This window comes from Paroedura picta, chromosome 8 (genome assembly GCF_049243985.1).
Source record: "Paroedura picta isolate Pp20150507F chromosome 8, Ppicta_v3.0, whole genome shotgun sequence".
Classification (NCBI taxonomy): Eukaryota; Metazoa; Chordata; class Lepidosauria; order Squamata; family Gekkonidae; genus Paroedura; species Paroedura picta.
Genome location: NC_135376.1, coordinates 23855557 through 24067500, shown reverse-complemented (window position 1 = coordinate 24067500; position 211944 = coordinate 23855557). Strand labels below are relative to the sequence as shown.

The 211944-nt window shown below is 43.8% G+C and overlaps 5 protein-coding genes across 6 annotated transcripts; 2 read left to right on the top strand and 3 right to left on the bottom strand.

Annotated features, from left to right (window-relative positions):
- Window positions 1-3913: 3913 nt before the first annotated feature.
- Window positions 3914-14347, top strand: TM4SF4 (transmembrane 4 L six family member 4). Its single transcript, XM_077348703.1, has 5 exons — window positions 3914-4460; window positions 5360-5449; window positions 9055-9191; window positions 10871-11060; window positions 13090-14347. The coding sequence occupies exons 1-5, from the start codon at window positions 4290-4292 to the stop codon at window positions 13105-13107; spliced, it is 606 nt and encodes a 201-aa protein (XP_077204818.1). The 5' UTR covers window positions 3914-4289; the 3' UTR covers window positions 13108-14347.
- A 9212-nt stretch (window positions 14348-23559) lies between these two features.
- WWTR1 (WW domain containing transcription regulator 1) lies at window positions 23560-117062 on the bottom strand. Its single transcript, XM_077348702.1, has 6 exons — window positions 115757-117062; window positions 58186-58322; window positions 43154-43359; window positions 32172-32305; window positions 30801-30913; window positions 23560-28469 (listed from the first exon to the last, which is right to left on the bottom strand). The coding sequence occupies exons 1-6, from the start codon at window positions 116179-116181 to the stop codon at window positions 28285-28287; spliced, it is 1200 nt and encodes a 399-aa protein (XP_077204817.1). The 5' UTR covers window positions 116182-117062; the 3' UTR covers window positions 23560-28284.
- Window positions 117063-120841: 3779 nt separating this feature from the next.
- COMMD2 (COMM domain containing 2) lies at window positions 120842-128476 on the bottom strand. The gene is made up of 5 exons (XM_077348701.1): window positions 128097-128476; window positions 127415-127492; window positions 125472-125554; window positions 123936-124109; window positions 120842-122203 (listed from the first exon to the last, which is right to left on the bottom strand). The coding sequence occupies exons 1-5, from the start codon at window positions 128161-128163 to the stop codon at window positions 122006-122008; spliced, it is 600 nt and encodes a 199-aa protein (XP_077204816.1). The 5' UTR covers window positions 128164-128476; the 3' UTR covers window positions 120842-122005.
- Window positions 128477-133252: 4776 nt separating this feature from the next.
- ANKUB1 (ankyrin repeat and ubiquitin domain containing 1) lies at window positions 133253-154075 on the bottom strand. Its single transcript, XM_077348700.1, has 7 exons — window positions 153975-154075; window positions 153523-153790; window positions 150259-150402; window positions 148898-149114; window positions 147428-147542; window positions 144264-145181; window positions 133253-134970 (listed from the first exon to the last, which is right to left on the bottom strand). The coding sequence occupies exons 2-7, from the start codon at window positions 153610-153612 to the stop codon at window positions 134886-134888; spliced, it is 1569 nt and encodes a 522-aa protein (XP_077204815.1). The 5' UTR covers window positions 153613-153790; window positions 153975-154075; the 3' UTR covers window positions 133253-134885.
- Window positions 154076-161019: 6944 nt separating this feature from the next.
- Window positions 161020-206078, top strand: RNF13 (ring finger protein 13). 2 transcript variants are annotated; one of them, XM_077348696.1, is made up of 11 exons: window positions 161049-161172; window positions 167390-167524; window positions 173687-173813; window positions 175335-175415; window positions 181662-181787; window positions 185969-186056; window positions 189916-190006; window positions 190584-190689; window positions 192722-192815; window positions 202819-202899; window positions 204721-206078. In XM_077348696.1, the coding sequence occupies exons 2-11, from the start codon at window positions 167499-167501 to the stop codon at window positions 205086-205088; spliced, it is 1188 nt and encodes a 395-aa protein (XP_077204811.1). In that variant the 5' UTR covers window positions 161049-161172; window positions 167390-167498; the 3' UTR covers window positions 205089-206078. The 2 variants fall into 2 exon arrangements, with proteins under 2 accessions (XP_077204810.1, XP_077204811.1); XM_077348695.1 differs by lacking the exon at window positions 167390-167524 and having other exon boundaries at window positions 161020-161172.
- Window positions 206079-211944: the final 5866 nt, after the last annotated feature.

Genomic DNA, 211944 nt, shown 5'->3' with positions numbered 1-211944 from the left:
CATGGCTCCATTGCCCCTTCTCTTCCAGCCACAGTACCGGTCTGCCAGAGGCCATCCCAAAGAGGAGGAGGAAAGATTAAATTTGATCAGACAGTACAATCAGCACTAAAGTCAAGAGATTAGTAAATGCAGCACAGAGCAAACTCAAAAGCCGGGTTGTGCACTTCGGCCACTTTGGTGGTCTTTCCAGCCCGAAGAATCCAGCGCCATAGCGCTGGCTGCTTCGGGCTGGAACGACCTCTGAATCGGCCAAAGTGCACAACCCTAAAGTACTGAAGTTCCATCTATTCTTGGGTCATTTTCAGTGTTAACTCCATTAGGAGGGAGAGGATGCGATTTTTCAGACACTGAAACATACCCCTCCATTCATGAGGCTCCGTGCAATCTCTCACCTTTATAAATGGCTTCTCTTGCGCACAGGATGGGGGAGAGTTAATTCTTACTAGTCCCTTTTCTGTTTGTGAACATGGATTTTCTCAAAAAATCAAGGTTTTAAAGCAATGCAAAGAAAAGTGAGAACTGCAAAAATACATCTGGAAGAAGTTTATATTTTTTTCAGTGGTGTTTTCTATTAGTGTTTTTGACCTTGGGAGGTATCAAAAATGGTCATTTCAGGACTGTACTACATGTATACATCAACCCTTTGCTGTCATGAAAGAAAAACAACTTATCTATAAACTGTGGCGAACACTGAAGGTTAAAAATGAGCCATGTTAAAGTTGCTCCATTTATAAGAATGCAAAGTGTATTTATTGACTGGAAGACAGCATCACCCTTGTGAGTTTGATAGACCTGCAAATATAGATATTTGGAAAGAATTTCAGTAGAGCTGCTGGTAGAACATTGCAAGAACCATATGCATAGAAGAAGAGAAAGCCTGTCTGATTGAAGTCACCAATATAAATACAATCGCAATGAAAAAGTTTCACTGCAAATCAAATGGACTGAGATTGCAACCGACAGTCTCACACGCAATACTTATTCCAGCTAAACTCAATTAACTGGCACATGTTTTAATCTGAAAGGAGGCATTGCCTTGTCTTAGTTGTGTGAACTGGCATCAGATCCTGAGTAAAAGGGTACTCCTTAGCTTTGCATAGTCGAAAATCTCAAAAAAGAATGGAAGAACACATAATTGTCAGCCGAATGGAGGGTGTTCGTCACTCACAGTGATGTAAGAGGAAGCCAAATCTCTCCTTTTCTGTAGTAACATATTACTCCACCACTAAACAAAACCAATCTTGTAATTTCCAGGATGGTCTCTGGTGATGTGTTTTTGCAGTTCTCACTTGCCAAAGAATAAAATTGTAATGACAAGAATTTTTTCCACATGGTCTTTACCATTTTGGCATGGTAGTGTTTCCCCAAGGAAAAACACAAAACAAAACAGCTGCAGATATAGAGGAGCATCCACACAGAGGTGTTTCCATTTTTTCTTCAGTACCCCTTATCCCCACCACCTCCCCTTCCTTTGCTGCCCTTAAGCTCTTTGAACGCTTTTTATAAAAATTCATAGTAGCTATATTGCTATGGTGTTATACCGATATAGTAAACATGTAGTAGGGCAAGCATTCTTTAAGCATAATCATTCTGGACAGGTTGCAGCAGAGCAGGGGATGCCTGGGATATGGATGGCATGCTTGTGGCATGGATGGCCTGGATGGCTGTGGAAGTAGCCCTAAACACATTCGATTCAATGCAGCCCATGTTAGTCAGGATAAACTGCTGTTGAAATCAATGGTGAAATAGTCATGATTAAGTCCCATTGTATTTATTTGAAGGAGCATAACCATACATAACTTTAACAATTATGTTCATTGGCTTGAAAGTACTTTCCGTGGAAACCATCAGGGCTTGCTTCCTTGCAAACCTATTTATGGAGGGTAAGTCAGGAAATATTGCTAATATTTATAACAAAAATCAGATTACTTTACAGTCAGCGTGATCCACAAATCAACAGGAATAACAGGATGTGCTCTGTTGCACTGGTTTTAATAGAGCTAACTAAACTCAAGATGAGAGATTCTTTTTGGCTAAATGTATTCATAACTCAGTGCTGTATTATAGTTCAGATTCATCAGCATTATGAATTCTGGCAAAAGCGGCCAGGAATAAAAATTCTGCTTGTTAGCTATCAGCAGAGACTGGACCACGATAAAGTGAAACAATGCATTATGTACATAGACTGGGAGGCTGCTGGGCTGACAGATCAGCTTCTGCTGGAGCTCATCAGTATCTCTCATGGCCACAAATCTACAGCTTGTCTGCCCCTCCTGCCCATCTAGACAGGGAATTGCTTTGAATCAAGGTGTCAGTCTCCATGTGAGTGTCCTTGATTAGCTTATCATCTAGTCCAACCTTTCTCAACATTTTTTATCATTGAGAAACCCCTGAAACATTCTTCAGGCTTCAAGAAACCTCAGCAGTGGTATGATCCTGCAGAATGTGGTTGGGAAGCATAGCTGTGCCCATGCCCACCTGGGGCCCCTCCCCTTTCCACTCCCTCCAGGTCCATCACTGGCCATTTTTTTTGGGGGGGGGAGTCATCGTGACCTTATAGGGTCACATAATCCAATAAATGTTTAACAAATTTTAAAAATCTATTAAAAATAATTAACAGCCACCCATTTGGGAAATCCTTCCAGGGTCGTCAAGAAACCCCAGGGTTTCACGAAGCTCTGGTTGAGAAAGCCTAATCTAGTCAGAAGTTGCAGACAGCACAAGGAGCAGAGAAGGAGCAATCACACTTCTGGCCCCATGTGGTGAAAGCCAGAGTCTTTGAAGGGGCTATATAATATATAGACTCACTGGCAGTCTTCAAGCAAAGGTTGGATACACACTTTTCTTGGATGCTTTAGGATGCTTTGGGCTGATACTGCATTGAGCAGGGGGTTGGACTAGATGGCCTGTATGGCCCCTTCCAACTCTATGATTCTGTGATATTGTTTTGAAACAACAGCCATACTTGGACTCTTAAGTATTAAGCAGAATTAGAACGTAGCAACAGATCAAGTATCTGGACTAAGAATCTGTCAATCTCCTGATGGTGGCTGGAGATCTCCCATTGTTACAACTGACCTCCAGGCAACAGAGATCCATTCACCTGGTGGAAATGGCTGCTTTGGAAGGGGAATTCTATGGCATTATGCCACACTGAAGCCGCTCCCCAAGCCCCACCCCATCCAGAGCTGGCAACCCTAATCTGGACTGGGGTTGTGGGACAGGGGGGAAGGTTTGCTGATCTGCATATGTGCACTGCTTGTATTTAGATGCTTACAAGTCAATCATGTTGCCCCTACCAATGTGTCTAATCATTTATTTTCTGAAAAGTCAGGAAACATGTCCTTGGATTTTGCAGTAGGAACATTAACCTTTGAAAAAAGTTCTTCCAAACAAAATGGGATGGGGGCAGACTCATGCATGTATGGAACTTGGGATGTGATTTCAAGGAGCAAAGGACCAAGGAAGATGACGACACCCTCAACCCCCCTCCCACACACACACACCAGCTTGTCTGATGTTTTTACACCTACGACCCATCTAATTAGGTAAGGATCACCTTGTTGGGCTGTAATACCGGAACTGAACCAAGTTCAAGAGGAAGCTGCTATTGGACAGTGAAATATTAACCAACTAATCTTACCTGAGTTTTCCATACATTATCCCCAAATCATTTCATTTATAGCCGATACCTTATTACTTTCAAAACAGCATAGATTAAGAAATGAGTAGTGCTGTGCTTATCCACACATTATTGGAGAACTCCCTCTGTAAATGACCAGGGCTAGATAAATCGATGACATACTGCCTAATGATTTACTTTCATTTATGTCATAGTTAAGAATTTGGGGTGGGGCAGGGGGGTCAGTTTAAATGCAGTGATACAGCTTCTACATTGTCATAAGAAAGAAATCAGCACAGGGAGGGGTGTTTTCCAATACGCCAGTTCCAATTTTCTGACTGTCTTGTCCACGTTGGTAAAAAATTAACCAAGCTCACCGGTTGTCATGGGAAAATTAGAAGTTGCTGTGAATGTAATTTCATTGGGGTGGGGGAAGAGATGCAGAAAACTGAGATCATGACCATGAGAGTTTATAAATAATCCGACCACTGGGTTGCTAGCAGACTGCAACCTCTGTGTAAGGAACCACCCCAAGGTTGAACCCAAACACCAAACAGATTGGGGTAAAATATAGCAAGAAGCTCTTGGCTGAGACGCTAAAAGGATTTTGGGGGGAGATTAAACATTTTTTTTTTCTTAGCGGAGTTTACAATATTGTTTTGGAAAAATGTGTTGTGGAGGGTGTGCAAAGTGTCTTGGAGTTACTCTCATTCCTCTGGCTGTGCTGTGCACCATTGCGAATATTTTGCTGTTTTTCCCTGGAGGATCTGTAGAAAGCAGTGACCATATTTCTGATGAAGTCTGGTACTTTGGAGGGATCTTGGGTTCTGGTATTCTGGTGAGTAGGTCCATATAATGTTCTAATTTTTATGTAATTTTGATCAAAAGACGTTGGAGTTCACAGATATCTCGTGTCGGTACAGTTTCTGTCAATCTAGGTTGCCGATTTGTTCAATAAGTAGACTGAAAATTCAAAAATCACATAACTGGGAAAGCTCATTTAATCTCTTATTAAATAAAAAGGCCATTTACCTAATATATTCTGAAATATATATTACAGTGTAATCCTCTGCACATTTGCTCAGAAGCGTGTTCCACTGTTTTCAGTGGGGCTTACTCCATAGTAAGTGTATTTAGAATTGAAGCTGCTGGTGGATTTCCTTTGATGGAAAAGAATTAGGATTGCTAGTCTCTGGATGGTATCTGGCGTTCTCCAGGAATTACCAGATAGCCGGACAGCAGATCAGTTCTGCTGGGGAAAATTGCAACTTCAGAAGACAGATTGTATAATATTATCCCATAGAGTCAAGGAGAAATGGAAATCCCTCGTTCAGTTCTGATCCCAGATCTCCAAGAAATCCCCAAGACAGTATTGGCAACCCTAAATTACGAATATAACAATTGCCTTACTAAATCAGGCCAACGCCCTTTTAGTCTGCTTTTCTGTTTCTCGAGGCAGACAAGCAGTCATTTCTGGAAGCTCACCAGAAATCTGACACAAACGCAATGTTGCTCCAGAAAAAGGTAGTGTTAGCCAACCTTGCCTCTTTTGGATACTTAGGTCATTTGCAGACAGAAGCTACTTACCATGCTAACTTCCAAATAAATATATGTAGGACTGCATTGTCAGTGACCCAGTTGCTTATTTCAGAGCAGACCCATTGATTCAAACCAGATTAAATGCAGCTGCATCAGGAATAATCCAGCCTCATCGAGTGTATGTGTTGTTGCCCTCAGATGGTGTTTCCTGCCTTGGTCTTTTTTGGGCTTAAGAACAATGATTGCTGTGGGTGCTGTGGGAACGAAAGCTGTGGGAAGAGGTTTGCGGTAAGTCCTGGAAATATTTTGGGGGACATATTATGCATGCATCTCATTGCTACTTATTGATGCACACCATTTGTGTAGATTTTCCAGTTCCACACAGGAAAATCCAACTGCAGAAGCACAGTGCAAGCGCATTGTCCAACATGTGCAGTTTGTTAATGTAATACATTTCAACTCCAAAGTTATGTGTGGGATTGAGGGGCTGGCGCTGGAGCCAACAACATTTGGGGCTTTCCTCCTCGGTGAGCTGGTGTGGGGGTCGCTCTCAGGACCGCAAATGGAATTGAGGAGGCCCAGGCATGGGACCTCCATGTTCTGAAGTAGTAGACCTCTGCCCGATATAAAGGAACTGGGAACAGACCAATTATTTTGAGCAAAGTGTGTTTAATAGCAGGTGTCCATGGCTACAGGATATACAGAAATACTGTATTGCATGTCACCACACTATAAGGATAGTGGCATTTATTAATTAATTTATTTAAATTATTTATTTCTTGAGTTCATTTATTGGCCTTTTATGCAGCCACTCCCAAACAGCGGCTCGTGGCGGCTAACAACAATAAAGCAGTAAAAGCATACAAGTCCTTGCAGACCCATACCTAGCAGTCATAGCCAAATTCTGCCCCACACGTTCCCCGATCTCCAATGATCTCCAAAAGCGATGACTATCGGGGATGGGGGTGGGCAAAGTGGAGGGGCAAAATCTTTTGTCAGCCCGGCCTCAACCAAAAGCCTGGCAGAACAGCTCCGTCTTGCAGGCCCTGTTGAACTGCAACACCTCCAGCAGGTTCCTCAGCTCTTCTGGGAGCACTTTCCACCACTAAGGGGCCAAGAATGAAATGTCCCTGGCCCCAGTTGAGGCCCAGGCAGATTTCCCATGGGCCTAGGATCACCAACTTATTCAAACCCACAGAGTGCAGAGGCCGGCAAGGAATATCAGGCACTTAATATATTCCTATATGTTAGCATTTTTCACTGAGATTCCAAGCAGATTACAAAATCAAACAACAATACAATAACATTATAATAAATATTGAAACATTTTTAAAAACTGCTGCACAAACACAAACTTTTTGGGTGAGTTGGGCGGCAGTCTGTGAGGCAGGAAAAAATGTTCAGATTTCAAGCAAGAGACTACCCTGTAAAAAGTATGGGAAAAATGAGCTTGGTGTAGTGGTTAGGATTTCTAACCGGGCGATCCGGGTTTGATTCCGCAGTCCCGCACATGCAGCCAGCTGGGTGACCTTGGGCTCACCACAACTCTGATAAGGCTGTTTTGACCGAGCAGTGATATCAGGACTCTCTCAGTCTCATCTTCCTCACAGGGTGTCTCTTGTGGGGAGAGGAAAGGGAATTAAACAACAACAACAACAACAATAATATTTCTTACCCACCACTCTGTGTACCGGCTCGTAACAGGTTTCAATACAAAAAGTCTCATACAAATAATCCCAACAAAACCCCCATTAAAACTACACAAAACAGTACAACACCCCCCTAATAAGGGGGGGAGGGGAATCCTACTTTCCCCGGGACACTTGCCACCTAGACAGCAGGAGGCTGTGTCAAAAAACCATCACCCAAGATAGTCAAAGGACAGAAAGGCCTGGAGGATCATTGTTCATGGGGTTGGGATGGGTCGGACACGACTTCGCATCTAACAACAACAACAAAGATAGTCAAGGGAGCCATATATCTTGATGGAATACTTCCTGGGGGGGGGGCAACCAGATTGAATGTAAACTGCTTTGAGACTCCTTCTGGTAGAGAAAAGCAGCCTATAAGAACCAACTCTTCTATTTCTAGTTTTAGGAGAAAACGGGAAGAAAACAAGGAAAGGGACAGCATAGAGTTGCTAATGAAGTTGTCTGGACACAAGGACACCCCCATTCCCCAAGTATCGTGGAGGAATGAAAATGGAACATTAGGGAAATCTGGAAAATACCCTCATTGTTCTCCAATCTTGTATTGTTACTTTATTGTCTATACTAGATATTAAGCCCGCTGTACCAAAAATACAGCGGGCACTAGCGGGGTGGGTGGGTAAAAGAAAGAAAGAGAGAGAGAGAGAGAGAGAGAGAGAGAGAGAGAGAGAGGCAGATGGGAGAGATAGAAATGAAGGAAGGAAGGAAGGAAGGAAGGAAGGAAGGAAGGAAGGAAGGAAGGAAGGAAGGAAGGAAGGAAGGAAGGAAGGAAGGAAGGAAGGAAGGAAGGAAGGAAGGAGAAAGTGAATGCTGGGAGGAAGGAAGGCAGGAATGCAGGCTGGTAGGTGCCATAAAAGGGGACGGGGCAGGGGTGGGATTGGGCGCTCCACTTGTCAGTCTGGGGGTAAAGGGCCAATCATTGCCCCCCCCCGGACCGAGCCCTGCCCCACACCTGTTAGCATTTTATTTATACCGCTCCCGCGGAGCAGTGTAAGGATTAGTGTGCTCTCTAATTGTGTAGGTTCTGTGTTTTGTACTGTATTGATTTTAGTTGTAATCTGTCTTGAGTTGGAATTAAAAAGGGGGAAGTAAGTAAATATATAAACTGCATAAACTGGCTGCGTATCTTACAGTTTGCAGGCTGGCCTGGTAACTGGAGCATCTCAAATTGGGATGCCAGATCAACCTGCTGCTCCAGCCGGCTGCATCTGCTCCAGCTGCCCAGACATGAAGGTGGAGCTGTTTAACTCTCCTTGCCCATACCTTGGCATCTTCTGGCCATGCCACAGCACCCAATGTTGCATCTGGCTCTGTGTGGCACAGCCCACCCAGGGGTAATTCCACCAGCTTCCTCCAGCCCAGGAGACTAGGCATCTGACATCCAGGTCAGCTGCCTCCTTCAGCGGGGTGCAGGGAGGGATCCTCTATCAGCAGTATGCCTGCTAACCTTTGTAAGCATCCCTCAGCATCCTAAAGCAGATGAGCCCTCATCCCAGGCCTCCTAGTGTTGTGAGGGGGGTGGCACTGGAGCTGACCACATAGGGGGCTTTCCCCCTTGGTGAGCTGATGTAGGGGTTGCTTTCATGGTTGGAAGTCCTGGAAGGGCCCCAAGTCCCGGGAGGCCCAGACATGTGATCTCCATTTTCTGAAGTAGTAGACCTCTGCATGCCAGTTGGCTGAGAAGAAAGCAGCAATAAGGGAAAGTACTAGATCCTGTGGCCATTATGTGAACCTGCTAAAGCATCTGCCTGGAAACAGAATGCTGGACCAGATGGACCACTGGTCTCATCCGTCCTTTTTTATTGAGCCAGTTTTCTAGAACAAAGTTGAATCGGCCAATTTCACAAGATGGGTATAGGCCATTGACCTAAATCCCTTGAGGCTGAAGGCCTGAGAGCCTCCCTCTTGGCTCCTACAGGCATAAGCCCCTAAGGCTAGGAAAGTACACTGAATCTGGAAATGAAACTTATGACCACATCGCTCTGTTATATTTTGTTTGTGAGCCATAGATGACGTTATGATGTTAGCCATTCAGTCATGTCTGACTCTTGGCAGTTCTTGGACTGCCATGCCCAGGGGTGCATGGCTGGGTTGTGAGCCATAGAAACAGCTGCAAATTGCCTGCTGGGTAGTTTGGGTTGGGGTGAACTTTGACTGATTTTTTCCCATTTCTCTTTCTGCCAGATGTTTACTTCTGTAATATTTGCAGCAGTGGGAGTTTTGGGAGCTGGGTACAGCTTTATTTTGTCAGCTGTTGCTCTGAACAAAGGCCCTAGATGTCAGGTGCTCAACGGCACATGGACCTATCCGTTTCAAAATGGGTAAGCTGATTATCATCTTTCACTGAACTACATCACAGCATAGTATAATATCGGAGAGTGACATTGCTGTAAGAAGAGTATTGTTGTTATACTTCTGAAGCTTGACACCCACCAAACATGGTGGACCATTGGATCACTTCCACCCATTGGAATGTATAGAAGTGCTCCATCCAGCACGCTCCATCTAGAACCAAGCACCAACTGTTCTGCAGAAAATCCATCCTTGTATCTGCTAGTCTCTGAGAACAACACTGCAGTTAATAGATCACTGTCACAAGTATGTGTTATCCTATTAATCTGAACATTAGTTCATTTCCCCAAAGTTCATGCCATAAAGAATGCTAGTCCTCGGTCGATTAGCCAAGGACCATTCACTCCTTCCTCATCTGTATATCACAATTTTAATAAATTATAAGCAAAAACAGTGCCAACACTAATGATGTATTAATACTTTTGTAAGGATAGATTCAAATGGATAGCCATGTTGGTCTGAAGTAGCACAATCAAATCAGAGTCCGGTAGCACCTTTAAGACCAACAAAGATTTATTCAGGGCGTGAGCTTTCGAGTGCAAGCGCTGAATAAATCTTTGTTGGTCTTAAAGGTGCTACTGGACTCTGATTTTATCATAATACTTTTGTATTAGTTTATTCTGCATTAATAATTTTAATTAATACTTTTGTTCACTTACTCTTGCCTGTCCTAGAGAATCAGCAGCTGTTACAAATACAAGAATTTGCTTCTAGCTACCTGCTGACCATGATAATGTATCTTTCATGGCAGTCTGAAACAAGGAAATTAATTGAGTGAAATTTGTCCCTTCTCTTTGTCTCCATGACAGAAAAGCTGTGCCACATTATTTTCTTTGAATCGTGCTGGTGTTGAGGACATGGGAGAAAAAGTGAGGGTGGGGGAGTGGCAATTTATTTACTTCATACTTTAAGACTTCACTGGTGCTATGCTGCTAACTGGCAAAGGATATTCCCATGTTCATTTTCTCTTATGCAACAATTAGCAGCTTGGGAGAGCACGATGCAGGCAAGAAAGGGTTAAATCTCCTTTCCTGATGCTAAGAACCCACTCTGGCCCCCTCCCTGGAAGCTCTGTTAGTCCAGATACAGGACAAAGTTTGAAGCACCGGCATGTGACCCCAACTGTGGATAAAGTTAGATTCAGGTGGGTAGCCATAGTGGTCTGAACCAGCAGAACAAAGTTTTGAATCCCGGGACGTGCTCTTGAAAGCTAATACCTTGAATAAAACTTTGTTGGACTTAAAGGTGCCACTGAACTCAAAACTTTGTTCTGTGGATAAACTTTGTTCTGTGTTTTCCATTAATTGGACTGCTCTGGAGCCACGAAGCCGTTATCTTTTTACTGTTTTGATAACGATACCTGTTATCTGACTAGCTAAAGGCTGTTGATGGAGACAGAAGATGAGGGTGGAGAATTCCAGTCTTTTTCCCAGATTGACTCATTCTGTCCCCTCCCCTGACAATTTCAGTTACCTGCTGAGAGAAGCAGGTTGCCCCTTCACATCAGTGTCCAAGATTTCTCTCACAGAATCCCTGAGAATCAGGCCTGCCGGTTAGCATAGTCCTGTCTGAGGTTGTCTCTTGGCCATATTGCTTGTGTTTGCATGTGATAGCTCATTAGCCTTTGTATTATCCCTTTGCGGTACAGGGACTATCTGGAGGACCATTCTTCTTGGAGCACTTGCACCTATCCTCAATCTGTCGTTCCCTGGAATCTGACTCTCTTCTCTTTGCTGCTGATCATGAGCGGAGCCCAGATGGTGCTGTGTGCCATTCAAGCGATCAACGGGCTCCTTGGAACACTCTGTGGGGACTGCAAGTGTTGCGGGTGCTGTGGGGTAAGACTGCTTGTGTGATCCATTTATTGATGCGGTCATTGGCCGGTATGATGCCAACATATCATAATCAAAGTAAGCCAATTAAGATGTTGGTTAACAGTTGAAAATGAAACCAGCCCTCTTCTAAGTAGGCTTCTGTGATCACAACACAGAGAAGTACTCCTGCTGCCCTTTGGCTATGATGGTTGGCTTAATATCGTCTTGCTGGACATTTAAATGGCCTTGGGATACCAAAGGAAAAACAGCACAGAACAGGGAAGCCGTTTTTCAGTCCTAAATGGACAATGACGTGCAAAACTAGTTGGCTTGTGATGTGTGGGCAGGATGTGGGCAGAGCTGCATGCTGTGCTGCCCTTCAAGGCACAACCAGTGTTTCTAGTAACATCTCATGAACTACGAGGTTCACATTAAGCTTCTAGACAGGCTAAGAAAAAGCAGAGTGATTTATCTAAGGCCTCGTTGTCAGGGAAACACAGATTATATTGGCCATTCAAGGGCTCTTTGTCATTGGAACTGATCCAAGTGAAATGGGGTGTCCTCCCTGACAGCAAAACTTAGCAGGCTCTATATGGAATAGTCTTTATAACTTTGTCATGCCTGAGTTCTGAAATGTGGCCTCTGTTAGGGATCATCAATCAGATCTTAAAAAAAAAAGACAGTCACTTGGGTGGGGCTGATTGGGGCTAAGGCCATGGTACTGGGGCTGAGAGAGCAAATTAGCCTTCCCCTTATACCATTGTCTTGGTAGAAATCTTGCCTCTCTGCCTCAATTGTCTAGTAGGCCCAGTATGGAAGAGAGATGAGCATCATGTGGAGTTAGTCATCAGTACATGTTTCCCCATCAGGGCAAATACTGGTTCCCCTGGGCCATTGCAGCTCAGGAAAACTGCACCGAGGAGTTGGGAGCAAGGATCAAACCCCAGCTCCTCGTGTGCTATTGGACCTGTGGGTGTCTGGGACCAGGCTCTGTCAGAAGTCCAGAGAGTCCTGGGCTACTTTCAGCTTTTGAGATCCCTAGCCAAACATGCTAACACATGATAAAAACAAGTTGCAAAATGCATCAAATGCTTTAAAAGTGTCTAAATTTGAGATACCCTGTTGGATGAGCCCCAGATAGAGAGGCAAGATCTCCATCTCCAATGGGGAACCTCCTGGGCTTGCCTTCCCATGGCTGCCCAGTGCAGCAGAAGAAAATGGTGGGGATATTGACATTCCATAGAGTTTGGTGGAACCCTAGACTGTCACACCAGTGCACCGATGCAAGCTCCAGGGGTGCACTGGCTATAGCAAAGCAATGAAGCTGTGACATAATTTTGAATGTCCCCCATCCCCTAAAACTCATGCCAATTGCCAGTATTTGGCTAGAACCCCTAGACTCAAGCCACACACTGACTGGCCCTGCCAAGTTCCCAACTGGGAACTCCCAGAATACGGCTGTATAAAGTCTAAACGGAGACCATATGGCCTTTGTAACTTGAGAATTGTCCCTTATTTCCATGGTTCATACTCTGCCCTATGCAAGCTGAGATGGAAAGGCTCAGCATTAGAGCATCTGATTTGCATGCAGAAGTTCCCAGGTTCGATTCCTTGTACTTCCAATTTAAAGGATCAGGTAGTAAATGATATGAAAGATTTCTGCCTGAGACCCCCTCAAGGCAGAGTGTGGGAAAGCCTGGCTGATTCCTCCTAACCTTGAAAGACTAAACAGTGTAGAAGCAGGGAGATTGGCTAAGATGTGTTAATTTCATGCGCTAAAGAGTGCGCCAGCGTTAAAACTTACCTGACAGCTTTCCTTTAGAAATCATTAAAATCATGTTTCATGTATTGTTGACTAGTTTTAATGTAAACCGCCCTGAGCCTTCGGGGAGGGCGGTATATAAATCTAAATAAATAAATAAATAAATAAATAAATAAATAAATAAATAAATAAATAAATAAATAAATAAATAAAATAAACAGTAGTAATCTAAAAATCATCACAATAGCATACATATGCATATCACTGTGCTTTTTTTCTCTTCTGTTTTAGGGAGATGGAGCTGTGTAAAAGAGATTGCAGAGACTGCCTCTTACGATGCAGAGAGTACCCTTTAAGGTCTAGGTGCCTTTGACATACCAAACGTGATCTAGAATGAAGGGCATTATCCTCATTGCCCTGACTGTCTTTCTCCTCTTATTGAAAGTTCTCGTTTTCCAATGAACCCAGCAACTGTTTTGTCTAGCATATTTATTTTTTGTCATGAATTGCTCTTCCAGAAAGACCCATGCCTTTCCTCACCTAATTGCCTGTTTTGAACTGAGAGAAGATGTCTGACTGCTGGGCCTGAACCCAGTTAGAGATTGATCCTGACATTGATCTGACCTGCATATTCTTTTGCTTCCTGTTTCTCAGACACTAGTCTCAGAAGTAGTCAGCTCTTTTTCTGACAATCTCCCTTCCAGCCAGCTTGGTATAGTGGTTAGGAGCATCGACTTCTAATCTGGTGAGCTGGGTTCGATTCTGCACTCCCCCACATGCAGCCAGCTGAGTGACCCTGGGCTTACCACAGCACTGATAAAGCTGTTCTCAGCCTCACCTGCCTCACAGGGTGTCTGTTGTGGGGAGAAGAAAGGGAAGGTGATTGTAAGTCGCTTTGAGTCTCTTCAGGTAGAGAAAAGTGACATATAAGAACCACTTCTTATTATTATTCAGGTCAGGGCTGCTCAACCACTGACTGGCATCCCTATATGTTGTAGTTGCCAAATGGCAAGCTGGCAAACCTAAGCTTTCAGGATTGTTAGCATGAAGGTAGTCATTCTCCTCGACTTGTTCAGTCTGATTAAGCCAGCCTGATTCTATCCATCTTCCATAAAAGACCAACAATTGAGATCCGTGTGCTCTTAAGCCAACAATACTTCCATACTTTGATTGCCATGCATCAAGGAGACTCTCATCAAGGGAGGGTTTCCTGTCAGTGAAGCAGAAAGATATGGCTGCTGACAGACCTCTGACAGGTGTGGAGTCCTGTTTGAATTACCTTGAACTTCAAAGGTTTGCAAGCTTAAGTCTGGCCTTGGCCCAATGCCTGCCATAAAGATGCTTGAGTTGCTTCATTTTCTTAGGCTGCCTTTCAAGGCACAGCTAGGGTGAGGGGGAGATGGCAGTAGGAATTTGAGGGCATCTGCTGATACAGCTTTTGGAATTATATTCCAGTGACCTGCATTTTTACTAGAAGATTGTTATAGAAGTCCTTTGTGCTGGGGGGAAATCTCAAAATCATTAAAATCTTTGTTTTTATAAAATTGTATTCTGTGCTATAATTATTCTGTCTCAGATTTTTTTACTGACTAATATGTTATGGTTCTGTGCCTTGTGAAAGACCATGGAACTCCATCTGTGCATGACTGAATGGAAGTAAGCTTTAGTGAGTTCAGTGGGAACTATTTCTAAACAGCTGTGCATAGGACTAGAGCCTCAAACCTCTTCATCCCTCACACACGATTGCAAAATGAGACTTTCATATTCTCAAAATTGGTTTGGGGCAGCAGTAGGGTGAGACTTCAGCCTTTGTGGTCCTCCTTATACTTCTGGGGAGGGGGGGCTTCTGGTTGTAGAGCCAAGGATCTCCTGGAATTGCAATTGATCTCCAAGACTACAGAGATCCGTTCCCCTGGAGAAAATGGCTGCTTTGGTTGGTTGATTCTATGGAATTATGCCCTGCTGAGCTCCCTCCCTGACCCCTACCCTCTTGCGCTCCACCCAGAAATCTCCTTCAACCTGAAGAGGTCAACCCTGTGTGGGTATGGAATATGAGACTTGATGGATACAGCACACCCTCTTTTCATTTTTTCATTACATATCATCGCGGGGGGGGGGCAATTTGGGCATGAAATTGGGGTCACTGTGGGTAGGCAGGTAGTTGTGAGTTCCTGCATTTTGCAGGGGGTTGGACTAGATGACCCTGGAGGTACCTTCCAACTCCATGATTCTATGATTCTATCTCATGTTCGCTTTACCCAGTGGTGCCTAACTAAAAACAGTTGCATAGGTCAGAAATGACTTTGAGTTAAATGGGCAGCAACTAAAAAAGCATATGGCATCATTAGGCCCCGTACCTTGAATACCAGCATTTGGGATGCTGGGTACCTAGTAACATCACGGTGCAAGGAAGTACAATTTGGAGCATCACAGCCAGAAGGAGGTAGAGACCAAGCACCTCCTATGAACAACCAGCAAGGGCAGTCATCAGTCAGGGAACAATATTCACGACAGTCAGTGGCTGGATGGATGTTTAAATACACTCATATATTCACCTTCCTAAATGGAAGGTCATAAATGCTACATCTCATGATTTCCATCACTTTATTCCCAATAATATGTCAACGAAGTAAGGAGTTCTGTCTTGGTTTTGAGCCCACCCTTCCTAAATTCATCCCTTTTGGGTACCTCAGCTGGTTGTACTATTGAATGTTGCTTAACTAAGAACAAACTACAATGCAAACATATTTATCTGAGTGGCTTGGCAACCATCCCAACCCCCTGGAATAACCAGAAGTTCAGTGGCATCAGAGCTTAGACCTTCAGACCAGGCCAGGCTTAGACTTTCAGACAGGCCCTTCTAGAGTTCTGTGCTGGTGTTTTAGGGGTTGAATGTGGCTTTTCTATTTAAACAGAGTATGAAGAAGAGTTTAAAAGAGAAGGAAACACATCAAAGTTAAAGAATAATTTGATGGGAGGAAGAGGGAAAGCTTGCTTTCTGTTGGATAATAAATGCCAGTCAAACTTGGTGTTGTTGTTTATATATCATATGGCATGTGTAGGGTGGCCAGGAGATCCCAGGATTATCTGGCAGATAGGCAAGGGAGGTTCAGAGGGGGTTTGCCATTTCCAGAGCCAGCTTGGTATAGTGGTTAGGAGTGCGGACTTCTAATCTGGCGAGCCAGGTTCAATTCTGCACTGTGTCACGTGCAGCCAGCTGGGTGACCCTGAGCTCTCCGCAGCCCTGATAAAACCATTCTGGCAGAGCAGTAATATCAGGGCTCTCTCAGCCTCACCTCCCTCACAGGGTGTCTGTTGTGGGAAGAGGAAAGGGAAGGCAATTGTAAGCCACTTTAGATTCCTTTGGGTAGAGAAAAGCGGCATATAAAACCCAACTCTTCTTCTTCTTCCTGCCTCCACATGATGACCCCTAATGTGGGATCTACCACCCAAATCCCTGGAAGTCACCCATATAAACACTGGCTACGGTCAGCCCAGCTTAGCTTTTGAGATCTGACAGGATCAGGCTTGCCTGATGGCTTAGTGTTGACAGGATGATAGAGCTTCTCATCTGGGTTCGGGTCAGAGAGAGAGAGAGAGAAAGAGAGAGAAAGAGAGAGAATGGAATATCTGAAAAGGAAAAGGTAACTAAGAGTGCCATTTTATTAACATTTTCAAACAGGAATAATTAGATACACTGAAGGACTTCACATATATGGTGAGAATGACTTGTTTATTTATTATAGGTACTCTGAGACAAATTAATATGGGAAAAGGTCAGTAGGAATTCAGACTATGATGCTGAAAGCAGTACCTGCACATTAAAGAAAACTGGGCTCCAGGGAGAAGTTTCAAGTACTTTGAAAGGAAGCTCATTATTCAAGCAAGAAAACAGTCCTAGTCCAGGCAGACCCTACTGCCTAACAGTAGAAAATGATTATACAAATTAGGGTTATATATTTCCTCTAGACGAAAAACCCAATACAGGACAGTAATGTTTGGGTTATACGAAATATTTATTATTTATCATATGGCAAGAACATAATAGAATGTGCCTCACATTTAGCTGGTGAATTATTTAGTAAATTAGTGTGCCAGTTCAGTGTAGCAATTGACTATAGTGGGCCTGGGTTCAAAATTCTATTTGCCATAAAACGTACTGGTCTTGGGTCAGTCATTCTCATTCAGCCTCACTTAGCTATGTCATAGAACTGTTATGAAGATAAAATGGAGACAGGGAGAACCACATATGCCTGAATCCTGATGTATGATTTAAATAAAATAACAATGCTCTCCTCACACCTAGTGTGTATATTGACCTCAACCATAGCCAGGGCCTTTTTGTCCCTGGCTACAGCTTGCCAGCAAAGGTGTTAAAGTTACAAAAGGCCTGCAAAATGGTGCTGTTCTACCAGGTGTTTGGTTGAGTACGTGGAGCACACAGCAACACCGGCATGGGCCTCCCCCACACCTCATCACCTCCACCCACCATTATTATCACCAACTACCATCACTACCACAATTACTGTGGTCTGGATATCCAGTCCCTAAGTGAAACCTGGAAATTGAGCTTATTGGGATATTTGGAATGTGGTTATAACAGAATTAATTTTTACTTATCTATGGTGTTATTGTTTTATGTATAGACTAGCAGTAGAGCCCGCTGTCAAAAAAATACAGCGGGCCCTAGGGGAGGGTTTGCTTCCCCTCCCACCCATGTTGCAAAATGTTCCCCAGGCCCCGGGGCTTGGGGAGCATTTTAAAGGCTGCATGGATGCTTTAAAATGCTGCCCAAGCCCCGGGGAAGGCGCTCCGCGGCTCCGGGAGCCGCGGAGCAACTTCCCCGGGGCTTGGGCGGCGTTTTGAAGGCGGCGTGGATGCTTTAAAACGGTTCCCAAGCCCCGGGGAAGGTATGGGGAGCCGTTTTCGGGGCAGGGGCCAGGGAGCCTACCTTCGCTCTCGGCGGCCAGTAAAGTAATGGCCGCCGGAGCGAAGGGAAGCTCTGGTGGGGGGTGGGGCGGTTTGGGAGGCGCTTTGCGCCTCCCAATTGGTTTTTGGCTGAGCAAGCAGCCAATCAGCAGCCGTGATTGGCAGCTTGGGGGTGGACTGACCAGCGGAGGGGCCAATCGGGAGGCGCTTTGCGCCTCCCAATTGGGCCCTCCGCTGGTCAGTCCAGGGGAAGGGAACTATCGGCAACCTTCCTCATCCCGGACAGGGCCCGCCTTCGGGGCCCTTACTCTTTTATTTAGTCGCCGCGGGGCTGGTTTAAAGATGTTTGGATTTCCTATATTTTGTTAGCCACCCGAAGACTTTTGTGAGAGAGGAGTGGCCTATAATTCCTACACACATATAAAGAAACATTGCTAGTTCTCCTGGGGATTGAGGTTCAGTGAAGAACATTCTGGAACGGGTGAAATTGGGAAACCACTTTGAAAGTAAAGTCAAGACTGGGTGTCAAAGGAACTTTATCTCTGTGGAATCTAGTAAATGGTGAGCTGAACCCAAGTGCTCTAATCTCTTTCACCCTGCATGCTGATGTCATCGCAATTAAGAATGCCATCTGATAAGACAATCAAGATCACATGAAGCCATGGGTTCAGGAGGTTTTCATATTAACTGAGATAACACAAGAGACAAACTCTACCGTGGAGTTGCCACGCTGTCTGACCATTGATTACTGGTGAAACTAAACATACTTTTGAGATGTAATATTTCTGTGTTGGGGTCATGAACCTGTCCCATAAACAGAAGGTCTTGTGCTAGGAATAAAGCTATTCTTCTGCCCTTGGATAGGCTCTAAAACATTGGGAACCATATCCTCCTAGGCCTGAAGGGGCTGTTAGTAAGCATTCTGGATCGTCTATTTTCAGTTTCAGCACCACATGGTAGATGAGTGGGAATAGAGAGAAAAAAGAAGAGTTTATTTTTATATGCCATTTTTCTCTACCAGGAGTCTCAAAGTGGTTTACAATCGCCTTCCCTTTCCTCTCCCAACAGACACCCTGTGAGGTTGTAGAGGCTGAGAAAGCCCTGACATTACTGCTCAGTCAGAACATCTTTACCAGCCCAAGGTGGTGAGCCTAAGGTCACCCAGCTGACTGCATGTGGAGGAGTGGTGAATCAAATCCAGCTAGCCAAATTAGAAGCCACTGCTGTTAACTACTACACTGAGTTGGCTCTATAATGGTATTTGGCCATTGTAAATCACTGTAGATGAAATGCATTTCTCAATAATCAGTTGCCTATGGCCACTCTGAAACAGAAGGCAAACATGTCTACCTGAGGGTGACTTCATGTTTCAAAAATTGGGAGTAAATATTTCACGTTCGTGGACCACTCATGTTGAGATCAGGTCCCTGCTTAGGTCATCTCCTAACTTGTTGTCTTGTCCAGTATAAGGCTATCAATTCTATTTTGTATTGGATCTTCTATTTCCATAGTAGTGATGCCTTGCAGCATGATTTTTAGGAGTCCATTCCCCCTTGTTGATAGAACATTTTGTCACTATGTTGTCCATGGACACCAGCAGTGTCTTTCCCTTGATGATATCTGAAAGAGAATCAAGGGCATACCTAACAGGTCTACGTTCTCAAACATTAATGTGGAATGCAGTGCCCATTAATACAAAATCATACCACAGTAAGACCCACCCCTCTTTCAGAGAAACACCTATAAACAGTTGAAAATCAGGGAACTGCCAGAGACACCCCTTTTAACAGGACAGAGATCTAACAATCTGTCTGGGGAGTTTCCGCCATTGTGGATCTACCCTCATCTTGAATTTCCTTTTTTTAAAAAACAATTATGTAGGAGATACATGTGAATTCTTGCATGTGTAAACATAACCATGAGGCCTAGGATTTTCTGAACGCAAACAGCTATTTGGAATCTGTAAGCCTTGTGAATGACAATGAGAAAGTACACATCCTTTAAGTCTAGGACTGTGAACCAACATTCTTGGTTGATGAAAGGAAGGTTTCTTCTAAAGTTAGTATCCAACATTTACAGGTGGTCAAATGTTTATTAGGTCTCTGGTGGTCTAGGGTAGTCCTGACTCCACCTCCCATTTTATCTATGAAAAATTGGAATAAAAACCAATATGTTCTTCTAGTTGGGTACCAATTGTACAGCTTTCTTTTGTGGGAGATGAAGAATCTCTTGCTGTAGAAAAACACTGGAGACAGTCCCTTTGGACAAGAAGTATTAAATTCCAGAAAGGATCCAAACTGCATCATAAAACCTAAATTTCCTTTAAAATTAGGTTCCTCAGCTCATTAGTATGAATGGTTAATGAGCGCATGATTTCTGCATCCACTACAAGACGTTGAAATGCAGAACCGACAAGCCAGCAAGACATGATGTAAGAAACTTGGCAGCACCTTAATTCTATCAAAACACTGTTGGTAACAATAGTCTGAGATAGGTTAGCAGATTTCAAACCTTAGACAGAAATATAACTGGGAAGAAATGTACTGCCCTCTTGTGACTTGGCTCCAGAAATAAAAATGTCACTCCGGCAATATCTTTGCCTTTTTCTGTTTCTTAAGAGTTCTACCAGTAAGAAGCAGTGGATATGTGTGGTCTTTCACCGAACAGCTCTTTAGGCAGAAACCATGTCACCAGGTAGTCGATACCCCAGAAGTATCTGGTTAAAGCACAATAAATCATATAAGAGGCACAACCTCTTAAGAGGAATTTTCACCATCTGTTCACCCTAACATAAAGGCCTAGTACAGTTTATTGTAAGGGCTGTTTCATTTCTGAAGACAAACACATCAATCCCATGCCTGAAAAGTGTTTATTTTGTACTATAATTAGCATTTTTTACTGCAATTGGAAACCTGATGCACAGAGTCCTCTCCTTCCCTAATTCTATTATACCCAGAAGTGGAAAACATGCATGCGCTGGAGACTGGCGTAGAGCACTTTTGGAACGGGGCATCCGTTGCTCATTATGTTATCACATTTTTATCCCGCTCTTCCTTGAAGTGTACGCAGACAATGCACTAAACAAACAGCAACTGAAAGGTCCGTGTAAAGCCGGTTACCTAGCTAAATAACGTAGAACTACTGGTTCTCTTTTCATTTTACAAGCCAATTATGAGGTAAAACATCCCTTAGTAGCCAATTCTTGATTCTCTGTGGCTGACAGTTAATATATGTCACCTAAAAGTGAACAGTAAGCTGGACGAAACATGATAAATACGTTCTCCATGTAAAGCTGCCACATTTCCCCTCTGATTCTTTGCTAACATCCTTGTATACAGAGACATTATGCAGTTGTCCCCCCTTCCTCCCCCCCCCCCACACACAGCCATTTCCATACAATAAAATGATTATTACATTTCACCCTGACTTTTCACCCAGGAGTTTTGGTTTGATTTTTACCCTCATGATAATAATTCTCTGAGTAGGTTAGGTGAACATTCAGAGATGGCCTCAAGGCTCCCCTATGAGCTTCACGGACAAATAGGGATTTGAATCCGTGCCTTCCTGATCCCAGCCTGCCATTTTATTTATTTATTTATTTATTTATTTATCATACTTTTATACCGCCCTCCCCGGAGGCTCAGGGCGGTTTACATTATAACAGAGAACCATACATAAAACAGTCTGTAGAACATGTACACCAATAACCAACAATTGCAACCAAACACAACACAGTATAACAATAAACAATCATAACACAAACAGGTCCAGGGCTTGTTGATGGGATTCTGAGGGGGGTGGCTTATTGATTGAATTCTGAGGGGGGGTGGGGGGGAGCAGGGGCCCTTGGTCGCTGTAGATTACATCTGGTCTCGGCCAAATGCCTGGTGGAGGAGCTCCTTTTTGCAGGCCCTGCGGAACTGTTTAAGCTCCGTCAGGGCCCTGATCTCCTCTGGGAGCTCGTTCCACCAGGTAGGGGCCAGAACAGAGAATGCTCTGGCCCTGGTCGAGACCAGACGGACTTCTTTAGGGCCAGGGATCCTTAGCTGATTGGAGGCAGTAGAGCGCAGAGCTCTTTTGGGGGCATAGGCGGGGAGGCGGTCCCTCAGGTACACTGGGCCCTGACCGCGTATGGCCTTGAAGGTAATTACCAGAACCTTTAGTCTGATCCGGAATTCAACTGGTAACCATTGCAGCTGATGGAGAATAGGCCGGATATGGGACCTCCACGGTGTTGCCGTGAGGATCCTGGCTGCTGCATTTTGAACTAGTTGTAGTTTCCGGGTCAGGGCTAAGGGCAGGCCTGCGTAGAGCGAGTTACAAAAGTCCAGTCTAGAGGTGACCGTCGCATGGATCACTGTGGCTAGGTGTTCCGGGGCCAGGTAGGGCGCTAGTAGTTTGGCTTGGCGGAGATGGTAGAATGCCAGCCGCGCTACCTTTGTGATCTGGGCCTCCATTGTCAGGGAGGCGTCCAGAATCACACCTAGGTTCCTGGCAGAGTGAGCCGTAGAGAGCTGCACGCCATCCAGGGTAGGCAGGCGCGCTTCCTCGCATGGGCCCTTCCTACCTAGCCACAGGACCTCCGTCTTTGAAGGATTGAGCTTCAGACGACTCTGCTTGAGCCATCTCGTCACTGCTTCCAGGCAGCTGGCTAATGCTTCTGGGGGAGAGTCAGGGCGGCCATCCATCAGGAGGAAGAGCTGGGTGTCATCTGCATATTGATGGCAACCCAGCCCAAACATCCGTACCAGCTGTGCGAGAGGGCGCATGAAGATGTTGAATAGGTTAGGAGAGAGGACCGCTCCTTGTGGGACTCCACAAGTAAGTTGCCGGCGGCCTGATGTTTTCTCTCCTATTGCAACCCTCTGTCCACGATCCTGGAGGAAGGAGATCAGCCATTGAAGGGCTGTCCCTTGTATTCCAGCATCGATGAGGCGGCGAGCTAGAAGCTCGTGATCGACTGTGTCAAACGCTGCTGAGAGGTCTAATAATATCAGCAGTGCCGACCCGCCTCGATCCAACTGGCGACGGAGGTCGTCCGTCAGGGCGACTAGCGCTGTCTCTACCCCATGGCCAGGCCGGAAGCCAGACTGGGATGGGTCTAGGACCGAAGCTTCTTCCAGGTATTCTGTCAGTTGGTTTGCGACTGCCCTTTCTATCATCTTGCCCAGAAACGCTAAGTGAGACACGGGCCTGTAGTTGTTAGGCTCTTGTGGGTTTAGAGATGTTTTTTTCAACAGTGGACGTACCACAGCCTCTTTCAAACCCTCCGGGAATTCTCCTGTTGTTATCTACTTGTCACACACGATCCTGATGAAGGAAAAGCTTGATTTCCTAAAACAGGGGTAGTCAACCTGTGGTCCTCCAGATGTTCATGGACTACAATTCCCACGAGCCCCTGCCAGCAAATGCTGGCAGGGACTCGTGAGAATTGTAGTCCATGAACAACTGGAAGACCACAGGTTGACTACCCCTGTCCTAAAACATTTGACATGTTTGGTTGGATGCTATGAATCTATTTGGCCAGTGACAGGCTTCCTGGGCCAGTGGAATGGATTTGCAGAATTCACCAGAGAGGGTAATTCCAGCCAAAAGCTTAAAGTTTGAAACAAAGACCCACAGTTTTAACTGTATCAAGTAATGGTGATCCTCCTTGAGGAAAGGCAAAAAGATAGGGTAAACCTTAAAAAAAATTCAACCAATCAATAACCTTCGGTGCTGCCAACTCTTGACTTTACTTGTAATACCATTATATCCCTCCATTCAATGAGATGTTTTTCTCCTCCCCCCCCCCCATACTAAGAACACTCTGTACACAAGAACACAGGGAGCTTAAATCCATTTCTATTTATTTGTTTCTTGTACAATATTAAAGAAATAAAAAAAACACCAGAACCAAACTGAGTACAACAGTTTGATCTGATTGATTTTGAAGCATACTGTACGTATGCAATCTTTTTCTACATTGAAAACAAATGTTCACACAAGATGGCATATAGCATAACAAACTGATGTAAATAAAAAAGTATTAAAGTATTAGCACATTACATGGATGTAGTGTATTAGGAAAACAAAACAAACCCTTTTGTTTCATTGTACATTTCTGGCATGAAATTATTTCATTCCCCCAACTTAAAAAAAAACAAAACACCCCATACCATTTCTTTCTTTTTTTTTATGAAGTCATGTTTTCCAATTGTTACTTTCTACTACGGTGGTTTTCAAACTTTTTGTCTCCAGAGAAAAGATTTCAGGTAGACCTCTGCCATGAACACCCCGCCATGTGTTGCAGAGGATCCTGGGGTATATTCTTAGGAGCACATCTTAAGGAAGATCATTGGCCAGAACAGTTAAATTTAATTGTCTCTCTGCATGGTGTATGTAGCCTTTGAAACACTCAAATCATTCTTCTGTCTGTGTTTGTGTGTGGGGGGGCAGACACAGTAGTAGGAAGACCACTTTGAAGGAAGACTGGTCACTATTACTAATCAACCCATGTTAAAAATCTGAGAAACCTCAACATTTCCTTGGATCCAGTTTGAAAGCCACTGTTCTAATAGCACCGGCCAGATTACCAGCTGTTTTCAACACCCACAACTTGTACATATATCAGCATTTCTTTATATGCCGTCCATTCAACATATCTGAACCACCGCACCCACTAGCATATTTCCCTTGTGTAGTGTAAAATTGTTTTAAAAAATCAGTTTCACAACCCCAAATAATAAATGTTGAAATTTTGCCCAAAATTCATATTAGATTAAATGAGAACATAATAGTTGTTTCCATTGCAAATCTATTTGAAAGTGTTTAAGAAATAACCCTGAAAAGAGAATTCCACTAAACAGAACATTAAAAACCCATCCCCAATTTCTGTAAATAACAGAATAAAAACAATGACAAAATAATACCTTCACTATTTGTTTGGTTCATAAACAAGAGGGACCTGGCAGCTGCTTTAAAACAGGAGATATGCCATCTATATGCTCTTTCCTATCTCTGCCACACTCCATTTTTCATCACAGCCATAGGAAACCAGAGCTTGTAAAAGCCATCCTTTACCTCTCTGCAATGACCACTTGAAGATGTCTCATATGAAGGCACACCATGGGTCTATCTAGCTCAGCAGTGCCCACTCTGACAGCAAAGAAGAGTCCTTCATCCACACCTGCTACCAGAGATGCTCTCTCCAACAAAGCCAGGGATGGAATCTGAGGCCTGCTCAACACAAAACAGGTACTCGACCACAGAGCCAAAACTTTTCCCTGCCATCACTGTAGTCTAACCCAGTGGAGACGCCCCTCCCCTGCCATCTAACCAAGCTTGCCTTTTTAATCAAAACATTCTCTGGGTCACTTTAGGCCACTCCCAAGGTTACCTCCCGTCGGTTTCATTTTTCCCCAGGGGGTAAGGGGGGAAAAGAGGGGGAAGGAACTGGACTGTTAGCTAACGGTCCCTCTCATCTCTCCCTTCCAGTTTTTCATGTTCAGCAGTTGCCTACACAGCCCTCTGTTCAAGATTCCAGAAATGTGCAAAACAGTGAATTTCACTACTGATTTTTAGGGAGGAGACAGTTCTGCTAACACAAAGAGATGCTAGCATCCTGATAGCCTCATCATTGAAATGAACGAGAATGCTCAGATTCTAGAAATACCTGCTCAGTAGAATGGCTTGGGAGCTCCAGGCAAGACTCTACTGCCTGTATCCCGGTCTTAGAGAGAGCGTAATTTGGCCCAAGTCCTCTTATGTGGCTCTTCACCCCTGCTGTCTTTGCTGATCCAACTTCCTTCTTACATGGAAGCACTTTGGATTTACACTGAATGCGAAGATGAGCAGGCAGTGGAGCTAAATATGGGCGGGCAGTGGAACTAAATATATAGTCCACAGCTTCTCTCACAGGTGTGTGTAAAGGCCTGCCAGCTTTGGATGTACCCATTTAACTTTGAGACCGTTTCCCTTCTTGTCTGGCCAATCAATACTACAAGCCTACAGCTACTTTTATGGCAGTTAAGTCCCGCTGAATATCATGGGACTTAACTCCCAAGCAGAGAAACTCAGGATTGCTCCTAAAATGTTGGAAATGCCTTTCCAAATATTGGTTTGGATCTTCTCCAGAACCAAGTCCATCCTCCTCCCTTAGAGCCATTCAACTCCATATGTAAGCTCTGCCTACTCCTGTACAAATGCCACTAACTCGCTCATAAATCCCCACATCTCACACTCCAAGCACTGCTGTGTGATATTTATACAACGAGGACAGTCTCTGTGTACTGTCTAAGCACAAAACCCTCACCTGAACTTGAGGTTTGGATCTAAACATGTAAAGCAGCCGTCTCCCCCCTCAACAATAAACCTCCAACTATTTGCATAACTAAGGAATAAACATCTTTGGATTTCCTGCTTAAAATTTTTATTTTAAGGCTAATAACTGTAAAAAATGGAAAATGCAGTTCGGGGTTACGAAGTCGCTAGCTCCTTCAGGAAGCCACATTTTCTGCTTAATAGTTAACTCGATGCACATAGGGAGAGGGGGGGGGGAGACCTTTGGAACCACAAAGGAAAAATGCCCATTGACTGAAGATGTTCTATGCAGATGCAACAATCTGCTAGGAAAAAAACAGAAAAAAGAAAAACAAAACGTCTGAGCCCATAACTATATACTTTTCAACTCTACTCACTCCCTACTTCCTGATATTTTTTGTAAAAATGTGTTTTCTCAACCAATATTGAACTTCATTGCTTTTGATCTTTGATTGCCCACGTTTTTAAAAAAGTTTAAAAGTACAGTACACCTACCTTAAAGCCACAAGTTTCCCCCAAGGTAGGATTCACAGGTATAATAACATTGATCAGTGGTGGTTCTCTGGCATTTCCTTTGATCTGTCTTTCTCAGACACTCCAGCATCACTATCAGTCTTGCCACAATCATTCTCCTTCCAAGGCCATATTCCAGACATTCCAACCTCTCATCCACTTCACCTGCCTTTCTCATCAACAAAAGGAGGTGGGAAAGACGGCCTCCTTTGTACAGCAAATCCTGCCATAATAATGACCATATGGGCCCTACAATTTAACCCAATGGACAGCCATGTACTCCAGCTCTTGCTTGTCTTGCATAACGTATATTGAAGGCCTGCGTTAACTGGAATACACCTCATAAAGAGATGCATTTTAATATAAAAAGCTTAAATTCATACAACTATAAATACTATCCATTCAAAATACTTAAGAATCTCAGGACGTCATTTGCATTCCAGGGGTACTAGGGATAGGATGTCCTCGGTGCATGCTCAGTCCCAAATATCAGATATTTTAAAAACTCATTAGATGAATACAATGGGTATGGATAGACCGACAACAAATATATAGTGCCTTGTGTCCCATATGCCAAAAGTAACAAGCAACTGGTTAAAATCAATTAGCATTTCTACCAGGTCGACGGGCCTCTCACTGGCAGGTTGCCTTCTTACAGTGAAGCTTCTCTTTCTAGCATTTTAGGTTTCAGCAACAAAATACACAATTTCTTTACTTTAAAAAAAAAGGCTAAATAAGGCTTTGCAAAATAAAACTTTACCGCAATCAGTAATGTCAAGCTGCGTGATGAATTCTTAAAATATAATTCTGCCGACTAACCTTGTTTCTGTTTGAAACAATTAAAAGTTGCATTAAAGTATTTCTTAAAAAATAGTGTTGGTATGTTCCATTGTAGTGTATATTAAAGATACATCTAAAGTGTATGGTTTTTAAAAAAACGGACCTGTTTGTAATCACATTTGAAATTTTAGATTGATAAGATATATTTAAAAATGGCATTGGTTAGTACTCAATCTGGTCTATTTGACAATATGGAGTAGTGTAAAAAAAGTGTAACTAAAACATTTCACCAGATTGGGAATATTTACTACCTAAATGCCATCAAGAGCTATATTGAACAAATGTAAAATAGCATTGTCTGTGCCCCTGCATGTATTAAAGATGGGCTAGAGCACTGCGGCTGATCTAAATGTAAAAAAATAAAATAAAAAATAAACCTGTATTCCATGCAGTACAAGTATACTGAAAAAATACAGTGATTTTTAAAGCTTGAGTTACATAGATTTAAAACATTTGGTACTATTGTCATAATCGCAGTGACAGAACTGCATATGAGATTTTTGGAACCAAGCTGCCTTTTGTAGCCTAATGCTTTCTGGAGTCAACTTTTTTGGGTTCATGAAAATCTGGCTGTGTAACTAATGACTGTTAAGTTCTGACACCGGCCAAAAAACCCCTGTGACCTCAGAACATTTCTACGTAACAAAAAACCAAAAAGTTATAGATGCGTATGCATAGTCCTACTCCTTAAAAATAGATATATATGTATATATTTGCATATATTTCATACTTAAGTTACAGCCAATGACACCTAGACAAAGATTCATTGACATAAAAGGCTCTCTCAGAAGTCAGTAAGGCATCGTTTGGTGGCTGAGGGACTGGAGGCTGTTTTGCGTTTATTTCTAGAGGGGGAAAAGCAAATCTTGCATTTCAGTGACTGAATCAAGCACTGAGTATCAATTACAGCCATGTGAGAAAGGGCTCGTTTTTGTTGAGGACCGATTCCACGTCGTTGAGGATGGGGATCAGGTCCTCCGACTCCAGGGTTCCGAGGTCAACGTTTGTTCCTGGAAGACAGTCAAGGAAGTCAGGGAAACGGGTCTGTTGCGGGTTGATATTCATGGGAGTCTGTGCTACATTATCGCCTGCAGGGAAGAGAGAGAAAGAGAGAGAGAAAGAAAAAGAGAATTAGCAAGGCGCTATCTTCAACATAAAACTCTACTTAATTTGTAGGAACAAGGCAGACTGGAAGAAATCAGACTAGATCCAATTGGCCCAGTGGCCTCAGTGTACAAGATGCATTGTTCAAAGTATGTAGTCAGTGCTTGGCTGGAAAAAAGGATGCCATAGCACAAGTGTTGTTTCCCTGTGCTGCTATGGAAACTGTCTAGGCAGGGCCGATTGTGGGTGCCTTTGTCGTATAATTGGTCTCATCTATTTGGATGCAGGTTTTCACGCACATAGTACAAAGCATGGCACAACACTGAGAGAAAGATGGCTCCCATGTGGCTGCAATTATGCATGTATCTGTGCATGGATTATGGACCCAGACCAGGCTAGCCCAGGCTAGCCCAATATTGTCAGATCTCAGAAGCTACGGAGGGTCGGATCTGGCTAGTGCTTGGATAGGAGACCTCCAAAAAAACCTCACGGTTGCTACAGAGAGGCAGGTGATGGCAAACCACCTCTGAATGTCTCTTTGCCTTGGAACCCCTGCAGGTTTGCCATAAGACAGCAGGTAAAAAAAAACAAAAAAAGTATTATGTAAAATATGGCTTCTGTTTTCTGAACAAGGGCAGCATATAAAATTATAAAGGCGTAAGTAAACACAATATTCCCATTAGCTGAATCTGCAGGAGATCTTATGTGCACATTTAGCACTTTCTCAACAGTATTTCTCAGTAGAAGTGAGAACATGTCAACAAAACCAAAGGAGACATAGCACAATGAAAGCCACAATGGAACGACTGCAGAAAACTCATGCATGAAAAGATGGATGCATCGTTACCCCAGTGTTTGTACCACTTGACAGGACAGGTAGGGATGGTAGAGCCCCTGCTGAGGCCAGGTAAAACCCCATTTTAGAACCTCCCTGTCCACTTCAGGGTTTTAATAAAGCGGGGGAAATCCCCTCACCCAAAAAAACCCCCCAAATTTGTGGAGTGGTGTTTGTGACTTTGTCACAGATGCCACCTGCTGCCATTGTGCATGTCTACTCAAGGAAAAGGGTTCTAGAACTGCTTTCACTCTATCATACCTGCTTCCTATGCAGAGAGAATTTTTGAAATCCAAGAACAATCTAGTCTGGTATATACCAGATGGAGATTTACCTCTCCATTAAGAACTAGGCCTTGGGAAAGGCTGTGAAAGTGAGATAGGAGTTGCCCAAATTAGATCTGGTAGGTACAAAAGGACCATTGCAGTTCTCCATTCCAGAGTTCTGTGTACACTCTTCAATGGCAAGAGCAAATCTGTACATGTATCAGTTCCTCCAAACAGCTGAATGGGGGATGGGTCTTTGCAGGCAAGGGACCTCTGATGCAACAGAAATGCCTGCAGGTTACTCTACTGGTGCAGAATGTGTATTTCTAAGAAATTAGACAAATGTTGAAATTGCCCAACCTGAATCCCACCCTTGCAATCCAGCTAAACATTTCCCCTGTCTTTGAACACAAAGCTGGCAGGTATAGGCAAAAAGCAGAAGACCTTCCAGGTGACAATCAGAGATGGACTGCAACATTTTAAAACAAGGGATTTAAGAACTAAACCTGAAGATTTCATATTTTCTTTAAAAATCTTCTTGAGGAATGTAACATGCCTGATAAAGCCCACCCTGAGGGAGAGGCAGCTTGGTGTAGCGGTTAGCATGGACTTCTTATCTGGTGAGCCAGGTTTGATTCTGTGGTCCCCCACATGCAACTAGCTGGGTAACCTTGAGCTCGCCACAACACTGATAAAGCTGCTCTAACCAATATCAGGGCTCTCTCAGCCTCACCAACATCACAGGGTGTCTCTTGTGGGGAGAGGAAAGGGAAGGTGAATGTAAGCTGCTTTGAGACTCCTTTGGGTAGAGAAAAGCGGCACAGAACAACCAACTCTTCTTCTTCTGGACAGTGCTGCCCATTCAACACATAATGCATTCCAGACGTCCCCCCTGCAGCCCATTTCTGAAGCTGTTGTTGAGCATGGAATCTGGTTATCTCACATACTGACCGGCTGGAGAGCAGTGCTTCTCTGGTCATATGCAAAAGAACCTGTTCCCCACCACTGAGTCTCAATGCCATCACCCACCAAAATTAGTTTGAAGGGAAGGACTTCTTGGAAAGCTTGACCCCTCAAACCATGGTCTTACATGAGCAAGAGAATTTGTGGTTCATGCAAGCATCGTGTTACATTGGCTGCCAACTGGATCGCCATTAAGGTTTCATTAATTAATTATTTTTTTGTCAAAACAAGAGGTGCTTCTTATATCCTACCTGTGTCCATCTCATCTACATTGCTGAGGAAGTCTTCAGGTGTGGTTGGTATGCTGTAGCATCCTAAGCCTAGGCCACTGTCTGTGCTCTGCTCCCTGGAATGGTATGGCCCACTATGAATTGAGACATGAAGAAACCTCCGTCAAGATTATACTTCTGAAACACACGCCCCCAGAATGGTTCTTACTGGCAGAAAGACAGTAGGCCACGTGGGCTAGACCCATATGCTCTAATCCAGGGACGAGGATACCCACCGTGTTCATAGGATCCCTCCACCCCCCACCCCCACCCCCATGCCAGCTTGAAATCAAGCATAGAATTTGCAACCTGGAAGTTTTAGATGTCACACTAAGTTACTATGGTTACCAGTAGGTGAGGGGCAGTGTCTAGGGGAGGCTCAAAGACGCATGACTCTCCAGTGGTCAGGAGTGAGTTTTTAGTGCCCCACACAGCTTCCTGGCCTTTCATGGCACCTGTTCCCTCCCCTTCCCTCCCTCCCGGCGCCATCCCACTCTTTGCACAGCATTCCATATGATTTGGAGGAGCCCGACTCTTGACAGAAGGCTTACAGAGAGTAAGCAGACATAGGCAGTCAAATTCAGATTTAAGCAAGCGTGCTTCCTTGTTTCTGGCTTTGTGTGTATACATCACTGCAATGACTAAGAGACAACGATTTTGATGCAGCAGTGTGTCCCTTTAAGAGATGCTAAACTAGTTATATAGCCACGTGAATCCATTCAAGGAAAATTCACAGGGACAGTAATGAAGACCAGCAGAGAGTCACAGAAAGATGCCACTCGCCCCTAGACTCTGTGGTCAAATCACCAAGATCTTTGGGCAGTTCTGACCACACATCTAAAAGATGGGAAGAAGGAAGAACAAGAACAAGAACTGGTGGGGAGAAGGAGCCAACCGTTCTGATTCTTGTGGGGCGCGCTAGGTGTGTTCCATCACTACCACCACCACTAAAGGTATCCCCTGTGCAAGCACAGAGACATATCCGACCCTTGGGGTGATGCCCTCTAGCGTTTTCTTGACAGACTCAATAAAGGGTAGTTTGCCATTCCCTTCCCCAGTCATTACCGTTTTACCCCCCAGCAAGCTGGGTACTCATTTTACTGACCTCGGAAGAATGGAAGGCTGAGTCAACCTTGAGGCGGCTGCTGGGATCAAACTCCCAGCCTCATGGGCAAACAGCTTCAGACAACATGTCGGCTGCCTTACCACCCTGTACCACAAGAGGCTCTTGTACCACCACCACTAGCAGTGTAAAAATATAAAGCCTCCTCCTTCAAAAAGCTACGGGAATGCCGATACAGCCACTGGCAAAGAATATATATAAAAAAGGAGAAAAGCAAATCATGTACTTGCCTGTTAAGGAAAGGATCTGATCCATTATTTGTAATAGATCTCATATCCTGGGTCATATTTGGCGGGCTCACGGCAGTCTGAACTGGGGCCATGTTCTCTGACTCCATGGGGAGTTGTCGGTACAAGTCAGCTTCCTAAAGTGGAAACAAAATGGAACACGTGTTGTTAGTGCTAGTCCATGCCAACTTCCAAAACAAGGCCTGCGTGGGCCAGCCACATTGACCCAAAACACTGTGCAAAAGCTCATAAGTTTTGTGTCGGTTTAGTTGGTCCTACTACAAGGCATGGTATAGCTTGTATGTCGGCACCATTACTAAAAGGCTGATCCTATATTGATTGATAAAATGCGATAGAAACAAATAACTGATTTAGAGGAGATATATGTAAACAACAGAAATATAACCTCAGGAGAAAAAAAACAGTAAGTATTTTGGGAAATTCTATAAGATATATTGCAACATATCAGCTTAATAGTCATAATGAAACATGCAACATCTATTCTCTTTTCCTGAATTTGTGTAAGGAAAAGCATAATCCAGCAGTGCCAACAGAAAGTTTGAATGCAGCAACCACAGCCTGATTCAGTCACTCTAGCCAGGGAGAAATTAACTTTTTTAGATGGTCAAACAGGACTAAGCAACGGGCTATAATCAAATTTACAACAACAGGAGGTAAAAATTCTCTTCAGGAGACTGGTGTATGTATGGGGAACACACCAAGAACTGTTTTTGTAGCTGAGCAGTGACACCTAGTGGAGCACAGGAGCAGTGCAAAGGGTGGACATTAAGCACAGGCAACACAGATGGTTTTGTACGTCATCTAGCCATAGCTGATTTGGGCCAGTCACAGGCCATAGCAAAGGAGGAAGCATTTAACACACTGCAATTCTAAATATGCAGCCCTCCATCCTAGGGCTTCCAGGTCCCCCGGCCTCCAGCGGGGGATGCGGGAGTAGGACTGCCAGATCCAGAGTCGGGAACTCCTGAAGATTTGGGGATGAAGCCTGGGGAGGGAAGGGACTGCAGTGGGGTACAATGCCACAGAGTCCATTCTCCAAAAACTATTTTCTCCAGGGAAACTGATTTCTCAAGTACTGTCTTCCCAGGCAAAGGGCAGCCAAGATGGGTCACTTTTGTTCTAGCTGACTGCATGTATCACATCCACTGAAGCTGCAGAAAGTATCTTGGTATGTTCTTGCAACTGAATACTGCCGGCTGTTTCCTGTAGCCCAAGCTGAGCTGACCCAACCATTTGTCATCTGAATGAGAATCCAGCCCTCTTTAGAGTGACAGGAGAACACATTTGTCAGCTTGTTCTACATGGTAAGACCCACCCTTTCAGTCATCAATGAAATCCAGATTTTCCTCCATCTTGCCAAGAGAACAATCAAAGTGATTTTTGAGGGGCTGGAATATAGTCAGTATTTTCAAGCTACAATTATGTTGAAATTTCCTCTTCCAGTCACAAGGGCCTCCGTCTGTTTCCCAAAAGCAGCCTTAGACCACAGGTGCTGGGAAATGGTGGACTTTGTATTTATTTACCAGAGTTGTCCTAAAGTTAGTGGACTTTTGGGGCATGAATCTGTGTTACCGTATTAATCTTGCTTTGTCTTCATACTAATCTCGCTTTGTCCTGGGTTGCATTCCATTCAAATGGAATGATTTTAAAATACTGGTTTGGATCTGGTAAGCAGAATGAGCTGGGATTTTTTATTATTATTATTATTGTTCACATTGTGTATCCTTAGTAAAAAAAAAAAGGGATAACCATTTTCAGATTTTAAAAATGATACATTATAATATCAAGACATTGGATTTCTTTACTACCACTGTGTTTGTTGAATTACATCCAGCAATGATGTTATCCAGTAATTAAAGAATTGACCATTCCCTGGAGTCCAATAACAATAGAGGTGTGGCCTTTAGCTGTGAAGTCGTTGCATGTTTCTTTGCAGATAAAATCTATCCACTCCAGTTTAAGATGCTAACTGAACAACTGAGGGCCAGTGTGGTGCATTAGTTAAGTGACCAGTACAGCAGCCCTAATGGCACAGAGGTGTCACAAAGCAGCGTCCTGTTCCAGAGCAGGATCCAGAGCAGGGGTAGTCAAACTGCGGCCCTCCAGATGTCCATGGACTACATTTCCCAGGAGCCCTTGCCAGCATTCGCCAGCGAATGCTGGCAGGGGCTCCTGGGAATTGTAGTCCATGGACATCTGGAGGGCCGCAGTTTGACTACCCCTGATCCAGAGCATGATCCAGACAGACCCAGCTGTAGCACCCACTCTCTGAGAGGGAGCCCTGGGTGCTCAGGGGGGTTTCCTTTCAGGGCCAGGGCTGGGTCTTCTGAGATCCCCTAAAGCAGGGGTAGTCAAACTGCGGCCCTCTAGATGTCCATGGACTACAATTTCCATGAGCGCCTGCCAGCGTTCATAGTCCATGGACATCTGGAATTGTAGTCCATGGACATCTGGAGGGCCGCAGTTTGACTACCCCTGCCCTAAAGCCTGAGCGGTAACACCCAAGGCAACCTTCAAGTCACAGCTGTATGCCTCAGGCTCCGTGGCCATTGAAAGCAACTGGAAGAAGAAGGAAAGGCCCTGCAGTGCCAAAGAGATGACCGCTTTGGGAGTCTGCAATACAAATTGTGACCTCGGAATGTGGTCGCTTGGCAAAAGGAGCGCCTCCTGTTGGCCAGTCATGACTCATTTGGTGACATTCAGGGTTTGTTTCTTTTTTTAATAACCTTGGCAGTCCTTATGCAGTGTTCTCTTTGGTACTGCCATGAACAAAACGCCTTCAAAAAAAACAAAGGGGAAAAGAGCCAGTGGAAACAAAAGGGAAGATCAAGGCAGCTGTGACAAGAGCAACAGCATTAAAATGCCTGGCATTACACCGCCACTAAAATGCCTTTCCCCCTCTAGTGTTTTCTGTCAAAGCTGCCAAAATTGTAAAGGCTTCAAAGGGCTGCAGCATGTTGGATTATTCACTGTCTCTGTACACGCACAGATTCCTGACGTAACCTTCTTTTTAACTACATGCCAAATGATTAGAGAAATCTCCCTTCATGTTTCCTGGAATCCTTCTGGGTAGAAACTGCTGGGCATCTGCAGCTGCTAATTTGTCCCCACAGAATGTGGGGAGGGTCTTGTTTTACCTTCTTCTCACTAGACTTCCATTCCTCAGTCCTTTGACTCGGGGCACCAACAGAACATTCAGATGCCCCCTTTTCATCATGAACTAACCAATTAAAGATTCTCCGGTCCTCATAGATTCTGAAGACAACCCATGACATCTTCAGAATAATGTCTAACATGCCGAATGCAAGATGTGGTTGGTATCTGCCTGTTTCAAGAAGAGCTAATGCAAAAGGAGATCATGTAACTGAAGTGTAATTTACAAAGTTACCCACGCATTTTGGATTTTGGCCTGTGATGCTAATTGTGTGGCTTACTGATGGTGCAAAGTGCTGCAAAGCTTTAGTCAACTTATGGCAACCCCATAGGGTTTTCACAGCAAGAGATCTTCAGCGGTGGTCTGCCATTGCCTGCCTCTGCATTGTTACCTTGTACCTTCTTGGCGGTCTGCTATCCAAATACTGATGTGGATCAAAAAAATTGCACAATGGGGTTATGTATAGATAGGGTTAATATTTCTGTAAACTCTTAGGAACTGCTCTTGGGAGTTCAACAGCCCCCCCCCCCGAAAATGCCAACTGAGATCTCGTGAAATCTCTGCCAAGCAACCAAAGTAGTAAAGCCCAGACCTAGACCATTCCACTGTAACCACTGCTTAAGAGAAAGTAACAGCAAGGAAAATGAGGATGCTGTTGTGGCTGAGATCAATGAATTACTGACACAGAAGTTACCTTGGCTGTCTCATTCAAGTCATTTGAAGCCTTTCGTTAACAATTTAGGTTCAATGGACTAACCCATGAAATCTCTGTTTTAACTCCATTCTCCCAATTCCAACTGAAACAAACTTAAGTATGTGTACAATTCCAGACCATTTCTGCACAGAGGGGTAAAACACGTGTGGCCTCCGGCTTGCAAATGTGGCCTGGTAAACCTTGCATTTTCAGCCTTCCATATGGGAGACCCCTCCCGTGTTTTCACAGAATCACAGAATCATAGAGTTGGAAGGGGCCATACAGGCCATCTAGTCCAACCCCCTGCTCAATGCAGGATCAGCCCAAAGTTTTCCCTCTGCCCCATTGTGGCTTTTTGCCTCCTGACGAGGCTGTAAGGGAAAACAAGCTGAACTTCTCCCCCCACCTCTCCATGGCTTGTCAATCACAGCAAGCCACCAATCACAGCACAGCAGTTATCTTGTGGACTGAAACTTTCTCTCCCCCCTGAGCCCTGAAACTAATTTTTTTTAAAAAAGTCACTTCTGCATTGCTAAGCAGTAATGCCACAATACAGATGCATTTTTAATAAAAATCAACACTTCTGCATTGCTACGGAGAAAATGCCAGAACGATACAGCAGTCCCCCCCCTTTTTTGGGGAGGATTCATGTTCTTTTGGACTTTATTTATGTCTGGGTGGATTTCTGAGACCCTGAATATGGTAACTGGAGCCCAAAGAGTCATTTTGTATAAATGGTTGGCTTAAAAACAAAGTGCTCAGACCCCTGTAGGATCAGGAGAAGTATGCTTGATCACTTCTTCCCCAGCTCCTTCCCTACCTCCAGAAAACACAAACGGGGTGTGTTCTGCCTGCCTGATCCCAACAAGACCACGAACACTTTGCAGAAGATTTTATTTTACCTTGACAATGTGGCTTTGTGGTTGCTCTGCAACACGGACCACACCATTGTGTGTTTTTTTTTAATTAATCGGAATAACTCATCTACACAATCAGACACTCCACATGGTTGGTGGGCTGTTTGCCATGTTCCGCAGGCTTGGCATAGCTAAAATTACCAAGACCACATTGCAAAAGCAAGTACTTCAATTCAGCAAATACTCTGTAAAGTTCTTGAGGAGCCATGAGTACAGATTCCTCTTTCAAGGGGAACACTACCCTAACCCCTGCATTTTAAGTACTTCTTTTCCCAGAGTGCCTCTGTCCAGCACAGACTATGGCTGTATACCGAATAGGAAGTGAAACCAAGAACGGTCCTGGGATATCCCCACCTAACTGCTCTAGCATGATGCATACAGAGGATAGTGGTGGTGGAATAGGGTTGCCTGGTCTGGGTTGGGAATTATCTGTAGACTTCTTTTGGGGGAGGGGAGCCAAGGAGGCCAGTTTTTGGGGAGGGAACGGACTTCAATGGGGCATAATCCTTCAGAGTCCAAGTTCCAAAGCAACCTTTTTCTCCAGATGAACTGATCCCTGTTATCTGGAGGTCAGTTGTAATAATGGGATATCTCCAGCCATCATCTGTAGGTTAATGAAGAAAGAAGAAGCTAACAACCAGCAACAAGACATCTAATGTTCTTCCTGATTCTAAGCAACCATGGCCAAAACGAGATCCGGTTTACAACTCGTTATCAAGATAATATCTCTTCCCCTGTGACTCCAAAACTTTCAATAAACAATATTTACAATTATTTAGCTTAAAACCTTACATGAAGCTCAATGGGTAACCTTAATCTAGTCATTGTCTCTGAACTTGATCCACAAGGTTTTTGTAACGCTAAACATGGTGGAGGTCAGGATAATGTATGCCACTCTGAACTCCCTGAAGGAATGGCGGGGGGGGGGGGGGTGGCTAGATGGGAAAGAAACAGTCCCATTCTCTAAAAAGTGTCTAACTTCCAGGTGAACATAGCTCAGGAAGCTGTTGAAAATCTAGCAGTCATTTTTTATTATTATTTATTTATTATTTATTATTATATATTTATATAACGCCCTCCCCGAGGGCTCAGGGCAGTTTACAGAAAACAGGAGGAGATACAATTAACATATTAGAAAACACTGCCATTTTCATTTTCAAACCCAGACAAAATTAAATTAGACGACATAGCAAGAGACAGGTCACACTTTTCGCTTGGGACTTTAAAGCAGCTTCTGCAACTCTTTCCTGAGACCTTGAACACTGTCTCAATGTCCTCAAAAGAAACAGGGGCAGGAATAGGTGTGGGAAGTAGGGCTGGGCACTTCGGTGAGGTTCGGCCTACTCGGCAATCACTGAAGCCCAAAGCGGCATGTAAGAGGCCAGCGCCACGATGCGGAGAGGAGGGGCGGCGGCAGCACGCTAGCTGGCGGCTGCACCTAGGCACAGAACTCTCTCCACGCTGCTAGTTGCATCAGACTTCGGTGATTGCTGAGGCACCGAACCACGCCAAAGCGCACAATCCTAGTGGGAAGTGTGGATTTATTTATTTATCATACTTATATACCGCCCTCCCCGGAGGCTCAAAAGCTTTTGTAGGAGACTTGCAGTGTGGACCTGAGGCTGGGATCATGACCCGTTGCTTGGGATTCACAAGCCCTGGGCTCCTAGCCAATCATGGAACAGACATATGGACCAATCACGGGTCTCCATTAATGGCCAATTGTGTGTCTTGATGGGAGGCTCGAGTATGTTTGCAAGGTCCACAGTTCTGGTTGTCCGTGTTGATTGTTTTCTGGTTCTAGTAAAGCGTTGGTTGTTTGGAGCTGTCTTCACTGAGCCCACAGATTTAGTAGGAAGAGCCCACCGGTTAACCAGATGGCTCCAGAGAGCTGCGTCTTCCGTCTCTGCTGGGTGTGTCACTCCAGCCAGAGCAGCTGCAGCATCAGAAATTTCTGCAGAGGGAGCTTCCTGTCAGCCAGCCAGCCAGCAGCTGCCATGAGGCCCAAGAGCATACTTGCCAGAAGAATTCCACTCCCTTTCACCCAAACCCTCTTCACCTCCTTTGGGTTGCTTAGCAACCAGCACACACTCTTACTCAGCACTTCTTCCCCTCCAGCCCCTGGGAAAGGAGGTTGCATTAAAACGAAAAAGCAACACGGAAAAAGAAAATTAGGAGGGAAACTAGTAAAATGTCGTCACAACACCCTTCTGGGGACTTGAAGTTCTCCCATCAGACAGCTGGGCCTCTGGACCACTCTGGGCCACGGACAGGAAGTTCAGGAAGTTCCTACTGATTAAGGCTACATGTCACAGATCTCTCCAGAGCTTGGAGGAGGGGACAAAAAATCTGCTCCTTGCTAAAATTAGCATGCACAACTGCAGCTCAGGAGTGCCAATCTTTCCAGACCTGCCTTTCTGCACTTGGCTTGGATAAAGTTTTTCAGGGTGCGAAACAGGAACATTAATTGGGTGTGCTACAAGCACTCAGAACGAAATCTGGAAGCATGGTGGGGTGGGAAGGGATCTGAAGCTGAATTACGGGGAGCAGTCTTGCACGGCCGACAACTCAATCCTGCCTAATGCCAAGAGTGCCTTTTTGTTTGCATGGAGAGAACTGGAGCATCTTTTGTCACACCCACTCTTATTGTGCCTGGTTATATCAACATTTTGTTGCATGTCTAGAGCTGCGCTTGACTTGAGAGGTTAATTTTTTTTTTCTAAACAAAAAATTTAAGATAACATCTCTAATGTGTCACATTTAATGGCCCGTCTGTTAGGGTATATTCCTTCTCTGGTTGAATTTAAAAGATGCTCTTCTGCAGATGTCTTCTGCTCATGAAAGTGTTGCCTTTGTACAAAACAAGTGAAACCAAATCCTAAAATATTCTCCCATAGCTATAAGTGCAAACTCTGATGCAACTAGATACCGATCAGGGCATGTTGTAAGTTCACGCAAGTGTGTGTGCTTGCTGAACAGCACTCACAGTCCCCCCCCTCCCCTTCTGTTTGTAGTTTTTTGGATCCATCCCATTAAGGGAACATTAAGCACTTGCCAATGTACTCAATATCACATTTTAGCATATGGTACTGTTTAAATCAGCTGTCTATTTCTCTTTGGTTATTCAGAACAATTAAAGCGGACTTCTATATCCATATATATTGAAGAGAGGCCATTAAAAACACGTTCTTCATTCAATTTGTGACAAGATAAATATAATTTCATGAGAGGTACCTATGAGGACTGTAGGGGTGGAGAAATCCTATTTTTCCCATTCCCCTTTGTTCTGTTGGCTTCAGCTCCCATCCTATCCTCCCCCTCTCTCTCTCTATCTGCTTGCCACCAATTCAGCACCACAGTGGTGTTCATGGATCCTATAGCAATCCAAAAAGGCACCCAAGCTCCAGTTTTCTTCTTTGTGATTGCAGACGTTACCATTCGCTTAAGGGTGAGGGGTATCAAATTTGGAATTTTCTGAAGATTTCCCTTATGTTTACAGAAATCTTAGTAAAATCCACAGCTGGCCCCATTTGCACAGATCTGCATGGGGCCAATAATTTGTAAATGATACAAATATAGCAAAAATATAGCCCCCCTCCATGCAAAAAACGAAGCCTGAAATCCATCTTTTTACCACTTGGTTTTGCAATGAAACCCAAGAAGTGACTTTGACTATTTGCCGTTAGATCAGGGAGTTCCAAAGTACCTTTCCCACCTGCTAGTACCTTTCCTGGAGCCCACCAAGTGTTTTTAGAAATTTGGTGAGGCTAGGTGGGCCTTTTGCCTAACAAGGTTTCCCCTAATGATGCTTCCTGGCACTGTCATTCAGAAGTTTACTGCCTCTGAATGCAGAGGCTCCCTTTAGGCACTTTGGCCAGTAGCCACTAATAGACCTATCATCCACGAATCTGTCTAATTCCCTTTTAAAGCTATCTATACTTGCGGCCATCGCTACATCCTTTGGCAGGGAATTCCACATTTTAATCACTCAATATGCAGATGACAGCTGTATCTGTTGACTGACAGCCATCCCAAATCCATTGGCCAGTTATCTGGAAGCCGTGGTGGACTGGCTCAAGCGGAATCAGCTGACGTTAATTCATAATTTTACAAACCTCTATCATGTTCCCTCTTACTCGACTTTCTAAACTGAAATCCCCGGATTCTTCAGCCTTTCCTCATAGAAAAGGTGCCTCAACTTACTGGCATATGGACACAGGGAAATTTTTCAGATGAGAAGGCCTGATATTCAGTCTCCTTCTACAATTTCTTAAGAAACAGTTGCCCAAAAATTATTGCAAAACAGGAGTCCCCATCTGGGTGAATCTGCCTTGAGCATTAAATAAAACACCGAGAAAGGGGGGGGGGAGGGGGAAGGGGATTGCCAGCTGGTGTCATTGCACAAATAGAAAGCATATTTCGGTTTGTTGCCAAGAAATGCGATACTGTATTACTAAATACAGTATAAACAAATGTTATCCTGGAATAGCCAAGGGGGTTTAGGCACAAATCCCAAAGGCAAAAAGGACTCCGAAGGCAAAAGGAGGGCTCTCCCCCCCGACCAGTTTATATCTGCCCCCCAATCCCAGACACATTTGCTCAAGAAACACACACCACCAAGTTCAATGGGACATATTCCCTACTAAGCATAGGGCTGCAGTCTACATTTCCTTTTTTAAACTGAGAGGAAGTCCATGGTGTGGGGGGCAAGGAAGAGGAGGAGAGTTGGAATGCTGTTTAATTGTTTATGTTGCTAGGGCAGGAACAGCCTCTGTGAAGTGGCAGCATACTGAGCTCCCACATGGCTCCTCGGAGCAACAGGTTAATTGTGTTCTCTGAGGAAGCTGATTAAAATAGTGGGGAAAACACAACGTCATCGGGAGGGAATACTCCCTAGCGTTTGAAACACATCCTTTTGCAATTGTTCAGGACGCTTGGGTTCCACAAAGGCTATGTAAAGGAAGCACCAGGTCCAATTGGAACAATGAGAGTCATTATAAAAAAACGTACCTTGATCATTATAAAAAAAGAAAAATCAAGATGGCACCACACAAACATTGTGAGAACCAGTTTCCAGCTGCCATAAAACCATTCGTGATGGAAACGCAGGACTTGCAACAGCACACCCAAACAACTGAGGCAGCCTTATAAACAAACCCATGCAAATCTATGCATCTTTCGTCACGCTATGCCTGACCGCACGACAGTACATATATAGACATTAACTTCCAGTGAGAACAGTGCACACTGGGAAATTGTTGCCACATAGTTTGCTTGGGTTTTTAATGAGACTTTTTTCATATTTTACTTGCTGCTCTGTCATTCTCCCCAGGAAGAAATCAGGATCAGACCTTGCTCCCACATCACAGGAAGAAAAGAACCTCTGAACGGAGAGATTTCGTGATTATCTGCAGGCAGGACTCTTCCTGACTCTGCAGGGTTCGTCGCTCTTTAACTAAGGCGTCACCCAGCAACTGTATGCCAAGCTACCACAGATGAAGCTCACTGAAATAAATGGACTTTGACGGGAATAAGTTTGCGCAAGATCGCACCATTAACCCTCCAGGTCAGGAGAGTTCCAATAACGGAGGGAATTCCCAGGTCATGTTTATTTATTATATTCTTAGGCCACCCCTCTCTAGCTGCAGTCTCAAGGTAGCTGACGACAGTTAAAACTCCATTGCAAATATAAAGCATTTACATTTAGAAACAATGTCAGTTAAAAGAAAACACGCTCAGTCCCAAGAACCTGCGGACAAATAGGTCAAAGAGATTTACAACCCAGGCTTGGGGGGGAGGGGTAGGGGGCCCATTTAGATGTCAATAAGTGTTGGCCTTGGCCTCAACTGTATGCCTGGTGGAATAGTACCGTTTTATAGTTCCTTCCGGACTTTGACAGTTCCTAAAGGACCTGGATCCCTGCTGCCAACTCGTTCCACCAGGCTCTGGTCAGGGCAAGACTCACTTCTTGGGGCCGAGGACCACCAACAGGTTGGGACTGGCCAAGTGGAGTGCTCTTCATGGGGGTATACTCAGAGAGGCAGTCCTTAAGATACCCAGGTCCCAGACCACCAAAGGCCTTAAAGGTTAAAACCAACACCTTAAACCTAACCTGGAATGTGGCAGGCAGCCGGTGCAGCTGCTGGAGAACAGGCAACCTGTGGGTACCAAGAAGGAATACTTAAAAATGCAACGCTACCTGTCGCATCAGTTCCTCCTGGCGCATGCGAATCCTCTCCCTTTCCATCTGAATCCGCTGAAGCCGCAGTTTCTGTTGCTGTTGCTGCTGCGAAGTCAGGGCATTTGGCATGCTCAGTAGGCCAGCCTGAGGGTTTTGGCTAGGGTGGCTCTGTTGAGACATGGTTGTAGTTGGCGTCATTTGCGGTGGGTGCTGGTGGTTCATTACTATGGAACAAAAGAAGTTTAAACATTAGTAGGATACAGCAACCTCAAGCTCTTTCAGACAGCAGCCGGGCTTCAATTTTGACACAACTCCTGACAACAGAAGAAGAAGAAGAAGAAGAAGAAGAAGAAGAAGAAGAAGAAGAAGAAGAAGAAGAAGAAGAAGAAGAAGAGTTGGTTCTTATATGCCACTTTTCCCTACCCGAAGGAGGCTCAAAGCGGCTTACAGTCGCCTTCCCATTCCTCTCCCCACAACAGACACCCTATGAGGTGGGTGAGGCTGAGAGAGCCCTGATATCACTGCCCGGTCAGAATAGTTTTATCAGTGCCGTGGCTAGCCCAAGGTCACCCAGCTGGTTGCATGTGGGGGAGCGACGAATCAAACCTGGCATGCCAGATTAGAAGTCTGCACTCCTAACCACTACACCAAACTGGCCCCGTTCACCTTGGCCAATCCTCCAAAATTCTCAGAGAAAAATCTTATGTTTGAAAACAGAAGAAGGCACAACTAAGCAAGCAGATGGAGGCAAATGCACTTCATAAGCATAACCTTTGTATATTTGACTTACTTTATGTGTGCATAATTATTATTAATAACTAGGGGCCCAGCCCGTTGCATTCAGGACTACAACGGGTGCTAGATTAGGGGGATGGAGTGGAAGAACCCTGCGGACGGCCTCCCCCTTTCCCCAGGACTGTAGATCCTTGCCTCGTGAGAGCTGCCTCTGCTGTGAGTTCCATAACAGCTGCCTGCTATGGAACTCACCGGCAGGGGCAGCTCTCATGCGGCAGGGATCTGCAGCCTCCAAGCCTCAGAGGGAAGTGGCAGGAGGAAGGGGTGGTCAGGGGTGGGGGACGGAAGGCAATTGGCTGGCCGCTGGACAGACAGGAAAGCCGGTTGGAGGAGGAGGCACTTAGGGGCGGGACAACTGCCCTGAGTGGGTGTGAAGCGCTGAGTGGCACTTAAGCAATGAGACACGCTCGTTCTCCAAGGCTGTGCCAGAAATATATGGGAACAGGTAATAAAAAGTGCTGTCAAGTCATGACCAGTTCATGGTGACCCCTTCAAAAGTGTTTCAAGACAAAAGACAAGCAGCTTTCTCTGCATAGCAACCTTGATCTTTCTTGGTGGCTTCCCATTCCAGTACTAAACATGGCCAACCCTACTTAGCTTCCAAGCTCTGATGAACTCAGGCTAGTTTGAGCTGTTTAGGCTGCTATGTGTATATGCAAGGCCCAAATGTGGGAAGGGGAATGGGCTCACTTTACTGGAACCTGACCTTTGGAGGGCAACTCGCACAGGTTTGTATTGACTCCAGAGAAGTTATACTTGGGCTGTGTGTGCCTCTGTGTGCAGGACTGGGAGACTGAATATATTTATTTTCATTCAATAGGGAAGGTTTGATTCAAACACAACCGGTTTATGCCCTAAGTTTCCTAATGGCCTGCTTTAAACCACATTATGGATGTGCGGCTAAGCTGCCTTGGCGATCACCGAAGCCCGAGGCGGCCCGTAGAAGGCCAGTACCACAGCGCAGAGAGGAGGGGCGTCAGCCGTCACACTTCTTCTCCACGCTGTGGCGCTGGCCTCCTACACACACCTCAGGCTCCAGTGATTGCTGAGACGGTCAAACCGCACATCCCTAGTATGAACCCTACCCATTTTTCACCTTGACAATTTGTTCAATTTATACAAAGGGACCCTTCCTAACAGCTTCCAAGTTTGTAATGAGACTTAACTTCCTGAGTGCCTTATTTTTAAAAAATTGCATGTGGTTTGAAGAGGCAATTCGAACAGTGGACCATAAGAAAGTTAACTAGAAATCTAGAGGCACTTTAAAGGCCAGTGGAATTTTGTGAGTCAGGGCTCACTTCATCAGATACATAACAAGTACATCCACAGCCCTTGTTTATACTTAAAGTTACCAGTGAGAGAAGAGTGGGAGTGGGGAGATGTTACAAACAGAGGCTAATTTGAAAAAGGAACCTATCAAATTGAAATTAAATTAATCCCTTCCGAGCGGGTGAGGCAGGCCATCTCCCAACTATTAAAGATAGGCAGAATAAGATTAACATAAAATCTCCTCCAATCAATTAAGGTTACAGAGAGAGGTAGAATATTCAGTTGTGGGAATGACTACATGAATTATTACTGCATGTGTGACTCTAAGTAGAGTAGTTTCCACCTAGTAGTATGTCCTAGCTATCCACTGAGACTGAGGAGTGATTTCAATCTGAGACTTTTATGTTCAAAACTGTACCAAAGAAGCCGTATTAAAGGTTACTGAAAGTCAGCCTGGGAAGAATATGATCACATTCAAGGCATTCTCATACATCCAAGGTGTACAGGCACTGCTGATCCAGTTGAATTGAGCAGAAGTTGAATAGGTGAGTATAAACTGCTCACGGACCTCAGAATCTCAGTATTTCTCAGGATTCACAAATCCTGAGGATTCAATTGTCTTGGTCTTGACTCCCCAAGGCCACATGGTGATACTGAAGCAAGTAGCAGCCCTAAAGACCCCAACCCCACTACTCTCAAGAGCATTAGTAGTCAAACTGCGGCCCTCCAGATGTCCATGGACTACAATTCCTAGCGTTTGCTGGCAGGGGCTCATGGGAATTGTAGTCTATGGACATTTGGAGGGCCGCAGTTTGACTACCCCTGCTCAAGAGCATTTGTGACTCTGGGTTGAGAAATACCTAGAGATTTTGGAGGGGGTGGGGTTAGGAAGGAAGGAGTTGGGACCTCAGTGGTGTATAAAGCCATTTTCTCTGGGGGAACTGATCTCTGTTGCCTGGAGGTCAATTCTAATTCTGGGAGATTTATGGGCCCCACCTAGACGTTGATGTCCCTACTCATGAGGAAGGAGGCAGACTGGACATTGAGAACAGAGAGAGAATTTGTGAGAATGAAGGTGCACCAATTGATACGGGCATCCCATTGGTAGCTATTTTTCTGGAGAAAACCAAGACCTTTTGTTTAAAGCCACACAGTTCACATATCAAAGCAGGTGAAACAATAATAAATTCAGAGCAAGAAAGTTAATCTGAATCCACAGTGCTCTCATGAATTAAAGAAAGGAAAGAAAGGAAAATCGACACAAGTTGGCTCTTGCCAGCTTTTTCTTTGAGTGATCTGTCTATACCCTTTGAACAAAGAGTGCATTTTCCCCAAAAAATGGCCTTTGCATGTTTGGCTTTGGGCTGCAGTCAATGGAAATCTGGCCATCTGTGATTACAGTATATGAATTACATGAATAACAGAATGGTGTATTTTACAAACTGCAAGTATATTATCCCAATTACTTTCCAGCTATGTCAGCAATTCTTTTTTTAATCCTATCTATTTCTTCTGCTCAAAGGTCTATTAAAATGATTTATGTATTCACCAGCTTCACTGGTTACACCTGGCACAAATTCCTCTCTGTGCCCCTATAAAAAATAAAATAAAAATTAACTTCCCTCCCCCTATGTGGCACAGTAAAGGAACTGTATAATGCACAAACCACAGAATATATTAGGGTACTTTAAGACTGGAACAGGAAGCCAAGAGAATGGTTTGAGAATTATCATCTGACATAGTTACCTCTCCAAAGATTTGTGGTCATTCCAGGCCGAAGCAGCCAGTGTTGCGGGGCGGGGGGTGGGGGTGGGAGGCAGGTACCAGGTTGTGCACTACCACGGGCGCCTCCCCCCCCCACGCTGCGGCGTAGGCTGCTTCGGCCTGGAATGGCCACTTTGGATGCCGAAGCGCCCAACCCTAGTTTCCAGGTTTTCCCCAACCCTACCACCACACACTGTCCATGACAACAGAGTCCCAGGATGAGATTTGTCATCATATGTATTTCTTTCCATTGTAGCAGCCTAATCTGTGCTCTCTTACTCGGATGGGAATCCAAGGCAGTGGCTTCAAGCAGACCTTGTTGTCATTATGTGCCTTACATTAAATTCATGTATAAGTAAAGTTGTCAGCTCTGGGATGGGAAATACCTGGGGATTTGGGAGGTGGAGCCTAAAGAAGGCAGGGTTTGGGGAAATGAGAGACCTCAGCAAGGTACAATGCACAAGGGCCACCCTCCAAAGCAGCCATGTTCTCCAGGGGTACAAATTTCTATGATCTGGAAATGTACTAAAAGCAGATCTCCAGACCTCACCTGGAGGTTGGCAACCCTACCTATACCAGAGACAGCAATTGTACAGTCTAACTCTTTACCCTTTGGAGCCCAAAGAGTGAAGTTTTGAGATGGCTTCTCTGCATGAAGCAAAGGCAATTTTGCAGAGAAAGGATTCTGGTGTGGAAGAGGCCAACTTGCACAAGGTGCAAATTATCTCTGATGCATATGTTAGAGCTGAGTGTGACAGTACTTTTTCCCTTTTAAATCACAGCCTAGGTCCAGCTGTGGGTTTACCCCCATTTAAGGGCTGTCTCCTGCCCAATTCATTAGGAACTGGCCAGTCTCAAGTGTCATGCAGAGTAGCCTGATGAGAAACATATGTCTGTGCAAGTACGGAGAAAAAACCCAGCCACATTACACTTTTGACTTAGTCACGATACTGCAAGGGGAAGGAGGGGGAGGCTCGTCTCTCTCTTCTCTCTCTGCTCCTGCCAACAAAGAACTGCTTGTTTCACTTACTTCCCAGAAACAGCATTAGCCTTCCAACAAGGTCAGCAAAAATACTGCTTTTCGGTGCAGAGTGCACCGTGGTCCAAAAATCTGCAAAGTATTAAACAAAAACGTTGCCCTGGCCTAAGCACACACAGAGCCTTCTATTCAGGGGTCCAGGGTGGAGAATAGCCATGTAGAAAATGTGAAGCCTTGGGGAGCTGATATCTGGAGGGGTCTGAGAGTCCCAAATATTTAGCAACTGTTTCCTGTCTTTGTGCCTTTAGGCTTGGGGAGAGAGAAGGGGATGGGCTAAAGTCAAAACCTCACAGGTGCAGTGACAGTCCTCTGACAGCATGCATCCTTCCATCTCACTTTTGTGATGCACCTGCTGACCGCTTCTGACACCTTATGGGCTGAATTGTAAAGGTGAGACTGTGCAGAAGGCCCTGTCGTGGGGGCCAGTGTTAATACTCCAAATCTTTGTGAACAATATTTATCCACACCTTAATTTTCCCTTGACTGTGCTTGACTTGCCCTTAAAAATGTACATTATGTTTCCAGGTAGCCCAAATTCCATGCTAAAGAACATGACTGGTTCGCGATATTTGTGAAACACACAGCTCCAGAAGAGCCAAGCATAAGAGCCAAGCCGCAAGGCCCTCAGATGCTGAGGAAAAAAACTGCTCCCAAACTCTGGAAAATCAAGCAGGGCTGCTTTAGCCATTGACCTCAAGGTTGCCAGCCTCCAGGTAAGACCTGGCAATCTCCAAAAATTACAACAGATTCCCAGCCAACACAGATGAGTTCCCTTGGAGAAAATGGCTGATTTGGAGGGTGGGCTCCAAGGCATTTTAACCTGATGAGGTCCCTCCACAGGCCCCACCCCTAAATCTAAAGGAATTTCCCTACCCAGAGTTGGTAATGCTAATTATTCCTCCCCCAAAAGCTGCTATTTCACTCCACAAAGAAATAGTAATGTTTAATTGCTCCTTACCCTAAGTGTCATGTAGGTTGTGCTATCAAGTTGCAACCAACTTATGGTGACCTAGAGTTGCTAGCCCCATGTTGGTAAATACCTGGAGATTTTATGGGTTGAGACCGAGGAGGATGAGGTTTAAGGAGGGTCTTCAATGGAGTATGCTGCCATAGAGTCCACCTTCCAAAATAGCCATGTTCTCCAGATGATCTCTGTTGCCTGAAGGTCTGATGTAGAAGCAGGAGATCTCTAGCCATCACCTGGAGGCTGGCAAACCTTATGGTGACCTCAACAAGGGGCCCCCCAAGGCAAGTGAGAAGCAGAGGTGGGTTGCCATTCCCTTCCTCTGCAAAGCCTTCCATGTTGGTCTCCCATCCAAGTACTGACCCTGCTTAGCTTCTGAGATCCAAAGAAACTGGGGTGTATCCTTCCCTCCCCCACCCTCAGTGCTGGCCTAGTTGTCTATCCCAGTCTGCAAGCCGGTGCCAGAATAATTCTTGCAAATAAGAGTGTCAAGGAGTATTTGTGTACCATACTTATGTCATGGTTGTGGCCAAAATGGGCTACTCTGCTAAACCAAAAAAGGAACAAAACCCAACCTTAACAGGTAGGAACCAATTCCTATGTTATGTCCCTAAAGTCACCACTCTTCGCTATCATTAAGTTCTGTACTCAGAGTGTAATCTCATGTGTGTCAGAAAAAGCTATAGGAATTGGTCTCCAAAAAGGATAAAATTTACACATTACAGATCCCACTGAACCATTCAGCTACACATTATAGAGAGTTCTATATAGGTATATTTATATAGAGAGTGTATTATCATAATCTTGACCACTGAGGAAGACCCGGAAGGGTCGAAACGCGTTTGGTCCTTGGTTCTATGTGCTGTTAGTTCGGTATAGTTTTTAAGAAGTTTTTATTCTGTTTTTAATTGTGCACCATAATAAATAATTAACAAGTTTTACATTATTTTTATTGTTCAGCTCCACTTTTGAGTTCCTTCCAAAATGGGCTACTCCCCTGCATCTGTAAAAGAAAAGATTCTCAGCACTGTATATGAGGTGGCAGAAACAACAGACTGAGTGAAACAAAATCATTTCAAGCCAGTCTGCCACCACCCTGATCCAAATACCATCAAAATTGGGTAGGAAGAAGCACGTTTGCTTTAACAAGGTGGGCAGAAGAAGTTTCAGTTCTCCTTGAGACATGTTCTTCGCCAGCTTCTGAATTCATTTCACACCCGAATCCCATCTGGCATCTGTCAGATCATTTCAGGATATCCAGTAATCAAACTCAGCTTGAAACAGGAAGAGCTTTTCACAGTACAGGTGGAGCACAGATATAGTCAAGCCAGGGTGTGGGTGTGTGGAGGGAGGGGAAATTACAAGTTCCCTCTCTCATTACCATGAAATAGGTTCAGGAAAAAACCAGCTTCAACATAAACTAGTTCTCCTTATCTATGAGAGTTCCATATGATTAATGCAGCCAACCTCGGGCACAGGCCCACCTACAAAGGTCACATCCCCTATCCCCTATAACATATATCATGGCAGGATATGGAAAATATGGTTCAACCCTGTATAACACCGATTCACACTGTTTTATTCGCTGTTTTATTCACAGGATTTCCTGATACCGTTTTCACAATAGCAAATGTCAACATATATCATCATTCTATGATCATCGCAGGGTGCCAGTGGCATTACCCCAATATGTCAGTCCACAAATTCCTAGTGAAAGGGATCATGAAATGCTAACCATTACCCTTGTAGTCAGTGTAGCTTTCAACTTAGAATCATAGAATCTAAGAATCATAGAGTTGGAAGGGGCCATACAGGCCATCAAGTCCAACCCCCTGCTCAACGCAGGATCAGCCCTAAGCATCCTAAACTTACCAAAGATCAATGTATTCTAACAGTAAAAGCCAGTGCACTGAAAGGAGCCCGGTGACTTCTGGTTTAGCTCCCTGTCCCAAGAGCCAAGAAACTCAAGGCAACTAAGTATTTGGATGAGAATGCTTGGGAACAGCCACTGTGGTGTAGTGGTTAGAGCAGCCTTTCTCAACTTTTTTACCACTGAGAAATCCCTGGAACATTCTTCAGGCTTAAAAAAAACCCAGAAGTGTCACCATCATGCAGAATATGCCTGGAAAGCAGGACTATGAACACTCCCACCCAAGGCCCCTCCCCACCTCCTCCAGGCCCATCACTGGCTATTTGGGGGGAGGGGGTTGACATGACTTTATATGGTCATATCACGATAAATGTTTAACAAATTTTACTAAAAATTAACTCCCACCCATTTTGGGAACCCTTTCAGGGCTGTCAAGAAACCTCAGGGTTTCACCAAACCCTGGTTGAGAAAGTCTGGGTTAGAGTGTCAGATTAGGATCTGGGCAGCCCATGTTTGAATCACCATCTGGGCAGCCCATGTTTGAATCACCATCTTGGGCCAGCATACACACTTAGCCTAACCTACGGCACAGGACAGATGTGAGTATAAGACAGAGGGGAAGAGAACAATGTAAGCCACTTTGGAGAGGAAGAAGTGAAAAAGAAAGTGCTGCTGAGACACAACCAAGTCATAATGACTCCATCCACAAGGCATAAGCAGAAAGCCAGGATATAAATAAATGAAGTAAAATAAACAAACACTCAAGAACTGTGGAATTTACTGCCAAGGAGTGTCCTCATGGGACACTAGTGTAGCCAACTTTAACAGGAGTTTAGACAAATTTATGATTCATCAAAAACTATTGGCCATGATGAACAAGTAGAGCCTTCAGAAAGAGTTGCCAGCCTCCAGGTAAGGCCTGAAGATCCCCAGGATTACAAGTGATCCCCCGATGACAGAGATCAGTTCTCCTGGAGAAAACAGCTGCTTTGGAGGGTGGATACCCAGATGAGGTCCCTCCCTTCTTCAAACCCCATCCTCTTCAGGTCCTGCTCCTAAAATCTCTAGATATTTCTCAATCCAGAGTTGGTAACCCTATGTCCAGAGGCCTTCTGAAGAACTGTGCTGGGAGACAAGAACAAGAGGCAACTTTGGCTTCCATTTCCTCTTGTAGGCCTTCTATAAGCATCTGGTTGGCCACTATGTGAAACATGATGATGGACTAAACAGGCTACTGGTCTGATCCCATTAGACTGCCCTTATGTTCCAATTCAACAAGCTTCATAGCTGAATGAAGATTCAGACCTGGGTTTCTCTATATAAGCCCAGTATCTAAACTAGGGGTTCCCTAAGTGGGTGGTATGCCCCCTTGGGGGTGGTGAAGAATTTGGGGGCAGTGGGGAGGGGGAACAGTCTGAATCTTCCTTCTGTGGCTGCATTTTCCCAGCAAGAGATGTTCCAAGGTGGCTTGCCATGGCCTGCTTCTGGATAGTAGTGACCCTGGATTTCTTTGGTGGTCTCCCACCCCAGTGCTGACCAGGGCCAATCTTGCTTAGTTTTTTGAAGAAAGCAACAGCTTTGAAAGTTGGGTTGGATGGGATCATATTCCTCCTGAACTCCTTCCCCTCCTGAGACTCTGTCCTTCCCACACGCCACCTCTCCAGGAATTTTTTAACCCAGGGTTGGCAACTCTTCCACAAAAGTCTCCATCTTTGGGAATCTGGAAAAGCCTTTTCCTGCTTGTCCTGGCTATCAAGGATGGGAAACTCCTGGAGCCTGAGGAGGGCAGAGACCTCAATGGGGTATAATGCCACAAATTCCACCTTCCAAAACATTTGCTCCAGAGGAACAGATCTCTACAGTCTCGAGAAGAGCTGAAATTCCTGGGGATCCCCAGGCCCCATGTAGAGGCTGGCATCCCTATTCAAAACAGATAAAAAACGCCAAGGGAGGCCTCTCCACTCAACCGATCTTTGACCCTTCTAGCCCAGCAACCAGGTCAAGCGCTTCCAACTGCCTGCCGTTAATCACATCCCAGAAATGATTGCCAACAACCTTCAGGCTGCCAAGTGGGGAGGCCAGTCAGGAATTTCTTTTTGGCTAGAAAGGGGGGCGGGGGTTGCTTTGTACATTCTTGCAGCACTGCCAATTAGGAAGAAAGGCAAAGTAGCATCCCATCATGGGGAACCTGTGGGTGCCAGCCAGAATGTAAACAAATGGGACAAAGTGTATAAGGACATCACTCTCCTTTGCCACTGGTCCCCTTAATCCAAATTCAGGGGCTGGTGTTGGGATTTCCAGGCCTGGGCTATTAATGGTAGCAAAGAAAAGGAAACGACCAAGTGCAGCTTCTCCTGGCACTGCAGCTGTGATGAAGAAAAGCAGAATTGAACAAAATACTCTCTTCTCACAGATCTTAAAGGCCGAGGGTGTCCCCTGGCTGTTATACACACATGTCTCTAAGACCAAGAATCCTATTGTGTTTAAGCCACTGTCCGCTTCTATTGAGTCACTCAGTTCCACTCTGCTTATCTCCTCTAAGGACACCAACTTCAGTCTTTTCCAAGCTCACTTTTGGTTGTCCCTTCCCCTGAATGTATTAGATCTGTCGCAAATCAAGCAAGATTTTCAGCTGCGGCACCAGGTTCCCTGAGAAGGTTAGGAGGGTACCCACAGTGGAAAGCTTTTTGAGGCACAGAAAGCCACCCTGTTTAAGAGGGACTTTTTGACACAGACCAAGGAGGATTACTTCTGATGGTGGTCCTTTAGAAAGTTGTGAATAGAGCTGTTCTGATTTTTTTTTCAAGTAACTGGTGGTAGTGGAAATTACCAGCAAATCACAGCTGACTTAGGGTGGTCCTGTAGGGTTTTCAAGGCAAGATATTTTAGGAGGTGGTTTGCCATTGGCTGCCACTGTGTAGCAACCGTGGACTTCCCTGGGGGGTCTCACATCCAAGTTTTAACCAGGGACAAACCTACTTCCAGGAGATATGTGGGAGGAATCTGAGTAAGGACCTCAGCAGGGTATAATGTCATGGAGTCCACCTTCCAAGCCTGCCATTTCCTTCCAAGCCTGCATTTGCTGGCAGGGGCTCATGGGAATTGTAGTCCATGGACATCTGGAGGACCACAGGTTGACTACCCCTGCCCTAGGGTAACTAATCTCTAGAATCCAGAGATCAGCTGTAATTCAGGGAGATGACCAGGGCAACCCTAAGTCAGGTCTATACCACCTGAGCCTACCGCAAATCCACACATATTCTGCTTGGGACAGGGAGGAATCATGACAGCAGACAGTACAGAACAAAGACTGTCAACTGTTTCATCAAACTTTACTCGTAGTGGAAAACTTAAGAGTGAGCTGAGTACTGAGGGGAAATAGCAAAATAATTGAATTAACAGTAACCTTCATGATACTACAAACAAATAAAAAAGGTAGCAAGCAACAAAAGCCAATAATTCTTTAACAGATAGGAACCTGTTTGCCACTTAATGTAGTTCAACAGAGGTTGCCAATTGTGCCCTGTACCCAGATAAGTTTGCACATTGGCTGTGATGGGGCTTCTCCTCTCATGGTGCCAGAGGAGAGGAGCAGCTGCTGAAAGGGCAGACCCAGCGTAAGACTATTCCAGTATCAACACTGATTGTAAGTGTGTGAGTACACTCGTGAAGTGAGTTTTGCCATAAGTATGAGCTGAGGATTTAACAAAATCTCATTAAAGACAAACAGACCTCATGAGGGAATAACAACATTCAAACACCTCCAAGACACATTTTTTAAAAATATTAAAACTGGAAAATGACTTGATTCACAGATGTTTAGTTCATTAAAAACATGCTGTATATCTCAGCCACAAGACCAAAATGGAAGAAGCAGAACATGTCTCTTTGGAAACAAATGTGAATTTCTGTAAATTGTTTACTGAAGGCACATTGATGATTTAGCACCACTATAGTCACTATGCTGATGATAAACCAAGTATGAAGAAAAAGAGTTGGTTCTTATATGCCACTTTTCTCTACCAGAGTGTTTGTTGTGTATGTCCTACAAGACCTAGGCAGGAGGGTCCCTGTAAATTAAATGCAACAAGTCATACAGGAAGGGCCTCCAACTCATCATTAGAGGCGAGGCAAGATTAAAAAACAAACATGTGTTAGTAATGGGAAGTGTTGGCCAAGACACAGACCTGGAAAATCAAGACCCCACCTTATCCGTGGCACATCTTCAAAGACATTGTTAACTTGTACCGTGCTGAAAAATCCCAGGGCAACCGACAGAGGCCTGGCTGGCTGGCCGGCTTTTGTGAAAGGCTTTGAATCAGCTGTTGCCAGAAAAGTGGTTGGACTTCCTATCCAGTTTCCATTCCACTTGTGATGTCTGGTAGGATGTTGGCCCTGGGCTCAAACACCATTTCAAAAATCTGCTTGCTTAAGTACCTGGTGTGAACCCAACAAGGCTGATTTTATAACACTTGTTCTAGGACAGGAAAAACACAACAAAACAAGGGACAATTTTTTTTTCGCATTGAAGAAGAAGAGTTGTTTTTTATACCCCACTTTTCACTGCCTGAAGGAGTCTCTCAAAGTGGCTTACAATCGCCTACCCTTCCTCTCCCCACAATAGACACCCTCTCAGCAGGTGGGGCCAAGACAGCTCTGACAGGACTGCTCTATGAGTACAGCTCTAAGAGAACTGTGACTAGTGCAAGGTCACCCAGCTGGCTGCATGTGGAGGAGTGTGGAATCAAACCCAGGTCACCAGACTAGAAGCCACCACTCTTAACCACTCTACCAAGCTGGCTCTGGGTAAGAACTTTAATTTTAAAAAGAAGGTTATGACATGGAGCTACAAGTTATGGCTCCCTGAAGCCCTGTTGTGCAATCAGCTGAGCCTTCTCCAGCTTGAAATCACCTCTCTGTTTCTCAAGCCATGGCTTGCACAGGGCTAGTGTTTCTCCTGGCAGGCCACATGGATTTGTTGCTTGGAACTGCCATAAAGATCACATTCTTTAATAAGGGGAGCTTGTTTTCTCCCTTACCAACATGGTGCCTTTACAAGATGAGATGGCCATATTGATACACATCACACCATAACAGGCAGACTGGTTTAAGCCAGACTTTCTCAACTTTTTTACACTTGAGAAACCCCTGAAACGTTGTTCAGGCTTCAAGAAACCCCAAAAGTGGTACGATTGTGCAGAATATGGCTGGGAAGCATAGTTATGTCCACGCCCACCTGGGGCCCTTCATCTTTCCATCCCCTCCAGGCCCATCATTGGCCATTTTGGGAGGGGGGGGGGGAATGGGTCAACATGACCATATATGGCCATATCACAATAAATGCTTAATAAATTTAAGAGATATCTAAATATTTAATTAGCTCCTACCCATTCAGGAAACCCTTCTGGGGCTGTCAAGAAATCCCAGGGTTTCCCAGAAGCCTGGTTAAGAAAGCCTAGTTCAGGGGTAGTCAAACTGCGGCCCTCCAGATGTCCATGGATTGAAATTCCCATGAGCCCCTGCCAGAAGCCCCTGCCATGGGACTGTGTCTGTCCACAGACACAGCCCTGCAAACCAGCAAGACTTTGACATGCTGCTGTACAATTGCGCCTCATCCAAAAGAGAAAGTACGTATTTTCGCATTCCTGGTCTCATTAAGCATTCCTGGTCTCGTTTTGTTTGTTTGGGCAGCTTGATTCACACATACTTGTATGTTTTCGAAAACTCTAAAATGGCCCTCTGGACAATTTAGCTGTTTGCAGGCGTGGCAGCCCAAAACAAAACAAGAGCCTAATCCATGTAACATCTCTTATTACGTTCAACCCAATGGCACATAACAGCGTGCAACACCATTAAATTGTGGAAAAGTTGTATACAAATGTATTAGATACATCAGCTCCAAAGTTCAAGGACAGCGTTTGGCAGGCAGCTGTGGAATACCCTCCTGGAAGCTTCTTGATTTTTCCATATACGTTTGTGAGGCTGCTTAAACTTTTAGCACAGTAAAAAAATTCCAAGTAAACTGCTACTTCATGATTAGCAAGGGATAGAGGAGAGTTAATTTTACACATTACTCACCCGATCCATAGGATACTGCACGAAACAAGTTCATTATTACCATTTCATATGACTCACTAAATTGTTCCCTGGCCTTTGATATATAAAGAAGACATTTGAGTAAACGCCATCCTTATGATACATCTGCTACTGTCCTGTGACTCACAAAGCACTTTTTTACGCTACAAATGTCCACTGCATTTGGCAACAGTTGTCAGGAGAAACCAAGTAAAAGAGAAAAGACTGGCTTTTGTTTAATTAAACAGAAAGATGTGTTCATAGGTCAAACATGGCCCCAATCTAGACACATACTATCCTTCTAAAATGTAACTCTAGCAGTCTTGGGAAGTCATAGGCAAACGAAAGAAAAAAAGCTGGGGTTTTGTACCCCACTTTTTACTCCCCGAAAGAGGCTCAAAACGGCTTACAATTGCCTACCCTTCCTCTCCCCACACCAAACACCCTGTAAAGTAAGTGAGGCTGAGACCATTTCTGCACCGGAGGCTTCACACTGGGCTGGAGTTTGAGCTGGCACAGGTTGTCCCATCTCTTCTTGCTCCCCCACAGGGGAGCATTTGCCCAGGTGCACCATGTCCACCCCAGATTTGTGCTCCCACACGGGAGCCGGGGCAGTGAACTTCCCAGTGCAGAAATAGCCTGAGAGAGCTCTAAGACAGCAGTACCTAGCCCAAAGTCATCCAGCTGACTGCATGCAGAGGAGTAGAGAATCAAACCTAGTTCTCCAGATTAAAGGCCACCTCTGTTAACCACAACACCAAGCTGCAAATACTGCAGACACTCTGATGAACAGCATAAAAACATGTAAAAATTAACATGGTTCCTATACTAAACTGTACTGCTTTGGTATCCCCAAGACTGCTCTAAACTCTCTTCCTTACTGCCTTTGTTTGATTTTGATCCACCCAGAGAAAGACTTCTGAGGAACTTGAAAGCTTGCTCTATTATAGTATTTTGGATGGCCCCCATAATAAAGGCATTATATGACTGTAATTCTTTTGAGTAATGCAAGACTGAGCAGTTGCTTCAGTTAAATAACCTGAACTTACTATGGTATTGATTCCAAAGCTGAAAGCTATATTTCCTATAGAGATATAGGACAGCCATCCAAGGAGGCTCTTCTGTTATCATCATCCCTTTCCCCACTGGAGCTCTCAGGCCAGAAGAGAAAGGTTTCCTGTCCGTGATTTAGACAAGGCTATAAATTCCCATCCAACCCACCCCTGCCGGTTATCCTTCTGCTTCCAGTGCAGTTCTAATTTCTGGTGACTCACCAAGGTTGGGTTGTGACATGGCCAAGGAGCGTTGGGATGCTGGGGCAGAAGTGGTTGGTGGATGATGGCTCATGTGATTCAAGGGCTGGGTCATTGTCTTTCGAGGATCTTGCCATGTTGTGATTTTTTCTATATGGCTGCAAAACAGAAAACAGGGGTTTCAGAGATTACGCATATCTCAGCCATGTACATCACAAAAAATGCAGGTTGCTCATTTGCGCATGTGGTCCATTCCCCCTACCTGTGTCACACAACACCAATAACAGTAAGTCTTCTAAATGACTGCTCTCCAGTACCAGCTCCAAGCATTTTGTCAGGAAGACAGTGAGTGTACCCTACATGTGTTCCTTCCATTAGCACAGCTGAAGTTGTGGGGATCCCAAGTGGCACTGAACACCCTGCTGAAGCTCCATTTTCTCCCTGCCACCAAGGGTTGAGGATTATACAGGCACAGCCTATGCCTGTTCTCTCCTCCCACATTGCTGCCAGACAGGAGGAAGCCACTGTTCGTGCATTGCCCAGGTGGCACCATCAGTACCCAGGACATGAGAAGCAGGTGAGCCCACCAGCACTGCATAGAGTTGAATCTTGCCCTAATGCCCCATGCAGCAATGAACAGAATTATCAGCACTGCCTTGGCAAATGCTGGGATATTTTGAGAGAAATGCCTGGGCAAGGTGGAGTTTGAGGAGGATGTGATGTCACTTCTGGGTGACACTCTTGGACGTTCCCCTTAACCTCTATAGTAAAGACCACAGAGACATGGGGAAATTCCTAGAGCATCCCTATGGAAGCCATGTTCCCCTCTTGTGTTTCTTTTCATACCTGCCCCCTGATAAGATTGAGAGTCTGTGGACAGGGATTGCAATTTGTTAGCTTGCTGTAAACTTCACTACTGAAAATGTTTCATAAATATTACCATTTTATTTATTATTTATATATATATACATACATACCCACACATACATACTAGCATCAGTAGCAGCACAGCAGAAGAAACAGATCTCATATCATTTGCTGTGGAATCTTTGCTTCACCTTTACCCTAAATCTTCCAGCTCTGCAGCTCAAGGTCATACTTTCACTTGCATGTCTCACTCACCCTGTTTCCCAGCATCTGAGTCATTTCCTTTCTTCAAGGTTTCTCTTAATTCCAATTCTTTTCCATTTGCATTAGATGCTGCTATGTTTGTGTTTCCTATATCCTGTGAATCCCCTTCCTTCCTTTCTTTCCTCAGTCAGCTAGCCATTAGTGGTTGGAAAAAAAACACGACACTCTTATTTCAACTGTACTTTATTTATTTGTACTTATATTTATATGACGCGCTTCCCGAAGACTATTTTCTTCTTCCTTTCTTTTCTGCCAGTATCAGACTAAATATTCCTGGACTAACTCCTAGACAATCATTTCTTACATATTGGCTCATGACTCCAAAGGTTGGCCAATCATTTAACATTAAAGGGTGGTATTGTTTTTAAAAATATGTAACTTCAGAGCTTAATTTTTAAACAAGCACAGCATGTGAGAAATGTAATTTAAAAATCTTTTCCTCTTTCATTTTGCAATGAAATTGAATCTCAGGAACTGCATATCAGGATCATACATCTGGTATACAATCTTGCATGCAGCTAGGATACTTAAAATCCTAGTAATTGTAGAGTGATTTTAAACCACCTGCCTCCATGGATGATTGCACCCAGATCTGTAAAGGAAACTGTTACCAACGTCTGAATTATTTACTGCACTGTAAATTATGAAAAGTAGATGAAATTATGCTGAAAACTACAGCTAAGGAACAAATTGCTTACAGTTTATTATATTTTTAATTCTCAGTATGGCCCCGGGGGTGTAGATCAAAAAATTTGTACAGTGGGGCCCGGTACAGAAAGGGGAGTGGTTTCTTTTAATCTGAAGGAACCTCCAAAGTTTGCTTATGTGCACAAGCACACATATTGCAAGTTCCAAAAAAGCAACCACCCCAAAACACAGACTGTTGTGAGATCAAAGTCAGCATTAAGAGGTTGCCCGGCAAAAATAAGGAGCAGCCAAGGGGAGAAAATCATAATAAAAAACAAGCATAGATGAGAGGGTGGAGGGGGGAATGGTAACAGTTTCCATTTCAGCCCAAGTTCACTGTTCCACAAAGAATGTGTAAACTGCAATTTAATGTACACCTTAATTAGGCCGGATAGGAGAACTGGGTATTGGGAATGAATGATTCAACCCAAATCTTTCTATTGGACTCTAGATCAGTGGTACTCGACCTTCTTAATGCCGCGACCCTTTAATACAGTTCCTCACGTTGTGATGACCCCCAACCATAAAATTATGCAAGTGTTCTTTCATAGAAATTAAACCGAAACTGACCAATGGCGTGAAGATCCAATGTTCATGATTGTATATAAATCTCCCCCCCCCCCTGAGTTTCTCAGTTCGGTCCTGACTCTTGTCCCACCATGCTGATCTCACTCTTTTCTGCTGCTCCAGACGCACGAACGCTCTGTCTCTATCTACCCTGCAAGGCTGTTGCGTAGATGGCACATACACACACACACACCCCAGCCAAGCTGCTTGCCCTGCCATGACCCCTGAGAATGGGTCATTCAACCCCCGCAGGTTGAGAACCACTGCTCTAAATTGAAGGGAAACTTGCTTTCTTTCAGCCTAAATGCTACTAGGCCACCGTGGCAACAATGAGCATGCATTCCTAAGGTTCTCTTCATGGCCTTTTTCTTTTTTTTTTGGGGGAGGGATTTTTCTGCACAACTGAGGCATCCCTGAAACATGTAGAACCAACACCTTCTCTATGGGTGGCTGTGTTTCACTGACATACTGAACACACAAGAAAGCTTCCTTACGCTGAATTGGATCCTTATTTTATCAAGATCAGCACAGTCAACTCAGAATGGCAGCAGTTCAGGGTCTCAGGTGGAGGTCTTTCACATCACCTCCAACATGGTCCTGTTAACTGGAGATACCAGGGATAGAACCTGGGACCTTCTGCATGCCAGGCAGATGCTTTACCACTGAGCCTTCCTCAACACTACCTACTGTAATACAAGCCAATATTGCCTTGCACCCATTTACTGTACTGTCTATTTGAACAGCCTAGTGCAATCAAGTTTACTACTACTACTACTACTACTACTACTACTAGTAGTAGTAGTAGTAGTAGTAGTAGTAGTAGCAGTAGTAGTAGCAGTAGCAGCCACTATAGGAGCACACCTTAGACAGATTAATGCTTGGCCATATCTGCAGCTCTAGAGAGAATTTCTCTAGGTTCAAAATAAGCTGGATTTTAAGAATGTTTGCAAGTCAAAACACATGCACGCCCTTCATTGCAATTTGTGAGTCACGGACATCACACTGGGAAAGTGTTTTCAATTACAAGGACCGGATCCAGCCTGCTTTTTTACTCCATCTCACCCAATTTCACACATTAATCCATCCCCCATCCTCCTATGGGTTTTGTACATGCAGGTCCCATGATCCTCAGAATAGCCTCTTTTTGTTAATAGTCAGAGAGAGCCCCCTTCCTTTTTCATTAGCAAAAAGGCAGGGTGGATCCAGCCACACAATTTGTGCTGAGTTCCTAATATAGTTTCCTGCCTCACCCCCACTCCCACCCCAAACAAAGCTCAACTTTGCTATTAGATCTTAGCTCCCGTCTCAAGGCAATGTCACAGATACTGTAAGAGATGACATCCAGGACAAATGCTGTTGTTTATTTTTTTTTAAAACGCTGCCACTCAAAAGCCACCATTGTTATCAGGGACGCCTCCCCCTTTCACTCCTGGCGCTGGCATCCCAGCAATGCCTGCTGCCAAGTGACAACTACCCTTTTGGGAAGCACATTTGTCACCAGCACTCCCTGCTCTAGCATTTGCTTTCTTGCTCACCAAATTAGAACAAAAGGCATTGCACTTTTGCAGACCCCACTTCAGCTCCCACCCTTTGTTCTGCCAGCCAATTCTCCACACACCTGTCATAAAACTTAGAACATCCCTGTAGGAGACATCCTGCTCTGAAGGGCTTTAAAGCATGAGCCCTGCCATACCAAGCCACAGGGTCATAGAATCATAGAGTCGGAAGGGAACTCCAGGGTCATCTAGTCCAACCTCCTGCACAATGCAGGGACTCACAACTACCTGCCCACCCACAGTAATCCCAATTTCATGCCCAAGTGATCCCCCCTACCAAAAAACAAACACCTCCAGAATCCAGCCTGGCCTGGAGGAAATTCATCTACCATCCCACAATGGCAATCAGCAATTCCCTGGGTATGCCAGGAAGGGTCACAAGAGACAAACATTGACACATCCGTTCCTGCCCATCCACTCACAATCTGCCTAAGTTCATTAAATCATCCAAGAGGGAAAGTGTGAGCAAACAATAGGAGGCCTCAGTCTGAGTCACAGAGGAAAGGATGATGCAGGAGGGAGGGAGGGAGGGGTAAACAGAACTGTGGGATTCATTGTCAGATAATCACCTATCCCAGGGGTCCATATGGTGTCCATGAGTGCCATAGTGCCCCCTGACACCATTCCTGGTGCTCCCCAAGTGTTTTTAGAAACCAGGCCACCATGGCTTCTGATGGGCCACTGCAGCTGGGTTCATCACAGGGTGTCCAAATCCCGCAGGCTCAAAAAGGTTGGGGACTCCTGGCCTATTTTATTTGCATTTATCCACCCTTTCATAAAGTCAAGAAGTGAATGTTAACCCCGTTATCCATGGGCACGCACGCCAGCTTGAATTTACACATGTCCCCGGATCTCTCTTCCTTTCATTATGACTCATGGCTCAACACCTCAGTGGGTTTTCCCTGAAAAGAAATGTGCATCAGGCGAAACGAAATCCTCCACCTGCATTGTTTGATCTGGGTGGCAGAGTTTGCACACGCCCCGCTTGAGATCAAAAGCCCTTTTGGGATGTTACGTTTGAGGGTATCCAACGGCGCATGCCAGGAGCACATGCTGCCGGCACTCTGCATGATATGATACCATACTGCCTGAACTGGACTCTGTGGAATATGTCCCAGAGTAGAATATATGCAAGTGTCAGACAAAATCTGCATGGCTCCAGAGCAGGCTTTCTCAACCACCTATGCAGGTCGGGGGACATGCAGCTGTGCTTTTATTTTTGCCATCAAGTCACAGCCAACTTCTTCAAGGCAAGAAATGTCCACACATAATTTGCCTGCTTCTTTGCAGGAACCCCAAACTTCCTTAGTGGTTTTCCATCCAAGTAACAACCAGAGCAGATAGGGTTGAGCGCTTCAGTGTCCAAAGTGGCCGTTCGTGGCCTAAGCAGCCAGTGTCGTAGCGTGGGGGGAACGGAGGCACAGGTGCCAGCTGCTTCGGGCACGAACAGTCGTTTTGGACGCCAAAACGCCCAAACGTAGGGCAAATCCTGCTTAGCTTCCAGGGTCTGCTGAGATGGAGCTAGCCTGGGCTATTCAGACTAGGCCATATGGCTGCATATGGCCCCTCCCCAAAAACACCTGAAAAGGGCTACTGTCCGCCTTTGATGACTCGACTCCTATGGAGACACAACTCTCACTTCCCGCAAGGGTTGCCAGCTTTGAGTTGGGGAACATCTTGAGATTTGGGAGGGGGTGGAGCCTGAGGAGGGTGGGATTTGGGTATATTGCCATAGAATCCATCCACCACAGCAGCCATTTTCTCTGTTGCCAGGAGACCAGTGGACAACCATCCTCTCAGCAGCCTGACAACCTGATCACTGTAGCCTGAATGAGCAGCGCTGAAGGGATTATCCCACTTTATGAAAGACTAAAAATTAAGAGGACCCAGAAGTGAGGCAACAGGAAGTACGCAATGCTTGGGAAAAGCTGATCAAACCATGAAGAGAGAACTCATCTGAAGACCTCTACAGCTAAGGAGGAGGAGGAGGAGGAGGAGGAAGAGGGGGAGGAAGAGAGAGGAATGTTCTGTGCAAACAGTCGATGTTCAAAGGGCCTTAGGCCAGGCGTCTTGAGTGCCCTCAATTGCCCCTTCTGGTGGCATCCTGGCGAAGGGAAAAAGCATTTCGACTTTACTGGAGAGCAACGTGAAGGTAGAGTCCACTTAGCAGGAGGGCTGCCGGCTGGCATTCGTGCTGATGTTCTCAAGGCGAAGGAATTCAAGGAAAAGCAGCAGCTAGCTAATGCTGCTCAACTTCACAAGGTGTGGAAAGCCACTTATTTATTTTTAAATCCTCGGACCAGTTTAAAATTAGCTCCTGCAGTTTAGCTCTTGCTGGGCGGGGGGGGGGGGGAGATGGACGCCAATGCTTTTTATAGGCAAAGAAAACTCTGGCAAGTATGAAAATGGAGATTCATTTTTCCTCCTTTGATGCAAGGTAATTATTTGTATGGCCCATGTACAAACTATCAAACTATGATTGATCAAGGGGGCCATCCTTCTATCAGTTTCAGCAAATGTTTCATGTATGACTATAACCCGGAATCCGTATATTGGCCCAAAACCGCCTTCAGTTTATGAATGTGCAGCATTTGATTGAGGTCCTAATTTATCATCCAGCTCAAAAGTACTGGGAAGAGCACTGTGGACATCTGACAGAGAGGCACTGTGGTGTGGAGGTTACAGTTTTGGACTAGAATCAAGGAGATTCTGGTTCAGTTCCCTATTCTGCCATGGAAGCTGGCTGGGTGACCCTGGGCCAGTCACACACATTCAGCCTCACCTACCTCACAGGGTTGTTGTGAGATAAAAAGGAAGAAAGGAGAACAATATAGGCCAGGGGTAGTCAACCTGTGTTCTCCAGATGCTCATGGACTACAATTCCCAAATACAAATGAACATCTGGAGGACCACAGGTTGACTACCCCTGATATAGGCTACTTTGGGTACCGACAGAGGAGAAAAGCTGAGTATAAATGGAACAAACAAACAAACAAAGGTTTAGTATTAGTTGAGATCACATTGCATCAATGTCTCAGCTATTCAAAACGGGCAGAGAGAATACAAGACTTCGATACTCAGACGTCACACAACACAAACCCTGCTCACAAGTTACAGTGAACTCCTGTACAATCCACAAAAAACGTGCGTTGACCATTTCTCATGTTTCATTCAACACAGCTCAGATGGACTTATGATACAAGCCCCACATTTATTCAGGCACAGCTTCCCTGGTTTCAAGGGCAAAGTGAACAGGTGTTACCTCTGCATTACAAACAGATGAACCTTTATTTTGTGTTCAATAAACAAGATGTGGTTGGATTTTACAAAATCTTTAACGCTGTTTTAGGTGAATAAAATCAGAGTCCAGTAGCACCTTTAAGACTCTGCTACTGGACTTTGGACACCTTTAAGATTCTGCCACTGGACTCTGATTTTATTGTGCTACTAGCTTCAAAGCCCGGGACTTGAAAGGGTCCCCTCCCCTGGCCAGGCAGTTTAAGGTGGCCTTGGGCGGCAGCTTGCAAGTGGGGCGAGTAGGAACTGGGCTGCTCCTTAGCAGTCCTTAATGAGCAAATAGCAGGCTGGGCTGCTAGGCCCAGCCTAGCAGGCCCTCCACCAGGATCCTTTGCCCAGAGCCTCTCCCCTTACCTGCTGCTGGCTCCAGGCACGGAGGCATCTGAGACCAAAGAGGCTACAGTCCGGTGATGGAGGGCGGGAGCTGCAGGGACAGGGCCAATCAGGGCAAAGCTGGCTGCACCCTGATTGGCCCTATTCCAACTTGGACAGCCGGACACGTCCCACCCCCTAGGCTGTTTCATAAATACATAGAGGAACAACAATGGATAAGGATTTCAGACCAACATGACTACCCATTTGAATCTGTTTTAGGTGAGTAGTCCCAAAGGGCACAAGGGCAGTTAGAATCAGATAGTCACAGAGTTGGAAGGGGCCACACAGGCTTATTGTAGGATGAGCAAAAGCATCCCTGAGAAGTATCTGTTAACACTTTCCCCATCTCCCCTACAGAATCACTCCCCATCCAATCTGCTACTGCCTTTGGCACGAAAGCAAAAGACTAGCGGTTGACATCTCGGAGGAAGCGAGTGATCCTGTATCCTGGATAGCTCAAGGAAGTCACTGGGGAAGGCGTTTGTGGCTGGACCACTTTGCAGTAATAGCATCAAAATGAGGATCCAATTTCTAAATTCCCCTGCGGGCTACGTTTCCCACTTGAAAAGGTTGCATATCCTCTAGCATTCTGAAGTCATGATGACACATGTTGTATTTATAAAGAGTGACTTTATAATCCCTCACTTCCAGGGCACCCTAGCCAAGAGCGGGAGAGAGACAGAATCATTAAAAACACACACACACATATATATAACAGGCAATCCATGCAAAGTCTTGTCTTCGTTCTCCTCCAGCTATTACTACCTGTAATGATACAATGAACTATACCAGTTCCTACTTCCTGACTTCAAGTTTACTCGTTGTCGTTAAATCAGAAGCAAAAGCTTGCTAAGGAGGGAACAGAGAGATTTACAGGTCTGTTATTTTTGCTTAAACAGGATATTATAAATGTACCAGAGCAGCTATCCCCTGAGTTCCTTTACCAGGGCTTTGTGTCCGGGGCCGGATTTTGTGCCTGAGCCATATCAAAAGTAAGCCCGCTTTACAGCAAGGGGGAAGTTTATGAGTCATCAAAAACAACCCACATGTTCTCGCTCATTTACCGCTCTTCACAGGGTGACAGCTTACATTGTCCTGCAGAATACCCAGTCATCCCCTTCCAAATATACAGAGCCATCATTAAGCATTGGGAAATCTGTTTACATCCCTCTAAGCACAGCCAAAACATTGCCCAACTTTCTGTTCTCTGGAACAACTACATTATGGTTGGCTTGTTTTGTTTCCCCCTCCCTTCCCCTGCATCAGCCACAAAGCTGTTCTTTCTCCTGGGAGAACAGGAGGCAGATCGTAATTTAACAGCAAACCCTTAGAAACTGCCCCAAAATGCAAGAATGCTATTGCATGATCTCCCTATCAGGCCCTCAGGTACCTGGCAGATATATATTTTGTGTACTAGGGGCTCACAGTCTAGCTGGGAACATGGTAAATGAGCAGGGAGAGGAGAGAAGAGGAGAGATCATGCAGAATGGCTTCACCTAGGAAATGAGGGCATCTATCCAACCATTTGCAGTCTTCACAGAGCAGGACTTGATCCCCCACAGCAGCCCTCCACACCCAGAATTTTGTTCCTGGGGAAGCAGTGGACCTGCAAGAATGGGTTGCCAGCCTCCAGTGGGGCCTGGAGACTTTGCAGGATTACAACTGATGCACCTTTAAAACCAACAAAGTTTAATTCTGAGTATAAGTGAGAATGTCATTCGCCAGTAGAGTTTGTAAGTTGCTGATGATGTATTGAACCATTTTGAGTGGAGGTGACCACTAATGGTGTGCTATTATTGTCTCTTTTGGGCCCATCTTGTAACAGGTTTTCTCTGGGTACTCGTTTATGTATTACTTATTTATTTAAAACATTTATTCCACTTCTTTAGGAAAGTGGGCTGCATGGCATTATACACTATCAAGGTCTCTCCCCTCCCCAAACCCTTCTCTACCAGGCTCTACCTTCAAACCTCCAGGTATTTCTGAACCTAGAGTTGGGCAAGCCTAATAGGTGGCAAAGTGGGTGGACTGCAGTGGGATCAGACCACTGGCAAAAATTGCCACCCACTCTTCTGCAGATGGAAATGCTGTTCTGTTGGAGGAATAGCATGGTTAGATCCAGACCACTATCTGAAAATACTTGTTTCACTGCCTCCCAGAGAAGCTGACTCCAAGAATTATACATCTCTTTGTCACCCACCATCTTCCAATGGCATCGTTTGTCCAACACAACACAGAGTCAGAGCCCTTTAGGAGCTCATCAGCTTCCTCCAAAGACTTACCTACAGCTGAATCAAGTTTGAGCCCAGTGGCACCTTTAGGACCAACAAAATTTAATTCTGGTTATAAACCTTTGTGTGTAGGTACAATTCTTCAGAACCGTGTGTGTTCAAACTGTAAAGATAAAGGTATCCCCTGTGCAAGCACTGAGTCATGTCTGACCCTTGGGGTGATGCACTCTAGCGTTTTCATGGCAGACTCAATGCGGGGTGGTTTGCCAGTGCCTTCCCCAGTCATTACCGTTTACCCCCCAGCAAGCTGGGTACTCATTTTACCGACCTCGGAAGGATGGAAGGCTGAGTCAACCTTGAGCCGGCTGCTGGGATTGAACTCCCAGCCTCATGGCAGAGTTTTCAGACTGCATGTCTGCTGCCTTATCACTGTATATGTACACAAAAGCTTATAATCAGAATTAAACTTTGTTGGTCCCAAAGGCGCCACTGGCCTCAAACTTGGTTCTGTTATTTCAGACCAGCAGGGCTGCCCCTCTGAATTTATCTCCTATTGTGATGCAAGATAAGGAAGGAACTGGCCTTGCCTTGTGTGCTGCTGCTGTTAAATTTCCAAGGCAAGCTCTGGCCTGTTTTGGATAGCATGCCCTCCAGCCTATGTGGCCACTCCTTTAACTGAAAGGCATCCAGACTCACTTACCCCAAGAGCTAATCTCTGGCCGTTCATCTGCATACATTTGTGTCTCTCTAGAAAGGTAAATGCATGAGCAGCCCCCACCAGTATCTCTACAAAAGACAACCTATTTTGAATTTACTGTTTTTTTGCTAGAACTAATCACTATCCTTAGGCATGGGCCCTGTGTGCTTTTGTCTTCCCCTCCCCTCATTTCAGGCTTACAGCAACCCAGATAAGCAGGCCATTTCTACTTGCATTTTACAGGGAGAAACTGAGATTAGGGACATAGACTCTGGCACCTGGCCATTAACACTTCCCTCAGGGTTTCTTGGGAACTGTACTTTGGCAAGGGAGCAGGAACTTGGGAACTTCTCTGCAAGATGTCCCTCCCTCCCAAAAGAAGGGTTTTCAAGATTCTCTGGGAATCATAGAATCATAGAGTTGGAAGGGATCTCATGGGTCATCTAGTCCAACCCCCTGCACTATGCAGGACACTCACACCCCAATTGCTCATCCACTGTAACCTGCCACCCCTTTGCCTTCACAGAATCAGCCTCTCCGTCAGACGGCTATCTAGCCTCTGTTTAAAAATGTCCAAAGATTGGAGAACCCACCACCTCCCGAGGAAGCCTGTTCCACTGAGAAACCGCTCTAACTGTCAGGAACTTCTTCTGGATGTTTAGATGGAATTTCTTTTGAATTAATTTCGTCCCATTCGTTCTGGTCTGTCCCTCTGGGGCAAGAGAGAACAATTCTGCTCCATCCTCCATATGGCACCCTTTTAAATACTTGACGAAGAAGTACCCTCTGTTAAAAACAGTTTCAATCTGCAATGCAGACAAGTTCTAAAAGGTGGGAGACTTGCCTAAGCCACTCCGAATGTCTGTGGGCAAGGTGGGATCTGAACCTCAGTTTCCTAGGCCCAGTCTGAATCACCAGGGGGCCATACCATAAGCAGGAGAGTTGTGTCAAAAGAGAGACCTGCCTTTTAAACTGCTGTGCAGTGCCACAGAAATGGAGAAACACTGCTTCCTGCCATAAGTAATTTATGGTGGTGAGAGACAGTTTGGTGTATTGGTTAAGAGTGATGATCTCTCATCTGGAGAACTGGGTTTGATTCCCCACTACTCCTCCATATACAGCCAGCTGGGTGACCTAGGGCCAATCACAGTTCTCCCTGAGCTCTCTCAGCATCACCTACTTCACAGGGTGTCTGTTGTAAGGAGAGGAAGGGTAGGCAGATTGTGAGTGACTTTGAGACTCCTTTGGGTAGTAAAAAGCAGGGTTCAAAAAACACCTCTTCTCTTCTTCAGTCAGGGATGCCAGCATCCAAGGTGGGAGATCCCCTGGAATTACAGCTCATCTACAGACTACAGAAGTCATCAGGTTCCCTGGAGAAAATGGATGCTGAGGAAGGTATGACTGAGATCCCTGTTCTCCTCAGGCTCCACTCCCAAATCTCTAGATGTTTCCAAACTGAGACTGGGCAAACCCCCCTCCCCTGTAAGTGAGGGAGGGTATACACACACACCTGGCAACCTTAGCAGGTAGTGGATGTTTTGGGTATATATATATTTTTAATCGAGTCTTCCATCTTTCCTTTCCTCTGATTAAAGTTCTCCTGATCAAATGTCTTGAGCAGTCATATGCCAACTGTCTATCAAGACAGCAAAAAGAAAAAGCAGTCCAGAGCCTGGCAGTGGATTAAGATTTTCTTTTACATTAACTTCATCCAGGAGAACAAGCAGAAACATCCCATCAGGTGAGTCAACTGAAAATAAATTGGGAACAGCTTTGGAAAAGAAGCAGTCCCGAAAAAAAATTAGTAACCTGTAAAATTAGTTACTAACCTACTTGCTGGAACATGTCTCTGTTAAGGCAACCTACGCAGGAGGCTGAGATTCCACTTTTTGTAGCAAGAGAAATACAGGGAGATTGGGGGAAGGGGTTGGATGCACAATTAGGTCTGCTTTGCAATACTGTTGCTGACGAATACACAGATCAAATTTGATTGAGCAATTCAGCTAAAGACAATTTTGTATTTCAAGGTTTACTCCCTCACACATACACAAACAACCTATAGCCACTGAAAACTGGGTGAACACACTTGGGAGCTGTGCCTCCTTCACCCAAGCAGCCATGAGGCTTCTGGGAGTGAGAGAAATCAGTTCCAAGCAACCTTTCATGTGCCAGATATTTTAAATATGCCTATATTTAAGTGGTTTTTAAAACACTCACAGAAATATGCTCCTGAAAAGGATTTTTTTTAAATCATGAGATAAAGTTATTTATTACCACTTTTCAAAATGTCAAAGAACTCTGGAAACAGAAGCACTAAAGCAATTCCTCAAACCTTTTTGTAAATTTTGTTACTCTGAATGCAAAGGTTTAAGGCGACTTGTTATGAAAAAGAATAGTGTTGGGCAGGGTTAGTCAAACTGTCCATGGACTACAATTCCCATGCGCCCCTGATGTCCATGGACTACAATTCCCATGAGCACCCACCAGCAAATACTGGCAGGGGCTCATGGGAACTGTAGTTCATGGACATCTGGAGGGCCGCAGTTTGACTACCGCTGGTGTTGGGTATGCAAGGGGGTGGATGGTGTTTTAAAACATAGATGAAAATAGAAACAATCAAGGAAAACCTGCATTTCAGAGTGTTCTAAGCTAATTTCCCAATAAGACTCTTTTGACAGCTGCTGAAACCAGTGGGATGTGTGTGTGTTCCACATTTGCTCAGAATGCTGTCCACGGTCAGATCAAATTAGTTTTCAGAACTGCCTGTGCTTCCCCAGCATTTACAGGACATTTTATATCCTACACCTGTCTCTTTAAATCCACAGTCTCTGGTCTGCATATCCTTTATAGTCGTCATCATCTTAATCCAGGCAGACCCAAAGCTGTATTATGTTCGTTTCAAATATACATTGTAAAATATCTCTTATGATAGTTGTTAGATGCACACATTAATTTTACTGTCCTAAGTACAGAACAGGGGGAGAAGAGTTTGTTTTTACACCCTGCTTTGCACAGCCTGAAAGAGTCTCAAAGCGGCTTACCGTCCTCTTCCCATAACAGACACTGTGTGAGGTAGGTGGGGCTGAAAGAGCTCTGACAGAACTGCTCTGTGAGAACAGGTCTAACAGGGGGTCTCCCCTCCAAGTACTAACTCTTACTGGCCAAGATCCGAGGAGATCAGGCTATCCCATGCTGCTTTCCCCCCTCCTAGCACTCAGTAGAACAGATGCCAAGATGCCACGGCATGTCTTATTTTTGAAAGTTTTCACTTCCAACCCTGTCAGTACCGGGAAATAAATAGCAGGCTAAAGTTAGCAAACACTCAGGGTTGGCGGCTGCCTTTTTTTTTTCTCAGTGCCTCAGACTTGGTTCCCATCAGTTGTTCCAAGATATTGACACAAGCCACCCACACAAGCCTTCACGCAGCTGTGAACACGAACCACGAAACAGTCGCTACTTGATTGTCTATGTATATATACCACATTTATATCATGACTTTCCTCCGGAGAGCTCAGGGCATCACACTGGAGGGCTATCTAATTTTATCTTTACTGCAACCAGCTCTCTGAAATTAACTTCGATTGAGAGAGCGACTGTCCCAAATTCGCTCAATGAAATTTGTGGCTGAGCATGAATTTGAACCCAGATCTTGGCATTTCAAATCTTGGAACTCTACAAACAATGGGGCAAGCCACCAGTCTCTTTTAATTATTTCTCTTTACAACTGGGAAAGTTTCTGCCATTAATTACTCACATGGACATTTTTATTTCTCCAATGTTACTGTGAACTACAACTGAACTCAAAAGGGCTGATTAGTTGTTTTAGCAAAGAATTACCATATTGTATGATTTGGATATTATGACACAGTTTACTAATTTGCCACTCATTCACCTGTTCTTTATACCTGTACTCTTATGATCCTTGTTCCATTCTGTCTGAGGAAAAGTGCCTGCACTCGAAAGCTCACGCCTTGAATAAATCTTTGTGTGTCTTAAAGGTGCTATTGGACTCAATTTTTGTTTCTTTGATATTATTTCGTGCTTTAAGGGTGTAAGATTAAAAATACATAAACAAGGTGCTATTATTAGGAAGTGAGAGATTTCAGGCACATGAAGACTAAGACATCGACCTTCCTCCACCCAGCAAATGCCCTACAACAGTGTGAGAACACAAAGTACAGCGCAGATATCGAATCTGGTCAGAGTATGGATGACAGTGGCCAAGCTCTGATTCTCAAGCAACTGTTGTAACTGGAGACCAACCAAAATTCATAAAAGGTACAGTTCATGCACGGATATGTGTAAAATGTTGACAAGCTGCAGTTGACTCATGGAGACTTTTTAGGGCAGGGGTAGTCAACCTGTGGTCCTCCAGATGTCCATGGACTACAATTCCCATGAGCCCCTGCCAGCAAATCCCTTAGGGTCTTCAAGGCAAGTGACATTCAGAGGTGGTTTGCCGTTGCCTGTCTCTGCATCACAACCCAGGACTTCCTTGGTGGACTCCCATCCAAACATTAACCAAAGCTGACTCTGTAGCTTCTGAGATCTGACCAGATCAGGCTATCCAATAGAAAAGAAACTGGAGCTTCCTGTTATATCAGCCTGGATGGTACAGTACTAGCCATTGTACAATCCTATTCTTTCATGGAGGATGTTACCATTTCTAGAATGGAGTGACCTTAGTCCCCAGTTGGCTCTATCACTGACAAATTTTGTCTGAACTGAACTTCATGCACTTTCTCCAAGGACCCATTTAGGACTTCCACAGGCCACCCAATTCAGCTACTAAGGGCAAACCTACTTAAATATCAGAAACTTGGAGCAAAGGTTGAGCAGCATGGAGGATCCTGGAGCACAAAACGTTATGAGGCTGAGCAGTCCCATTCTCCCCACCCCTGCCTGAACCACCTTCCTAAACTGTTAGGCCAAGCAGAGACAAAATTGCCATAAAATGGTACCCCTTGCACAGTAAGCCTACTCAGGATACCAAGACAGGTCAAGAAGAATCAACAGGAATGCACTTCCCCAGCCACTTTCTTTATGAAGATCGTCCCTCAGGACTACTAAGGATATTTGGGGCCCCCCAAAAAACCTAGCCTGAAATGGATCTAGATAATCTGTTTCCTTCAAAACAGTCTCAAGTTTCATAACACGGCTATTGGGAAAGCTGTTTGTTAAATGCATTCTTTGACTTTTGGGGTTTACACATTGGACACCATAACACATCTGAGAAATTTGATATAGAGGGTAAGCCTAGGTAGGTCTATTCAGAATCCTGCTTAGGCTTTATTCCAAAATTGGCACATTACCAAAGTGCTTCAGCATCTACTATTCTTGTGAATTACTCATTAATATAATTTCTTTACCCAAAAGACTTGCCCTTTCCCCCTGAATCCATTTCAGCAGCGTCTGCAGGGAACTCCTCAAGAATGCTCTACTAAAGCTGCCCAAGTAATTGACTGATTTCATTGTGAGTATATGCTGTGGACCAACACAACTAGAAACAAAACATTCTTTGAGCTCTATTGATTTCTTTGCCTTTAGATTTTGGAGCAAATCCCAATTTGGGGAAAGCAAGAGGGAGGGAAAGGGCACTGAATGGCATCATTATAGGTAGCACTGACGTACAGGAGAAACATGTAAGGGCGCATACTATATCATCATGAGTTGGATCTGACCATTTTGTTCCATCAGTGCCTGCATGTTCCTCCGGCACAAGGCACCTCCCACTGACACATGACAAGCATTCTGTGTTAGCAGGAAGTATGCTGTGCTAGAGGAACATGTGGGGGGCTGATGGAACAAAATAATATGACTCACTCAAATGGCAAGCAGAATTTCTTTGCCCAACAAGTCATGTATAATATAAAAAAAAAAGACTGTTGTTATATTTTCAATTTTGTTCAAAATTATTATTTTTAATCCCAATTTTCCCTACGCAAATACTCATTCAGGCATACTCCACATTGCTCGAGGTGCCATATTGAAGAAAACAGCCTGCCCGACCTTGTATCCCACTTTGCCTGCCAAAGCCACCCAGGCACTTAGTGCTTCACTACTAGGCTCAGAGGAGTGGTGGCCTATCAGCTGCACTAGCTGCTGCACCAGCGCCGAGTTAAGCTGTAGCACTGGTATAAGTGGGAGTTTCCTTGGCCTACACTTGGTTCCGTGGCCTCAGTACAGAAGCTGGTGGGACTACTCCTTCAGAGGATGGCTGTCCTCTTATCTACTAGGAGCACAATTTAGTTCCCCCTACCTCTGTTCAGAGCCTCTTGTGGCGCAGAGTGGTAAGGCAGCAGACATGCAGTCTGAAAGCTCTGCCCATGAGGCTGGGAGTTTGATCCCAGGAGCCGGCTCAAGGTTGACTCAGCCTTCCATCCTTCCGAGGTTGGTAAAATGAGTACCCAGCTTGCTGGGGGGTAAACGGTAATGACTGGGGAAGGCACTGGCAAACCACCCCGTATTGAGTCTGCCATGAAGACGCTAGAGGGCGTCACCCCAAGGGTCAGACATGACCTGGTGCTTGCACAGGGGATACCTTTACCTTTTACCTCTGTTCAGGGACCCCATCGATCCTAGCCTAGATCTCTCCAATGATGTTCTACTGTGGAGACGTACCTGGCCAATATGGTCTCTGGCTCCACATCATTTGTTAACTCTTTCCAGATCCAACCACATTATATATCATTATCCCGCAGATTATATAATTCAGGTAGGCTCTCTCTTAACTCGTCTACCTTGTTACCTGCCTACCCCATGGCTGTCATTTGGAACCTTGTTGCCACACAACAGTCTCTCCTAATCCAGAGTCTACTATGTAGACTGACTGAGGCCAAGACGAAAATTGCTCGCTAAATACTTCAAAACATCCTTTAACTAAGCCATGTCAGGATGTAAACCAGCTACAAAGTGAGCTGGGCACATTCTTGACCTGCAGCAGGTGAATGACCAAGAGAAGCTAGGGGAAAATCAGGAACCACACAGGAGGACTGAATTCCAGTGATTTGGGCTGGAGGAACTGCAAAAAAGGGAATTGCAGAAATTCTGGTGGAGAAGAAATGATTAAGGAGCTGACCTCTTTGCTTCAGTGTGGGGAATTAAAGAAATGGACAGATGCCTGAAAATGCTCCTTTGCATGAAGGTGGTAGTAAGGACCTGCCCCTGTGGATGTTATTTGGCCAGTGTGGAGAGGAGACAGACAAGCGTGGTGATACCCCTGGCCAACCAAACCAGTGAAAGGAGAGGAAAAAAATCACTGTATATTGCTGTATACCTCTGTGCCATGCACTCTGTATTTGATATTACTTCCCTACTGAATCTCTGTTGGGTGAGCCCTGGGGTTATCTGTGCAGGTGTGTGCATGCGGGGGGGGGGGGGGGGTTCTGGAAACCCCCCCCTCCAAGGATCAAATTGAGTGAGGAGACACCTCTCCACTCTCCCCATAATAGAACATATTCTGTATGACTAGTTTGTACAGCACCCTATGGTCAGGGGTGTGTGGCCTATGGGAGGAAATTAAGATGGCGGGGAGTGAGAGGCTGGGGCTTGTGATTTTCATCAGAGCGCCTCCTTCCCTCCCTAATTTGAGCACTGTCCCTACACTGTTTTGATCAGGGTTGCAAATTTGAATGAGAGAGGTACGAAGAGAGGGGCTGGCTGTGATTACAGAGCCAAACACTAGACACATGCTTCATTCTTCAACTAGGAATGTCTTGGAGCACATTCTGTAGACATTCTTACACCGGGAGGCTGTAGCCTGGGAGCTGAACTCTTGTTAGGCATTTGCCAGGTGCCGGGTTCTAACCAATCAGCATACAGGCCTATGGACCTATCACGGGCTTCCGTTAAGGACCAATTGCAAGTCTCAAGCATGTATACAAGTTACGCAGTTTTGCTTGTTTGTGTTCAGTGTTTTCTGCTTCCAGTAGTGTTGGTTGTTTTGGAGTTGACATTTCTGTGTCTTTACTGAACCCATACACACACTACTCGTGAGTAATCAAACTAAATGCGGCCTCACCAGCTGTACACTGTGGGCTGTCAGAGGTTTGGATTGGCCTCTTTGTTTTGCAGCCTGCCCCAGACTGCAAAGGGAAGCGGGGAACTCATCAACAACATGACCGACCAGAGGGTGTGTGACACTTGATGGATTCGTGCAAGCCCATTGCAGAAAAGGCAGCAAAATGAACTCCAGGAGGATTCCGTTATGCCATTTCGGCAAATGTGCTTACCACTGCTCAGATTTTCCTATGACAATACGCTTTTCCCCTCCCGAATCCAGTCAGAGTTTCCAAATGTCAACACAATGGGCTCTAGGAATTCCTTTCTCCAATTCAAAAAAAAAGCTTTACTCCCTTAGAACATCCACATAACGTTCATGCAAAACAGCTCTCAGTACTGCTGCATCTCTGGTTTGCAAACCAATTTTTCTCCACTGTTCCAGTTTTCTGGATGATTTTTTAAAACACTTTTTAAATGCTTTCTGAAGTAAAAAAAAAAAAAAGGCAATCAAGTCATGGTGGCTTTTTTTTAACACAGTCCTCAACAGATCGAAAATAGCATGATCATGACAAGGAGAAGTTGGTTCTTCTATTGATCTGTATTTTGCAACATGTCTGCCTTTCAGGTTTCATTTCAGCTTTCTTGGGGAAAATATGCCTGGGCTTCTACTATTTTATTGGCACAACTCTGAGTTTAGGCTGATGGAGAATGTTTGGCCCAAAGTCAGCTATCAAACATTGTCACCGTTGCTTAGGTTTGAACCAACACTCCTCCTTCTATGCCCGGCAATTTTATCCAGTACATGAGTTTGATTTCATAATAAAGCACAGCATTTCTAATGTCCTTCCCAACCCCCCATTTCAGGTATTTAGGTGTAATAATACCCTTGTGGTTAAGCCCTTCCATAATTCTAATAGGAGTTGGAATGATCAAAGGAATCCTACATGTACTATGCATTGCCAAATATATAAATGGTCTAGGTGTATTAAAAATACCACGCACTGAAAAGAAGAGAAAAAGTTGAAGGTAGTACAAGAGAAGCATCATGTCTATGGTGTGCATAGACACTTCTTTTGTTTGCGGTCAAAACAGCTGGAGTGGATTTCTGAAAGACTACAAAAGCCTGAAAAGCCCACGAACAAAGGTGTGGGATGACAGCGTAGAGCAAAAACCACAATTGTCTCCATCTTACTTACCTCTTTCAACCCTTTGGAAAAACTAATCCCTGTCCCCAACCTGGATACAGAAGAAACCACAGACTTTCCCCCTTTTTTGCTGTCAATTCACAGCAGAGTTATGAGAACCCCATAGGATTTTCAAGGCAAGAGACATTCATAAGCTGCTTGCATTGCCTGCCTCTGTGTCGGGGCCCTGGTATCGCTTAGTGGTCTCCCATCCAAATAGTAACAGGCCTGATCCTGCTTAACCTTCCAGGTCAGATGAGATCAGCCCAGCATGGGCTATCCAGGCCAGGGCCAACCACAAACTAGGAGCTCCTGTACACTTTCCTAGGGGTGGCCCAGAAATCCCTCCATACTAGAAGGAGGAGGAGGAGGAGGAAGAGGAGGGGGGGGAGGGAGTTGGTTCTTATATGCCGCTTTCCTCTAGCCGAAGGAGTCTCAAAGCGGCTTGCATTCCCTTTCCTCTCCCCACAACAGATACCGTGTGAGGGAGGTGAGGCTGAGAGAGCCCTGATATTGCTGCTTTATCAGTGCTGTGGCGAGCCCAAGGTCACCCAGCTGGCTGCATGTGGGGGAGCACAAATTCAAACCCAGCTCGCCAGATTAGAAGTCCGCACTCCTAACCACTACACCAAGCTGGCTCTACTGCCTTACATTCCAGTATCCAAATGCATTTAGAATAAGAGTTCTGGCCAACACAAGCAAGGATTCCATATGAAGGGATGGTGCATGCTTATAGATCCTGCTGCACTCCAAAAGTTTTACTTCCAGCAAGGGGGTCTTACGTGCACCTTCGTGGGAAGTAAATTCCATTGACAGTAATGAAGATAGGTCCCACTGATGGACTGAGATGCCAATTTGTGAAGCAGAAGGGGACAAAATCACCCATGACTTATTTTCGGGCTACACGTCTGCCTTCTCCAGTGATAAACTGATTTATTCCCATAAAGGGGGGGGGGGAGAGGCAGTACAAATAACCAGACTAATCTGTGAAGTTCAGAATGTTAGCCTTTCACAATCTCAGGACTACTGTGTATCCAGGAAATCCTGCTAGACAGTCAGTGTTTGCAAACGGCTGGGAAATATGGTCTTCTGCCATCAAAAACAGATGAAATGCAGGATCTGGTTAAAAGAGACCCGTCTTTGCCCAAATGAAATGGCTCCAAAATAAAGAGAATGTCTGCTGGCTGCAAGTTGACCTCAGCTGAAGGAGGGCGAAGCTCTGTGCCAGTCCTCGGCCTTAAACACTGCTTCAAGGATGTGAACGGGGGTGGCTGCAAATTTAAGCCGTCTTGCACTAAAAAGGTACAAGGAAGCACTGCCAGTTTTGGCACTGCATTCGTGACCCTGCCCAAGTTGATCGCCTCTAAAATAAAGCCGTGTTTTGTTCTTATGTGCAAGGGGAGACAGGGAAGGAGAAGTGAAGTGGAGGCTTATGAATACAGGGCATTGCCCTAGATTCAAACAGACCATCGGTCTAGCCCAGAGCTCTCTACAAGCAGAGGACCTTTCCCATTCCAGCTCCCTGAGCAGTCAAGGAGAGATCTTGAGGATTTTTGTAATACAGAACATGTGCTCTCTCACTAAGCTCATCTCTCTTTCAGCAATTAGGATCACAAAGAAGCCACTAGTAGCAAAAAGTCAGTAGATATTGTCAGACTGGTTTAAGATTCACCAGAGAGCTACAATCCTGAAAAGGTCTCACTTCATGCAAATGCTCCCCCTCCCCCAATCCTGTAAATGAAGTATTGCCTAATCTTACAAATGCCAGGTTTCAGGCCTGCATGCCAGTCTTGCCATCTTCCCTGAAAGGAAGGCTTCCACTGTTGGGGTTGATAAATTTGCAGGGCTTCTGTATACATAAGGTTCCCACTCCAGGTTTGGAAATATCTGGAGATTTGAGAGCAAAGCCTGGGAGAATGGGGTTTAGGGAGGGGAGTGGCCTTGCTAGGGTATAATGTCATGCAGTCTACTTTCCAAAGCAGCCATTTCTTCCAGAAGTGGAATGGTTGTTTTCTATAAATAAGTGATTTATGTAGTCTGGAGATCAGCTGTAATTCAGGGAGATCTCCAACCCCTATCTTAGGGATGCCAGACCCCCCCCCCGAGGTACAGGCCAAGGTCCCCCAGTCTTTTCTCTGTTGCTGGCCAGCTAGCTGGTGGGGGAGAGCCTTCCCTCCCTAACAGGCAAGGAACTGGAAATAAACACAATGTGCCAAAATCCCTTGGAAGTGATGAAGGTGTGTTAGTGACATCAAGAGGGGGAAGCTCTGGTTTGGGGTCAAAACTCAGTGGAAGGCTAATTCTTCCACAGAAATTTTACCTACATTCTAGACTGCAGAGGTAGTCAAACTGCGGCCCTCCAGATGTCCATGGACTACAATGCTGACGCTGGCAGGGGCTCATGGGAATTGTAGTCCATGGACATCTGGAGGGCCGCAGTTTGACTACCACTGTTCCAGAGCATTGCCAGAACACTGTGTCCGACGTGCCCCCACTTCCAAGTGACGTAGGCATGTAGTAGGCATGTAGTGTAATAGTGTTTAGTAGGCATGTAGTGTAATAGTGTTTAGTAGGCATGTAGTGTAATAGTGTTTAGTAGGCATGTAGTGTAATAGTTTCACATGGACGGGTAACTATCTCGAAGGATCAAGGGAGTTAATCCTTGAGGGTTGAAATTGAGCTTAAGCCAAAGGTTAATGCGGACAAGACACACCCTAATCTCAATTTTCACCATGCCTGTCTCCAAGCACAAATCTGCATTTGAGACACAACGGACTAACTGAAGGGCTGCTCTTAAAATTTTCAATTATACTCGCTACAAAGGTACAAAACAGGATGATGGTGCTCTGATCACGGCTCCATGCGGAAACTGAAACAGTATCTTACCTTTAAATAATTTAAGAGCAGTTGGAATATACTCACCACCTTTGATCCATAAACATTTAATTACTAGTAAAAGAGCCCATTGTAACGAAAATACAATGGGCGCTAGAATCTGGGGGATAGGGAGGGATAGGGCAGCGCGGGGCAAGGAAGCTCACCTTCGAGAGGGCGGGCGGCGGCGGCGGGGCATCCTCGGGCGCTCTGCGGGACGTTGGCGGCCATCTTTGAATCCGTCGGGGTGTTCTGAAGGTGGCAAAGGTCGGGGCGTCCATCAGCGGCGAAGGCAAGAGGCTGGTCGGAGGGCTGGCAAGCGGTGCCGCTGACGCTTCTTTTTTGGAGCGCCCGTGAAGCCGCCCTGCCCGTGAAGCCGCGGCCCGAGGGAGTCCCTGCCAGCGGCGCGCAGGCCGGCTTGCGGGGGCTCCCTGCCCGGCGGTCTGACGCGGCGAGAGGCGCTTTGCGCCTCTCGCCGGTTCAGACCGCCGGGCAGGGAGCCCCCGCAAGCCGGCCTGCGCGCCGCTGGCAGGGACTCCCTCGGGCCGCGGCTTCACGGGCAGGGCGGCTTGACGGGCGGCGGCTTCACGGGCGGCGGCTTCACGGGCGGCATCTTGACGTGCGGGTTGACGGGCAGGGAGCCCCCGGCAGGCGCGCTCCGCGCGACTGCCGGGAGCTCCCTCGTAGGGCGGCCTGACGCGGTGAGAGGCGCTTCGCGCCTCTCGCCGCGTCAGGCCGCCGGGCAGGGAGCCCCCGGCAGCCGCGCTTCGCGCGACTGCCAGGGGCTCCCTCGGGTGGCGGCCTGACGCGGCGAGAGGCGCTGCGCCTGGGAATCGGAGGGACCAATCGGCAGGCGCTTCGCGCCTGCCAATTGGTCCCTCCGATTGTCTGTCATGAGGAAGGGTCCAATCCGGACCCTTCCTCATCCCGGACACAGCCCGCCTCAGGAGGGCTTACTGTTTTATTTAGTCCGTGGCGCCCGTGGCGCCACGGGCGGTGTACAGATATTATGGGCAGATTTATGTCCAGCATTGGCTGTGTTGTCACAGAGAGCTTTTCTCAAGCCGAGGCCATGCAGTACCACCCCAAAAAAACTTAAAGGTGAAAACGAAAGCACAGCAGACACTGTTCTCAATGCTTTTTATAATGAGCTCTGGTCACACAGAATGAGCTACACCTCCCCCTATGAGGTCTTGTGGATCCACAGCTTCTGAAATGTATTCCATGCAGTCAGCAGTATTATATACTATCTCTCCTGTTTGCCTGTTCAGTAGTACAGGACAATGGCACTCCCTTCCAGTAATGCATAAATTAGGAGATAAGCCCCCATGTGATAAAATCCACCAATATTTTGTTTGTTTGTTTTGTTTTCAATATACTGCCTATTTGGGTGACGTTAAGCCTCTTCTCGAAACACAAAAGCCCGTTCATATCATGAAAAAGGGTTTCACTAACCCATAATAATGAAACAATAAGATATTATAAGTGCAGTTGGGTATAGCTAAATGCCTCCCACATCTTGTTTGTTAAACCTCTGAGATTTTATGGCAGGTAAATTTCCTGCTGGTTCACTCCGTATAATTTAAATAGTCACAGAGAGTCACACACCTGACTCAAAAACCCTCTGTTCTCAATCTCTCCCTTCTAAGGGATGCAGGGTGGACCCTAGGAGCTTACTTTGGGAGAGGACCCTAGTTGAACTGGGGATACAAGCAAATTTCTGCCACTTTGGCAAGTTTCTTAAAACCTCAGCAAGTACGGCCACCGACACGTAATTGGGACCAGTTTCACAGCAAAGTCCTCCTGAAAGGGATGGAGGATCATGCAAGCGTGGAAGCAACAGAACAGCAGGTCTACACTGACTGTTCTGGAGTGATTCTGACCTTGTAATTCATATTGTGGCTTCCAAGATCTGGGCACTCTGGGTGATGGTCATGGCCACTACATGCAAAACACAGAGTCCATCATTCCATAGGTTCCCACTAGCGAACAGCACTATGAGATGATCGAATGTCACTTTCCCAGGCTCCTGGGTCACCTGACAACATCATTTGCACGCACACTGAGACAGGAAACCTTCTCTCTCACGTGAGTGTGTCCCTTTGAGGTCAAGCAGCTACTGTTGACTCAAAAGACAGAATGGCAACGACGGTATTGTACCGCCCCGAGCCGGCTTGCTGGGAGGGCAGGATAGAAATGTAATCAATCAATAAATCCGTTGGTTCGTTTTCTTTCGCAGACATGATAAAAATATGGGGTGAAACCCGGCCACTGCCTCCTTGCTGTGGCCCCCCTACTTGATCAGTTCTGAAAGTATCCAGTGGGGTTGGTTCAGACATAACACAAAACCATGGTTTATTTTCACTAAGGCTAGTTTGTGACTTGGCTCGCAGGCAATCGCTCAGATCTTTGTTTGCCTTGAAAAATGCCGGCTTTATTACTTTCGCTCTTTCCCCCACTGAGACCTGGCTGGTATCCCAGCCTGCACTACAGAGAAGGAGGCACGAAAGAACAATTCAGGATGCCGGCATTCACATACCACATAGAGCCAGAGTTAAGACCGTGGTAAATACAACTTGGGGTGGGAAGGGGGAGCTGAGGCAAAGTAAATGACGCAGAAGGTAGCGTGGATATTCTGACTCAGAATTTGTCTTTTTTCTTTCCCTCTTTCTTGGATGTTGCTACCCACATACGTCAGGCTCGGTTCTGCTCTCTTCCCACCTCCGGGGAATAAGCCCCTTTTGAATGCAATGGGAATGACATCCAAGTAAACCTCCAGCCCCACAGCAGCCATTGCAGCTGCTTCTGACACTGGTTTCATTGGAGGGGGGGGCATGACTACCACTAGTGAAGAGTTTTTCTTGCTCTCTCCCTCATAAATCTCACATGTCTTCCTTCTCACTCTTTTTAAGAACAGGTCTTCCTTCCCTTGCTCTGTGCTACCTGACTGGGGAAGAGGGAAAGAAAAAGGACTGTTGCCACCTTTGGAACACTCGACACCACTTGGATGATCAGAAGGTTGACTTTTGCAGCTCCACATGGGCGAGAGATGTCAGAGGCTACAGGGCTACACAGGCTGGACAACAATGCCTGTGGACACTGGGACCTCTGCCTTCGCAAGGCAGCAACTGCTGTCCCTCCAGAGCCCTCTCAAGACAGGCTTTGAGGCATCCAATAACAGTGAAAGCCATCTCCATCTCTGGGTGGCATCTTGAGCGTGATCCGGATTCCCTCCCACTTCAGCTTTCTAGTCTTCTAGGTAGAAGAGCCAGATTTATTGTGTCTGCTGGCATTTTGGTACAGGACATGGGATGGGTGCCTCAAGGAAAGGACCACCCAGTCCCATAGGGAAAATAGACAAACCAACAATAGATGAATACAGAATCACAGAATCCTAGAGTTGGAAGGGGCCATACAGACCATCTAGTCCAACCCCCTGCTCAATGCAGGATCAGCCCAAAGCATCCTAAAGCATCCAAGAAAAGTGTGTATCCAACCTTTGCTTGAAGACTGCCAGTGAGGGGGAGCTCACCACCTCCTTAGGCAGCCTATTCCACTGCTGAATACTTATCACATGTATAGTCTTGCTTCTAGCCTGCATGTCAAAAGTGATTTAAACCATTGTTAAAGCAACAGTATGCTATATGGCAGACTAACAGTATGGTGTAGCAACAAATACCTGCTGCTGAAACATACTGCTCAAACAAACAGGAGCATCTCCAAATGGGCAGCAGCACACAGCCTCAATTTGTCCTGAGTCCAAGTAGGAAAAGGAGGCATTTAACCCTTTCGGCTCCAGTTTCAACCATCAAAACCGTCTCCCCCTTCCGTACCATTAACATTTAATGATTTATTTACTTTGGTTATACTCTGCTTTTCTCACTAAATGTCAAGGTGGATCACACCGCATGAAGTGGATCACACAATCAGTACCGTGCGATATCCAATAAGTAATGAAGCAGGACTAGGATGAAGAAATTAAAACCAAGTAAAAATCTGGAGCAAAGTTAGCACAAAGCATCAGTATTGACATGGCATCTCAAATGATGCAGACATTACAACATAGGAAAATACATACAGCAGCAGATAGCACAGAAATACTAACAAAGGAGCGGAGCGCCTGGCTTCACTTAGTGAAACAAAGTGGAGATTGAAGGGTTAAAGCCCTCTGTGTTTGAGCCATTAGTACTAACAAGAGAGTTGCTGGTTCTTCTCAGTGACTGAAGAGTAATCTAGGCCTCAAGGCAAAACTGAGCACAAATAGTACTTTGTTCCTTCTTTGTCCTCGATCTTCTAGATAGGGTTTTGAAATGCATAGATCCCAGTTAAGCATAATATGTGTTTTGCTTGAGGTAGCCTCACAGCACAATAATAATGGGGGTAGGTGGGAAAAGAAGAAGAAGAAGAGTTGGTTCTTATATGCCGCTTTTCCCTACCCGAAGGAGGCTCAAAGTGGCTTACAGTTGCCTTCCCTTTCCTCTCCCCACAACAGACACCCTGTGGGGTGGGTGAGGCTGAGAGAGCCCTGATATTACTGCCCGGTCAGAACAGTTTTATCAGTGCCGTGGCGAGCCCAAGGTCACCCAGCTGGCTGCATGTGGGGGAGCGCAGAATCGAACCTGGCATGCCAGATTAGAAGTCCGCACTCCTAACCACTACACCAAACTGGCTCTCGAGATGTTTAAAAGAGATGTTTACTTTCATTTTTTTAAATGTTTTACTCCACCTTTCCCCAAGGGCTCAGGGCAGCTTACAACGTTAAAATAAATAATTAAATGTAATTTTTGGTTTAAATATTTATACCAATCTAATTGTAAAGAACCTACGGCTCCTCTTGTTTACACAAAAATGAGGATGAATTACTGAACTGGAAGCCATATGGAGGTCTTGGAGGGTGGTCTGCAGGTGGACTTTTGAGGCCAGCATCTTCTCAATGTTATTTCTGGCCTCAACCGTAGGCCTGGTGGTACAGTTTACACACCCTCACCTGCCAGGAAAGCCTTTTGATAGCTGGCATAAACCAAAATACGTGAGCTCTCAGCTAAGATAATGAGGAAGAGCCAGAACCAGAGCTTCAAACCAAAGAAACCAGGAAAGTCAGAAGACTAGCTTTGGGGTCACTATGCTTCAATGGAATTAATGTTGATTAACTAATTTAACTGTTTTTCGGGGCCTCAGTATATACAGGTGGTTCTCTTTGGTTGTACACCATATGCTATATAAAGTATACCATAAAGTCCGCATACCTACTGTTTTCAGTTCTTGGAACTTTGGGTACCAGGTTAGAAACTGCAGGGAGTTCATGGCATGATAAGCCAAGCAGCCAATTGTTGATTGGCAGTGGGAAAGGTGGATGTAGCAACATACGAAGCCACCTTCATTGGTCTAACAAGGTCGGCATTTGCTACTGGAATTAGCACCAGAGTCTCAGACAGAGGTCTTTTATGTCATCTGTTATTTTATCCCCTTTAATTGGTGAGGCCGAGGGGCTCTTCCATTGAGACGCCCATCCCAACACTTGTGCATGTTCTATGTCCTCACCTTCCAAGCTCACCACAACAATCAGGAGTGCGATAATGGTGGATAACAGCAACAATTGCCATGCACAGAGCTGTGCTCCGACGCATGGTGCAGCAATAAGTCTTCCTGACTTCTTTACAAAATCAGATCCCTACCACAATGATGCTTGACCAATCATAAGCTATTGAATACTGTAAAAGACAAAAGACCCAGTGATCAGCAGGGGGTTGCATACTCTTATAATGACCCAAGAACTCTGACCTATCATTTATCCTTTGCATTCAATGCTTCCTTATTCTCTAGAATTAGCATGACATCAATTCTCTCTATAGACCAGCCTTAAAACTTTTCATATGAGAAAGTCTCAGCTTGTGCTGCCTTCATCCTGCCTGAGTATTACATTCAAGGCAATTGTATTCATTGACGTCACCGGCAGCTGCTGGGAACCCGGCTCCTAGAGTTACACTGTCCCGCATTGCTTTCCACAGGTGGTATGTCTTCTGAAGCCTGTGAAACTGCCTGCCTACAAATGTTAGCTCGGGATGTATAAACTCTTTAATGTTACCCTGATAAGAGTGTATCTTGGAGCTGAAACAACATTTTGCTTGAAGAGGGCGAGGCTTTTCCAAGTGCAGCTTGATCCTATGAAGATTTAAGCATTAGTGTTTCCATTCAATGTTGTGTGGCTTACTCATGAGTAAATGCCATAGGACTGCAGCCTCAGACTCTGAATTTTTCCCAATAACAAGAGATAGGACACCTGTGCGTTGTCACCATGTTTACACCCTAATTTTCAGGAATATCCACAGCTAGTTTGGATATGAATACACAATGAATAATCCCACTTATCCTGAAATGCCACCATAAATGCAGAGAAAAATTTCACTTTTCTCCCTCTAACAGGTGAGCACCCAATGAAGTTGATGGAAAACTAGCTGAAGAGACAAACAAAATGAAAGCCTCCCTTTCTCAACAAATAATTAAGTTCAGAAATCCCCCGCCAGTGGACATATGTACACAAATGGCTTTAAAAGAGAATTAGATTCATGGAGGAGTGGTCCATTAATGACCACTGGTAGTGGTGACTAAAGGAAAGCTCCAGTTCCAAAAACAGCAAACCTCTAAATGCCAGGGCTAGGAGGGAAGGCCATGACCTCAATGGCCTCTTTATTGGCCCTTCAGACCTACTGGCTGGATACGGTAGGAAACAGGATGCTGACCTTGGTGGACCACTGGACTGATCCAGCAGGGCTTTCCTAATGTACTGTAACTGGGAATGCATCTGCCATTAGTCGCTAATCTTGACATTTTTATTCCCTCTATGTTTCTGAACTGGAGTTGAACCCAAAGGACTGATAACCTTATAAACTCAACTTGTTCTAGCAAGGCTCTTGAATCAGCTAAATATCTTTGTTATATTGCATATTTGTTGAGTATTTTCATGATGTTGTTTACTGTTTTACTGCTAATTTACACTCTCCTTATCTATGCAATCTAGTGGTTGCCATTTAATTGTCTGGAGAAGTGTGCATGAACATGAAAGCTCACACCGTGAATACAAATTTGTGTGCAATAAAGGTGCCACTGGACTCAAAATTTCTTCTGCTTCTTCAGACCAACACAGCTGCCAACCTGAATCTAATGTAAGATTGTAGAAGAGTAGCTGGTTTTTATATTCTGCTTTTCTCTACCAGGAGTCTCCAAGCAGCTTACAATCACCTTCCCTTTTCTCTCCCCACAACAGATACCCTGTGGGGTGGGTGAGGCTGAGGGAGCCCTGATATTGCTGCTTGGTCAGAACAGCTTTATCAGTGCTGTGGTGAGCCCAAGGTCAACCAGCTGGCTGCATGTGGGGGAGAGGGGAATCAAACCTGGCATGCCAGATTAGAAGTCTGCACTCCTAACCGCTACAACAAACTGGCTCTCTAGACTGAAAATGTGATCACACAACTGGATTAGTCATAAAATTGTTCATGTAGAGAAGCCACCGCTCTACACCAGTACACCAAGCTGGTTTTGTAGGCATGCAAAGAGAAGCATGCCTGTTTGTCACCATATGACAAAAGCAGGATTGAGTATAGTGGTAAGCCCCCTCCTCACCCACTCACAGCTACAGCAGGACACTTTACAGAAACTTAATCTGCTATTCTGACTTAACAGGCTGATAGTTTAGATCACAGCTAGGCAGCCCCAGGTACATATGGCCAACAGTGGTCATGCCAGATCCTTCTGTGCAATAGGCAGGGACACTTTTCTGCCCAAGCATCCAAGATCAGGCCCTAAGTTGCTGGCAGTACCACAGGGGCCACTAGTATGGGGAGAGACAACTGGCTTTGGATTATGCCCATAATTACCTCCCAGACCCATGCAGGCAGTATCTGGGCTCGAGGTGAATTCATAAGGTGCTGACAGTGCCACTGAAGTTCTTTACAGGTCCATGTTGCAATCTGAAAATTTTTGGCCAAAAAAACCTGCCTGCCTCTGATCCTGTTGCTAAGGGTATCTAGAGTACAAGCTGAACTCTCTGTTCTTACCTTTGTGAGGTGATTTCCCTCAGGGCTTCCTTTTCCACTGACCCTTCTTTTTCTCAGTTACATGCTATTTTTCCCTTGGTCTCTTACATCGATTTTCCTCCCAGAGCTGTGCTTCCATTCCTCCTTTCCTGTGTCCCCTTTCTAGTCCTCAGCCTCACTTCCTCCCTGGTATTCCTGTTTTGAGTCTCTAGTTTCTGCCAGCAGCTTCTGGAAATTCTGTCTGAGCAGCCCCATGCTCAACCGGCCTTTCGTTTTTTGTTGCAGAACCACCTTGGAAAGGTCATGAACGTGGCTATATTATCAGAACCAGTGACAGAACAGTTTAACTTCGTGAAATTGTTCATTAATTAAAGCTTGTTTACAGCTTACTTTTCTCACTCAGATTCCAGGAGGATTACAGAATACAAAGGGGGGAGTGTATTCATACAGTATAGGGCAGGCTTTCTCAACTACACTTTTTTGAAACCCTGGGGTTTCTGGATATGACCATATATGGTCATGTCGACCTGCCCCAACCCTTTGAAAATGGCCAATGATGGGCCAGGAGAGGGTGGGAAGGGTGACTTGAGGGATTGCCTGGCACCCTATGCCCCCCGCAGGGCCTTACACTCTGCGGGGACAAATTTGTTGGTGATTCCCAGCCCCCGGGAGGCGCTCCTGGCCTCGACCAGGGCCAGGGCCTTCTCGGTCCTGGCCCCCACCTGGTGGAATGAGTTCCTGGAAGAGCTGCGGGCCCTGCGGGATTTACCAGCTTTCTGCAGGGCCTGCAAAACGGAGCTCTTCCACCAGGCCTATGGTTGAGACTGGCGCCTCCTTGTAAGATCGGGCCCCCCTTCCCCCCTTCCCCTCTCAGGGCTATATATGCAGTGCTCCCTGGTCCCCTCCCTAGGAATGCCGCCGCTGTTGGGTTGGTTGGGTTGGACAGTGTATTTGTTTTTGTAGGATGTTTTTATGTATTAGGGGGTTTATGGGTTTTTATATGTTGTTACCTGCCACGAGCCTTAGGGGAGTGGCAGGCTATAAATCAAAGTAATCATCATCATCATCATCATCATCCTGGGTAGGTGCACAGCTATGCTTCTAAACCATATTTTGCATGATTGCACCACTTCTGGGGTTTCTTGAACTCTGAGGAATGGTTCAGAGGTTTCTCAACAGTAAAAAAGTTGAGAAAGACTGGTATAGGACATCAAATGAACAATGCAATAGGGCTAGGAACACAAAACTGAATTACCATGCAAGCAACAATGTGAACATACAGTATAAGATATACAATGAATAATGCACACATGAAGAATGCAGTAGAACTAAGAACACAAAACTGAATGTCAACAACCAATGCACTTGGCCTATGAGTACAAAATTTAAAAAAACTGTGAACAGGAAGCTGCCCAGGCTGGCATAATGTGAGCAATGCAGACTATAGGTTTACAAAAGTTAAAAGATGAGGCATTCCCCACTCCCATACAAGAAGCCCTTCTGGACCATTCTGTCCAACTACATATCTATTCCAGTATAAACATGGCATCTGGAGTATTTCTGTTTTGCATCTTTTGAAGAATGAGAGTACTGTAGGAGTCTTCCTGACCTCAGGCAGGCCATGAAACACTGGGGTTTCTTGATGGCCCTGGAAGGGTTTTCCAAATGGGTGGGAATTAATGTTAAGATATATATTTTTTATTTGTTAGATATTTATCAGATGATATGACCCTATATGGTCAGGTCAACCCACCCACCCTCCCAAAATGGCCAGTGATGAGGCTGCAGGGGGTGGGAAGAGGAGGGGCCCTGGATGAGCATGCGCACAGCGATGCTTCCCAACCATATTCTGCACAATTGTGTCACTTGTGCGGTTTCTCAAAGCCTGAAGACTGTTTCAGGGGTTTCTCAATAGGAAAAAAAGTTGAGAAAGGCTGGTCTATACCACTATACCATGCTGGGCAAACAGTTTCAGAAGATCTGCCAAGCTGAGTTTCAGTGATGGAACTAGACCAGAGATGTAGAATCCAAGTTCATTTGTACCCATTCACTAGTTCTTTGTGCTATAACCTTTGTTTATTGGAGAACTTCATCAAGGGTAAACATTTTCTGGAATGATTAAGAAAACATATGGAGGAAACAGAGGGTACTACATATATTAGTGGGTTACTATTATTTGCTCATTGTTTGGTACCTTGAGAAATAATATTATGATGAATGGTCATTGTCACTGGGGGTGCTTTACTGCATCCTGTTTTTCCTAGGAAAATGAATCAGACATCTGTGTTCCAGAGAGATAAAAAGAGAGAGAGGCCTGATAACAATATTGTTATAATAGCGACTATCCTGATACAGAGAGGAAATATATATGAGACAACATCCTTTGCACGCGACCTCCTTTTCAAATTGGCTGTTTCGCTTTGCTAAAACCACCCTCCCTGCCTAACCTATTTAAAACAACTAACAAAAAAGGAGAGACAATCCTACAGCCATTCTGCTCTTGCTTACAGATGTAGGTGGGTAGCCATGTTGGTCTGAAACAGCAGAACAAAGTTTGAGACCAGTGGGGCCTTTAAGACCAACAGAGCTTTATTCAAGGTATAAGCATTCATGCACCTGTACACTTTGTCAGCTTATTCCTTGATTAAACTTTGTTGGTCTTAAAGGCGCCAGTGACCCAAGCATTGCTCTGCTCCAGCTTATATTCATCTGTGTATCAGTTCTCTTCAAAAGAGGTCTGCGGTGATTGGAAATTAGCAGAAATAATCATCCACTTGTGGAAAGGTCTTATGCTGTCCAAAAGATTTGCATTCAGTCCTCGGTTATTCAACATCTAGTCTAGCCTGAATATAAAACTAAAAAGTTCCTTCTCGTTTCCATTGCATGTTGCTTGTACAACGTTTATCCAGATTTCTGATAATAGTTACAGAATTGGGGGGGGGGGGCTTTCAATCAAGTTACAGTTCAAACCTGTCCAAATTCTCAGAAAGGATTAATGTCAAGTCTTGCAGAATCTGCCATTCAGCTGAATGCACCCTGACTGCAGCCATCTCGTCTTTGTACTACCAGAGTTAAACGTTAATTGTAGGAATTTAAGTTCTCCTCCCCCCAGCCCACTTCCGCCCCCAACATACACACAGCATCTGAACTCGCAGGGTCACTTGCAGCATAATAATGCGTTAAGAGCTAGTGGCCTGCCATTAAACCCTCCACATTCCTGGACTTCTGTTTCAACATGCAGTTGGCGCATATCCAACATGGCTCTCCACCATTCCTCCACAATGCTATGATGATTACAGGGAACCTGGCAAACAGAAACTTTATACATAATGCTGTGTCTCAGTTACTTGCAGTATTTAACCAGTCGATTTCCAGTTCTTAGCAGGCACGATGAATTATCTAGAAATTCTTGTCTACTTTTAGTTTCCTGGTTTCCAGGCTCAGTGAATAACCAGCTGCATAGGACCTAACTAGACATAAGGATGCCAGGACCCACATAGGCCCTGGGGATTCTTTGGAATTATAGTTCATCTCCAGACTAAAGAGATTGCTTCCCCTGAAGAAAATGACTGCTTTGGAGGGAGGACTCCATAGCATTATACACTACTGAAGTCCTTCCCCACCCAAAAGCCTGCCCAGCTCCACTCCCAAAGTCTCCAGGTATTTCTCAACATAGAGCATGCAACCCAAACTAGACATGATGACAGCATGAACCAACTCAGAAAGTGCGAAGTCCTTGTGAAGGTAGGTGAGGTAGTTAAGGAACCTTCTTCTTGGCCATTATTTTTGGCTGCAGAGCTCCACAGGGAAAGATCTGTGGGGGAGAAGAGGGCCACGGGTTCATTCCTTCAACTGAATGCATTATATACAGTGCCTTTCTATAAAGACACCCAAAAGCCATTGACAATATGAAAAGAACAATAAAACACTCGAAACAGCCTCAGATAGAGGAAAACGTATCAAGCTGACAGAAGGCTGTCTTTTATTCAGTTTTCAAATGGATGTCAATCTTTCAAATGAGCTTGTTTTGACACTCATTTGAAAGAGTGACATCCCTTTGAAAATTGAATAAAAGACAGCCATCATCAGCTTGATACGTTCTCCTCTTTTTTGGCTTCTGCGGCTGATGGGTCTTCTTATCTGCTGACCCTCCAGGAGGAAGCTGGAGTTCTCCCAGAATGACAATTCATCACCAAACTACAGAGATCAGGTCCCATGGGGAAAAAAACGCTCTCTCCTCAAGAGCTGCTGATACGAGCTTCCCGGCTTAGGCTTCTCTTCTCTTGCCTTCCTCACAGAGCGCATAAATATGAGAAGGTGAGAGAAAAGCAGCTTGTCTGGTTTCCCTCAGGCAACTGGTGGCCACTTCAGCAGCTGACATGATGAACACCCTGGTCTAAACATCTCCACTCTTACCCTCCCCCCCGCCAAGGGCTCAGTCTTGCATTAGCCCCTAGGTACAGCTAGGATTCCCTCACACATATACCCACCCATGCTGCACTTCTAAATCTCTTCCCCTCTGTTGGTGGTCCAACAATCTGCTGCCATCTTGCCTGACTTGGCTGGCAGTCAGGCATGCTAGATGAGTCCCAGGCAACAGGAGGCATCTCTGCTCTTGGGGCACCCCCTGCAGCAGGAGTGAGAAGCCAGCCATGTAACCACACCAGACTTGAATCACTCCCTATCAGTTATATGAACCAACTGGGACTAACACAAGCTAAACCACCCTATTCCCTTGACTGTAGGGGCTGGGTGGGCTGCAGTATTGCCATATTCCCCATCCCCAGGGCCTAGAAGCAGGGCCTGTCTACCTTCTTTCTCAGTACAGAGATTATGTAGCATGGCATGGTACTGGTTTAGTCTGGCTAGAGCCCCAGGTTCAGATACTCACTCAGCCATGAATCTCACTCTGAGGCAGGTTTAGGGTTGCCAATGTCCCAGTGGTAGCTTGGTATTTCCTGGGATTGCAACTGCTCTCCAGGCAACAGAGATCAGTTGACCTGGGAAAAAACAGCTGCTTTGGGAGGTGGACATTATACACGATTAAAGTCCCTCACCTCCTCAGATCGTTCTCAGGCTCTACCACCAAAATCTCTAAATATTTTCCAAACCGGAGTTGGCAACCCTAGGCAAGGGACCTAACCTTCCTCTCATGGTGGTTGTAAGGATGCAAATGGAGGACAGGACAGCCAAAAACCCCACCCTGTGGGGGATAGGAATAAAAATGTTGGGACTTAAGGCCTGAAGTTGCCTCTCTAGGGAAGGAGAAGCCCCCCCAAGCAATCCACGGGGGAATACAGTGCAGCTTCTTTTTCCCTGGTCACAAAAGACATCCCATTGTATATCAAATAGCAAGCATAAACTTGTACATGGAATGATTTACAAGCACCTAAAAGAACAGTAGTGAATCTGTTCCCTGGAGTCTAAAGCTTTTTGCAATATATTTGCTAATCAATTGTTAAGAAATTATGATGATGATTATTACATCAAAGTATCATTTAGGAGTTGGAAATCTTTCTTAGTGCAAGCAGAGTCAAGACACTGCTGTAAGGCAAGGACTGGGGTTCAGTCATACACACTTTCGGAGAGGCAAAGCTTTAAAGCAACACAGTTCTGGGACCTTAAATAGAACATGTGCCCTTCAGGTCTCCTTTTCTACAGCCTCTTGCTTGAGCTGCAGGAACAACTGCTCAGCAGCCTGCATTCTGCAAAGAAACCACTTGCTTCCTGTTGAGGCACTTTTAAGGGTGCTTTCAATGAAACAAAATGGACTCTGAATACCCAAGTTGATAACCCTCTACGCAGGGCAATTGCCCTAGAAAAGATTGGACACAGAAGGTTTTTTTAAAGTTATTGAAAGCATCTGCCATTAATCACTAACCTTAACATTTTTATTTCCCCCAAGTTTTTGTGAAGAATAACTGAACCCAAAGGACTGATGAGCTCAGTCTGTTATTCCAGTAAGGCATTATTTGTTCGTCTATTAGGTAGGATAGGCTGAGAGAGGCTGGCTCAGGGTTACCCCGGATAACTTTGACAGCAGGGGAGAAACGGGAACACTCAAACTTGGGTCTCACAGATCTGAGTTCACTACCACCCCAGACTTCTCCCTGAAATAAAACATAATGGGTGGATCTAATAATTCTATCTCAGATCTTTCTTTAGGGTATTCCTCTCAAGAATGCATCCATATCTCCCAAAAGAAAAATGAAAAGTAGTCCCCATTCCTTTAAAATGCAATTATATAAATTAGAAAACTGATTTGCCAAAGAGAAGGTGAAGGGCCAACTGAAGAGACAGACACATAATAAAATGCAGCTAAATTCAAGTCCAGTACCACCTTGAGAAAGAGGTTTTCAGGGTATAAGTTTTCAAGAATCAGTGCTCCCTTCGCCAGGACAAAATGCAGTGAGCAAACATGTGTAAAAAATATAATAACAAAGGGAGAGCCAAAAAGAAAAAAAATCCTATTTATTTTTCATTGCACAATCTTCTTTCAATTAATATTAATCCTCCTTTGTGCAAGGAAATTCTCCAACAGGGTTTTTACAGAACTTTCATAACAACGTGAGCCTGGAAAATGAAAACCTAAAACTTGCTTAAGTAATATGGCAGGCTGTACATTTTATTACACACTCTCATTATTTCTCCAGCGCTTTGTCAATTTGTTAGCAGAAGATGGGGTGGGGGGGTTCACAAAGGACCCCAGGTGCAAATTTTTAAAAGAGCACTGTTTAATCCTAAATGTTATGGGTGGAATATTTTACTGCATTGTTACCATACTGGCCCTGTGGTGCTAATGCACTGGTTTGTGATACTGTGTTCACACTGCAGTCGATACTATCTTAGAAATGGGAGTATATACCTTCAAGTCTGACTAGTTTTGAAAACTATAATATCTTGCTAAGGAATAAGTAAGTGCATGGGGTGGATGAAAGTTACCAAAACTCACTATCCTCTGATGTCTTAAATTTCCCACATAGCCTAGCTCCAGATATTAATGTAAAGTTAGGAACAATAGAGTATTACTCCTCAAGGCATAAAACAGCAGTTATCCTTCTGTACACAATATCCCACCAATTTAGATGCAACTGACTGTGTGGTCCCAATTACATCAACAGTCCTTGACTTTACAATTCCCCAAGCAGTCTGTGATGTCTAAGATCAGGATAACTTTTAAACCAGGATTCTGAGACTTAACTCTAAGCATTCTGAAGAGGTCAGAGGTTGCTGGTTCAAAAAGTGAGGAACACGTAGAACGGTGGGAAAGGGGTGAAAATACAGCCATAAAATTGATTAATGCTCTGACTAATTTCATTTCTACCTCAGGTACATTCTCAATGAGGACCCAAAGTGACTTACAACCTTCAACTCTTCTCTATTTATCCTCACAATGGTCTTTAGATGTACTTTAGGCTGAGATAAAGCATTTGAAGCTGGGAGGGGGTGGGTGGTCATATCACCCAATAAATTTTTACAAATTTAAAGAATATATTAAAAATAATTAACTCCCACCTATTCGGGAAACCATTCTAGCACCATCAAGAAACCCCAGAGTTTCACAAAACCCTGGTTGAGAAAGCCTGCTGTCGTATAACACTCTGGCCACTACAACATGCTGGTTCGCAATCAAATCCACCTAAATATCACATTAGTTCCCATAGATCTGCTCCATTAATGGTTATGCTCTTTGATGTGTCAGCAGAACAAGATTCTTCCACTGGAGGAAAGCTACACAATTAGCAGAACAAGACTGCGGGATCGAACCCATAGATTCTCAGGCATAAAAAATGACATACAAGAAATGCAAATTCTACAGAAGTGGCCACATTAGTCAAAATAACAAGAGTCTTGCTGTATGTCTTATGGCCTAACTTTTGATGAGATAAGAGTCTACTTCAGAAAATACATGTAGTGTAAAGGTCAGCTGGCGGAGTATACTTAGAGTTACAAACAGCAGAAAGGTGAGGTCAGGGAGGGTGGAAATCTATTACAAAGAGAAGCCAGAAAACCCAGTTTCTCAGAAGATGTTACAGAGCTCAGGTGAAAACAGTCAAAAGAGTAAACAATCCATTCAGAATGGGTGTGATCCACTCCCAATTGTTGATAAATGGACAAAAGAGGATGAATCTTATATAATAGTACATAAACCTGCAAGAAGAAACAATTGCTTTTTTTGTAATGAGTGGCCCATTCTAAGTTTCTGCTGAGCCCAATTGGGATAAGTATCCAATCGCCACATGAATTCCAACTCTGCATCTTCTGGGTCTGAAACTTTAAAATCTACTAAAATGGAAGATACCCACTTCAACCATTTTCTTGCCTGACTGGCCCATATCAGCCTACCTTCACCCATGCTGAATGTCTCTAGGGAGATTGAAATCTCCTGGTTTCCTATTTTGTGTCAGTTTATTATTTTGCACAGAGGCTGTCCAGAATTACTTACATAAAGGGCAGGAGAACACAGCAGGCATATGTCTAGGGATGCCACTCTCCAGGTAGTACCAGGGGATCCCTTGAAATTATAGTTCATGTTCAGGCAGCAGAGGTCAGTTCCCCTGGGAAATAATGGCCACTTTGAGGATGGACTCCATAGTATTGTACTCGACTGAGGTCCTTTGCCACTCCAAATCCTGACCACTTCCAGCTCTACCTTCAAGGTCTCTAGGTATTTTCCAGCTCAGAGCTGGCAACCCTGCAACACAACAGCATATATCACATGAGAGGATGTGCAGGTGAATGGCTTGATGGTATAGCTAATATTACCCCCAAGTTCTTATGGGAGTCAGGTGGTAAAAGACCAACAGCTTAAACCTGATCTGGAATTCCACTGGCAACCAGTGCAACTGCTGGGGAACAGGTCGATTGTGGGCTTTCCATGGTGTTTGTTTGTTTGTTTGTTTGTTTGAGAACCTGGGCAGCCTCATTCTGAACCAGTTGTAATTTCTAGGTCAGAGTCAAGGGAAGGCCCATGTAGAGCAAGTTAAAGTAATCTAGCCTGAAGGCGAACATCACATGGATCACTGCGGCTGGGTGTTCTGGGTCCAGGCAGGACGCTAATAGCTTCGCCTGGTGAACATGGAAAAATGCCTGCCAAGCTACTTTTGTGACCGGTGCCTCCCTGGTATTGAAGGTCACCTCCAAATTCCTGATGTTCTATGGAACACATGTCCTTATAGAATTTACAGTGTAGTGACACATGCTCAGCTGTCTCAGTGCCAGACTGGCAGGGGCTGAGGCACTGGGGTTATGGAATGGATAGGTATTTCCCATCTAGAAGCACTGAGGGCAAAAATTAAGATGGGCTCTGTGGCATTTGGGGAATTGAAGTGGCTTCTACATAACCCTGTTCTGTCCCATCACCTATGACAAATTCCTGACAGAGAACATGGACCGAACTGGTCTTGCCAGCAGTAAAGGAGTCTAAAAGGACTGTCCTGTCACTGCTGCTGGCTAAACTGTGCAGCCTTGTCTGTGAATGTATTCAAAGGTCAACATTTTCATGCCAATGGAACCAGATTCTAGTGTGGGAGTTTGGTACAAAAGATCTTATTCTTCCCAGCCTTAATGGTTTCTGACCTTTTTCTTACTCTGTTGTGTCCTTACTTGGGAGTAAGTGCCATTCAGTTCTGTGTGGATTACTTCCAAGTAAATATACACAGGAGTGCCCAGCGTGTGCTCAATTTTAAGCAGATTCTGAATTCTGCATATTCTAAACTCTTGCAGGAAAGACCAGTTTCGAGCTTGGATGTGGGTTAGAACAAATAAGATTCACAACCTGAAGTCTTATTCCCCTTTACTGGTATTGAGGGAATCTCCACTGTCTCAGTCGCAACTTCATGGGCACCACAGATGCCTATTCCCAGACTACAGCCTTGAGTTCCATGTGAGGTACCTTTGCTAGTGTTTATTTTGGTTTTCAGACAGGCAGTTTTAAGCCTAGTCCTGATTCCCAGAATTCACATTCTACACAAGCACTGGAATGTCAAGGTTAGGGCATCAAAGCTCCATCAGTCAAAAGGACAGCTATTTGAAGATCTACTGTGGTAGAAGAAGAGACAGAACTACAGACTACCTTTGAAATTAAAATGAAGCATCATTTAAGAGCTGGGCTGCTAGTTTATGGAAAGTTCACAATCTTTCTGCCAGTCACTGCAACTGACTTACAAAGAACGGAACCCCATCCTTTTGTTTTTGAAAAGAGCAGGTTTCTAGGCCTCTTAACTATACCGTGGTAATCCTAAAACAAAAGATGAAAAACAATAGGTGCCCCTGGCTTTCAGACTACTGAGCAAATATTGGGAGAATCATCAATGGCCAGGCTGAAAAAACCTGCCTCTTGAAAGCCTGCACACTTCAAGAGATATGCCTTGAATAAAGGTTTGTTGGTTTTAAAGGTGCCACTGGACTCAAACTTTGTTTTGTTGCTTCAGACCAACATTTCTACCCACCAGAATCTACCTTCATGGAAGGCACCACATTAAGCCACATGGAACGGAACTCCATCAACCTTATGAAGAAGTCTGCATGCACATGAAAGCATATTCCTTTGAATAAAACTTTGTTGGTCTTAAAGGTGCCACTGGACTCAAACTGTGTTCTCATAACAGATATATTAGGCTAAGAAAATTACAGGCCCAAGGTCACCCAATGAGCTTCATAGTTGAACCAGGACCTAAATCCAGGCCTTCCAATGACCTAGTCCAACACTATAACCACTGCAAAACTCTGGCTCACGTCCTGTTGACTATTATTGTCCACCTCTACTCATTCCAAGCCCCTGGGATTTTTCTTCTTTGGCATCCATAGCAGAGGCATAGCAGAGTTCATGGATGCCCACCAGTGTCGTTCCTAGCAGCCACCTCTCTTCCCCAGAGCACCTCTTCTCCCAAGGTAAGGAGCCAAATCCCGGTTTTATTTCTACCTCTCTGGAGCAAATAACCCTTCAAAAGAGCCCAAGAGGCATTCATGCCTATCAAGAGCATCCATCTGGAGCACAGGAGACTACTTGGCTTGGAACCTCCCAACACTGTGACTGGTCCCAGCCCCCATGGCAGCCATTTTGTGGTGGTGCCAGCTGTTTTCCAGATTCCAGAAGTACCAACAGGTCAAGGACTCCTACATTATCATTTGAACAGAGCATCAATCAGATAGAAGTTTTAAAGAGGTTACTTATCTCTTTCCTTTCTTTCTGAAAGGAAAAAGAAAAATTAATCAATGCCACAAGTCTGTACATTTAAATTCAGCCTGGATGACATTTCCTCCCACTTTAATTACTTCCATACAATTTATATCTGCTAGTCACGCTAGGACCCAGAGTGCTCCATGCACTTTCTACAAAGGAGTTCTTGTCCTATAATAACCTCAATAATCAAAGTGAAGGAATTATAGGAAAGGCAGAGCAGTCAGGGTGAAATCAACAGGTTTTCGACTGTATCCAAGCAGGCAAGCAGGCAAGTCCAGTCTAACCATGGGTTCTTCCATCCGGGCAAGAGAGAGATTAAAAGAAATCTGGATAACTGCTAGACCAGGGGTAGTCAAACTGCGGCTCTCCAGATGTCCATGGACTACAATTCCCAGGAGCCCCTGCCAGTTCAGGTCCATCACAGTTTGGAAGCTTGAAATAAGTGCAGCTATTTCTCCTCAACATGGGAAGAAACAAGAACAGAGATGACTCATGAACAAAAGGTGATGCAAGGGATGGAAAAGGCAAGAAGTCCTGTGCAAGAAGGATTACTGGCTCATCTACAGTGAAATTTTCCACCTGATTAGAGCAGCATGCAGGAAGGGAGAGAAGTGACCCATATCTAAATCACCAGAAAAACAATACACTACCTGCTGCTGGGGGAAATCTCAGGCTTCCTAAATTTTCTTGTACAATAATAAGCAGAGTCAGTGCCTTAGGGCACTTTGCTGACAGGGGCTCATGGAAATTGTAGTCCATGTACATCTGGAGGACCACAGGTTGACTACCCCTGCCTTAGGGAAACCGTCACTGGTTCCCCATCTCTACTTTCCTGGGCTCTGCTTGCCCTCTCTGTTGCCTGCTTTCCCTGCCCCACAGTCTTGTCACTATCACCACCCTCCCATGCTCTGGTTTGGTGCTTTCTCCCACTTCCTCCTCCTATTTGGGATGTTTATTTGTGTTCATTTGCAATGTCTGTGTATATCACTCTTACTATTGCAATTTTTTTAACCTTTTTTTAAAAAAAAGATTTTCCAGCAAACCTAAGAACCCTAAATTGTAAGTTCTGATTCTTACAATGAGCTTAGCAAACTAAGTGATGAGTCCCAGACTGCAGATTATAGTAATTCTCAGGCCAAGCCCATTGCATTCAGGAATACAACAGGCACTAGACTGGGGGAGGGGGGGAGAAGTCTGCGGATGGCCTCCTCGCAGGACCTGGAAAGGCTGCAGGCAGCTCTTATGGAACTTGCCAGCAGGGGCAGCTCTCTCGCAGCATGGATCTGCAGCCTCCAAGCCTCAAAGGGAAGTGGAAGGAGGAGGGGGTGGTCAGGGGTGGGAGATGGAAGGCGATTGGCTGGCCACTGGACAGACAAGCAAGCTGATTGGAGGAGGAGGTACTTAGGGGTGGGACAGCCTCCCTGAGTGGGTGTTAAGCACTGAGTGGCACTTAAGCCTTGAGACACGCTCCTCCTCAGTTTAAGGCCTTACCAGAAATATTAAGTGGAACAGATTCTTTCCTGCTATTCAACTCTGCATGGCTTGACAGTCCCACCAATCACTAGGTTTAATTTACGAAACTGGATGTTTAAGACTGATGCCTCTTATGACAGGCAGTTAATATTACAATCTAATTTCTCCCCTTTGTTTAAATTAAAACCAATCATGAAAGAGTTCCATATCTAGTTATTGCTTCAAAAAATCTGGCCTTCACTGCTTTGCAATTCCAGACCATGCTGTTGGCCTTTCTTACAAGGTTTGTTAAAATTCCAAAAGAATTATGCCTCTGTTTATGTGATGTCCCAATTCCACACGATATATAACATTATGTACTATTCTTCCCTCTTTTCAAATAACCCAGAACCAAATTTCTAGATAAGATCCTAGCAGATTTTCTGTTGTCTTCTTCCGATCTTGAAAAGCTCTCATTTCTATCTGATGATCCTTTTATAACTATGTTCTAGGAAGCTATGAGCCAACAAGGAAAAGTTCTGGAACAAATACACAGCAGTTATATCAGCTTCATTCAACAATGGAATTGTTCTTGGTTTCACTAAACATTTTTATTATAACAGTTTATAAGAAGTTCTCTGATATCTTTGTTTTAATTTGAATTTTGTATTTTACATTGTCTATTTTGTACTTATTTTATACTGCTAATATTTTATATTGTTACAGCCTATAGCCATACACAATAAATTCAGTAACTGGAACTGACTATGCAGGATGAGTAAATTAAATCATATCAGAAGCCTATAATTTCATTCACCAAAGCTCCTTGGTAGTTACTGTTGATGTAATGGGCCTGATCGCTTAATCAAGGTTAAGGAATTAGAAGATGGCTATCAGACTACGTGCGCTTTTTTCACAACCCTTCCCTCACACCTTAACCTAAACAAAGTTTAAATCAGGGGTAGTCAAACTGCAGCCCTCCAGATGTCCATGGACTACAATTCCCAGGAGCCCCCTGCCAGCATTCGCTGGCAGGGGCTCATAGGAATTGTAGTCCATGGACATCTGGAGGGCCACAGTTTGACTACCCCTGGTTTAAATCCAAAGGCACCTTTAAGACCAACAAAAGTTTTATGCACGGTATAAGCTTCCGTGTGTAAGAACGCTTCTTCAGATAGACCTTGACCATTATTAAGAGATATGTCGGCACTGTCATTAACAGTTGAATCAAGAATTGAAGATACTTAACGGGAACCTTAACTGTGATTCACACAGGTGTCAATATTTATTTAAAATGTTTTCCCCCAGCATTGTGGCCTTTTCAGGCTGAACACTGTTGTGTGCATATACTGGGTGTGATTACCAACCTCATGGTGGGTCCTCAATTTCTTCCAGAACAACAACTAATCTCCAGACCACAGAGATTAGTTCTCCTAGAGGGCACGGCCGCTTCTTTAAGCAAAGGCTATGATATATGGTAGAGTCCAAGAGAAGAGGAATTGACATTCCAGAGCGGCTAAGAGGGCGGATATGCTAGGACTATGGCATACCATAGACTGTAATATATCACAAAGTTTAGGACAGTGGTTTTCAACCTGGGAGTCAGGACCCTTTGGGGGTCGAATGACTCTTTCACAGGGGTCGTGGCAGGGCAAGCAGCTTAGCGGGGGGGCACCATCCACACAAGAGCCTTGCGGGGTAGACCGAGATAGAGCAGCGGAAAAGAGTGTCTGTCTGGAGCAGCGGAAAAGAGTGAGATCGGCATGGGGGGACAAGAAGCAGAACAATGGGTCTTCATGCCATTGGTCAGTTTTGGTTTAATTTCTGTGAAAGAACACTTGCATAATTTTATGGTTGAGGGTCACCAGAACATGAGGAACTGTATTAAAGGGTTGCAGCATTAGGAAGGTTGAGAACTACTGGTCTAGGAGAAACTGATCAATTGCCACCTGTATAGATACACAAGGCCAGAGGTTGGTTGGGGATCAACAGAGTGAATGGAATACTGCTGGTTACCATCTTTCTATGAGTCTTCAGAGAGTATTTTTCTCCTTAACACTGAGGAAAACCTGAACGGGATTTTGAAATGGTTTTATTTTAGGGTGAGTGGAACATAACTGAGCACCATCCAGTTTTATCTGCACCAGTATTTAGGGATAGCACCATAAGGAAGGAAATTTAAATTCAAGAACTGAATTTGTTGGGAAGAAGTGACAATGTGCGGCAAAGACTCACCGCAGCCGCTGGTTGACGCTGCGGAGGGCTGGCTGGAGGCGGACGCGACTACCCCAGCAGCCCTGGCGGGCAGCATGCTTACGTAAATAAGAAAAGGTGGGACTGTGGCGCCTATAAAAGCGCCATGCGTGTGGGTCCCAGCCTCTTTGCCAGGACGCCACGGAGCACAATACTAGAAAGGGAGGAGTTGGAGGAGTTAACCTTTGGCCTGGATGTGAAATGACAGGTTGTGAAATCATATCCCTGCTGAGTACCCGCTTCTCCACAAATTTCACCAACCCCAAGCACAATGATTGCAGCTCTGGGATGGGAGATTTTGGAGGTGGAGCCTGAGGAGGGCAGAGGTTCAGGATGGGTGGAACTTCAATGGGGAATAATGCCACGGAGTCCAGAATAGCTGTTTTCTCCAGGCGAACAGATACCTGTTGCCAGGAAATCAATTGTAATCCCAGGAGAACTTTACTTACCACTTGTCCTGGAGACTGGGCACACTACCAAAACACTGCTCCCAAATCTCCAGGTATTTTGCAAGCTGATACTGGCAAAAGGTCTTTGGGGAGTGGGAATTTGATCAAAGGAAGGGAGGAACCCTACAGCTTGTTCCTGCCCTCTTAACTATAACTAAGCCAGGAAGCTGCTGCTACCAGCAGAAACTGTGTAAGGAAACCTGCCATTTTGTCTAGTGAGTCAACGGGATGCTTTTCCTGTCTCATTTTCCTTGCTCACACCTATCCCAAATAGTACCAAGTTAATCTTTGCCGGTAGGCCCCACAAGTGTTTCACATTTGGGCCAGGCTACAGGACGAGGTAGGCTCAATGTCTGTATGTACCTCTATTCAGTGAATTACTTTACTTTCATACTGTACCTTTCCAGATTCACTTCAACACCTCAGTATTAAGTACAGGTATCTGAATTCTATCAGGCAGAATTTTAAAAGCCCTTTTTTAAAAAAAGAAAGAAGTGTGTTTGTGTAAGTGGGGGGGGGGACTCATTTATCTAGTCAGCCCACATATTTTCATTTTCTCAAGTGAATACTGCAGATTCTAAAATTATCTGCTCCAAGCCTTCGGATAAATCTCTGATGAGGAAACCTTATATTTTAATGGAATTAGGCACTGGTCCACTTTCCTTTTTTTTTTTTGGTTTTCATTTTGCTCTAAAATTGTAATTATGTTTTAAGCCTCACACTTGGCAGGCCACTTCCTTCGTGTACAAAACGGACATTGTTTAAACAGCCCATTGGAAATTAGCGTCAGTAAATGCGATCTATCATTTTCGGCTGCAGCGGCTCAAGGGAATCAGTTTACAACACACCAACTTAGAACTGCCGACTCTGCTTTTTTCAGCTGCTCTGAAGCCAACACCAGAAATAGATGCCTATCAGTCAACAACAGGGGTAGTCAAACTGCAACCCTCCAGATGTCCATGGACTACAATTCCCATGAGCCCCTGCCAGCATTTGCTGGCAGGGGCTCATGAGAATTGTAGTCCATGGACATCTGGAGGGCCGCAGTTTGACTACCCCTCGTCAACAAGATGCCGAACAGGTCTCCAGCGGGCCTTCCTAGAACTCCAGAAATTATTTCTTAACTTCAACTCCACTTTTGCTGGAACAGACTAGCCACGATAATTAAAATCCTCCTACGAATCCTTCTTGATTAATAGATAACAGCAGTGGGGTATCAAAAACATACAGGGCTCAGTTTCGTGGCTCTGTTCCAGTAACAGGCGGACTTTCCCCCTGCGCCAGGCACCTTTCTTTGAGATAGAAGAGAAGGCAACCTATATGTCTTTCCTTTTAACATGTGCTACATTTCTTGAAACACAACTCCATTTGTTTCTCCCTAATAAGGAGACACTTGTCTTGTACATCCTGTATAAAAGGGGAGTTTTCGCTATGTTTGCACTGGAAGCTTTCCACTCTAAGGCACAAGCGGAAGGATAGATTTGGAGGGAAAAGCAAGCTGTAACATGTGGTTTCTTGTGCAAATTTTGCACCTTCACACACAACTGAGGTTGCATTAATTTGGGCATGGATTCAAAGCCGCTGTACATCTAGCACACTGCATCTAAACATGAGCAACTGTTGTGCAACCTGGGGGCAATCTTACATAAAGGTAAAGGTATCCCCTGTGCAAGCACCGAGTCTTGTCTGACCCTTGGGGTGACGCCCTCCAGCGTTTTCATGGCAGACACAATACAGGGTGGCCTTGCCAGTGCCTTCCCCAGTCATTACCATTTTACCCCCAGCAAGCTGGGTACTCATTTTACCGACCTTGGGAGGATGGAAGGCTGATTCAACCTTGAGCCAGCTGCTGGGATCGAACTCCCAGCCTCATGGGCAGACAGCTTCAGACAGCATTTCTGCCGCTTACTCTGTGCCACAAGAGGCATACTGACTTTAATAAGACAGAATAGAATTAAAAACAAAATGGGCATCTCCTGCACTGTACTGACTGCATTAGGTGCCAGTGAAGCAACATGAGATTCAAGTGAAATGCCACAACATCCTTCGCAATACAATGCTACAGAGAGCATAACTTCTCCTCTGAACCTCTCCAATCATACCATGCAGTCACACGACACAGCAAAATACCTCCGCCCAGCCCCTGAGACAAAGGTCTATATGACGAAAATACCAGCTGACCGGAGAGACACAGGAGAAAGAATGTCCATATGAGAAGTGCCATGTATTAATACACCCCAAAGCTTCATTTGTAATCAGAGATGCCTGCCACATCTATGAAAAACAGACACATCTGTCAACTTTCACAAAGTCTGGGAAAGTGTCTTCAACTCTTATTTGGAAGGAAGGAAGGAAGGAAGGAAGGAAGGAAGGAAGGAAGGAAGGAAGGAAGGAAGGAAGGAAGGAAGGAAGGAAGGAAGGAAGGAAGGAAGGAAGGAAGGAAGGAATTCTACTCCTGGAGCAGAGTCAGACCATCTATCAAATTCCTATCCACCATCATGAACTCTGTAATCTTTTGTTAAGTTGAAACCGAGTTAATAATCTCCCACAATGAATGATTACCCAAATATAAGTGAAATATAAATACAAAGCACAATTGTTCTGCTATATGAACTACTGATTATATTTGCCACAACGTGTTTCTGCAAATCCAGCTTTCCCAAGGTTCATATCCTTGATAGATATGATCCTAGGATGTGTTCTTAGTTAAATATTACTGTAATATATGTTAAGTATCAGGTTGAGGATTTATTAAGAACACCACAATGAAAAGAATTCATTTCAGCAAACTCTTCTGTAGACACCAGTGAGTATCATCCTAAGCAAAGTTGCACTGTTCTAAGCCCCCTGCTTTCAATTAACTTTTTTCTGATGATACAAGAGGTGGAGAGGAGAGATACCAAAAGTCCTTATGAACCCACAGACCCCACTGGACTATCCAGTAGTACAAGCACTGCATTTGGAACCTCTAACATACATTCCATGCTCATCCTCTGGTACACACTGTGGCTCTGCTAACATTATACATTTCCACAATTTAAAAAAAAATCAGCCTTGGAAAGAAAAATCACACTTGTCAATTTCTTTCCCACTTCCACCACTTCAAGCTAACCCTATTAACAGTAATTTTTTGGCCTGGCAAATGAGGCAAGGAAATAAAATGGATCAATCAGAGATGAAAGTTTTGAATTAACCGTGTCATACACAATGTACAGTACTGATAGGCCTTCTGCATTTCAACACCAGCTAGAGAGAAAAGAAACAAGACAACAGGCCTTCAGGAAAATAAACTAAGCTGAATTAGTGCCTGCTCTTTCCCCCGCTGAAGCTACATGTTTATACAAGCCCTGAATGCAACCAAGGCAATGTAGCCCTTCTTCTTTGCAAGATCCATCAAGATGACCTTTAAACAATAAAGTAAGTTGGGAAAACGTCTCAGAATGGCTATGAAGGGCTTTTTCTTTCGTGCAAACGAACCAAGAACCTTAGAAGTATTTTAAAAAAATACTCTAAATCAGAAATCTCCATGTTGTTTAAGCATATGGGCACCTTTGGAATTTTGCGAGGGAATGGTGACCGCCACCCTAAAATGGCTGCCACAAGAGGAGGAGCCAAACCTCAGGAGGCAATGTGAACAGAAAACCTCCCTCCTCACACCTTCTGGGAAGAGGGAGAGCCAGAAGAGGGAATGCAGCTACACAATGATGAAGGAAATCCCAGATGCCTCACAGTCCTCCTCATCCTGCAGCGGAAAACCTTTTCATTTGAATGAGGGAAACCAGTAACGAAATAGCCACGGCCACTGTACCCAAAGGCTGAAGAACCCTGCTCTAAATAGTGCCCAATATCTAGCACTGAGTGTGGCTTCAATGTTGGTCTCGGTGTAAAAGCTACAAAGAAAAGAACAGCATTTTGATGCAGTTACATATGCTGATTTTTTTTATATGGGCAAGTATGAAAAGGTAACATGTTCTAAGCTATAAATATTAATCACAAATGCTAAGAATGACTTAAGAGTTTGTATAGGGTTGCCATATCCCCCTGTGTCACTGGCAGGAGATGGGTGTGTGTGTAGGAGACAGTTTGGTGTAGTGGTTAGGAGTGTGGACTTCTGATCTGGCATGCCGGATTCGATTCTGCGCTCCCCCACATGCAGCCAGCTGGGTGACCCTGGGCTCCCCACAGCTCTGATAAAGCTGTTCTGACCGAGCAGTGATATCAGGGCTCTCTCAGCCTCACCCACCTCACAGGGTGTCTGTTGTGGGGAGAGGAAAGGGAAGGTGACTGTGAGCCACTTTGACCCATTATGCACAGGGGGAATAGCGCACATTCGGGGTGGAATGGCGGCGACTAAAATCACCGATAACGCACGGTGCCGGCTGCAACCGGCCGCAGCTTCGGTGCATGCCGCCGAAAAAGCTGCGTTAGCGAAACGCGGAAGAAAGCGCAGCTTCCGGGTGACCGGGGTGCAACCAGAGGCGGCGCCAGGATTGCCGCGTGCATAATCGGTTACTCTGGGTTTTGCCGCCGTCACGCCCCGTCCCGTGCATAACCGGTGTGCTTCGCATCTTCCCCCTCCACGTTTTCCATGTGACCCAAAATCGCCGTTTCGGCAGCCGTGCATAATGGGCCTTTGAGACTCCTGGTAGAGAAAAGCAGCATATAAGAACCAACTCTTCTTCTTCTTCTGTTGCCAGATCTAGGTTGGGAAATTCCTGGAGATCTGGGGATAGGGCCTGGTGAGCAGTGGGAGCTCAGGGGAGTACGATGCCCTAGGGATCACCCTCCAAAGCATCCATTTTCTCTAGGGGGACTGATCCCTGTAGTCTGAAGATGAAATGTAATTCTAAGGGATCCCCAGGTCCCGCCTGGAGGCTGGCATTCCTAAGTTTGGAACACTGAGGGCTTTCATTCATTAAAAGATGCTATACCCAACAGTTCGAACCCCATGAGTGGTAAGATCGACCTAAAATGTGCTGCATTAAACAGGCTTATTAAAATAAACCTGCATAAAATGTGCTCATTAAAACAAACTGTCGCTCACATTTCAAAACCCATGAGAGTTGCAAAATTTTGCGTAAAATGTGCTTATAAATAAAATTGTAGGGAAAGAACCGTGTTCGTTCTGTTTTTAAGCTAAGGCACCTATATGACTGGAGTCAGGGGGTTTAGTGTTAGCATCCAACTAAGAGTAATGAATGAACTCAGATGTCAATCAGGGAATACCCTTGATTTTCCTTCTTATTCTTCCATTTGGATCATTGTCTATTTTAGTGTTCCTTGTTTCTTAGTGCACATGGGGATTTTAAAATGTTTTAATTAGGGTTTTTTTATGCTATTCATGAATTGATTTTTTGCCTGCAAGTTGGACAGCTGGTTGGCCTGCAGAAATACTGGTGGTCATAGGGTCCCCAAGAAGAAAGCTGCACTTCTGGTGCTCTTCATGCCTCTTAAGAGAGAATCTCTTAATGGCTTGGAAACTAATGGTACAGAACATCAGCATAACCATAGATTATTCTAAGTCTCCCATTCCTAGTAGTCCGGGCTGCTACACATATGCTAGAACTGTGCAGGAGCATACAAAAACAGCACAATGTACTACAGGGAAAAAAGATATCCAAATTTTAACAAGAAGCAAGTTTCTAGATCACAGGGCTGTTAAGAAGTGCTTCAAGATGTGCAAGCAATGACTGAAAGCTGAAATCTCAGAAACCATAGAAACAATCTGACAACATTTCTGGTTCTTGGAGGCAAAACTTCATTACTCTCCAAAACTGATATGCATTTTCCCATGGGCATATGTATGCAGGCAACAATATTTAGATCATGTGGTTACAGGACTTGAACTTTTCCTTAACGCACAAAAGATATCCAGCCCTGCATATTCTATTCCCTTAGTGAACAGTCTTTACGTGACATCCACTGGTCCTGCAAAAAGAAATTTCTCTCCAATTCTTATTTTTTAATATTTCATCCTTTATGTTGGGAAGATTTATTACAGATCCCACTTCTTTTTTTAAAAGTTCCAGGTGTATTCTTCCACTTTCTGAATTCATCTCCAGATGTGCAAAAGGGGTCAGTTGTGATAGCAAACTACGAGCCTTCCAAATAAAATAAATCTGCACATGTTGGAGGCATGCCAGACGTAATCAAAGGTTAGAACTGTCTTGTTTTCCTCCAAACTTTTAACATTCAATGTTGCTTTAAAGTGCCAGTGATCAAACTTTTTTTTTAAAGCATGAATGTCTAGAGAAAAGCACAATCAATTCCAATAGAAAACTGTTTCAGATAAACAGGCCTGAGTACATTCTAAGTCTGTTTTCCATCCCTCACTTTTGTGGCATGACATTTCATTATAGTGTGGGGGTGGTCCTGGAGCTACTTGAATTTCTTCAAATCACAGTGGGGAAAAATTCCATACAGGAACAGGCATGTCAAACTGCGATTCCTGTAAGTTGCATCTGATTCTTTGTAAACAAAGGTGAACAAAACTTATGGTTGATTTAGATTTCTATGTTCTGTTTTCAGGTGATAATGTATAGTGTTGGAGTAGCCAGTGGCCGAGTGTTGTCAAGTTTTTTCAAATGAAAGCAACAAAAAGGCCAAGCTTCCCAAATAACAATTTATTATTATTATTTAGATTAGATTTACTGACCACCCCTTCCTGGCAACAATAAAGCCTATACAAAGTAGATATAAAAGCATTTACAAACAACAATTTAAATTCTTACCTGGAAACCCTATTAAGTGTTCTGGGTATGTCACATAGGTCAGAGAAATTCTGGCATTAATGTTAAATCCAGTTTTCAGATGGTAAGAGGGGTGGAGAGGGAGGGTTTTCATACGTAGTAAGTTCTTTCAAGTCTCAACCAACTTATGGCAACCTCTATCTAGGAGCTTTCAAGACAGGTGGGTAGCAGAGGCTGGTTGCCTCTGCTTTTCTCTGCAGAGTCTTCCTTGGCCATCTCCCATCCAACCCCACTTAGCCTCTGAGAACTGATGAGATCAGGCTACACCCTGTCACCTTCCCTCCCAACATTAGTCTACTGCCCCACTGAAGAAAGCAATCCTGGTCTTCAATTTGGGACTGTTCCCATAGCCAAACTGTGGCTGTCCATATATCCATGGACTACAATTCCCACTGGCAGGGGCTCCTGGGAATTGTAGTCCATGGACATCTGGAGGGCCGCAGTTTGACTACCCCTGGTCTACAGACAGAAGTGGAGTTTTCTACAGTTATACTGAACCAGCTAAGAGATACATGCCGATGCTGTCCAATATTGCATCTCTACTTGCACATCCCAGTGAAGGATTGGGACTGGACAGGGCCAGACAATACTTATTGGCATCATCAAAATTAAAAGGCCAAATTCTAGGCCATCGTGAGATCCACGCTCACAATAGCACATCACTGCACAGACAGAGCTCTTGGGGTCCACGCCAGTGAAAGCTATCTGGTATCTCAGGTGTGGCATCACATTTCTGTCATTTAGCATTTTATACCTGCCTGTCAGCCACTCCCTCCTGTAGTTGAATCATGGTTCTTTTCAGAATCCATGTAATGTTGAACAATTAAATCTTCCCCTGACCAGCGAAACAACAGACAATACTCAGTCACAGGCTTTTGATTTTCTCTGCTCGGTACACCCTCCATTCTCTCCAATGTAGGCCAGTAGAGACTTAAGAAAGGTGGAACAAGCAGAAGCCACTCCTAAATTTATCCAGTTTTGTGGGAATTGGGCCAGTTGCTTTTGTTTTTGAGGATCAAGGTCAGGCCTCCAGTCTTGTTTAAAGTGGTTTCCTTTTAAAACCAGAATGAAATCCAGGGCAAAGGCAGCACTGCCCTTTCTGTGCCTACACACTTAAGAATGTTTACAGTTCAGTTGTCTAATTTGGCCCTTCGCTATTACATGGAGAAACCATGCCAGTAGATGCATCTTTTCCAATGCAGATCTCCCCACCCCAATCCCACATAAAGTGGACAATCCAATTTGTAGTGCCACAGAAGTATGCAAGCAAAGTGCACTGAGCTCTTCCCATAATGCAGAACATTCCCCGATCTTCCAGGTTCTCTCTCCACTGCTGACCTAAGAGTGGGAGTCCTCAAACAAGGAAACTTCAAGGGGAAATTACTATGTGAGATCGAAGAACTTTCTTTCATTCACAAGCTTAGAATAACGGACCAGGGCCGAATAGGGACACAGGATGCTTAACTCAGTACAGATACTAATTTTCTGTCCCCAGCGTCACCCTGCTGCTCTACTCAAGTGGATTGCAGTATGGATGGTACCTTTGCATCCTTTATCAACATTCTTTACAACACCCCTCCAAAGACTCCGAGATCTACATTCCTATCCGTCTCACACAGGGAGCTTTGGCTCTTGAAAGCTTAGACCCAGAAAACCTTGTTGCCCTTTAAAGCGCTCCTGGACTAAAATCTACTGCAGACCAATATGGCTACTCTCTGAATCTGTTCTTCCTCACGGTAAATCCTTCAACATCTCTCTGCCAGGTACAAATGACAGAACTGATCCCAGTTGACAGAAAAGCACCTGGGGAAAGGAGGGGATTCTGAGATGGGGATTGAGACTCTCAAATTGCAAATGTCCTTGGAGACAAATTTTTGGCATTAAATCCCAACAAATGAAGCCTATTACAGCAACATTGTCACAAGCTACATACAGGGCAGTGAACACCGGCCTAAGTGGGCATATTTTTACTTTTTTAGAATTCACAATCAGGGTAACTTGCAATTCTAAGATATGGAGGTGGGAGAAACAAACATTGGCAGAAACATTTCTGTAAGTTCCAGATCTTGCACTCTTTAATGCTTGGCCTCCATAGCACTCCTGCCTTTATTAAAGAATTTGTAAGTACTACTATTCAGATGTTTTGCATTAGACAAAGTATATGCCCTGCTGTTAAACCATGACATGGCCCTATACCAATGGCTCTTCCGCAGAGCAGACAGCCATAATCCACACAAGGTATAGATGGAAAGGCTCAGAAGCTCACTTAAGCTGAGTGCAATGAGGGAGCTTTCAGCGTTTCGCAGGGCCTGTAAGACGGAGGTCTTCTGCCAGGTTGAGGTCAGTGCAGTGAGAAGATCAGATGGGCCCCCCTAAGGAAGATCCACCACCGTATCTGAACAACATTGGTGTGACCAGCAAATGTAGTTCCCCTGACGCCCTGCTGGCAGTCAGGCCATTGTGAGGGGAGGCTTGGATTTTTACTGCCATGTAATATATATTGTTGTATGTTGTTTGAATGGGATTTTTACTGGGGCTTTTATTGTATTCGAGGATCAACGCTGTAACCCACCATAAGCTGCTTATTTCCATGTCCATTTATGACAGCAGTTGAGCAACCATCTCCATCCCAGTCAAGCCTGGACAGCATTCTGTATCCTTGTGATTTCCCCAACTTAGCTTGTCAAAAACACAACAACCCAAATCCTCTTTCAACTGTCTGGGTTCAGTACAGTTCTTTCTATTCACCCTGTGTTAGGTTGTCTGCATCATAGTTCTGTCTCCCATTTTTCAAAATGTCAGGGGACCCGAGAGTGAAATCTCTATTATCTGGGGTGTTTAAATTGATTAGGAGTAGAGGAAGAGTTGGTCTTTATACCCTGCCTCTCACTACCTGAAAGCAGCTCACCATTGGCTTCCCTCCACAGACACCCTGTGAGGAAGGTGGGACTGCCTAAGAGAGCATTGAATTAGCATCAAGCTATAACAAGCTTAGTTTATATGGTCACCATTTGTTTGGGTTTAATTCCAGGGGGAGGGAGGCACAGCAAAAGAAATATGTCAAAATTGGAGATAGATAAGTAGATGTATCCTTAATTATGGAATGCTGAGACTCATTAACTGAGACCCTATTACGCGCCATCCATCTCTTCTCAAGCATGAAGGCCTTTTAACAGCGTTATCTTCTTTGAAGTGGGCCAATTGGCTGTGAAGCATTCTCTCCCCTGTCCACAGACCAGAAAAACATTCCAGTCTACCATTCCAAATTCCATTCCATTATTCATTATGTTACATTACAATCTACTATTCTAATATATTATTCCATGGAAGAAATAAAATAAAATGAGGACCTATGGACCCTTCTGGGGAATCTGTGAGAATTCAGATGCAAGTGATGAATGAGGTTAGCATATCTAGTGAGATAAGAAACCAATATCCCTGTTAAGTCCCTGGGATTCCATTGTTCTGACTGTTGTAATAACCTGCAATTCAAGTAATTTCCCTTTCTAGTCTGTTCCTGAAGTTAGGCCCGGGGCGCCATCCATACTCTGTGGCTCTAATCCCTTCCCTATCTTGTCCAAATAATTCCTAGGTGTCTATCCCTCAGCCCTGCATGAAGATGCTTTGTGTAAATCCCATTACTATATCCAGTAGTAAACTGACTGGCCTCTGGCTGGTTAATGACATCAGCAAAACCAGGCCACCCACAGTCAGTGCTGGGATTTCTTGTTTACTCAGATCTCTGTGTATATATAGAGGGAAAAACATGACTCTGTAAAATTAAATGGGGGGGTAGCTTTTTCCAGGATGATGAGGACTAAACAGGCTCTAGAATGAACAGGATGTTAGCTGAGCATTAGTTATACAGTACAAAAGAAAAGTCGAGGAAATCAACGAATTTGAACTCCTAAGTAAGGGATCCTCAACCTGTGGTCCTCCAGATGTTCATGGACTACAATTCCCATGAGCCCCTACCAGCAGTTGCTGGCAGGGGCTCATGGGAACTGTAGTCCATGAACATCTGGAGGACCACAGGTTGAGGATCCCTGCCCTAAGTGCTTATGGCAGGGGTAGTCAAACTGCGGCCTTCCAGATGTCCATGGACTACAATTCCCATGAGCCCTCTGCCGCCGAATGGGCCGCAGTTTGACTACCCCTGGCTTATGGGATCTGGGAAGAGGCATGGTTAAGAAAACAGAAAACAATCCTAAATAAATAAATAACCAAATGTATCAGTTTTAGAGATTAAAGGGCACACTTAATATCAGTAACTAGTGAGATATAAACGTATCAAATAAACGGAGAAAACATCATCAAACACATAGCTAAACACACACACATAATTGTCACAGGCCACTACTTGGACCCCCTGCAGAGAGGTTACATGCCCCATGGGCCTTTGAAAAACACCATGCAGGGGGAACAGAGCAGACTTCCTGCACCGGGGCCAAAGCCTCAGACACCCGCAGAAACACCTCTGAGCATGTACAGACTTGCCTCTCCTCCCAGGAACAAGGGCCACTTTGTACAAGTGAAAATTCATTGAACAATCATTACTTCCAGGTTGGGAGGGGGCACATTCTCTGGCACAGACCACGAGGCACAAGCAATGCCCTGCAGCAAGATGCACTCATGCACCGAGCAACCTGATGCGACGGCACCGGAGCGGCCCAGCAGGGTTCCCTTGACGAGAGCGGCTTCCGTGTAGAAGCGCGAGGTGGCATTAGCCAGGCGCCAGTGTCGAGGGCATGACCTGCAGGCGCTGGACCGCCCCTTCGGAAGCGGAGCGCCCGGCTGTGCCAGTGCTGCAGCGCCAAGCCCACCCCCCAGCCTTTCGGTGGTTCCCCCTTAGCCCCCCCGCGCCTACTCACTTGAGGAAGTATCTCTGGCCCGTGTGCGTGAGCGCCATCTCCCAGCCAGGCGGTAGCGGCAGCTCGTCGGTCACGTCGTAGGACTGCTGGCGGAGGTGAGCGTGCTGTTGAGCCGAGCTCGGGGTGGCTCCAGCGCCGGCCCCCAACTGCAGCGAGGCGGGCGAGGAGTGCGAGCGGACGTGGTGGACCCCGACGGCGGCGTTGCTCAGCCGGGGCGGGTGGCTGCCCGAGTCGGTGCTGGATTGCCTGGAGTGCGATCCCGAGTCTGGCTCCTTAAAAAAGGACTCGGGCAGGATCTTTTTCCGCCACGAGCTGGGCTTCGGGTTCATCACCGAGTTGAAGAGAGCCTCGAGATCCGTGTCCAGGTCTTGGGTGACATGGATCACTTGCTGTCCCGGCGGGGGAGGGACGGAAGCAGGGTTCATTTTCCCACCTGGCGCGGGCAGGACTTCGAGCGCAAGAAGCCCTTGCAGGGAATCGGAGGTGGGAGTTCAGGATCGCGCCTTCTCAAAACTCCTGGCCAACTTCCAGCCTCCCTCCCTCCCCGCCCGCCCTCCGCAGAGTCACTCGGCAGGCCGGTCCAAAGATACAAGACAGCCAAGCAACGACCCTTCCCCCCGCCCCCCCAAAATTCTTCAGGCCGCTTTTCCAAAGGCCCAGCAGCAATCCCGAGACGGCCGCCTCTTCCTTTCTTCCGAATTTCTCTTTATCTTAAAGGATCTCCGAGATCAGATGAAGCACGCCCCAATCAGGCCCCGACGGAAAGTTATGCAATCCCCCTCCCCCCCGCGCGCAACTTTTCAGACTTATTCCAATTCACCCTCAGAAGGCAGTTCCTTTAAAGGACGCAGGAAAAGTTCTCCCCGTCGCGGCTGTCACGGGAGGGAGGGCGGGAGGCAGGGCTCGCTGGCTGCCTGGATTCCAAAGCGGCCTGGGGCGCGAGCGAGGATCCGGGTAGCTGGACGTTCTGATTTAGAACGCTGGAGGGGCGGCGAACGTTCGGATTCAGAACGTTGGCGATTCCTCGGTCGCTGCAGCCTTCGCTCCCAGGCCTGACCCTTCGGTTCCTCCCGCTGGGGTCGAGCAAAGAGAGCGGTCTGCCTCGGAAGTGGTTGAGCTGTCAGTCTTTCATTAAAGGGGGCCAAAGAAGCACAAGGGGGGGGAGTTAATATTTTCTTTGCCCCCCTCTGCCTTTACATACCCATCCTCCGACTCTTGAAGCGCTAACTGCTTTCCGCGGCGGCGGCTGCTCTTGGACTATCCCAAACAAAGTTACCCAAAACTCTCAGAGTTAGGGCGGCGCAGAAAGTTTGGCAGCTGCATTATTCATGAGCTCAGTGTCTGGGACCGGCCCGATTACACGCTACACCCACTGCTAGTCCGCCCACGGCTTACTGGAGAGCCAGACCCTCCCGGATTTTCAGCTGGGCAACAGGAGCCTCCTGGGGGTGGGTGAAGGGAGTTTTGTTTTCGGGAATCTCAGGCGGAAATCGGCTACGGCCGCGGTTCCCTGGGGGCTGCCCCTACAAGGAATGTGCCAAGGAGAGCGCAGCGCAGAAAATTTTAGCTCGACTTTCCGTTCCAACGAAGGGAATTATCAGATTTGCTGCATCAACCAGCTTCCCTAAAGTCGTAGCCTTCCCCCAGGGTTCACACTTTTCCTGTGTGTGTGTGTGTTTTTTAAATCAGTGGTTCAATGGGGCTTTCAAATGCAAAAAGTAGTTTGAACACCCCACACACAACCTGGCTACACTGCGGGTTCCGGCATGGGGGGTGGGGGTGGGCCTGCCAGAAGGTTCAATCTGCGAATCAACTTTGAATTCAGTGGCCCTTTTAAGGTGAACAGTTTTATTCATAATAAAATCAGAGTCCAGTAGCACCTTTAAGACCAACAATTAGTCTGAGGAAGAGTGCTTGCACTCGAAAGCTCACGCCCTGAATAAATCTTTGTTGGTCTTAAAGGTGCCACTGGACTCTGATTTTGTGGTGCTACTTCAGACCAACACGGCTACCCATTTGAATCTAGTTTTATTCTTGGTTTTCATGTGCAGGATGTACATTTCTTTGTTTTTTGTGTGTGCACACAAATGTTTACCAAAAACTGTATAGGCCTTAAAGATTTCACTTGTCTCAAAACTTTGTCCTGCTGCTTCAGACGAACGTAGCTGCCCACCTGAATCTACACATGCAAATGTTTGCCTCCTTCCTAAGAGGAAAACTCTCAGACCATATCAATCCAATAGCATGCAGCTTTCCACGGGACCTTGCAGAGGCAGGTACCTGTGTGGAGAGGAAGCACTGGTTTGGGTACGTATAGGGCAGTGGTTCTCAACCTGGGGGTCGGGGGCCCTATGGAGATGGAAGGACCATTTCACAGGGGTCACGGCAGGGTGAGCAGCTTGGCTGGGGCAGGGCACTGCCACTGTTGCCACTCCTCCCGCAGGCACCCATGCTCAGCCGCTAGGCATGCCAGCAGTGCCTCCAGTGCAGTGCAGTCTCCCGCCAGGCACTCCAGATGTTGGCGCAGCTCGGCGGGACAAGAGGCAGAACTGAACCAAGAGACCCCAGGAAAAAAAAAAGGGTGCCATAGTGTGTGGTGGTGATGCGGCTTTAACAGGGATTTCTTCCAGTTGTGCCAAAAAAAACTACTGCTCTTAGGGCAGTCTAAACATGTGGGCCGTAGGGAGAGAATGCATTCAGCACACAATCCAGATGTGCAGTGACTACCTCTGATTAAGATTTTCTATGAATGTTTGTTAAAATGTTTATACTGTACTTTTAACCTTCGGTGTTTGTTTAGTGCCGTCGGTGAATCTATGCACGTGACCTCCAAAACATCCTACCCATAACAGCCTTGCTCGGGTCCTGCCAACGGGGGGGGGGGGGGGGGGCACGGCTTCCTTGATTGAGTCGATCTATCTCATCTTGGGTCTTCCTTTTCCCTGCTGCCTTCGACTTTTCCTAGCATTATTGTCTTTTTCAGTGACTTTCGTCTTCTCATAATGTGACTAAAGTATGACAGCCATGCCTTAATCCTTTTGTCTTCTAGGGAGAGTTCAGGCTTGATTTGATATAGAACACACTGGAATACTTCTGCAGGGTGTCTTGCAGAAATATGTAAAATATCGCAGGTTAAAACCAAATAATGTCTTGGCAAATAAGCAAGACGTGAGGGGGCTCCCCTCCCCTCTTCAAGGAGCCCATTTCATAGAGTGGGAGCAAAAATGGAAAGGGGCTGACGGCTGCAGGGGATAGGCTAAAGACCATAGTTGGCACACAAGAACATCCAGGAGGCAGTCTGTCTGCTGCGTGGGTCTCTTACACTGAAGGGCTTTAAATCACCTTGAATTGAACACAGAAACAAACTAGCAGCCAATATAGCTGTTCCAGAATGCATAACATATGCTCCTTGACAGTTTACATAATCATGGATCAGCGTGGCCCCATTAGCTGTGTCTAGGAGCTGTTGAACTAGACAACAGCTGGCAGGTGATTTTGGCCACTGATTTTGGCCAACCAGCTTTTGAAATGGCGAGGCTGGGTCTACAAGCTCTGCAAAATCTAGCTCCACTCCATCCAGGTCAAGCATCGCCTCCACCTCATCTGGAATCATCTTGTTCTGCCTCAGCCACCCAACCACAGTCTCAAACCACCTATTCACAACCAGCATGGACACATCTGGAAGCTTGGATGGACTACAAAGATGGTGGTCATCTGCATATATGGATGATAACCAATCCCAAGCCTCTAGATCTAATTCAGCAACTCACAACTTCCACCTATTTGATACTGCTGCCCTGGTGACCATTCTTTGTGCTCACCCAAACGGAAAAGAGAAAAAACACCTAAAAGTCTACTTGAGTGTATCAAAGGGACCAGGGAGGGTTGCTGACGTTATTTACAGCCTTTCTCATGGCTGTATGAAGGGATCCTAACTATCATTGTTCTCCTTCCCTTTCCTCCCGTTCAGTTGCAAGGCAAAATATGTCAAAATTCAGTGGCATTTATTCCAGTATAAGCTTTCATGAGTCAAGGCTCACTTCTGCAGCAGCTTTGAAGATATGGTTGAGCCTGGGGTTGGCGAGGAAGATCTATGCCCCCACTCCCGGGTGTGAGTAGTAGAGTTAGTCATCTTGACCTCCTTCCTTGCCCCTCCAGTAATGGGGATGGGGGGGGGGGTTGCCATATTCGTAATTTTCTGTCTCTTAAAGTGGGGGTTAATGGGTTTTTATTGACATTGTAACCTGTCACAAGACGGCTTCGGAAGTGGTGGGAAATAAATCGAATAATAATATCATTTCCCATATTTTTGTAAGGAAAATTATAGAAGGGGGGGAGGGGAAAGGGAGGAGTTGAGGGCAGAGACCATTGGTGTGAATTCAGTAATATCTTTCAGGTATGATTCTGTGTGTAAGGGACTGTAACAAATTAGGTTCTGCATAATCAAAGTGGTCTGAGGTTCTATCTTTTTCTCACAGGGTGCAGATAAACAGAAATGTAATGAACCCTAGCTATTGCAATGGATGAAAGAAAGAAAAAAACTCATGGAAGTCCTATGGGTATGATATCTTTCACCTAGTTATTACACAAGGCTTAAGATTAAATGAGTAGCAAACATTTCTATTAGAAAACAATGTCTGCACCACAAAATGAATTTACCTCATGTACACATACAATTAGATACAGAGTTAAAACAATTCCACAGGGCCTGCAAAACAGAGCTCTTCCACCAAGCTTTCGGTCAAGGCCAGTGAAGCATCTCCACCAATCAGAGCCCAGAGGCCCCTCCCACCACCAACTATGTCTTGCAGATGGAAGTGAAATCACAGAGCAGCAAACAATGTACGAGTGCTGAGTTGTGAAGTTGAAATGTTCGAATTTCCAAGTATGGTGTTAAATATTTTATTGTAAACTGCCCTGAGCTGCAGGGGAGGGCCGTATATAAATATAATTAAATAAATAAAATACCTGGGGGGGGGTCTGTAGGCTAGAATGGCCAAAGACATAACTGTGGGAAAGCATGAATATATGAAACTCTGACCAACAGCAGTGTCCCGAAGTATCAGGAAAGGATCTCTCAGTTGCTACTTAAAAGGTATTTTAACTGGATATGTCAAGAACAGAACCTGCAATGGTCTGTTTGAAAAACATTTAATTTATAGAGGTCAGCCATGCTGTTCTGAAGCAAAATCTTTAAGCAAGACCCATCTGATACTTTTTATTAAGACTAACCTAAAAATAGTACAAAATTGTGTGAAGCTTTTAAGGTCTTCATCATGCTGGATGTTCTTATAAAAGAGGGAGCAGCTGGTCTTAATAAAATACATTAACATGGTTTTGACCAGCCAAATGTTGGTGTGAATCCCATCATAAATCTTTTAGATGCGATTCTGCAGCATGTAATACTGTACAAGGTAGAGAGGATTACATACAAATAACAAATACAGTTCATACAATTGCCTCATTTGCACCAATCCAATGTAGACAGATTGCCCATAATTGTTTATTACCTGCTCTGATTACCGACTCATGCAAGGCATTTTCTTCTACTTGAGCAGTCTCAACTTGCCTTGGCCATGCACTGCATGAATAATGTAGCATATATTAAAGTATGTTCACACAGAAAGCTAGCAATAACTCCTACCACCATAGAGGCATTTTTTTCAGGTTCCCTGTCTGAACTTTTTGCTATCCAAGGACATTCACTGAACAGTTCAGGTGCAGGAGGTTGTGTGAACCAGAAAATCATGTTCCTTGTTTAACATAGCAATTTTCACCAGAGGCGGCTGTTACTTGCTTATAAACATCAGCATCAACCAGCAATTATGAAAAGAAGAATGTTTCCTCCATATAATGGAGTAGCAGATTGCTCAAGGATTACCCAGAAATGGCAGGAAATCAATTTACGGTGTTAAGTTTTTCTTGATTTTTGTGGATCCGAAGAAAAGGGAAGGGAAAACATTTTGGTCACAATGCCCATAAATAATGTGCCACAAAATTGTTATGAAAAAGGCAGCTCTGCCTAGTTAGAAAAAATCAGTGCTCAGCTAATTAATTTACATCTGGCTAAAGTGGATGGCAATTACGCTACCTAGCATTAGACGGCATTATAAGGATAACACCCAAGCAAGTTCATCCTGTAAACATTGCCTCAAGATCCAGGCACAGGAAAAGTTCTGACTGATCAAAATGTTTTGTTGTTTCGTGAACGGTGTTGTCCATAACTTCATTATATTTACTGGGGTGACACTATTTGATGTTACGAACTATTCTCCTACAATGATTTGTTTTCATTTCCCCCAAAGCCTGTTCCAGTTGCTGAATCAGATGGAGCAATGTAGCAGGATCAGTTTGTAATATTTTGGCCGTTTGGCTTCCATTCTGTTCAAGGTGCAGTTTTAAAGTCACCACTGGCTTAATCTGTTGTCTCAGACTTCTGCTGGCAAGCTGTTTAGAAACAAAGAGTAATGGGATTAAAAACAAAGATTTGAAAGGAACACAGTAAAACAGAAATATATACAATTCAAGGGATACATAATTCAACAGTATTCATAGAAAACTATGCAACTGCTTCTCCATTTTAAATGCACAGTATTCATCACTTATTCAAACCATCGTATCTTATTTTTCCAACATTGGAAGAGGCTGACAAAATAAAATGTTTAAAACCACAAATAATAAAAAGATATCATCAACTAAACATCTGATGTTGAATCTGCGACTCAACTTGATTAAGAAGCCAGATTTTAAGAGGTTGTGAATCTGCAGTTTAGCTATTATTGATTGTGTTATATTATGGATATATTATATCTTATTGTAATCTGTCTTGCATCCTTTTTTGGGTGAAAGGCAGACTACAAGTGCCCTAGATATAAGCTAAATAGTATCATCCTCTTTATTGGTGTAATACACACACACACACACACACACACACACACACACATATAAAGGTAAAGGTATCCCCTGTGCAAGCACCGACTCATGTCTGACCCTTGGGGTGACGCCCTCTAGCGTTTTCTTGGCAGACTCAATACAGGGTAGTTTGCCATTCCCTTCCCCAATCATTACTGTTTTACCCCCCAGCAAGCTGGATACTAATTTTACCGACCTTGGAAGGATGGAAGGCTGAGTCAACCTTAAGCCGGCTGCTGGGATTGAACTCCCTGCCTCATGGTCAGAGCTTCAGACAGCATGTTGGCTGCCTTACCACTCTGCGCCACAAGAGTCTCTCTCTCTCAGACTGGATATATTATCAAAAGTTTTAGAAGAGATATTCAAATATGTGGTGACAGCAGCTAAAACTACCTACACAGTAAAATGAAAACTAGACATCTGTTGATATTTAGAAGAATGGAAAAATAAACTTGCTGAATATGCAGTAATGGCAAAATTAACAACCTATTGGAGTAACGGGTCTATTACGAAATCTGAAAAGAAATGGAGCAAGCTTTCTATATAAGCATGAGTGTATTATGCTAGCAGGTGACAAACTTAAAGTGAGAAAATATGTATAGTGATCAAAAAAGAGAATTAAAATCTGTTTCAAATGTAGTATCTTGAATACAAATGGGTTCTTGGTAACAGATATATAATTGACTCTCTTTTGCACCTTATTGCTTATGTATTAAAGGGTCTAATGAATATGAATAAATAGCAAAAAATATGTAGTACTGAATACATAGTAATGAAGAAACTAATGATACAGTAAAAATAGATTAGTTATAAAGTTTGAAACTTAACCTTGGGCATGATTCTAGATGCTTCCCTCTCTATGGAGGCACAGATCACAGAAGCTGGTGTTCTACCACCTACGCCAAGCCAAATTACTGCCACCCTACTTGGCCATGGAGCTCTTAGCCATAGTGAGCCATGTAATGGCCACCTCTAGATTGGATTTCTGCAAATCACTTTATGCAGGCCTACCCTTAACCTTGATCCAGAAACCACAACTGGTCCAGAATGCAGTGGCCAATGTCCTCGTAGGAATACATCAGGCCTGCTCTCCAACAACTGCACTGGCTGCCAGTTGAATTCTGAAAACCAACTAAGCCATTCGCTTTCTAAGGGCTCTTTTATAGATAATTATAAGCAAACAACTGCTCCCTCCAAAACACTGAAGCTGCAAACATTAACTTGCATCGCATTCTGACTAAACTAACTAAAATAAGCTTGTGCTTACCTGTACATCTAGACGCCATTCAAGACTGTGATAACTAGGGAGCTTTGGTGCCAGCTCACTCAGAATACTTCTAATCTCCTTTCTGTTGTCAAGATACAGCTGAAGTAGCAAGGCATTCAGTTTCTCAGAGAATCCCAGTATAAGTACAGTGTCTTGGAAATCTATCTCAGAAATCTAGAAATTAATGACAAGCAATGTTAGATCTCAGTTGCGTTAATGGTATTTTTCTTATAACCACTCACTTTAGCTTACTGTAAATTATGTTTGACTGACAAGAAACAATTCAATCACTGGGTCGGCTCCATTCAGGACTTTTCCCATTCAGACCCACCCAATTCCTCCCTACTGCCCTCATCATCAAATGGCTTTTGTCCATCCAGACCCAACAATCCCCATTGTAGGGCCACGGCTCAGTAGTGCAGCATCTGCTTAGCACAGAAGTCCAAGATTCAATCCCCTGCATTTCCAGGTAAAAGGATCAGGTAGTAGATGATGTGAAAGATCATGGAAAACCACTGCCAGTCTTAGATCTAGTTCAGTATAGCTTCATGTGTACTTGTTTCAGACGACAGATTCCATGGCACTGCATCCCCATCACAGCCGTTTCAGTGGTCAAATATGACCCTCCTTCCTTTCCCACAAGCTATAAAGTTAGTTGAACCCAGCCTGCTGGTTGCTAATACTAAAAGGCAACAGAAATTCTGGAGACAGTGGACTATACCTCTGCAAACAGGCTGTATTATCAGTTTGCAGCACATTATTACGCTGTTACCAATGCATAGTTTCTATTAATGAAATACCATTCTTCATTCTATCATGCCAAATATGCTATGTTTATTGAAATGTCTATAATCCTAGTATAGTTATTAGAGATTTCTTCTAGAGATGGGTATGAACTGGTTCATGAGCCACAATTTTTCTTTCCTCTTTGCTCAGAGCTAGAAATGGCAGGCACAGGATGAGAGGGATCTCCTCAGCCACCATTTTGAAAACTCCCGTGTTGCGGTATCATTGAGGGGCCTTCGTGGTACTGTATGGTTCTGTTGTTTGGGAAACCCTAGTCTAGACCATAGCTATGAAGACCAAGAGAGTAATAGTAATCCTAGCTGCGAACTGTAAACTATGCTTGAATGAGCAGGAAAAAATTATTCCAGCTTGCTCTTGTGCCTTTAAAAACAGCTTACTTTCCTCATTATAGTTCACCTTTGGGGGGCCAAAAATGGCTTCTATCCTGCTCCTCTCTGCCATTGTATCTCACAACCTTCTGGGATTGGTTTGGCTGCATGGGTGTGCATGGGTCCAACATAATCCAAGAAACGTGACCTGCAGATAGTATCCAGTGACACTTTTCACTGCAGAATTTCATTACGAGATTGTTAATGGCACAGAATCCAGGCCAGGAAAAAGTGAGCAACCACATGGCGGCTGCAGCAAAACAAAGAGATCTGTAGTCTAATTTCTTTTAACTGAGCCTGAGATCATTTACTAGAAGCAAAACCATGTGCATTTAGCTAAACCGCATTGAGTGACTCTTACCATGAGCTTTGAGCTCTCTGTGAGAAGGTATGTTAATCCCTCTACGCCATGCTGAATTGTCTCACTACTAACATTAAGTTTTCCTGAGGGGGGAAAAATCAGAAAAGTTACAACACTTGAACTGGCTACAGAAGGGACTCATCCACTAGCATATACAGAACAAAAATAGCTAATCAAAACTTTCAGTTGCAAACCCAAATGCACTAGCTAGAAGCAAGTCCCAACAAGCTAAATACATGATTCCACTTTTAGCATGTACTTAAGCACATGTAAATGATTATCTATAATGGAAAGCAGAGGTAGAATGAGGCTTACAGACACAGAAATGATTCAGACTTCCATCTGGCAATATTCTATTTATGTGTACACAAAGAGCCAAACTATTTTGTGGAGGAGGAAGAAGGTGGTGTGGTGGTGGAGGAATTGTTTACCCCTTGGCCCCCACACTATTCTCCTGATCAGAATTGCTTCACATCCCTAGTATTTGGACTGCCCATAGACAGTGAAAGTGGAAGCAGGAGAAAATATTAAACACTGTTGTTGTGATCAACTTTCCTGCCTCTATAGCAGTGATCCCCAACATGGCACTTACAAAGGGACACAGATGCCTGCTAATGTATCCCCTGGGGCCAACATACTTCTTTCCCAAAGCCCACAAAGCATCACCACTGTGTCTATAGGGAGCACTCATTTTAAAAACATTTGACTCCTCATAGTAGATACTTGTCTTAGAATCTCCTATATTTGTGACTGGCCCCTATTCCAATGTCCTCCCCACAGAAGCCATTCTGTGGCAGCACCCACTACTTGTTCTCGAAGTTCAATATTGCTCACAGGCTTAACAAGGCCTCAGCTCCTTACACATGGGGAATAAAGACACAAATCCCCCACATAATGCACAGTTTGACATGAAACTATTAGAGGGTTTGGGCAGTAAGAAATAGTGCTTTATTCCGTAGACACGACTCAGCAAGCAATTTCATAATTTTTAAAAATGGCTAGCAGTTTTAATTTGTACATTTTAATTATATTATATTGTTTCTTGGATGCCCCATTCTACTGGCTGCATTGATTTACACAGTAATCCACCTTGAATTTCAGTGAGAATGGCAGGCTATGAATGATACAATTACAAAAATTAATAAATTAAAAATCCAATTTTGTATACTTTATTTTTAAAATATACAGAGTTTCAAGATCAAGCTCTGTTTAGATTTTTCTTAAACATCTTTAGTCCTATAAGTATAGAGGGAGAATTAAAATATTTTCCAAAAAGTGTAAGAGATATGAAAACTGGGAAGACTGAAAAAAAGAAGAAGTAATGGTCAGCTTTTCAAGCCATCTCTGTCTTCTGGGCACATAAAAAATTTTATTTGCTCCAAAATTATTTTGAAGTTCTGTAACACATAAAGTCCAGTGACAACTTTACCAGCAAAGTTTAATTCCGTGTATAAGTTTTCACGTTCAAAGCTTATACCCAGAATTAAAATGTATTGGTCTTAAAGGTGCCACTGGGCTAAAACATTGTTCTGTTGCTTCAGATCAACACAAAATAAGGTAAAGGTAAAGGTTTCCCCTGTGCAAGCACCGGGTCATTTCTGACCCTTGGGGTGACGCCCTCTAGCGTTTTCATGGCAGACTCAATATGGGGTGGTTTGCCAGTGCCTTCCCCAGTCATTACCGTTTACCCCCCAGCAAGCTGGGTACTCAGTTTACCGACCTCGGAAGGATGGAAGGCTGAGTCAGCCTTGAGCCGGCTGCTGGGATTGAACTCCCAGCCTCATGGGCAGAGCTTCAGACTACATGTCTGCTGCCTTAACACTCTACGCCACAAGAGGCTCTTTCAACACAAAATACACCATGTCTATACCAAAGTACTGACCTAATAAATTAAATTATTTTAAGTGCTACAAGTAATTTGATAACATTCCTTTTATTCTTACTTGCTGCTCCTTCATAGATTTTGGGGTTTGTGCCTTTCCTTAAGAACTCCATTGCAATCCGCCCAAATTCGCTGACAACTGCAGGAGAAAGAAAAAAAAGAGGGATCATTAACAGAGCTCAATGGCTAAATTCTGATTTGGTCATGGGACTTGCTCAGAAGCTCATCAGGAAGTATACAATTCCAAGATAACTGTATGGGAGTTTCAGCAACGCACATATTCTGCTCCAGCAAATGACTATCACAAAACCACAACACGTTGCTTTGCCCATTATCACTAATACATCTTAATGTAGTTTTCACGTTGAAATAATAATCCATGAAGTTTCCACAGACCAAAAACTGGCTGTTACAAATCCTTTATTAAGAAGTTACACACATTAGGCTGCACAATTCCTTTAGTGTACTAGCATAAATCTGCATACGGTTCACGTACACTAGAATCACTGGCGAACCAACACTAATTTTGCCACCACCCCACGAATAAATCACCCTCTTTCTAACAGCTGCATTTCATAGGGGAAAGTATACTAGCACAGCCGCCTGCAAACTAGGGACTGCCCAGCCGAAATATTTCAAGGCTCTTCTGGAGGGTCGGGTCTATCACAGCATATAACTGTCTCTGCATGCCTGCATAGCTGTTCCCTGGCGCCAGTGGGGCCCGGGGCGTCGAAGGGCAATACCTGAGCTCTCCACCTCTGTAAGGAAGCCCAGGTGCTCTTTATGCTCCTCCGACAGGACCAGCAACATCTTCCAGCCTCACCGCCCCTCGCCGTCCAAACACTCGGCTTCCCGACTTCGGTGCGCAGGAAGATAAAATCCCCCCCTCAGGCCATGGGAGTCACAGGATGAGTCTTCCGGCGGCGAAATAATGCCCGCACCAAGAGTTCCTCCTTTGGCTCTGTCTTCCAGACGTCGCCCAAAACACTCAGGGGTGGATGAAGACAGATTCAGGTGGGCAGCCGTGTCGGTCTGAAGGAGCGGGATGAAGCTGGAGTCCGGTGGCACCTTGAAGACCAAAGAAGCTTTATTCAAGGGAGGAGCTCTCGTCTGCACGCACTTTTTGGGCAGGTCCAGTGAGGAAGTTGCTCTTGGGGGACTGCGAGCAGGAGGCTGCGGTACAGGGGTGGTCAAACTGCGGCCCTTCAGATGTCCATGGACTACAATTCCCATGAGCCCCTGCCAGCGGGCTCATGGGAATTGCAGTCCATAGACATCTGGAGGGCCGCAGTTTGACTACCCCTGGGTTAGTAGTAGCTACGAGGGAGGTTCGGGGAGAGGATCCCCCCCCCATAAAAAACACGAACCATTAGTAAGCGGAAGTTGGCGTGGTAGCTTAACAAAGTAATTCTAAATGTAGTTACTGAAGAGTATTTCTGCTTGTTCGCTGCACTGAATCCCAGCGAGGCTACTTTTTCAGTGGATGCCTCGGGCAAGCCACTTTAACCTCAGTGACTTATCTATAAGATCGAGCGACACTTGATCTTTATGTGCGGGTGGAATAATTCTCATATTACAGGCAACAGCTCCTAAGGTTGCCAGCTTCCAGGTAGGGCCTGGGGATTTCTCTCCAGATTAGGGATGCTGGCCTCCAGGTGGGACCTGAGGCTCCCCCAGAATTACAGCTCATCTCCAGACAACAGAGATCAGTTCCCCCAGAGAAAATAGATGCTTTGGAGGGCCAACTGTATAGAATTATACTGAGGTCACTGTTCTCCTAGGGCTCCACCCCCAAATCTACAGGAATTTCCCAGACCACTACACCGTGAAGGCTCGGCTAAGGCTACCACCCCACTCCTCAGTTGGGCGTGGAGCAAATTTCAGCTCGCCCACAAAGATTTATGGATCCAATTGAATTCTTGAATGCTCTGTGGGAACCAATACCGCTCTCAATGGCCTGGTCAGTGACTGGCATGATAGAATACTGGCCGCCATTGACAAGATAGTTTGAAATGTTTTACTGAACTGAGGCAAAATGTGGCATAGAAATGTTTTAAATAAAATTAATTACAGTATCTTTAAGGATGTGCCATGTATCCAGATGGACTGTGGTGGTGGTTTTTACATCCAGACTACAGCATCCCCTATAAGCATTCCAGTTCCCCAACCCACATTTTCCAGTTTTGAGTTGCTAACTTTCACAGAAGACTGTGGTGGTGAGTTTTTTTTTTTGTACTCCACTTTTTACTACCCAAAGGAGTCAAAGTTGTGTGCAATCACCCACCTTTCCCCACAACAGACATCCTGTGGGGTAGGTGAGGCTGAGAGAGGTCTGAGAGAACAGCTCTAATAGAACTGTGACTAGCCCAAGGTCAGCCAGCTGCTGTGGAGGAGTGGGGAATCATACCCAGTTCTCCAGATTAGAGGCTGCTGCTCTTAACAGCTGCATTAAGCTGATTCTCAAGAGCCCATGACTTTCCCTGCCTCTCCATTTCTGCTTCAGGCTGAGTTCACAATGAATTCTGTGGCATTTCTGCCCCTAAGCAGCCTTGCAGAAGGGCTGACATCCCCCTGTGAAGTCCAGGGTACAGAACAGCAGTACCATAACACTGAAGGGGGCACGCCTGGCCCAACTCAGATAGCTAGCTTTCATATTGCCCTGATTAACAACCAGCTCTCAACAGAAAGCGTAAGAATGGACAACCTTGTCAAAAACAGGCTAAGTGGCAATCCAGTGGGAAGTGCTATCCCAGGGCTCCTCTGAGGCTTCAGAATACAGGGGTTCTGTGTGTCTTTCAGAATTAATATGATTCAGAGAGCCGGCCATTCTTCAAAGCCATTAAAATAAAGATATGTGTTTTGTTTAAGGTCGCATTAATTTTTTTTACAAAATAGAAACTAAATTAAACCCTTCTTGTTCCAAAGACTGCAACTTTCAAATACCAACTTATTTATCAAAGTTTAACCTGACTTTTCTCCCCAAAGGGAACCCAAACAGCTTACATCATTGTTTCCACTGCCATCCCTTACAACAAACAACCCTGTGAGGTAGGTTAGGCTCAGACTGTGTGACTGGCCCAAGGCCACCCTTCCATGACAGAGTGGAAATTGCAACTTGAGTCCTTCATATCCTAGTCATTTACTATAGCCCCTGAGCCATTTGTCTAATTCTCTTGTAATTTCCAGATTATATAGGAGTGTGTTTTTCCCAAACCTCAACCAGGTTCTATCTTCTACCCAAAATACACAAACCTGGCAACCCAGGCCACCCCATTATCTCAGGCATAGGTAGTATCACTGTGAACATATCTGGATACATGGACTCTGTTCTATGCTATCAATGCCCCTAGTTATGTCCATGACACCACAGTCTTTCTGAGAAAAATACAGTCTTTACCTCCAGAAAAATACAGCCTTTACCTATTTTGGCTACCATGGATGTGGAATCCCTGTATACCAACATCCCATACTAAGGTGGATTACAAGCCATAAGGAATACAATTTCTAACAACACCACAGCTGACTCAGCTGACTGTGCCATTTTGCTCTCACCCATAACCACTTCAGATCTGGTGACAAGTTGTTCCATCAAATCAATGGTACAGCCACAGGTACCCGCATGGTCCCTCAATGTGCCAACATTTTTATGGCAGACCTGGAGCAATGCTTCCTCAACTTCCACCCACTCACACCTCTCTTATATGTGCAATTCATTGATGACATTTTTATCATCTGGACACATGGTACAGAAGCCCAGGCACCATCCACCAGGCATACAATGACTTTCACCCCACCATCAACTTGACAATGAACCAGGCTAGCTTTTCCCTATTTATCTCTGGAGCCTGCTAACCATTTTCATTATGCCATATGTTAATTTATTCTCACACTCGACCTATAAGGTTGAACTGATTACTTCCATTCTATGACATTGTATCTGAGGAAGTGTGCGTGCACATGAAAGCTCATACCTTGAATAAAACTTTGTTGTTCTTAAAGGTACCTCTGGACTCTAAATTTGTTATTTTTCCAAACCCATGTAGCCAAAATCTCAGGTATGAAGCCTTAGTTGCTGTATAAATGCCAGTGCCCTGACTGGGTTATCTGCTTATCAAAAAGCCGTGATTATTGCAAGGACAATCCACTCAAACACCCTTTTTGCACCTGGCTGTGAATGCTTGGGCTGTTCCCTAGAGAGATGGCCAAGAAATAATCTAAATGAATAATGCTTTTACATTTCTTTATCTGTTTTGCTGTCAGGAATGTTGGGGAGGTCTGTGGTTATTCAAAGAAGATTTTGTTGAGACAAAGCTTTGTGTGGGAAGATCTGAGGTCAACAACATAGATATGAATATTCTGTTTGTTAGTATTTCTGAGAAAGTGACATAGCTGTGCTTTAATGGCTGTTTTTTAATATACTTTTCATAGGTCTAATGTGTTTTTACTTTAAGTCCCAGGAAAAATACATCGAGCCTGTGTGGGTCTCATTAATAGTACCATAGGAAATGACTTGGATATCAGCTTGGATGCTGCCTAGCATTTCCTCAGGTGCAAGGAGGAGATTTTTGCTAATCTCCCCCCACCTCCCTCCTTGCAGGAGGCCTCTGATCCCTCTAACTATTTAGGAGGGAGCAGCATGGTAGGAAGCCTTTGGAGCTACCTTGGAGGAATTGACAAAAATCCACCCACCCCACACTTGTGGAAATTTTAGATATGATCCAAACTATGCTGAATAACAGATTATTTTTCATCAGCCTCTTCGAAGCCATCCCACATTGCCTCTAAAGCAGCCTTTCTCAACTTTTTTATCATTGAGAAACCCCTGGAATATTCTTCAGGCTTCGAGAAACCCCAGAAGTAGTGTGATCAGGAAGAATATGGTTGGGAAGCATAGCTGTGTACATGCCACCCAGGGCCCCTCTTCCCACCCCCTTCAGGCACATCATTGGCCATTTGGGAAGTGGGGGTTGATCAGCAGTACTATATGCGGTCATATCACCCAATAAAAGTTTATCAAATTTTAAAAATATATTTAAAAAATTAACTCCAACCTATTTGGGAAACCCTTCAAGGGCCGTCAGGAAATCCCAGGATTTCATAAAACCCTGGTTGAGAAAGCCTGCTCTAAGGAATGCCACATTCTCAGTTCAGAAGCTTCTACCTAATGAATGCCTTCCTTAAATGAATCATTTCCTTCAGTTGCTCTTCAACACTTTACCATATTCACAACCATAGGAATTCAAAAAGGGATATAGGTGGCATTTCCGCACATCATTAAAAGTAGCGTTACACCAGCTGAATGGCATAGCGGTGAACATTATTGCTCCTCCCGGCCACTCTATACCTTCTTGCTGTTTCACTCTTGTTCGTCACCTTTTCGTGCTTCTTACACTCCACAAGTGCTGCTGGAAATGGCGGAAGAGAGCAATGCACTTTATAATGATTCTCTTTCGCCTGTTAATCAATCCTGGCAACCAACTTGGGAGGGGGGGACTTTATAGAGGCATGTCTTATGTTACGACTTTGGGAGAAAACTATTTTTGGCATCACCTGGACACTTGTCCACATATTTGTTGTTCCAGGCTGCTCTTAATTTTTAAAAAGCACTTCCTGTCCCCTGGAAGATGGGAGATGGAGGCGGGTGTGAGGGCAGGACAGTGGAGGCAGGGGTAGCGCTTCTTTGCCTCCACACATTTCTTTAACTGGTGGCCTGCTGGTTGCTCTCCTGTAGCTTTTTAAGTTGGAGAATCCACTCTATGCAATCCCCCAACTAGTGCTTTAAAATGGAGGATGTCGCAAGCAGTTTGCTATCTGGACACTGGATGTTGGCAGCGTCATGCGGAGCGACCGGAATATAATGACAACCAAAGGTAAGCATTTCACTAAATTTAATGGGTACGGAATTGCATTCAAACTTCCTGTGATAAAAATGTCATGAAATTGAAAGGCATATTTTTAAAAAATAGGTGGGACAAATCACTGCCTTGGCTGGGAGCGTATTCAGACTGTTTCTACCCCAGTTTTAGAAGATACAAGCAAGCAGCAAAAGCAGTGATTTTTTCAGGCCCCTGATGGGCCAGGTCAAGGGTTAGAGTTGTGGGTTCCAGCTTAGGGGATAACATGCAGTATGAGACTGGTCTAGGGCAAAACACACAAAAAAAGTACTGGCAAAAAAAATCCTCAAGGCAAAAATACACAAGAACCGCTGTTGCAATAAAGGAAAAGATACTTATTAGCATTAGAAAATGCTGGAATCTAATATTTGCATATTAACCATGTGCCTGCATGAGTTCAATGGCAATAAATCAAGAACAGAACTTGCAAGACAAATTAATGTGAAACAGAATTTCTTTGACTCATAACCTCTTGCTACAAAGAGCAATACAACAAAGAGTTATACTGTTAATCACATTGATATAACAGTCAGCAAAGACTTGCAGCAGATAGTCTCTTTGAGTTCAGTTAAGCAACTGGTTCTTGCTTGCAAAAACTTTGGGGAGAGTCCAGCTTCTCAAGTCCAACTTAACATTGGATCTTTGTTATGTGCTCCTTTTTCAAAAGGAATTTCAGTTCCAACATGTTGGGCAACACAGAAACCAGGCTACAATCTGCAGCTTGAAAGACATATAGCCCTTAAATAACAATCTAATTACAACAGTAAGACCAGTTACATAAAATTTAATTCCTCCCTTTTACTAATTAACTTTTCAGACACATAATTTTCCAATTGCTTAGACAACGTGACAAGCTCAGAAAAGCTTATCCGGTTCTCCAGCCAAACAGACTCTGCTAACCTTCATCTTCTGACTCTGGCCCCGCTTGGCTAACCCCCTCTCCCCAAGTCCTGAGGGTTACATATCCAGTGGGGGCCTGTTTTTATCTCCAGACTTTGCTTAAGCCTTGGTTTTCATCTGTTCTCTTGCCATGTTGTGCAAACAATACTCTTTCTTTACAAATGTAATAAAGTTGACTCTTCTGTATTCCGATTACATTCAGTTATTGAAAATTTATTTTCAGTAGCATGCAAAATTAATACCAGCTTGTTTTAGGACCATAATGATCACAGACTTGTGAAGAACCACCCCCCAAATTCACGGTCATGTGTTATATAATATTTATTTATCTATTGATTTATTTATGATATATATGATGATTGGATGTGTATGACCAACCCTCCCAGCAAGCCAGTTAAGGGCAGTTTACAACATAGCTTAATACAAATGAACATTAAAACAATTAAAATACTCAAAATGCAGTGCAATTCAAATTCTGTTATATTACTCATTGAAAATGTATGACATTATTAATCATGTTTGTTAAAAACTCTCTGGGAATTGTTTCACAGAGGAAAAAGAATACTGGGGGAGCCAAACTACACAGCTCTACTCAGAAGTAAGCCCATGGTTATACAATGAGATTTGCTCATTGTACAAGTGTCCTTAGGATACCAACTTCGCTGAATATGGCCGAATGTCCGTTTTAATTTCTAGATGGATCATTTACTGGATCCGCAAACTTAAATCTGGGTTTGTTCACCACACAGGTTTGCAGATACTTTTTTTTGCTAGGGTTCTTGCGATGCTCAGTTGCTGAAGCCAAGGTTTCTCTTTAAATGCACTGCAAGAGACAATACAAAGTCTGTTACTTTCCCCAGTCGTCATTGGAGCAGAGATTAACAGTCCTACCCTAAGAAGAGTTACAAAATGGTACTATTTCACTGAAATCAATGGTTTTAGAAGAGCATAATTCTGTTCAGAATGGCACTATCAGACCCTTATGTCTATCAATCATAGTTTAAAAAGTCTATTAATGTCACTATGCAATAATGATGTAGCAGGATGACATCTTTTCAGTAAATGACATTATTATTATTATTATTAATAATAATAATTTATGATTAAAATATTTGTATTCCATAGTACTACAGATTCCTGGGGGTGAGTTGCAATCCAAAAAGTGGATAAAAATGACAGCCAGCTTGAAAAGCTGCTAGCTATTCAAAGTATAATAACAATGTGTTTCTAAAACCCCACAAGAACTGTTCAGAATTAACCCTGCCCCTGGAATTCTGCACTCTGAAGACGGCAAAGGAAACATGGCAGGAATGTGAGCCAAAGTATTAACCTGCATTTGGGCTTCATTGTAATTGGGAAGAAAAATGAAGAGGCTTAAATCAGAGTTCTCATGGCAGAGCTGGGCATTGTTTTTTGACCTGGAGCTTGAAGGAAGAAAGGGGTGTTGTATCATGGAGATGTGCTTAGAGAGTGTTTGAGACATGAGCGCAGCAGATGGCCAGAAGTCGGTAGACAGAATTGTGGGGTTGGGGAGAATCTAGATAACAAATGCATTTCCGGTCAGGATAGATAGCAGTAGCAATTCACATGGAAAAGCAGGAGGAGTGGGGTGGTTACCCTTCTCTTCACAGCTCTGCAGACCCTATAAAATTTGCCCCTACTCCAGAGGTTCCCAGTGTGTTTGACCCTGTGAGCTCCTTGGAAATTCTGACACAAAGTGATGAGCACAATAAAAAAACAGCTTCTGTGGGAGGCGAAGCCAACTACAAAATGGCCATTGCACAAAATGGCCGTACACAGGAAGCCCAAATCCAGGAGACAGGAAAACAATTTTTTAAAAGTCCCCAGGAAAGAAGAGAAAGAATAAAACACTGTGCTGACAGCTTGTGCTGAAAGCTTTAAAAAAATCTGCATAGCCAATCAGATCGCCACAGAAGCTCTGCTGGGGCATAGCCCCAACTAACCACACCCATGTTCTAAAAATACTTGGTGGACTCCAGAAAAGGTTATTAGCGGACATCATGGCATCCATGAGCAAGAACCATGAGGACTCGTGCCATATGCCATAGCTGAGGCTACTACCTTCCAGAATTATAACTGACCTCCATACTATAGAGATAGTTCTCCTAGAGGAAATGGTGATTGGGTAGGAGAGAATTGGTGGGCTCACATCCTTGCTGATCTCCCTCCCTTCCCCAGACTCTGCCCGCTAACCACCAGGAATTTCCCAAGCCAGAGTTGGCAACCTAACCCATAACTATTTTTCAAGAACATTGGAAACAACGGTATCTAATGACAGCTCTCCAAGGTCTCTGCTGGTCTGGCTGATAAGAGACGTGAATGTCAGAGAGAGGAAGGGGAGAAGTGTTGCAGAAAGAGATCTTTGTAAGGACAAGTTGTTCCCACCGGATGAGGATTATGAGTGGGGGATTAGACAAATAGTATAGATTCTCATTTTAATAGGAAATAAACAGGACAAGGGCCAGCCACTGTTGGTAAGTTTCAGATCATACTGACTTAAATTGATGTTAATACTTTACTTTGGCAGGATCATGTCCATAAAGGGCTTGCTAACAGTAACCATGTACAGGGGAAGCAGGATTAAAGTACAAAGACTGTTGCTTTCTTACAGTTAAGTATCTGATTAGGGGAATTTGGACTTTTGAAAGCTTGTACCCTGAATATCGTGTCCGTCTTAAGTGCTACTAGACTTGAAATCTTGCCCTTTTACTGCAGACCAAACTATTGTGATAAATATGACTAGTGCAAGTTCCATACCTGGCCTTGTCTCTATAAAGTTGTCCATGCTATATATTTACACTGGTGGATCTATGGATGGATTTACACTGGTGGATTTACACTGGTGGACTGCACGCAGTCCCCTTAATTTTTCATGCAGACATGGAGCATTAACCACCATCCTTTCTTTTTGTCACGGGTTCTTGACACTGCCCACTTGCGGAAATCTAGGTCTCTTTGACATGCCACTGCCCTTTCTGTTGCCTTCCCAGTCATAGATTCCAATGAGCAGCCGTGTTGGTCTTCCCAGTCATGTTTGTGAGCCATAATGCAAAACAGAGCTCTTCTACCAAGCTTTCGACTGAGGCCAATGAAACAACTCCATCGACTGGGGCCCTCCAGAACCCCTCCCTGCCACCAGATACACCCATCAGAGACTGCACAAGGTGACCCTGAGTCTGGCCACTCCATCAAGCAACAGTTTGCCTTATGCAGTTATCTAGTTAACCGTTTACATGTTTATAGTATTAACACGTGTTATTGAGTTCAACTTCTTTGTATGGTACCAATATTACAGTCCTAATCCTGGCAAATAGATGGGGAAGAAATGGAGATAGTGACAGATTTTATTTTCCTCGGCTCCAAGATCACTGCAGATGGGGACTGCAGCAAAGAAATTAAAAGACGCTTGCTCCTAGGGAGGAAAGCTATGGCAAATCTAGACAGCATCCTAAAAAGCAGAGACATCACCCTACCAACAAAAGTGCGTTTAGTCAAGGCTATGGTATTCCCAGTTGCAATGTATGGCTGCGAAAGTTGGACCATAAGGAAGGCCGAGCGTCAAAGAATTGAGGCTTTTGAACTCTGGTGCTGGAGAAGACTCTTGCGAGTCCCTTGGACTGCAAGGCGAACAAACCGGTCAGTCCTAGAGGAGATCAGCCCTGACTGCTCTTTAGAAGGCCAGATCCTGAAGATGAAACTCAAATACTTTGGCCACCTCATGAGAAGGAAGGACTCCCTGGAGAAGAGCCTAATGCTGGGAGTGATCGAGGGCAAAAGAAGAAGGGGACGACAGAGAATGAGGTGGATGGATGGAGTCACTGCAGCAGTAGGTGCAAACTTAAAAGGACTCCAGGGAATGGTAGAGGACAGGAAGGCCTGGAGGATCATTGTCCATGGGGTCGCGATGGGTCGGACACGACTTCGCACATAACAACAACAACAACAATATTACAGTGGGATTGGTGAACTGTGAATTCATGCTGTAAACCTGGGGTGGGCAAACTGTGGCCCTCCAGATGTCCATGGACTACAATTCCCATGAGCCCCTGCCAGCATTTGCCAGCATTTGCCAGCATTTGCTGGCAAGGGCTAATGGGAATTGTAGTCCATGGACATGTGGAGGGCCACAGTTTGACTACCCCTGCTGTAAACCGCCCTGTGCCCCAAGGGAGGGCAATATTAAAATATGATAAAATTAAAAATAATAATTTTAAGTCAGAGATAAAACACCAAATCAAATCAAAACAAACCAGAAAGAAGAGCAATAGGATACCAGGCAGCAAAGTTATTGCAGCGCTAATGACTTCTAAAATAAATGAAATCTTGACCAGTTAGTTGCCTTGGATCCTGGGAGAAAGGCAAGATAAAGGTTTTAAAAATAGAAATTAAAAATATAAAGCTCTGAGATGAGATGGAACCACCCTGCACAGAGAGAAGCCAGCTGGCAAAGTAGCAGGACTGAACTGGAAGGGAAACGATCACGGATTCTCTGGCTGCATGTAGCACCACATGTCAATGTTGTTTCTCTCACAGAAATGGTGGAATAACAACAGTGCAGTTTCCTCGACATGGGCAGAGAGAGAGAGAGACTTCAATTCTGCGGCAACCAAGAAAAACAAACACAAATGCAAAACTGAAACCGAGAATGGACTGAAAGGATCCAAGTTAGTGACATAATGACTGAGTGAATAATACACTGCAATCATGCCGTCATTGACTTGTGCGGAATGAAACCTAAATGTAGATGATTGTTCCAGTCAATTAATGAACAGATCTTACTGGATTAACTTTTCTTGGGAATTAATTGTGAAATGACTTTCACAAGGATGAAAGGTCACTCATTCTTGGTGGTGGAAAGGGCCATTGGCTCCCATCGAAGTACTAATCAAGTCCAACCCTGCTTAGCTTCTGAGAGTTGTCAAAATCAGGCTATCCTGAGCCAAGGTAATTCTTAACTATATAGAAAGCAAAGTTGGCCTCAAATGGAAAATATATTTTCGTTACAGATAGACGGGGTCCAGATCACCAACCTTTTTTCCTTCTGATTGCTGCATTAACATTTATTTATGCGTTTCCTCCATTTATAGCCTGCCTTTCTCACCCCTGGGACCCAAAGCAGCTGACAGTGTTTTCCTCTTTTCTACTTTACCCTCACAACGACCCTGGGAGGTGGGTTAGGGAGAGAGTGTGTGACTGGTCCAAGCTAATTTTGTTCTGGGACTGTTTGCTCGTACACTTCACATCACCTATTGTCGGTTTATGACCACCAGGAAAGCCATCGCAGTGATGCAAACATTAAATTGCCCTACATTCCCAGAGGATGGACATACCCTCAAAGCACATACCCTAAAATTTCTGTTTGCTTTGCTTGTTTTCTTCTCGTGCAACAGCCATGGAGAAATTTGCTGACAACTTCTTTTTGTTGATCTCTTTATGAGTTCTTCCCCAGTACACTGGCTGTTGCCTCATGTGGCCAGAAAAGTTTTTTAGTTCTGCTGCCAAAAAGAGAGCGATGGAGCTTCAAAGCTCCAGCTGTTCTGCGGGTAATTAACAACACTTGCTGTTTTGACAGCATATCAAACGACACGGCAGTTGTCCAACGAATCCGCCAAACAGATTTATAAACTCTTGAGAACAATTGCATGGGAATTGTTATTCACAATGCACTTTGAATGACAGTGGTTTTGCTGTGTTTCTTTATATCCTTTTATTATGACAGAGAGCTCTGGGGTGCTGGGGCTGCCTTGTACCCTCGTTCTGCATTCTAAGCATCCAGACATGGAGCCCGATGAAAGTGAAGCAGGTAGAAAGTACCTGCTGCAAACACCCTTCATCACATGGTAACTTTGTTCCTGAATGGCACCACTTCAGACTGCAGGGGGGAAGATCCAAGGTCTGAATGTTTTTTCCAAGTAAATGGGGGGGAAAAACCTTCCTGAAGGGACATGTGCACGCACAAGCACACACACAAGCAAACCCATAGATGCCAGGAAGAATAGTTTTAGCCTGAGAAGCTGAGTGTAGAATTTCCTTTTCCAGGCAAAGCATTCAAACACACACACACACACACACAAATCCTGCTGTTTGAAATGGTATAGTCCAGAAAGTATTGTACCATGAGATGAACTTTTTGCCTAGATTGTGCAAACGGGGGATGGAAGCGTGGACTGCAGATCGCAAGACAATATGTGCTCCATCCCTGTGCTTCAGACTGGAACAGAAAGACCAGACTTCTTCGTTTTTGCTTCAGCTATAAAAATGCCCAAGACCGGCACTCATGCACCAAGATCCCCACAACAGCCTAGGAGTGACCAGGTATGTTACAGAGCCTCTTCTTCCATGCCTCTTTGCTTCTGTTAACAGAGATCCCTTCATATGCTGGGGGGAAATCCACCAGTGCTGGGAGTAGATTTTAGGGGAACCAAGATGGAGGTTTGGCCACAAGCAAACAAATTAACACAACATAAAGGAAGTCTACCTCACCCCAGACCTCGCTTTAGGCTCACCTTCACCAGCCTTCCTTACTGTTGGAAAGGGGCTGAATGTCTAACACTGATCCAGTCATATACCACTGAAAGAACATCTTAATGAAATCCGTGGCATTTGCTGCCCACTCAACAGACATAGATGTCTGGCATAGAATACATGGGGCTGTTCTGGTTGGTTGGTTGTTTTACATTCCCTACATTTATTGCCAACCTTTTCCACCTCTAACACCTGCCCTGCTAGAAACCAGGGAAAGGCTCCTCGCAGGAGGAGAGGTTAGTGCAGGCTATTCTGTGCCTTAGAATTCAAGGAAGCCTGGAGCATTAGAATATGCAAGAGTCCTCCCATCAAATATCTTCTCTTTAGCTTCTTGTAGAGTTTTTTTTTTAAGTACAGCACTTGAAGGCTCTATGTTAAGAAGGTGGCCTTTAAGAAGGGTTCAACCCCACCTAAAACCCCTTCTGAAACTGGGGAACTAGAAACTTGAAAAGTTGGAATATGTACCAGATAAAATATAGGGGCTGCTGGCGGAGGCTCATGGAAATTGTAGTCCATGGACATCTGGAGAACCACAGTTTGACCAGCCCAGACTCTAGAACAGGGGACTACCCCTGCTCTAGAAGAAGGTAACTTTCTGGCTACCTTTGTGTGGCAGAAGGGGGAGACTGGACAAATATCCCTCCTCCTTTTCCATGGACACATAAGCTGCTCTGTTGGAGAGTCTGCTGCTGCTGCTGCTGCTGCACCTCAGGACCCAAGCCAGGTCTCAGAGTGCTGCTCACTCCAGATCTCAGGCATGAATGGCCGGGCAGAAAACAAAAGGTAACATCATTTACATTAGAGCTGCACTGAGTAATTAAAAAAAATCCTCCTGCCTACTTAGTTGGGGCATTTTTTAGTCAACGATGGACTAAAATAACCCAAATTTTATATAAACAAGGTTTATAGCTTGTGTGCATGTATATGTATAATGCCTCTTCATAGCACACAGATACTTCTAAAAACGGTACAGCACTCTGAAGAGGTACTCCATTATATATGAGAAAAGGGGGGATACCTCTGCTAAGACAATGTCCGCTTTGACAAATGTGTATCTATATATCTGATAACGACATGTGCACCCTCTCTGTACACACTTAAACCCACGGATTGGAGCCACACCAACACTAGCGTATTTTTCTGCAAACTTGGGATGTTCCCCCTGGTTTGCAGAAAATTTTTGAAAAGTTTCAAATAAAGATAAAGATTTAAATTCCTTTATTTATTTTTTAAGCATTGTCTGTGCATGCAGTTAGGATGGCCGTGGCTGCCACTGCAGGTGTCAGTTCCAGGTCTGGCCACCCATAGTTAAGAATGCCAGGAATGGGTATGAGGCTGGCTGCAGCAGCAGTGGACTCTGGGAGTGGCTTGGTGCCTGGCTACTGCTGTGGTGGACGCCGGAAGAGGCCCCAGATCTGGCAGCAGAAAGGAACACTGGGAGGGGCTCTGGGCTGGCCACACCTGCATAGAGGCTGGGGGCCACTCCCTGCCTGGCTGCCATGGCAGAACCACTCTGGGCCTAGCTGTGCGGTAGAGGACTCACAGAGAGCTTTTGGGCCCAGCCATGGGTGGAGGATGCCAGGAGCTGCTCTTGAGTTCAAAGCAACTCCCAGATACAATAGCTTTTGCTACAGGTAGGTGGTGGGGCCTAGATTCACAATGGGGTGAATAAGTCTTGTGTGTTTCCCACTTGTATTCTCTAAAAAGATTTCCCCTCTACGTACTATTATTTATTAATTGTTATTATTTGTTAAGCTTATATATCGCCCTTCCCAACAATGGGGTCAGGGCAGTTCACAAGACCATGTTAAACATACACAATAAAATTCACAATGTAAAATGTCTAGAGTCCAGCAACAGTAAAAATTAATAAAACATCTGTTTCTGAAACCTTGTTTCTTAGCTGCACAACCTATGCAGACTTTCAGTGCAGGATTACTGTGATCTAACTCTATAGAGGGTTGCCCTGTCAATGACCAATCACTGAAAAGGCTGCTATATTTGATGCTTATCCATTGAACTAATTTCGGCTTACTTCTCTGTAAATGTTCATCCCATTGGGCTGAGACACTCATGCGATTAATAAACAGAGACTATTCTACCAGAGTAGCCCTGATTTTTATTATACTGATTACATGTTTGCTTGTTTATTCATCCCACCCCTCTCACCCCATCAAAGAGGGCCCAAGTCACCTTATTACCCAGATAAGTTAGCTGCCCTCCAGGTGGAGGCTAGAGTTCTTATAGCTGATCTCGAGATCACAAAAATCAGCTCCCCAGTTAGAAACAGCAGCCTTGGAATGCAGGCAAGGCTCCTGCCCTCCCAGGCAAGGCTCCCTAATCTCCAGAAATAGCCATATCAGAGTTGGCAACCCTGTCCATTTACTTGTTTTCTTTAGATTTACTCCTGGTTAGTAATTCTGTCCATCTCCTTGCAGTTTCCTATGGTTGCCCACTGTCCTTGGGATCAAGAGAGATAAACATCTTTGTTCAATCCCTTCAGCTGGATGCAGCTTTTGTTTTAAACCTTAAACATGCAGAGCCACACGGGGGCACCAGCTGCCCATTAGTGACATTCTTCATCTTCCCACAAGAACTCTCTCCCACTGTGAATTATAATTGGTAAACCTATAATTACTGAAGATTCAGTTTTGTTCTTACTTCTCTTACTCACAGACATATATGGAACAAAAAAAATTAAAAATTTCAGAAAATGGAAAGTCAGTTTGTCATTCCCCCCCCCCCCAATGCCGCGAGTATATAGGCTACCTTTTTTGGGAGTTTGTTAGCAGCTCTTGCACCCAGCCCCTCTACTGCATTTACCACCCTGAGAAGTATAAAAAGTAGATTCGTTATTTAGCGGGACGGTTGAAAGGGAAGCTCACTGTGAGACCCTCAATCTGATCCACAATGTTTTTCAGTTCATTTAAAAAAGAAATTTAATGTGCAAATACTAAGATAGGTCAATGGAATATTGTGGTCCCTTCCATGGGAAAATATAGTGCTGGAAAATTTTCCACCATGCTTCGCTACTTTTGAGAGCAACATTAAAAAAAAAAATACAAGATACAATTTTTAACAATACAAGATACAAGATACAATGATAGTCAGTGGCTTGGGAGCCACCTATGGCTCTGCCTCTTCTGAGCACTGTTTAGGGATGCCCATGCTGCTATGGGAAATTCCTGGAGATTTGGGGGTAGCACCTGGGGAGGGGAGGGTTTGGAGAAGAGATGGATCTCAGCAGGGTATCCTGCCATGGAGTCCCCCCTCCAAAGCAGCCATTTTCTCTGGGAGAACTGATCTCTGTCATCTGGAGATTAGCTGTAATACTGGGAGAACTCCGGGTCCTGCTGGGACACCCTACTGGGCAACCTGGGCACCTCTGATGGGGCACCTGCCATGTGATTCGGAAAATTGGCCAAGACCCTTGCCCAATCAGGCTTGTGGTTGGCAGGTGGTTTCTGGTAGAACAGGTAAACTGTGAACCTCCATGAGATATTGGCTTGCTTAACTGATTTGCATTGTACTTAAACCAATTGCTAACCCTGGGTAAATATAGAGAAGTACCTGGCAAGAGCTAAGTAGTAGATTGCATTCTCCCTTGGAGTTCTTCCATGGTGTTCTGAGAATGACTCCAAAGAAGAGTTTAGCAGAAACTTTGCATCAGGGATGAAATAATAGTGAGGAGGCTTGAGGATTGAAATAGGGGGCAGGGGAACTCTTGCTAAGCACATATTTTGGTCCATATTTTCTTCATTGTCAAGAGGCACAGCCTTCTTTCTGCTTCTCTTTTTCTGCTGAGGTGTGCTTGTGCTCTTGTTCGCATCTCCCAGTGGAGGTAATTTGAGATTCAGCCCTTCTCGGTTCTCCTCTGAAGCCTTCAAGCAACATGCCCCCTGCCTGCATTGGAATGGGTTACTTAAATGTTGTTGTTTGTGGCCAGCGTCCTTGACCGCGGCTTGATGAAAACCTTTTGAAGTCATTTTTGGCCTTGTAAAACCATCCACAAGGACAACGTCTCCGACTCGTGTCCTGAAGACGGCGGTCTGGTTGTGTCGCTTCATCCTACAGATGTTATTTTGAGCCTTCAGAAGCCACAGTTTTAACTTAATGTAGATTTTCACGGGAAGTGAAAAACTGGGGTAAGAAACCACTGACCACATCTTGGTGACTAAGTACAATACACAATCCTTATGTTTATATTGGATGCTTAATTGCAGTGGAGTTTGCCCCGCATAATTTTGGCACTCAAGACACAGGATGCTATAATTCACAAAGGCTTTCAGCACCATGAGCTGGCCGGCTTCGGCAGCCGCGTGGACTGGACACTTTGCTACGTCTGGGTGGGGGTTGCCTTGACACCACTCACGGTAGGGATGGACGCCGACTGGATCAGTGGGTCTTGCTCCCTGTTTCAGGAGCCAGGCTGAAAGCTGGAGGTGTCCAAAAAAGGCAGCCATATAAAGGGCTACCCTCTTTTGATAGCTGAAACAGAAATGGAAAATGACAAATAAGTCAGCTTTAAACAAACATACAAACTTAAAAGCACGTATACAGCGTTGTCCCCACTTTTCCCAGTGGCCCCAAGAGGCATTCGGATAATAATATAGTTACATCAATGAAAGCTATCTTTGCAAAGGTATCACAGATACGTGGGAGGTGAAGATTGGTTTGATAGCTGATGAGATCTGAATTTCTGCTTAGGAGATTCTGTGTAGAACTGATGCTGGGTTTCAGGTGTCATTTAGGTAAATTCACTCTCCTGGCAGGGATCTATTCAGCCAGAAAAATGAAGAGAGCAGCTCAGACCTGCATGTCTTCCCATCCTGCATTAAATAAAAATGGTGGATATAATTGGGATGACTTGGAGCCTCCAAAGATGCACATGGGAAGTAGGGAAATGCGAAGCAGGGAAAAACAAGTCTTTGCTGATGCACTGAAGAAGAGAAGAGGCAGGAGAGTTGGTTTTTATGCCTGGCTTTTCTCTACACAAAAGAGGAACCTCCGAAGACATGTCAAGGAGGGGGATCCAATTTTACTCCTTCCCACTAACACCTCTGGCTCCCTCCCTTCTCCAATATCAGGCTCCTGCTTGTCTACCACTATGTGCCCCCCTGTCCTGGAATGCCTATCCCTGCCTCCTCATCGTTCTGGCTCACCTAGTTGGACCTCCCAATCCCTGCATAACCACCCACTCCACCACCTTCTCTGCCTCCCACAGCACCCCATGGAGATCAAGGCAGAGCAGGCTACAGCTGTCCTTCTTCACCTGCTCCTGGCTGCACTGGCTGCTTGAACTCTGAGTTATTTGGAGGGAGGAGAAATCTATACCTGCTATCAACTTGGGGTGGATGTAACCCCCAAATCAGGGCTTTTAGAAATTTCAGTATGATTTTTTCTGAAAATTCTGATGTTTCCCCCATTATATTCTATACGGCAACAGTCAGGGCCATTTCGCACGGCTTCAAAATAGCACAATGGTTGCTAATTGAAAACGCTACTAATTTGCCATAACCCACGACGTCGTAGACAATCTGCAACAATCCTGAAACCAATCAGCAAAAAGCGCTTCGTTGTGGCGCTTTCAGGGGAATCCAGAAAAGTGGATTCACCCTCCGGATAGCGATACACTCCTGCAACCAATCTGCAACAGTAGCGCTAAAGACCTGTGCGTTACCATTGTTGCTGGTTCTTCAAAGTCCCTCCCCCTGGCTCTCTCCTCCAAACTTCCGGCGAAGCGATCGCCATTTTTTTTTCTCCGAGCGAGCGGGGATAAACGCACCGGCGAGCCTCTTTCTGTTTAGAGGCTTCCCTGGCTTCAGTCCTTCACCTTTAGTCACTAAGCACAAACCACTTAAAAGCCCGTTTGCTGAAATAAAGTCCCTTTATTTTTTACACATAAATTCAGCCGAAAACCGGGCCCGTGAGAAGGGGGGGGGGAATTTTTTTTTATCACTCGAGGCAGCGTGCAAACAATCATACAATCAAACGACAGCTCACATTAGGCAGCTGGATGGGTCTCTCCGTAGCAACGAATCTACATAGATTCGTTGCTATGGGTCTGTTTTTTTTTTAAAAAACCTTTCTTAAAGGGAAAGGGGCTGTTTGGGAGCATGCTAACGGCTGCCCATTGGCTGCTTGACGGCCAGGGGCGGGACGAGCTTGGCAATAGCGCTTCCTTTCTAGCGATTTCTGCCGAGACCGGAAGCCTGTGGGAAATGCTAAAAAACGCAACTGATTCCACTACAAAGGCAGGTATGCATAACGACGAATTCCACTATTTTAAATGGCGATTTTTCATTCCGCAAACAATTTGCAACAAAGATCCCCGTGCGAAAAGGCCCTCAGTGACCCCACATGCAGATTTATCGATCTACACTGAGGCCAGCCCTTAGCTATTAGATGTACAGACGTGTGTAATCTACAGGGTGATGTACAGGGTGTGTAAAGACCGAAATCAGTAGATCCCTTTGGGTTGTAAAATCTACCAATTATTTCATTGTACATCAAACTCCACTTAAGTACAGGAGATTTGTTTTAGTTTGTTTCTTGGTACTCTGCATCGGAGTCACTTCCCTTTGCCTGAGCAGCACTTTACAGGAGGGTGTCAAAGACATTGTCTAGTATAGGCCAAGCTGGCACAGACTTTCATAAGATGCATTTTGGAACAGAAGTGCTCAGTCTAAAAAGGGAAAATATATTTTCAAGGGTTTGATGATGAGTCACCTTACTTCATTACTGGTTTTTCCATTGATAGATAGCGCTGGACCTTAGGTTTGTTTCCTAAGAGACATCCCGTGAGGAATTCTTTCCATCCATCCCAAACATCCAGATGAAGCAAAGTACCTGCCAGCAGAAAGTTGCAGTCATTCAGTTCAGTTTCTAACTTTATTATGGATAACATTTGCACAGTCATGAACCAATCTGTTCAGTAATATGGCAAAATAGTGCCAGCCAGCCAACATGAAAACCATTTTGTATGTTGGAATGTTTCCCTAAGGAAAAATTATAAGAGTCCAAGCACTACCAGTGAAGTGAAGCCGGTGGTAGAGTAAGACCTCTCCTCCCTGCAATAGCTTTCTAAGCACCCCCACCCCCCCGTAATTCTACTGTCTTGACCTGGATGGCCCAGGCTATCCTGGCTAAAATTTGGGTGGGAGACTTCCAGGGAACACTATGGTCATGACACAGAAGCAGGCAATGGCAAACTATCTAGAATCATAGAATCATAGAGTTGGAAGGGTATAGGTATGAAAGGACACACATGACACCATTATCTGTAGAAAAAGGAAATCATAGAATCATAGAGTTGGAAGGGACCTCCTGGGTCATCTCGTCCAACCTCCTGCACTATGCAGGACACTCACAACCCTATCGCTCATCCACTGTAACCTGCCACCCCCTTAAGCCTTCACAGAATCAGCCTCTCTATCAGATGGCTATCCAGCCTCTGTTTTAAAATTTCCAAAGATGGAGAATCCACCACCTCCCGAGGAAGCCTGTTCCACTGAGAAACCGCTCTAACTGTCATGAACTTCTTCCGGATGTTTAGACGGAATTTCTTTTGTTCTTGTCTTGCCTTGAAAACCTTACAGCAAGAGCCCCCAACCTTTTTGAGTCTGTGGGCACCTTTGGAATTCTGACAAAGAGTGGTGGGCACAACCACAAAATAGCTGCCACGGGAGGCAGAGCTGGCCACAAAACGTCTACCGCACCTTACTTTGAGTCTTGTGGTCTGGTGGCAGCTGCTGCAAAATAAAAGTTTTTTTTTAAAATCTGCACAATCAAGTCTCCAGCAGCCAATCAAAACTATTCCTCAGAAAAATCCCCACTTGACCCCACCCACTCCCTAAGGATCTTTGGCAGGCATGATGTTAGGAGCCCCTGCCTTATGGGCTCACCATGTTGGCTGTGACTTGATGGCATTCTTCACCACCACCAGTTCTGCTCTTAGTGGCCAAGAGGCCTTAGAGAACAGAGTGAGTGGGAAAGTGGGGGCCTGCCATGGGAAGGGAGAAATCTGCAAAGATTGCACTTCCTTTTCCCGCCAATGGAAAGGCCATTACACCTGGACAATGGCAATCCTAATGAAACAGCTCCTTTGGATCCAGCCCCATAACAATTTCTAAATTTCACATGATTCTAGGAACAAGAGAATCCAGGCGCTCTGGGAAATAGGTAAAATACATAAACACTCATACCTATATCTAACTGATAATCACTCAAGATATTGCAGTCATACATCTCCCTGCCCTCTGGAGTCCTGAGACAATAAATACTGTTTGGGAAGCCACATTTCAGAGTCACCAGGGTTTTCAGCTGGGAAACCTTTGCCGAAAGAAGGTAAATCTTTCCCATAATGGGTACTTGCTCATGGGTGACCGTATTGTAGACATAGAAAACTGGCTTGTCTTCTTCCTGCAAGGAAACCCCAACAGTTAAGCTCTGCCCCACTGAACAAACAAGACAACACAAAACAAATCTTTAACAATACCTTTTTAAAAATCGCCCTCTGTCATCTCAAATTCTCCTCTATAAAATGGGACCAAAAGGGAGCTACCTCACAGACCACAGTTGTTCACAGCACGCTTTATTTAAATAGTGCTACAAAAATAGTAATAAATGGTTTTCCGGAGAACACTGCTTGGTTGTTTTATTTTTCTAATTATTATTATTTTAAACAGGCACAAGCTATATTTTTCAAAAGGTAAAGGCAGTCTAACAGTACATGCTGCTCTATTCTCTGCCCACTTTCTCAGGAAATTGGTCCCACTGGAGATTTTCCAGTGCCACGGATGGCAGCTCTCTGGCTTCCATTCCTTGTTTTCATGTTCTGTGGCCTTAGTAATGCTGTGCCAGCAACAATAATAATCCTAGCAAACCAATGCTAGAATGTAGGAAATAAAGTACACGAGGATGAATAATGTCCTGTATTGTTTCTCTCTGGATAAGGCATGGTGATGTTGTGCCTGCAAATCGACTGCCAAGAAATTCAGGAGTTAAGTCGAACCTATGGAAGCTTCATAGGCCCCCTCCCCCAAATTAGTCTCAATTGCTGAAGTGGGCAGCAAAGGAGATTAAGCAAGGGAACTGGCTGAGAATCAGAGCTGGAGGTGTAGCTTCTTTCTTAGGGCTTCAGTCATAGAGACAATCCAAAAGCAGAGTCTCGCCTTTATATAAGCTTACTAATTGGATCTCTGCTCACTGTTTCAGAAATCTTTCCCTGGGCAGATTCCATTTCTGTTGAGAACAACTACGCTGTCTTTTAAAAGACATTTTAAAAAAAAATATAAGAACTTTAGAAGTTTCCGGCAAAGAAAAGGTAAGACTAAGAATTCATTAATGCTGTCTTAACACCTTCCTGCAGTCATTATTTGAAGGTTACCATTCCCAGGCTAAGGTCTGAGGCTTTTGATTACTGCTGAGTATTGCTACCACAAAGGCTATAATTTAGAGACAGGAAGCAGCATGCATAGAACATTTCTCTGCTAATTAGGCAGCATGGTGTTGTTGGTATTGTTGGCGTGTGCGTGTGTGTGTGTTTTAAAGAACTGTACAGTACCTTAATAACACATTTGATTGTGGAAGAAACTGATATTCCTACATCAGCAATAATCCAGCTGTCCTTGAGTACAGCTCCTGCATATATCAACTCCAAATATCGCCTGCCTTGTTTATCTTCAGAGACAGGTACATGAAAATAATCCTTAAGAAAACAAAATGCAATAGATGATTCTTCTGAAATAATAAGAAGCCAGCATTCAGGGTAAATAACCAGTAAGAATTGCAGTCCACAACCATTAGCTCTGATGAAGATCTTTTTGATTGTTAACATGTTAGGTGCAAGTTTTTTGTACTTATGATATACATGTTTTACTGACATATGTGTGTGACCTATAGGGAGATTTTCAGGTTAGTCTGGATGTGTTAATTTGTTGGTGCTTGCCTGCAATGTTTAAGAACCACCTGTTTCCATGAGTACTTCATGCAAAACACTATATAACTGGCAGTTAGTTCAGCCTCTTTTTTGCATTATGTAAAATGGTCCTAATCCTCACTATTCCAACTTAATTTAGGAAATATATTTACAGGGCAGAACAGGGGGCAAAACTGTTGGTGTTCATGCGATGAGTTACTACATGAACAATTTTATGACTAATCCAGTTGTGTGATCACATTTTCAGTCTAGAGAGCCAGTTTGTTGTAGTGGTTAGGAGTGTGGACTTCTAATCTGGCATGCCAGGTTCAATTCTGCGCTCCCCCACATGCAGCCAGCTGGGTGACCTTGGGCTCGCCACGGCACTGATAAAACTGTTCTGACCAGGCAGCGATATCAGGGCTCTCTCAGCCTCACCCACCTCACAGGGTGTCTGTTGTGGGGAGACGAATGGGAAGGCGACTGTAAGCCGCTTTGAGCCTCCTTCGGGTAGGGAAAAGCGGCATATAAGAACCAACTCCTCCTCCTCCTCCTTCTTCTTCGGGCCATGACTTCTTTGATTGAGTCAATCCATCACATGTTGGCCCTTCCTCCCTTCCTGCTGCCTTCCACTTTTAATACCATTATTGTCTTTTCCAGCATCTCTCGACTTCTCATAATGTGACCAACATGCAATAGCCTTTGTTTAGCCATTTTAGCTTAGTTCAGACTTGATCTGACCTACAGCCCATTTATTTTGTCTACTGGTAGTCCATGGCATCCTTAGAACTCGCCTCCAACATCAAATGATGATATCTTCAGGGAATCAACATAATCACCAAAAATTGTTCTATTGTGTTTAAAGATTGGGCTGTCAAAACAGGTCTAGCTAGCATCAAATTAATCAGGAGTATTTCTATGGAGTGTCAGTGATCAGGTGCCCCCCAAGGATACTCCAGGTTCCCCTCCGAATTTTCAGTTTTCACTTAAGAGGTCAGCCTCTAGTAATCTGAAAATCTTTTCACCCAAGGACTTCCCACAATTTGAGTGTGGATCTGCAGTGTTTTTTCTCTGATCCTCTCATGTTCTCATTTTCCATTTCTTGTTCTTTTATAATGACTTTGTCGTTTTCTCATGCTTCCTCAAATTAAATCACAGGCAGTTTGAGCAAGCATGGAGAAATGCCAGAGACATAATAGTGTCTCTGGAAAATCAGAGAAAAACTGCGGCACCTAAACAACAGGAATGCCTATGTGTGAAAAGATCTGCATTCCAGCATCATCAGGGGAAACTCGGATATCATGAAATAGCTCCATTAAAAAGTAAACCTGCTTCAGATTTTCAGGATTCTGGTCAGGGAGGGAAAAGTTACAGGTCTTTTGGGGATTTCCTTTTTAATTTTACTAATATGCGATTGGTTTCAAGTATTTAATGTAAGGATTTTTCTATGCTGTCTCTTCAGAGTCCTGCTTTGTAGGAATATGCAAGGTCTGTGCATACAGAACAGAATATGGTAATGTCCTGCAGGGGGTATTAGAGGAGATGTGTAGTTAGCATATTTAGATCAGGATCTTCCAGACATTTTCAAATAATCTCTGTGTCCTGAGTGCCTCAATTGGAGACTTCCTGCTCTTTGAGCACACTTCCTCCCTGCCTGCCTCCTGAGCAGACGGAACAGAGTGAATGAAAACAACATTCAGTTAGGACTCTCTCCTCTCTTTCTATATAAAGTTTTTTTCTTCTTAATAAAGCACCTGGTGCTGGACTCCTCTTTGCATAATCAAACTCTGCCCACATGCTTGAGGCAACTCATAATTAAAAGGACAAATTATCAATATAAACAACAAGCCATTAAACAAGACCAGGGACATAAACAGCATAAATCTGTCCATAAAACAGACCTCAGAAGCAGACCATCACAAAGCTGAAAAGATAAAATTCCAAATTAAGAGCCAGGGTTAAAATAGGTATTTTGACCTGGTGCCAAAACACATTAAAGAAAGTGCCAGGGGAGCCTCAAGTGGGAGAGAATTCCAAAGAAGGCACCACAGAATATGTCTCATCCCTAATCTCCACAGCAGCCCACATAGGTCAGCTTGGCCTGAATTTATTAGCATTTCGCAACTAAACAGGTTTGGTCCTAATCAAAAGTTGGATGAGAGACCACCCACAGGGAATACTTGGGTTTGGTACCCAGATGAAGGCTGTGGCAAGCCACCTGTGCATGTCTCACACAGCCAATGATTAGAGTTACCCTCAGCTGGCTGGGACTTAGCATCTCAGAAGGCACAGAGAGCAGGGCTTAAGAGGCAGATCTTAAACAGTTGACCAGGCAGTGTGGAAGGAGACAATCCTGCAGGTATCCTGGCCCCAAGCCATTTAACCAATAACTTCAAACACATGGAACTGATTGTACTTAGGCATTTGCTATGTATACATCAACTTCAGATGCCACAAACTTTCTGATTTTCAGTTTACTAGTAATGTCTAAAAAACAAACTTTGTACTGATTTCTCCTTTGCATGCTGGAACCAAAGGATTCAGCTCAAAACCCCCCAGTTATTTTACAACATGCAATCAAAACTAAACTATCCTTTCTCATATTAACATAGATTTGAAACTGCTTGTTTGGACATTTTGAAATATTATTTAGATGGCAAAAAAGACACCGTCATGAATTAAAACAATCCTGCTGTCAATTCTGGTGTGATTTACACTAAGAAATGTTTGCAATGATATCCAGTGACAAATGAGTTCCTTATTTTACAACAAAGTCAAGCTTTTCTATAGCAATTGTCCATGGGGCAGCACATATGACCCAGTTCAGATTTTCACATGGAGTGAAATGCTAAGACAATCATGTCAACATTATAAAGAACAAAGATATCTGACTCCTGGCCAAGTTCTTACCTTTATCATCAGTTTCACATCTTTTACAGTATCCTTGGATGAAATGTCAAAAGATACATAAAGTCCTTCAAAAGCGACAAAAACTCTCATTTTGCAAAATGCCCTTAGAAACTCTTTGAAGCTCTTTCCAATAAAACTACAGGCTCCGCAGATCTCGCACCCACAATGGTAGCCATGGAACAACCAGTCTTTAGGAGATGGTAAATATCCAATGTAAATGTGTAGATTTTTCTTCAAAGCCAACAGCAGCCAGGAAAGGCCCAGATTTCTGTAGCAGCAGAGAGATTCAGAAACAATAAACTGACCTCCCTGAATAGCGCAGCATAGGAATAATACCCCTACCCCCCACACACACCGCTCCAGCAACAAGCTTAATTAAACCATTAAGCCATGTATTGATCACGGCAAGCAGGAACAAGCTTTCAACATGTACAAGCACGTTTCCAGCTTACCATACCAGTTTTCTTTGCTCAACTAGCACTTAGCAAACCATTCAGCATCATTACATAAATGGGTGTTATTGTTCATCTGACTCCTTGTGGCATTCTGAAAACTTTCTCTAAACAAATCGTGTCTCTGTGCTCATGTTACCATAACAACTCTATAAGCCTGTTAACAGTGCTTGCCCGGCCGCTGTAGACCAGGAGCCAACTGTACTGTTCACAAAAAGCAGAAAGGCCAGTTGCTTGAGAAGTTGACATCTAATAAGGAAAAGAACGAGAAGAGGGAGTTGGGGTTTCCTGCTGCCATCTAATAGCATCGTACCATTTAACATCCAGTTTTCTCTTGGGTAAGGTACAGAGAGTTGTGGTCTGAAAAGATGCTTGTTGCTCACAGCTATTGAAATAGGAAGCTCACTGGAGTCTATAAAATGAATGTCCCTGCAGACTGAATGTACTGCTGTTGCTTTTTCACCAGCATGTGAAGTCGTTGGTTTAAATTTGTTAAACTTTGGCATGAACTTCAGCGTGTCTCTTTATCCTTACATATGACTATGGCATGATATAAAAGGTAACCTGTGTTGTGTAGCGGTTAGAGTATCAGAGTAGGGTTTGGGAGAGACCCAGATTAGAATCCCCAGTTGGCTGTAGAAGCTCATTGAGTGTCTTTGGGCTAATCAGACAAATATGCAACCTAGCCAACTTTGTAGGGTTGCACCTAACAACAACAAAAGGAAAAAACAGAGGTGAGAGGACTATCTAAGCTACTTTATGTCCCTATTAAGCAGAACTGAAGTGTATAATAAGTGAATAAATAAAAGGTAAAAATAGTCAAACCTGCAAAACAGAATGAAACTGCAGTCAGAGCAAAGCAAAACCAAACAACATCTACATATGTGCTTCTTTGTAAGCATTTACTGTGCTGCTGGTTTGGATCTACCTGAGTTCTCCCTCCTGCCCCTGGGGAACAGCATTTGAGGAGACATCTTTGGTCTGTCGCAGGAGAAAGCAGGTGAGAAAGTCATGCTGCTTAGGTAGACATTTTTCCATCTGTGGAGACATTTCACTGGATCCAAGCCACTGTGGCCGGAAAGCCAGATTTAAGCTTGTTCTTAACTCTCCCATTTAGAACTAGTGGCACTTAAAAATGCTTAAGTGTGGCTGCATCTATATTTTATTGGTTATATGCTATAGAGTTGTAATCACAAATGGATTGACTTGACTACATAGGACAATCCAATTGCAAATTATTTCTTTAATGCAATGTCCAGTGATGGCTGGATACAGCCTATGGGCCAGGCGACATATGACCTTACCAGCTGCAGCAATGGAAGCCTCTCCTTTCTCCTCCATGATGGCGGACTGCTAAGGCTGCAGCTCTGGGTCGGGAAATCTCTGGAGATTTGGGGATGGAACCTAGGAAGGGGAGGGGCCTCAGCAGGTTTAAATACCAAAGACTCCACTCTCCAAAGCTCGGGCTGTCGGGTCCAGGTTGGGAAATGTCTGGAGTTGGGGGGGGGGAGTGGAACCCCCCCAGTGTGGGCAAGATCCCAGTGTGGTATAATGCCATAGTCCACGTTCCAAAGCAGCCATTTGCTCATGGAAAACTAATCTCTGTCATCTGGGGATCAGTTCTAATGCCAGAAGATCTCAGGCCCCACCTGGAGGTTGGAAACCCTATCCAAAGCAGCCATTTTCTCCCAGGGAATTGACTTCCATCATGTGGAGATCTCTTATAATGCAGGAAAACCTCTAGCCTCCACCTGGAGATTCACAACGCTCTTATACCGCAGGCCATGCTCTGCTGTGAAGGCAGCAGTCTGCCCTTGCTTGGTCAGAAGTAAGGCGGGTCTGGTGCCGGCAACCAGGGGTAGGGGGCATGCAGGCTATAGAAATGATTTGTACATTTTAGAATGTTCTAAAGTTTAAAAAATTAGGAAAAGAATTTGGGGCTGTGGCACTGGTAAAAAAAAAAAAGAAATGGCTTGTAAAGCAAGAAGCAACCTGGCAAGCATCTGGTGGGGGCGGGGCTGGCCTTTGAAGTAAGAGGCCGTCTTGAATACAGGTGATGGGAAACAGTGTTGGGCATAATGTCAAGTGGGCGGGGTGGGAAGAACCCACCCAGGCTCATGAGAGCTTTTATCCACCTATAGGATTTCCAGGCCAACAGGAGTGGGATAGAAATGGCCAAGAGAGAGATGTTGGAATTGTTCCTGCTCAAAGCACTGAGATGGAGGAGGAGTAACCACCACTAAGACCATTTATGCACTGGAGGTTTCAGGCTGGGCTCCAAGCTGGAGTTTTAGTCATGGCAGGTTGCTCCACCTCTTCCTGCACCCACATGGGGGAGCATTTGGCCTGGTGCACCTCATCCACTCCCTCTCTGTGCTCCTGATAAGGGGGTGAGCCAGTGAAGTTCCCAGGGCATAAACGGTCTAAGTGTTGCAACCTTCTCCTTTCTTTTCACTGAGTTCTAGTGGGCCCTCTAGAGGTAGGAGTGGGTGTGGCTGAGGGGCAAATGGTGGAGGCAAGGCAGGAGGAACCCCACACTATGACTAAATCGTGCCCATGTATACCCATTCAAGAGCTCATCAAAAAAGGGAACACAAATTATTTAATCTAGTGGGGGCGGGGCTGGCCTTTGAAGTAAGAGGCAGTCTTGAATAGATATTTTTTTTGCTAATCAGTTACATATAAAAATATTCAAAGCGTGTATTGTGTATTAATGTGTCATAATTTTACCAACAAAACTCTATCCATTAAATTTGTTTCAGGACTGCTACTACAATGGTGATATTAAGCAAATGAGCATTCTTGTGAAAGCCTATTGTACTTTATAAGAATGGGATATGAATAAAGAGTTATGAAGTTTCTTGATTACTAATAATGTCAGCAGCTATGTGAAGAAATAACGGATCATATCAAGTATTTATTTTCTATATTTATTAAAAACGTGTACTCTGCTTTTCCATCAGACTTGATATTTGTTCTTATTTTCAGATAGATTTTTATTCTTTTACACAGAGTATAAAAACAAAAAGCAAGGGGGAATCAGAGCATAAAGAACAAAGAACAGGCATCCTACCTTACTTCCATTACACTATAAAGATACATTCTTATTACTATTGTGATTATTAATTTGTTTCTCTTTAATATCTCCATTCCACCATGCTGTAAATAATGGACTACAAACTATATCTTCCACTTTCTTTATATCAGTTTAAAACAGCTACAGAAAAGGTAACACAACAAACAAGCTAACTATCAAAAGCTCGAGAAAAGATGACTTCAGCTAACACCAAAATAAGAACAAAGATGGCACCAGAAAATATATTTAAGTAGGGAATTCCCTAGGTATGCAGTCATAGAAAACTGCCTAACTAACCATCAAAGGCAGGAATACCCAGAGTAGGAAAGGCCTTTGATGACAATTTTAACAAGCTCATATGGGAGAAGAGGGTCCTTCAGTTACAATTTATTTATTTAGGGGGGAAAAATTATGCTACCTCTCCAGGACCCAGGCAGCTTACAAAATAAAAATAACAAAAACAAAACATTAAAAGAGAGTTATTAAAATCCAGCATTAATAACCAAGCCCAGCATAAAAACAAAGATCATCAAAACAGACCGCTCACAACTTAAAATAAGTTTCCAGTCTAAAAGAATGTTAAAAGATCAACCCCTTAATTAAAAGAACTGGGTGAACGGAAATGTCTTGGCCTGGCTCCTAAAAGGAAGCCAGGTAAGTGCCAGGTAAGCCTCAAGGGAAGGCGAGGTGCCATGGCTGAAAAATGCAGATGCAAAAAAGGCTTTCCTCCAACTCAGACTAGCACAAAAGATGGCCTCTTATCTTCCTACAGCTGATTGGGCCACCTGGATCCATACCACAGTCCCATTGAGGCTAGGCTACTACAGTGTACTATACACTGGTCTCTCCTCAGAATCAGCCTGGAAACTCCAGTTGGTGCAGAATGCCATAGCTTGGCTATTATTGGGAGCTTGATGGTACATGCATACTACTACCATTCTGCAGGCCCTTCTTAGGCTACCTAACAGTTACCAGGCTCAGTTCAAGGTACTGGCTGTCACATCCAAAGCCCTTCATGGCCTTAGACTCTCATATCTGTGAGACCACATCTCTTCCTATGCTTCACCGTGACAACGTTAATCATCGGAGCAGTTTTTTCTGCAGGTGCCAACCAGCAATTGGGAAAAATAACCACTGCTCATACACATGATTATCTCTTTCCACAAAACATGTAAAACTGAATTTAAGAAGGCTTCTCCATGCAGGCAATAGAGTTGCACTGTACTAAATGACAAAGTTACTTGGATAAATTATGAATTCCATGGAGGTCGAGGGCCAACGAGATTGGCGGCCCGGCGTAGCGGCCAACGATTCATCAAAAACGGTCGGGAACTCCCCGCAGATGTCCTCTAGCGACATGGTTTGGAGCCTATGGACTCGATGGATTCCGCTGATTGTGATTCCCAGCAGCTTGACCCAGTCTAGTCCCAACAGGCTGGTCTGTTCCCCTTCGACAATTACTAGGGGCAACCTCCCTGCAAAGTCCCGGAAACATACATGGAAATCCCCTTGATCGGCACCCATCCTCCCATATAGTCCTTGACGAGGTAGCCTATGGGGCAGAGAGAGGGGGGGTGTTCAGGCAGAGGCGCCTGAGGGTCGCACTCAAAATGATTGAGTGATTTGGGTAAATGTGTTTTATTATTGGATTCCAGTTCCAATTTGTTGTGATGGTTGGGTAAGAATACACTGAATCTGGATAACTGAGGATGTTGCATAATAAATACTTGCATAATAAATAGGGATCTTCTGTGAGAAGAGGTATTCTATCTCTTAGGATCAGATAGCATCCGTCCTTGTGACCAGCAGGTTAGAGAAGTTGCTGGTATTTCTCCAAGAAAAGACAAAATGCCTTTTGCTGTTCCAGTTAACCTGAAGAAGAAGAAGAAGAGTTGGTTCTTATATGCTGCCTTTCCCTACCCGAAGGAGGCTCAAAGCAGCTTACAATCGCCTTCCCTTTCCTCCCTTTCCCAGTGTTGTGGGATTGCTGGTTTTTAATAACTGTATCCATCTTTTTTCTCACCACTGAATTGTCTTACCAGCATTCTAAACAGCCTAGTATTCAAAAACACTGGCTCAGTAGTAATCTTCAGCATCTTTATGTTTCTGTTTTGGAAGGGAGAAACAAATCATGTATAATCAGGGCAGAGACTATAATCTAGTTAACTTGAAATTCAGTAGGACTCTTTACCTCCACAAAATTACTATAACTATAATACAACTTCCTTTTTCTTCTCCAAAGGATTTGCTTCATTCACTTCACCATCATCTATTGCATGTCATCAGCATTTCTCCTCCCACACTTTCCTGATGCTAAACTCTAGTTTATTTTTCTGTTCCACTATCCTTTAATATCCCCAATCTCTATGAAGAACTTCCCACTACTTTCATGCCTTTTTCATCTAACAAGTTTTGTTTTTTTTACTCTGGCCTTTTCTCCAAGGGGATAAGGATAGTATATATTGTTCTCTCTTTTGCATTTTAGCTTCCCAACCACCCTATCAGGTAGGTTAGGTTTATTTGTTTGTTTCAGCTTTTATTTCGCCCTTTATCAACAAAAATAAAATTTAAAATTAGCTAAATACAGTTAAAACATTTTAGAATTGCAGCTAATATTGCCTTTAATAGTGTTCTTTGATGGGAAGAGAGGATGCAGTTAATGTAGCCCTCAATGAGTATAGCTTGGTGGCAACAGGTGAAATAGTCAGCAGCCAGATGTTACCACAGGCCTCAACTATAGGCCTGGCAGAGCAGCTTTGTTTTAGATGCCCTGCGGAACTGTCTAAGGTCTCACAGGTCTGTTCTCTTGTGGCAGAGCATTTCCCCAGGCTGGGGCCAGGACAAAAGAAGTCTTGGCTCTGGTTGAGGCAGACTATAAATCTCATCTCATATATATATCAGATCGCTTAAGGCTTTAAAGTTAAGAACCAGAACCTTGAATCTGGGTCCCAGTAAGTACTCATGCAGTCACAGTCTGGACCAATTGAAGCTTCCGGGTCAACTTTAAGAGTAGCCCTGCACAGAATGAGTTACAGTAATTTAGCCTGGAGGTGACTGTTGCATAGATCACTGTGGCTAGGTCAGGTGTCAACAGGATGCTTCCTGCTGCACCTGGCAAAGATGAAAGCCTGATTGATGAACACATGACCAGCCAAATGCCACCCAGCCAGCTTCACAGCAAAATGAGAATCTGAAACTAGGTGTCCTCAGTCTTATTCTGCCCCTCAGACAACCGCGACACAATGGTTTCTGCCTTATTTATGTAACAACTAATTAAAATGTGGAAATGGTTTCCAGAGGGTATAGTGGTATTCCCCTTAAATGGGGAATTAAGCAGATTAATGGAAGATAAGATTTATCAGTGGCTACTAGTTGTGACTAAAAGGAACCTCCACATTCAAAGCTGTGAATAGTAAAGTCAGGAAGCAACATCAGGGAATATCTGCCTGTATAATCTGTTGTTGGCCTTCTGGAGTAACTGCTTGGACTCTGAGTTTGGCTGAGTTCTTATCACATTCCTACGCCTGTTCAGTATTTCTTTAGTCCTTGATTTAATTTTTCTAACCTAAAAACACAGTGCCCTAATTTCAGGCGTCGGTATGTACTTGCTGAGCTGTGCTATCTGCTGTTCCCTCAGAGCAAGGGAAAATACTCTGCACATACTCAAAGGCACTCCTCTTTTTACACCGAGCCTTATGACTAGCAGAGAACGGTGTCTAGACCTATGTTTCAGGGTTAATTCTTGCGGCATCGGAAGGCCATATCCAGGAGACGACGCCCAGCTCGCGTCAGGCTCTGTTGTGCTCAGCTGCCTCTTTCTGGGCCATCCCTCCCGGGGATGCCCCGCAGCCTCCTCGCACCAACCCCCGCCCAGTTCCTCCTCAGCGGCCGTCACGTGCGAGCCTCTGCGCCCTCCCTTTGAGCGGCAGCCCGCGAGGACCAATCCGCGTCGTAGGCCCGACCCCCTCCGCCTATGCGCGGCCTGGCCCGGGAAGAGGGTGGGACTTCCGCCGCTCCTCGGGCTGGCTCGCTGACGGGCGGAGCGAGGGCTCTGTGATGGAGTCCGACTGAGGCGGAACCCGGCCCCTCCATGCCTCGTTCGCAGCGGCTTCTCCCCGTCAGGTAAGGGGCAGCCTCCCGCCCAGGGGGACGCACGAGGCCCGGGCCCCCCTCAGCCGCCGCCTCGCTCCGGGCTGGGCTCCGGGGTCCGTTGGGCTGGGGGCCGGGTCCCCTCCGCGGCCGCTTGGAAGAGGCGCCGCCGTGACCTTGCTGCCTTTCGCTCGCCCCCTTGGCCAGGGCGGGCGGGTCGCGGCGGCACCTCGGTGGAGCCACTTGCCCTTCTGTGGAGGCGCCTCTCTCCCTCCCTCCGCCGGGCCTCCCCTTCCTGAAGTTCGTGTTGCCATCCGCGGGTGATTCCGCCACCAGACGCGGATTCCCCGCATCGCTTCCCACGACCGCGAATGCCCGAGTGGCAGAGAGCTCCTGGGCGGTTCCCGACGCGGCCCTCGCGGGCGTGTTTTGGTCGAGAGGCATAGCGAGGAGGTCCCGTCGAGGAGCGTTTGTGAGGTCGCCCGCGATGATGGCCCGCCCCTGCCTGCCTGCCTGCCTGCCTGCCTGCCTGGCCTCTCGCGGGCTCCGAGGCTGAGCGCAGCGTCGCGGCGTTAAACGTTAACCCGCGAGAGCCTCGGATGCGCGCTCGGAGCCCGGGGGTATGTTGCTCGCCCGCCTTTGCCCTTTGGTCAGCCGGAATCTGGAGTCGGTGGAAAGTGAAGCGGCGCTCCCTGCCTCTGTCGCGGGCCCGTCCCCTCGAGGTCGCTTTCAGCACCTTGGGCAGGTACCCAAGGCGCTGCTCTTGTAAGGACTGGAGGCTGCCCACAGTAAAGCCTGCTGGGAGTGACATAACTGGAGGGCTCCCTGGATGACTTTAGGGGCGCTCTAGTTTGGTGTGCAGTGCAGGGATTGGCACCCCTGAGGGATGTGGGGTGATAGCAAAACGACAGTGTTTGCATGAGCATCTTGAGCGGTTCTTTTGGGCTGCTCTTGTCTATGCAGGTCTAAACAGCTTGGGCTCTGTGTTATCTGAGGGACTGCCTAGTTCCTTGTGTTCTCTTGACAATACCGTTTATGTCCGGTGTTTGAACAGTAAAGGTATGTGAAATTGCTTTGGGTGACTAGTTTGCAAATTCCAAACTCCCATCTTTGGAAATTTGGTATTACCAGAGCTTGCAAATCATTTGAAAGTGCTCTCCCGTCTGTGGGTTCAGGCTGGTTGGTGTGGCTGAATTTCAAATCAAGTCAACAAAATGGTTGTGCAACATTTGATTAACCCTCCCCCACCACAGACACACATACAGAATGCCACCACATAGTTTTAACTTCATTTGGGGTGTAAGGATCTCTGTTTGTGATTCAATTCCAATATTTATTTACTGCATTTAAATCCTGCCTTTCTCCTCAGTGGGAACCTACAGCAGTTTACATCATAGTTCTGTACTTCATTTTATCCCCACAACGACCTTGTGAGGTAGGTTATAGTGTGGTTGTGTGACTGGCCCAAGGTCACCCAGCGAGCTTCCTCTAAAGTTTACCCTCTCCTAATGAAGCACCATGTTATCCATTTACTGATTGGGCAGACCTACTGCCGTTACTTATGGTGTTGGTCTCACATTGCATTGTCTGAAACACAAATTTGGCAAGAAGCCTGCCAGTTAGTGTTAAAGTGTTTTTTGTGAGGGACTTTTATGCTGTTTTAGGTTCCTCGGGAAATGGTAGGATAAAAATGTCCTAGAAATCTGACCACTGAAAGTTTCATCTGAATTTATTTGTTGGTTTTCCCCCGTAGGAAATAACTTTCTGGCATGGCATATTTTTCTCTGTGCATACCCGTGATGTTTAAGTGGTGCAGCAGTCAGTTTGTTGTATGATTATTTATCTATGTGACTTGTCTTGTGATGTCAACATAATACGATTAATCAGAATGAACATGAAACCATTTCTTGAGCAGTAGAGGATATTTTCACTTGTTGTCTTAATTTTAATGTGTCATAAGTCCTTCTGCAATCTCAGGTAACAGAGTATTTTATTTATTTAATTTATAGCTTGCTTTTCTGCTCAGTGGAACCCCAAAGTGGCTTGCTTAATTCTTTTCTCCTCCATTATATCCTCACAACAATTCAGTGAGGTAAGTCAGGATGAAAGAATGTAACTGGCCCAAGGTTACCCAGGAAGCTTCCATAGCAGGGTGGGGTGTGAAACTTGGGACTCAATGATCCTAGTTTAGCTAATTACTATACCTTTCTAGCTCTGCATCATGGCAGCAGTGCGAGGACTTGATTTCTGACAGCTTTAAAGTAAGAATCTGTGTAGAATCATAGAATCATAGAATCTTAGATTTGGGAGGGGCCATACAGGACATCTAGTCCAACCCCCCAGCTTAGTGTAGGATCAGCCTAAAGCAGTGGTTCTCAACCTTCCTAATGCTGCAACCCTTTAATACAGTTCCTCATTTTGTGGTGACCCCCAACCATAAAATTAGACAAGTCTTCTTTCACAGAAATTAAACCGAAATTGACCAATGGCATGAAGATCCATTGTTCATGATTGTATATAAATTGTTTTATTTCCAGGGTTTCTCAGTTCAGTTCTGCCTTGTCCCACCATGCCGATCTCACTCTTTTCTGCTGCTCCAGACAGACAAACGCTCTATCTCAGTCTACCCCACAAGGCTGTTGTGTGGATGCCCTCCCCCGGCCAAGCTGCTTGTCCAAGCGCAACCCCTGTTAAAGGGTCATATCATAGAATAATAGAGTTGGAAGGGACATCAGTGGGTCATCTAGTCCAACCCCCTGTACTATGCAGGACACTCACATCCCTATCGCTCAGCCACTGTAGCCTGACACACCCTTGAGCCTAACCACTTTAGGCCAGTAGTTCTCAACCTGGAGGTCGGAACCCCCAGGTTGAGAACCACTGGCCTAAAGCATCCAGGATAAGCATATGTCCAGCCGCTGCTTGAAGACTGTCAGTGAGTGCCTCCTTAGGCTGTTGATTCCGCTGCTGAACTATTCTGTCTGCAAAATTTTCACCTGATATTTAGCCAATATCTTTCTCCACGTAGTTTAAACCCACTACTACATGCCCTATCCTCTGCTGCCAACAGGAACTTTTCTCTGCCCTCCTCTAAGTGCAAACCTTTCAAATACTTAAAGATAACAATCATGTTCCTTCTCAACCTTTCCTCATAGGGCTTGGTCTCCAGGCCCTGCATCATTCTCATTGCTTTCCTCTGAACCCTCTCAATTTTGTCCACATCCATTTTGTGTGTATTCATTTATTAAAGCTTGTGCTCTTGCTTGAAGGGGCCACTTCTGTAATCTCATTTTTTGAAAATTCAGCTTTTTAGGGCAGAGATTGTCATTTTCTGCTTTGAATAGCACCTGCAGTATACTTTGTGCTTTATGAATAATAATTTTCATAAAATCAATATACTGGAAACCACATCTCCAGTTTAACATCCTTCATTGCTGAATAGCAGCATTTCTTAAGTACTTGTTTTCTCTATGGCTATAGCAGAGGACACTGAGAGAAGTGAAGATATTTTGTTGTATTTTATTTGCTATATTGTTTCTACACATTGCTCTTTAGAATCTGAAGAGCAAATAAGAACATAAGATGAGCCCTGCTGGATCAGACCAATAGTGCATCTAGTCCAGCATTCTGTCCCACACAGTGGCCAACCAGTTCTTCTGGAAGGCCAACAAACAGGGCTTTTGATGTTTTTCCTCTGATGTCGCAGTCCTGGCTCTGGGATTCAGAGACTTAATGCCTCTGAATGTGGAGCTTCCCCTAAGCGCTATGGCCAGCAGCCATTGATAGACATCTGCCATAAATCTATTTAACCCCCTTTTAAAATTGTTTATTCCTGTGGCCATCACTACATCCTGTGGCAGTGAATTCCACATTTTAATCACTCTGTGTAAAGTAGCACTTCCATTTGTCCATCCTGAACACAAACCTCTTATTTCTACAACTAGCAGTTAAGTGCATGGTAGATTGCCATTAGCTCACATACTAATGGGTGCCCTAATCTAGGTGTATTTCCTGATAAGGGACAGTCAACACACTTTCATTAAATTTACATAAATAGTTGGCGAAGAATCCATAGGCCTTCCTTGACGTGGAAGTATGCTGTTTCATTATGTTTGTTTTATAACTAAACCCTTTCAAAACAAAGCTGCAGCACAGTTCATTGGAAAATATACTGTCCCTGTTTGAGGCCCAATGTTGATTCACCAAATGTAGCAGGTTTGGCATCTTTCAGGTTAGGTCACTGCCTCTAGGTATGCTTTTCTGAAGTGTTGGTACAATATATTTCAGCTTGCTTTCTCAACTCACTTTGTCTTACAGCTGTTTAATATGTCCTATGTGAAGGGGCACTTCTCCTTACATATTACTGGAACACTGATCCTAACAAGAGGAAATCCCTGTCCAGCTTTCATCTGATCTCCAGCTTATGTCTGGGCATGGGATCTGTAGGCATGAAAGGATTATCAGCTGTAAAGGGGGTCTATTCTGTCATAGAATCATAGAATCATAGAGTTGGAAGGGGCCATACAGGCCATCTAGTCCAACCCCCTGCTCAACGCAGGATTAGCCCTAAGCATCCTAAAGCATCCAAGAGATATCCAACCTTTGCTTGAAGACTTCCAGTGAGGGGGAGCTCACCACCTCCTTAGGCAGCCTATTCCACTGCTGAACTACTCTGACTGTGAAAAACTTTTTCCTGATATCTAGCCTATATCGTTATACTTGAAGTTTAAACCCATTACTGCGTGTCCTCTCCTCTGCAGCCAGCAGAAACAGCATCCTGCCCTCCTCCAAGTGACAACCTTTCAAATACTTAAAGAGGGCTATCATGTCCCCTCTCAACCTCCTTTTCTCCAGGCTGAACATTCCCAAGTCCCTCAACCTATCTTCATAGGGCTTGGTCCCTTGGCCGCAGATCATCTTCGTCGCTCTCCTCTGTACCCTTTCAATTTTATCTACGTCCTTCTTGAAGTGAGGCCTCCAGAACTGCACACAGTACTCCAGGTGTGGTCTGACCAGTGCCATATACAATGGGACTATGACATCTTGTGATTTTGATGTGATGCCTCTGTTGATACAGCCCAAAATGGCATTTGCCTTTTTTACCGCTGCATCACACTGCCTGCTCATGTTTAGTTTACAATCCACAAGTACCCCAAGGTCTCGTTCACACACAGTGCTACCTAGAAGCGTATCCCCCATCCAGTAGGCATGCTTTTCATTTTTCTGACCCAGATGCAGAACTTTACACTTATCTTTATTGAATTGCATCTTGTTCTCATTTGCCCATTTTTCCATTGTGTTCAGATCTCGTTGAACTCTGTCTCTATCTTCTGGAGTAAGAAACCTTCCTGTAGTAAGCAGCAAAGAAACAGATTAAAGATCAAAATTAGTTTGTTATCCTAGAAGACATTCATGTACACTGGGAGGGTTTTGGGATAGTCATCAAATACTTGAAAGATTAAGAAGAGATTCCAAATGCAAAAGAAAAACTTTCTTTCATGATAAGATAACAGGAAGCCATATAAGCAAAATGGCTTGATTTTGATGCATGTGGATCAGATGACTTCCTGCTTTTGCTAATTTAAATACAAGGTAGGTTTGCCAAGAGGCTTGATGGAATTTTCACCTCCATACCATGAAGACTTTCAACTGTTCACTTCTACACACTGGTGGTCATGGTTCAAGTCATGGTTGACTCTTGGCAACCCCATGAGAATTTCAAGGCGTGGGATGTTCAGAGGCAGTTTGTGATTGCCAGCCTCTGCAAAGTGACCCTGGACTTCCATCCAAGTACTAACCAGAGCTGACCCTGCTTAGCTTCTAAGATCTGCAAAGACCAGGCCAGCCTGCATCATCCAGGTCACAGAATGCCATGAAAACCTTCACTTTTTCATGTCTACACATTAAGCCTTTATTAAGGGGGCAGGACCTCTTTCCCCAAGCTGTTGACAGCTCTGAGCTTTTGAATGGTTTAAAGCAGGGGTAGTCAACCTGTGGTCCTCCAGATGTCCATGGACTACAATTCCCATGAGCCCCTGGCAGGGGCTCATGGGAATTGTAGTCCATGGACATCTGGAGGACCACAGGTTGACTACCCCTGCTTTAAAGAGCCAGTCCTATGTTAGGCCAGGTGTTGTGTAATGTAGTGAACCTAGAGATGTCAAATCAGGACCAAAGTACAAAACCCTGTCCTCCACATGTCACTTCTTCTTTTTTTTAATTATATCTTTGCTTTGTTCTCCCTTCTCAGGCTAGCTTGACTCAACCTCCCTTGAAACTGGATGGAGTGGTATAGTAGCACAGTGATACTTTCAAAGGTGCTCCTGGGCTCAAACTTTGTTCTGTTGCTTTAGATCAACATGGTTGGCCAGCTGGACATAAAAAGGTGAGGGTTATTCCTTTTCAGGAGTGTGTAGGCCTGAAGAGGTGCTTGTGAGCCTCCATCTCCTGAGTCCCAGCAACCTAAGGAATGCATCCTTTACATTCTGCATCACTGATTGCTGCTAACAATAATAACATTTAGTAAATATATAGGAGCACCATATGTATATTTTCTTCAAGAATCTTGTAAGGAAGTGCCATGCTATTTACAAACTGAAGATGAGGGCTGAGGCAGAAAAATATGAGCTTGTCTAAGATTACCTAGTGAGTCCATGGCTGATGTGACCTTTACACCCATTGCCAATATCTTGAAGACTATAACATTTGTCAGCAGTCAAGAGAATATCATATAAACACAATCTTTAAATTCTCCATCCTTGGCTCTTAAGATAACAAGATCCATATAGTTAAGTCTTTGAAATACCTGGTTAGGAACTGGTGGCTTTCTCTAGTCAATTGTGCTACTGCATCTTCTTCCCGTCATCCTCCATGTGCCAATGCTATTGGCTCCCCACCTACAGTTGAGTACTGAACCAGTCAAAAAAGACTGGTCAAATATAGGTAAAGGAGGAGCTAGTCAGAAGCTCCTGAGATCACCACAATCTACAGTGGCACTGGGTGTAATTTTTGAATTGAACACCTGAATTGCACTGGATATATCTTCATACCCCTGTAAAGAAGAAGTGAGATGTTGGCCATAGCATTATATGTAACAAGGTCCTGTGCTAAAACAGCTGTGGAAAGCTCCAAGTTGAATAAGAGCTGCAGGACTGGGGGTGGGGAGATGAGAATTTTCAACCCTTTCACCTCATATCATTTGCCTTATCTAAAATGCCTCCGACATGCATCAGCTATAGTAGAAAAGAACAAAGAGCCCAGTAGCACCCTGAAAACAAACAAAATTCATGGTTGGCCTTTCCTTTTAGCTTATACAGAGCTCTTGGCTCTGAACCAGTGCTTTGAGGCTGTGGCTAAGGCAGAACAAGCTGCATCTGTATCCAACCAGGACAGAGGAAACGTTGGTTGGGAAAGCTGATCTTCTAAAAGGAGTGTGTCCATTTGTCGTAGAAAGAGAGGAGTTGGCTTTTTTAGAGTACCTTAAGAGAATGGGGGTGCTCGTAGACCTGCCCTTACTCTTTGAAAACTAGTTCAGTATGGTGGCCAGCAGTGCCCTCTGCCAACTGCATTTGGTTTGCCAGCACTTTTGTTACAGGTCCAGCCACGCTGACCTATACTTCTGTATACCTCTGTAACTTCATGGCTGGAGTACTGCAACATGCTCTGCATGGGGCTGCCCTTGAAAGTGTCAGTGTAACAGAATATTCTACATATCTACCAAATAATGAAAAAGAAAGCATAACAAAAATCTTCCATGTAAAATGAATAGTAGCCATGGTTAAATGTTAACCATTTGCCTCATGTTTAAATGGCCTCATGTTTAAATGGCCACTATAGATATGAAAATAACATATGCCTCATTATATCGATGGAATGTTCTTTCATCTCCACCCCAGTTCTTATATCAGTTCCTCTTTTCTTTTTTACTTCCAAAAGAGGTTGTGCTGAAACTGGCAGCCGATATTAATAGCATGAGTAGGCTCTTCATACAGAGTCGGTGTGTGATCCAGATTCATGTGATTTCAGTTCTCTCTTCTTATGTAGTTTCTGGATATTCTTTTTCTGGTTGTTCTAGCCTAGACTTTCTCAACTTCTTTTTACTGTATAGAAACCCCTGAGACATTCGTCAGGCTTTGAGAAACCACAGAAGTGGAGTGATTATGCGGAATACGGTTGAGAATCATTGGGCATTTGGGGGACAGGTCAACATGACCATATAGTCATATCCACCTGATAAATGTTTAACAAATTAAACAAAATATATTAAAAATTAACTCTCAACCATTTGGGAAAGCCTTCCAGGGCTATCAAGAAATACTAGGGTTGAAAAAGCTGCTAGCCATATAATATGACTACTAGCTTTATTTGGGCATAGATAAAAAGCCCTGTGCAGACTAAACCTGGGTTTATCTGTCTGTCTTTTGAGAGACCTTTAATGACATTAAAACGCAGAAGAACATAAAGATTGGAGCATCCAATAAAACACACTGATGAAGGGTTTGTCTGTCTCTGCTAGTTTGTCCTATTTTAGCAGACAAACCTCTAGCATAAGAAGGTAGTTGGTTTGTGAATAATTTCCTGCAGCTGAACAGATCCACAGGACAGAGTTGGAGGACAGATGGAAAGAAAGGCAATATTGAGTTGGGGCATCAAGCTTAAGATCCTCTGTGCTGCTTGTTGTGGTAGCTGGGATTGGGCCCTAGAAGCCACTGACACTAACGTTATGTAGTGATAACTTCAGCACCTCAAATACTTCGGTTAGGCTGTCCCCTGGACCAGCAATTCATAAATGAGTATTGGATAGTTTGTTCTGATGCTGTTCTTCCAGCGCAGTACTCTGCTTATGTGGGTAGAACCCTTTGTGCAAACTCTGATAGGGAGCTTTTTCTGCAGGCAACTTTATTGCTGTTGATGTGACCAGAATATGATGCTGTGATAGTTTAGAGACCAGTTTCCTGTTAGCTGAACCCAATACTTGGTTGATTTCAAAACTTATTATCCGATGCTGAAACTGTTTTCGCCAAAGTTGCTAATCTAGAATGTGATTGTAGGCTCGCATGCCTACAACATGATAGCTGGTAATTCCACAAGAGCTACCCATCTGGCATTTCCAAATCTATAGATGCAGCTGTTGCAACCACGTCCATTTGACGTGGAAGGGGTAACTTTTTTTTTTTAATGCTGCTTAAGTGCTGAAGATATTAACTGAATTTTTGCCAGGAAGCAAGTCGAAGACTGGCTGCATCCAATTTAAGCCACTGAACCAAGTTTGAATCCAGTTGCACCTTTAAGACAAATGAAGTTTTATTCTGAATATATATGTGCATGCACACAAAAGCTTATACCTTGAATAAAGCTTTGTTGGTCTTAAAGGTACCACTGAACTCAAACTTTGTTCTGCTGCTTCAGATCAACATGGTTTACCTGAATGTAAGTCATTGATAAGCATAATTCATGCATGTATTGTGCACTAATCAGTAACAATGGTGCTTTTAAATATGAAGAACAGCAAAGTAGAGCTATGCAGAGGTGGACAGTTCTCTTCTTCTATACCATTGGTAAAGTTTTCAACAGGTTCAGCTCTTCTGTTTTTATATGACAAGCTGCTCCTGCGAAAATTTCTTCTCCTGTGCAACTTTTAAGGATTTGTTGTTGTTGTTATGTGCGAAGTCGTGTCCGACCCATCGCGACCCCATGGACAATGATCCTCCAGGCCTTCCTGTCCTCTACCATTCCCCGGAGTCCATTTAAGTTTGCACCTACTGCTTCAGTGACTCCATCCAGCCACCTCATTCTCTGTCGTTTTAAGGATACCTGAATCTATCTTCCTTGTATCTGGTGATGCTAGAAAGTATATATTTGACAATAAAAAGGCAGGTTCATCCTTAGTTTGAAATCCTGCTTTATAACAGTAATAATAATGGAATATTATAAATATTTATATAATTTAATATTTAAAGAAAAAAACATCTTTGTTGCTTATAAAAAGCTAGCATACAGTGATATCTGTAAAATATCAGTAGGAATAATGTGGTCTAATGTGAGCTCAAATTTAATATTTTCTATTCTAATGGAACATACTACTGCCTCATATGTTGGCATGTATGTATCTAGGATCTACTAGTGCTTGCTGGAGATCTTGTACTTATATTTTGGCCCTGACCTATTACTTGACCTCTGTGGCAACAAATTCTGAATATTAATTATCTTATAGGATACAGTTTGCTGCTAGATCCCATAGGTACATTGCTGTATTATTTAAAAGAATATGTCTTAACCATGGAAAATTGCATTTATGTCTAAATTAACATTTACAGAAGTCTTGAAGATGTTAATGTCCAATTGAATAAATTGAATGCCATTGTTTGTACTGAAGTGGAATAATAAAGTTAAATATGGGTTTATGACTTAAATATGTTTCATGGTTATTAGAACACTAGAAATGCTCACATTTAAATATCTTTTTGTGAAAACAGTATCAAAAGAGAAGATGAAGAAGATACTTTAGTAATCTTAAGAACTAAAGTTGATACATTGGAGAGAACTATATTCCTGTAATTAGTTGGCTTCAGGACGCTGTATGAACACCCTGCCTTTGAGCAGCTTAAGATCACTAAATATTGAGAGAGGGACAGCTTGGACTATATTCAGATATTGCCAACTGTGGCTTTTTAAAACTCTGGTTTACTGTGATGACTGAACGTTGGTTCCCAAACTGGGATTCTATACTATGGTTTGCTAACCGGGATTTGTGTTAGATGTGCTTTGTCGTAATATCTGAAAGCAGAAAGTCTAGTTTGTTCAGAATTACCACTCCCTTAGGTTCATCACACAGAAGGTGAAGTTCAAAGCAACAGAAAACTGTTATCACACCATCTAATGATGATGCTTTCTTCTCTCCCGTCTTCCATTTGTCTTCTCACTCCCCTCCCTGCTAGTGGTGGCTTAAAAAGCAGGAATGTGCTTCACAACCCTCAGTCTCTGGGAGCGGGATAGAATGGATCCAGGAGATCCAGATTTGAAACCCCACTCTGCTGGGTGAACTTAGGCCAAGTTTGAGGGCTGCAGTGCCAAGAGTTGCCATGGGCCACCAGACAAAGATTCTCTTTGAGCACCCTCATATGATCCTGGCCCAACCCCAAAATTATTTTAAAATCATTTGGCTGGGTGTTACTAGTCATCTTCTATAATAATAAAATCTGCATGGCCATCTGTCTGTCTATTTGCGTCACGCATAACTAACTCATCAGAAAATAAAACTAGAAATCTCAAAATTGCTTACCAGCTTCAGGATGATTGTCGGTGTTCTAGGGCCAAAAATCAAAGAAATTAGAATATCCTATCCCAGATTATCCCCAGGCCTCCCGACTGGGCCCTCCTCTTGTCAGTCTGGGGCCAAGGGGCCAATTGTTAGCACACACCCCCCCATTCCAGACAGCACCCACCCCCACACCCCTTACTGCTTTATTTATACTGCTCCTGGAGCGGTGTAAAGATATTACCCTTCTATTCATAATATTGACAAAGGCTTGCTACTATACTATTAGATGCATCCTAATTTCAGCTCGTTAAAAGCAGTGACCTCTAATCTGGAGGACTGGGTTTAATTCCCCACTCCTTCATATATGGTCTTCCAGCAAGGCTCACGTCAACTGTAGTTTAACAGTTGTAACAAAAGCATAATTAAAGCAGTTAAACTTTTTTTTATCTATGTAGGTTGTTTCTGTTCATATTTTTGTATTTTGGTGTTTCTTCCTGCCATGGGTCCCAATTGTGCCGGAAGCAAGGTAGTAGTATATTCCTGTTGTAAATCAAGGTCTGATTTTGGTAATTTAAGCAGAGTAGGAGTGGAAACTCAAAATTAATAATTCTTTCATGTTAATACAAACAACACATTCCTTGTGGAATTCTTTTAGCTCATAGACAAGTGCTGTTTATGGTCTCGTTTCTGTACGCCTCTGGTCAAGTAGAATTTGGGCTGAAGTACAGTGACTGATATGAGAGTACTTCATTGCCACTTTCATGTTTGCAGAGGTGCTGGTGTTAAATGTAAGACCACTGTTAATTTAGAAGGGCTGGGCAGTGGTACTCATCACTGGCACTGGCAAGAAGCAGATTATGTGAACAATAAAATCAGAGTCCAGTAGCACCGAAGATTTATTCAAGGTGTGAGCCTTCCTCAGGCTATGAACTGACTACTGGACTCTGATTTTATTGTGCTACTTCAGACCAAGGCGGCTACTCATTTGAATCTACCCAGATTATGTGAAGCTATAGATAAAATAAGTGGAGCAAGGACAAGGAAGCTGCAGGAGGGGCAATACCCAGTTCAGCACCTTTATCTTCTGCTGAGACTATTGTATTGCTGTAGGATTGCAAAAACTATCACAGCAGGATCCTTTTGCCTTGTTTGCTTTTCACAAGATGCCACCACCATAATGAGGTAGACCCAAGACTTTTTTGTGCCCCAAAGCAGCCAGCTGTTTACTTCTTTTGGCTCGGGGTGTAAATATCTGCTGTGTGTCTGATTTTCTTTTCTATCTTGCAGGAATCTCATTAAAATGCTGCTGTCAATAGGAATGCTAATGCTGTCCGCCACTCAGATTTACACCATTCTCACAGTTCAGCTGTTTGCGTTCTTAAACCTGTTGCCTGTGGAGGCAGATATTTTAGCAGTAAGTACTGTAAAAAGAAAAATGTAATTTTTTTATTTCTAAAGAAATAGTGTTTTCAGAGGTAATGTGGGGAATTAGGCCTCTAAAATAAAATGGCATAAGAACATAATCACCCTATGTTTTCTTTGGAAATTTTTGGTTGGCTTTGAGATGGTAAACCAAGAATAAAACATGACCTTGGGTTTGGGAGATAGCAAGATGAATACATGGCCAATTTTCAGTATTATTTATTGTTTATTATTATTAGATTTTTTTAACCCACTGCTCCCAGCAAGTTGACTTGTGGCAGGTTACAATATTAAAAATTACAAATAAAATATAAACAATCCCTGCATTAAAGTCCAGGCTAGTTTATGTTAAATGTATTGTTAACTAGTAATGGGTTTTGTCATCAAATCACAGAGTAGCTCTGTATAGTGGTTAAGGGTGGCGGCCTCTAAAGAACTGGGCTTGATTATCCACTCCTTCATACCCAGCTAGCTCGGTGTTCTTTCAGAGCTCTCTCAGCCCCACCTACCTCACAGGCTGCCTGTTGTGGGGAGAGGGAAGGAAGGCGATTTGAGATGCTATTTGGCTAGTAAAAAATGGGGTACAAAATGCAACTCTTCTTTGTTAATGGCAACATTTCACTGTGATGGATATACTAAAATTTATTTTCAGCTAGCTCTGCTTCTTCCCTGTCAAAATAGATTTTACTTGGTTCATTGATGGGACAAATACAGGGGAAATGTCATAAGTAAAAGTAGGGTGCCAACCTCACATAGTGGGATTACCTCAAGATGTCCTGGGATTACAACTGATCTTCAGGCAATTTAGATCAGTTCACACAGAGAAAAAAGGCACTTTAGAAGGTGGACTCAATGGCATTATACCCCATTATATGTTCCTCCCCTCCCCAGACTCTGCCCTTTCAGCCTTCACTCCCCAGATATCCAGATATTTTCCAACCTGGAGGTGTGAACTCTTGGACAAAGAGTAATATGTATTTTACAATTCTAGGATTTTGTTCATGCTTCTGGATTTCCTGAGGCATTGAGAGGTGGGGTAGGTTTTAAGAAAGATGTATCGCTTTAGTCCACTTCATAATTAAGGCATGTCTGGAGTGTTTTGCCCTCTCAAGTTTGGTACTATTTTATTAGAGAATGTGCAGTGCTGAAAAGGTATTAGGTCATTTCCTAATACTTTGTCAAATTTAGGTCATGCCTAACATCTGTGGGTGTGAACAGTCATGGGGATTTTAATGTGATTGAGCTGTGTGAGGAACTGAAATGAAAATAGGTCAGTAGGTGAGTCAAGGAACACCAATAGACCTTGTTAGCCCCTTGGGCAAAAAGATACATTCTTGGGCATAATCATGTGTTCTTCCAGTTAGGATCCTAATGAATGTTAGAGAAATCACATGTTGGAAGTTCATATGCTATTTATGTTCCCAGCTATATATTAATGATTTTGTACAATTGTCTTCTAGGTTGGCATATACAGTTTGGTTTCAGATCTGACTTGTGTTTCTTTTATACACAGTATAACTTTGAAAATACATCACAGACATTTGATGACCTGCCAGCAAGATTTGGCTACAGGTTGCCCTCAGAAGGCTTAAAGGTAAGTGACAGCAAGTAGATGTTTAACTTGCAGCCTTATGAGTATTTAACATGTATTTTAGTCTGGAAGGGTTAGTGTTCTTACTGTTTCTGAACAGAGGCTCTGCAGCTTTAACAAGCAGTACAGCAGTCTGAAATGCAATTGCTTGGGATGAACTATATGTACTGAATTTTGGTCAGATATACTTTAAGTAAAGAAATAGTTTGTGTTGGGAAGCAGTTGAGTTCTGCAGCTATCATTTATCTATTTTTGAACTCTAAGGACCTTTGCTGGCAATCCTGAAGAGCGATTCACAATTTTCGGACTTCCTCTTTTAGATGAGTAAAATCATTTAAGAATTCTGAGTTGTAGCTGAGAACCTATGCTTTGCATGACAGTTAGGTTCCCAAAAGCTCTGTTTGAGGAAAAACAGTGAGTCAGTGCCGGTTCGAGAAACAACACTGCAAAGGCACTGTTCTGGTTGTCCTTGCAGTGTGCAGTGTGGATGTTTTCGACCTTGGCCTCAGCCTGGTGGAACACTCTACCTTGTGAATCGGGGCCTTCCAGGATCTTAATTAGTTCCACAGGGCCTATAAGACAGAGCTGTTCTTCCAGGCCTATGATTGAGGTTAGGAAATAACAATGCTGGCCTCCCTGCTTGAGAACCCACCCAGCCAAATTACTAAACATCAACTAACCTGCCTGTAAAGTTATTAGGTACAGGTGGTTTTTAATACTTTAAAAACCTAATTTAATTTAGAACTGATTAATTTTATATGTGGAATTTATTTAATTGTTTAACTTTGATGTTATCTACCCTGAACCAACCAAAGAAGGGGTATAGAAATAAATAATGATAATAATAATTATTTTCTGACAAGACTTCCCATAAGGTTGATCCCCCACAGCTTAACTGCCAATGAATTATATTTGTGCAAAACGTCCTTTAAAAAAAAAAAAAACATGATACCCCAGTGTGTATGTTGGTAATAATTATGTGTGCACCTCAAGTACCAATATGCAATATTTAACAACAGGAGTAAGCATTGGTATGCTGTACCTGCATTTGTAATGTAATAAATTCAAAGAATCTCCTGGCTTTTCTAGACATTGGCTTAGAACCGACTGCCAATATAATTATTGCACACTGCCGCAGTCATTGTTTCAAGGTCACATGTACTAAATCCTTCTTAGAAAGACCAAATTGAGGTTCCAATATGAATGATAAATGCTTAGGGCCCAGCAAAATTTTGCAAACCTCAGCTGCTGAGGTACTATGTTTATTTAATTTAAAGTCATTATTAAAGCAAAGTAAGGACAAAGCTTTAGAAATCTGAAATACAGGCAGTTTGAGCTGCATTATCTGATGGGAGTTGTGTCCTGTGACTAGCAGCCAGGAAGGTGGTTTGAAATACAGTTTCAGTAATGTGATTTTTCTTTCCTCAAGATTTTTTCTAAATCTAAAGCAACAGATTGAATGATGAAAACAAATGGGGAGGAGCAAAAAGACGATCCAACTTGCAGCAGAGAGTGTGTGTGTGACAGAGGGGGGGAGGGTAACTTCTGCTGCATGTCTTGATCCCTCTATAAATGGAGCAAACTCGTCGGAAGACAAAGTTTGAGTTCAGTGGCACCAACAAAGTTTTATTCAAAGTATAAGCTTTTGTGTGCATGCACACTTCTTCAGATACAGTGAAACAGAATTTCCTCCACCATTACCTTGAATAACACTTTGTTGGTCATAAAGGTGTTTCAAACTAACATGGTCGCCAACCTGAATCTGTCTTCAGAATACAGAATAGGAAAACTGGCAGCTCCTTTGTCTTGCATGCATTAGATAGCTGTAAGCTATCTAAAGGACTGGACGTGAGTCGGCAATTTTATAGGAATGCCCAGACTTATAGGAAAATGCACATAGACGTAATTTCTCCTGTTTTTGAAGCAAGGCTGTACGCAAGGGATCTGTGATCACGTTGGAGAACACACACATTTATGGATTGTAGTATGGTGTTTCATAATGGCTGACCAGTAACACTTAGGACTGGTTTACGCTTGCTGTAGAATTAGACAGTAAAATGGACTACAAGTGATGGATTCCAGCTATGAATGTTTTTTCACATAAAAAATGCCCATGTAGATAGAAAGTTGGCACAGAAGGGGAACTCTAATACTTTCTTCTTCTAAACATACAAATACTCAGTAGCTGCCATCTTAACATTTTCCCCTCCTATTTACTGATATGTTACATTCCTATACATAAATTTGGGTTCCAGAGCCACATTCATTCTATGCTCTCTGATGGGAGATAAGCAACATGACCTGGTACATGTACGTTTATTATATGCTTTCTGCACCCCACATTTATCTTAATTTAGCAAAAGATGTTCCAAAAAATTAGAAGTAAAGCATTTAAAAAACTTTTGAGCAAAAGTGTTTGCTCTGAGCCACTTCCTAGGTGGAATTCTGATTTTCAGTCATTGTAAAATCGGAAGGCTCCACTCCAACAAAGCACTTTACCATCTACTTAACTTTAAGCACTGCTTTCACGAGACTGCATATGTTTAAGAACACACTTGAGTGCTTTGCTGAATGAATGCCCAGGTAAAGTAGATCTGGAAACGCAAATTAGTTATATTCCACAGGTTGTCATTACAAGTTACTCCTTGGCCTGAGCCAACATGCTGTAGTGGTTAAGAGTGGCAGATTCTAACCTGGAGTACGGGATCTGATTCCCTGCTCCTCCACATGCATCCAGCCGGGTGATCTTGGGCCCATCACAGTTCTCCCAAAGTTCTCACAGGCTGTTTGTTGCAAGGAGAAGAAGGGCAGGTGATTGTAAGCTGCTTTGAGATTCCTTCGAGTAGTAAAAATTAGGGTACAAAAAGCAGCTCCTCTAAAGAAGGTTTTTAATCTCTTTTGAACTCAGACACTTGGTATGAATTTCAGGCTCTTCTTCACCTGGTGTCCATGGCTAATAAAGTTATTTCATGATAATTTACTTCTAACACTAAATTGTTATCCGAGGAAGTGTGCGTGCAACAGCTTACACCTTGAATAAAACTTTGTTGGTCTTAAAGGGCCACTGGACTCAAACCTTGTTTTAGTGCTAACATGTCATTGATTTGCTTTTGACAAATTAATTTGATGGGTGTTTTAATCAGAAATAAAAGCATGCTTAAAATAGACCTGAAAGTAACTGAAGTTGTTTTTTTTGTTCATGCCCTAAGATATGTGCAAAGTAGTTGTTATTCAGTGGGCAAATGAACACTGGTTTTCATCTGTGGGGAGTAAATTAAGCAGAATTGGGTTGTTGTTGTTGTTGTTGTTGTTGTTGTTGTTGTTGTTAGGTTCGAAGTCGTGTCCGACCCATCGCGACCCCATGGACAATGATCCTCCAAGCCTTCCTGTCCTCTACCATTCCCCGGAGTCCATTTCAGCTCACACCAACTGCTTCAGTGACTCCCTCCAGCCACCTCATTCGCTGTCATCCCCTTCTTCTTTTGCCCTCAATCGCTCCCAGCATTAGGCTCTTCTCCAGGGAGTCCTTCCTTCTCATGAGGTGGCCAAAGTATTTGAGTTTCATCTTCAGGATCTGGCCTTCTAAGGAGCAGGCAGGGCTGATCTCCTCTAGGACTGACCGGTTTGTTCGCCTTGCAGTCCAAGGGACTCGCAAGAGTCTTCTCCAGCACCAGAGTTCAGAGTTCCACTGGAGAAGGAAATAGCAAACCACTCCAGTATCTTTGCCATGAAAACTCAATGGACAGTACCAAAATAATTGGATAGCATCCTTAAATTTCTACACCCCATGTGCTGTATTTGTGAAACACTGAAATAGCTGGTAGAAAAACAGTGCAACATATGAGTGAGGTCATATGTAAAACTAATTTTTAAAATGTTCTTACCCAGAGAACTAATCATTAAAAAAATCAGAATATAACAATTTACATATTGTATATTATACATCAGTTGTGATGTATTTTTGCAATTTAATGGGAATATGTTTATTCTGTTAGCTACCTACCTGCTCCATAGGAAGGCAATAGGAATCTTAAGAAAGAATCTTGTATCCAAGTGAAAACACTTCATGAGATGATCCATAATCGATTAGTGTTGCAGGGACACTTGCCTGGTTATATAATAACTTGGGTAACAGATAATATCAAATAAGTCACTAATAGCTCCATAATGGCAAACCACCCCGTATTGAGTCTGCCATGAAAACGCTAGAGGGCATCACCTGCTTGCACCTTTTTATGTAACTGAAAAGAGAATTTTTAGGGTCTCTCTCCATCATAAGTAGTGGCCTTTTTATCTCAAGATCCTGCCATTCATAGCTGCAAACTCATTTTCTGTTCCTCCTGCCCTCTTTTGAAGCAGGGTTAGGTCTGCAAAGGATTCTTTTTGTTATCTTGGATGCAAAGCATTTAAATCCATAGTGTGCTGAGCCGTCTTCCTTTTTTGAGCGTGTTACTAAGCTTCCAAATTTTGTCCACCAGAGAGTGCCATAACAGCTTCTCTATGTTAAAGCAAGTACAGACATTGGGGGCCAAGCAATATGTGCTCACCCATAGGTACAACAGGTAGGGTTTCTTTTTTAAGAAAAACAAAACCATTCTGCTAACAAAATTTAGAACCATAGAATAATAGAGTTGGAAGGAGTCATACAGGCCATCTAGTCCAACCCCCTGCTCAACGCAGGATCAGCCCAACCCAGGATCTAGCTGTTCATAAGTGTTAGGCTGGCAGAGATTCCCATTTGAAGAAATGTTTAAAATGTTTATATTAACAGAGAATACATGCAAAATGCAGTACTTGAAACGCAGTTCAAATCATTTGTCCTAGTTTAGCAGTGGCAGATTTCAGCTTTATTGATGATATGCAAAGGACTCTGGTGAAAATAGTGCTGCTGGGAAAAGCCTGGACTGTCCTCTTTCTTTAGCAGTTCTTGAATCATGGAGCTGTTTTTTTGGCCTTTCTTTTGGCCTTAATATATGCTGACCTGGAAATATGTCTAGAAAGGCATAAAGACTGACAACTTTAGTCTCAGAATTCTGACAGATTTGTAATGCAAGGCAGTGGTCTCCAACCCGCGGGCCACGGCCCAGTGCCGGGCCACAGCTCCCTCTTCCCGCACCCCCTCGAAGTGAGAAGCTTGCCAGGCCGCGAGCAAATCAGCCGCCAAAGTGGCCAATTAGCTCGCGGCCCGGCAAGCTTCTTGTTTCGGGAGGGGGGGGGGAAGAGAAGCTTGCCGAGCCGCAAGCTAATCGGCCGCTTTGGCGGCTGATTTGCTCGCAGCCCGGAGGGGCTGGGAGAGGGAGCCGCGGCCGCCAGCATGGTGGCGGCGCAAATGCGCATGGGCTGACTGCTGCGCACGCGCGTTTGCGCCCCTGCCGGGTGCAAACGTGCGTGCGCGGGGCCTCAGGCCACCCTATCCCGCCGCTCCGGAGCAGCGGTCTGCGGCAACCGGAAGGTTGCGGACCACTGATGCAAGGTGCTGATTGTTTCCTAACACATCTCTAGTATAGAGTGGAGTTCATGATAGAAATTCACAGGAACTAGCTGTAGAGATTAGCTCTTCAGAAATAGTACTTCTACCTTTAGAAAAGACATAACTAGGGTGACTTTAGCTGTAAGATGGGAAATTCTGCCAATATTCAATTTCTCTTACTGTTACCTGGCTTGATCCTAATTTCTGTTCCTGTCATTGCACCAAAAAAGAATCCACACACTGTCATCTGAAACTTACATTGTCTTCCCTCCAGCTGTGATAACAATCTTGTTCTCTTTCCTAACAAAGAAAAAATCTGGGCAGTTAGAAAGCTGGTATAGTCCTGTGTCAACAAACAGAAATGACTTGATCCCAGAGTCACTCTGCAGAGGAGGAAAGTTCTGTTAATATGGTAGTTTTGTGAAGCAATGCAGATTTGTATGGGAAGTTATTTTTGAAGAAACAAATATAAATTCTTTAAAAGTAGCCGTGCTTCTGGCAGGAGCAAGCTAAAACTCTTTGAAACTTTACAAATTAGCTAGTTTGTTGTGACATGACTTTTTACTTGGAAAACATGGAGAAAAGTGAACCTAGCTTTGAAATAACCAGCGTGAAAGAGTTCAGCAAGGTGACCAGAGTCAATTTATGCAAATTGGTTTTGCTGGCAACAGATTGTGTGAGAATTTTCATAAATTGCACAGGAATTAGAAAATATGGGTCATGTACTTCTGTGCTGTACCTAATAACTGATATTGTGCTTGGAAACTATTTTTCTCCAGGGTTTTCTGATAAGTTCAAAACCTGAAAATGCATGTGAACCCATAACTCCTCCACCCCTGAAAGACAATTCTTCCCGAACATTTATTGTATTGATCAGAAGACTTGATTGCAACTTTGACATAAAGGTAGGTAACATTTTTTAAAGCTCTGAAGATTTGCAGTTGCTATGGTTTCAGAATAAAGTTTGAATTTGTTTTTTAAAATATCCCACTATCTGATTTATTTCTTATTTCTGATTTGTTATTGATGCCCAAGTGTTATGTTGGTGTTAACTGTAGAGGTACAAGCAATCCCAGATAAACACAGTTTATTCAATGGATCTATGTGGGTTTTTAAAAACTTTCTGAAGAACCCTAGCTTAATTTATTTGCTAAACTAGATTATTAAATTATAATGATATTTAGGATAATGAATTGGTTTTCTAAACAAATGGAAACCACAGGACAGGATCAGCAGAAGTCACTAATGGTTGCAGATTTTTGCAATGATCCTCGCCCCCAAGAAGTCCTGGTGAATGAAGTCACCCACCTCACAGGGAGAGAGGAAAAGAAAAGCGACTGTAAACCGCTTTGAGACTCCTTTGGATAGAGAAAAGCGGAATATAAGAACCAACTCTTCTTCTTCTCCTTCTCCTTCTCCTGTCTCTTATATCACTGATATTTTAAATGGCTTCTCGTTATAGTCTAATATCAAAATACCTTAATGTTAAACTCATAATTCATATCTGTTAGACAGCTACATAAAACATGGTATTCATTTGGTAGATGCATAGGACAGATCTTGCCAAAGATTTTCACTGTGGGATGCAGTAATGGAACTATCTATAGCTCACTACTCATTGTTGACCTTACTGTAGCAGTAGGAACCTCAGAACAACAAAAAAGTGACAGTGGTCATCCGCCCGCCCCCCCCATGCTATATGCAGATGCATTACCTTTGCATCTTCCAGATGATAGATGCCTATGGAATTATGGACTACAGCAATGTCTTTTCCTTTGGGAAAGAGAACTGCTGTAATGTAGTGTAGAACATAATGGGAAAGAGAGCAGTACAGTTAACCTGCTGTAGCAGAAGAAATATCAGGTAGGACTGATTTTACTGCTGGATCCAGTTGGACAGCACATGCCTAAAGGAATATATGATTTGGCTTTGGTGAACACTGTTGTAGTGGAAGTTGGATTACTTACGCTTGAAGAATGGAGCCCAAGGCATATTGAAAATTGTCCAATAATGGATAAAGTAACAGGCAGTTGGTGATGATGACACAGCAGCTAGGCATTGCCAATAATTGCTGAGATTATATCTGATAATTAATATACTGGGAGACAATTGCAGCCCTTTCAAGCTCCTTACTGGAAAGTATGAATGAGTCAGTATTTGAAAATGCACGTTTCTTTATAGGTATGCTTTGTAGATCACTCTGAATTCCTTGACAGGAAACATTGAGCACCTTGTTCCTTGTACTGCTCTCAGACATCAGGCTGGGAAGCACTATTATCCCTTTTCTTATTGTTCTTTATCTTTGCATTTGTTTGGATATTATTTTACATTCTCATTTTTTAGTTTATTTGAAATGTACTAGCTTGCCCTTCCAACGGCACCATATGGTTTACAGTGAACCCAAGTCTGTATAACAAACTGACAATGATCTCATTGCCAATAAACAACAAAACCCAGGAAAAACTGCTTGGTTCAGCAAAATGATCTCTCAAATAATACAATTTTGCATGCCCTTCTAAAGACTCGGAGGGATGGAGCCTCACCATTTCTGAGTGTCCTTTCTAGAGGTTGGTGGCAACAGTGGAAACGTTCTTGATGCACATTTATTGACTGATTGATATGCCACCCCTCCTGGCATTGCCAGCTTGGGGTGACTTACATCATCATAATAAAAAATATACAATAAATATATAAGCAGTTATAAAATTTAAAATCATCTAAAACAGTCAATGAGCTGTATGAGCACACTCAAACAAAGAGCATCTTGAGAACTGGTTTTTCAGAGGGGGTATATAGGGAGTCCAATTATGTTTAGTTATAAGTTGTCTCGTTGTTCATTGACCCCAACCAAATACCTGGCCGAAGAGCTCCATTTTATGGGCCTCTACAGAGAACTCAGGCTTGATTTGATATAAAACCCACTTTGTTTTTTAGGGGGGTCTCCAAGAAAAATACGGTCCCACAGTGGCTCTATCATAGGCGTGTCCAATGTCGTATTCACTCGCTGTCCCAGTTGATAGGAAGGGGATTAGCTTTTTCTGCCATCTGTACTTCTATTGTATAGTATTATTGATTTTTTTTAAGGATATGGGTTTTTACTTGGGGATTTTATTGTATTGTATTTTAAGTCTTCTAGGTTTATTCTTATTGAGTTATCCCTGCTGGGATGGTGTAGTGGTTAAAGTGTTGGACTGGGATCTGGGAAACGTGGGTTCAAGTCCCCACTCCGGCCTGGAAGCTTGCAGGGTGATCTTAAGCCAGTTGCACACTCTCATCCTTTACCTATTTCACAAAGTTGTTATGGGAATAACATGGAAAGGGGGTAAATGATTAATATGCCTTGGGTTCCCATTGGAGAGAAAGGTGGGATATAAGTAAATTAATTAAGAGATGAACAGACAAGCTGATTATTTTATTTTTATAGAAGATACATGGTAACAGTAAGCCAAGTGATTTGTTTTGTTAGGCTATTTGGTTTGGATCACGGTCACATGGGGGCCCAGGAGGAATGTTTGTCTAGGAGCCTGTGGTAGATCTTGGCAGTCCTGGTCTTGTCATTAGTATGAAACAGTCCTTGTGTTGGAGACAACCAATTTGCCCACTGGTTAGCCCACAAAACGGGTTACGCTGAGAATCCTGGGATCTGTGTAGACAGAAGTCATGTAATAAGGGAAATTGGGCTAGCTTGAACAAAAAGTTGTTGGTATCCAGATAATTTCCTTTGGGATAGCTGTCATCTAGTGCTTTGTTACTTTCATGTAACAAACCATGTATCATCCAGGAACAAAGCCTTACAGCATCTTTATGTTAATGTATAAAATTCAGGGATAATCACCGGGCAGGACAACAGAAAAATGGGTCTGAATCACTGACTGTACAGATTTAGCAGGAGCAGCAGCAGAAAAAGTAGGGCTATCTTCTAGAAAGGCATGACATAATTCCATTGAAGTAATCATATTAATTTATAGTTCATGGTGTTTATGACTGTGGTCTTATGTCTACCACGTTCAAATTAATTAATTTCATATGTGTTCATTAAATTATTAATTTGAATTTTATTTCTATCAACTTTTACATGGAAAACCTAAAAGTGTGTTCCATATTCCTCAGTCACTTGGGCTTGGCATCTTCTATCTAAATTCATGCCAGTTCTAAATTTTTCCACCTGACTTTTAGAACAGTGGTCTCCAACCTTTTTGTCACTGGGGACCGATAAACGCTTGAGAATTTTACTGAGGCCCGGAGGGGGGGGTAGTCTTTTGCCGAGGGATGTTGCTGCCGGTTGAGCCCCTGCTCCACTTGCTTTCGCGCCGGGCCCCTGACTTCCCGCCGCCCACTGGGTGGCACTGCCAGCAACAGCTGCACAGTGCCAGGCGGAGGGGAAGCCCCAGCCATGGCAGCCACTGGAGATCACCAAAGGTGAGCTGGCAGCAGAGTGGCAGGGCAGCCCCCGAGGCAGCAGCCAGGGAGGAGGACGATGAGGAGCCGTGGCCCGGTACCAACTGATCCACGGACCGGTAACGGTCCCCAGGCCGGGGGTTGGGGACCACTGTTTTAGAAGGAAAAAGGAAACAGTGCAGGAGACCTGAAACAAAGGCCATAATTCTGAACTCTAGTCCTACCCAAGGGCTTACAGTAGCTTCAAGTGAGTGTCCTGAGTTTTCTCTTTCTTTGAGTAGCGGCCATTGTGTTGCGTCACCGTCCTGCTTAGGCAAAAGCATTTTGCTATGCTGTGAGAGAAGCTGTTGCTAGGTACTAAGAGTAAAAAGTTATACAGAATTATTGAAGACTCTCCTCCCCCAGTACCTTTCTATTAGTGGGAAACAATGCTTAGATTCAAATAATTATAATTTCCCACCCCTTTATTATGACATCTAGTGTGACTGCACTGATTTCTGGTTTGGATTGAACCTGAGTCTCGGTCTGTATGCACATAGAACTTTCTGTAACATGAGAAATGATAGCATGCTAATCTGCAGTATTTGCGCAAGGAAAAAGCATAAAGACTGAAAAAGAATTCTGAATTCCTAAGTTCTGAAATTAAAAACAGTTATTTTATTAACAGATACTTTCATCTGACTTGCAGGTTTTGAATGCTCAAAGAGCTGGCTTTAAAGCAGCCATAGTTCACAATGTTGATTCTGATGAACTCATTAGCATGGGATCCAAAGACAGTAAGTACAGGTATCAGTTCATTTGTGTTTGAAAACCATTCTGTCCTCCATGGAAAAGCAGCTTCAAAATCTGCCCAACAGAAGTCAAACAAAAGTTTTCTGCCCTCAACTTAGCCAACGGCATCTATTTTGCCTTTCACATGTATTTGTGCCCAAGTGAACCCCAAGTGTGGGGTTGAGCTTCTTGTACAAAGCATTCTTCCGTCACGATAAGCCTTTCTGGACTCTCAGGGAACAAGATTAAATATATAACAGTCAAAAAGCTAAAATAGTATACTGTTCTGAGAGCCCATACTTCTCCACTGCCTGAGAGTTAAAAATATTCTGAACAATCCCCAATACTCGAAAATTCTGGAAGTTGCCCAAACTGTGTTCTCACCTCTTTGTACAATAGTTGTATCCCAGTGGTTGGACCTTTGACATCTGGGGCAAATGTTGCATACATTACCCTGTGAGTGAGTTTTGAATAATGCCCTGGATCCTGCCTAGAATTTCCAGAGGGGAGGGGGGTGTCCCCCTTACCATGGGAGACCACTGATTTTCTCCAAGCTTTTTTTGAGGATCCCCCAGGAGCAGCACCGGAAGGGGGTTATAGATTACTGCAGAAGAGTGGAATGCATGGACATATAGCATTCATTCAAACTGTACAGAGCTATCGGCTACAATAAGGAGTTCTGAAACTTTCCTTCCCAGTATCCAAATGCCTCATTAAAAAAAATTAATTTGGAGTTTCACAATAACTGTGGTAGAAGTTCTTTATTTTAAAGAAAATTTAAAAACGTCATCAAAAAACAGGCATTCAGTCTCATTCAAAATATATTTTAATGTATTTTGTAATACGTTTTAAATTATTTTTTCATGTATTCAGTATCAAACATCTAAAAGAAAAGTAACATGATAAAAGTTGGATTGTTCATTTAAGCACAGATGTCCACAGATACGAAAAGGGAAGAGAAATTAGATAGTTTTAGTTTCTTATAGATAACTCCAATTGTAGCTGTTTACCCTGTGCAGTTTGAATGAATGCTATATCTTCCATTGAAGAACCTTTCCTTAATTAAGAAACTGCACCCACCACTCTGTGTCAGAATTCCAAAGGTCTTCATAGGTTCAACAAGTTTTGGGACCTTTTTGACCTACTGTTAGCACTATGTGAAATGGCAGCCTACATTCTTTTTGCTTAATTTGATTTTGCTATGATACAAAAGGTAAAGTCTAGGCAGTAAAGTAGTTTTAATCATTTTACAGTATTACTGATCACTTTTTATTATCCATGGAAGATTCATAATTCTGAATAGGGAGAACAAATTTCCAGACTGCTCACTGATTTTTTATTGCAAAATTAATCCAAGGTGAGGCTTTTGAAGCACTTTCTGTACCAAGAAGGTAGAGGGAGCTGGTTCTTTGCTTTGGGGTAGAAACTCTGTGATTTCAGTAGATAAAAGAAGACTTTGATGTCCCTGCCTGTGATGTGTTCAGTACTTTTGGTTGTAATCCAAAGGTCCTTGGTTCTTCTTCCTGTTCTCTTGAAGATCCTTTGAATTTTATCCCCCAAGTTCAAGAAGCAGGCAGCACCAGGAAAAAGCTTGGATGCCACTTTAGGGATTGCCCCATTAAAATGCAAGGGTGCTTTCAGGTGCTTTCCACCCACCACCTAGATTTCATATATACCAATTCAGGGGGTTTTATATCTGCAAGCTGCACAGGGACTGTCTCAATCAAACAGCTCCTGGGGCAAGTAGCACTGAGGACTACCAGAATCAGGGCCAAGAGTACCATAACAATTCTCCACCATCTGATGGTGGTTGTTACTCCCCCTTGAGTTTTGTTGGTTGTAGTTGCCGCTGTTGGAGTGGGCTAGGTTGGGAATCGCCGGTTTTTAGGTGGGTTTTATTATATTAGGGGTTTTAATGGGATTTTACTGATTGTGACCCGCCACGAGCCTCACGGGAGTGGCAGGATATAAACAAATACCCACTAGATACTTTTTGCTTTGACAGCCGTCTATGAAGAAATCTCTCTATGAAACTCATATGCCAAAACTATTGCTCAACCTTTTGAGATGTCAGTGCATAGCTTGCCATTAGCCTGTCAGAGATCGTTTATGATGGGTAACTAGCTGTCATGTGTCAGTGTTTAAATTAGGTACACAACACAAAGATCAATGTTTACTGATCTCCATCTCTAAGAAACGTCTTAGCATGCCATTGCTTCCAAGGACTCCTTTCAATGGTCTCATTTCCAACTCATTGTTTTCAGTGACTCAGCTCATGTTTTATTCACTGAGGAAGGATTAAGGACTAGTAAACCTGCTTGGAGTATAGGTCTGAACCCCCCCCCCCAAAAAAATGAAATCGATTAAAGGCAATTGAGACATAACTGTATCTAATGTATTGTTACAAACATCATGTATCTGCCATCCTTTTGGGGCCACTTTTCACTTCTTGTTTTACTGCTGGTGTTTTAAAAATCTATTTTTAGATCCAAAGTTGCTACCCAAGCACAATGAAAATCCACAGAGGTAATGGACTTGCCTTTGCAAAGTGTAGCTTTAAAGAGAGATGGGAAAGTTGTACTTTTGCATGTGGCAGGAAGGTACAGGAGGCTGCTGTATGCCTCTTGTTACTTTCCTCCTTGCATCTCATTCACATCTGTTTTGAAGCCGTTTCAGAAACCATAGTTCCTTCATGCAGACTGCTGAAAATCCCTTTTCCTGCAGCAGCTATCCACACAGAAGCATGCTTGATTGCTTCTGACTCTCTCCCTCCCTTGCCTAGCTCTATGCAAAGCATGCAGGCTAACAACACATCCCGAGTAACAGGAGGACTGGCAAGCATTTAAATGTTTTCCATGCTTAACACCATCACGGGAAAGAGTATTTAACTATACGGAAACTATACCCAATCTGCCTTGGACTTGATGTGGGTTCAGGAAGAATGAGAACAACAAGTGGTCATAACACTCCACCACCCACTCATCACAAATGAAACAGAACTCTCACAAGTCTTCGGTGTGTGAATGTACATCTACTGTTTGAAAGAAGGGTGTCTAGCTCTTTGTCTGTGGTGGACAGGAAGCTGTGGTGTTCTGAATTAGAGAGCCACAGAAGGAGGAAGACTAGAGCTGTTTTGTGAGCAAGAGAGACAGCATGGTATTTAGATTTCTTTAAAGTGCTCAATGTACACTGATACAAAGGACATTCTTTTATATGGAAACAAACTATATTACATAATGATTTTTGTTTTCAGAAATATTTTTACTCTTGGCACAGAAGCTGTTTCCTTAGTTGAAAAGACTTTTTAAATTTATAGTTTATTAAACTGCATATCACCCAGACAAATGAAGCTATTAGACCTGTGATCCTCAGTTGTTCAGAGCCTGAGGGCACATTTGGATTTCTGACACAGGGTGGTGGGAACAATCACAAAATGGCTACCTCAAACCCAGAAGAAGCCCATATGGAGATAAGAAGAGGTAACTAAAAATACACTAGGAAAGAGGAGTGAGAAAGAACAAAGCAACCCCTGTGGTTGCAGCAGCTGAAACAATGTTATTTTAATTTGCACAGCCAATCAAATCTTCAGTGGCAAATCAGAAGCCTCCATGGGCAAGAGCCCCACTGGCCTCACCTACTGCCTAAAACATCTGATGGGCACCAAGGAAGGTGTCGGCAGGCACCGTGGTGCCCACAGGCACCACATTGGGGACCCCCATGTTAGACTGTACACAACTTTGTGAATCCCCTGTATTAGAAGGAGACTACACAGTGCATTGCTTATATTCAACAACTCTTATCAGTGGCGTACAAATAAATGAGTGCTATGTGTTGTTGTTAGTCCTTTCCTTTCTTTTTAAATAGTTAATGTTTTAAAGAAGATTGACATTCCATCTGTCTTCATTGGTGAATCATCTGCTAATTCGCTGAAAGAAGAATTCACATATGAGAATGGGTATGCGAAAGTTTTATTTTTGTTGTTTGGGGAATAGTTTTATTTCATTTTATTGACTTTTTAAATGTATATGACATCAACAAGAGAACAATTTGTTTTGTCAATATAAAATCTGCCTATCCTGGCAATCAAAGAAGGACACAAGAAAAGTGATGCTTGTCCAGTACCAAAAAATGTTTTCCTGTTGTGGGTATGGAATGAGGATGAGCTCTTTATTATTTTTATGGTGAACACAGTATTAATCATTATCAGAGTGAATTAATTGGAAGAATATGTTGAATGTTTTAAAATATAACTCTCTGCATTAGATTAAAAACTCCCTTCTGTTAAGAAAGGAGCTTTACTTTGTCTAATGAATGTGTAATTCTGTAGGTTTCCTCTGTCAGAAGAAGTTTCCTTAATTAATTAGTGAAACCAAATCCCTGGATCAAACCCTATATCTCTTGGGGGGTCCAAAGGAGTTGACTTCATTCTTGATGCAAGGCTGAAGTTTCTTTTGTAAAGAAAATATATTTGACAGAGTTTAAACCATTTGAAAATTAATTCATCTTCCTTTTTTTTTTTTTTTGCTTTATAGAGGCCACGTTGTGTTAATCCCGGAGTTCAACCTCCCTTTGGAGTACTACCTAATCCCATTCCTAATTATTGTGGGGATTTGTCTCATACTAATTGTTATTTTTATGGTAGGTATAACTCTCCATGTTATCCCCAGGTTTTTTTGGTTTGTTTGTTTTAAAAAGCAAGTATAATTTTGTGGCACAGTGAAAACTGTATTTTAAGATTTGCCAAATCAAAATTCTTATGGTGATCTCCCTCCAGTCCAGAGTCCCATGTAATCACTAGTTCAAATAAAGTTGTTGCTGGGTGTCCATATTTATTTTAATGAGGAAGTTATTTCCTTATGTAGAGGGCTGCAAGAAGCAGAAAACTTCTTCCTCTACTGAAAATATGGATAAATCCAATGAGGCAGGGAAGTGAAATGATTTTATCTGGCCCTGTACACATAAAATCAAGTCTAGATGATACAGTTTTCACAGTGAGATTTCTGTTATCGTGTGACATACTTCTTTCTTTATACAATTTCCCCCCATGCATTTAGTATGTTGAGTGGGTAGTAGCAATCTCAAGAATTCTCTGATGATGTATAGTCAAGGCAAGCAGAAAATGTGTGTTATGCTCTCAGGAATGCAGTGTTTAGATTATGCTGGCCACAGAGTTCTGATTCCAAACCATCTCAAAGAATGGATGCTGCCTAGCTGTCTCTACATCTGTGGTTCCCCTTCAAATAATGCCTTCTTCCGTTTTCTTTAGTTAGCTAGCAGTGACTTGTGGGATTGTTTCATGTATGGTTCATAAGTTCAGTGTAAACCGCCCTGAGCCTCCGGGGAGGGCAGTATATAAATATAATAAATAAAATAAAATAAATCCTCCCAAGTTCTGAGAAGAGGAGGAGGAAGGGAGGAAGAAGCATATAAGAAATAAAATTAAAATAAATAAATATTTTGATGGAAAGGATTTTTTTTTATCCAGTGCTTGTGGCAAGAACTCTTGCTGGAATCATCTCACCAGCCAGCAGTGGGGTCATCTGTATCAAGTTGGACAGACCTAAGAGATCACTTTCTAGGAGTTGCAGGAAAGCTCTTCCTCTCAGACTTTCCAAATTAAAAGCTCATTAGCCTAACCCTATTTATTAGAAAGGAGTAGCCTTGGTTTTTATTCTAGTTTATGATTCTGAGGACCATACAATTAAATCTGTTCTGTGACTAGATAATTTATCCATACCAGTCCTGGCAACAGCAACCCTCTGAAACCAAAGCTTTAACCTCCCAAACCTCCACAAATAGTTTATTTCTTAGCTATTAACACATGATTGCTTTCCAGTAATGCTCTGGGAACTTCTATAAATGTGCAGTGGAGCCTAAAACAGTCCGGAAATATTATGTGGCCAGTCTAAGCCATGCTGAACCAGCAGAGTCTTTCAGGGCATTTTAAAGGTCTATGATGTCATCCTTAGGCATCATCAGGTGAAGCACCAGATGCCTTTGTTTGTGTGCAGCAAAGCTTAGCAAGGTTTGAGAGATATTCCAGAGCCTGCCAGGTTTTTAACTGGTCTCTATCTAGTACGAGGACCATTTTGTTTGAGGTTCCACTAAGATGGAAACTGCTGAAATTTAATTAGAAATTAATATCAGTCAGAGTAATATTTCCTCCCTAATTCAAGAGGAAGTTTAAATGGGGGGGGGGGTGTCATTTGTTCTTATATTTGTTACCAAGATTTTGTAAATGTTGAACTAGTATTGGCTGAGGATTCACCAAATATAATCCTTTAGTAAAGGATGTTAATGGTAGTAAGTCTTAAGCAACTAGTATATCAGAGCTCCTTTGCCCAAACTTGTCATCCTGCCATTTCTGTGAAAAGTTTTAATGCTTAATTTTCAAAAATCGAACTATAGCATCTGTATTTTGTATTCCCTATCACGAGTCACGAAAGGTCTCTTCCAGCTCTTTCTATATGGCTGCATGAAAAAAAAAAGAAACTTAGCACGAATTGTAACAATTTTGCCCTGATTCCTATTAGAAAGTTTGAGATAACTGAGGGATTCTTCAGTATCTCTATATATTATGCTTTAATCTTTAGCATAGCAGTTCTCAGAAGTAGTGGAAGTTGGTCTATACCATTAATCTTGCTTCCATCTTCTATTTTGGACTTTCAAGATTACAAAATTTGTCCAGGACCGACACAGAGCAAGAAGGAATAGGCTTCAAAAAGATCAGCTTAAGAAGCTTCCTGTACATAAATTCAAGAAAGGTAAGTGTGACTTTTTAGACTTGATTAAACAGTCTGCACCCATTGGTTTTAAATGCCATCTAATATCCAAAAAGACCATATGGTTTCCAAAAAACTGAGATGCCAAACCGGGATGGCTTTGATGCAGAGTATGAATGTGTAAGACTCCGTGTTTGGTCTTCAACTTCTCCAATTAAGGCATCTCAAGTAAGAGGACTGGAAAATATCTGTGTAGCCGAGTTGGAAATCTGCTGTCAGTTGAACAAAACTCTTTAGGGCTGGTAGCCAGAGAGTCAATTCATACTTTAGTGGCAGCGGCTCGCTCTTTCAAATAGCTATTCATGAGAATGATCTACTCACAAGGGCTGTGCACTTAGAAGAGGGCAGTTTTGTGTAATCAGCCTTACATGAATTATGGCAAAACGAGCTGTGATCTTCTGAGTCCCTCCTGTCCTGTTCCAGTGTTTGTGTAAGTGGATCTTTCACAAGCAGTTATTTGCAAGCCAGCTACAGTAACACATGAAGCAGCTCTTAATATATATATATATATGAAGTGGGGGGTTCAAATAATAAAACAAAGGCTCATTAATGGGGACATTTCAGGCCACTAGAAATTGTTGCCTCAAAAGGGGGAAATAGTACTTTTGCTTACTGTGCTCTGTTGTCTGAGCTGCAGAACTTAATCTGGGGCTTTGGCTTGTGCTCGATTTGGTCATGTTCCCCATCTACCTCTAACTTCCATTGCATTTGTGGTGATTACGTTAAGCAGGGAGAACTGTAACCCTTTACCCCTTAGTTCAAGTATTTTTGTAATGATTTGGAGCACTTTGGCTCCCAAATAAAAATGCTTGGTTTTGTTTGTTTACAACTGCCAAAGAATTCAGAACACAATCATTCTATTGTGTAATATACAAACAGTTGATGGGAGAATTTCGCTGATATTAATGTAATTATAAGATTGGATTCCGGGGCAGGGCTACACCCAACATGTTGAGTATCCTTATTAACAGTCCTGCATTATTGATGGTATCTCTACTGGTACTAATTGCAAAGCAGATGATCCACTGAAAAGTGCAAACAATGACAAATACAAGTTAGTTCCTCATAAACAGATGAAGACTTTACCTCCATAAGGCTGCAGAATGTTTTTTGTTTCTCTGGGACTCGTTGACTTTCAAAGCCTGATTCTGCATAAAGGTTAATTTCTCTCCCTGTTATGGATTTCCAATGGAAACCAATTAAGAAGAGAAATAGAACAAGTATTGTGTTGCTGCTGAATGACAGCATGTTTCTTTAAGCATGTTGTCCTTTCTATACAGAGTGTGGATGAGATGCTATGCAACTAGCTGTGGTGCCTCCATGCTTTGCTGCTTCTTGCTCCATAGAATAAGTTGGAAGTAATTTATAGGAACCTTGCTTTGAAAAAGGGTAGCCTACAAAGAGGGGAGTTTCAGAGTGTGCACAGATTTAAGCAGGCAGACTATCTGCAAAATGCTTTAAATCGCCTCTTGAGTGCTTGCAATACAATGGCAGATCTTTTGAAATGCCTAAGAATTGACAGAGGAAGAAAGTACAAGATATAATCATATCCAGGCTCAAAATTTACTTCTTATGTGGGTTTTTTGGAGTCATATGAGTATGTATTTGTATCTTAAGATCTGAGCAAGCCAATATGTTAATTTCCATGAAAGAAACAAATGCACTTAGTCACTTCTGGAAAAGTGTAGGAGGGATGTTGGAACTATATACCAGAAGAACCCAGTCTCTTCTTTGTTTTCTGTTGAATACTGCTCCCATTCCTGATGTAAATTTCTCATGTTTTCTTTTTAGTCCCTTTCCCTTGGATTAGCAAGTGGAAAAGTGGGTCCTGTCCTCTGGTTCCACTGACCAGGCGAGGATGTATGGCTGGATTCCCATTCAACTTCTCTCCCCTCTTCCAGGCTCATTTTTATTGGCAGGATAAAATTCTTCCCTGCTAAGAGAAGCACTTCCATTCATGGTGACAGGCCAGTCTGCCACAATCCACAGTGGTTGGATTCCAGGCAGTCCTTAACTATGTATTACTTTGAAAAACACACCAATATATAAACCAACGTATTCAATATTCCCATGAAAACAGCCACAAACAGCACGAACTACATATACCAGGTTTTTTAAATAGTATCATACTTAAAATAGTTGTATTCTTCTTTTCCAAGCCACAACATCTTACAGAAGTCACAATCCAGCTAGCACTAGATTTAAAAAATAGCTAACAGACTAAATTATGCTAGGTATGGACATATTATACTCTTTTCTACCTTTTATGTGTCGGGGTGCTGAGAATTCTTCCTAATTTGAAGAAAAGTGTTCCTACCTGTTTGTTACTTTATTATCTTCATTTTGTTCCTGCAGATCTTGCATATAACCATATTTTATTTTGTATTTATTGCAAAGCTCTCTGGCGTGTGACATTTAAGCTCTATTTCATTCGTATTCAAAAACACTGCCAAAATATTTTTAAAATGTAGAAACCCTTTGAAAAATAATAAATATTTCATTGAGGGGCTATTGTAACAACAGAATTGGTGTTGAATCCATTATTGATGGGGTTGCAGAACAGAGCTCTTAGTGCATTAGAGGCAAAATCAAACTTTTGCTGCCTTTATAGTGAAATTACTGTTCCGTGTTAGCAGGAAAAGTCCTATCCTTGCTTCATTTTGACCACTATTGATTACTGTTCCCACCTCATGCTCTGTAAATCTGCCAAGTATGGCAGTGTTCCCCAACCCCCCCGGTCTGGGGACCAGGACTGGTCCGTGGATCAGTCGGCACTGGGCCGCGGCTCCTCGTCCTCCTCCCCGACTGCTGCCTCAGGGGCTGCCCTGCCACTCTGCCACCGGCTGACCTTTGGTGCTCTCCAGCAGCCGCCATGGCTGGGGTTCCCCCTCGGCTTGGCACTGCGCAGCTGCTGCTGGCAGCTCCCCCCAGCGGGTGGCAGGAACTCAGGGGCGCCGGCGGGAAAGCAAGTGGAGCAGGGGCTCAGGCAGCGGTGCCGTCCCTCGGCAAAAGACTACCCCCTCCCCCGGGCCTCAGTAAAATTGTCAAGCGTTGACCGGTCCCCGGTGATAAAAGGGTTGGGGACCACTGAAGTATGATATATCGTTTTTGTGTGATTTGATACATTTGAATCCTTGTGAAAAATCTTATGACAAGTACAGTTAGGCCAAAGGTGACTATCCTAAGGGCATCCAGTGAATTTCTGGATAATGGATCCAGCTGCATCATCATAACAGTTGTATACTTGGTGACTCTCAGCCACAATTGCCCATATGTGCAGTGCAGTTATCTGCTTCAAAGGACAAAAAAGATGATGATCACGAGGCACTTTCTACATTAAAAATGCCAAGTAAATACTGTGAATAATACTAATACACACTGTACACAAGCCAGAAAAAAGACATAATTAAATCCCATTTTGAATTGGATCATATGGAAGATATCACTCCAGTCTTAGCCCATCTATGCTGGCTTCCAGGCTGTTTCTGGGAACATATTAAAGGCCTATATGGTTGGGGAAATTTGTACCTGAAGGGCTGTCTAATCCTTTATGAACCTACCCTGCCATTATGGTCATATTTAGAGCTGCCTTGGGTACCTCTACCTGAGATTAGGGGGTGGCAACCCAGGAGGGTTCATGGCACTGAAGCTCTGGAACTTTTTCTACAGAGACCTTAATGTGCCCCTTTGTGTTGCTGTCTTACACCAAGTGATGCAAGAGGGGTTTTTGTTTCATTTAGCAATTTTTCAGTGTTCTTTCTAACATTTTTGTTTTGTATGTATTTTAATTCTGTTTTTTGAAATTAAATGAGGAATATTTGGGAGAGTTGATTTAAATGATTTTATAATGCAGTCTTATCAAGTATGTTCTAAGTTGTTAATTACCTTGCCAGGCCCTGATAAGGGCAGAAAGGCAGGATATATATTTTGTACATATGTGGAGGTTTGCAATAGCCAGCTTTACTCAGTATGCTTCTGAGGGTTAAAAAGCATTTTTTGGTATACTGTAGTTATGAATAAATGATTATTGGTATCTTTAGGGAAATCAAATTATTGAGGAATAGAAATATTGGGAAGTGTATATATTTTTAAAAATATTAACCATTTGGGACAGGTAGTATTTTTTTAAAAGGTTGATAAGTTACTCTTGAAGGTAAAAATAGGATTCAGCCTGGGCAGGTCCTCTTGGATGGATGCAGGTCCTGGGGCCAACTTCTACTGCAGTACGGTTTAAACCACAATGCAGGAGAAGCCATCTTAGCCAGGTTTGTATATAGTGGAGAGAAACCTCCTCTTGGGGCTAGCTACTACAGCAGTATGCTTTAAACCATGTTGTAGGAGACACCATCCCATCCAGGATCTATGTGCATCGGGGAGAGACCTGCTCACTGCACACAGATCCTGGAGCCAGCTTTTTTAAACGGTATTTTTCTTCTCTGGTCTAATGAACCACCTTTCTAACTATACTGCCCGGAGAGCACTCCACTCCACAAACACCAGTTGGTGGTCCCTGGCCTCAGAGGTACATCTAGCCTCAATCAGGGCCAGGACATGTTACATCCTGCCCCCACCTGGTGGAACAAGCTCCCAGAACGCATGCAGGCCCTGATGGAACTAGCACAAGTTCTTCAGGGTCTACCAGTCTTTTGGTTGGGGCCAGTAAAACAATAACATTGATTTATACTTTAATACTTTTAAAGTACATTAATATTTTGTTCATAGGACACTTACGGAGCTAATGCCTGTACTGATATGTGAGCCATTTTTTTTTTTCTGAGTTTCAACAGGTAAGGAAGTAGTATTTATTTTAGAGAACAACCAGTTTCCTCAAATTCCTTTAGCTAAAAAGCATCAAAGTAGGCATTAATAGCTCTCTGGTCATTTTTGTTCTAAACGCTAAGAAGCCAGCCAAGTTCCATGTAAACCAATATGAAATAACTTTCTAAAAGAAGGCTGAAGAAAAAAGAAAACATTGAAGCTGGAAAAAAATAAAACACAGTAAGATTTTAGTCTAATTATTTTTCAAAGAGCTTTTGAATTAAGTATATGCCTTAAGTATGCAGATGTCTATACAAGCCCAGCTTGATATGTCCATGATGTTGCTTCCTTGCTAGAAATGCATCATGCTTGAACCTCCCCTTGAATTAGCTCTTTGTCAGATTTGGCAAGTGAGGAATCAAAATGGCTTGATTGATGGCCCTTTTTGGAAGATAAGATTTCCCAGGGCACTAATACAAAATCCATTAGCACCAGTAACAACAGCTTCAGCCCTGTTGATACTGAAGGATTAATCTTTTAGGGCTTGCCCGCGGTTATTTGGATGGGAAATGTAGCAGCAGCTCCAGAGGATTGTAATCTTGGTATTAAGCACTGCTAGTTTTCTTTCAGCTGCAGCCTACTCTGATTGTCTAACAGCTTTGTGATTCTGTGCATCCAGTTGAGACTAATTAGTCAAACTTTTGAGAATAGATGAATTCTGCTATTCTCTGACATAGCACCTCCCCCCCCCTTTAAATCTGGGCTAACGTGACTTTTGCTGCACTTGATAACACAGTATTTGGCATAAGGTGTTCCTTGAAAAGTGGTGCTAAACTTGTATAGCAGTATTGAAAGAGGAGAATCAGGCTTCTCCTTGCCCTGAAATGCATAAGTTTCTTGGCATTTTAAAATGAGCAAGTTTTCAAGATGTTGCTAAAATCTGATTTGAAGTTTTCCCATCCTGAGCTTTTGGAGTTTTTATATGCACTTCAACCGCAGTCCAGTTTGAGATTTATATCGTATCGGTATACCACTGTTCTTTTTAGAAATACTATAATTACTTATTCACTGAATTGTAGAGCCTCAAATGAAATTGTAGGCCTATCATTCATCTGTCAGGCCTCAACACAGTTCATCTGCCTTCACTGAAAACAGGGAGGCTACTCTGGGTTGGGTTGATGACTTAAACCTACACACGGTACAGAAAAAGGCATGTTTGTTGCCCTACATAATCTGCATCAGACTAACAATTGGTTAATTTTAGACTATGTAATGTGTAACTTGGGTTACAAGATGAGGATGGATACCGTATGTTCAAGCATTAAAATGAAGAACAAAACAGTCTGTTTAACGTTAGTTGCACTTGAAGAAATGTTGAATTCATTTACTCTGCATTATAGCAGTTATATTAAGAATATCAATAAGGGAAATAGCAGTGATGCATGAAACATTTGTATTATTATACATTAATGTTAGTACAGCTCTGCTGTTTGTTAGGTATTTAGAAATTGATTTATTCCTTCAAATGGGATTGGGCATTATCTAATTATTGTTTATTATTAGACCATCTGCCTGCCTGCAAAGTGTATTATGACCATTCCTTGGATTCACCAACATCTTGTTGATTCTGAGTCATTGGCTTCCACTGATAGCATCTTAGACATGTCAGTTGTTCAGACAACTAAAAATAATGAATTTTAATGGACTATTTGTGCTAGCTATTTTAGTATAGTAACCTGTTTTGCTAGCCTAGGAATTAGAACAGCACCCGAACAAATTAATTGCCTTAGAATGTTTCATTCACAACATACTATTCTACCATCCCTTTGTGTTCTAACACAAGTGTTGTTATGGTGGCAGAATGGAGAAATCTGCAGATAAAATTATAGGATACCTGTGCTGGTGGCAGTGAGCTGAAGCTCAGGGAATTGTTATGAGCAGTGGTCCCCAACCTTTTTATCACCGGGGACCAGTCAACGCTTGACAATTTTACTGAGGCCCGGGGGGGGGGTAGTCTTTTGCCGAGGGACGTCACCGCCGCCACCTGAGCCCCTGCTCCACTTGCTTTCCCGCCGGCGCCCCTGAGTTCCTGCCACCCGCAGCTGTGCAGTGTCACGCCGAGGAGGAGCCCCAGCCATGGTGGCTGCTGGAAAACACCAAAGGTGAGCCGATGGCACAGTGGCAAGGCAGCCCCCGAAGTAGCAGCCGGGGAGGAGGACAAGGAGGAGCCATGGCCCGGTACCGAATGATCCACGGACCGGTACCAGTCTCCGGACCGGGGGTTGGGGACCACTGGTTATGAGGAAAGACACATAAGACAACAGTTACCCTTCCTACAAATTAAATTAACAGAAAAAGAGAGTTTACTAGTATTGTAAATCATCAGAAGGAAAACATAATGATCTGTTCGTTGACTGGATGGAAATCTCATAAGTGGAATTTATAGTTGCTTGGTGTAGTGGTTAAGAGCGGCGGCTTCCAATCTGGAGAGCCAGGTTTGATTCCCCGTTCCCCCACATGTAGCCAGCTGGGTGACCTTGGGCTCACCACAGCACTGAGAAGGCTGTTCTGACTGAGCAATGATATCAGGGCTCTCTCAGCCTCACCCACCCTACAGAGTGTCTGTTCTGGGGAAAGGGAAGGTGAATGTAAGCCGCTTTGAGACTCCTTCAGATAGAGAAAAGTGACATATAAAAACCAACTCTTCTTTACAGATTAGTAAGGTGCATAGCTAAACTGGGGTGTTATGGGGCATATTACAGCAAGATTGGCATTGCCTCTCTCCCATACCTACAGACAGTAGAAAACAGGCTTCTCAATGAGTAATGTGACTGGGAAACAGCCCTACAAGCAGCATGCCTAGGAAGTGGTTGAGAAGGCTCCTGTTTAAGAGTTCCATGTTTACTGTGGAAGTTGAAACTATTTTTCTTTTTGGGAATGAACACATGCAAGTACTGCTATACTTTAAGTTAAAATGTCTGCAGGCTTTCTTATTCTGTTGCAGACATAGTCCAATAGACTGGGGGCCAAACTAGATGTGATGAGGCCCTCTTGTCTGACATGAGGAAACCCATGACTATTTTAAAGCCTAAAATGAGCAGTTTTAAAATACTGTGATGTTCCAATCAAGGCTACAACATAGTGGGATGGGGTCCTCTTGTTCTCCCCCCCACCCCAGCAACCATGATTCGGGGGGGGGGGGCTGCAGGCCAAAGAACACTCTCCTGGAAATAAGCCCCCAGTGATTTACTTCTGAGCAGAACTATTTAGGATAGCTCTCGTAATTCCTGACATTATTTCTATTAAGAATGGGAAAAAACTGTTCCAAGGGCAGTTGTGTTATGTTTGTACTTTAATCTGTTGGTGGTGTAGGGAAGGTGTTCTTGGAATAAAGCGGCAAATCTAAATAAATACATTCTCAATACTCAGAATAATCCGTGATAAAAAAATAAAGATCAAAAAGAAAACGCCAATATACTTACGATCATAATCCAAAGAATGTGCAATTTGAAACAGACAGCAGTTGGGAAGAGGCAGGAGTTTAGCCCATCAGTTTAACTTTCCAGCATTGTTTTCTTGTCTTTAGCCTTAGCCTGCTTACACACACATTAAACTTATATGTCCATGCTAGCCAGAAATCCCCCTCAGTTCCTATGAATGTTTTTCATGGTGTGTCTCCTTTTCCAAAAACAAATGTTGCGTAACTGGCTTTTGTTGCCCACTTCCATTATTAATCAAGATCATTTTTGCTTCTGTGAGTTTACTAATGCATTGATTGGAAAGCCCCCAGTTGGTCGCTTTCCCACAGAGAATCTCAGCTGCACCTTAGCAAATGAACAGCTGATGTAAACCTCTGAACAGGCTTCATGCATACATAGAGCTTCTCTACCAGTTCACGTACATAGCTTCCCCTTCAATGAAATAAGGAGGGCTACTGCATGTAGAGTTCCTTAAATGCGTCACAGCCTGTATGTCCACCAATAAACGTTGGTTTTGGATGTACTTTCATGTTTAAAGATATGCGGGTCTTGTGCTCCAAAAATGGTTAAATATCATTAGAATCTCAATTGATGATTTGTAAACTTGAAAACGTATGCACAACAAAACAAAATCAGAGTCCAGTGGCACCTTTAAGACGAACAAAGATTTTTCAGGGCATGAGGCTCACACCTTGAATAAATCTTTGTTGGTCTTAAAGGTGCCACTGGACTCTGATTTTGTTTTGTTGTATGGCTTCAGACCAATACAGCTACCCACTTGATTCTATTGAAAATGTATGATTAATACCAAATGCATATATAAACTGTGATACCCTCAGACCTAATAAGACATTTTGTGTCCTGCACTTTTTTATCTTCATGTAATTGGCCTAATGTCATCTAGTTCGGTGGTTCCCAACCACCGCTGCGAAGGCCCTGGCACTGGGCTGCGGCTCCCTCTCCCCGCCCCCCCCCCAGTAAGAAACTTCCCAGGCCGCAAGCAAATCGCCCACAAAAGCGGCCGATTAGTTTGCGGCCCGGGAAGCTTCTTTTTGTGTGTGTGTGTGTGGGGGGGGGAAGCAGGGCCACGCATGCACGTTTGCGGCCACGCATGGCGCAAACGTGCATGCGCGGCTGGGTGATTACCCTCCCCCGCCTCCGCCAGTCCGCAACCTCGAGAAGGTTGCAAACCACTGATCTACTTAACTTCCATGGCAGACGGGTGGTTTGAACATGGGTCTCTCAGGCCTTAGTCTGAAGCTCTTATTACTACACTACACTGGCTTCCACAATGTGCCTATTTTTGTGCAGTGTCAAGCAGCCAGGCCTAGGTGAGACATGCAGTTCAGGTGGTAGCAAGTCACTCAGTGGTTGCTACTGGGGCTGACTCTTAATGAGCCTTCCCAAAAGGCCAAAACAGCTTGAAAGGGCCCTTTCTCCTCCTATTTCCTTTTATGGACAGCCTGGAGCACTGGCAAATCTGTTGTGATTGCCTGGCAAGGGTCACTGAAGACATCAGTTTCTTAAAGGTACAATGTACTAGAAAACAGCTTGAACTTAAGAAGCAGCAGATGAACCAAAGTTCAAGAAGAAAAACAAAGTACACATTGCTTCAAATTAGTTCTTCTGCCTGCTGCAACATTACTCTTGGGGCATTCGAGATGAAACTCCCTGTAGAAGGTGTTTTGCATGCGTATGTGTGGCCTCACACTTTTAACATTACATTTATTCTAACTTTTCTGCTATAGGAGACGAATATGATGTGTGTGCCATTTGTCTGGATGAATATGAGGATGGGGATAAGCTCAGAATCCTTCCCTGCTCTCATGGTAAATTAACTGGTTTGGTGTTGATGATAGCAACTGTTAAAAACAGTATTTTTGGTGGCAACAATGACCTTTTTGAGGGATCTCTGACATATAGTATACTGGGACTTCTAAACCACAAAGAACAGTAAAACTGAACACAGACCATTCCTTTTTCATGTCAAAGTTCATAAGTTCAGCTATTAATCTATGTATTGATGTAGATCTCAAGGTATGGTCTTAAGGCACATACCATAGCCAAAGCAATTCAATGTACATTGCCACTGCTTCTGTGATGGCATTAAGGCAGGATGAAAGTGTGCATCATGTTCTATATAGCGCCTAGCACGTTGCTAACACTTTCACAATACTCAGAATTTCAGTCCTTGGAAGAAGCTGCTGTAGTTAGGACACAGTTCAGCGGCAAATACAAGAGTTTTTTTGTACATGCTCCATAACCCCAGCCACCTAGGAGAGTTTCTAATAATTTCTTGAAGTGTCAGATCATTGTATGTCAAGCTTAGCAATAGCAGTGAAATTCAACCTTACGGGCCATTTGCCTGATCCTTGCCCTTTAATCTTAATGGTAAGAAAGTTGGTCTTCACCTAAGCCCTCATCAGAACCTACAAGACTACATGTTCCTATGCATCTCCTGCCTCATCAAGGGCTGAGTTTTTCCAGTGACTCACTGACAATCTTTCAGCCAGCCTATGCTTTAAAAGCACCTTTTTATAAACGCAGGAGTGAAGCATGCCTATATATGGGCCATCTTGACTACTAGCTTGGTGCAGTAGTTAGAAGTGCAGACTTCTAATCTGGCACGCCGGGTTCAATTCTGCACTCCCCCACATACAGCCAGCTGGGTGACCTTGGGCTCGCCACAGCACTGAGAAAACTGTTCTGATTGAGCAGTAATATCAGCACTCTCTCAGCCTCACCCACCCCACAGGGTGTCTGTTGTGGGGAGAGGAAAGGGAAGGCGACTAAGCCACTTTGAGACTCCTTCGGATAGAGAAAAGCGGCATACAAGAACCAACTCTTCTTCTAATTCATGGAAGACACTGGCCCAATTCAACCTCTTTTTATAAAAGCTGTACACCCAACAACCCACATTTGGAAATGGCCACAGCAGAGCCATATCAGAACACAGAGTTCATCTCTTAAGCTACACCTATTGCATATTTCAGTGCAGAACCGTACTTGGGAATGGTTGTTGCATTTAAGTAACCCGCTGTCTGTGCCTAACTGTTCTTTAAGATTGGCAGTTATGTTCTTTACCACCTGTGAATCCTAGGCCCAGTCTGCACACATAGGATAATGCACTTTCAATGTGATTTGGCAGCTGGATTTTCCTGTGCAGAACAGGAAAATCTACTTCTAAAGTGCATTGAAAGTGCATTATCTATTGTGTGCAGAATAGGCCCTAGTTTCACTGGTTCACCATGTCGGGTGGGGGTTTATTTGTTTTGTATAGCACTTACTTTGAAGCACCATCATGTAATAAAACCATGTGTAATCTCCACCAGCCCAAGAGCACAGGAACAGGGGCCTCGTGTTCTTTTACATTTTAAATTTTTGAATGCAGCCGAGTTATTACTCAGGCATTAATTAAAAAGCAAATGTTTAATATTCAGCAACTAAAGATTTCAGTTAGAGGTAGATCCTTTGTACAAGCCTCTCTCTATATGAATAGTTCCTCGGTGCCAGATTCAATAGTTCTCTATGCACACTACTTAACGTGCATGAAGTATACCCCGTGAAGTATTACAATGGAATTAAAACTCAAAAGCCCTTTCCCTCTCCTCTGTGTATAAAAATGAATGCTTGTTTTCTTTTTCTGACAGCCTATCACTGCAAGTGTGTGGATCCCTGGCTGACTAAAACCAAGAAAACATGCCCTGTGTGTAAACAGAAAGTAGTCCCTTCTCAGGGTGATTCAGACTCTGAAACAGACAGCAGTCAGGAAGAGAACGAAGTCTCGGAGAATACTCCTTTGCTTAGGCCACTGGCTTCAGTCAGCACTCAGTCTTTCGGGGCACTGTCTGAGTCTTACACCCATCCAAACATGACAGAGTCTTCAGACTATGAGGAGGAAGATGAGGAGGAGGAGATTGACAGTAGCGATGCTGAGAATGGAGCAACGGAAGAGAGCATAGTTGTCCAGCTTCAGCCCAACGCTGAACGAGATTACAGAGTGGCAAATACTGTTTGAACTTCAGGACTGCAAACAAAAGTGTTACATGAACTCCTCTGGCCAGAGAACTCTCCTTTATGTATGCATACATAGGGGGAAGCACATTGTGACCCTCCAGTTGCTTCAGTGTAAGCAGCTGTTCATAGTGTTTTGTATAGTTTAATCTCATTGCAGGTTCTCCCTTTTCGTTTTGTTCATATTTGTCTTTTGAAGACAAGCATTGTAACTGGACTTCACAAACCGTCATGAGTAACTACAAGCACTCCAGTCACCCCAGGTAATGCACACAAAGAGATGCCACTTCAGTTGTCAGCATCTTTTGAAATGGAGTCAAGCCAAGGTAAATATTTTTCCCTACATATAGTATGTAGCCAATAGGTGTGCCTCTGAGAACTTTTCACAGAAAAGCTGACCTTACACAACCAAGATGGGCCATCTTTAGTATTCGATCATGGTCCATTTTCAGCAGAGTAGGATAAGACTTTTGCTCTCCACTGAAGCAGCTTTAACAGTAGTCTCATTGTACAGTACACAGCTGTAAAATCCAAATTTTATTTTCTTTAAAAAATCCTGGCCTTAATCCAAACAATGCATTCATTGGCACACACCTCTGACATCAACACAGCTAGCTGTTTTTTTTTTCTCATGCAACAGGTGGGGGACCAAAATTGAAAAATGACTCCCATGTCATCTACATATAGAAAACCAAGTTGTATTGTGTGCTCTTTTCACAAATCATATACCTCTTTATAAGGAGCATGTGATGATGCATTAGTCCGCTAAAACTATGCACATAGAAAATCAGACCAAGTACTGGGTTTGAAAATGAGTGCTTATAAATATCTAACAGGATTTTACTTACAGTGTATCATGAAAAGATTAAATTATATACAGTTGTAACTATGTAGAAAGTAACCACACTACTGTATAATCAAACTGCAGACATTTTTTATATGGCCTTGTATAGGGAAGTTTGAAAGAATGTTAATAAACTTGTTTTCCACTTTAGCAGCCATTCTATGTGACTCCCTTACACCATTGAAACATGGAGAAATATTTCAGAATGCGTGAGAGACAAGGGATGTGTAGGTGGGTTTGTATAGGAGGAGCACACAATCAACATGCTCAAGTGTCCCTGGCATTCAGGTAGAAGTAGCTATTGAGCACTTGTAGCTTCAGTAACTTTTGGCTCAAAATTAGCCACTTCATGTTAACGGCAATGTCACTTGGTTAAATCAGAATGCCTGTATGATGAACTCGATATCCTCTCCCACTAAGAAAGTATCTTACACGCTACAGCTAACTGCAGCAAACCAGCCGTGGAAGTATTGCACTTGGGGGGGGGGGTCTCGGAGGGACCATTTTGACTGACCAGAAACTATTTTGTACCAAAGCTTCCCAAGTATTTTGTTCTCTATCAGAAGTTTGGACATAATAAAATGTAAAAAAAAACCACTATAGGTTACAATAGGATTTGACTGGGGGAATTCACAGAGGATTGACAACTCACTGCTTTTCTATGATGGCAAAGCAAAACCGTGCTCAGGGGCAGTCTCTTCTGAGAGCAACAGCTGCAAGGACGGGCAGTTGCCTTTCATGCCTTGCCTATGGGCCTTCCTGGAGGAAACTCATTAACCACTGTTGAAGAAACAGGATACTGAACTTTTGCCCTGCTCTATCACGGCTGCATCTATGTGCTTAGGAAGAATCTCCTATGAAACCCAACAGAAACAGAAGCCATGTTCTGCTAGTTGTACATGAATTCCTAACAGATCTTGCTTTTCACATGCAGTATTCAATATAAGCCACAGATAAGATAGCTCATACATACATTGTCCCTTAGAAACCACTCAATTCTTATTTATTTATTTATTTATTTATTATATTTATATACCGCCCTCCCCAAAGGCTCAGGGCGGTTTACATAGCTGTAGTTTCCATGTTAAGACAGAGAACTAGAAAGAGGATGTGTTTGTATTAATACCACTTCCATCAAATCCTCTTTCCCCATTATAATCTGCACACATGGCTAGTCCTCACAAAGGAACATGCACTAGCACTGCCCAAAAGATATAACACCCTTTTCCTGGAGCATGGCCTAAATGTCTAATGGTCTAAATTGACAGATTCCCTTTTTAGTATTTCAGTGCCAATTCTTCAGTAATGCATCTTTTTTTGTACATGAGCCTATATCAGAATGCTTCCAAATTGAGGTAAACAACTTCTTTTGCAAGTGTCATAATTCATTTTAAAGCAGATGTTAAGGAGCAGGCCTTTTTCACCACTAAATATGATGCCCTGACCTGGGTAGCCCAAGCCAACCCAATCTCTTCAGATCCTGGAAGCCAAAGCAGAGTAGGCCCTGGTTAGTAGAGGCAGGCATGAACTGGAAAATTCTGGGTCAGTTTCAGGAGTTCCAAAACTGATTCTCCAAACTCAAGGCCCTGAAATGAACTGGCCAGTTTGGGCCAGTACATTCCACTTCTCCCTACTAAGAAGTGGGAGGAGGAAGCAAATTGGATTTCAGCCTAACAGTGGACATGCACACCTGCCCTCTTCTAAAGCAAATGGCTGCCAGCTTGACAGACTTTAACAGCTTCACCCCACTGCTTCCCACTGCTTGGAAGGGGGGGAGTATCAGCCATTTATTTATTTTTTACATTTATATCCCACCACTCTCACAGTTTGTCTCGTGGCAAGGAACAAAATCACCCCAACATTAAAATCCTCATAAAGCCAGTCATGAAAACCCTTATAAAACCATTCTATCGATGGCAAAAATTGCCAGATTTCTGTTTTACTTCCCCTGTCTTAGAAGGAGAGGGGGAAGCTAGGACAAGTTCACTGAAAGCCAGAGGGCCCTGCCAGCTGCTTAGATGACCAAGTATTGAGACTGCCAGGTTGCCACTGGTGACCATCTTCATCCAGCTGACAGCTGGCCCTCCTATTGAGAGGGGAAGATCACCTCATACCACTGATAATCATTTAAAGGAGAATAAGCATATCTGACAATATGTCAGTAAGAAAAATTTGATCTACTTTAGCACAAGGTATGCAGATACAAATGCCTTTTAAAAATGTTTTGGAAAAAGAATCAGATACTACAAATTTTAGGTAGTTTGTGTATCAGTTACATTAAATGGTGCTGACATGTTTGCCACACATTGCCTACTGTTGGAATTCTGCATAGCACACCAGCTGACATCCCGGAAGGAACCAGAAATGCATTTTACAAGCTGTGTCTGCTCACAGACAAGAACTTGGGCAAAGGGGCTTTCCATTTTTAAACTGGGTAGACCTCTGCAAATACGTACATCACAAGCCATTACAAAAGGGCAGGGGGAAACATGGCAAAGATTCACAGTTGAGATTAGTAAGAACCACCTCTGCACAATATTCAGTGCAGTTAACGTGTCTCAAATAGCTGTGAGATGGAATAGCAAGAGTGTAGGGAAGTTAGGTATGAACAGATGGAAATATGCAAGTGAAGTTGTTTTGGAGGCACAAATAAGCTCAAGGGCTGGGGCATTATGTCTAATGGCAGCAGAAAGGGCTTATTTTGCAAGAAGATGAATACACAGTGAGAACTGAGTATCAACTGAAGTCACAAGGGTTCTACAAGCATAGTTCACCAAACAGGAGGAGGGTAGAACTTATCTAACAGAAGGGTGCAAATAAAGCACCATGCCTGACCAGGAAGCCCTGCAGTTGTAGTCTTATCAAAACATGCAAGCGGGATGGAACAGTACTAATACGCAGCACAGACCCACAGAACAAGTCCAGTGAAATAAAGTGGAGAGGGCACCTATTTCCCATTAAACAAAAACTAGTTGAAAACAGAACATACTAGAGAAATTCTAAGTTGGAAGCTGTGGCTATACCTTCAGCTCCTTAGAGACGTAGAATAGACAGGGTAACTGTGACAGCAAATGTAGAAGGGAGTGTCCATTATCATCCTTTTTGTGTGGCTCCTGGTCCAATTCTAGACTACTGGCATGCTCTTTGCCATAATAATGAACATGCACACTGGATGCCTGTTGCAGAGCTTTTGTCTTGGATGTTATTCCCTCTCCCTAGCTCATTCTTCTCCTAGGCACACCTCTTCTTCACTCATGCACATCAGGATTGTAGTCATCTGTCTTGAGGTGGAGAAAACAGCCCATCAGGTGTCCTTTTTAAAAATAATAAAACCAGAAAAAACGGAACAGGTAGTATTCTAATCAATTGTTCAATTTGCTTACCTGTAATACTTGTCCATCAGTGTCTTGTGTTCAGATACACAATGGGACTGCACAGGTACAGCCCAGCCACAAAGAACATTTTCCAGCTTCAAATCCATAATAGGGCATCCTGTCCTTTAAGTATGAATTTGCTGGTAGTCCTTCAAATCCATAATAGGGCATCCTGTCCTTTAAGTATGAATTTGCTGGTAGTCCTGGGTCCTTGGGAGATGTGCCTGGCCTCCACCACGGCCAGGGCTTTTTTGGTCCTGGTCCCAACCTGGTGGAATGAATTCCCAGAAGACTGAAGGGCCCTGATGGAGCTCACTGGGTTCTGCAGGGCCTGCAAGACAGAGCTCTTCCGCCAGGCTACAGGCCGGGAAATACGATCGGGTCCTTCCCAGTCCTTGTGTAATTAGTACCCCCCTGAGCTAACATCACCTGCCGATATTACACAACTGGGAACAGAAGTGCTGAGGTGTGGAGGGTTTAGTTAAAGTTAGGAATGGTTGCCCCATCTGTGATGCAATGTTGGCTAAATGGTCAGTTGTGCCAGCTGTTGGGAAATGTATTTTGATGGTATTTTGTATTTTTAACTGTATGTTTTACTGTGAACGGCCCCAAGCCAGTTGGTCCGAGAAGGGCAGTATATAAGCTTAATAAATATATTAAGAGTGATCACACATGCATGGGGTTTCCCGCCGTTCACATCACATGACCTAAGGAGCAGGATACCCTTTCCCTCAGTTCCCCAGCTGCTGCCCCAGGTCCCCCATCCAAGAACTTTTCAACCCTAAGGCAGAAAGGGGGGGGGTGTCCAAAAGTATATGACTCCTATCATTCAAGGATGGAGAGCTCCCAGTGGGCCTGAAGGGAGGAAATGTGTCTGCAAACAAGACATCGATGAACAACAGTTACACTTTGAACATCTCTTGAACAATGCCTTGAACCATTATAGAGGATCCACAGGCAACACTAGTAAAACGCCGAGTAGAGGAAAAAAACAGAGGTCCTCACTGTTCACAGGAGTCTTCACACTCTGACCAAAGAAAAGCCATTTTTTCTCTCCTCTTTTACAAAATGTTTTCCAACAAGGACAGAAGAAAAAACACACAACCAGCACAGAGTAGCTAGAATCGTGTTCCCCTGGCAGTGGCAAAAAAAGAAACTGAGGGAAGGAGGGTGTCATGCCCCTTTGGACATGTGATATGAATGGCAGGAAAACCTGCACATCCACAGTCCCTCTTAAAGGGGCTGGACAGCCTGTTACAGATTCTAAACTAGAAAATGTTCTCCATGGCCAGCCTGCACCTACACAGTCCCAATGTGCAGCTGCATAGCAAGACACAAGATGAAGCACAACATCTCTTGATTTTCATCTAGAGTTCAAAGGTACCAGGGCAGCAGACAAACATGCTAGATTGGATAGCATGTTCTGATAGAGCTGTTTTGACCAAGCAGTAATATCAGGGCTGTCTCAGCCTCACCTCCCTCACAGGGTGTCTGTTGTGGGGAAAGGGAAGGTGGCTGTAAGCCGCTTTGAGCCTCCTTCGGGTAGAGAAAACCGGCATATAAAAAATAACTCTTCTAGATTAGAGCCTTTATTTTGTAAAGATAAAGCTTCAGACATTTTAACTGATCCATACTGATTTACAATAGCCCACTTCCCCACACCTCACATTCCTCCCAACCCTCCAATAGGTTTGCATAAAAAGTTATTCAAACTTTTTTTTCTCACAATTTGGTCAGTCTTAATCAGATCCCATGAGCAAAAAGAAAGGATCAATCGTCCTTTACACATTATATTGCTGCTCAAACGGTAAGTCCAGTTACCTCTGCCACACCCTGCTAGCATGGGAAGTCTCTCAATGGAAGCATTCAAAGATGAACATGCAGTGTCTAGTACAGATACCTTTCGCCATCCTGTCACTAACTCTGCATTAATGCTGTCCTTTCCCCATTCTTCACCCAGCATTCATAAAATATGTTTTGTCAGATGGTTAGGAAGAAACAAGCACCCAATACATTTATATCGCATGGCATTTAGTTTCCAGACTTGTATCTTTGTCTGGTCCAAATGGATTTTTGGAAGGACATTAGGATGGCCTCTTTTAAGCAGCATCTGGCCATCCCCCAAACCAGCATGTTTTCATCTGCACAGTCCATTTGCATATAGATACTCAAGTAAACTTAAAGTGGCCATTCACAGAATAAAATGTCTCCTTAATTCTGTATGGCCAAGAGACCAAGAGTGCTATGAAATTTATCCTTTGCTTCAACATTAAAACTGTGTTTATGCCCACTACGCCCGGCCAAGCACAACCTGTCTCTAACTCCACCCTTCACTGCAAGATTACCAACATCCTTGGTCTAAAAAAGTTGTTTACCTTGTTCTAAAGCAATACAAAAACACTCTCATTCTTGCTTCTCCTTCAGACGTTCAAACTCCTGCACATTTCTAAGAGTGTCAGTGCTACACAGAATAAACCATACCTCTTAAGGTAACCAATTATTTCACCAATCACAACGAAAGCCAGGAGTAAAGGTCCACATATGTCAAGCCACTAAGAATCTGCTAAGCTACAACACTGACTTAGCTATAGTATTGTAGCCTGTCTCGTTCTCGTTATCTAAAAAAAAAAAATAATAACGGA

Excerpts from the sequence above, each read along its gene's own strand:
- COMMD2 (XM_077348701.1), bottom strand. The coding sequence starts at position 128,163 with ATGTTGCTGGTCCTGTCGGAGGAGCATAAAGAGCACCTGGGCTTCCTT. Across the intron at positions 125,555-127,414 it reads AATCTATGAAGGAGCAGCAA|GAAAACTTAATGTTAGTAGT; the intron begins GTAAGAATAAAA and ends TTCCCCCCTCAG. Across the intron at positions 124,110-125,471 it reads CAGAGAGCTCAAAGCTCATG|ATTTCTGAGATAGATTTCCA; the intron begins GTAAGAGTCACT and ends ATTAATTTCTAG.
- RNF13 (XM_077348695.1), top strand. The coding sequence starts at position 161,141 with ATGCCTCGTTCGCAGCGGCTTCTCCCCGTCAG. Across the intron at positions 181,788-185,968 it reads ATTGCAACTTTGACATAAAG|GTTTTGAATGCTCAAAGAGC; the intron begins GTAGGTAACATT and ends TCTGACTTGCAG. Across the intron at positions 192,816-202,818 it reads TGTACATAAATTCAAGAAAG|GAGACGAATATGATGTGTGT; the intron begins GTAAGTGTGACT and ends TTTCTGCTATAG.
- ANKUB1 (XM_077348700.1), bottom strand. The coding sequence starts at position 153,612 with ATGAGAGTTTTTGTCGCTTTTGAAGGACTTTATGTATCTTTTGACATT. Across the intron at positions 145,182-147,427 it reads ATGGAAAAACCAGTAATGAA|CTATCAAAAGAGGGTAGCCC; the intron begins GTAAGGTGACTC and ends TTTCTGTTTCAG. Across the intron at positions 134,971-144,263 it reads TACTACTTAGCTCTTGCCAG|TGCATTTAAAGAGAAACCTT; the intron begins GTACTTCTCTAT and ends TGTCTCTTGCAG.
- WWTR1 (XM_077348702.1), bottom strand. The coding sequence starts at position 116,181 with ATGAACCCTGCTTCCGTCCCTCCCCCGCCGGGACAGCAAGTGATCCAT. Across the intron at positions 58,323-115,756 it reads GGCCAGAGATACTTCCTCAA|CCATATAGAAAAAATCACAA; the intron begins GTGAGTAGGCGC and ends TCTGTTTTGCAG. Across the intron at positions 43,360-58,185 it reads CATGTCACAACCCAACCTTG|TAATGAACCACCAGCACCCA; the intron begins GTGAGTCACCAG and ends TTTGTTCCATAG.
- TM4SF4 (XM_077348703.1), top strand. The coding sequence starts at position 4,290 with ATGTGTTGTGGAGGGTGTGCAAAGTGTCTTGGAGTTACTCTCATTCCT. Across the intron at positions 5,450-9,054 it reads GCTGTGGGAAGAGGTTTGCG|ATGTTTACTTCTGTAATATT; the intron begins GTAAGTCCTGGA and ends TCTTTCTGCCAG. Across the intron at positions 9,192-10,870 it reads ACCTATCCGTTTCAAAATGG|GGACTATCTGGAGGACCATT; the intron begins GTAAGCTGATTA and ends TTTGCGGTACAG.